The sequence below is a fragment of the Pimephales promelas genome, chromosome 18 (assembly GCF_988280905.1).
Source record: "Pimephales promelas chromosome 18, fPimPro1.hap1.1, whole genome shotgun sequence".
Classification (NCBI taxonomy): Eukaryota; Metazoa; Chordata; class Actinopteri; order Cypriniformes; family Leuciscidae; genus Pimephales; species Pimephales promelas.
Window position 1 is genome coordinate 1,001,467 of NC_142786.1, and position 288,358 is coordinate 1,289,824.

The 288,358-nt window shown below is 37.5% G+C and overlaps 11 protein-coding genes and 1 pseudogene across 15 annotated transcripts in view; 5 read left to right on the forward strand and 7 right to left on the reverse strand.

Moving 5' to 3' along the window:
- tgfbr2a (transforming growth factor beta receptor 2a) overlaps positions 1-15,274 on the forward strand; it is a 21,511-nt gene extending 6,237 nt beyond the window's left edge. Inside the window, exons 6-13 of the mRNA XM_089122941.1 lie at positions 2,007-2,157; positions 3,398-3,606; positions 3,880-4,033; positions 5,213-5,400; positions 9,384-10,138; positions 12,760-12,901; positions 13,151-13,275; positions 14,071-15,274. Coding sequence (XP_088979067.1) covers positions 2,007-2,157; positions 3,398-3,606; positions 3,880-4,033; positions 5,213-5,400; positions 9,384-10,138; positions 12,760-12,901; positions 13,151-13,275; positions 14,071-14,223 — 1,877 coding nt within the window. The 3' untranslated portion in view covers positions 14,224-15,274. The remainder of the gene's footprint in view (positions 1-2,006; positions 2,158-3,397; positions 3,607-3,879; positions 4,034-5,212; positions 5,401-9,383; positions 10,139-12,759; positions 12,902-13,150; positions 13,276-14,070) is intronic.
- Positions 15,275-17,477: 2,203 nt separating this feature from the next.
- On the reverse strand, positions 17,478-20,585 carry tmem42b (transmembrane protein 42b). The gene is made up of 3 exons (XM_039665927.2): positions 20,310-20,585; positions 19,896-20,042; positions 17,478-18,862 (listed from the first exon to the last, which is right to left on the reverse strand). Exons 1-3 carry the CDS (start codon positions 20,514-20,516, stop codon positions 18,728-18,730), a joined length of 489 nt encoding a protein of 162 aa, XP_039521861.1. The 5' UTR covers positions 20,517-20,585; the 3' UTR covers positions 17,478-18,727.
- Positions 20,586-23,371: 2,786 nt separating this feature from the next.
- On the forward strand, positions 23,372-48,994 carry osbpl10a (oxysterol binding protein-like 10a). 2 transcript variants are annotated; one of them, XM_089122990.1, is made up of 13 exons: positions 23,372-23,690; positions 31,206-31,381; positions 34,548-34,627; positions 34,820-34,888; positions 36,076-36,267; positions 36,841-37,033; positions 41,190-41,308; positions 42,120-42,263; positions 44,293-44,743; positions 44,884-45,070; positions 47,091-47,273; positions 47,409-47,556; positions 48,790-48,994. In XM_089122990.1, exons 1-13 carry the CDS (start codon positions 23,578-23,580, stop codon positions 48,832-48,834), a joined length of 2,100 nt encoding a protein of 699 aa, XP_088979116.1. In that variant the 5' UTR covers positions 23,372-23,577; the 3' UTR covers positions 48,835-48,994. The 2 variants fall into 2 exon arrangements, with proteins under 2 accessions (XP_088979116.1, XP_088979115.1); XM_089122989.1 differs by having other exon boundaries at positions 23,373-23,690; positions 42,117-42,263.
- Positions 48,995-50,834: 1,840 nt separating this feature from the next.
- Positions 50,835-60,863, reverse strand: LOC120475085 (zinc-alpha-2-glycoprotein). The gene is made up of 8 exons (XM_089123013.1): positions 60,048-60,863; positions 59,590-59,829; positions 59,251-59,514; positions 58,380-58,664; positions 57,888-57,994; positions 55,998-56,121; positions 54,074-54,186; positions 50,835-51,760 (listed from the first exon to the last, which is right to left on the reverse strand). The coding sequence occupies exons 1-8, from the start codon at positions 60,100-60,102 to the stop codon at positions 51,653-51,655; spliced, it is 1,296 nt and encodes a 431-aa protein (XP_088979139.1). The 5' UTR covers positions 60,103-60,863; the 3' UTR covers positions 50,835-51,652.
- A 5,810-nt stretch (positions 60,864-66,673) lies between these two features.
- On the reverse strand, positions 66,674-71,453 carry zdhhc3b (zDHHC palmitoyltransferase 3b). The gene is made up of 7 exons (XM_039665816.2): positions 71,219-71,453; positions 70,371-70,708; positions 69,470-69,594; positions 69,274-69,370; positions 68,775-68,856; positions 68,555-68,685; positions 66,674-67,801 (listed from the first exon to the last, which is right to left on the reverse strand). Exons 2-7 carry the CDS (start codon positions 70,677-70,679, stop codon positions 67,643-67,645), a joined length of 903 nt encoding a protein of 300 aa, XP_039521750.2. The 5' UTR covers positions 70,680-70,708; positions 71,219-71,453; the 3' UTR covers positions 66,674-67,642.
- A 792-nt stretch (positions 71,454-72,245) lies between these two features.
- ehmt2 (euchromatic histone lysine methyltransferase 2) lies at positions 72,246-94,266 on the forward strand. 2 transcript variants are annotated; one of them, XM_039665809.2, is made up of 28 exons: positions 72,246-72,344; positions 72,788-72,827; positions 73,388-73,483; positions 74,656-74,825; positions 74,907-74,982; positions 75,068-75,141; positions 75,759-75,929; positions 76,001-76,054; positions 77,473-77,596; positions 77,671-77,766; positions 78,208-78,341; positions 78,873-79,016; positions 79,992-80,281; positions 80,420-80,659; positions 81,606-81,688; positions 81,809-81,915; positions 83,364-83,486; positions 83,568-83,669; positions 83,738-83,842; positions 84,212-84,366; positions 87,328-87,495; positions 88,194-88,356; positions 89,203-89,280; positions 89,367-89,482; positions 89,953-90,039; positions 90,149-90,227; positions 92,034-92,209; positions 93,729-94,266. In XM_039665809.2, the coding sequence occupies exons 1-28, from the start codon at positions 72,318-72,320 to the stop codon at positions 93,907-93,909; spliced, it is 3,459 nt and encodes a 1,152-aa protein (XP_039521743.2). In that variant the 5' UTR covers positions 72,246-72,317; the 3' UTR covers positions 93,910-94,266. The 2 variants fall into 2 exon arrangements, with proteins under 2 accessions (XP_039521743.2, XP_039521745.2); XM_039665811.2 differs by having other exon boundaries at positions 72,247-72,344; positions 88,194-88,338.
- A 2,471-nt stretch (positions 94,267-96,737) lies between these two features.
- Positions 96,738-179,944, forward strand: slc44a4 (solute carrier family 44 member 4). The gene is made up of 22 exons (XM_089122988.1): positions 96,738-97,011; positions 100,346-100,394; positions 101,137-101,210; positions 102,338-102,416; positions 102,498-102,597; positions 102,797-102,928; positions 104,910-104,970; positions 105,074-105,197; positions 106,087-106,170; positions 107,013-107,125; positions 107,433-107,555; positions 109,171-109,270; positions 109,524-109,616; positions 109,740-109,842; positions 109,978-110,237; positions 110,327-110,421; positions 111,185-111,288; positions 111,383-111,456; positions 112,441-112,511; positions 112,589-112,683; positions 179,090-179,174; positions 179,258-179,944. Exons 1-22 carry the CDS (start codon positions 96,963-96,965, stop codon positions 179,359-179,361), a joined length of 2,172 nt encoding a protein of 723 aa, XP_088979114.1. The 5' UTR covers positions 96,738-96,962; the 3' UTR covers positions 179,362-179,944.
- Positions 179,945-180,962: 1,018 nt separating this feature from the next.
- rnf5 (ring finger protein 5) lies at positions 180,963-188,736 on the reverse strand. The gene is made up of 6 exons (XM_039678484.2): positions 188,454-188,736; positions 185,626-185,644; positions 184,459-184,571; positions 183,616-183,670; positions 183,423-183,531; positions 180,963-183,026 (listed from the first exon to the last, which is right to left on the reverse strand). Exons 1-6 carry the CDS (start codon positions 188,651-188,653, stop codon positions 182,914-182,916), a joined length of 609 nt encoding a protein of 202 aa, XP_039534418.1. The 5' UTR covers positions 188,654-188,736; the 3' UTR covers positions 180,963-182,913.
- A 1,229-nt stretch (positions 188,737-189,965) lies between these two features.
- On the reverse strand, positions 189,966-192,065 carry LOC120483415 (uncharacterized). Of its 2 annotated transcripts, XM_089122993.1 has the most exons (9): positions 191,851-192,065; positions 191,720-191,764; positions 191,525-191,587; positions 191,332-191,412; positions 191,201-191,260; positions 191,035-191,073; positions 190,895-190,960; positions 190,710-190,748; positions 189,966-190,551 (listed from the first exon to the last, which is right to left on the reverse strand). In XM_089122993.1, the coding sequence occupies exons 3-9, from the start codon at positions 191,568-191,570 to the stop codon at positions 190,517-190,519; spliced, it is 366 nt and encodes a 121-aa protein (XP_088979119.1). In that variant the 5' UTR covers positions 191,571-191,587; positions 191,720-191,764; positions 191,851-192,065; the 3' UTR covers positions 189,966-190,516. The 2 variants fall into 2 exon arrangements, with proteins under 2 accessions (XP_088979119.1, XP_088979118.1); XM_089122992.1 differs by having other exon boundaries at positions 191,720-191,852.
- A 1,536-nt stretch (positions 192,066-193,601) lies between these two features.
- LOC148970852 (uncharacterized) lies at positions 193,602-194,921 on the reverse strand. Its single transcript, XM_089122991.1, has 3 exons — positions 194,650-194,921; positions 194,195-194,395; positions 193,602-193,956 (listed from the first exon to the last, which is right to left on the reverse strand). The coding sequence occupies exons 1-3, from the start codon at positions 194,702-194,704 to the stop codon at positions 193,667-193,669; spliced, it is 546 nt and encodes a 181-aa protein (XP_088979117.1). The 5' UTR covers positions 194,705-194,921; the 3' UTR covers positions 193,602-193,666.
- A 2,393-nt stretch (positions 194,922-197,314) lies between these two features.
- LOC148970853 (uncharacterized) lies at positions 197,315-198,082 on the forward strand (annotated as a pseudogene).
- A 1,395-nt stretch (positions 198,083-199,477) lies between these two features.
- On the reverse strand, positions 199,478-220,324 carry slc39a4 (solute carrier family 39 member 4). 2 transcript variants are annotated; one of them, XM_039678395.2, is made up of 13 exons: positions 219,864-220,324; positions 218,144-218,177; positions 213,667-213,963; positions 212,733-212,937; positions 211,238-211,365; positions 209,046-209,217; positions 207,632-207,804; positions 204,639-204,809; positions 204,457-204,552; positions 202,956-203,010; positions 202,641-202,793; positions 200,168-200,355; positions 199,480-200,043 (listed from the first exon to the last, which is right to left on the reverse strand). In XM_039678395.2, the coding sequence occupies exons 3-13, from the start codon at positions 213,898-213,900 to the stop codon at positions 199,915-199,917; spliced, it is 1,704 nt and encodes a 567-aa protein (XP_039534329.2). In that variant the 5' UTR covers positions 213,901-213,963; positions 218,144-218,177; positions 219,864-220,324; the 3' UTR covers positions 199,480-199,914. The 2 variants fall into 2 exon arrangements, with proteins under 2 accessions (XP_039534328.2, XP_039534329.2); XM_039678394.2 differs by lacking the exons at positions 218,144-218,177; positions 219,864-220,324 and adding an exon at positions 216,356-216,667 and having other exon boundaries at positions 199,478-200,043.
- Between the last annotated feature and the right edge of the window lie 68,034 nt (positions 220,325-288,358).

Here is a 288,358-nt window from a genome sequence, read left to right on the forward strand (position 1 = left end):
ATATAGCGGCTCTGGAGATATCCGTGATGTCATCGTCCAGCTCAGCTCAGGTCTCATATAATGGTGTCAATGCAGCAGATCAGTAATATTGTTGAATATTACTACTAATAATAATTCATTATATTTATATAGCGCTTTTCTTGGCACTCAAAGCACTTTTTCTTTCTGTTTTTCTTTATACTTTGACATTTATAATTATTCTAAATTCAAATGTAAATTATTTAATATTTTGTGAGTGAGTTGTTTCTACAGTAAAACTACTTTGAGTTTAAAAACTGCACACTTAAACTAGTACATGGAAGGACCATGGTAGCCTACTGTAAGGGTGTCTGATTTTATAGGTTATTAGTATAATTAACTAAAACCATTTACGTTTCATAACTTGAAATAATATTTTAATATAATAAATGTTAACTAAAAATTAAATATATTTTATTTCAGGTAGTTGCCAGAGACATCTTTTCTCACTTTTACATTAAGTTGAACTTCATATACTAATATAACTAAAACTGAAATAATAATTAATATAAACTATGTAGTCATAAAATGACAAAAACATATAACAATATTACTAAAACTTTAAGATTTACATTTTTTTTTTTAAATATAGGCTACAAATGAAAACTAATTCAAAATCTGAATTGTTATTATATCAATTACTGATATATTACTGGTATGCAACATACTACTGAACGTTTATCATATTTGATAACCATGATGTTACATTAGAGAATTGTATTAATAATATTAGACTATAGTACATGGATATTAACATGTATTGACCTTTATGAAAGGAGCAGTTGCCACAACAGCAACGACTATAATATAGTGTATTATAAAATGTAAATATAAGGAACAAAATATAAGTCCTTATCCATTTAATGCACCTTGAGCTTGTTTGTTTATATTTACATTAAGTGTTTCATACTGTTCCTGAGCTTTGCTGTGTGTGTGTGTGTGTGTGTGTGTGTGTGTGTGTGTGTGTGTGTGACAGCATAAACCTGCTGTTGTGTTTGAGAGATCCTGACGACACAAACATCGCTTCCTAAAGCTCAGTGTGTGTTTCTTGTGTGTTTGTGTTCTGGCAGACAGTCGCTGAATGTGGAGACGGTTGCATCACAAACTCGAGATGATCAAACTCAAACTATAAATTAAAGCATGTGTTTGGAGTCAAACTAACGTCACTCTTCTTCATGTTGCCCCTCAATCAACTGGTGTGTGTGTGTGTGTGTGTGTGTTTGGGTGACCTCTAGATCTTTAGAGACATTAACTCTTAACATCATCAACAAACGCAGCATCGCTGACATGCATGTGCTTTCTATGTTAATATGTGTGTGTTTGTGAGAGAGAGAGAGTGTGTGTGTGTGTGTGTGTGTGTTTACATTAGTGGTGGGTTGCATAAACTGCTTAGATGACTCTTTCAAGTGACTCATTTAGTTTTTGTTCTGGACTGCTCTTAACAGTTTTTAGTCGGTTACATAAAAATTAGGGCTGTGCAAAAGTTAATTGCGATTAATCGCATCCAAAATAAAAGTCTGTGTTTACATAATATATTTGTGTGTGCTGTATATAATTATTTTGTATATATAAAATACACACACAAGCATGTATATATTTAAGAAAATGTGTTATTCATATATAAAATATTTATATTTATATAATATAGATTATGTATTTATATATATATATACAGAATTTAAGCGCAAATAATTCTTAAATATATACATGCATGCATAGGTATTTATATATACAAAATAATTATATACAGCACACACAAATATATTATGTAAAACAGACTTTTATTTTGGATGCGATTAATCGCAATTAATTTTTGCACAGCCCTAATAAAAATATTATGTATTATTTGTATTATTATTATTATTATTATTTGTCTGAATCAATCAATTAGTTTTAATCTGAAGAGAGCCGTAACTAATTGCTAGTTGGTCAGACACAGTCTTATCTGACCCCTGATATGTGTGTGTGTGTGTGTGTGTGTTTTACAGGTACATCCGCCATGCTCCCTTCAACCAATCAGCACAGTCGGTGTAAGTCATGTGACCCTCAGCCGGCCGCCTGCAGGGCCAATGAGTGCATCTCAAACTGTAGCGTATCGAGAGTCTGCCCGAATCCACAGGACGTCTGCGCCGCCGTCTGGTATGACACACACACACACATGTGAATCACCGACGTGTTCGAACACGACCTCATCTCATCACACCACAGAGCAAAGCTTAGAGAAATAAACACGTCCCACGTCAAACCCTTTTCAATCTTTCTTAAAGGGCCAGTGTGTCATATTTAGGAGGATCTGTTGACAGAAATGCAACTCTAATTACCTTAGAATGAGCATTTCTGTCTACACACACACCGCGGGTCCGCTTACATCCACATGTTTCTACGGTGGCCCTGAATGGACAATAACATAATTTTACTGAATAATTAGGTAAACATAATTTCTTCATTAATCTTTGTAAAGAAAGCTCTTAACTGGCTACTCTCTACGACATCACTTCCCGTCGGCCACTGTTGGGTGCAATTCGCATCCTCACCACTAGATGCCGCTAAAAATTACACACTGCACCTTTAAAGGGATTAAGCATTGAAAAATTACGTTTTTTGCAGATTCGTAAAGTTCTCTAGGATTCTTCAGATCTTTAAAGATACATTTTTATTTATTTTTGATCATGTATGCCTGTGCACTGCTGCATTATGGGAGTTGTAGTTTGGTTTGTAGTGATTACAGGAAGAGATCGCGACTGGTTTAGCTGTCCAGCGACCCGACACACAGGTGTAAATCAGCAGGCCTACTGACACACACACACACACACACACACATTACTGTAGTAAATACTGTGCATTACTGTGAGGTGACTTCTAAAGAATGACACACATCAGTGTTGTTTAAGGATTGACATATTATTATAGATTTCATTATTTTATATTAATATTTACATTTTTTATTTAATTATTATGTATTTTGAGTTTAAAATTGTTATATTTTCTATTTAAATTGCATTTTGTTTGATATATTTTGTGTTTATATTGTTTTGTTTTTTGTTGTGTGGAGTTTTTGTAAATGCGTCTATATAGATTTTTCCTTTTTATTTTATTTTAGAACATCAAGTTAAAACTTAGAAATGTTTTAAATTGAAAGCTTTATATATTTTATTTTAATTCTGTTCATGTTTATTTCAAGTAAAGAAAATTAAAATAATTCTTATGGATTTAGTTAATAAAATTATATATATATAATTTAATGAGATTTTTACAGTTAAAATATTTTATTTGTAACGCTATATACGAAGGGTGGAGCACTTTGCATTCTGGGATGCTGTATCACACAGCGTGAGTGTGAGTGTGGTAAAGATGCGTTATCCTGACCTCTGTCGTGCAGGTGGAGGAAAGCTGGGATGGTTACCGTGGAGACGATGTGTCACGACCCCACGCGAGCGCTGCGCGGTGTGATGTTGCAGGATTACAACGGATCTGTGTGTGTGTTGAGCATCAGACAATCCCTGCGTGTGTGTGCCTGTACGGGACACGAGTGTAACGAGCGCCTGCTGCTGAACACACACACTGAGGGGGAGGACAAGATAGAGACATGTGAGTGTGTGTGTGTGTGTGTGTGTGTGTGAGAGAGAGAGAGATGGGTAGGTTTAGGGGTCGGGTTAGTGTGTGTGTGTGTGTGTGTCAGAGATGGTTAGGTTTAGGGGTCAGGTTAGTGTTTGTGTGTGTGTGTGTGTGTGTGTGGTCTCTTATGCAAAAATATGCTATATCATCAGCACTGAATAGATATGTATTTTTGTGCCTGTAGGCATTTCATCTCTCTCTCTCTCTCTCTCTCTCTCTCTCTCTGTGTGTGTGTGTGTTTTGCAGCGAGTGCATCAGTAATTAAAGAGTTCAAGGTCCCTCAGCTCTGTAAGTTCTGCGACATCGAATTCACGACGTGTAACGCCACCGGCGTCTGCGAATCCTTCTGCAAAGTCACATCGATCTGCGAGAATCCCGAGGAAGTGTGTGTCAGTTCCTGGTAGGTCAGCGCTACTCTAGTGTACACACACTTCGAGATCCATCCGCTTCAGATCTCTAGCGGAGACACACGCGAGATCACTGTGAGCAAATCAAAGCCATAAATCTGAACAAATCTGAGCTTGATATCTAAAAATAGATTAGGTATTTATATTAGATAATACCAACATATATATTAGTAGGGCTGGGTAATAAATATCGATTACTCGATAATAATCGATTCTCATTTTTACGAACCGATATCGATTCTTAAATCTCAAGAATCGATTAGTCATCCTGTGGGACGTTGTATCGCGGCTGCGCGCATCCAAAAAATGGCAATAATCTTTGTCCTTTGTTACTATTGATATGAAACAAAGTCTCAATTTTCAAATTACGTCCATTTTCTTTAGAAATTCAAAAACATAAATAGCGTTTTGTCGCTGTGGCGTGAGATCGCTCTGGAGAAGCAGCAGCGCTGATCTCTCTTCCGGCTTAATAATACCAGTTACAGCGCCAAATAAACTTGAATGAGCATCTGAAAGTGTGTTAAAGATCGAGTACAACTTATCGAAATCCGGATCATGTCACATTGATTCGCTCAATCAGCGTTTCAACCGTGGAAAGACGTCAGTTAAACAGCTTGTAATCAATGTATCGTCATATTTACCTCAGAAAACCCACATCAACTCGTTAGTCAGCTAGAAAAAATAACTCTAAATATATACACCATATTACATATGCATTATAATCTTAATGTTCTTCAATATTTAATGCATATTTGAATAAATCTGGCAAGTTTTTATGACAGCCACCATTTAAATGTTTATATTTCATATAATCTTCTTATTATAAAATAAATAAAAGTGTAATTTAAGTGTTTGTAGCTACAAAACAGTTCATTATTACCTTCATATTAGGCTAATGAAGTCTATAGGCTACAACTAGACTCCCATAGTTTACAGCATTAGTTAAGAGTTTTGATTCCCTTGAGAAAAATGGCCATTTATTGTAACTGATATCCAAAATAATCGATATTGAATCGAATCGTAATCGAATCGAATTGCAAGCTTGTGAATCGAAATCGAATCGAATTGTGAAATTTGTCTCAATACCCAGCCCTATATATTAAGTATTTTTATGCTTTAGTAGAGTGAAACGTTACATACAGCAGCTTTACTGTAATGTCGTGATGTTTCAGGAGGAGAGAGGAAGGGAACGCGACCATCGAGACGGTGTGTCACCACCCAGCGCTGAGGTTTCGTGGCCAGTTCCTGAAGGACTTCAACAGCAAAACCTGCAAGATGAAGCGAGTGAAGGGGGCGGAGGACGAGTTCATCTGCTCCTGTAACGAGGAAGAGTGTAACGGCCGCCTCATCTTTCCTGACGGTCAGTTTCACACACTCTCACACACTCTTGAGTCCAGTCAGCTTTATTTATACAGCGCTTTTCACAAAAATCTACTCTGTTTTTCTGAATTAACGAGTTAATTTTTCATGAGAAAAAAAAAATTGCTATGTTTTTCTGAATTAACGAGTTAATTTTTCATGAAAAAAAAAAATTTTCCTCTGTTTTTCTGAATTAACGAGTTAATTTTTCATGAGAAATTTTTTTTTTGCTCTGTTTTTCTGAATTAACGAATTAATTTTTTTATGAGAATTTTTTTTTTGCTCTGTTTTTCTGAATTAATGAGTTAATTCAGAAAAACAGAGCAAAAAAAAAAATTCCATTAAAAATTAACTCATTAATTCAGAAAAAAAAGAGAAAAAAATTTTTTCTCATGAAAAATTAACTCGTTAATTCAGAAAAACAGAGCAAAAAAAAATTCTCATAAAAAAATTAACTCGTTAATTCAGAAAAACAGAGCAAAAAAAAAATTTCTCATGAAAAATTAACTCGTTAATTCAGAAAAACAGAGCAAATTTTTTTTTCTCATGAAAAATTAACTCATTAATTCAGAAAAACAGAGTAGATTTTTTTTCTTCAAGTGAATGCAATACGCCTCCGTATGTTTCAGAGCAGCTTACAGAGAAAACAGGAAAATAATGCAACAAAGTTTGTTTCTAAAAGAAAATGGCGTCACAGTGCAGCTTAAGTACGTTCAGTGATGATTAATTTTTGTTGTAAAAGTTATATTACTTTAGTTCATTTATATATAGCGGCTCTGGAGATATCCGTGATGTCATCGTCCAGCTCAGCTCAGGTCTCATATAATGGTGTCAATGCAGCAGATCAGTAATATTGTTGAATATTACTACTAATAATAATTCATTATATTTATATAGCGCTTTTCTTGGCACTCAAAGCACTTTTACATAGAGAGGGGGAATTTAAATTTGAAGCATTTAAAAGATAAAAATAAATAAAAGTCACTTTTTTTTCCTCTCGCAGTAATTTTTATTATCGGATACAAATTGTTGCATTTTTGTATTGCGATATATTGTGACACGGACGGTATATTGTTGCACTCTGTCAGGTAATTTATTTTATTTATTTTTTTTTTTAATTATAGTTTATTTAGATAGGGACAGATACAGATAACATAGATACACTTTGACAGTGATCTGATGTATGTATCGTCCAGCTCAGTTTAGTTCTCATTTAATGGTGTCAATCAGTAATATTGTTGAATATTAATAATAATAATAATAATTCATTATATTTATATAGCGCTTTTCTTGGCACTCAAAGCACTTTTACATAGAGATGGGAATCTCCTCAACCAACATTAAATTCATTTTAAGCATTTAAAAGATAAAAAAGGAAGTGATCCTTTAAGTCACTTAAACTCTGAGTCTGAAAACTTGATTTTTATTTTGGCTGATCTATCCACGATACAAATTGTCTCGACACGGTATATTGTTACACTCCTAACACAGATACAATCTGTCCGATAATAATGTTCAGACACTTTCTTGATAATCTGAAGACTCGCGCAGTTCATGTGGCGTGTGTGTGTGTGTGTGTGTGGATCCGCTGCTGCTCCAGACGTGTGGTTTCCTCCTGTCTGTGTGTAAAGATCATCTCGTTGTTTTTATAGCCGCGTGTTGTTTGTGTGTGTGTGTGTCGACGCACGTGCGGTTGTGTTGTGCTGCACTGTGTTTACTGTAACAAGGGGCTTTTTCTGAAGGAAAAGCATCACTCAAGATTTTTTCTTTCTGCAGAAATGTCTAGATCTAGATTTAGATTGGTTAAACAGGAAGCCGCATCATGTGACTCTGAGAGGAAACTTTTGGTGCAGAAAATATCTGTGATTAAAACGCCTGTCCATCCAAAATGTGTTTTCCAGTACAGATACGTTTATAAACACTTAAAGAGCCCCTATCATGGATTTTTGAAAATGACTGTTCATGTAGTGTGGACTATAGCTTTAAGGGAATGAAAACATCCTGCAAAGATTTATATCTGAAAGTGCACCGTATATAAAGTTATTGTCTTTCAAAAGTGAGAGTAACATTTCAACATTAACAAAAATAGGAACATTTCAAATGCTATGATAGGGGCTGTTTAAATTAAGATACATTTGAGATGCAAAATGACATTAATATTGAGTTTGTTTTCTGACAAACTGATCAAATTGAAGTGAGTTTGTGCTTAAAACGAGAACGAATATCTGTCAATGGAGTCAGAAAAATAATTTTTTTTTTCCCTTTCAATTTGTTTATTTTTATCACCTGTTTCGTTTTTACTCTTTAACTTTTTTTTTGCTGTTTGTTTCTAATTTTGAAGAATTAAAATAGCCTATTAGCTGAGACGTGTGTGTACAGATGTGAAGTATTGACGTAAAGACATGCTCAGATTTCCTGCTGAAATCCACTGGAATTAAAAACATTATTACAAGCTTACAGTTTTGAATGAGCTAATCAATATTTTAATGGATAAATTAAAAAAAAAATATATATATATATATATATATAGCAATGGTAAAAAATGTGTAACGGTCTAACTCCACAATTCAGCACACAGTTCACAGTCTTTGTAATACAGTATGTTTTAGCAATAGATTTCTAACATTTATAATGTTTTTAGAATAGAGCCCGACCGATAGAGGATTTTGAAGGCCGATACCGATACAAATATTTTTGGGTTTTATAATCCGATATATCGGCCGATATTTTTTAAAATTAAATATTGTTGGATTTCACACACGTGTAAAAGAAAAGCTAACTTTTCTGCACAAGATACGTTTGATACTTTTTCTCTATGTCTAAATGTTCACTCCTCGCGAGTATAACTTACATTTTACAATGCAGGGACTGTAACTAGAGATATGCGAGTTATAAATACAGTAGGGCTGTGCAAAAATTAATTGCGATTAATCGCATCCAAAATAAAAGTCTGTGTTAACATTATATATTTGTGTGTGCTGTATATAATTATTTTGTATATATAAATACACACACATGCATGTATATATTTAAGAAAATGTGTTATTCATATATAAAATATTTAAATTTATATAATATAGATTATGTATTTATATATATAAACAGAGTTTAAGCGCAAATAATTCTTAAATATATACATGCATGCATAGGTATTTATATATACAAAATAATTATATACAGTACACACAAATATATTATGTAAACACAGACTTTTATTTTGGATGCGATTAATCGCAATTAACTTTTGCACAGCCCTAAAATACAGTAATCATTACTTTATTTAGGCAGAAAAAGTTCATTGTGGTTTCCAAGCTCATTAATGTTAACGTTAGCGGTCTTCCACTGATGATAGTGGCGTTAGCTAGCTTTGTGGTTAGCTAGTCTATTTAGCAATAGATAACATCATACTGCAAATTGTAAAACATACATTTTCAATATAACAGGCCGAGGAGAGATGATTAAAGCGTGTTTCGTCCGTTTTTATTTTGTTTTTTAAATATTCATTTAACGGCCATTATAACTGCCGATACTGATATTATGGAAAATGCCTAATATCGGTCTGGCTCTAGTTTAGAATTTTTTTTTAGAATTGCCTTTACAGGGACTTTAATGAATGAATAAAAGCAACCAAAAAAATCAGTAAATCTGCTTCAATAAAATTATGATTAGTAATTGCAATGGTAAAAAATGTGTAACGGTCTAACTCCACAATTCAGCACACATTTGCAACCACTAATGACTGAACTGTACTTTTATTTGTTTTATATTTTGGTTTTAAATGTTATATTCTACATATGTATGTACTGTGATGCTTTATGTGGTGTATATGTAATGTATGTTATTTTATTTGTCTTCCTGCCCAGGGACAGCAGATGTAAACTAGCTATTAGCTAATTCTGGTGCAATTACTTTTAATTGTGCATTGTCCCTGTAAAAATAAACAATAAAATGAAAAAAATGAAATAATTGTCGTGTTGTGTTCAGGTGCGGATCCGGTTTCTCCCAGATCGGAGGAGCCGAAGCTCCCGTTTCTGATGCTGGTCGGTCTGGTTTCCTCTGCGGTCGTGCTGGTCCTGCTGGTCTCGCTGCTCTTCGTCTACTGGGTGTATCGCCAGCACAAAGCGCCCGCGACCAAAGGCAAAAGCGAAAGCGAAACCTGCGCCATCATCATGAACGAAGACCGGTCCGACAACAGCCTGAACCACAACCTGGAGCTTCTTCCCATCCAACTGGACTCATCCGTCGGGAAAGGCCGGTTCGCCGAGGTCTTCAGAGCCGGACTCAAGCAAGCCAGCCAATCCTTCCAAACGGTGGCCGTGAAAATATTCCCGTATGAAGAATACGCCTCGTGGAAAACCGAGTGGGAGATTTACTCCGACGCCGAGCTCCGGCACGAGAGCGTCCTGCACTTTCTGACCGCCGAGGACCGGAAAGCGTCGCGACAGTATTGGCTGATAACGGCCTATCAGGAGCGAGGAAACCTGCAGGACTTCCTGTCGCAGCACGTGATTAGCTGGGACGAGCTGTGCCGATTGGCCGGTTCGCTGGCGAGGGGCGTGGCTCATCTTCACGCCGATCGGACGCCGTGCGGACGAGCTAAAGTGGCCATCGTCCACCGAGACCTGAAGAGCGCTAACGTGCTGGTGAAGTCAGACCTCACGTGCTGTCTGTGTGACTTCGGCCTCAGTCTGAGACTCGACACCTACACGTCTCCGGAGGAACTGGCCAACAGCGGACAGGTGAGGGCCGTCACATGCGGTCAGGGGAGTTAGATGCGTCAAAATCAGTCAAAACTAATAGCCAATCAGAACAGTGAGTGGGCGGAGTCTCACGTCAGTAATCCTGACGGCACCCTGACGGCTACATAATCAAATTATTACACCAATTAAACATGATTAAAACACAGTGTAAGGCTCTTTACTTCAGAGGGGAAACATCATAAGCAACGGTCTTAGGCGGTACTTTAGGGATATAACACAAAAACAACAGTCCTTAGGCAACACAAGCTGAAGAGCTCGGCTTAAAGGAGGAGTTCACTTTTGATAAATCTTTTGCTGATAATTTACTCACCCCCGTGTCATCCAAGATGTCCATGTCTATGAAAAGAAATGAAGGTTTTTGATGAAAACATTCCAGGATTTTTCTCCATATAATGGACTTCAATGGGGACCAAACGGTTTAAGGTGCAAAAGACAGTTTCAGTGCAAACTGTTCAAAGGGCTTTAAATGATTTTAGACGATGAATAAGGGTCTTATCAAGCGAAACGATCGCTCATTTAATAAATAAATTACAAAGTTTAAGTTTTATAAGCTCAAATGCTCGCCTTGCTCTGTTCTGTGACGCGCGTTCGTGACTCTCCTGTTCGAACTCGTTCATTTTTCGAGTCATGACTCGATGTGTCCTTGATAAGACCCTTATTCATCGTCTGGAATCGTTTAAAGCCCTTTGAACAGTTTGTAGTTTGCACTGAAACCGTCTTTTGGACCTTGAACCGTTTGGTCCCCATTGAAGTCCATTATATGGAGAAAATCCTGGAATGTTTTCATCAAAAACCTTAATTTCTTTTCGACTGAAGAAAGAAAGACATGGACATCTTGGATGACATGGGGGTGAGTAAATTATCAGCAAACGTTTTTTAAAAGTGAACTACTCCTTTAAATATCAGATCAGAGCGAAACATCCAGGAGACTTCAGTCCACAAAACATGGAACAACAGGACTGAACCAAAGCTAGAATGAAGCCTTAAATATGTCTGATATTGAGAGTAATTCACACAAGTACAGCCGTTTCACAAACGACGAGTAATCATGGGCAGAAATGACGCCATCTAGTGGTCAAATCAAGGAGCTTCAGGCAAAACATACTGTATAGGAATGTATATATATATATATATAAACACACTACCGTTCAAAAATTTTAGATCAGTAAGATTTTTTATGATTTTAAATGAAGTCTCTTCTGCTCACCAAGGCTGTTTTATTTGATGAAAAAAATGACAAACAGTAATATTGTGAAATATTATGACAATTTAAAATGACTGTTTTCTATTTTAATATATGTTAAAATGTAATTTGAAAGCTGACTTTTCAACATCATTACTGTTGCTGGATACACATCAGTTTTCAGTCTCACATGATCCTTCAGAAATCATTCTAATATGCTGATTTTATGCTCAAAAAACGTCAATTATTATTTTCAATGTTGAAAACAGTCGTGTACCATTTCCCCCCGAAAATTCTATGATGAATATAAACTTCAAAAGAACAGCATTTATTTAAAATATAATCTTTTTCTAACATTATAAATGTCTTTACTGTAACTTTTGATCAATTTAACTCATCCTTGATGAATAAAAGTATTTTCTAATTTCTTTCTCCCAAAAATAAAAAATAAATTCTTACTGACCCCAAACTTTTGAATGGTAGTGATTAATGTTACAAAAGCTTAATTTCCATTTCAATCAATTCTGTTCTTTTGAACTTTCTATTCATCAAAGAATCCTGAAATAAAAATAAATGTAAAAAACTGTTTTCAACATGGATAATAATCATAAATGTGTCTCGATCATCAGATCCTCATATTAGAGTGATTTCTGGAGGGTCATGTGACACTGAAGACTGGAGTAATGATGCTTTGATCACAGGAATAAATTACACTTCACTATATATTCACATAGAAAACCATTGTTTTAAATTGTAATAATATTTCACAATATTACTGGTTTTTTTGTAATTTTTATCAAAATAATTGCAGCCTTGGTGAGCAGAAGAGACTTCTTTTAAAAAAAGAAAATCTTAAAAAGAAAATCTTAGAAAATCTTACCGATCTAAAACTATTGACCGGCAGTTTATATATATATATATATATATATATATATTAGTCAAATTTAATATATGAAGAGTTCAGATGCAAAAGCCTCTAAGTGCCATTTGAAATTTTCTTCTTTAATGATGATTTTTATCAAACTTGTATATTTAAGTTCAGTACTTTCACTTAAATGGCAATGATAATTACCTATTAATTGTTATTTAAGTGAAATCACTGAACTTAAATATACAAGCTTGATAAAAATCATCATTAAAGAAGAAAATTTCAAATGGCATTTAGAGGCTTTTGCATCTGAACTCTTCATATATATATATATATATATATATATATATATATATATATATATATATATATATATATAAATATATAGTTTACAATTCATTAATCATAAAATATTAATTAATAGGTAATTGATCAAATAATTTAAATTACACATACTCATATATAGCAATAATTTTACAATTTTATTTGCTTTAAATACAATGTGTGTTTGGTGTGTTCCTCAAGCTGGTGTGTGTGTGTGTTCCTCAGGTGGGCACGGCGAGGTACATGGCTCCAGAAGTGCTGGAGTCCCGGATGGACCTGGAGAACATCGAGTCCTTCAAACAGGCGGATGTTTACTCCATGGCTCTGGTTCTGTGGGAGATCGTGTCCAGATGCAGCGCCACCGGAGGTAACAACACCCCTCAATGCTACACACACACACTGAATCTCCATAGATTCATTGTCATTCTTTAAATATAACATTCCTTTCCAATATGGTTTTGTTTTTGTTGTTTGTCAGATTTGAGTGTTTGTAAAAACTTCCCATAATGCCTTTCTTCAGTGATTTCCCCGCCCACTCTGTGCAGAGAGCTGTCAATCAAACTCGTCACATGCTGTCAGACTTTGACATGTTTCTTGTGTGTGTGTGTGTGTGCAGATGTGCGGGAATACGAGCCTCCGTTCGGGAAGCTGAAGGAGCATCCGTGTGTGGAGAGCATGAAGGATGATGTCATCAGAGATCGACTGAGACCCGAGATACCGGTCAGCTGGAGCAACCACACGGTAAAGCCGGAGTTTACTCCTGTCGCACACGCGCACTGAACTGGGTTTGCAGTAATCAGTGGTTCCACAAGGTGGCAGCACTGGCCCGACTGACGTTTCACAGCAGAAAACACAACTAAAGACACTGAAACAATTGATAATATACGTCTAATACAGCTTATAAACACCATATAAAGTAAACATGATCATAATTTATCAACAGTATATTTTATTTAATTCAATAACAGCCTTTTGAAGCTTAATAATCACATTAGACCATATTGTAATTCCCATGTTATGCCATGTAAAAATATTTTCAAGATTTGTTATCACAACATATTTTCTTTTGTCAAATCAACTTAATAATAATTTATTTAGTTGAGATAACTTATTATTTTGAGTTTCTGATGGTTAAATTAATCTCCTTCATTGTATTAACTCACTTTTTCCAGTTCAATCAACTTAAAATTTTAAGGCAACCAGGTTACTTACTTTTTTAAGTTAAACCATCAATATTTTTTTTACAGTGTAGTAACCACAACATTTTTTTCTTTTGTCAAATCAACTTAAATAATTTATTTAGTTCAAATAACATATTATTTTGAGTTTCTGATGGTTAAATGAATCTCCTTCATTGTATTAACTCACTTTTTCCAGTTCAATCAACTTAAAATTTTAAGGCAACCAAGTTACTTACTTTTTTAAGTTAAACCATCAATATTTTTTACAGCGAATGTATAATAATGTGATGAAACGGAACGAAAGTGTGTGTGAGGCTCTCACTAAGGTTCTGATTGTGTGTGTGTGTGTGTTCAGGGCGTTCATCTCCTGAGCTCCACCATCGAGGAGTGCTGGGATCACGACCCCGAGGCCCGGCTGACGGCGCAGTGTGTCGTGGAGCGCCTCAGTGACATCATCAGCTCTGACATCATCAAGAGCACAGGGGATTCTGGGAGCGACGACAAGTAGAGCAAGCGCCGGATCACGGACGTCCAGACACACACTGCACTTTACAGGAGCAGGAACATTTACACGCGTCAGGTGATTTTATTCAGCCAAACTGCAGAAACACACACTCTTCCTCTGTGTTTCGGTCTCGTTTCCCAGCGTAAACATCTAAACACTCTTAAATCTACATCTGTTTACTGGAGATTCACAATGACTGAAGATATTAAGTCTTCTTTTATGAAAAATGCATCAAAATTAATCCAGAAAATCTGCTAATGGAGTCAGAAAAATAAACTTAAGACAAAGGAAAACAACAATCTGTGGCAAATAATTCTTGTTGTTTTAAGCACAAACTTGCTAAATTTTGTTTTATAGCAATTTAATATCTTTGTCTTTTTGTTTCTCTTGTAAATGCATCTTGAATTAAGAGTTTTCAGATATTTGTGCTGGAAAACTAGAGTTTTTTTAACTATTATTCAGTATCAGGAGCACGTGTATGACGTCAGTTGCTCGTTACGTATTATCATTAAGCTTCAGGGAAAATCTGCTCCGCTGACGTGAAACAGTCAAACATTGAGGAACAGGAAGTGAGGTCATAGCCGGATGTGAACAATATTCACACGCAAAGGATTCTGGGACATGTGAACTCTGCAAGAGCATCCATAAGGCTCTCTGTGAACTTACAGTATTATAAAGCCTCAAAAACCTTCATGTTCGGGATTATAAATCAGATCAAATCCAGCTGATTTAAGTGTTAATAATCCATGACACAACCAAAGAGATGAAATATGAATGTTGAGACTCTCAGGTCAAGCTGTTTATTAATGTGAAAATACAGTCTATGGACTTATACACACGTGCCTTACAGAGCAAACGCTGATGCACATCTCATTTACGTCAATGTAGATGATCAGTTAATATCTGTATATGAGTATATGAAACATCAACAACATCCAGTTTATAAAAGCAACATTTATAAAAGAAAAAGCACTTTTTTTGTAATACATATATCATTGTGTAAATGTATCTAATTGTGTAAACTCATAAAATCATTGATTGTTTGTGAATGTTATTGTGTGTTATATTGTGTTGAATCTGATTCTTTAAATCAACATAAAGTCCAATTTACTCAATTTACTTTCTGGTAATCATTCCAAATTAGTAATCCGAAAAAACACAAACCTCTTACTTTTAGTTTTTACTCAAACCTTGTTTTACTCTTTCAGCATCATGACCTGATCAGGTCTGACAACAAACTTTTCAATACCTACTTTCTAAGATGATCACACGCTCTCGTTGAGAAACATTGACTGTATTTGCGTAGTATTGTCTGGGCTTATTTTTCACCCTTGTGATGCTCATTATACTTACACTCACCTAAAGGATTATTAGGAGCACCATACGAATACTGTGTTTGACCTCCTTTCCCCTTCAGAACTGCCTTAATTCTACGTGGCATTGATTCAACAAGGTGCTGAAAGCATTCTTTATATGAAGAAACAGAAAAAACAGAGACTAAGACCAGAAGAACTGTGGCAATGTTTCCAAAGACACTTGAAAAAACCTGCAAAACTAAAAACTATGTGCAATACCTGGACAAAAGCTGTTTTAAACGTAAAGGGTACTAAAGACCTATTGATTTGATTTAGTTAACGGTTAAAGGGGTGATGAACTGAGAAATCAAATTTTCCTTGAGCTTTTGACAGAGGTCATCATATTATAAGAATATCCTGTAAGTTTCAGAACTGAAAACGTCCTTGTTAGTCCAATAAAAGCTTTTATTGACACCAGGCGTTTTTAAAAGTGGGGAACTTTGAAGACAAAGAGGATAAAACCCCACCCCCACAGAAGAAGATCAACGCCTACTTCAACACGGCCGGTTTAGCCCCGCCCACCGATTCGCGCATAGCTAAATGACATAGCATAGCCTACCTCGTGATGACAAACCGGATCAAGCTACCGAGCGATACAGAATATTGTGCAGTGCCTGGTTGTGGAAGAAGACAGTCGCTGCATAAGCTGGAGGACTGCATGGATAAACTTTATTTATAATGACGTTCTAGCTGATGAGGTAAAACATTGTCGTCTGTTCGCTTTATTTCACTGAGGATTGTTTTGTAAGCAAGACTGGATTTGCAGAACGGTGCTGTGCCGTCTATATTGGATCTGACAGGAATTGTGCAACACACGGACTCTGGGTCGAACATGTAGGCCTATGGGCGAATCCGGTTGCCATTTTACAACATTGGACGTTTGTTTTCCCCCACGAGCACCGACGGGTGAGTTAAACTCATTATAATATGCAAAACTGTTATCCACTCACAGCAGAGGGTGTTTACTTCCAAGTCTTCAGTGCGACACGCCCATAAAAACCGACAGTTTTTCAGGTAGGCTCACAACTTGGGTACAAAATAGCCTATTACTTATTCATTTTAATGTTTTCGAATGCAAAAACCAAGCGAACGTCATAAGTTCACCTCAGAAAACAATATAATAACATTTAAAAAGCCAGTTCATGACCCCTTTAAAAGTTAATAACAGTTAATAATATTTAACTAATAAAATGAATTGATAAATAAAATGTATTTATGATTATGACATTATTTTTTGAAAACATTATCATTTACAGCATTTTTACACAAGTGCTTTTTCACAGTACTGTAGCTTTGCAGGCAGGCAGGCACTACCTTCGAGACGTTGCCGCAGTTCAGTCTGTTTTTTCACGGTAAAAAAAAGAAAACACGGAAAACACGGAAACGACATCACATTGCCAGGGACTTTATCGCGTCACATTATGTTTGGTGTTTTTGCGCAACGAATAGACGTGTGTGACATGTTTATTTTACTAATATCTATATTTAGCTGCTCTAGTGTCCGGGTTCATGCGGCCAACCGAGACCACAGGAAGAACTGGAGTTATTCACAGTCTGAAGTACAAGACCTGGTCCTTCAGTCTCCTAATAATCACACACACACACACACACACACACAAACATCTGCTCAAACCGCTGGAAGACCCGTAAACCAGATCACATGATTCTAGGCGGTTTGGGGAAAACAAACTAAACAAAACCCCCATTTGCTTTCTTAAAGGAGTAGTTTACTTTAAAAAAATTACTCACCCCATGTCATTCTTTCTTCAGTCGAAAAGAAATTAAATAAAAAATAATAAAGTTTAAGTTTTATAAGCACAAATGCTCGCCTTGCTCTGTTCTGTGACGCGCGTTCGTGACTCTCCTGTTCGAACTCGTTCATCAAAATGAACAAATCTTTTTTCGAGTCGGAATAAAGATTCGGAAAAAGATTCGTTCATTTTGATGAACGAGTTCGAACAGGAGAGTCACGAACAGAGCAAGGCGACCATTTGAGCTTATAAAACTTAAACTTTGTTATTTTATTTTTGAAAAGAGCGTTCGTTTCGCTTGATAAGACCCTTATTCATCATCTGGAGTCGTTTAAAGCCCTTTGAATAGTTTGCAGTTTGCACTGAAACTGTCTTTTGGACTTTGAACTGTTTGGTTCCCATTGAAGTCCATTATATGGAGAAAATCCTGGAATGTTTATCAAAAACCTTAATTTCTTTTCGACTGAAGAACGAAACACATGAACATCTTGGATGACATGGGGGTGAGTAAATTATCAGCAAAAGTTTTTTTTTAAAGTGAACTATTCCTTTAAATACACACTGCCGATCTCATCGTGCACATTATTCTGAGAGAAGTCTTCACTTGGAAATGTAATATGTGATTACTATGGGTGTAACAATATATCATGTCACAATTTTTCGCAATACAAAAATACAGCAATGTGTATTGTGGGTAGTTTGTGTGTGTGTGAAGAAGGGGCTGAAGAACAGGTTTGGGTGTGTGTTCATCATTCACACCGCTACAGGAAGTGTCTTTGCTCTCACATCACTGGATGTTTGCATGCATAAGATATGTGGCATATATTTCGGAGAATCCTCATCCGGTGAAGGATGTACAATGCCGAGGTTTGCTGTTATTATCGCCACACGCGGCGCTCACAGTGCTGGAGGATGATGATGGCGGGAATCAAAGCTGAAGGAAGTGATGTCACTGAGGGCAGGACTTGCAGGAATTTGAAACTAAGAATAATATTAAATTGAATTACAGTTATGTTGTCAAATTTTCCTGTAGAATTTTCAGTTTTTTAGCTATTATTATTATTTAATGGTCCTAAAATCAGCATCCATCTTGTTTATCCAAAATATGTATTATAGGTGAAATATGATCCAGACGTGTTACACATCTGAGATTCATCATCACATTAACAGTGATATAGGCTCATGCACCAGTGTTTTTAATACTTTCTTATGGACTTTTAATACTAAATGATGATGCATATAAAGATATTTAAACAGATCTTTGGCATGACTGTAGATCTTCCATGTGAGATATAGAAGAAGCAAAAGAAAATCAGCCTGTTTGTGCGTGTTGGAGCGTTTGGACCCATAGCGAGTGCTGATGATGATGATGATGATGATGATCCGCCATTGGTCAGCGGGTCATTCTCTCTTGCCGGCGTGCGTGAGGTTGGGCGACGTGTGGTGAAGCACCAGAAGACCAGAGAGAGTGAGAGAGATGCCCGTCCACCACAGAGCCACGTGTGTCTCGCCGAATATCAGCTGCCCCAGAAAGGCCTGTGAGCAAACGCAACATCAGCACACACACACACACACACACACACCTCCAGCAGACTCATATTCTAATTCATATTAGGCTATTGTTTTCTATGCTACAATGGACTCTTATTTTAGTTTTATTATTTGATCTAGAGTAGTCGACTTTTGAAGTGGATCATCAGTCGTCCAAACTGGCAACTTCAAATGTTGACTACTCTATTTTATCTAAAGCAAAAACAAAAAAAATTATTTTAATTTACATTTATATTTAATAAAACTTTTTTTATTACAAATAAATTCATTTGCAACCCAAATCCAAACTAAATTTTTACCACAATTTGTAATTTAAAACACTACTATTTTTTGATCTATGTCTTGACCTTTCTATGATTTTTAAACATATTACACGCGACATACTGGAGCGTTTTACAAGCTGAGGAATTATTTCATTTAAATTTGTTATTAATATTTGATTTTATAATTACGATTAACCTGAGCATATCTACAGTTTAAAGTTAAGATTTATGCATTTAAATTGCATATAAAATTTCCATCCATTTGAATGCAATAGTTTTAACATAAGTGTGTATCTATATGTGTGTGTGTCATATATATAATAAACACACACATTATATATTGACAAACTTTAATGTTAGATGCGATTGATCATGTTTAATCAATTGACAGCATTAAAACAAACTAAAAAACTGATGCATATTTCTTAGTCACACATTAAAGAAAAAGTAAGATTTCTGCACAAAAATAAATAAAGGCATATTCATTAATTCTATTTAATTTGATTTTTTAAAAAAACGATTTTTTTTAAATGCATAATCATTTGGCTTAGAATCAGCATAAATCTGTTTATTCTGAAAACAATGACATCATCTCAGTTAAAATGTACCTGTTTCTTGTATGACTGACAAATATGCAAAAGTCAAAGTTTTGTGTGGCCTAATCCGAATGCATGGAAATTTCGTATTCAATCCCATACATAAATGCATCCCTCACTCCTGAGATGAGAAGGTGTTTATCTGAAGCTGATGCTCACAGAAGAGATGAAGTTGGAGGCGGTGGTGGTCACAGTGGTGCGCGCGGACGAGCACGAGCTCCTCAGGGCTTTGGCCAGGAAGGTCCACATCACAGCATTACAGGTGAACAGCAGACCTCCACACAGCAGTCGGAGAGGAATGTGCAGCTGTCACGGGGAAAGTGGAAAACACTTGTTACTACTGCAATATTCAGCAGCCATAAATATCTAATGGGATTCACTAATGCATCAGGAAGAGCGATGGCACGTGAGCGCGCGCGGCGTTGAAGGTCATGCTTGCCTGTCACGTAACAGCATCAGCATCATCATTATGCATTAACTGCGCAATATGAGTGTGTGAAACGTGATGATGATGAGAAAGTGCGGGTGTTTTCCAGCAGTGACTCTCTCTCTTTCAAACACACACACACTCACCCAGTCGCACGCGCTCGTGTCGTTGTGCTGCGTGAATTTCCTCTGCTCGCCCCAGGTTCGCAGGCCCGTCTCACACACACCCTTCAGATAGTCGGTTCCGAGAGACAGTTTGGCGGACGAGGACGCGACGGCGCCGAGAAAGCCCGCGAGCAACGCGTACAGGACACCGGGAAACATGACTTCAGCAGCAGACCCATCACACCTCATCCTCCAGCACTGCGAAACACTCACGCAGCAGCAGCATCACGGGGAGCAGGTGCATTCTGGGAACTGGAGTCCATGCTGCGCCTGCGTTTTAGTTACTGTGAAGGGATAGTTCACCTGAAAATGAAAATTAGCCCATGATTTACTCACCCTTAAGTCATCCTCGGTGTATATGACATTCTTCTTTTTACATGAATACAATCGGAGTTATACATGTCCTGGCTCTTCCCAGCTTTATAATGCCAGTGAATATTAGAGGTGAATAGTAATATTATAGGAAATACTAATATTAGAGAAAGTATATTAGAGGTGTAATGAAGCTGTGAGGCCAGTAGAGGACGCTCTAGGAAGTGCAAAGCGTCTCGCTCCTCTTTCCTTTCACTTCAGTTCTGTGATCTGATAATTAAGTCTCGGTTCAGAAAACCAGATTGAAAAAGTCTGCAAAACTCCTTTAACATGCTCACTCACTCCTATTATATATATATATATATATATATATATATATATATATATATATATATATAGATAGATAGATAGATAGATAGATAGATAGATAGATAGATAGATCTTAGATTTGAAGGCAACCCAGGTTACTTACTTTCTTAAGTTAAACCATCAATATTTTTTTACAGTGTACACAACTGGGTTCTCACGTGTAAAACTTTCCATAGATTTCATCCTAAAAGTGTGTGTACTTGTGGTCTAGTGTTTGTGCACAAAGTTAATTCTTTTTATAAATGTGTGTAAAATTGCCATGTGTCTACATCAGGCTGATCCTGTGTGTGTGTGTGAGGACACATGCAGCGCTTCACTCTGAAACACGCAGCGCATTGATGTATCTGATGACCGCACTGATCCATGTTGTGATTTGGTCTTGTTTCGCAGTAATGCGGCTGACCTGAGCTTGACTTCAGTCTCACACACACACACTCTTTCTGCTCGTATCGATCTGGAGTGTGTGTGCTGGCCGAAGGAATGCATCTCTGGTCTCTTGTAGTGAAACCTGACGCGAGAGCCCTGGTAAATACGCAGATCCTCTCTCTCCATTTCTCACAGTGATCAGTGTCTCTTTATCATCCTAATGGACAGAGAGGAGTGTGTGAGAGTCAACAGGCCTTTTGAAGCCATTAGTCATGTTCTGAGAAAATTTTTTAAAAATGTAAAATAACCAGATATTTATTAGTAAAAGACAAGTCACTTTTTGAAGCATTTACAGTACCTGCATGCAAACAGTTTCACATGCTATTCATGAATACAGTAGGCCTGCTATTCCAAAAGATGCGAAAATACGGCTACCTAAAAAAATAAAGGTTCATTAAAGCTTCTTTAATGATATCATTAGTTCAATTGAAGGATACCTTAACCCTTTATCTATGTTCTTAAACTTCCTGCACTATAAAGAAAAACGGGTTTGAAGGGTTCTTTAAATAGCAGCAAAACCACAAATGGATTGTTCTGATGGGTTTAGACAGCAGTGGCACAAACAATCAATGCTAAATGCAACTAAAAATATTCAACAAACCATTTACAGTAATAGTGAAGTAAATTAAAGGCCGTACCACCACCACCACCACCACCCAAAAAAAAAAAGAAAATACACATTAAAATATATACAGTAGCTATATTAAATGCACAACAAGGATAAGCACAGTTTTGTGCCATTAAATATTGTCTGTCAAAAGCATGAAAAACCTTCAGTAAAAAGCAAACTTATCCAGTTAACAAAAATATGTTATTTTACTAACATACATACACTCTCAGAAAAAAAGGTACAAAAGCTGTCACTGCATGGGGCTGTACCTTCTCAAAAGGTAAACTTTTGTACCCAAAGGCTGCATATTGGTACCTTAGTGGTACATATTAGCACCTAAAATGTACATGTTGGCACCTAAAATGTACATTAGCTCCTGAAATGAACATATTATCACCTAAAATATAGTACTTAGCACCTAAAATGTAATATTAGGACCTAAAATTGACATATTAGCTCCTGAAATGGACATATTAGCACCTAAAATGTACATATCACTCCAGCACCTAAAATGTACATATTAGCACTTAAAATGTACATATTAGCACTTAAAATGAACAAAAGTTTACCTTTTGAAAAGGTACAGCCCAGTGACAGCTTTTTTACCTTTTTTTCTGAGAGTGTAGGTATGAAAACGTTATTTCTGAAAGTTCTCTGAATGTTCAAAAAATATTTTTTATATAAAAAGTTTTTTTTTTCTTGATTATGAGAACGTTAAGGGAACATTCCTATGTTATCATTTGGCAAACAATGGAACGTTTTTTCTCAAATATTTTAGTTGCGCATTCTTCTAACGTTTTTAAACGTTGTTTCAGAATGTTCAGGGAAAATTCAAAAGTAACGTTCCATTGTTTTAGATTGCCAATGTTGAACGATGGGAACATGTTACAGACCAGATGAACGAACGTTACTGAAAGAACATTATTTGCCAGAACGTTAGGGTACCGTTCTAAAGACGTTCATGTTAACTGGCAAGTAAATCACCTCTGCCAATTTTTAAGCGTTTAGACATATTTTATTATGCAGTTCATGGTAATATTGAATATAATTAAAATATGATTCTAAGGACATGTTTATTTTGAGACACATCATGATAGCGGGTCCTAAAAAACAATATATTTCTCATTTACATAGCTAATCGTTTTTGTAATGGGTTCTAATATTGTTCTTCGTGCAAAATAAAAAGGCGTTCGGCTGTTCATACAATCAAAAGAACACAAATAGTTGTAGCGTTTGAAAAATCCATCTTCACAAGAGTGTTAGAGTCAATGCAGATGATGCACGTGCTCACGAGAGAGAGAGAGAGAGACTGAAGACGCACGCGTCGCGTTCACGGAGACAGAAGCGTTGAGATGTGTTTGTAATATCCGGGGTTGGACTGGAGAGAGAGAGAGAGGGAGTGTGTCTCAGATTCCCACAGAAACACGCTGGAGAGAGACGAGCTCCTCGGGAACATGGCACTGGGACGATGGGAACGGGTTCCAGCTCCTCCGTCATGATCTAACGTTAGATCGGGATCGTTCCCGCAGCGCGATGGAAAAGACGCCGGCGGCTCGGACGGGCTCGGGCTCGGCCTCGCTCGGGTTCGGCAGGACAGAGGGAGTGCTGAGCAAATACACCAACCTCATCCAGGGCTGGCAGAACAGGTACCGAACACTAGCCGAACCCGAACACATGCTCGTGCATGCTGAACTTTACACTGACACTGTGTCATATCGTATTACCAAAACACACAGCCGACGTGGCACTGACTGTTCTTTAGGTCTAAATAGGATTTTTATTATTTTTGTTTATTATTATGTTTTTTTTTTTAAAGTTCTTTTTTTTTTTAGTTCAGATCATTAATAGTTCACAGTTTTCAATAGTTCAGTGATCCAATAAGCAATTCTACTCACTTACTTTATTAACAAACACACATTTGCTTAGGTTTATGGGGACTTCCATAGACATAATGGTTTTTACTCTGTACAAACTGTATATTCTCTCCCCTAAACCTACACACACACACACACACACACTAACCCGCCCGCTACTAAACCTACACACACACACACACACACTAGCCCTACCCCTAAACCTACACACATGCTAACCCGCCCGCTAAACCTACACACACACTAACCCAACCGCTAAACCTACACACAAACACACACACACACAGATATAACATTTTTTAAAATAGTGATAGGTCACTTTTACTATAACATTATCTTTACTTGAGTATCACTTTAATCTGGCGTTTGACCTCATATATATGCTCATTTTCTGTGGTTATGATTCTCGAAATCATATTTTGTGTATTCTGGTGTGTGTTTTCCTAAAGTCCATCATTACTGAAGTATTGCATCAGAAGGAAAAGTTGAAACTTCCTGATCCTGACGTGTTTCTGCATTGAGTTGAAGCTGAATTCATCATGATGTCACTGAACACACACTCCGTGTCAGCTCACACTCGCTGAGATTCTCAGATCAACTGATATTCAGGAATAATTGCACAAGAGATCGGGGGCCCGTTTCAATAAGGAGGTTCAACCAACTCTGAGTTAAAGCTTGAACTCTGAGTTGACTTACCCTGAGATGGGAAACTCTGAGTTTTCCGTTTCAGAACAGCTGAAATGAGTTAGTTCAATCAACTCTGAGTTGACTGACTCTGAGTTAAGCGCGTGCACCACAACTATAAAAAGCCATTATCAATGGAGCGCAGATATTATGAGTCACCATGGCAACAGCGCCAGACAAAAAGAGGTGTTGGGTGTAATTAATTAACAAGTGATCTAAATATTGTAATTTAATTAAGGGGGTTACTCTTAATTCTTCTGTAATTTAAAATAAAGTATGATGCAATTACATTAAAAAAGCTACTGCATAAACTATAGAACAATTCAGTATAAAACAATAGTGCATTTAACATACATTTTTAAAAGTTATATGTTTTATGTAACCTTCTCCCTCTACACACTTTGATCAATTCAAGAATAATTCATGCAATTGTATATTGTTAATTTGAAAGAATTAAAAGTGCTGTTTCTTGTCTCTTCTCTTTGTGTTAATCAAGTAGTTGAGGTTGATATAGGATTTAGTAATATGTAGACCAATACTTTCTAGAGATAGTAAGTATTACATTAATCTAACTACACCGTTTAAGATGTCATTTGTAGTTAATAATTCATAACTATTTTACAGTAACTTACTGTTATAATATCAGAGGTGAAACTGGAAGAATGGTATTCAACCTAAAGTAGGCTACTATTACTTTGATACATTTTTACTTAAGTAAAAATACCAGTCTAAAAATCTAAAAAGTAAAAAGTAGTTTTTACTTAATTTAAAACAGTAAAAGTTGCTGAGTAACTTGTTTAACAGTGGGGGTGGGGTGCGGGACTCCCCCATGTGGGGTATGAGAGTTTCACAGTATAAGATCCGTTTCAGAAAATATCACGGTTTATGGTATTAAACAATTATAAAATATATAAACTGCATTATTAAATTACGGTTATTATTATTATCATCAGTTAAAATGAAAATGAGTTAAATAAATTAAACATTTGTTCAATAAAACATATGTAATCAACTAACTTCAATAATTGATTATGAATAAGATTAACGTCTTATTTTTATCATTAATAACTTATTAAATTATGTTTGAAAAACAATTGAGTTCTATTAAATGTTTTTTATTCCAATTTTTTTCATGATTTAATAGAAATATATTATAAAAAATGGTGGTAATCAAATAAAAGTTTAGCAAACGTTTTAATCCTTTTACTTTTTGGCAACAGCACTAACAGCACTTCCTTTTTAAAAAAGGGGAGGAGACCGCAAGAAACTCTGAGTTTACTGAAGAAAACCTGCTCCCGACCAGGTTAGGTTCACAGAGTAAGTTACCATGGTAACTGACTCTGAGTATAATTTACCTCTCTTTCAGAAACGGGCTTGACTTACTCTGCTTTCTCGGGTTTGATATACCCCCCTTTCTGAAACGGAAAACCCAGAGTTTCCCTCATTTCAGGGTTAACATACTCAGAGTTTTCACTTAACCTCCTTTCTGAAATGGGCCCCAGGATACACACACACACACACACATGAATGTTATCTGGATGTGAATTCGATCTTTGTACTTTGTACAAACAGTCTGTCTGTACACAAGCGGAAATAAGTACACACACACACACACACACACACACACAGGCTATTTCAGGCTCAATAGAAGTCTGTTATGATTACGAACTTACATTTTCTTCAGTTTTTTTGTCATTAAACAGAAAGTCTAATCAATTGGATTCATGAAACTCAATTTAATCGATGTCTGAAAATGTAAACAAATGAAAATATGACAATAATTCACCATAAACAGAAGGAGCCAATCACACGTTTCCACAGCCGTGGGTTTGAGTGTAATGAGACCGATGCTGGTTCATGGCTCGATTTGAATTTGATTAATTTTACAATCCTCCTTTTGATTTGTTTTTCCAAAATTTGCCAAATTCTGTGTCATTCCTAGGGATGGGCAACGATTAATCGCGATTAATCGCATCCAAAATAAAAGTTTGTGTTTACATAACATATGTGTGTGTAGTGTGTATAATTAATTTGTATATATAAATACCCACACGCTTGTATATATTTAAGAAATATGTGCATGTATATATTTTATATATATTTATTCACAATTAATATATATAAATATAAATATTTGATATATTAATAACACATTTTCTTAAATATAAACATACATGTGTGGGTATATATATATATACAAATTAATTATACACACTACACACACATATATTATGTAAACACAAACTTTTATTTTGGATGCGATTAATCGCGATTAATCGTTGCCCATCCCTAATTCTAACTAATAGAGATATTAAAATCATCTCGTTTGGGATTTTTCTGTCCTATATGGAGATATTTAGAGCAAAGTGCGCACACACACACACACACACACACACACACCTCAAAACTACAAAAAGATGAGCAATTACTGTTTTCTTGCTCTTTTTATAGGGCCTTAGTATACATACAATGTGTAATCATATATAATTTTTTAAATTATTAATTACAGCAATTTTTTTCTTTTTCAAATTTTAAATTTTGGGACCAATTTGTCTGTGTGTTACGTGTGTGTATGTATTGCTGCTGCTAATGCAATTACATTTCCCACATGGGATCAATAAAGTACCCCCCCCCCCCCCCACACACACACACACACACTGTTTCTGTGTGTTCAGCAGTCAGAGCTGGATGAGACTCGAGCAGATTTTCTCCTCATTGTCAGGAGAGTCAAACATGTAAATATAGTGTAAATGTCTGTTATTCGTGTGTGTGTGTGTTTTATCCTTGATCTCAGTGACGGTTTAAAACATTTAATTCTGTGTGTGTTTCCGATTTACACACTTCTTACAGGCAGTGCTGCGTTGGAATAATTGAGTTTTTGTGGTTTTCTTTTAACTAGCTAAAGTTGAAGTCATTTTGTTGTGTGTTTTACTCAGGCTGTAGAATAGAAATGTCAAATCATCTCATTTCTATAGTAGATTGTCTCAAAGCAGCTTTAACATTGGTTTGGTTTTCTAGCGGTTCTTGAATAATGTTGTTTTCCAGCTAAAGTTAGTTTTGATGGATTCACATCCGTGATTAAAATGCAACTTTCTCACAGCTCAGATCTCAGATGTTTTTATGCGTGGTGATGATGAATATGTAAAGCTCGCGGTGCCCGAGTGTGTTGTGAGAAGAGGAACATGCGTCTGTAGTTTGATTTGTAGACTCTCAGTGGGCGTGTGTTTGTGTCACAACAGAAGATGAGCTCAGTGTTTTGTGTGGAATGCTTCTCAATTCTATTCTTAACTCTAAACGAGCTGAGCTCTTCAGTCTTTAGCTGATCTACGTGCAGGCGGTGAACGAGTCCGTGAGTGATAATTCGGTTCTGATGGACTCACCGGTTCATTACACCAGTGTGTGTGTGTGTTTCGGTGCATTATTTCACCAGCTCTGAATAGAGTTCAAAAGTTAGTGTCGAGGTTTATTTATTTTATTTATAGGAATTAATGCTTTTATTCAGCAAGGATGCGTGACAGTAAAGCTATTTATAATGTTACAAAAGATTCTATTTTAAATAAAATTTCTCTTCATCAAAGAATCCTGAAAAATAAAATGTATCATAGTTTCTACAAAAATATGAATCTGTTGTCAAAACTGATAATAATCATCATCATATTGTAGTGATTTCTGAAGGATCATGTGACACTGAAGACTGGAGTAATGATGCTGAAAATCACAGGAATAAAATACACATTACTGTATAGTCACATAAAACACAATTACTTTAATTTGTAATATTATTTCAAATTTTTACAGTATTTTTTTTAAATGTTTTTTATTGATTTTATACAAACAATAAACAAACAAGCCCAGCTGTTACCAACATACAAAACAGAGGTAAAATTATTCACACATATAAATTGCACATCAAGTTCCATGACATAATGTACATTATTGTTTACAACAAAACACATACATATAAAATAAAAAAAATATATATATATATATATAAAAATTTTTTTAAAAAATATTCAAAAGAATTTATAACTTATTGGTAAAGACAAAATGTGGTCTCTCGTCCTGCAGCAAATTAGCAAGATCACTAGGAAGGTGATTTAAATTTAAATTTTTACAGTATTTTTGATTAAATAAATTCACCCTTGGTGAGCAGGAGAGAACAATTTTTTTGAATGTTAGTGTATAGCAGGTTTTTTTTTTTAATACATTCACCTCTGCTGTTTCTAACGCTCCTGGTTTCCACGGTGACGGTTTCAGATGTTAAATAGAACATTCCATTTTTCACTCGTTCAAGAATGTTCCATTGAATGTTCTCGGAATGTTGCAGTAACATTTAAATAAAGTTTAACATATTAAACATTTGAGCAAAAAAATTCCATTTAGGATATATAAATAATGACGCATCATGTCTGCGGTTCATATTCATAAACTTGGTATGTGTTGTCATCATGCTGGACTCTCTTGCAGAGTAACATCCATAAAAGTGAATTATTCCCAGATATGATTCCAGTGCTGCGTGTCAAGCTGGAACGGTGAACGAAGCTCATCATCGAGTTTGTGTTTGTGAAGATGATTTGATGCTCTTGAAAGGGTCTGATTTGAGGTCATTTTAAGGTCGTAAACCTCCAACAGAATGGACTCAGAATCCGATATTATCATGTAGATTGTGAACGCTAACTCTTTCCTTTGCCTTTATGAGACTCTTAAAAAGAGGATTATACGGCCACATGAACAAATGTAATTTATACTTTAAAACTGAAGAATTTCCTCGGTAAAAAGTGTTTAACCATGAATCAAACTGAACAGCGTTAGCAGCTCTTGAATGGGTGACATTATTCATCCCGGAAGCATTTCAAATGACATCATCCAGTAAAAAAACAATGGTACGAAACGAAATGATTGGTTTTATTTTTAATCTTTTGTATTTAAACAAGTTTATTGCGAAATATTCTGTAGTTTCAGAAAGTAGGGAGAGAGCATAGGATTATGGGTAATTTGGTTCTTGATGGAGAATGTAATTTAGCAGTTAAACACTTAAAAACAGTGTAAATCACACGCTTGTAGAGCAGATCATGTCACTGAACAGTCGTGGTGTGTATCGAAACTGCCTCCGTTCACTCGCGCCGAAAGAAGGAAGTGTGGCTCAGACTAACATCTTGAAACGTCTACATTTGAAACTAAATGAGTGTATTTCTGCACTACATACACAGATGATGCGTGTTGTTGAGCTGTGATTTATTGCGTATGTGGAAAAGTGCGGTTTACCGTGTTTTATCATTATTTCTGAATCTTTATGATTGACCTTTATGAAAAAAAAATGAGCCTGTCACAAGCAAAACAAAGATCTATGTTTTTACTGTGTGTGTGTGTGTGTGTGTGTGTGTGTGGTTTAGTGAGTGAAGTCGGTCTCTGGTCAGAGAGTCATTGATCTGGTTTAGCAGAAAACACACACACAGCCGCAGACGACAATAACACACACACACACACACCAACATCCTCACTGCAGACAGTCTTTCTTTCTTTAGATTTGTGCTAATTTTGCATGCATTCTATATTAAAAATAATATTTTTTGTAATCTAATATTGCACTTTCATTTTATTAATATGGTATATAATTGTTTATTGAATTTATTTAATATGCCAAGTTCAATTCAAAGTACATTCGTGACCAATGTTTTTTTTTTTATTGGTTTTGTTCAACTGGTGATAAAATCAGCAGAAATGGCTAAAGCAAATGAAAATAAAAAGCTTTGTGTTTCTGAGATGAGAAGTGTATTGGTGAATGAGAGCTCTTGTCCAGTGTGTGTGTGTGTGTGTGTGTGTGTGAGGTTTTAATCACACAGAGAGCTGAGCTCTGACTTTCAGTCTCGTTTACACTCTAATTGTCTGGGCGAGTGATTGGGTGATTGGCCAGAGGGATTGTGGGATTGAGTGACGGTCAATCATCTGAGCTCAGCAGTCACATGCAGATCTTCAAGCCAAAACATGGATTTGATAACTTATTATTATTATTATTATTATTATTCAAGAAATTATATAATATGTTGCATATCACCAAACCATATCAGCTAACTGGACTCTTCTGAATGTTCATTGATGAAAAACTAGTAAATTTTAAATTAAATTTTGCTGCTTCTACTAATTATTAAATGCAGCATGTCACGACAACTTTCAGTGTTCTGTATTTATGTCCAAATTCCATATGTTTTTTTTTTCATAAATAAAATCACACACACACATGCACAGAATGTGTACTAAAAATGACATGGAGATTAAAAAAATTTTTTTCATGTCATGTTTTCTCAAACGATTCTGCACTGGAATTCAGAATGTTATTAAATAATTATGATTATTGAAGCTTCACAGAAACCATGATGAGCTAAACTGGCCAAACTAGAAATATCTCAGACACGAGATAAAAATGAAATGAAACGTATAATATGAAAGTAAATCATAAATTATCGTAATAATTAATTACGAATAATTAAAGTCAGCACAAATAGAGAATTAATTCCAGCTCTATATTGTCTCAAAGCTCCAAGTTTTGGAAAAGTGGTGATCCAGTTATATTGTGATGTGATGTGTGTGTGTGTGTGTGTGCAGGTATTTCGTGTTGGACCCTGATGTGGGTCAGCTGCAGTACTTCGTGCACGAGCAGGGGCGGAGCCTGAAGCCCCGTGGTTCCCTGCCTCTGATTGGTGCTTCCGTGACGACGAGCGACGAGGCGCCTCACATGTTCGTCGTCAGCTCGGCCAATGGGGAGCTCTTCAAACTCAGAGGTATTCTAACACTCGTACGGCCGGATCTCCTGCTGGGGTTCAGGCCGATTGATGCTTATACCAGCGGCGGGAATAAGCTTAACATGTGGAGAGCGTTGCTATGGAGAGGGACTGTATTGTAGGCTAATGGAATATGTAGCAGTTCAAAGTCAATACCAAATCAAAACTAATTAGCACTTTATTTGTAATTGAAAAGTGGTTAAAAGTCAAATATGGTTATGGTTACACTTAAAGTAGTTACAAAATAGATGTATGAAATGATAATAACTTGTATCATTAATTGTACACAGCATATACTGTATGTGATGTTCTGAGAGAGAGAGAGAGGGGGGGGGGGGCTTTGGGAAAAGACGAGAGAGAGCAACATTTACAATCTTCTTTCATCCTTTCCCTGACCATGTGACTAAAGCCCAAATGTGAGACACTCAAACTGACCAATCAGATAATTACAACGGATAATCCCCACGGTACTAAAGGTGTGACAACTCCTAGACCCCAGGGCCCGGTCTCACAAAGATAGACTTTGACTACGGCTGAGAGATATAGTAGATAGACGTCTAAATCAGACCGTTGCACAAAGCACTGAAGACTCTGACTATCTTAAGTAGGACTACAATGCAATGCATTCTGGGTAAAATAAGAACCTTTCCAAAACAAAAAACATGGCGGATGGAGTAAGTGCATTCACTCGCTCGGTGCAGTTTACCCCAGTGGAAGATATGTGTGTCTATGTACCAGTTACAAGGACATTTGCCTGGGGATATTTAGTGCAGAATGCAGAAAGGGCCATTTTCCCTTTTCTTTTGGCTTTTTGTAATGTAACTGATTGTTACTGCTGGTTGCCATGGTAACATATACAGTATGCTGCTTTCTCAGTGTTTGTAATGTAACAGATTGTTACTGCTGGTTGCCAAGGTAACAGATATGCTGTGTTCACAGTGTTTGTAATGTAACTGATTGTTACTGCTGGTTGCCACGGTAACATGCTTCTTTCTCAATGTTTGCAATGTAACTGGTTGTTACTGCTGGTTGCTATGGTAACATATATGCTGCTTTCTCAGTGTTTGTAATGTAACTGATTGTTACTGTTGGTTGCCATGGTAACAGATATGCTGCGTTGGTGCGTTCACAATGTTTGTAACGAAACTGATTGTTACTGCTGGTTGCCAAGGTAACATATGCTGCGTTCACAATGTTTGTAATGTAACTGATTGTTACTGCTGGTTGCCACGATAACATGCTTCTTTCTCAATGTTTGCAATGTAACTGGTTGTTACTGCTGGTTGCCATGGTAACATATATGCTGCTTTCTCAGTGTTTGTAATGTAACTGATTGTTACTGCTGGTTGCCACGGTAACATATGCTGCGTTCACAATGTTTGTAATGTAACTGATTGTTACTGCTGGTTGCCACGGTAACAGAGTCTTAGCCCTAAATCAGCCTGGGGGAAATTGTCTAATTGTTTTGGTCTAAATTATGTCAGTCTTTATTTTTGTGAAACAGGTTAACTCGCATTAGACTAGTCTATGAGCAAATTGTAGACTTGTCTAACACTATAGACCGGTCTAAAACAGCTCTGTGTAACCGGCCCCAGAAGTACACACATCTCAACCCACAGGCCTTAGTCTCCATCAGCCCCTCAACTCCACATGGTCATGGTCTTTGTTCATTTCTAATATCTTGGATAAATCAGCGGTTCCTCAATATATATTAGTGGTGTAACGATCCCCTTATTTCACAATTCGATACATATTACAATACTGAATTCATGATACAATATTATTGCAATACTTATTGTAAGACAAACTAGTATACCGTATATATATATAGATTTAATATTCAGTCCACAGTAGCGTTGAGTCTTAATGACTCGTTCGACTCGTATATCAGTCATTTCATCTCCTGCTCGTTACAGAACGCATCATAATTATACCAAGAGCTTGTTTAAATCGCTAATGCTGAGCTGCAGTGAAGGTTATTCGTGATGATGCGTTCTCCACAATTCATAAGATTGAGTATTAATCTGATTCTGATGAAGGTGATCCTGCATGAGAGAAAATTAATAACTAAGAAACAGGAACATATTGACTTTCAGCGAATCTGCTCACTGCTGCCACCGCAAGGGGTTCTGGGTAATTACTGAAAAAAAAAAAATATATATATATATATATAATCTAACATCTAACTGATCAGTATGGATGGAACACTTTAGGTGTCCATAAGTAATGATTTGTTTTGATTTCTGTTCAGTTACAAAATGTTGCAATATGAAATTAATGAATGCAATATTACAGTCCGTCCTGTAATGTTCCCGTTCATTTTTATCTGGTGTCTGAGATATTTCTAGTTTGGCCAGTTTAGCTCATCATGGTTTCTGTGAAGCTTCAATAATCATAATTATTTAATAACATTCTGTATTCCAGAGACGGATTTCAGTGCAGAATCGTTTGAGAAAACATGATGACACATCTGAGAATTTATTTTTTAATATCTATGTAATTGTTAGTACACACTCTCTCTCTCTGTTTCTCTCTCTCTGTGTGTGTGTGTGTGTGTGTGTGTTTATGAGTTCGTGTGCGTGCTTGTGTGTGTGTGGGTGTGCATTTTAGTGTGTTAGTGTGTTTTAGAGTGTGTATGTGTGTTAGATTGTGTTAGATTGTGTGTGTTTTAGAGAGTTTGTGTCCCATGTATGTGTATGTGTGTGCGTGCGTGTTTGCGTGTGTGTTAGAGTGTGTTTTAGAGAGAGAGTGTGTGTGTTTGAGAGAGAGTGTGACAGTGTTTGCATGTGTGTTAGAGTGTGTGTGTGTGTGTGTGTGTGTGTGTGTGTGTGTTTTAGAGTGTTTTAGAGAGTGTGTGTGTGTGTGTGTGTGTGTCGGGGCGTCTGGTGATCAGATATACTCCAGCTATCGCTGCTGCTCTGTTTCTCATTAGTGTGTGTGTGGTCACATGACCATGACAACATGGCGGATGAAGTCAAATGTACTCAGACACACGAGATTTCAGGTTTCAGTTATTTCAGTTCATGTTTATTTTGTTTCAAATAACAAATGTTATTAGTGAGTGTCAAACTAGTAATAAACACATCTAGCCATGTTTGAGATGGTTGCCATGGTAACTGTATGTTTACTCTCTCTCTCGTTTCTTCCCATGATTCCTCTGTGCCAGCGGTGGACGCCTCAGAACAGCAGATGTGGATGAAGCAGATACTGGCCTGCACCCGACGCCACTCCGACAGCAGCGCCAAGGTGTGTGAACACACTCACACACTCACACACTCATTCACCTACTCACTCACTCACTCACTCACACACACACTCACTCACACACTCACACACTCATTCACTCACACACACACACTGCCCAGTTGAGGGCCTCTGGTCTGCAGTGTGTGTGTGTGTGTGTGTGTGTGCTGTAATCTGATCTGCTGTCCTTCACAGACGAGGAAACTGAAAGACTGTGACGAGAATCTTTGTGTCGACAGAACGCAGAACACACTTGACTCACAGGTACGACACACACACACACACACACACACACATTCAGTGTGTAAGGATGACACTCAAACACACAGATACTGCATCAAAACACATTAATACACGTTTATTACTATAATTCAATACTGAAAACAGCTTTCGTCACATTATGGATTTACTCTTACTGTAAAGACGCACTCTGAGTGACTCGTGTGTGTGTGTGTTCACTCATTGATCATTAATCTTCATCGCACAAACACTCAGAATGACTTCTGTTAATCATCACGTCGAGGTTTGATTTATACGTCACTAATAAACACAATCCTGAGAGTCGATCCGCTGTAACTGTTCAGTCTTGAGAGAGTTATGATGATGTTCACCTGAACACACACATTAACATTCATTTCACCCCGTGTTATTTTATCATAGTCTTTATTCATTTGTTTTTATTTTGATATAATTAACGTTTTAATTTTAGTAATTTTGCTTGTTTGTTTTCGTCACTTTTATTCAATTTAGCTTTTTAGTTGTTAATCAAGAAATGTTTCCTTGACAAAATGACAAAAAAGTGTAATATTAAAGTGAAAACTGAAAATATATATAATATATTAATTAAAACCAATAGTATATCTCAGCGATAGTAAAGTGTGTTTGTGATTCTGCTGTTGTGAGTCTCTCTCTCTCTCTCTCTCTCTCAGTTTTTCATTTGTTTTTAGAATATGATAGGCTTCAAGTACTTTTTAATATTTTGGACAAATGGTGTAATACTCTAAAAAAGTATTCTTTTTTTTCATTTATGGACCAAAATATAGAAATAATAGATAGGAAGTTCATGTTTTGATAAATTTTTTATTTGGGCAAGCAAAAATGGCTATATGTTTGTCACGGAAAAAGCTGTTGAGTGGCGATGCATCAACGGCTGTGGTGTCCATTTTTAAGGGTTTATTAAAATCTCGCATTCAAATTGAATTTACTTTCTATAAATTGCTCAGAGACATGCAAATGTTTCGGTATAAATGGGGAATAAATCAATGCATTTGTGATGTTGATGAAGATGGCCGTTTGAGTGTATCTGTGTTTGAAAAAGTTTTTAAAGTAAAAATTTAAATCCTACCCTCAGATTATTCAGATCTAACTCTGGAAAATTTTGTTGATATGTTTTTTTTTAAATTCTTTTGTAAATAAATAGACCTTTAAAAGTCTCTCTCTCTCTCTGTCAGGGTTCGTCGGGTTCCTCGAGTCGCACGCGCAGCTTCTCTCTTCTTCCTCCCTCTTCCTCTCCTGCGTCTCAGAGGAGTCTTCCTCATCTCGGGCCGCAGAGCAACATCGTCACCGTCACACACCACAAGTCCCCAGCGGCCGCACGCCGAGCCAAACACCAGTATCCAGAGCGCCTGCTGGAGGTCAAAGAGGTCAGACACTCACTCACACACACACACATTTTAACACACATCTTCTTCGTTTAATAGAAGCTCATGGCAGAGACGTTCCTCCTCAGTTTCGAGCCGTCGTCGGGTTTCGTTTCTGTGCCAGAACATCGTTCAGTGAATTAAAGTCGTGCGTCAGCTGAAATATTATTACCTCGTGTGTCAGATCACACACACACTCACTTCAGCTTCACACTCATGCCCTCCATTTCATCAGCAGGAAAGGAACGTCATTCAGAGGCGGGGGAAGTTTGAGGAGAGATTATGAAGATAAACACTTTTATTCTTTATAATTACATGCCAAGAACGCAGAAAGAAAGTCACCATTTTCATCTACTGTACATAAACTAGCTCTCAGTAAGAAGCCTGTTCTGCTCAGCAAGGCTCCATTTATATGATCTTTGATGTTTCATGTCTTTATTCATTGTTGGTGATTGTAGTAACAGTGAGCACAGTTTGCTGTGATGTTTTTAACAGTGTAACATCTAGTTAGTCAGTGCTGAACGGCGCCACCCGCTGGTCAACCGCAGCAATGACAGTGTTTCCCCATTCCCTCAGGTCATGTCGCAGGCCGAGGGTCAGCAGAAGAGTCTGGTCGAGTCCATCGAGGCTCTTCCGGCGGGAGGATCCCTGTCCTGTCTGGATCAGGACCTGCTGCTTCTGAAGGCCACGTCTGCCGCCACACTGAGCTGTCTGGGAGAATGCCTGACTATATTACACTCGCGCAGCGCTCAGCCGGGTCACAAACGTGGTGAGTCCGACACGGACGCCCGACAGACTGAACCGGCCAAAGACCCGGCCGAGGTCCTCTGCGACCCCTGTCCGTATGTAACGGGGCCCTTGCAGATTAACGCGTGCAATACGTGCTGCTGAAGGGCTGTTTGCATGTTCGGTGTCTGTGTGATTCATCTGTATTTTGGTTCATCATTTGTTTGTTCAGTTCTGTGCCTGATTGTGTCATTTGGATTTGTGCTGATCACAGATCAAACCGTTCTTTAAGGGATAGTTCAGCCAAAAATTAAAATTAGCCCATGATTTATTTATCCGAGAGTCATCCTATATGACACTCTTCTTTCAGACGAATACAGTTGGAGTTAAAAATCCATCATAAAAGTGCATCTATCATCATAAAATTGCATCTGTCCATCATAAAAGTGCATTTGTCCATCATAAAAGTGCAGTTATGTATGATAAAAGTGCATCTATCCATCATAAAAGTGCATCTGTCCATCATAAAAGTGCATCTATCCATGATAAAAGTGCATCTATCCATCATAAAATTGCATATGTCCATCATAAAAGTGCATTTGTCCATCATAAAAGTGCAGTTATGTATGATAAAAGTGCATCTATCCATCATAAAAGTGCATCTGTCCATCATAAAAGTGCATCTATCCATGATAAAAGTGCATCTATCATCATAAAATTGTAGTTATACATGATAAAAGTGCTTCTATCATTATAAAAGTGCATCTGTCCATCATAAAAGTGCATCTATACATCATAAAAGTGCATCTATACATCATAAAAGTGCATCTGTCCATCATAAAAGTGCATCTATCATCATAAAAGTGCATCTATCCATCATAAAAGTGCATCTATCCATCATAAAAGTGCATCTGTCCATCATAAAAGTGAATCTATCCATTATAAAAGTGCATCTGTCCATCATAAAAGTGCATCTGTCCATCATAAAAGTGCATCTATCATCATAAAAGTGCATCTATCCATCATAAAAGTGCATCTATCCATCATAAAAGTGCATCTATCCATCATAAAAGTGCATCTGTCCATCATAAAAGTGAATCTATCATCATAAAAGTGCATCTGTCCATCATAAAAGTGCATCTGTCCATCATAAAAGTGCATCTGTCCATCATAAAAGTGCATCTATCATCATAAAAGTGCATCTATCCATCATAAAAGTGCATCTATCCATCATAAAAGTGCATCTGTCCATCATAAAAGTGCATCTATCCATCATAAAAGTGCATCTGTCCATCATAAAAGTGCATCTATCATCATAAAAGTGCATCTGTCCATCATAAAAGTGCATCTATCATCATAAAAGTGCATCTGTCCATCATAAAAGTGAATCTATCCATTATAAAAGTGCATCTGTCCATCATAAAAGTGAATCTATCCATTATAAAAGTGCATCTGTCCATCATAAAAGTGCATCTATCCATCATAAAAGTGAATCTATCCATTATAAAAGTGCATCTGTCCATCATAAAAGTGAATCTATCCATCATAAAAGTGAATCTATCCATCATAAAAGTGCAGTTACACATGATAAAAGTGCATTAGTGGCAGGACATTTTTAATATAACTCTGATTGTGTTGGTCTGAAAGAAGAATATCGTGTACACGTCGGATGTCTTGAGTGAGAGTAAATCATGGGCTAATCTTCATTTTTGGGTGAACTTTCCCTTTAATGCATGATTCAGTATGAGTGTGTGTGTGTTTCCTGTTGTTTTCAATGCTGGATGATGAACCACATGCCAAAGACACACACACAGGTGCCTAAAACACAACCGACAGTGGATCCAGTAAAGCCTGACACGGCCGTCGAGATCAGTCGCCGTGACTTTATATTTGATTTGATTTTATGTTTGATCTTTTTGTTTCCTAATGTTGATTCACTCGGCCAAACGAGAACTCCTTGATGTGAATGGACACGTTTGAGGAGAAACACTGAATGACTCTGTGTATTGTATGTGTATTATTTCTGATCTTCAGATCTCAGGTTTCTTGTGTTTGGTGGTATATACTGGATGGACTGAATCCTAAACTGATCGCTCTGAATGTTTCTGATGAATTAAATTAATTAAAATCCTTCAGATGACACCTTTGATCTCTGACTGAGGTCTATTAGGGGCTAGTTATATGTAATGAGGGGGTGGGGCTCTGGCAGGGGCGTGTCTTGGAAAGGGGCGGGGCCTGCAGATCCAAACGAGGGAAACGCCAATCAGGTAAATACATATTTTGTGTTTTGTTTGCATGATCTGTTTGCTTTTCATCTCTTTAATCAGTCAGAACATTGCACATATTCTCTTCTCAGTTGTGCATGGATGTTTCTCTGCATGTTTTCCCCAAGCAGTTTGAGAAATTAAAGAATTAATATGAAGTGATGCTCGATGCTTTCAGATATAGTGTTGATGTGGGTCATTATTTTCTGCTTTTATATATATATATTAAGATTTATGTTAGCTTGAGATTATCACATTGATGTAACACACCGATCAGTCTGCACAGTGCCGTTTCGAGCCGAACACGCCTAATATCCATTTTGTTTATCTTTATTATCTTTACTGAAGTCTTAATTTATTTATAGTATTTGTTTATGAACTATTTATTTAAAAAAAACTGACCAAATGTGTGCCTTGAATGGAATGAAAGTTGCTTTGGATAAAATGTTTCAATGTAACATTAATTTAATTTAACATTTATTCACAGAGACCAGCTAAATGTATTCTCAGTTACAGTTAGTTCTCATATATCTGTACATGGCTGAATCTGTCTGAATGTAAGGAAAACTTGACATCTGTTCTCAGAAATATTAGGAGAGCAGATGCCAAGAGCTTAACACATCTTTCACAACACACTGAACGGCTGCCGGACCCTCCGAAGTTTTGAATAAACATAAAATTAGTTATATTTCTAAAAAAAAAAAAAACATGTTGGTATTGATAATACATGCGTTTCATGTGGAGGTTAAAGCAGCAAATGTTTGTATTGAAAGTGATGTGATTCCTTCCTATAAGGTGTTTGCTGGTTTCGGCTGGTCTTTAATCACTAGAGCCCGACTGATAAAGGATTTTGAAGGCCGATACCGATACAAATATTTTTGGGTTTTAAAATCCGATATTTTTTTTTTTATTAAATATTGTTGGATTTCACACACGTGTAAAAGAAAAGCTAACTTTTCTGCACAAGATACGTTTGATACTTTTTCTCTATGTCTAAATGTTCACTCCTCGCAAGTAGGGTTGGGTATCGAGAATCGAGTATCGATTGGAGCCGAGACTAACTTTTCGTTTTTCCCGGAATCGTTCAAAAGTTAAAATTTCGATTCCTAGTTTCGATATTCACAGTCCGCCGAGCGGAAGAAGAAACCGCTGAACAACACCAACGAAGAAGCGTCTACCGGAAGTGTTGGCATAACCACGCGAGTCGAACATGAGTACCTTACATCGGCGATCCAAAGTGTGGCTTAACTTTTCTAAAAATAACGAAATCTCGGCAAAATGCAAAATTTGTGACAAAAGGAGTATTTTTACAGAAGGAGTATTTCCTTCAGAAAGGCCGTTGGTTAGCAAGGTTAGCTAAACTTTTTTGACCCTGCCTCTTAAAAGAATCGGAATCGAGAATCGTTAGGAACCGGAATCGAAACAAGGAATCGCAATCGGAATCAGAATCGTTCAAATTCAAACGATACCCAACCCTACTCGCAAGTATAACTTACATTTTACAATGCAGGGACTGTAACTAGAGATATGCTAGTTATAAATACAGTAATCATTACTTCATTTAGGCAGAAAAAGTTCATTGTGGTTTCCAAGCTCATCAATGTTAACGTTAGCGGTCTTCCACTGATGATAGTGGCGTTAGCTAGCTTTGTGGTTAGCTAGTCTATGATTAGCAATAGATAACATCATACTGCAAATTGTAAAACATACATTTTCAATATAACAGGCCAAGGAGAGATGATTGAAGCGTGTTTTGTCCGTTTTTATTTTATTTTTTAAATATTCATTTATCGGCCATTATAACTGCCGATATTTTGGAAAATGCCTAATATCGGCCGATAATATCAGCTGGCCGATATATCGGTCTGGCTCTATCAGAGCGTGTGTGTGTGGTGTAACTACTGACCGCTGGTCATGTGCTCTTCATTCCTGCAGATAATGCTCCTGTATGGTCCGTCCCGAAGTCTCCCTCAGAGGAAGGTGGAGCTGCGACCCTGAGCTCCACAGAGCCCTCGCCCTCCCTCAGGAAGAAGAACCTGCTCCACAACACTGAGGTAAGACCGAATCAGCTCATTTATTCCTGGGATTTTCAGCGTCATTACTCCAGTCTTCAGTGTCACATGACCCTTCAGAAATCACTCTTAATATGAGGATCTGATGCTCAAGAAGCATTTCTCATTATTATCAATTATTTACATTTTTATTTCAGGATTATTTGATGAATAGAAAGTTCAAAATAACAGCGTTTATCTGAAATGGAAAGTGTTTGTAGTAGAGCCCGACCGATGAAGTATTTTGAAGGCCGATACCGATACAAATATTTTTGGGTTTTATAATCCGATATATCGCCCGATATATTTTTTTTAATTAAATATTGTTGGATTTCACACACGTGTAAAAGAAAAGCTAACTTTTCTGCACAAGATACGTTTGATACTTTTTCTCTCTGTCTAAATGTTCACTCCTCGCAAGTTTTACAATGCAGGGACTGTAACTAGAGATATGCGAGTTATAAATACGGTAATCATTACTTTATTTAGGCAGAAAAAGTTCATTGTGGTTTCCAAGCTCATTAATGTTAACGTTAGCGGTCTTCCACTGATGATAGTGGCATTAGCTAGCTTTGTGGTTAGCTAGTCTATGATTAGCAATAGATGACATCATACTGCAAATCAAATGTATGTAAAACATACATTTTCAATATAACAGGCCGAGGAGAGATGATTGAAGCGTGTTTCATCCGTTTTTATTTTATTTTTTAAATATTCATTTATCGGCCATTATAACTGCCGATACCGATATTATGGAAAATGCCTAATATCGGCCTGGCTCTAGTTTGTAGCTTTGTGACTGTGTTTGCAGCAGGAGGGGGTGAAGCTGGTTCCTCCTGATGAAGAGGTGATGGATTCAGACAGTAACTCTGAGGAAGATCTGGGTGTGCTGGAGGACCAGAGGAGTGTTATTCTGCATCTACTGTCTCAGCTCAAACTCGGCATGGACCTCACACGGGTGCGCATGACGTACGCAACACACGAGATTCAGATAACATTCTTCACTCTGTGTGATTTGTGCAGGTTGTAATGATATCTACTCTTAACTTTTTGGACCATTCATTTGACTCATATTTCTAACATGCAGTTAAACGTGACTCATCAAACCTAGCCAGTTGGGATATTTCATGTGTTCTAGCTCAAGCACACCTGTTGCAGCTAATGAAGCCCTTGATTAGTGAGATAACACATGTTTTGCAGATATGTGCTGTTGTGAGGGATTCTCTACAGGGGGTTGGCTAATTTTGAGACTGCAGAAGTTACGACGTCACTCTGTAGGCCAAAACGCGGAAGTGAGTTAGCATTTTAGCACTACGGTTCCGTCGCTCTAAAGTCTTTGGGATTTTTGAATGGGTTTTTGCTAAATCGCCTGAAATAAGGTCTGTGGTGAGCAGAGCCTCTAAATATTTTCACGTTTTGATTTGTGACATAAAACACACAGTTATAACCTGCTTATGGTTTTTTAAACTTTATTGTGTCTGATTGTGTTTTTTAAAATCTTTATATAGGCTTCAAAATGTATAAATTTTGGATTAACTTGTAAAGGTTATCTTGCTAGACAAAACGTGTAAGGGTTAAACACAGATCTTATTTTTTGCGATTTTCCAAAAGTCTATGGGGAAAATGCATTGCTTTTCGACCGAGGGAACCCATGCGCCGCTAGCTTCCGAGTTGTCCTACAAAGTGACGTCATCACTTCGGCACTCTATTACAAGTTGAATTTGGGGAAACCACTTGAAACATTTCAATGACTTTTGTTTGATTTGTTCACTGCAAACAGCCGAAAGTCATCAAATTTTGCCAATAAACCTGATTTGCTATGGGGGTTGAATAATTTTGACTACAACTTGTGCAGGTTTTACTGATATCTTTCAACTTTTTGGACCATTCTTTTGACTTGAATATTTATTATAAATTTGACTTGTCATATTTCTAACATGCAGTCAAACGTGACCCTCATCAAACCTAGCCAGTTCGGATATTTCATGTGTTCGATCTCAAGCACACCTGTTGCAGCTAATGAAGCCCTTGATTAGGGAGATAACACATGTTTTGCTGATGTCTAATTTTGAGACTGCACAAGTCATTAAAAGTCACTTGAAAGATTTCAATTACCTTTGTTTGATTTGTTTGCAATTAACAATGATTACAACATATAACATTAGAGTTTCATTTAAAGGGTTAGTTCACCCAAAAATGAAAATTCTGTCAGTATTTACTCACCCTCATGTTGTTCCAACCCCGTAAGACCTTCGTTCATCTTCGGGACACAAATTAAGATATTTAAGATATTAAGATCACTCCTGCATACTATAGTCCATAGGCTTCTCGAGGGAATGACTCTTGCTGTCCTCGAAAAGTCATTAAAGACATCGTTAAAATAGTCCAAGTGACTACAGCGGCTCAATCTTAAGTTTATCAAACAACGAGAACACTTTTGTGCGCAAAAAACAACAAAAATAACGACTTTATTTCAACTATTCGTTTATTTCTCCCTCTGCGCGAGTCAGGTTACTAGTTTAATAGCGTAAGCTTCTGTTATTGTACGTCACACGCATCACACACATGACCAGCGTCGGCCAATAGTGAGCCTACGTGTGACGTAGCTTTACGCAATCACACTACGTTAACTGATGGATAAGGAAGTGAATAGTTGAAATAAAGTCGTTATTTTTGTTGTTTTTGCGCACAAAAAGTGTTCTCGTCGTTTGATAAAGTTAAGATTGAGCAACTGTAGTCACTTGGACTATTTTAACGATGTCTTTAATGACTTTTCGATGCCAGTAAGAGTCATTCCCTCAAGAAGCCTATTGACTGTATGCAGGAGCGATCTTAATATCTTAAATATCTTAATTTGTGTTGCGAAGATGAACGAAGGTCTTACGGGGTTGGAACAACATGAGGGTGAGTAAATACTGACAGAATTTTCATTTTTGGGTGAACTAACCCTTTAACATTTGACTGGTCTCTTTGTGTGGTTTGTGCAGGTTGTTCTTCCCACATTCATCCTGGAGAAGCGTTCATTGCTGGAGATGTACGCTAACTTCATGGCGCACCCGGACCTGTTCCTGTCCATCTCCGCGGGAAACACGGCGGAGGAGCGTATGGTGCGTTTCGTCGAGTACTACATGACCGCCTTCCACGAAGGACGCAAGGGAGCCGTCGCCAAGAAGCCCTACAACCCTGTGCGGGGCGAGACCTTCTGCTGCTCGTGGGCGGTTCCTCGGGAAGGCGTGGCTCGTGCGACCAATCAGGAGGCGGCGGGGGCGGGGTCAGAATATTTCAGGGTGCGTTTTGTGGCGGAGCAGGTTTCCCATCATCCTCCGGTGTCTGGGTTTTACTGTGAGTGCGAGGAGAGAGGCATGTGTGTCAACGCACACATCTGGACCAAGAGCAAGTTCATGGGGATGTCAGTCGGGGTCTCCATGGTGGGAGAAGGTGGGTGACGCTCTCTTCTTCTAGTCAGTAAAATAATCTGGTAACACTTTTAGTTTTTATGTGTTAACTAACATGAGCTAACCTTGAGCAATACAAAACGTTCAGTCTTTGTTGACGCAGTTTGTACCTTTGCTCATCAGGTGTGTTGCACCTGCGGGATCACGGGGAGGAGTACGTGTTCACATTCCCGAGTGCGTTCGCTCGGTCCATCATCACTGTGCCGTGGCTGGAGTTGGGGGGGAAGGTCTCCATCAGCTGCGCACAGACGGGATACTCGGCCAGCGTCACCTTTCACACCAAACCCTTCTACGGCGGAAAGGTTCACAGGTCGGTGCTGCACTCACGTCATGTCGTATCGTCTGTGAGAAACTTTCTTAAAGGTGCAATGTGTCATATTTAAGAGGATCTGTTGACAGAAATGCAATATCGTATACATAACTATGTTTTCAGTGGTGTATTAAGACCTTACATAATGAACCGTCATGTTTTTATTACCTTAGAATGAGTCATTTCTCTCTACACACACCTTGACGTGTTTCTACGGTGGCCCTGAACGGACAAATGATGTTCGTCGATTTGTTGAAGAAGCGAGCATCACTTCCTGTCGGCCACCGTAACTTCTTCTGGTTTCAATTCGTAACCTCACCAATAGATGACGCTAAAAACTACACACTGCACCTTTAAAGTCCCCATGAAATCAAAATGGACAATTCTTATTATTTTCTTATAGAATAGAATAGAATATACTTTATTGTCCCCTAGGGGAAATTTGTCATGGACTCAAAGTGCGTGGTGCAAAGTAGTAGCTGCCATTACAAACAATAATACACATAGTAAAACAAATACCAGCTAAAGACATACATGTAAACTACACACACACTCATGACACATCTAATAAAAAACTTTAAAAAATAAAATAAAAAAAAATAAAATAAAAAAATAAAAATTTAAAAAAACACACAATACTAAAACAACAAGCAGAACACCAAGTTATTGCACACTTCTCATTCCTCCTCGTACAAATCTAAAAATTTTGATTTAAAATTTTGACGGAGTTGGGTATAAAAGAGTATTTGTGGAATGTTGCAGTGTTTTATCGGTTCACGTCATTATTGTTTTAAATCAGAATTACTTCCTCTTGCAGCATCTCTTCTCTGATGATGTGGGCGGGGCAACCTGTCACTCACATGAGATCCACCATTTGCAAACCACAACCATCTAATCAATTCCTCACATACACAATCAAGCCCCGCCCACATTTGTACTTGTCCCAGAAGTGTCTCACTCGGAAATATGGCACAGTAGGGAAGAAAAGACCATTACAACTTGCGTTTCATGCCGACTTTAATATTGTGTGTTCACCAAAGTATTTTTTAAATTTGTTTTTAAAGGGAACGCCACATATTTAAAGACACCAGCAGATGTGAGCGTTTTTTCATGCTGAGCGATGAAAGTTGAAAAAAATGGGTAAAACACAGCACTCATCACTGTCACTTTTTACCTAGCCATCCAATCACAGTTGAGGAGGGGCGGGACTGATACCACACCGACAATTATTTTCCCATCTTGCTTGTACAACAACAACTGAAATCTTGTTGAATTTTATTTAGAAAAGGTACATTGCCTTCTAGCTTTTTTAACACGCCTGACATCTTAATTATGACTTCCCAACTCATTAATACGAATTTCCTGGGAGGATTTTGTCACGTCATCCATTGTCCAACTTTAACCCGTGTAAAAAAAATTTCTATTGCAATTACTGTATTTTGCCCATAAACTTTTTTTATTATTTTGAATTTGGACTGCAGTACCTATTCCGACCACTAGTCATTCTTACATACTGCACCTTTAAAGGAGACGTAATTGAGAAGTCTTAGAGTGATAATGATGATGTGTGTGTGTTAGAGCCAGACCGATATATCGGCGGAACGATATTAGGCATTTTCCAAACTATCGGTATCGGCAGTTATAATGACCAATAAATTAATATTTAAAAAATAAAATAAAAATGGACGAAACACGCTTGAACCATGTCATGAGTGTTGAAGTTGTATAGTTTGTCCACCAGAGGGCACTCTACACCGTTCCTGTTGGCAACACTCGTTGAGTTGGTCATTGCTTGAATAACAATTAAAAGATCATCCCCATCAGTTCTCTAAACTCAAATAAGCATGACAAAATTTGTGACTAACCATCTCCAGTTTAAATAAATAAATAAATAAAATAAATAAAATATCGGCCGATATATCGGATTTTAAAACCCCAAAATATTTGTATCGGTATCGGCCTTCAAAATCCTTTATCGGTCGCGCTCTAGTGTGTGTGTGTGTGTGTGTGTGTGTTTTAGGGTAAGTGCCGAGGTGAAGCAGAACTCCAGCGGGACGGTTGTTTGTAAAGCTCAGGGCGAGTGGAACGGGACGCTCGAGTTCACATACAGCAGCGGAGAGACCAAAGTCATCGACACCAACAAACTGCCCGTCATCAGGAAGATGATCCGCCCGGTGGAGAAACAGGGCCGGCGCGAGTCCAGGTGGTTCCTCACGATATTACTGTTTATACTCAGAAAAGTAGAAAAATAAACAACATTTTTGCGTTTCCCAAAATTTTATGAATATATATGGTTTTCTTAAATTTAGTAAATTGTCTGTGATATTCTTGGGCTCAGGCGTCTCTGGTCTCACGTGACCGCAGCTCTGAAGGAGGGAAACCTTGATCTGGCCACCGAACACAAGCATCGGCTGGAGGAATCCCAGCGGTCCGACGAGAGAAACACCAACAACATGCCCTGGAAACCCAAATACTTCATAAAAGAGGTGCGTTCATGACACACTACTACAGCAACATGTGTGTGTGTGTGTGTGTGTGTGACAGACTCAACTGGGTTTGATATGGAAGTTTGTTTACTCCACAGAATAAACCGTTTGAGTTCATAGCTCACAATTCGGACTTTATAACATGCAATTTTAAGTTCATAATTCGCAAATCTGACTTTTTATCAGAAGTGTTAGGTGCACGACAATACTTTTTATAGTTTTTTTATAGTGGTCATTCATTTACAAGACAACAGCGTTTTGGGGGCCTGAAAATTAAAAGTTTTGAAAACGGTTGCAAAAAACGCTACCACTATTGTCTGTGTGTAAACTACAAAAACGGCAATTTGTGAAAACAGTGAAGTGACATCGCCATCTACTGGCCTGGCAGCAGAATACAGCGTGAACGGATCATTTTGACGATATTGTCGTCTGAATGCAAAACTCATCAAAAATGCACAAATAAAATGCTTTTCGTTTTTTTGACACTTTGTCATGTAAAAATACCCTTATAATAAAAGTTGCAATTACCTTTTCTTAATTCTTAGCGTGTTTCTAGGGATGCATGATATATTCGCCACCATATTGGTATTCGCTGATTTTTTTTTTTATTGTTAGGCCGAAACGGGTCTGGATAATAAATATATATGAGATGCAACTATAGAGAGTGCGGTTTTTCATCTTTAATTTGATTGGCCTGATAAGAACATTTGGCCAATATATTCAAGCCAATAAATAATGCATTATTTCCTTCAGCTGAGATGCACACTGATCATCATTATGGTGTTTAATTGTTTGAAATATGATTGAAATCACTTAAAAAGGACAATACAGGTAAGTGCATTATGTGCAAGTCTTTCATATCGGCTAAATCAAATTATTGTGAGAACATTATAATTGTGTACTGGGACATGGATTTTAATGATGAGCCAATATATCGGTTTTCAAATGTAAAGAATTATCGGTATTATCGGGTTCGGCCAAAATTGACATATCAGTGCATCCCTATTTATATATCAAGAAAAAAACAAGTCAGAATTGTGAGATATAAACATGCAATTGTGAGAAATAAAGTCAGATTTGCGAGTTATGAACTCACAAACCTTTTTTGTTTAACACAACATATTAAAAAGCTACCTAGAAAAAAGAGGGGATCATTTAGATTGTGATGTTTATCACTTCATATATGAACAGTTTTTCCTGCGTGTGTGAATCTGTGTGTTTGTCCGTGTGCAGGGGGACGGATGGGTCTACAGAAACCCACTGTGGAAATCAGACTGAGATAAACTACGATCCGCAGGAGAGAGACGCTGCTGATCACAACACAGCAACATCATGCTTTATAATGTATAAACTGTAAACCAATCTGTATATATGAAAACCTGGATCATAGAATAGACTTTTATACACTATATAAATGATATATTATTTTTCTTAATTATCTAACCGAGTTTTTGTGGATTTAACATGACAGTATTAATGTGATCTGCCATTTGATGATCTGAACGCATTGAACAACATGGACGAGATGTTCATATTCAAGCTTTAGATCTTAAACAGTCGTCATGAAAACACAATCAGCTCATATTTCACCCCAATATCAAGAAAAAAAAATTAAATAATAAAGTATAATTATATAGTACTTATGTAATAAATATATAAGGTTTTTTACATTGTGAATTAAATTTTCATTACTGCAATTTAGTATTTTTTTTTTACTCATCTACAGAAATATTGTAATGTGTATTTATTTAAATCAGCATAAACTAATACAACTAACACTATCACGATGAATGTTTATTTTTAAATAGAAAATAAGCTTCAGTTTCTTATATTATATTTTTAGTTAAGAAGATCTAAACGAAACAGTATTTTGGGGTGAAATATGCGCATGATTTTGACACATTTGATATTTGACATGAAACTGACCAGGTCAGTCAGCTGATAAAATGAATGACCAATCAAAATCCTCTCCACGAGTCACTGCTAACTCAGAGCACTATTGTTAGAACTTAACTGGCCATTAGATTAGATTTTACCCGAGAGGTTTTACACAGATGCACTTTTTAATCGAGGCCTTCATTCAATCCTGTGACTTTATATGAACAGCATCACTGATGGGATTCAAGTCCACTGATTTGATTTGCAAGTTCCCAGCTGTGATTGCTGTATGATAAACGATTTCAAGTTTTTAAAGAGACAGTACTGTATTATACTCTGGATGTAGAAGTGTTAAAGACTTTTCTGACGAGTCTATGGGTTAGTTCATCCAAAAATAATCATTGCGTCATCAATTAATCACCCTAATGTCGTTCTAAAACCATCGATTTTTGTTCATCTTCAGAACATAAAGAAACTTAATGAAATCACAAGCTCAATGAATGGAAGCTCAAATAAATATCTCTTTTTGAACGTTTTGAAGCGTCATAATTTGGGTTGGATAGACTTTAAATGGAGGGACAAAGCTCTTAAAAATGTTTATTTGATTAAAAGAGGTCTTATGGGTTGCAACGACGTGAGGGTGTAATTGATGAGAGAATGGTCATTTTTTGGTGCACTGTCCCTTTAAGGCCCGGTCACATTTTACCGGTTCTCTCGCATTTCGCGAAGTATTGCCCAGATTGTGCAAGTTTTACAGCTGGTGACTTGAATTCACCACCTAGACCAACATAAACGTATTTGGTAAGAAAGTGACTTCTGTTTGAGCTGTGCTTTACACACAGTGGACCTATATATATTTTTATTTTTTTATTTTTGCCCGCGATATTTCACTATATATATGGCTCTGCTTCATAGGCTTTATGCCGAGCGTCACGTGACCAAACCGGAAAACGGGTCTCATCGCATCCGCTTGTCAGAGAAAGTGTTAACGTCCGTGAGAACTGACTACGATATCTGTGGATTTTTAAGGTAATCAGCTAACCTACCTAGTTCACTTTGTTATTGGGGTTTTATTCCATTTAAATATCTAAACGTCTCTGTGAAGAAGAAAAAATACAAAACGTTTAAATATCAATCTGCACGTGTGTGAGGGACATTGGTTATGCTAATCTTTGCTCGCTCCTTTTTAAGTTATTTTGAGTAAAACCGCAAAAAAATTCACGAAGCACATACAAAAGACCTGGACCGGAAGCGATGCGACCTGTTTTTACAGAATGCGGAAGTAATTGTGCATAGAGACTAAATTATCATCAGATCTCCAGCGGTTTGTCTTTGAGGATCTCTCAAGCAGACACATAGGAATCATCATTCTGTCAATTCTATGCACAGATTAAGTGTTAGATAATAAAATACACAAACTCTCTCTCTCTAAAGGGATCCAAAAACAACGGACACTTTAGTCAAGCATTAATTTATTATAGTTCATGGAAACAGATGTTGTACAAAAAGGTAGGCTACAGTAATGCATTTATTAGACGTCTGTATCTAGAGACTTACATTTTTTTTTTTTTTTTTTTGTAAATGTGTCCTGTAAACATGTTTTCTCTCAGCGAAAGATCAGTCCAATATCGCTCTATCCTCCACACATCCTAGACTAGGCCTATATGTCATGTTGTGCTTCAGTCATGAGTGTGACTCACACACGTGATCGACAGATGAACCTCGTACTCACTTCATTGTTGTTAAGATTGTGCAGACATTCAGCTTAGTAGCAATCAAAACTCAAAGAGGACAAGCTTTTAAGCTAACTTTGCATTTTAAACATTTGCTCTGTCCATGCAATAAATGCACAAATCATAAATAAATAAAAAATTCTCATGCCATTTTTAAAAAGATAAGCCCAGTTCACAAAAGCCTAAGGGTCAATTATTTGACTATTTTAACTATAAAAACGTGTGTGTGTGTGTGTGTGTGTGTGTGTGAAGATGTGTGTGTGTGTATATATATATATATATATATATATATATATACACACACACGTTTTTATAATATATATATATATAAACGGACCTTGAACCGTTTGGTTCCCATTGAAGTCCATTATATGGGGAAAAATGCTGGAATGTTTTCATCAAAAACCTTAATTTTTTTTTCAACTGAGGAAAGAAAGACATGGACATCTTGGATGACACGGGGGTGAGTAAATTATCAGCAAAAGTTAAAGGAGTGCGACTCCAATCTCGTATTTGACCAGAGTAACGTTGGCTTGCTCCGTGTCCGGAGTCGGGACTGAAGTCAGTGATTCTACAGCATTTTGACTATGAACCTGAAACAGAAGATAAAGCAGACGTTTATACACACTTCAGCATATTATATACGCTTTAACCTCTTAACTGCCACCCCCCTTGTCCATTGAAAATGCACATTTCGGACTTAAATGGTTGTAATTCAAGAATGCTTTGCAATATAGACGTAAGACTGGTCTCATTTTACAGAAGACATTTGGCAGATTTTTGTAGAAGTGAAATAAATTAAGAAAGTGAAACAGAAAAAAAAAACATTTTAGTAAGAAGTTTGATGTAAAAAAATGAATTATTCATATTTTATATAAAATATATATTTTCAAAACCTGGGCTACTCTAAAACTGCGAAAAAATCAAAGCCAAAAATCTGAACAAGTTGTGTTTAAAATTTTAGGTTGATATCTCAGTTTTAGTGAGATGTTGTTTGGGCGCAGTACCACTCTTTTTCACTAGGGCACAACCAGACTCCATTACTGCCCATATAAGGGCGCCTCCATTTCCATATGTGTTTTGAGTGATATGAACCATTATTTTCACAATTTTCATACAATTTATGAAGTAGAAATCCTATTCAGAAGTAGTATGGGAAGTTTGGCAGATTTTGATATGAATTCAACCTCTAAGAAACAAAAAGAACACACATGCGCGTGAGTTATAGCTTATGCCACATCACAAATGGTGATTTTTTTTTTTTCGTAATATTTAAAACATTTTCAGACCTTCTTTTTTTTCTAAAATAATTTAAAGGTGCCATCTGTAAAAATTGAGGTTAAAATATCCCAAAAATGAGCAACACGCATCAAAAGATTGAGAAGAAATAAGGTTGATGATGTCATTAAAAAACTGACAAGTAATAGTGCTGCCGAGATATTAACCAGAATTAGCATGCTAAATTACTAGCCCCGGCCCGGCAGGTGTCGTAATACCAGTTTCGACCATGGGAGGCGGTATGCGGGCGGGCAACGTTACCACCAGCCAAACTGCAGTACACGAGTAAGTCGCGCTCGCGCCAGCTTGTGTGTACTTGAACCTGACGTCAGTCGTGTGGAAAATACAGCCCACTACTACATTTCAGTTCAGGGAAGAGTTAAAAAAAAATGATTGGTCGATATTATGCATGAGGAATACATTTTGGTAAGTTGTAGCATACTGTATCTTTCAACAGTGTTCGTGTTCTTTTACCATTAGCTAGTAGAGATGATCGGTTCACGTGCGCTAGGGATCTGTCGTGTAAAGCGCCAATACTGCATTTATTGTTTGAATTGCGTAATAAAATGAACAGAATCTGAGAGCTGACATCGGTCTCCGTGTCCTTTTCTGTGCATGACAAAAATGTGTGGCGTGAAAGTGTGTGAAAAGTGTTGTGAGAGTTGGCAGCTCTGAAAGACGCTAGCTTGGTCCACATCAGGGAATTGCTGTCTGTCAAATTAATTCAAACTAATGATAAAAATGTAATATGAACAAATCGAATATCATAAAACTAGAAATAATAGCCTGGGCTTTAATTTTCCCATATCGTCGAAATGCACCGACTTGTCTATGAGACGGCCCTTATAATTTAGTATTGAGATGTTGTTCATTAAGTCTCTAATCTCTGAAAATCTCCAAATGCTCCACGTGAAACTGCGGTCTTCCAACCTTTTACTATCGCGTCAATTGATTTGATTAATATGCACGAGGGAGACAGAGCAACACAGCACTCGCCCATATTGTTTGAAGACATGAGAGAGCGCGTGGCCGTGGAGGTATTTCTGGAGGTATACTGCCCCCATCTGGTATGGAACATGTTGTATGATTTGATTTTAAATCCCATTTGGCACCTTTAATGGATGCAATCTTTTGAACTCTTGGCATGAAAACACACAAATTTTTCAAGATTTTTCATGTTCATTGCTATTTCAAAATAAAGGTCTGAACACGCTTCATGAGTATGAAAATATTCTTGTTGCAAATTGATAAATTACGGCTCCTGTGTAATTTATTTTGAAAATCATTCACCAAATATGGAAACTAGAGATTGTAAGCTTTCAAATGATATATAATTTTGTCAATATTACTTAAGGTCTTTTCTAAGATATTATTGTTTTAAAAATATAATGGCAAGCGTCCCCCCCCCTGTGGGACGTGACAGTTATGCAGGATTCAAGACGTTAATGCATTAATCTTACCATAGAGTCATTTTAAACAAATAATGAAAATCATCATCAAATTACAAAATCAAAATTTCTATTCGTTCAGATGTTTCTGCTATCAATCTGTCCATCCCTGATTCGTGCATTTTAAGATGTATTTTAAACTGTTTCAAAACAAGATAATGATCATGTTGGACATCTCACCTTTTGCACTTTAAAACAAACCCAACCCAATATCCCTAGAGCTGCGAGCAGAGCTAATACTCCTGCTATAAAACACCATCGAGACTCTGTTTCTCCGCCAACACTGCTTCTGTCTGCAGAATAAACACATCATATGCATTCCACATGGTGGAGTGAATTAAAGCACTTTAATTGTTTGTGGAAAGCAATATTAATAGCACTGACTTGCATATAGTTTCATATGTAATGCAGAAGCAGTGTTACTGTATAAAGGCCATTCTGCACTTCACTCAAAAATGAAAGCAGTTTACTGTAATCATCAGGAGATTTACTAGCAAACATCTGGAGAACCTGGCACACAGAAACAAAATCATAAGGAAATTAACAAATAAATAAATAAATGTTCTTCATATTCTTAAAAATAAAATAAATACATCAATAGCTATTGAAATAAATAAATAAATTTAAAAAAAGCCCTGTAAACACTTTTTTTTTTTTTTTTTTTTTTTTTGCAAGACTAAGTGTGTCCAATCGAGTAATCAAAAGTTCTACACACACTTGCGGTCTTTACGCCTACTATGGGCCAAACTGAGGAAATACGTCATGCAAGTGGTATTTCATCAAACCAAATCATTTTTTTTTTTAATAATGAAAAATGCCTTTTTTTTTTTAATGAAAAAGTTAATAATTGTATTTTATCGAAATATATTTTAGTTTGTCTTGTATTTTGATTAGATCAGATAGCATTTTAATCTATGGTGATGTTACAATGAACAACTCGCATGCAGTGAACCGCCATTAGTTATGGGGCATGTTGTCACATTTCACTTCCATTCTCTCGTCTCGGGGTATATCAAGAAAAAAAGTACAGCAAAACCACATTGTATTAGACATGTGGGACATTAATGTTGGAAAAAATAAATACTATGAACCCTAAGTAGATTTACACAAACTGGGTAGGCAAAGTCAAAAAGCATTATAACTAATATAAGTATACACTTTTCCCTACTATCCCTACAAGTGTGGGATCGATACAGTTCTGTCTAATATCATTAAACCAATTAGCCAATGAGAACACAACTTGTTGTGTCATGTGTAGCCTAGTCAACAGATTCACATATTGATCTATAATATAAGTTATTCAAGTATGTGATCATAATGTAAATGTACTACTTGAAATTGAAATATATTTAGGGTGTTCTGTTTAGAAAATATAAATTATGTTATAGGGATAATGCGTCCTCCATAATCATTTCGCTTTTTATGGACCGTTTTTATTATTATTATAATGATAATGAAAACAAAATCAGTCCGGAGGCTTCAAACGTCATCGATCAGGTGGTATTGTGATTTCGATCAGCATTGGCTACAGTGTGTGACACATTGAGTATCAACAGTCCCATCACTGCAAGGCACTTACACAACCCACACATCCCAAGAGAAGCTGTTTACGTTTGCATTAAGATGCTTTTCGGTGATCCGAGCAGCACAAAAGTGGTCAGCTAATGCAGTTAACAGGTAGCAACTTAATGCGTATCAAATGAAGTGCGCCTCCTGTGCCCATGATGCACTGCGGAGTGGTTGTCGACAGATAAGATTCCCCGTCATCAGTCATAGCCATCATCACTTTCAGCGCACTAATGGACTACCACTGTTGGCTACTGAACGAACCCGTGTTGATATCCGGCTTACGCGAATAAATAATAATAATAGTAGCCTAACGTAATATAGCCTAATTAATTCACAGATTTAGTCCTATACTCAGCTAACAATTTAATTTTACGTTCAGGAATGTTATAGTTTTTGGTTCCCAAGAACGTCTCGCTGATCCAGTAAAGTTTTCTAAATGTATAGCTATAGAAAATATGTATAGGCTATATGTAGCTAAATATAACGTTCCGTGTGTTTGCTGGGGCTATAGCAGAAGTAAAACTACTGTTCTTACCTTTGTGCTCCTCTTGATCCCCATCGCATAGAAAAGGGTGAAATATAAGCCAAACCATAAAAAAAACTATAAAGAAACTGTTTTTAAACGTGCGAACCATTTTACTACTGTTTATATGTGTCATTTAAAGGCCAGCGTCTCTAGTGCTGCTGAGTCACTGTGCCGAAGGACAAGCTTTTAAACACTTTCGTTTTCTCATTTAAACAACATCATCATCATCATCCTCATCTGATGAAGATTCTTGTACTTTTGCAGCTGTTTAGTGAACTCACACACTTTAAGATCATGTTAGGCTACATTCGGTTTTTTTTTAAGTATGTTGTTTTCGCTGCTTTTATGGGATAGTTCAAGACATGTATTTCTTTTATTGCACACTGAACACAACACATAGCTAGTCCACAGAGGCAAATTTATACATTTGTCAGACACTTTTATCAAAGATACTTGAAGCTGCATACATTTGATCATGTATTCTCTGGGAATCATGGCATTGCCACTGTTATCACCATATATATATGTCGTCTGCACCTGGCGGCCATCTTGTCACAGGCAGCTCGCTCACTCGTAACATTGTGTTAATGGTACATGTACTATTTAAATGACCATAACTTGCTCAATTTTCTACCGATTTTCAAACGGTTTGTAGCCTAAACGTCAGAGATGTAGTTATGACAAATAAATAATAAATAAATAAATAATATAGCCACGACACGTTAATAACGTTTATAAGAAACCAAACCGTTTGTAAATCCGTCAAGATTTCAACGAGATAAGAGTATTTGTGTTCGTGTTGACCACTCATCTTACATCAGCTTGTCTGTGACAAGATGGCCGCCGGTGATGACGATGGAAACTCCGCCGTAACACATCTAGCCTTTATATACATAAAGCTTTATATACATATTGGTAATTTAGTAACATATGTTTTTGTAAATGATTTAGACTGTCCATCTTTGCCCCAATATCAAATATCTCTTCTTATGATCTTACATGGATTTTCTTTATTACATTTATTGTAATTGATTATTGAAACAGGCGCATTTCATGGCCATTAATCACATTTTAGTTTAGAATATTTTATCTAATAGGACTGCAATACATTATATTATATTGCACATTTAACAAGCTATTGTGCACATTTATGCATACACTCATATCTCTATAGGCTACATTTGATCATGGGAATCAAATCCATGACGTTGGGATTTTTACACCATGATCATGATTATCCGGGTTACAGGATACCTCTGTAAGTCGTAAATGTTACGAATATACTAAAAATCACCCCAAAAAATAAAAACACACAGACAGCAAGCTTCCCAAACCTGATTCAACATGTTTTACAGAGAAGAAAAAAGTCTCCAGACCGGATTTTAAAAAAGCCATTTGAAAGGAAGGACTTTAACTTCTGAAAGTGGATCACAATCACAATAATAACACTTACAGTAGATATGTATTGGACTATAACCAGCAAACAGAAGCTCTATACAGTGAGGAATGCACAGCAAAGGCCTATCTTAGTATGATAGAGATACAACGGCAATGACTCGGACAAAACACGGTTTGAATTCTACAATGTGTGGCATACAGTAAATGTCTCTCTTTTTAGAAAGCATTGAGTTCCTGAAGAGTGTAAGACTGTCACGTTGATCTTTTAGACGCTATTTGCCGCTTAACATTTCAAATGCATCTCTTACGAACACTTTTAGGACAACTGATGTGATCCTGAGGCTTTCGCATGTGTAAAACACTCTCACTCGCTGTTTATCCGACTTAAAGATGCAGAAGATTATACACAATAAAAACAGTGAATTCATTTTTTTTTAAATATCTTTTTGAAAGAATATTTTTTTAAAAACAAGAGATTTAAAGCAAAGATCATGTTGAATAACTCGCCATCTTTTTTTGGATGCAGCAACCAATCACAATGACAGCTAGAGCCGCTCCAACTCCTAGAAGACACTGACATCCGGTTTCACTGCCAATATATCTTCTATCTGCAGAAGGAAGAAAAGAAATAATTACAGAATTTTAATTGCACTAAATTATTATAGATATTTAAACACAGAAGACATTATAATGCACGTTTTAGATCTCAAAGCTCATTGCCCAGTTTTCTATCAGGATATCCTTCCAAAAGATCCCACTAAATGCAAGTTTATTTTTCTTAATTGCTCTAAACATGCTGGTGCTTCCAAATCTCGTGTCAAAGTGTTTGTGACGGTGAAATTGAAGATAAAAAAAAATAAAAACATTTCATGGCCCATTTGATTATTAAAAACATCAACACTTCTCTTCTTTCCACAGATACTGATTAGTATTCAATCTTCATATATATACAATTTAAATCATAATCACAACAAAATGCATGTTGATATTTACTCCACACTGTTACAACCGGTCGTGATTGAGTCAGACCGCTGTGAGTGACCAGACAGTCGTAATATCCTTCATGGTTTTTGTCGATCTTCACGCTGATTCTCTTCTGAAAGGTTTCATCATGATTTGGTCTGATTCCAGAAGATGTTTGATCCTCAAGATTAATTCTGTTCAATCTAATGTTCATCTCAACATCTCTGGGGTAGAAACCAGTGGCTAGACAGGTCAGAAGCAGCTCACCGCCATCATCAGAAAGTTTCGGCACAAAAGCGTGAACATGTGGAGGAACTGGAGAAGGAAATCATAATGCAATTAGCGAACAAACATTTACAAAGAATTGAGTTTTCTCATGTTGCTGTGCTGTTAAAAATCTAGGGTTTTGTTCCAAAGAAATCGGCAAGTAATGAAAATTAGTCTTTTAAATTTATTCTTTAATAACATCTGCTAACTAGTTGGTGGATCTAATACTTCAGTAAGCTGAGAGGAATCCAATGTGAAAATCATCCAGATGAACCATTGATTTGCCTAACTCGTTTACACGCCACACTGGTTCTGCACTAATAAACACAAAGACACGATTACATCTAAAAGTGTTGAGAAAACCCAACCCGATCTCACAGGAATTCGTACGAATTTTACGAGGTGGCTAATTTGTAACAATTCGTACGACCTCACTCGTACATATTTTACGAATTAGCCAATTCGGATTAATTCGTACGAATGACCTACCCCTGACCCCGCCCCTAAACATAACCGTCACGTGGGTTTAGACAAATCGTACAAATTCATACGAGTGAGGTCGAATGAATTAGCCACTTTTGAATCACTCGTACGAATTGGTCGTGAGTTATGTGGCAAAACTGGTAGATCTTACTCTGTTTTGTGTTGTGAAGCGTTGAGATCCAGTCAGTGCAGGTCTTCAGATAATTTTTGATAAACTGGTTTCGTTCTGTTTGAAAATCCCATTTCATTTTAGTTTCTTTGGCTTTGGGGCTTTTATCAATCCACTGCGCGGTGTCATAATCAAAGGACATAAAATCTTCTCCATCAAATCCATAATCATCAAAGACAGTCAGATTCACTGATCCGTCAGGAAGTTTCTCCAGTTCACAGCCAATTATTCTCTGAAGAACATGACCTACAATCACAGATCATGAGAAACTCGCAGTAAATAATATAATGTCTGATAATAAGAGTAAAGCATGAATCTCACCAGGACACAGCGAGTGTGTGCAGTCTGACAGAGTCCTGATCTGACGTATGATAAAGTCTCTTGAGTCAGCCGGTTCCTCAAGTGTATTTGTCCAGTCGTGTGCACTCTCTTTTATCCAAACTCGTTCTTCATTACTGAAGTGTTTGATGCGTCTGTCGTCATAAACACACACACCACTGAACTCGGGGAATGTGTGTGTTCTGGTCAGGACTGTAAACTTGTAATGGAGGAAGTGTTTCTCTGAGGAACGAAGCAATGGAAACACGTGAACAACTAAAATGTATTTATAAAGAACAAATTAGAATCAGAACGCAATTTGTAAAATGATATATAGGTGAAGTGTGCTAAAAAACAACAACATGTACAATATAACCTGAAAACAAACTCCAATTGTTTACGTATCTGTCGATCAGAAGGAAGTGCTGCATATGGAAATTAAAAAAGCTTTTTTTTCTTACCTTGCTGTGCATCGCTTAGAAAAGAGCAAAAACATAAAAAACTAAATAAAATCATTCTTGTGTGTGTGTGTGTGAGTTCACTATTCTGCTCCTAGTGGACGAGGTTAAATGTAAAAGACAACCTCCAAGTATGGGTCACAACAGTTACACAATCATGTCATGTCTCTTATGTCTGAAATGTTTTGCATCCTGCATGATTAGGTAATGAGAAACATGAACTCTCGCTTGACAATTCCTAAATGTCTTCCTCTTGAGCAGCTTCTGTTTAAAAGCAGCTTCCTGTTATTGAGCAAAATAATTACAGCTCTAAGACAATAGTGTCATTATACAACACAATTCAGTTCTGCTGGAGTTTATATAAACAGTGCAGTGCAAATATATTGCAGTTTATCTAAACATAACAAAACATAAAATAAAAGCATGACGTGGCCCCAGACTAACCCATGGTGAAAAAGACGTACAATTAGGCTAAGTGTGTTAAAAATGTACTTAAATATGTTTTTAATACAATACAAATATAATGTAATGCATTTTTAATACACTTAATTGTACATCTTTTTCACCTGGGAAGGCTTAGCAGACATGACGTGAAGAGACTCAGGCTTGGCAGATATGACGTGACCTGGTTCTGGGTGCAGGATACGGCTCCTCATCCGCTATTTATTCTAACTACAGTTTTTGCTGTTGTTGTTGAAAGAATATTTAATCTCCTTTGACTATCGGACACATGCTGTATTCAAATGAGCTGAGGGAAATGACTGATATCAATCAAACCTAAACTGCACCAGGTTCAACACATGAACACACAAGTTACTTAAAACTCATTTATTTCTCAGTATTTAACACATTGTCCAAAGAAGCACATTTGCATAGGTAATCCTTGCGGATTTTGTTGCGTTCAATTTCTCGATCCCGTTTCATTTTCGTTTCTTTGGGCTGTTATCAATCCACTGCATAGTGTCATGATTAAAGGACATAAAATCTGCTCCATCTAATCCAAAATAATTAAAGACAGTCGGAATCACTGATCCATCATCCAGTTTACAGCCAGATATTCTCTGAAGAACATGATCTACAATCACAGAACAACACACACAAACGTATATTTATTGACAAATGATAAATGACACCTCTGTAATTGCATAAGGTAATATGTTGATTAATGCTTCTCTCTTAACATCTAAACTCACAAGAACAATATGCAGATGGTGTGCACTTTGTCAGTGTGTGCATCTAGGTACCAGTCTCTGGTTTCAGGAGGTTCTGCAGGAGCGTTGGTCCAGTCAGTCAGATTCTCTCTTATCTACTGTAGTGAGCGATCAGTTTGTCGTCGGACTCGCAGGAAACGAGTCTGTTTTGGTCAGCACTGTAAACTCGTATTGGATGTAATGTCTCTCTGAGGAACACATAAAACACAAACAACTTGTGTTTGCTTTCGAAACACGTTTGACAAAACTTCAAAACATCTGAGAATCATTTGTGTCGAACCAGTGATTTAGATAAAACTATCAAAGTGAGGAGGAGGAGGTGAGTTAAAGGTGTGGTATAATGCCCTTTTCACAAGATGTCCCCAGAGTGTATGTGAAGATTTAGCGTCAAATACCCTACAGATATTTTTTATATTTTCCCTTTTTGCGTGTCAGTAAAAACGCACAGTTTTGTGTGCCCCTTTAAATGCAAATGAGCTGCTGTTACCGTCGCAGGGGGCGGAGCTTCCAGAGCTCGTGTGTTAGTAGTTCCAATTAACTCACTCAGACAACAACATTTCTGAAAATGTTAAGCCTTTTATGTTCCAACCAGATGTCCGCACTGGAGGAATGGAAGTGGAGGACCATGCTAAAGAAAAGTGAAAGCATGAGGATATATTCATTCATACACCTCACACCGAACGCTGAAGGGAAAATCACTCGTGGTCTGGCACCTGCCTGTCAACCCGATCTCTACGAGGTGGCTGATTCCTAACAATTCATACGACCTCACTCGTACAAATTAGTACGATTTTGCTAAATCGTACATTTACGAATTGGCCAATTCGTATGAATTCGTACGAATGACCTACCCCTGACCCCGCCCCTAAACCTAACCATCACGTGGGTTTAGACACGAGTGAGGTCGTACGAATTAGCCATTTTTTAATCACTCGTACGAATTGGTCGTGCCTGTTCACACCGCGGAGGTCGACAAGTGCTTCTGCTCAGTTGTTGTTTATTCAGAGCTACTTTTTTACATCATGGGTAAGTAAATAACCTCATAATATAAATACACCATGTTTCTGTAACCAAGAAGCTTGTACACTTCTTTTATTAATCAGTTGTCGAGACACACACTTATCATCAACACCTGCCTGCCTCTCTCTCTCTCGTTGTTTGCCTGTTTGTTTTGTGTTTGCATTTGTCACTCGCGGTATTTTAATTTGAAAATGACTTATATTTTGACAATTGAACGGATGGTCGAGTGTTTCTTGTAACTTCCTGGCGGAATTGACGCGGATCATTCGCGGCTCGCGGAAAAAATAGACCAGACGCCGAAACTGTCGCTCCGCGTCGGGTGTGAACGACGCCATAGGTTTAGAGTTTGATAAAAACTCCAAAGTGTGAAGCTATTTAACCCAAATGTGAATAGAGGATGGTTTATGCAAATGTTCTATTTAGTTTTGCAAGAAGATTGTTGCCTATAGAAAACGCTAAAGTTAAACTAAAGTTTAGCTAGTAATTTGTTTTTTGTTTTTTCTTATTTGATGTCTCTTTATGTTTGTTCTGTCAATGCCGGAGGTTTAAGAGATTTACTTAGAAGGAAGTTTTTTTTGTAGGCTACTGCAGAGCTAAACATGCAGACTTTTATTTTATTCAAGAAACTCAAGACGATTAATCTTTTTGGAAGAGCCAATGTGGGAGTGAAATGTGGTTTTCGAATGGTATTAATCGATCAGCAGGCGTGGTTATAAGGGTCAAATTCTACATGGTGAAAAAGATGTTTCAGGAAGATTAATTATTTCACTATGTGAGTTAGAGCAGAAACAATTCATAATGGCACCAATGACACAATTAGAAATCGGACTTCCTTTAAAAATGTGGAGGATGGAATAATCTGTCGACTTTTCAGAAGTTTTCAGAAGCTAAGGTTTAATGGGGAGGTGATTTTAATACAGTATTTGATGATAACTTGGATAGATGGCCTCCAGAACCTGCAAACATAAATTGTGAACTTAAAAATACATGTTTGCGTCTATGGGTATTTGGCGTGAAAGGAACAAATCCTAGCGAATGTATGTATACTTGGAGCAATAGAAGTCTGTCTTTGCTGTCACTCATAGATTTTTTGGCTCATTTGTTTCTATTGACCTTGAAGATAAGATCTGTGTTTACTGATCATAAACGTATACTTATCAAAATTTACGCAGCAATTGTTTTTTCTGAGAATAATACTTCCAGTTACTGGAACAATTCATTACTTAACATTTTAAATTAGAAATGAGTAGGATCATTGAAGACATTACAAAGAAAAAATGCAATAAATATATTAAATGAAATAAATATATTAGAAATCAAATTTCGTGCTCAGTTCCACCTGCTGCAAAAAATTTTTTGGTGTTCAACCATGGTTGATTTAAATTGGAAAAAGGTCAACACTATTCATAAATACTGTATTAATAATAAAGTAAAAGAAGTTTCATTTAAAATTTGGCATCAAATTTATCCTGTTAAAGATAGCCTACGTTAAGAAGATTTAAAACAAACTAGAAGAGTCTTGTGTTTTTTGCCAATCTAATAAGGAGACTATTTTTCATTTTTCACTACACAAAAAAAGGTCTGATTTGGAAGAATCACAAAATTGAATGTAAACATCAGAATCAATATTTTTGATCTCTGTACCTATAGTCCTGTGTATTGTTCATAATAAAGTCCCGATAATGGCATGGAAAGAGGAAGCATCAAAAACACAAGCATTTACGATTTTGTTCCTCTTTATTTTTTCATAAAACTAGAATCTGCCAAGTGGGTCAAAAAAAAAAATACTTATTTTCCCTTTGAATTAAAATGTAGTATTCTGAACCCAGAAATTTGTTCTTTTTTAAACTTTTCATTTTTTTTTTCTTATGTCACTTTGCTTGTATCTTGATTTAAGAAAAAAATGTTCTTAAAAAGAAAGGCAAAAATGCTAAGCTCAGTTCAAACTACTCTGAAGGAAACTAAGTTTATTGCACAGTTTTGAAAAATTAGTCTCTGGATCATCAATAATCTTTGCTCAGATGACATCTAACAGATCTTTTTGCACTCACAGAACGAGCAGATTGAACCAGTGCAAAGAAAACACTAGTCTACTTGACTTTTCATGAAAGCCGAACGTCCTGAAAAAACTTTGGAACGCGTCTCTTTACAAATCTGCTGGATCATCTGTGGACTTTTTATTATTATTTTTTTAAATTATGCGGATGTGAAAATGCGTAACTGGTGCCCGTTCCCAAACCCAAAGCCAGGCAAAGCTGAAAGCACATGATGATGCAGAGATTGAGTGTTACTGAGTCGCTCAGAGACGCGGGAAACTCCTGATCATGATCTGATCGCCTGAGCAAAGTGCGCGCAACAGATATCCTCATTAAAACACAAAAAGCCGTGCTTTTGACTTTAGTTCGTTTGACATGCTTTACTAAAGAAATGGCATAGCCTAATATTAGAGAGACATATTATGTTGGTGTGAGAAGTCTAATTTTTCGGCTTAATAATGAATGAGATTTAAGCAACTCGAAAGGTTTAAAGATAACCGCGTCTGTGCTGGGAATCAGAAGTAAAATGAACTGTTCTTACCTCGAAGCGCACTTAGACTCGAGTGAGAAATAAGCCAGACTATTGCGACCTCTATAAAGAAAATGCATGTTTATAGGCTAAATGCACGTCGAAAAACAAAAAAACCCTGTGCATTTAGCTCTTGTACAAAAAAAGACAAAACCGAAATCTTGTGCATTTACATGTAGCACTTATAAAACCAAACCGAAATCTTATGCGTTTGCCACTTGTGTACAGTAAGCCCATGTAAAAATAAATTACAAAAATATACAAATAAGTGCATTACTCAGCCACAGCATCATGTCTCCACAGCACTTCATCCACACCACAGGACACAGGTCAGGCAACGGGGGAAAACCCTGGCTGGCACACCTAAGTATCCACACTTAAGTTACCACAGGCACGTCCCATGGCATGCAGATTTACCCTGGTGTAAGGTTGGCGTATTCCTTCCACCGCCAGTAGGAGGAGGAGAATTCCTCAATGGGGTTTAGGAAAGGGGAGTACGGTGGAAGGCAAAGATTACTGTAATACGCACAACCGGCGCTGCGTCATAGAATGACTTAAGAAATCACTTATATAAAACTTGTCGAGTAATTATATGTCCACCCTGCCAGCCATAGAGCGTGAAAGATACATACACAAACTTAATTTGGCCAATTTAAAAACATGTCCCTTTATTCCCCCAGCGTCAAATTGGTGTAACAACCCCACCCAGTGGCCAGAGGTGTCTCACCCGGATATTTAATTGTACCTCATCGAGTCACCAGGTAAGCCCCTGAATGATTTTATTTCGTTTTTTAAAGTAAAAAACCTTTATGTATATATTTTGAATTTATGATGATGATGTCAGGTAGCCTGGGCTAGTTGATTACGGGCATAAAAAAATTATCTTTCATAGCATGCTCTATGGCAGGCAGGGTGGACATATAATTACTTGACATATTTTAAGTGATTTCTTAAGTTATTTATGCCTGTCTGCTGTGTACGGACGTTGGTTTTTGCCGTTATTTTGTATTGAAGTCTATGGGGAGTCTAGTTTGTTTCCCCCAAAAGGGGGCGGGGACAAAATTGACAGTTAAGTTCCCGGATGTGCCGGTTGTACGTATTCTGGCGTTCTATTGCGCACGCGCGACAAACTGCTACTCCGCAACCGTCTACTAACGTTACGGGAGAACAGCTGATTTGCCGTAGTCGTTACTACGTGACAGATTGCATTTTGAGAAGCAGGGTGTCAACATAGATACGTTTTAGGCTATATTTTTGGAGGAAAAAGCCTGTGTTCATGTTCGCATCGGTAGTAGCACTGGTTTTAGCGGCTCTAACTTAACTTTTCCGTGTCATTCATCTGATGATGGACGTCTCATGATGTTTATAGCACAACTGGGCTGTATTAGGTTATTGATTCCCGTGATATTGCGATTCAGGCATTAGCCTACCGTGATCACGCGATGTCTACCGTGGTGGCCCGTTCAGGAACCATGACAACCAACATAAAATATAAATAATTACGCTGTGCATGTAAATGAATGATTTAGGAGGGAAATAGACTGCTCACATAACGTAGCAATGACCATATTTACAGCAAATGTTCCGTAAATGTTAACTTCATAAAATGAAACCGGAGATATAGTTATTTTCCTTATTATAGAGATGTAATTTTGAATGTGTAGTCATTTTTTTTTTCTTCTATTTTGAATGTACTTTATTTTGTATAGTGCTATGGACCATTTTATATGTACAGTATATATTTAAAATACATGCACAACATAAAGCACAGATTTAAGACAGGCAAAAGATTGTGCAAAGAAAATTTAAAAAAATAGAATCGTTGAACAGCAGTGATTATGAAGAACTTTAATGAATACTGATCAACACCTCAGTCGTAAACTTTCCTGACCGTAGTTGTGCTCGAGACAGAGAGAAAGCCCTGTCTACAGCTGTCAGTCTCTGGAGACGAGATGAATATGTGATGGTCTAAGCTGGATTTGGAGGAGAAACAGGATTGATTTCATCATGTGAACCTGAGGGACGAAGACAGCAGCCGTCTGGATTCAGGAAGATCAAGCTCACATCCAACACTGAACCCATGAGCACCAGCGCCCATAGAAGTGTTGCAGACGGCGTGTTATCTCTACGCCGGCAAAGAGCGACTGTGTTCATGAGGACGTTCCATTAACCGTCATATTTCACCCCAAAATCAACAGAATCAGGCAAGATGAATTGACATCATTTTTAAGATTACTAAAAAACTAAAATGCAAAGAATTGTATATAAATGTATATTGTGTATATATATATTTTGAGCTTTTATTGCATGTATGTTTTTTTAAAATGTAATTCAGTAAAAATGAGGAGAATCACCAAAATTAAAAATGTAAATCTAAGGCTTAAACGTATTTAATTATCATGAAAATAGTCACAAAGCAAAGAAAATAAGAGGATTTTGCGGACATGCACTAGTGATTAGTGTTATGCAAATGATGAAAGGAAAAACCGTCAGAAGATTCCTCGTAATGAAATCCAATTTGGCAACGACAGATTCCTCGAGCGAGCGTTCTCTTAAAGAACAGGCATTTCTGTTTATAATAACGGCACCTGTCAATCAAATCCGGAGATCCATGAGAAACTCTTCAGCTGTCATGGTGAAGGCCTCGAACATCTTCTCATGATGTGGGTCACAGTGTCATGACCGAGAGTCTCTGAGCGTGAAGAAGCCACTAAACACTGAGATCCTTCAGGACAGACCGAGTTAAAGAGCAGAGAGATGTGTGTGTGTGTGTTTGGAGGTTGTGCTCGACGGGTCGGCGTCTCACACCACGTACTGGTAGAGATTGGCTTTCCCGTGATCCGGCCGAGCGAACGGACTGAGCCAGAAGAGAGAGAGCGGGTGACCGAACACCACCTTCATGTTCATCCACTTGGACCTTTTGGCCCATCTTCGCTCTTCTTTCTTCAGCTGCTCGATTCCCTGCGAAACACAGTTATTTCAGTCTTCTAGTCTGATAACACGGCTGACAACCCCTTCTTCTCATATCATAGACTGATATCTGTGTCATATTCACAAATTAATACGAGATTCGTGGATCTCATTGGAAGATGACGTCATGATTCAATGGTCACATGATCAATGGGTTAAAAAAATCAGGGTGATTTTTGTTACTTTAAATAAAATAAAACCTAAACATTTATCATTTTTATTTAGTTTAACTTGACGTACTTAAGTGAGTAAAATAACGAATAAAAAAACAAACCTCTTAAAAAAAAACACTAAAAATTACAAATGTGACTTAAATTTTATTCAAATGAAAACAGAAACATATCTTTTAACACACTTTCAGATGCTCATTCATGTTTATTTGGCGCTGTGACTGGTATTATTAACCCGGAAGAGAGATCAGCGCTGCTGCTTCTCCAGAGCGATCTCACGCCACAGCGACAAAACGCTATTTATGATTTTGAATTTCTAAAGAGAATGGACGAAATTTGAAAATTGAGACTTTGTTTCATATCAATAGTAACAAAGGACAAAGATTATTGCGATTTTTTTTGGATGCGCGCAGCCGCAAAACAATGTCCCATTCATTCAAATGAAACAGGATGACTAATCGATTCTTGAGATTTAAGAATCGATATCGGTTCGTAAAAATGAGAATCGATTAATATCGAGAAATCGATATTTATTACCCAGCCCTACTATATACCCAAGTTAAGTGTCACTTACGGTCTCGTCGTTGCAGATGGAGTGCACCTGCGTCCCGAACATCACAGAGGTGAAGATGAGGAAGAGCAGACCCTCGAAACTCAAGAGGATGAGGAGGATGACGGTCGCCGGAGGAGAGAAGGAACTGCACTCTGCGGACAGGAAACAGGAACGATCAATTCGTGGACGAATCAGAGCGCTCCGTTACAACGCAAACAGCCAATCATTGAGCAGCACTCACTTGCCCAGTCTTCTTCGAAACAGAAGACAAAATGTAAAGCAACCATCATCAGAGCATGAAGGGAAATCAAAGCAATGTACATCTGGAGACGAGAGAGGAAACAGTACAGATTATTTATATGCTATTAATATTTTGAATTTTATTTTTATACGAAGAGTTCAGATGCAAAAGCCTCTAAATGCCATTTGAAATTTTCTTCTTTAATGATGATTTTTTATCAAACTTGTATATTTAAGTTCAGTAATTTCACTTAAATAACAATTAATAGGTAATTATCATTGCCATTTAAGTGAAATCACTGAACTGAAATATACAAGCTTGATAAAAATCATCATTAAAGAAGAAAATTTCAAATGGCATTTAGAGGCTTTTGCATCTGAACTCTTCATACGTTCTTCTTTTATACGACTTCTGACTTTTTAGTACCGTGACGACCATGGCCCAAAACTCATAATGATTTAAACTGGTGTGTTTTGTGAGTAGTTGTGATGAAACTCACAGTGAAAAGCACAAAGTATTTTTGGTTGTTCTCTCCCACACAGTTGTTGACCCAGGGGCAGTGATGGTCCATCTTCTTGATGCAGCGCTTACACACACTAGACGGAGAAAACACGGGAAACTCTCACTGAGCTTAAGGTCACAGATGTGAATAGTACGTAGTTATTGATGCTGTGTGTGTGTGTGTGTGTTGTCACCTGCAGTGATGTGCTCTATCAGGCTTGATGCTGCAGCATTTGGGACACTTGTACACCACCTGACCCGGCTTGAGCTGCAGACTCTCGATGAACTCTTTCGTGGCGTTTCCCTTCGGAACGGCTCCCTAAACCACAGGAAGAGGAACGGGTCAAACCCACACACTCCAAACAAACCATCACACATCAGTTTACAAACATTAGTGTTGTCATTTTATACATTTTAATTATTATAATCCTTACTGAAATACTTTTTTATTTTACAATAAATACTGCAATTTTTATTTAGTAATTAATATTATTGTTATTATTATTATTATTAAAGTCATATTGATGTATTTTGGGCCAAATTGTGCAGCCCTACAATCATTTTTAATTTAATAATTGATTTATTCATTATTAAACTGATACACGCACGGTCTCTCGCTCGCTCACCTCTCCGTAGCGCACGTGCACGGTTCAGAACACAATATCTGTCTTGCATGCACACTCGCTCTAGATTACGGGATAATTTGCGGTAAAACTAGTCGATCACGAGTGGCACAACAGGTAGATCTATAGATAAACTCATCGTTCAGGCAATTGACCTTATGCACAGATGCACTACTTCCTGAACTTAAGCCAGCTCCTTGTTTCCTGTCTGTCATTATTGGCCAAATTGATTAATCCAGGTGTGCCTGACCTCAGTAGTCATGGCAACAAAAATCAGACACACCTGAATTAATCAAGTTCGGCCAATAATGACAGACAGGAAACAAGGAGCTGGCTTAAGTTCAGGAAGTAGTGCATCTGTGCATTGGTTGACACTTCAGCGTGAGAAATCAGGGGTGTGGTGTGAGAGCGTGAGGATTGGCTCAATTGAGTGCGATTTGGCAACCCTGGTGAACGGGCCTGGGCAACTCACCGGGTCGGTGCACATGGCCCTGAAGTGTGACGCCAGCGCGAGGAAAGCGAGCCCGTTAAACACAACACCGTTAAAGATGCTGTACGCCAGGTTCTTCGCCGGCAGCAGCATCACGAAGACGACCACGAACTCGGCGTAGAAGACCAGCATCCACGTGATCACGCCGCACACGATGCCGCAGCCGTCCCGGATGAACCACATGTCGTGGGGGGAGTGTGAGCGCGGAGGCGGGGGGGTGCAGTGCTCCGGGCGCAGGTATCCGGCCTGGCGCTCGATGTCCCGACTGCGGTTAGCTGGGGAACTCTTCATCCTTCCCGACGGGAAGCTCCCACATCATCCTCCAGAGACAGAAACACAAACGTGAACACATGTAGGCTCATACACATTTTGAAGATGGGTTTCCTCCCATTTAAAGGGAGAATTCATATAAAAATTTTAATTATCCCATGTTTTACTCACCCTGAAGCCATCTTAGTATATGACATACTTCTTTGCAGTTTTATGATGGATAGATGCACTTTTATCATGGACAAATATGGCCACATATATATATATATATATACACACACACACCCTGAATAAATAAAATTAAATATAAAATATCCAGAAAGTCTTAAAAGAATAAATAATAACATAAAAAAAACAACCATGTATACATGATTGATTATAATATTATAATATATTTATAACCGAAATTCAACAAAATTTTAATTATTAATATTTGACAGGGCTGTTAGATATCGTACCAACTTATTCTTGAAACTACACACTGAGGGGAGACCTGAAGATCTACATTTGTGGATAAAATGCAAAGCCAGTTTAAAGAAAATTATAATACAAAACCTCACCGTGTTGTGTGGCTCCTCCAGCAGCGCGTGACTGAGCTTTAAATGATGAGTTCTGTATCTGCTTACACACAGATGAGTTGATATAGTGATGTAAGGTTTATGTGTTGTACAAATGAGCGGAACAATTTAGTTTTAGTGTAAATTATTGCTCCAGTTTCGTCAGGTGAGGCGCGACAATCAGGAAGTTTCGGTTACTGGCATCACACACACACCCAACAACATAGTCCGACTCGGCACTTCCGCTCCACAATATTATAAAATAAAAGTCGTTGAAAAATAAATAAATAGTCCTCAATCGTGCCATGGGGTCTATATCCGACCCCAATCGACTTTTACTTAATAAAAAAGGTTCCCTTCATCTCAGTGGAATAAGATTTTGTGACTTTTCATACATTATCTAACTATACACACAAATAAAACTGGGCTTGATTCGGTTGTTCTGAAGGTATGTAAAAAATGTTTACACTTCTGGTCTTTGGGGTCATGAATGGGTAATTTGAAAAAACTCAATAATATATTTTATTCATGTGTCAAAAAAAAAAAAAAACCCAGCATAAATCTGAAAATGTTTATACAGAAATGAACGCCTAGTACTAGAGCATGAATGCAACGTATCATAAAAAATATATATTTTATATGCCAGCTAATTGTGTAGTTGAGGAATTGTGTGGTATATGGATACAAAAGTACTTTATATCTCCTAAAACACAGCATTAATGAATAGATGAGAAGTAAACAAAAAATGATATATTATTTGTATGATAAAAAATGTATAGACCGAAGCCCAGAAGTGTAAACAGGAAACGAAGACCATTTAGATTAATTTTTAATTTTTTGTGCGTTTTGGAAACGCGCGTTTGTGTGTAAAAGTGTCACACGAATAAATTGATTTTATTGAAACGTGTTCGTTGTTTAATAAACTTCTGACGTGAGGAAACATTCCGTGATAACACTTTATAGAAACGAGAAACAAATCGCAAAGTCTTACATAAATTATTGTGTAAATAAAAAGTAGTATTTGAATGAATGAACCAGACTTTTATGTTAGCAAAAGTGGCGGGTGCGCGCGCTCCGGTTCCCCTCAAGCGCATCCGGCAACATGTCGGCAGCTGAGCGCGCGCTCGAGGTGAGAAACACAACACACAATAAAACACACATTTACATGTGCATGCGTAATTACAGTCGTGCATCTGCACAATTAAGGTTGTGTTATGAATGTGTATTCCCTAATGGAGGATATAACTACGCTTTCATTCAATGGTTTCCACATGCTGCGTCTGTTGCAGCATCTAACGTTAGTGTTTGTGTTTAGTCCATCACTGTAACGTGCACACATTCTGTGATTAATTGCACATCTGCATTGATCCTGTCAGCTGTTGTTTACATAAACGGTGTTATATTTTTAGTGCTGCTAAAATATGCATGTGAAGTTTATGACCTCTGATTATCAGTTAATTTGCAATCAAAACACAATCACAACAGAAGGGTTTTGTAAGCTAGAACCCGTCTGTGTGGATATTGATGAGTATAAGTCATGTTTAACAGTGTGATTTGTTGGTTTTCCTCCAGACCCCATCAGATGAGAGCTCTCCTCAATCCAAGCATGAAGGTGAGGCTGTCACTCCTTTAAATCAGTGTTTCATTAGTAGAGATGCGCAGTATATATCTGTGATTGGACACTATTTTCTGTATTAGCATTAGTTTGATTAGGCAGCAGATTATACCAGGCCTTCAAACAGGTTTCACAGTTCACACAGCACACATTTAGATCTGTCCAAATGGCTGATTTTACCATTTTATTGTACAATTGTACAGGTGTATATCATCGGACATTAAAGGGATTTTTCAAAAATGAAAATTTTCTCATCATTTACTCACTATGAAGTTGTTTCTTCTGCTGGACACACACTCACTCGCACACACTCAAAAACATACTCACATCCTCAATTACTCTCATTCACACTCACTCACACACACATTTTTATATGAGAAATAAAAAAGGCTTCAGGATTTCTATAATTTATGCTGCACATTATCACATCTTTATGGGAAATTCAAGATTAAAGCATTTGAAGTAAAAATTATTCTAAAAAGAGTCTAAATTGTTTAAATAATAATAGCTAATATTCCTGGATCTGCTCTGTTGTAATGGTGTTTGTGTCCTGTTAGCAGATCCGGCTCCTCCTGTAAAGGGAAAACCCATGGATGATCTGACGGGACGTCCGGATGAAGCGCGACCTGTCGCGTCCACTAAAACACACACAGGTGAGTCGTGCACGGGTGCTGATCACACACACACTGGGCTGCTTTACGCGACAGTCTTCGGATACATCCAAAATCACATATTTCCCTACTATATAGTAAACCGTATTTGACTGCCATTCAGTAATGAATGAATTGTGTTGAAACTAGTTCGCACAACTCAATTTTTATGAGTAACTAACTTAAAAACATGTATCACTTTTGATGTTCTTACTTTGTAATTTACTTTCTTCCATATATTAGGGGGTCAGTTAGTGCACCTGCTGCCATCTACAGGTTATAATGGTAATTGCATCTTATTTTTTTTAAGGAAGGAATCATTTTATTCCATAACTCATATTTGATCATCAAAATGACATATTTAAAGTTTTTTCTTGAAAAAAAATATGTTCTTCAGGTTTAAAATAGCTTGAGTGTAACTCGACACCCTCGCCTCATTTAGTATGCACGGTTCTATGAATATGCAAATGAGCCCCGCCTCCACTCAGAGATCCACTGGTTGACGAACACGCGTTGATCTGATTGGTTACAAGGTGGTTTGTGACGTCAGAAACACCAAAGCGTGTGTTTGAGACTGTCTTTGGTTCACTGCAGTTTTAAGGAGGAAATACTCAGCAATGCTGTCCACTTATCAACGCACACATGGAAAAAAGCGTATTAAACACACCACATACACACATAAACAACATTAAAGAGATACTCCACTTTTTTTGGACAACTCCCCCAGAGTTTTACCGTTTTCGAATCCATACAGCCGATTTTCTGATATTAGACATATTTATTATATTATATTTATTATAATAAAATCAGTAACCAGACCGTTTCTGGTCCCATTGACTTCTATAGTAGGAAAAAAATCCGTTTTGGGCGCCTGAAAAATTGTGAAAACCGGTTTCAAAGTGCAAGTTTTTGAAAACGATCCCAAACGAACCTCTGAAGACGATGGAGTCATGCTAATGCGTATTACGTGTTCAGTCTACAGTGTTTCGTCGCCATCTAGTGGCCCGACAGCAGAATACAGCCGTTTTGGTGAACGAGGATGGCGTCGTCCTACAGTACGTGGAAATCTCAAAGGAAAAACGTCTCAGTTTTTAGCTAACGTTGTTGTGTAGACGAAGCGTAACGAGCCGTGAAACCCCAGACAGATAATGAGTGAGTTGTGTGTCTCTCCACAGGCAGTAAAAGCTCGTCTCCCTCCACCTCGTCGCCAGCGTCTGGCCGAGCGAAGATGAGCGTCTGTGGCCCTGGCAGTAAGACGGCTCCTTCATCCTCTCTGTCTTCAGCCAGTCCTCCACCTAAAGTCCACCGCGCGCGCAAGACCATGAACAGACCTCCCTTCCCGCAGGTTCTTGCTATGAACACACATTCACGGAGAAATCACGTAGATTTATTAATAAAATGATAATCCTCTTGTGTTTCTGAGCAGATTAAGTCTATAGAGTCGCTGGCACACGCTACGCCTGAGAACAGCACGAGCGGCGGGAAGGCAGACGCGGACGCAGGTCATAAATCTGGCATGATCATATTCATGTGTCGTTGATTCGGACGTGTGAATAGTTGCAGGAGTGTTTCTCTCTGTGTGTGTAGTTGTGAAGAAGCGTAAAGTGTGTGTGGAGTCGGATGCAGGAACTCCTGAGAAAGTGGCGCGGCCGCAGACGGAGGTGAGAGTGTGTGTGTGTGACTTTCTGACATGGTTGGTTAATTTGTGCTCTAAAACACAACGTGAGGCAGATATAATGTTTAATGTATATAATGTTTCCACGTAACGGCTGGAATGGATCGTTGATTTTATAAAATGATAATAGCAATATGAATAATAAAAAAATCTATTTTATTCTATTGTGCTCAGATTTTATGGTATTTAGTGTAATATTAGCATATAAATATATACTAGGGCTCTGCAAAAATTAATTGCGATTAATCGCATCCAAAATAAAAGTCTGTGTTTTCATAATATATTTGTGTGTGCTGTATATAATTATTTTGTATATATAAATACACACACATGCAGGTATATATTTAAGAAAAGGTGTTGTATATAAATAAATAATCTATTTATATAAATATAAATATTTTATATGTGAATATATACAGAATTTAAGCGCAAATAATTCTTAAATATATTCATGCATGCATAGGTATTTATATATACAAAATAATTATATACAGCACACACAAATGTATTATGTAAACACAGACTTTTATTTTGGATGCGATTAATCGCAATTAATTTTTGCACAGCCCTGTGTATGGATACCTGAGTGTTTGTTTTCCCCAGCCTCCTCTGACGGCGTCTCCAGGGATGGGGAAGGTGGAGCCGGTCGCCACGGCAACTAAAGAGCATCCCAGTGGTTGGCTGGAGGATCTGGACGAAGAGGCGGATGAGGAAGATTTCCACCTGCTCTACAACAGTTACTCTGGAGACGATCTGATTTACTCGGACAGCAAGGTGAGTCACATGATCACAGGGACCCATCCATCGCTGCTGAGATCTGACACTCTCGTGCTCTTATTTTGTAGTCAGATGATGGGATGGCAGAAGAGGCGCTGGAGGCGGGGCATCTGTCGGATCATGTGAGTGACCCTTACTTTCACACAGTTTCTGGATGTTTGAAACAGATGCAAGAGCAGGATTATGGAAACCTCGAAATATAAGGGAATAAAATGTGAATTCCAGGCCTGAGAAAGTCATGGAAATGTAACCAAAAAATAAAAAAATAATAAACGTAAAAAAAATAAATAAAAAGTATTTTTTATTATAATTTTTTTTTAATTCAAACCTAAACAAGTCATGGGAATTAAAAAAGAAAACATCTAATAAATTAGGTTTTAAATATATCATTTTTAAAAGTAAAATAATAAAACTTCTTAAATAAAAAAAGGAAGTGAAAACATATTTTATTGAAATTTAAAAAGTCATGGAAATTAAAAAAAAGAAAAATACTAATAAATTAGGCCTTAAATTTCATTTAAAAAATGAAATATTAAAACATTTATATATATATATATATATATATATATATATATATATATATATATGGTATAAATTAAGCCTAAAAATATAATAAAAACTGCTAATAAATGAGGCATTAACTGTAATAAACAAATATATAAAATGTCTAGAAAATTTCAAATAAAAAATTAATTATTACAATATATATATATATATATATATATATATATATATATATATATATATATATATATATTTGTATAGAATGTATTTATATTTGTATTTATATATTTGTCAGGTGAATAATAAGGCCTTATTGTCTGGAGTTAAATGTGTAATTGTTGTAAAATATATACAATCATTTTCCAATAATCTTGAATGCCTGGAAAAATTTGATGGTTTTTTTTTGTATGTGTGGAAAACTCATTACAATTAATTTGTCAAAATATGTGAACTCTAAATAAAAAAAGAAATTGTACACAATATTGACAGAATATTTTTATGCATGTAATTATAAAAGCTTCTTGCAAGTGAAGATATTAAGACACAAGTATTGTAATTTTACTAATGCGACATATAACAATTAATATACTTATGAAATATTTATTTTATTTTACAGTGCAGTTGTAAAACATTAACAAATATAGAAAAAATATGCATACACACATATATACATATGAAGAGTTCAGATGCAAAAGCCTCTAAGTGCCATTTGAAATTTTCTTCTAAAATGGTCATTTTTATCAAGCTTGTATATTTAAGTTCAGTGATTTCACTTAAGTGGCAATGATAATTACCTATTAATTGTTATTCAAGTGAAATTACTGAACTTAAATATACAAGTTTGATAAAAATCATCATTAAAGAAGAAAATTTCAAATGGCATTTAGAGGCTTTTGCATCTGAACTCTTCATATATTCCATTGTTTACTTATAAACGGACATAAGAAGCAACAGTATCAACTGATGCTGATAAGATCAGTTGTTTGCTGGTTAATGAAGTGTGAAGGTAATGTGTGTGTGTGTGTGTGTGTGTCAGAGCTCGGGATCCGATCAGCCCCTCGCTTATAAGAAACCAGATAGAGACGAGACGCCCTGGAAGCGTCAGGGGAAGGGGAAAGGGCGAGAGAGACCCCCCGCTGCAGAGCCCGAGGCAGAGAAAGGTGAGACACACACACACTTGAGGATGATGACGAGTGTGTGTGTGTGGATGTGAGCAGCTGTGTGTGTTCGACAGGTGAATCTGCGTCTGCAGCGGCCGAATACACTGAGGTTCCTCTGGACTCGCTGGACATCTCGGCCGCCCACAGCCTCTCTCTCTCTCCAGACGCAGGTGTGTGTCCTCACACACTCCCATCAATCACTGCTTCTAGTAAAGCAGTCTCTTCTGCTCACCAGGGCTGCGTTTATTTGATCAAGCATGCAGTAAAAATTCGGATGAAATTTCGGTGAATATACGTTAAAATGTAATTTATTCATGCCAACAAAAATCAATTTTCAGCATCAGTAAATTTTCTCACAATATTACAGTTTTGTACAATATTACAATGTTAAATTGTAAAATTTCACTGTTTTTTCTGTATTTTTGAGCCGTTGAGTAAATCAATTAAAAAAAAAAATCACTTTTTATTTTTTTTATAAATCTTTTATTGTTTTTAAATCATTTGAATTGGTATTGTGCATAACTCAGATGTGCTGTAATATAGCTCGCCTCGCATTGTGCTGCATTTATGGGCAAATCATTGAAAAATAAAGCCTGTGTGTGTGTGTGCAGACGGGAGTGACGCAGAAACGGAGCGTCTGGAGGAGCTTCCTCTGTGCAGCTGTCGGATGGAGGCGCCGCGGGTCGACGGGTTCAGCTCTCGCTCCGGCCGGACCTGCATGGCCATCGAGAGCATCAACGGAGAGGTGAGCCGGGGTTAAAGGTCGCACGTATTATCCAGGAGCCTTTGACAGGGCACACAACAATACACATTTCAATCTGAAGCAAAAAATAGCAGACAAAAACACTGTGTGTGAAAGTTAACATTGTAATGAGGAAAAGAACTACAATCCCACAATGCATTGCAATGATTTTTATCAAATATTTAAAAATATTATTTATCTATCAATTTGTAATATCTTAACTAGTGCTTTCTCACATCTAACATAACAGTTTGTAAATAAAAGCTGCTTTGAAATGCGTATTGTGAAAACTAAAGCGCTATAAAAATAAATGTGAATTGAATATATATTAGTAAATAAAAAGTAATGCAGACTGGTGGCTTCAACAAAAGCACACGCCATCATTTTAAAACCTCACATTTCTTTAAGCGCTTGTAAGTTATCAGTAAAATGGCTAAATAAGCAGGTTTGTGTGTAAATGCTGCTTGTATAGATAGACAGATTTGTGTAGGGTGAGTGTGTGCAGCGTAACTAAAGCCGCTCTGTGTGTTTCAGCTGGTGGGCTGCACCAATGTGATCGTGAAGGGGGAGACGATGCGGCCGTCCAGCCGCGTGTCTCTGGTGGTGTTGTGCGAGACGCACCGCTCACACATGGTCAAACACCACTGCTGTCCCGGCTGCGGATACTTCTGCCTCTCCGTGAGTGTCCCGCACCGCACACATCTTCTTCTAGCTATCAAGGAGTAGTTCACTTTTAAAAACAACTTTTGCTGATAATTTACTCACCCCCATGTCATCCAAGATGTCCATGTCTTTCTTTCTTCAGTCGAAAAGAAATGAAGGTTTTTGATGAAAACATTCCAGGATTTTTCTCCATATAATGGACTTCAATGGGGACCAAACGGTTCAAGGTCCAAAAGACAGTTTCAGTGCAAACTACAAACTGTTCAAAGGGCTTTAAACGATTCCAGACGATGAATAAGGGTCTTATCAAGCGAAACGATCGCTCATTTAATAAATAAATAACAAAGTTTAAGTTTTATAAGCTCAAATGCTCGCCTTGCTCTGTTCTGTGGTGCGTGTTCGTGACTCTCCTGTTCGAACTCGTTCATTTTTTCAAGTCATTTGATTAATTCAACGAACGAAATGACTCGAAAAAAATTCATAAAAAATATCTATTCTAATTTTCCGTTTTATGATTTTAGTAATTATTAGCTTTTTATGGGGGAAAAGTCTAACCTAAAGCTCAAATGAAAAAAGAAATACATTTATACATTTTTATTTATTTCTAGATACAACTATTTATTTATTTGTTTTTATATATTTGTTTGATTAGTATTATTTATTTTATATATTTTATTTGTATTGGTAGTTTCTGTATGTATTTATTACTTTTTTTAATGATTTAAAAAAAATAATTCAATAATGAATTATTTTTTAGTAATGATTTTATCTTGTAATTATGTATTTATTTACATTTGAAGTATTTTGTGTGTGTGTGTGTGTGTGTGTGTGTGTGTATAAATATATATACACACACATATATATATATATATATATATATGTGTATATGTATGTATAAATATATTAAATTTAATATATAAAATTTTCATCACCTTACTTACATAAAATACAAAAGCTCTTCGTCCTCCTCACACTCTTCTCCCGGCGCAGGGAACGTTTCTGGAGTGCTGTCCCGACGTCCGCATCGCTCACCGGTTCCACCGAGGCTGTGTGTCGGTGCTGGGCAGTGGGCGGAGCCGTGGAGGAGTGGGCGTCGGCCTGTTGTTCTGTCCTCACTGTGGGGAAGATGCTTCAGAGGCGCGTGAGGTCATCATTCCCCCCACAGCGCCCTCTACAGGCTCCAGTGTGTCGTCCACCACCGCCACCCCCTCCCTGCTCCCGGCGGCACTCGAGGCCACGGCGCGCGCGCTCAACGACAAGAGGAGCGGAGAGCCCGTCAAGTGAGTGCTCTCTTTATTTTCCTCTGTTCTCACACTTTTTTCTGTTCTTTGATTGTAAAAATGGAGTTTTTCAAATAAAATAATTTCACATGAACAAATATTGGATTGAAAACTGTCTTTGCTGTCTGGTTTACACAGTGCGAGGATGCGCTGTCGTGGAGATGTAAGAAATGGGGTGGAGCTTCAACCTCAGCCAGCCAATGAGACTCCAGGAGGGGGCGGGGTGGAGGATGTGGTTGCCCTCGGCGACGGTGGTGTTGACAGTGTGGGACCGTCGCTCGTCTTACCCAATGGGAAGCCAGTCTCTCCCAGCGCACTTCCGCCTGGAGACAAGAGGGCGGCGCTACAGAGAGCCATTCTCACACAGGACACCGAGAGGTGACCACATTCATACATTAAATATATATTATATTTAAAATAGTTATTAAATAAATATATATATATATATATATATATATATATGTATCCAATATTAACCAATATATAAATATATATATTTCATATTATTTATATTTGATTTTATTTATTTACATTTAATTATAATGTTTATATAATTATATCAGTCTAAACAAATTAAGAAATTCAAATACATAATTTTACATATTTTTTTAAAATAAATACAGTCCAATTAAAATGCTTAGTAATAATTAATTAAATAACAAAAAGTCTAAATTAAAATGTATCATTTTGAAATAATGAAATAATTCAATTATAAAAATGCTAAATTAAAATACGTTATTAAAAAAAACAATTGAAACAAAATACTTAATCATAACGAATTAAATCATAAAAATGCTAAATCTGCTTTGTAATGAAAAAAATATTGAAATAAAATACTAAATGAAATATATAATAATTCATTAAATTATGAACATGCAAAATGAAAACATAATTTTAATATAAAAAAAATAAAAAGACACTTGGCAATAATGAATTAAATCATAAAATGCACACAATTAAAATGTATCATTTTAAAATAAAACAAAATGAAAACATAAATGAAAATGTATAATTTTAATATAAAAACATTCAAAATAAAATACTTTGTAACCAATTATTTATATCCTAAAAATGCAAAATTACAATACATAATTTTGAAATAAAACCAATCAAAATAAAATACTTATAATTAATTAAATCATAAAAATGCACAATTAAAATACATAATTTTAGAATAAAATAAATAAAAAATAAAACATTTTGTAATAATTAAATAATAAATATGCAAAATTTAAATATACTGTGCAGAATGGATGCCACTCTTAACACAGTGGGGCTGAATGTCATCGTCATGTGATCTGTTTGGCTCTTTCTGGTTGGTCAGGAGGAAGAAGCTGCGGTTTCATCCACGTCAGCTCTATCCCGCAGCCAAACAGGGTGAAGCTCAGCGAGTTCTGCTCATGCTCAGTACGTACCTGTGAACCCTGTGTCCATGTCTTACACACACCTGTGAACCCGTGTCCATGTCTCACACACACCTGTTCAGCTGCATCATCAGCGCTGATGTTGTCTCTGTGTGTCCGTCAGTGGAGGGCATCGACCCGTCGTATCAGTCGGACTCTCAGAACCGACGCTGTGCTCTTCATGCTGCGGCTCAGAGAGGATTTCTGGAGGTGTGTTACCTGCTCGTACAGGTGAGATCTGCTGCACGTCAGCGACTCCTGAACATCCACTGCACGCTAACATTCACATTCATCAGATGGGGATGATTCTGGAAATCAGGGTATAACACTCTGGGCTCGGCGGTATGGCTGGTGATACCAGCTCACTTTTTGACTATATACTTTATAAAGACAATTATGGAAAAATCTATGGACAACAGCCATTTGTCAAAAGTCTTGTGGACACATATTTAGTATGTTTTTTGTGGCCTTATTGCAGAAACTTTCATTTTTAGTTTTTTCAATAACCACGCATAAACAATATTCTCTCAAAAATACAAACATGTACATACATGTTGCTCACATATTATGGTAGCCCTGTTTGTGCTAAATAGTGTAATTTCACCTGTGCCATTAATATGTTTATAAGCAACTAAAAAAAAAAAATTACAAATGTCAGGGCATGTCAAAACACCTTGGTCCCCAGAGGGTTTATAAAAAGCTAATCATTACTTAAAGGTGCATTTAGAAGGATCTGTTCACAGAAATGCAATATACATAACTATGTTTTCAGTGATGTGTAAAAACCTTACATAATGAACCGTTATGTTTTTATTACCTTAGAATGATTGTTTTTATTTAAAATGACGTATTTTAATTTAGCATTTTTTTCTAAGCATTGCTTTTATTTTAAAATGATGGATTTTAATTTAGCAATTTTATTCTCTTATTTTTGGTTTGGGTTTTATTTTGATTGCTCTTATTTAAATAGAAAATTGAATATTTTTTAAATAACAACAATTAAAATACAAGCCTTTCTAAACATTAAACCATAAAATGTAAACTTAAAATACTTAACTTAAAAAACAAAGTAATAATTAATTAAATCGTAAAAATGGAAAAATGAATTATTTTAAAAAAGAGCAATCAAAATAAAACCCTTACTAAAAATAATAAAATACAATATTTTATAATCAAAACAATACTTATAAAAACAATAAAACAATGCTAAATTAAAATATAACTTTAAAATAATTTCAAAATATGTAATTTAATTAATTTTTAAAATTTAATTTGTAAGGGTCTTATTTTTTCATACCTCTTATTTAAAACTTTTCTCCATTTTTATGATTTACTTGTTTTAAATAAGGAGTATGAATAGAATTACTAAAAATGAAATCATAAAAATGAAAAAATACATCAATTTAAAATGGAAACAATCAAATTAAATCTCTTACTAAAATAAAACAATGTCAAATATAAATAAAATAAAACAATCAAAATAAAACCCTAGAAATATATGAAATCTTTACTTGCTTACCTGCACGTGACCATTAAACGACACAAGAGAAGCATGAACATGTAAATACAATAATGTTGTTAAATTATTGAAATATTAACTTGCTGTGTTGTTGGACTTGTCTCGGTTTGTATCTGAGGGAATTTTTCATTGAAACTCCTCCTTTTGTGATGTGTTTTAGGCAGGCGCTAAGGTGGACGCCCAAGATAAGACCCTGCGGACCCCTCTGTTAGAGGCCATAGTGAACAATCATGTGGAGGTGGTGAAATACCTGATCCAGAGCGGAGCCTGCGTCTATCATGCAGTGAGACACACACACACACACACACACACACACACACACACACTGGTGAATGAGAGTTGTTGATGTGTGTTTGGTGTCCAGGAAGAGGACGGCTCCACAGGCCTCCATCACGCTGCTAAACTGGGGAACCTGGAGGTGGTGCTGCTGTTGCTGAGCACTGGACAGGTGGATCTGAACGCACAGGTGTGTATCTGAGCGCTTTAGCCCGTCTCGTGCTGCAGTGTGTGTGACATCAGCTGTGTGTGTTTCAGGACAGCGGCGGCTGGACGCCAGTCATCTGGGCCGCAGAACATCGACACATAGACGTGATCCGAGCTCTGCTCAACAGAGGAGCTGACGTCACACTCCGGGACAAGGCCAGTCTCTTACACACACACACACACACACACACACACACACACACACACGGGGTATATTTAAATATACATTGATGTATATTTAGAACATGTTTTCCAAGCGCTGATCATTGTAGCCAATCACAGACAACATATCAGATGAGCGTGTGAGCACAACAGCCAATCAGGTGTTTACAATCCCGCTCATCAGCGCCCAAAGCGTCACTCTTTAATTTCAGGACCGACTTGGTGCCGAAGTCGGTTCTTTTAAATTGTTTTTCACCACTGGGGGACTTTAAGACTTCATCTAACTCATTTAATAGGATAAAACAGGGTTTTTGTCATGATTGAGTGTGTGTGTGTGTGTGTGTGTCCTCCCTCCGTCTGCAGGAGATGAATGTGTGTCTGCACTGGGCCTCGTTCGCGGGCAGCGCTGAGATCGCAGAGCTGGTTCTGAACGCCGGCTGTCCGCTGTCGTGTGTTAACCTTCACGGAGACACGCCGCTACACATCGCCGCGCGCGAGAGCTTTACCGACTGTGTCACGTACGTCTCACACACGCACACACACACACACACATGATGAGTCCAGGCTTAGGAGCCCAGTATTATGCCTGATCTAAAGCTGCTCTCGCGATTCTTAATGTAATCAATCAAACTTTAAATATTGTTATAATAATACATTTTCATCCTGATTATTTATATAGTTAAAGTGCGTGTTTGGTATGTTGTGCGACATTGTTAATTGTTAAGCAATAAGGCAAAATATATATTTTTGTAATTACTAGCATGTCATGTTTCTTAAACAGAAGTATGCTTGTATCATATTTTTATGATAATGATGAGTGAACTGCTTGTGATTTAAATCTCAGTCTAAAAATATTAAATCACCCGGACGCTGTGGAAATCGGCCTTTCGATTGACAAAACATCAATAGCAAAAATATCGTAGATGCTGAAAAAAATGTTAGCGTTAATCATTTCGTATAGATGTATGCTACACTAATATCTAATCTAACGAGATGTTTAATTTCACAATCTATAGCTTCAGTTATATACTATTATTTTCTAAAAAAAACAAGTAAATACACATTAACGATCGTTATAACGTAGTTCACGATAATATAGTGATTTCGTCTGATAAAATCAGGCACTAAAGCGATTACCCATAAAACGAGCTTTGAACCAATCGGATTGCTTGGGTCCTTCTAATCTTAGGACCCAACCAATCCATTATTATATAAGTCGGGGTTTTTTTAGTTAGATTAGATTTTAGCGTAGCATACAGCTATCTGAAATGATTAGCGATAATGTTTTTTCAGCATCTACGATATTTTTGCTATTGATATTTTGTCTATTGAAAGGCCAAATTTCACAGCTAAGGATGATTTAATATTTTTAGAGTGAGATTTAAATTACAAGTTCACAAGCAGTACTTTTAGCAATTTCGTTCTCCAATCATGATCATAAAAAATATGATGCATACAGAAGCCCTGAACCACAACGTAAAAAAAAAACCCTGTAAAAAAATCGAGCATTTCGAGATGAAAGTCGAAATGTTTCGACTTTAATCTCGTAATTTTTCGACTTTAATCTCGTAATGTTTCGACTTTAATCTCGAAATGTTTCGACTTAAATCTCGAAATGTTTCGACTTTAATCTCGAAATGTTTCGACTTTAATCTCGTAATGTTTCGACTTTAATCTCGTAATGTTTCGACTAGGGGTGCAACGGTACAGATAGCCCACGGTACGGTCCGTACCTCGGTTTTTGGGCCACGGTCTCGGTTCGGTTTCGGTACATGTTTTGTGCAGAAAGAGACTGCTATTTCATCCCAAAAATATGTTTTATTTTTCTTATATGCATTAACATAATGTCACAGTAGGAAGAACATCAATGTGTATGGAATAAATTAACACTCTATAGTCTGTACTGAACAGAACTAAGTAATACAACCTCTTCAACTACCACTTATAAAATACAAAATGTAAACAAACACACTTTAGAATATTCAAGTGGATCCCAATTCCAAACCTTGATAACTGGTATATAAAGTGATCAATGTGAAAGAAAAAGTTCACTTAACAAACATAAATTAGCTTGTGGTTTGAATAAAAAGAGCCGAGCAAAATAATATAATAAAAAAAACTTTCAGGATACAAAGTGCAATGTTATTTACTCATCCACTATTGAGAGATTCTTGTGCAAAAAGATACTGCAGTCAAACGTTTGACTGGGTTTGCGTTATGCATCCACTAGATGTGCTGGGAATGTAGCGAGTGCGCGGAGCCGGAGGTGAGGCGTTTATTTAGTAAGCGTGAGCGCGCTGGGGCGGGCACAACGTACATTCGCAGCCTGACTCATATATTCAATGTGCGGCGGCTCGCTGCAGCAACGGCTCGCTGTTTTGAATGAGACGACCCGGTACTGTGAACGGGGAGCGGTTTTTTGAACATCTGTGACGCGCGAGCAGCGCCGTGTGACAAAGCGGGCATATGCTGGACACGAGCGCGAGTTCGCGGGCGAATTTAATAACGCGGAGCGTTGTTAACTAATTCCATATATAAGGCGATCCGGATTATAAGGCACACTGTCGTTTTTTGAGAAGATTAAAGGCTTTTAAGTGCACCTTATAGTGCGGAAAATACGGGAAAAGGATCAGCACGAACTCTATGGCAAAACCGAAGTCCCGCGGGACACGAGGGTAGATTGTCCCGTGCAAGGCTGACCGAACGGTCCGGGATTTTACCGTGTACCGTTGCATCCCTAGTTTCGACTTTAATCTCGTAATGTTTCGACTTTAATCTCGAAATGTTTCGACTTCTCGTAATGTTTCGACTTTAATCTCGTAATGTTTCGACTTTAATCTCGTAATGTTTCGACTTTAATCTCGTAATGTTTCGACTTTAATCTCGTAATGTTTCGACTTTAATCTCGTAATGTTTCGACTTTAATCTCGAAATGTTTCGACTTTAATCTCAAAATGTTTCGACTTTAATCTCGAAATGTTTCGACTTTAATCTCGAAATGTTTCGACTTTAATCTCGAAATGTTTCGACTTTAATCTCGTAATGTTTCGACTTTAATCTCGTAATGTTTCGACTTTAATCTCGAAATGTTTCGACTTTAATCTCGAAATGTTTCGACTTTAATCTCGAAATGTTTCGACTTTAATCTCGAAATGTTTCGACTTTAATCTCGTAATGTTTCGACTTTAATCTCGTAATGTTTCGACTTTAATCTCGTAATGTTTCGACTTTAATCTCGTAATGTTTCGACTTTAATCTCGAAATGCTAGATTTTTTTTTTTAACAATCTCACAAAATATGCCTAAAAATGCACTTTAAAACTATATAAATTATCAGGATAAAACTAAAAGATTATTACATGAATTAAAGGGGTTTGATTACATTAAGAATCTCGAGAACAGCTTTCAATCAGGCATAATACTGGGCTCCTAAACTGGCACTTGTGTTTCTGTGCCACACACTCCGTGTCTGTGCTTCAGGCTGTTTCTCTCTCGCGGCGCCGACATCGACGTCGTGAACAAGGAGGGCGACACACCGCTCTCGCTGGCGCGCAGTGACACGGCCGTCTGGGTGGCGCTGCAGATCAACCGCAAGCTGCGGCGCGGAGTGGCCAATCGCGTCGTCCGCACCGAGAGGATCATATGCAGGTCAGTGTGTGTGTGTGTGTCTCCAGCATGAGTCACAAAAACAATACATTGTATGGGTCAAAATGATCGATTTTTCTTTTATTCCAAAAATCCAAGTAAAGATCATGTTCCATATATCGTAAATATGTGCTTTTGTCATTTTTATTATAAAATAGTTAAAGTTAATTATATAATTAATCCAGTTGTTTAAATATTTCTATTGAATTTATCCATGTTTTAGTTTCTCTTAGTACTTCAAATTATTTATTTCAGTTAGTTGCCATGGAAACATTTCTAATTTTGTTATAATTTATATACCATTTAACGCTTTGAATGAGCTATTTATTTATTTGTATTCATTTTGTTTTTTGTTTTTATTATTAGTTTATAAATGGTTTTAAAATTACATAATAATAAAAAATTACATAATAAACACAATAAAAAAAATTACATAATAAGTATACATTTTTAATTAAAAAATGTATGTATATACAGTATCTTTAAGTTGTTTTTTATTTAAATTTTTAGTAATTGTAAAACTTTTAAAATAAAATTATTTTAGTTGCCAAGGCAACATTCCAAATTTCCATTTGTTTCGACATCTAATGTTTTTATATTTCATTAGTGATATTTAGTTTTAATTATTAAAAGCTATTTTCTATAGTTTTAGTGCACACTAACGTCATGTTTTTGTGCGTGTCTGGTGTGTGTGTGTGTAGTGATGTGGCTCAGGGTTATGAGAACGTCCCTATCCCGTGTGTTAACGGTGTGGACGACGAAGGCTGTCCGTCAGACTACAAATACATCGCAGAGAACTGTGAAACGTCCACCATGAACATCGACCGCAACATCACACACCTGCAGGTGCCACTCAACACTACAGTAAATACACAACACACACACACAGACACAGCTTTGATCACAGGAATACTTTACTATATATTCACACACAACACAAATGATTTAGATTGTAATAATATTTCACATTTTGTTGTATTTTTGATCAAATAAATGCAGCTTTGGTGAGGACTCTTTCAGAAACATTATTCTTCCTGACCCCAAACAACAATAATGAACATTTGAAATCATGTAATATCCCCACACATTTTGTTTTGATTGATGATGCAAATGAATCATTGAATCACCTATATGAACTGATTCAGTGGAATAGTCTGTTCAAAGAATTCGCTCAAATGTAATTATAATCCGGACTGTTTCTCGACTCTTTTAACGACTGAACCAACCAAAAAATAATAATTTGTTCTCATAAATTTACAGACATATTACTCAACTCAACTCAACTCAACTTTTATTTATAAAAGCACTTTCAAAACCATTAAAATGGACCAAAGTGCTGTCCACAGGCAGTAAATAATACACAGAGAAATAAAATTAAATCAAGACATGACACCCAGATAATCAACCCACAAATCGCTCACAGTTCTCGGACCTACTCAAATGCCAAAAGCTTGATGAAATAAATAAGTCTTCAAATCCTTTCAAAAATGTCCGAATAAAATATTATTTAATAATATTATTAAATAAATGAATGTGAAAACCTTTAGTGATCAAATAAAAAGCTTTATAATTTAAGTGTTATGTCACCAGCAAAGGCTTTGACAATATTGTGTATCACTCAGCTCTCATATTTGTCTTGTGTGTTGACAGCTGGTTTTCTCGATGTTTGATGTGTGTGTGTGTGTGTGTGTGTGTGTGTGTGTGTTCCAGCACTGCAGCTGCACGGACGATTGCTCCTCCAGTAACTGTCTCTGTGGGCAGCTCAGCATCCGCTGCTGGTACGACAAGGTAAGACATCGCCCCATCTCCACGAGAAGCTCTGAAACTCTGATCTGAGGCCTGTGTAACGCCACGTGTGTGTGTGTGTCCTGCAGGATCAGCGTCTTCTCCAGGAGTTTAATAAAATCGAGCCGCCCCTGATCTTCGAGTGTAACATGGCCTGTTCCTGCCACAAAACCTGCAAGAACCGAGTGGTTCAAGCCGGCATCAAGTGAGTTGTGTTCACAATAAATGTGCTGTATTGAAATGTTTTGCATGTCAAATGAACCTCAGAGAGGCGCTTTTGCATAAGCTGGTCGTTAGAAACACCTGTGGGTCAAGTTTGATCAAGTTTAAGGCCATTAAAAGTGTTAAACGCTGTGGTCTACATTTTAAAAAACGGATCGAGATATGACTCATATGAGATTAAACCCTAATCAATGTTGTGTTTGTGTCAAACATGCAAACCCGTGGCGTTTCTAGTGCGCAGTTGCGTTGTTTACAGGTGTTGAGCACTATATTTCTGCTCTTCTATAAGCACCACCTACTGGCGGAAATTAGAATTGCATTTTCATTCAGGTGCTTTTTCCAGGAAGGCTCATATTGCCGAACTGTTTCAAACTCCCAAACGAACCGCTTTGGCCTGATTTTGTTGTAAACTGTACGTTCTCCCCTTTAAGAGCCGTGGTCTGTGTGTTTCAGGGTGCGTCTGCAGCTCTACCGCACGGAGAAGATGGGATGGGGCGTCCGAGCGCTTCAAGATATTCCTCAAGGCAGTTTCATCTGCGAGTGAGTGGATGCGTGCAACGCCTCAAGTGTCTTTAAGAGCGTAAAGCAAACCTGGGTTATTCTCCTCCTCGTCTGGAGTTAATTCTGCTGTAATGTTGTGTTTCTGCAGGTATGTCGGCGAGCTGATCTCGGACGCTGAAGCAGACGTGAGGGAGGATGATTCGTACCTGTTTGACCTGGATAACAAGGTTTCCTGACACTGATTTCAGTTCATTCTGAAGGCCTGTTTACTAGAGGAGTGTCACTGACACAAATTTGCATTGACACTCCCGAGCTCACTCAAATCTCAGCCTCTCGCTTGTTTATAGTCTTGCAAAACTATAATCACACCGCTCTATATAAAATTGAATGTGTCCAACTTTATCTGCACAACTTTTTATCTCACAATTGTGAGATATGGAGTCAGAATTGTGAGAAATAGTCGCAATTGTGAGATATAAAGTAAATTCTGAGAAATAAAGTCGCAAATGGGAGATATAAAATCTCAATTCTGAGAAATAAAGTCGCAACTGCGAGATATAAAATCTCAATTCTGAGAAATAAAGTTGCAATTGCGAGATATAGTCTCAATTCTGAGAAATAAAGTCGCAATTGCGAGATATAAATTCGCAATTCTGAGAAATGAAGTCGCAATTCTGAGAAATAAAGTTGCAATTGCGAGATATAAAGTCTCAATTCTGAGAAATAAAGTTGCAATTGCGAGATATAAATTCGCAATTCTGAGAAATAAAAGTCGCAATTGCGAGATATAAAATCGTAATTCTGTGAAATAAGGTTGCAATTGCGAGATATAAAATCGCAATTCTGAGAAATAAAGTTGCAATTGCGAGATATAAAATCGTAATTCTGTGAAATAAAGTTGCAATTTTGAGATATAAAGTCGCAATTCTGAGAAATAAAAGTCGCAATTGCGAGATATAAATTCGCAGTTCTGAGAAATAAAGTCTCTATTCTGAGAAATAAAGTTGCAATTGCGAAATATAAATTCGCAATTCTGAGAAATAAAGTCACAATTGCGAGATATAAAATCGTAATTCTGTGAAATAAAGTTGCAATTGCGAGAAATAAATTCGCAATTCTGAGAAATAAAAGTCGCAATTGCGAGATATAAAATCGTAATTCTGTGAAATAAAGTTGCAATTGCGAGATATAAATTCGCAGTTCTGAGAAATAAAGTCTCAATTCTGAGAAATAAAGTTGCAATTGCGAAATATAAATTCGCAATTCTGAGAAATAAAGTCACAATTGCGAGATATAAAATCGTAATTCTGTGAAATAAAGTTGCAATTGCGAGATATAAAATCGCAATTCTGTAAAATAAAGTTGCAATTGCGAGATATAAAGTCGCAATTATGAGAAATAAAAGTCGCAATTGCGAGATATAAATTCGCAATTCTGAGAAATAAAGTCGCAATTCTGAGAAATAAAAGTCGCAATTGTGAGAAATAAAAGTCGCAATTGTGAGAAATAAAGTCGCAATTGTGAGAAATAAAGTCGCAATTGTGAGAAATAAAGTCGCAGTTGTGAGGTGTGCATGATATATCAGCAACCATATCGGTATCATATTTAATTTTTAATAATATCATTATCGGCCCGATAAGAAAATTTGGCTGATATAGTAAAGCCGATACAATGGTTTATTTCCTTCAGCTGACACACCCCAGATGCGCACTGTTCAACATGATGCTTGAAATATGTTTTATTTTTTTAGTATGGAAAGTTGTCCATGGGAGTGTAAAATTAATTTGAGTTATGTTGAAGTGTTTGGGACATGTCTTTTAATAATGAGACTTTTGTTTGTGTAATGAGCCTCTCAAAAATTATATAAAAATGTGGATTTAGATCTATCGGCCTATATATCGGTTATCGGCTTTCAAATATTATCGGTTATCAATAATGGCCGAATTTTTCACATCGATGCACCGCTATTTATTTGAGCTTCACTTCCGAGATGTTTTATTAGCGTGGTTAACCGACACCCCTGTGTTTCGCAGGACGGGGAAGTGTACTGTATCGATGCCCGATACTATGGGAACATCAGCCGCTTTATAAACCACCTGTGCGACCCCAACATCATCCCTGTGCGCGTGTTCATGCTTCACCAAGACCTGCGCTTCCCTCGCATCGCCTTCTTCAGCTCCAGGGACATCTTCACGGGACAGGAACTGGGGTGAGAGTGTGTGTGGGATCTTGTTTACACTGCAGGTCTTTGCTCAATTCAGATTTTTTTTTGCCTATATCCAAGTTATAAGTATATAAGTTTAGCGGTGTAATGATACCCTCATGTCACGATACGATATTATTGCGAATCGATACTCCAAGACATATAGTAAAGGGTTAACAGAAAGTGTACTGTTGACTAAAGTGCTAAATTTGATATTACATTGTGTGTAAACTAATCATCTTTGACTTATGAATAACAATATTCATGATTCTGAAGCTGAAAATAATGAGTTAGTGTAGATGAATGTTCTTGAACTCTTTCACTGACTAGATATATTTAAAATATCTGAAGTGTCATCAGACCATTGGCAATAAGGTTCATTAGTTAACGTATTATCAACTAACATGACCTAAACATGAGCAATACATTTGTTACGTTATTTATTAATCTTTGTTAACGTTAGTTAATAAAAATCCAGATTTGTTCAAGATAGTTCACAGTGCATTACAGGATTTTAATAAAGTATTAGTAAATGTTGAAATTAATATAAACTAAAATTAATAAATGCTGAAGAAGTGCAGTTCATGTTAACTAAAGTGTTAGCGGTATGTTTGCTAGGGCTGGGTATTGAGACAAATTTCACAGTTCGATTCGATTTCGATTCAATATCGATTATTTTGGATATCAGTTACAATAAATGGCAAATTTTCTGAAGGGAATCAAATCTCTTAACTAATGCTGTAAACTAGTTGTAGCCTATAGACTTCATTAGCCTAATATGAAGGTAATAATTAACTGTTTTGTAGCTATACAAACACTTAAATTACACTTTTATTTATTTTTATAATAAGAAGATTATATGAAATTTAAATGGTGGCTGTCATAAGAACTTGCCAGATTTATTCAAATATGCATTAAATATTGAAGAACATTAAGATTATAATGCATATGTAATATGGTGTATATATTTAGAGTTATTTTTTCTAGCTGACTAACGAGTTGATGTGGGTTTTCTGAGGTAAATATGATGATGACATTGATTACAAGCTGTTTAACTGACGTCTTTCCACGGTTGAAACGCTGATTGAGCGAATCAATGTGACATGATCCAGATTTGGATAAGTTGTACTCTATCTTTAACACACTTTCAGATGCTCATTCATGTTTATTTGGCGCTGTGACTGGTATTATTAAGCCGGAAGAGAGATCAGCGCTGCTGCTTCTCCAGAGCGATCTCACGCCACAGCGACAAAACGCTATTTATGTTTTCGAATTTCTAAAGAAAATGGACGTAATTAGAAAATTGAGACTTTGTTTCATATCAATAGTAACAAAGGACAAAGATTATTGCGATTTTTTTTTTGATGCGCGCAGCCGCGATACAACGTCCCATTCATTCAAATGAAACAGGATGACTAATCGATTCTTGAGATTTAAGAATCGATATCGGTTCGTAAAAATGAGAATCGATTAATATCGAGAAATCGATATTTATTACCCAGCCCTAATGTTTGCTGTCTAACAGGTTTGATTACGGCGATCGTTTCTGGGACATCAAGAGCAAGTACTTCACCTGTCAGTGCGGCTCGGAGAAATGCAAACACTCAGCGGAGGCCATCGCGCTGGAGCAGAACCGGCTGTCCCGGCTGGAGATGTGTGCAGACTCGGGCACTGACGCCGGTCTCTCGGTGTTAGCACACTCGTAAAGACACCGCGTGTGTGTGACACATGGACGGCTCTCAAACGTCTGCATCTGCAAACGATTCATTTAATGAATTGTTAGGACACTCGTGACGACAGATGGACAGTTCTCAGACAGAGACGTGTGCTTGTGTGTTTGCATCTACACTTGATTCATTTCTTGCATCGGACACAGTTCAGCATCAGCCAATGACTTTCCACGACTCCACCAGGAAGACGCGCTCAACACACGGCTCGCATCGGGAGGGGGAAAGTCACAAAAAAAACATGATTTTATCACAGTCATCTGATCACTAATACTCCGTTTTTCATTAAATACCACAAGCTTTTTTTGTATGTGTAGTTGTTTTAATAAATACTGTTTTGATACAGAAATGTCTTATACTTTTTGTTGCTCTCGTCATAAAAGATTCCTCCAGCGATGTGAAATCGCTTTCAACAATTTACCATCGTAGTCAAATGCAGTAGTTCGGTCTTTATTGCTGGACTTTTACTACTGTAAAATCATCAATTATCATGTGAAGTGGGACCATCCCGGCTAACAAACGCATGTCCTGAGAACTGTTTTTGTGTTTTTTTCAGTAGCACCTCATTGCAGTACACGAGATCCAGGGGGCGGAGTTGGATCCACATCTAAGGGGTGGAGATGGGTGGGATTTGGGGTGGGGTTAGGGATCAGGGGGCGGAGATGGATAGGATTAGGGGTGGAGTTAGGGATCGGGGGTGGAGATGGGAAGGATTAGGGGTGGGGTTATGGATCAGGGGGCGGAGATGGATAGGATTAGGGGTGGAGTTAGGGATCGGGGGTGGAGATGGGAAGGATTAGGGGTGGGGTTATGGATCAGGGGCGGATATGGGTAGGTTTAGGGGTGGGGTTAGGGATCAGAGGCGGAGATTTGTAGGATTAGGGGGGGGGTTAGGGAACAGGGGCGGATATGGGTAGGATTAGGGGTGGGGTTATGGATCAGGGGCGGAGATGGGTAAGGTTAGGGATCAGGGGGCGGAGATGGGTAGGATTAGGGGTGGGGTTAGGGAACAGGGGCGGAGATGGGTAGGATTAGGGGTGGGGTTATGGATCAGGGGCGGAGATGGGTAAGGTTAGGGATCAGGGGGCGGAGATGGGTAGGATTAGGGGTGGGGTTAGGGAACAGGGGCGGAGATGGGTAGGATTAGGGGTGGGGTTATGGATCAGGGGCGGAGATGGGTAAGGTTGGGGATCAGGGGGCGGAGGTGGGTAGGATTAGGGGTGGGGTTATGGATCAGGGGCGGAGATGGGTAGGGTTAGGGATCAGGGGGCGGAGATGGGTAGGAATAGGGGTGGGGTTAGGGATCAGGGGGCGGAGATGGATAGGATTAGGGGTGGGGTTAGGGATCAGGGGGCGGAGATGGGTAGGATTAGGGGTGGGGTTAGGGATCAGGGGGCAGAGATGGGAAAGAAAAAGAAACCTGTCCCAGAATCAACAACACAACCACGGTTTCAATGAAAATCACTTTTCTGTTGAAGTTAGAATGGCATCAATTCGAAAAGTAACAAAGTATAACCGAACTAATAATAGAAATAGGGGGGAATAGCTTAAGGAGAGGGCATGGCCAACACAAATAACTAACCGAGAAACCTCTTTATATTACCTAAAAAAGATTAATAAATAAACTCTCCGCTCTCTCCCTGTCTAACAGTTAACAGGACAAAATCAGGGTTACAAACATAAACAGCATCCTCACCCTACATTTCTCAAACCATAGAGAAATAAAGATACTGAGCAGACAAACTACATACAGGAGAAATGGAGCACATAAGGAACGCAAATCAAGACGAACACGTTTAGTTCTCTTTCTGTTACGAAACACAAACACCTGAGGGGCCTTTACTATTCACAGGCCCGGTTCAACGAAGAGAAAGTTGGAAAAATGAAGACTAAATGCTTTTTAGTTTTTGTTGTGATTGTAACAGTTGCAGATAGAAACGGTTTATAAAAAGACTTTATTAAGAGGCAAATATTTAATAACGTAAATATGTGTAAATAGCATCACTATAAAAGGAAGCTATTGCTATGGAATTCATGTAAATATAAGGAATCTATTTTTAAATGCACATAATAGCCGCTGCCTAAAAAAATCCCTGGAATTGTAGATGGTGTTTTATGGAAAGTGTGTTCAGATATTTTATATTCTTCCTCCATGCGCTGACCTAAATTTTCAGCCTTTAAGTGTGTCAGTACAGATACATGAGTCATGACTGATAAGAGTCAGTATAGCCTATAGAGGAATCAACAACTCAAGGTTACCAGTCTTTAATTATGCTGAAATGAGGCTAATGATAAAATAATATTGCAAACAGAAACTGTGCCAGTTGTACTTTATAATTCTTTTGTTTAACGAGTTAGGCTATCTATAATATTGGTAATAATATAGATTACACATGGTTAAATGTGAATAATGTACAGCGTTTTCATAGTGTGTTACATTAAGCAAAATTTCGAAACTTTCAAACCAAGCAGCTTTACTTGTTCAGGAGAACCACTGAACAAGATGCGAAATCGTTCGTGTTCATGCGAGATTACCGATCGAATATTCGCCGAGCGAACAACAGTAAACGTGACCGCTCCTTTATACAGGGAGGGACACTTTATTATTTATTTATTTTATTACGTAGGCTATGTTCTATTATTATTTGAATTTGATTATGTATGCGTCACTATACTAAAGATCTATCAAAAATATACGAGTGTTTTATTTAAAACGTCGTTAATAGTTGACAAAAATATAGTTTAACAGAAAAACCTGAACTCTCGCTTTTCTCCACAAGTTTCTGAATACCACCGGTAGAGGACGCGTGCGCGTGCGCGCATGCAGGTGAGCCAGAGGTGCGCGCAGCGGCAGGTGTCGTGTGTCGTCATCAAACACAGTGCTTAGTTACTCTCTAAAGATTTACAGACAAACATCAGCTCTGAAACTAAACCCGCGCGCCGAGACTGGCTGTATCGCGTCAGATGCAGTGAAACGGCTCGACTTCATTCACACGGTTGCTACTTTAAACAAATGAACGCAAAGTGAAAAGATGGGCGGAAAAAAACGAGAGGAAGAAGAGCAAAACAACTCGGAGTATGGTAAGACAGTTTCTGAATGCGACAATTGTCACTATGGGTGTATTTCTGTGGACAGTTCGAGCATTTCTCTGGAGAATAATGCTATGATACAACAGACTGATCATTTCATGCGTGTTTGAGAGTTTCGATATTTGTCCTATAATCAAATATGATAGACAGTGCACGTGATGTGTTATATTTCATTTGTTCACTCGATCTGGCGTCTTCCTCATGTTGAAAAATGATAGTAAATCATATCAGGGAATTCAACAGTTGTGTGTTAAAGCCTGGAAATTAAGCAAATGAAAATATTAAGTTAATCACCAACAATAATAATAAACTAAAATCTTTAAAAGTCGTGTAAATTTCTATTGTGAATCCATAATATTTGTTTCTACTTTTCCTGAGCTCTAAAATATTCCTGAATATATAGCTATAGGCCTATATAAACAACTAAAAATAGAATTTTGCCGAGACTTTTAAAGATTTTTATTTAATGTATTTATTTCTAGACTTAAAAATAACAGTTGTTGAATATGTCGTGTTTTTGTGGAATATATGAAGAGTTCAGATGCAAAAGCTTCTAAATGCCATTTGAAATTTTATACTTTAATGATGATTTTTTTTATCAAACTTGTATATTTAAGTTCAGTAATTTCACTTAAATAACAATTAATAGGTAATTATCATTGCCATTTAAGTGAAATTACTGAACTTAAATATACAAGCTTGATAAAAATGATCATTCTAGAAGAAAATTTCAAATGGCACTTAGAGGCTTTTGCATCTGAACTCTTCATATATATATATATATATATATATATATATATATATATATATATATATATAACTGTAATAGAGACGTCCTCATTTAGTTAAGTAAAGTAAACGTGTGTATTCACAGGGACTCTTGCCAATTTGTTTTTTAAAAGTGGAGCTTGTGCAAAAGATGGTCCAGCCCTTCTGTTAAACACACTTCTGACGCCACAATATGCTTTTACTGTGATGTGAGCTGATTTGTGCTTCTTTATGATGCCATGGGAAAGAGCTCATATACATGCTTTATGATGCTATGAGAGATAAGGACGTCTTCTTCATCATTCTTGAGTTCACATGCCTCTGTTTCAACACACAAATGACACAATGATCTTCTTCCTGTAAACATTTTAGCAACAGGAAAGATGTGAAGCATGTGTGTGTGTGTTATAGTGCACAACTCAGCATAGAAAGACCTGTTTGTGATCATGGGTATCGTTTGGTAATGCTTCAGTCGGAGAACGCTGGAGATAAGGCATTTCTCTGGAGCTTCAGTTACTGGGTAACAAGCCTGTTGGTCAACATTTAAACCAGGAAGAATCACATAATCATAAACACACACTCACATTGGCCTTGTGTTTCAGGAAAGAAAGGCGCTGACCTCATTTTAGCACTTAATTAGCCAGTTTTGGTGGATTGTGCACATAATTTGAAATAGTTTCCTGACAGATAAGCTGACTCACACACAGTTCAACACACACCTGAGGAGGACACACCAACACTTTTATTGTTTATAAAGCTATAATTTCTGTACACTCCCCCACACATTAACCCTTAACCTGTTCTGCGTGTTAAAATAAAATAATACCTCGACTTTCAAATGTCCACAAAGGGAAGTTTTGTGAGATTTAATTAAACTTCGATAGAGTGGCGTCATATTTTCTAAATGGACATCATTGATCTAACTGTGAACGATTCTTCCATGAATACGTCCATTTTTGATCAAAATATTATTACGATTTTCCTGTGAAACGACATACTTCACATTGCCAATCATTTAGTTCATTTAAGCCCCGCCCCTTTCTTAAAACCACTGCACTTACATTCAGACCCGCCTCCGCCCACATCTCACGATCCAATCAACAACCTCCGTATAGAACCAAGTCTCCGCCCCACATTCTATTCTTTCCTTTCCAATGATCAGATGTGTGTTGATCTCTGTCAAGTTAATTATATTATGTTAACGACTAACAGAACAGAACATTATTAATGAATCATTTTTGACGTTGATGTTTGTCAGGTTTCGTACACACATCCCAGGGAAATCATAGTTCACAGTTGTTTGCTATTTAAGTTCAGGTTTGTTGTTGTGCTCCACTCTGTATATGTGTGTGTGTGTGTGTTTTACTGTAAACCTCTGTAATGGTTCACACAATGAACACCACATTATAAAATCTACAGCACACCCTTTCTTTTACGCAATGCTATAAAAGTCTTTTACAGGGATACTGTTCTGCGTCCTGAAGGCAAATAACCGAGTGTGTGTGTGTGTTTAGTGTAACATGATCCTGGATTGTACATAAAGATGTTGAGAAACTGGTTGGTCTGACATGATGTGTGTTGTCATCAGATATCAGTGTGTGTGTCTTATGAGAGTTTGAGTTGAATAATACTTTTATTCATCAAGGACGCATTAAATTTATCAAAAGTGACATTTATAATGACTTTCACATAAATGCGGTTCTTTTGAACTTTCTATTCATCAAAGAATACAGAAAAATTAAATATCAGTTTCCACACAAATATGAAGCTGTTTTTGACACTGATAATAATCATAAATGTGTCTTGATCATCAGATCATCATATTAGAGTGATTTCTAAATGGTCATGTGACACTGAAGACTGGAGTAATGATGATAAATCCAGCTTTGATCACAGGAATAAATTACACTTAACTGTATATTCACATAGAAAACAGCTATTTCACATTGCAATAATATTTCAGATTTTTACTGTATTTGTGATTACGTAAACACAGATTTGGTGAGCAGAAGAGACTGTATTGGTGTTTCTCTGTTGTGGGTGAATGTGTGGTTCATGAATCATGGGGTCAGGAGCTTTGAGGAAATCTTTCTATATTGTTGTGGCTTCCTTCACTCATTTACAGCATCGCTTGTACTTTAAGTTTATGAAGAAAGTTAATTTTTTACACTGTACAGTGTTCTGGAGGAAATTACAAGAAACATTTAAGATCAAAGAGTAATGGCAATGGCAATTTATTTATATAGCACAATTAAATACGACCCACATCTTTACAATAACTAAACACACAAAAACTACCCATAATACAACACAGTACAGATAAAAATGTAAGTCAAATTCAGCGGAGGACGAGCAGCACAGAAATGCCGACTGGAGTTCGACTCCATCTTTGAATTGAAATGATATTGAAAATGAAGCAACACTGAGAGGAAGCCGGACACTTCTCTTTCATTACTGCTCTTCTTTTCATCTGTAGTTCCTGCTGTATGAAAACTAAATTAAGCATGTAAATATGACGGATCCATCGTGAGTCTAACACACTCGATCTGTCTTTCAGGAGCCCCGGTCCAGTACGACGCCACGTTCAGCGGCCCCATCCACAACAGGTCTCCGCTCATCTACAACACACACACACACACACACACTCTTGAAGAGCCTGTTTCTGAAGGCATAATCAGTTTTTACCTTGTGGCGTTTGTTTTCATGACGATGGAATTTCAATTCTGAATGGAATTATTCTGGAATGATTCTATATTTATTACAAGTTTAGGTTTTTTTACTTCTAGATTTTCTTGTAACAAATTAGCAAGTGGATAAATGCAGAAACATTTTGTTATTATTTACTTTTAATAATCATTTTTTTTTTAAATAAACTAGGCTACAAACAAATAGATTAATTACATTTGTATTTATTTTATATTTATTATACTTCATATTTATTATACTATATTTTACTTGTCTGTGTGTGTGTGTATATATTTATTAGAATAAATTGAGCAACAAACAAAATAGTTTAATTATTCTATATTACATTTTTATTTAATTTTTAAAAACTTTTAATAATTACTTTTTGTATAAATAGAATAACTACATTTTGTAGTCTATATTTATATATTTTATATAATTGCATTTTGTATTTATTATATATTTTCCATTTATATTTTTCATCATAAAATAAGGCAGCAATGAAATTATGTAAAACACTTTTTAATTTAACTAATTTGCGTACATTAATGATCATTTAATGTGTTATTGTCATGAAAATCACGCCAAACAATGCAATAAATAAATAAATAAATAAATACACATGATAATGTTCAGTCCGTCATGTGTTGTGTGTGTGTGCAGGAGCTGTACTGACATCATATGCTGTGTTCTGTTCATGCTGGTCGTCGTCGGGTACATGGTGGTGGGCATTCTGGGTAAGTTTCTGTGTCTGTGAGCGCTGATGTCATTTTTACCTTGACATGAAAGCAATATGGAAATCGTTGTCTGTATGTAAATGCTGGAGAGTGCAGGGGGTTATGGGTAACACACGAGATCATGTCTGCAGACTGAGAGCAGATATGAGCCACACGTTTGTTTAGCTCTCTATATAATGATTAGAATTGGTGGGGAACACAAACAAAAAAATTTTAAAAGCAAATGTAAAACATATTTTTTACTATCATTTTAAATTCAAATAAAATTCCAGATTTAGAATGTTTTAAATAGAATGCAGAATTGCGGTTTGAATTTGAATGTTTGGAAGTGACCTTTAGTTGACCTGTGTGTGTGGAAGAACACTTCTTTCCCAGAATGCACTCCTCCTGTTGATGTGGCCGCTTCAATTCAAATTCAGACTCATGAAAGGGAACAAGTTCTGCAGTTTTGAATTTTGCGCTAGATACAAATAAACATATTTTATTTATTTATTTATTTATTTTAAGTTTAAGTTTATTTTTAAAGATTTTATTTTATTTTTTATTTTATTTTCTATTTTCTGTTTTATTCTATTTTCAGTTTTGTTTTGTATTTTTTATTTTATTTTATTTATTTAAAAAACACATTAAAAGACAAATAAAGAAAAATAAACTAAATATGAAGACGAAAGATCCCACTTTTTAGATTAAATTGTGATTTAATGCTTTGATATTCTGATAATCTAGACGTTCGTAATGTGTGTGTTTGTTTTGGTGTGTGTGTGTTTGATCTCAGACATTTCTAATGTAAATCTTCATTGTTTACTCTTGACATCTGTGTATTAGTGTGTGAGAGCTCGTTAAATCTCTCTCTGTGATGAGCTGAGATGAAACTACAGCTAATGAAGTCCAAAGCAAACACTAATTAGAGTCTAAGGACTTTTCCATCGAGCTAATTAAAGTTACGGTTGTTTTACCACGGCTCAGGGCTGTGTGACGGAGTTCAGTGCTGATAGATCAGATCATATTTCTGGATATTAATTATAATCTAATGAATCAAAGTGAGTGAACGAACACACACACATGTATTGGCTCTTCTGGTGTTAATGTGTGTGTGTGTGTGCTGTGAAATGGTCTGATTCCTGTAGCCTGGCTGTACGGAGACCCTCGTCACGTGCTTTATCCCAGAAACTCCACGGGAATGTTCTGCGGGATCGGACAGAACAAGTGAGTTTTGCCGCTGCTCGCTCTCGGATCTTCTGGGCTCGGTGTGTGTGTTTCTGTGACTCACGTCTGTCTGTCTCTCAGGGATAAACCCAGCGTCTTGTATTTCGACATCCTCAAGTGCGCCACCGCGACCAACATCATGGCGGCGGCTCTGCAGGGTCTCCAGTGTCCCACCACACAGGTACCACACACACCACCAGCGCCTCTTACTGGTTTATACTGGTTATCTGATGTCCAGACTTTTGCATCTCAGACACTCATAATTTGAGGAGTAATGTGTGTCTGTTGTACAAGACATTGACACTGTTTTGTTCAACATGTGAATAATAAGCGAATGTTGATACCTGTGTGTGACAGTGGTTGTGTGTTTTCTGCTGTAGGTGTGTGTGAAGTCGTGTCCGTCAGAGTTCTGGGCTCTGTCTCCTCTCGCCTACCTTCCGAACGCAAAACCAGCCGATTACTTCAGACAGGAGTTCTGCGTCCCTTCCTTCCAGCTGAAAAACACTAATTTAGTGAGTGTGTGTGTGTGTGTGTGTGTGTGAAAGAGAGAGTGAGTGTGTGTGTGAGTGAGTGAGTGAGTGCGTGTGATTATTTGAGTGAGTGAATGTGTGTGTGAGTGAGTGTTTGAATGAGTGTTTGAGTGTGTGAGTGAGTATTTGACTGAGTGTGTGAGTGAGTGTTTGAGTGAGTATTTGAGTGAGTGTTTGAGTGAGTGAGTGAGTATTTGAGTGAGTGTTTGATTGAGTATTTGAGTGTTTGAGTGAGTGAGTGAGTGAGTGCGTGTGATTATTTGAGTGAGTGAATGTGTGTGTGAGTGAGTGTTTGAATGAGTGTTTGAGTGAGTGTTTGAGTGAGTGAGTGAGTATTTGACTGAGTGTGTGAGTGAGTATTTGAGTGAGTGTTTGAGTGAGTATTTGAGTGAGTGAGTGAGTATTTGAGTGAGTGAGTGAGTATTTGAGTGAGTGTTTGATTGAGTATTTGAGTGTTTGAGTGAGTATTTGAGTGAGTGTTTGATTGAGTATTTGAGTGAGTGTTTGAGTGAGTATTTGAGTGAGTATTTGAGTGAGTGAGTGAGTGTTTGAGTGAGTATTTGAGTGAGTGTTTGAGTGAGTATTTGAGTGAGTGAGTGAGTGAGTGTTTGAGTGAGTATTTGAGTGAGTATTTGAGTGAGTGTTTGATTGAGTATTTGAGTGTTTGAGTGAGTATTTGAGTGAGTGTTTGAGTGAGTATTTGAGTGAGTATTTGAGTGAGTGAGTGAGTGAGTGTTTGAGTGAGTGTTTGAGTGAGTGTTTGAGTGAGTGTTTGAGTGAGTGTTTGAGTGAGTGTTTGAGTGAGTATTTGAGTGAGTGTTTGAGTGAGTATTTGAGTGAGTGTTTGAGTGAGTGTTTGAGTGAGTATTTGAGTGAGTGTTTGAGTGAGTATTTGAGTGTGTGAGTGAGTGAGTATTTGAGTGAGTGTTTGAGTGAGTATTTGAGTGAGTGTTTGAGTGAGTATTTGAGTGAGTGTTTGAGTGAGTGTTTGAGTGAGTATTTGAGTGAGTGTTTGAGTGAGTATTTGAGTGAGTGTTTGAGTGAGTGTTTGAGTGAGTATTTGAGTGAGTGAGTGAGTATTTGAGTGAGTGTTTGAGTGAGTATTTGAGTGTGTGTGTGAGTGAGTGAGTGTTTGAGTGAGTATTTGAGTGAGTGAGTGAGTATTTGAGTGAGTGAGTGAGTGTTTGAGTGAGTATTTGAGTGAGTGAGTGAGTGTTTGAGTGAGTATTTGAGTGAGTGTTTGAGTGAGTATTTGAGTGAGTGTTTGAGTGAGTATTTGAGTGAGTGTTTGAGTGAGTATTTGAGTGAGTGTTTGAGTGAGTATTTGAGTGAGTGAGTGAGTGTTTGAGTGAGTATTTGAGTGAGTGTTTGAGTGAGTATTTGAGTGAGTGTTTGAGTGAGTATTTGAGTGAGTGAGTGAGTGTTTGATTGAGTATTTGAGTGAGTGAGTGAGTGTTTGATTGAGTATTTGAGTGAGTGTTTGAGTGAGTATTTGAGTGAGTGTTTGAGTGAGTATTTGAGTGAGTGAGTGTGTGTTTGAGTGAGTGTTTGTGTGATTGTATGAGTGTGTGTGAGTTCAATTCATGTATTTGTAATGCACTTTTCACCACACGCATCATCTCAAAGCAGCTTCACAGAAGTGCTCGAGTCCACATTATAATTTAGAGTGATCTCTTATTAACAGAGGAAACTGAGTTATGTATTTCAGAAATGTCCATGTACAATCACAGTTAGCTAAAAATGCATTATTTAAAACAATGCAATAATTGAATGGAGATATAATAAGATCAATTAAATAATGCATGCTTGTTCGTTAACAAATGAGTATGACATTTAGAAAATATAGCAAATATGGTGAGGGTGTGTTTTGATGATCTATATCTTTAATAAAGACAAATCTGAACAATGTGGTTGTTTTCTTACAATTTCGATCTCTCTCTCTCTCTCTCTGTCTCTCTCTCAGTCAGCTATGGAGATCATAAATAAAGAGTTGTGTCCCTATTTCTTCACACCGACGTCCTCTGGTGAGTGACAGAAGATGAAGACCCTGAAAACCACATTATTTCTTCCTCTTGTTAATATCCTCACCATCTCTCTCTCTCTCTCTCTCTCTCTCTCTCTCTCTAGTGTTGGGACGGTGTTTGCCCAGTTTAGGAGGAGATGCGTTTAATCCCAGTAACATTCCTACAAACTTCAGTCTGAATGGAATGGATAAAAACCAGTCTGTGGCAGCACTCGTCAATGCGACCGGGTAAACACACACACACACACACACACACACACACACACATCCTCAATTATACCAATACTAATACAAATATCATTAAATATTAGAATATATAAATGATACTAAAATTACACAATTTTTTAATCAAGAGTTTCCACACATTATTCGTGATGAATTTTCTGTGCGTCTCATTAAAAGTCTGCATGTGTGCAATGATCTCCGTGTGTGTGAAACTCTGAAAACTGCGTCAATCTGTCCAATATATGAAAGATGAATTACTATAGACTGGATCAGTTTATTTACAGTGAACTATATAAACTACAGACTCACACACTAATCCTGCTATAAAACCTGTTTCACTATCAAAGTGGAGGATTCGCTTCATTTACATGTTGTTTTTAAGTCAGGATGGATGTTTAGGTCAAATTAAGCTAGTTTCTGTGGAGTTTAGATGAATATGTGTGTGTGTGTGTGTGTTTACTGACGCGTGTCTCTCTTGTCCAGTGCTGGAGGAGCATCAAAGTGAGTCACTGACAGATAGTGTCCGTGTGTAGTAGTAGACGCGTGTGTGTGTGTGTGTGTGTGTGTGTCGGACCAATCATATGTCTGTCTCTGTGTCGAATCAGTGTCTCTCTCTCTCTGCAGGGTGAAGGACGAGTAGCTGTAGTCGTTTAGAGCTTCTAATCTGTGTGTATAGAAGTAGATGTTTGTCTCTGTCTGTGTGTGTGTGTGTGTGTGTGTGTGTGTGTGTGTGTGTGTGTGTGTGCTTCTCAGAGGTTCATTTGTGAGCTTCCACAAATGCTTTGTAAAGTCTTCTGAGCTTTACAAAGGTGAGAGCAACACTCACGCGGGATGTGTGTGTGTGTGTGTGACTCTGCTCAGCGCTTGTTCTGACATGATTCTGTGTTCACAGTGACATCACCAACGGCTTCAACATCAAAGACGTCGGGTTGCGGATCTTCGAGGACTTCGCCAAGTCGTGGCAGTGGATCGTAGCGTGAGTCCGATGTGTAGCGTCACACACTCCAAACACTCGCGACGTTCAGAGTCAGACAAAACAATGAGCTCGAACAAATGCAGCGCTTTCATATTTTGTTATTTATGCACTGAAATGTGTACTTTTATATGTATTTGAATCATATTCAAAATATGACGTTTGAGTTATAACTCCTAGATGCATACTTTTATTTTTAATTTAATTATTATTATTATTATTAATAATGTGATTAATTTTAATAATAGTAATTATAATATTATTAAATAATATTAATATTGTATATATATATATATAAATAATTGTATTTCAATTTTATCTTTTCATTTTAAATTTTTACGTTTTGTTGTGTATTTTTGTTATTTTTAAAACAAAAATTAAAGTGTCAAATTATTTTATTTTTAGTTATTTTAGTACATTTAAACAACATATTTTATTATTTATTTTATTTCAGTTCAAATTTTTTTTATATTTTAAAAAAAAGTGTTTATATTTTTTAGACTTTAACCCTTATACTGTGTGTATATAATATATATACACACACACACACACACACACACAAATGCTGTGTACAATAATATTATTATTAATTTATTTTTACAGTTTATATTGTGCAAGTGTCATTTATGTAATTCATGTATAAATTGTTATAGTTTTATAGAATTATATATTTTCATGCTTGTAATCACACGCAGAATTAATTCAGAACAAAACACTTTATTCATTCACTTGTCAACAAGAGTCACACTCTCATTCTTGTTGCAGTTTAAAGTATTTTGAGTGGCAGTGTTTGGTGTGTGTGTAGGCTTGAGTGTGATGTAAGTCTCTGTGTGTGTGTGTGTCAGTGGTCTGGTGATTGCGATGGTGGTCAGTGTCCTGTTCCTCCTGCTGTTGCGCTTCACCGCACCCATCCTGATCTGGATCCTCATCGTCGGCGTTCTGGCGGTCGGAGCCTTCGGTAAATTATAATGATGAACTTGTTACATTTAAACTACTATGACATCATCAAGTGATAAATCTCATATCTGACATGTTCATCTGAGCCTTTGTCCAGATTTGCAGATATGAGAAATGCATATTTTCTGTCATGAAATCTCGCAATGCTGCTTCATCCACTGTGATGTTGAATCATGTCAAGGTTGCACATGATTTAATTGAAGATTAACGAAGGGTTAATGAATAATGTCAGTCAGGGACGACGGATGATATTGTTGATGTCTAATATTAATAACGCATGCGCTAACGATCGTGTGATCCTCCGTCAGGCATCTGGTACTGTTATAATGAGTACATGTCTCTGGCCGGCTCCAGCACCACCTTCAGTAACGTGGGCTTCACCACCAATGTGCAGGTGTATCTGCAGGTGCGGGACACCTGGCTGGCCTTCTGTGAGTCTTTACACACTTCTACACACTTCTACACAAACAAGAGAAATCAAAGCAATGATGGTTTCAAAAATGTTAGTCAAATACTGAAACTTCATCTCTTTTCATTTTAATGTGCTTCTTTCACATGACAGCCGTTTAAATTTAATTTATACTACATTAAATTGAAATGAAATAGAATTTAGCCTAAATATATTTTAAATGCTGTAACTTCATCTCCCAGCTCAATTTTTCTTTTGATTTTAATGTGCTTCTTTCACAAGTTAACTTTTTTTTAATTTAATTTACACTACATAAAATTTAAATGAAATTAGAATTTCATTGAAATAGAATTTAAATACTGGAAATTCATCTCTCAGCTCATTTTCTATTTTCATTTTAATGTGGTTCTTTCACATGACGGCCTTTTAAATTTAATTTCCACTATATAAAATTTAAATGAAATTAGAATTGAAATAGAATTTAAATACTAGAAATTCATCTGTCAGCTCAATTTCTCTTTTCATTTTAATGTGGTTCCTTTACATGACAGCTTTTTAAATTTAATTTATACTACATTAAATTGAAATGAAATAGAATTTAGCCTAAATATAAATTCTATTTAGCCTAAATATAATATAAATACTGTAACTTCATCTCTCAGCTCAATTTCTCTTTTGATTTTAATGTGCTTCTTTCACACGATAACTTTAAAATTTCATTTATACTACAGCTTATAAGTTAATGTTAAATAGAATTTAGTCTAAATATATCAATTTCTCTTTTAATTTTAATGTGGTTCTTTTGCACGATATTTCATTTTTTGTTTATATATACTACATTAAATTCAAATTAAATTGAATTCATTCTATATATAATTTAAACTATGGAATGCCAATTTCTTAGGTCAATTTCTTTTTAATTTTAATGTGCTTTATTCGAATGACAAACTTAAAACATTCTATTAAATTAAAAATGAATTGAAATTGAATTGAAATACTTGAGCTATACCTCTTCAGTTTCTGTTCAAATTCCGATTTGTGCTTCATTTGCATGACAACTTTATTTAATTTATAATATCGTAAATTCAAATTGAATTAAATTATATTTGAAATATATACTGGAACTACACCTCAGGTCAGTTTCTCTTTTAATTTTGAATTTCTTAATGACAAACATTGCCATTTAAATTATTTAGAAATTAATTTAAATTTAAATGGAATTGAAATACTAGAGCTATCGCTATTCAATTTCTTTTTTATTTTTAATGTGCTTTATTCACATGACAAACTTTTCTATTTGAATTATATAAATTTAGATTCAATTCAATTTAATACAGTTATTTCAGTGTCTTTAAATAATATATATTAATATAAATAATTCTGATGGATAAATATGAACAAATATTTTAAGACACTGAATTAATTGTATTGAATTTAATTCATTTGACTTTATTATAAATTAATATAAATAATTCTGATGGATAAATATGAACAAATAAAGTCAAATGGATTAAATTCAATACAGTGATGTTTTATTCATTTATCCATCAGAATTCATCAGTAGGTAATAATAATAATACCTTTCCCTGTATCTGTGTTAACTGACGAGTGTGTGTGTGTGTGTGTGTGTGTTGCAGTGATTATTCTGTGTATCGTGGAGGCGGTTCTCCTGCTGGCGCTGATCTTCCTCAGGACTCGTATCCTCATCGCCATCGCTCTGATCCAGGAGACCAGCAAGTAAACCAACACCTTATTATTAGAGACCATGCGCTGAATCCTGCCCGCATACACACATGATCGTGTGTGTGTGTGTGTTCACAAGCTTCCTGCCACATGTGTGTAAAGTCCCGAGCTGAAGCTGAAGCTGATCCCAGGACACACGGATATTAATATTATGATCATGTTTGAATTGTTTGAATTACAGTTTTCTGTGTGTTTATGAGTTAAAGTTGAGTAGTGAGTAAACATGTGTGTGTGTGTGTATTTTCAGGGCGTTGGGTCACATGATGTCTACACTTTTCTATCCCATCGTCACGTTTGTGCTGCTGTTGGTGTGTGTGTCGTACTGGGGAATCACAGCGCTGTATCCTTTAAGTGTGTGAGTGAGAGTGTGTGTGTTGTGTGTGTGTTTCTCATCTGTATATGAATGTTATAAGCTGTGTATTCAGTGTGTAGTGTTGTGAATCTTTGACGAGTGTGTGTTCAGATATCTGGCCACGTCAGGCGGTCCGGTGTACAAAGTTGTGGCGCTGAACTCCTCGCTGGAAAACTGCAACGACATACGGGCCAACGAGACCTGCGACCCGGAGGTCAGACACACACACACATTATATATATGTATATATACAATATATATATATGTCCATCAGTCGGTATCCGGGCTACACACACACACACAGGTATGAGGAGTCAGTGACGTGTGCTGATGCTGTGTTCCTCCTCAGACGTTCAACATCAGCCGGTATCCGGGCTGCGCGTCGGCTCGCTGTGTGTTCATCAACTACAACACCGAGGGCTTGTTCCAGAAGAACCTGTTCAACCTGCAGATCTACAACGTGGTGGCGTTCCTGTGGTGTGTGAACTTCGTGATCGCTCTGGGTCACTGCACGCTGGCCGGGGCCTTCGCCTCCTACTACTGGGCCTTCAGGAAGCCGGCGGATATCCCAACATTCCCCCTGAGCCAGTCCTTCATCCGGGCCCTGCGGTGAGCGCCACATACACACACACACACACACACACACACACACACACACCGTGTGAATCTGTTGTCTTATTAGTTATGATTTTGCTCAGGTATCATGTGGGCTCTCTGGCGTTCGGCGCACTGATCCTCACGCTGGTTCAGCTCGTCCGCATCATCCTGGAGTATCTGGACCACAAGTTCAAAGGTCAGACACTGCAAACCGTTGCATTCATGCAGGTTCTGTCTTCGGTCTAAAGAAATGATTGGTATTATATAGAGAGTTTTGTTCTATATAGAGAGTTTTTTTTTTTTTTATTTAATCTATAGTGATTTTGTAATATGCTTTTATTATTTTTATCTTTTAAAAAATATTATTATTCGGATTAATTTTTTTATTGAATTTTAGTTTTCGTATTATTATTTATATATAATACTTTTTGTTAATCTTTATTATTATATATTTTTTATTTCATAATTTACTCTAGTAATTGTGTTATGCGTTTATTATTTGTATAATTATTAGTATTTAATTTATTTATTTTAACTTTTATATTTGATTTATATATTATTATAGTTTTTATAAATATTTGAATAAATATTTTTTTTATAATTTCAGTTTTATTTTTAATTTAATTTATAGTAATTTTGTTATATGCTTTTATTATTATTTTAAATAGTTTTAATATTAATTTTTTTATTGGATTTAATTGGATTTAAAGTTTAGTTTAGTTTGATTTAAAGTTTTAATTTATTTCCAGAATGGTATTTCAGTGCTTTATTTCAGTTAACAAAAATGTCGTCAATAGTTTTAGTTAAAAGTAATAACCCTCCTCTAGACTTGACAAAAATGGCTTCTCAAACACTGTAAGATGTAAAAATGTGTTTGTCTAGAATAGATTGACTTGTTGTTTATTGCTGTTGTAAATGTTAATATTTGTGTGTGTGTGTGTGTGTGTGTGTGTGTTCAGCGGCTCAGAACCCGTGCGCGCGGTTCCTCATGTGTTGTCTCAAATGCTGCTTCTGGTGTCTGGAGAAATTTATCAAGTTCATCAACAGGAACGCTTACATCATGGTACGTGAACTCTCTCTCACACACACACACACACGCAGACATACACCATCAGCTGGATGAAGACACGAGTAACTGTCGGTGTGTGTGATTACAGATCGCTGTGTACGGGAAGAACTTCTGTGTGTCGGCCAAGAACGCCTTCTCTCTGCTCATGAGGAACATCATACGGTGAGCGCGTGACAATCAATCATCACAAATCACATTCATATAGCAAAATATATCAATCAATTTCATTGAAATATAAATTCATTAAAAAGACGGATGATTTTTTACTGAATAAATAAATAATAAATGAATACAATCAATCAATACAGTTTGATTCTTCTGATTGGCAGTGATTTTCTGACTGATTCTGTGTGTGTGGTGTGAACAGGCTGAGTGTGTGTGTGTCTGGAATTCATATTGCAACTTATGAAAGTACATTTCACATAGGAAAAAAAATCATGCTTTTACTATAAAATACCATAAAAAGACATAATTGGCAGACAAAAATAAGACATAAAATGTCATAATTATGAATAGATAAAGAAATAATAATTATGACAAATCAAATTGACTCAAGTTGAAATTATAACATATTTCAAGTACGACTCAAGTTGTGAATAAGTCATATTTACGTGATGAAAAATCTAAATAATGACTTATTATTGATAAAAAGATAATTATGATGTTAAAATTGACAAAAAGTAAAAAATGTAGGCTACAGTTGAAAATGACTTGGTTATAAGTATGATAAAAATGTGGAAAAAATTGACAGTCAAAATGATGACATACTAAATAAAAACTGACAAAAAGTCTTTTTATGTCTTAATTATAGTTGACCTATGTCATAATTTCAACTGCCGATTTAAAAAAAAAAAGTCAATTGACAATTTAGACTTTTTATATAAATGTCAACATTTTATGACACCATGAAAAAAAATTATCAAAATTATGACAGTCATAAAAAGTTGAAACTGACATAAAAAGCAGAAATTGACAGACCAAGTTAAAACGATGAGTGTTTATTGCCGTATATGACATAATTATGAGATAAGTCAAAATTATTGCATGAAAAAACTAAATTGACAAGTTAAAATTACGACAAAAAGTATGAGTGAATTTCTGGATTTGATGTAATTTCTGTCTGAGTGTAACGACGATGCTCCTCAGGGTCGTGGTGCTGGATAAGGTCACGGATCTGCTGCTGTTCTTCGGGAAGCTGCTGGTGGTCGGTGGAGTGGGTGAGTGTGTGAGATGCACACACACACAGACACACGCACATACAAACGAGTGTCAGCTGACCTCTGTTTCTTCTCAGGTGTGCTGGCCTTCTTCTTCTTCGCCGGCAGGATTCCCAATACAGGAACCACGTTTCAGACAGCAGCTCTCAACTACTACTGGATGCCCATCATGGTAACACACACACACACACACACAACTCAGTCCCGCTCACATCGCTTTATACACCCAAACCTGGTCTATTTGCTTACACTGTAAAAAGATTTAAGTTAGAAAATAAACCACTGATTTACTTTTTAATCAAATGTTGAGCATTCAATTTCTAAGTGACATTATGATGTCATCAAATTTGCATACTGAATTCTGATTGGTCTTGCATGTACTTAATATGGAATGAATATCTCACTAAACCTGACAACTATTTCAGCCAAAAGAAATAAGAAATATTATTTTGCTTATTTGGTCTTACGACATTGTGTGATGATTCGTCCTGTTCTCACTCTCTAGGAAATCAACAGTGAAGTTTATTTGATGTTGTGCATAATGTTGTTGATTTAAGTGAAATCTTTGCATTACAGTATTTTTTTACTTTATAAATAGTAAAACCTTTGCATGTAAAATAGCCTTACAAAATGTGTTTTTGCTAAAAATCTAAAAACATTTTCTGCATTTTTTTTTCCCATTTTTTCATAAAAATAGTGGGTTATTGGACAAATAGTGGATTTGTGGTTTTTAAGCTTAGCTTTCCAAATTTTGGGATGAAAACTATTTTACTGCACTCAGGGAGGCCCCCTGAGTCTGTGGCACCAAGGGCCGTCCCGAAATTCCACCCTCCGCGAACCCATTATTTTTATAATGGGATAAATGCTACGTGAGATCTCAATATCTCAGCTCAGGAAGGGTCTAGAGACTCCATTTTTAGTCTCACAGCCCTCTATCAGAATCAAGAGTTTTGAGAAGATTGGAGAAACTAAATTTTTCGCCCGAAAAAAAACCCGAAAGGGGTACTGTCGTTTTTTTTTTCGGGTCGAAATTTTGAGTTTCGATATCTCAGCTCTGGAAGGGTCTAGAGCCTCCATTTTTGCACTCCCATCTAAGTCTCATGGCCCTCTATCAGAATCCAGAGTTTTGAGAAGATCGGAGAAACTTAAAGGGCATATTGCAGGTTAGAGGACCCAACGAGTCAATGCATAGAAAAACAATGTAGGAACTAGATTTTCTTTAAAATATACGTATAAACACGCTACAGAAGCTTCTGAAGTCGTTTTTGTGAGAAAATTTTACTTCCACGTCTGAAAATGGGCGTGGCGGGCGTGACGCAATGAGCGGGAGAGCCGTCGATTCACACAACAGGAAAACAATGGATCGCATGACATTTCGGACGCTGAGGAAATACTCGTATGACGGATCAAGCCATAAAGTTATGAGCCTGCTATGCTAAAGAGATCAGGGACAGGCCAGGATAATGTCAGACAGAACGGTCAGAGAAAAATTGAGCTGTGATGTGAGGAGAACCAGTGGAGAACAGGACAGGTGCCTTTTAGGTGAGAGACGTGCTTATAGTATACACGTTCGCTAACGATATACACTGTGCTCACAATATTGTACAGATTATTATGATCATATAACAGGCCAGCAGACATTAGTATGTTTAGGGTAGATTTATATACTATTAAATGTATAAAAACTTTACTTGAGTACATTTCTATACTAAAAGTATACTCAGGTAAATTTTTAATACATATTTTTCACCTGGGTTATAACATAAACAGAACATTAAAGATTTGAGTATTTAAACAACCAATTTTGTTTTTCAATTACAAGTTCCATTTAGGGCATTACATGACTTAAGTTACCTATATAACTCTATTTGATGCCATTGCTAGTATACGACGATCAATATTCTTGCTTCGGCTTACCATGTTGAACTCCATCATATCGCCGGGATGCTAATCATTTGATCTGAAGTGAACGCTACACACGGCCACGTTTTCCGAGCCGATGCAGAAGAGAAATCCCGTCTCTTCACCTGCTCAAACCGCACCAGGAACGAAAGATAGGCTATAGCACCGTCACTTTTATTGTAATGGAAACTTGTGGACTCGATCTTGAAGTCCTGCAGGCTGGAGTTTTTGCAATCTCCACAAACACAATAATTTACCATGACGATGATAAATTAAAATGCAAAAACTAACGAAAGCACACACTGACTGACGAGCGCTCTCACTGAACACCAGCCTGCTCTCCACTGAGCCGAGGCTGCGGCTCCCTGATATGACGTCAAATGACGCGATGTTGAAAAAAAAGCCGTTTTTACTAGCAATCCAAGAAACGCTCACTTTATCTTCTAAATTAGTGCCCTTATGTTGTTTTAAAACATTTGAAATCCTGCATTAACTTTTCATATGGTATTTTCATACAAGGTTATCTATAAATTTCGATATTTTTTTTTACCTGCAATATGCTCTTTAATTTTTCGCCCGAAAAAAACAACAACGAAAGGGGTACCACTGTCGTTTTTTTTTTCGGGCGAAAAATTAAGTTTCTCCGATCTTCTCAAAACTCTGGATTCTGATAGAGGGCCACGAGACTTTGACCTGAGTGCAAAAATGGAGGCTCTAGACCCTTCCAGAGCTGAGATATCAAAATTTCGCCCCGTCAAAAAAACCGACAGTGTTACCCCTTACGTTTTTTTTTCATTTTCGGGCCAAAAATTAAGTTTCTCCAATCTTCTCAAAACTCTGGATTATGATAGAGGGCTGTGAGACTTTGACCTGAGTGCAAAAATGGAGGCTATAGACCCTTCCAGAGCTGAGATATCGAAATTCAAAATTTCGACCCGAAAAAAAAAAAACGACAGTGTTACCCCTTTCGTTTTTTTTTCATTTTCGGGCGAAAAATTAAGTTTCTCCAATCTTCTCAAAACTCTGGATTATGATAGAGGGCTGTGAGACTTTGACCTGAGTGCAAAAATGGAGGCTCTAGACCCTTCCAGAGCTGAGATATCGAAATTCAAAATTTCGACCCGAAAAAAAAAACGACAGTGTTACCCCTTACGTTTTTTTTCATTTTCGGGCCAAAAATTAAGTTTCTCCAATCTTCTCAAAACTCTGGATTATGATAGAGGGCTGTGAGACTTTGACCTGAGTGCAAAAATGGAGGCTCTAGACCCTTCCAGAGCTGAGATATCGAAATTCAAAATTTCGACCCAAAAAAAAAACGACAGTGTTACCCCTTACGTTTTTTTTCATTTTTGGGCCAAAAATTAAGTTTCTCCAATCTTCTCAAAACTCTGGATTATGATAGAGGGCTGTGAGACTTTGACCTGAGTGCAAAAATGGAGGCTCTAGACCCTTCCAGAGCTGAGATATCGAAATTCAAAATTTCGACCCGAAAAAAAAAACGACAGTGTTACCCCTTACGTTTTTTTTCATTTTCGGGCCAAAAATTTCGTTTCTCCAATCTTCTCAAAACTCTGGATTATGATAGAGGGCTGTGAGACTTTGACCTCAGTGCAAAAATGGAGGCTCTAGACCCTTCCAGAGCTGAGATATCGAAATTCAAAATTTCGACCCGAAAAAAAAACGACAGTGTTACCCCTTACGTTTTTTTTCATTTTTGGGCCAAAAATTAAGTTTCTCCAATCTTCTCAAAACTCTGGATTATGATAGAGGGCTGTGAGACTTTTACCTGAGTGCAAAAATGGAGGCTCTAGACCCTTCCAGAGCTGAGATATCAAAATTCAAAATTTCGACCCGAAAAAAAAAACGACAGTGTTACCCCTTACGTTTTTTTTCATTTTCGGGCCAAAAATTAAGTTTCTCCAATCTTCTCAAAACTCTGGATTATGATAGAGGGCTGTGAGACTTTGACCTGAGTGCAAAAATGGAGGCTCTAGACCCTTCCAGAGCTGAGATATCAAAATTCAAAATTTCGACCCGAAAAAAAAAACGACAGTGTTACCCCTTACATTTTTTTTCATTTTCGGGCGAAAAATTAAGTTTCTCCAATCTTCTCAAAACTCTGGATTATGATAGAGGGCTGTGAGACTTTGACCTGAGTGCAAAAATGGAGGCTCTAGACCCTTCCAGAGCTGAGATATCGAAATTCAAAATTTCGACCCGAAAACAAAACGACAGTGTTACCCCTTACGTTTTTTTTCATTTTCGGGCGAAAAATTAAGTTTCTCCAATCTTCTCAAAACTCTGGATTATGATAGAGGGCTGTGAGACTTTGACCTGAGTGCAAAAATGGAGGCTCTAGACCCTTCCAGAGCTGAGATATCAAAATTCAAAATTTCGACCCGAAAAAAAAAACGACAGTGTTACCCCTTACATTTTTTTTCATTTTCGGGCGAAAAATTAAGTTTCTCCAATCTTCTCAAAACTCTGGATTATGATAGAGGGCTGTGAGACTTTGACCTGAGTGCAAAAATGGAGGCTCTAGACCCTTCCAGAGCTGAGATATCAAAATTCAAAATTTCGACCCGAAAAAAAAACCGACAGTGTTACCCCTTACGTTTTTTTTCATTTTCGGGCGAAAAATTAAGTTTCTCCAATCTTCTCAAAACTCTGGATTATGAGAGAGGGCTGTGAGACTTTGACCTGAGTGCAAAAATGGAGGCTCTAGACCCTTCCAGAGCTGAGATATCGAAATTCAAAATTTCGACCCGAAAAAAAAAACGACAGTGTTACCCCTTACGTTTTTTTTCATTTTCGGGCCAAAAATTAAGTTTCTCAAATCTTCTCAAAACTCTGGATTATGATAGAGGGCTGTGAGACTTTGACCTGAGTGCAAAAATGGAGGCTCTAGACCCTTCCAGAGCTGAGATATCAAAATTCAAAATTTCGACCCGAAAAAAAAAACGACAGTGTTACCCCTTACGTTTTTTTTCATTTTCGGGCGAAAAATTAAGTTTCTCCAATCTTCTCAAAACTCTGGATTATGATAGAGGGCTGTGAGACTTTGACCTGAGTGCAAAAATGGAGGCTCTAGACCCTTCCAGAGCTGAGATATCGAAATTCAAAATTTCGACCCGAAAAAAAAAACGACAGTGTTACCCCTTACGTTTTTTTCATTTTTGGGCCAAAAATTAAGTTTCTCCAATCTTCTCAAAGCTCTGGATTATGATAGAGGGCTGTGAGACTTTGACCTGAGTGCAAAAATGGAGGCTCTAGACCCTTCCAGAGCTGAGATATCGAAATTCTAAATTTCGACCCGAAAAAAAAACGAAAGTGTTACCCCTTACGTTTTTTTTTCATTTTCGGGCGAAAAATTAAGTTTCTCCAATCTTCTCAAAACTCTGGATTATGATAGAGGGCTGTGAGACTTTGACCTGAGTGCAAAAATGGAGGCTCTAGACCCTTCCAGAGCTGAGATATCGAAATTCAAAATTTCGACCCGAAAAAAAAAACGACAGTGTTACCCCTTACGTTTTTTTCATTTTTGGGCCAAAAATTAAGTTTCTCCAATCTTCTCAAAGCTCTGGATTATGATAGAGGGCTGTGAGACTTTGACCTGAGTGCAAAAATGGAGGCTCTAGACCCTTCCAGAGCTGAGATATCGAAATTCTAAATTTCGACCCGAAAAAAAAACGACAGTGTTACCCCTTACGTTTTTTTTTCATTTTCGGGCCAAAAATTAAGTTTCTCCAATCTTCTCAAAACTCTGGATTATGATAGAGGGCCACGAGACTTTGACCTGAGTGCAAAAATGGAGGCTCTAGACCCTTCCAGAGCTGAGATATCGAAACTCAAAATTTCGACCCGAAAAAAAAAACGACAGTGTTACCCCTTACGTTTTTTTTCATTTTCGGGCAAAAAATTAAGTTTCTCCAATCTTCTCAAAACACTAGATTATGATAGAGGGCTGTGAGACTTTGACCTGAGTGCAAAAATGGAGGCTCTAGACCCTTCCAGAGCTGAGATATCGAAATTCAAAATTTCGACCCGAAAAAAAAAACGACAGTGTTACCCCTTACGTTTTTTTTCATTTTCGGGTGAAAAATTAAGTTTCTCCAATCTTCTCAAAACTCTGGATTATGATAGAGGGCTGTGAGACTTTGACCTGAGTGCAAAAATGGAGGCTCTAGACCCTTCGAGAGCTGAGATATCAAAATTCAAAATTTCGACCCGAAAAAAAAAACGACAGTGTTACCCCTTACGTTTTTTTTCATTTTCGGGCCAAAAATTTAGTTTCTCCAATCTTCTCAAAACTCTGGATTATGATAGAGGGCTGTGAGACTTTGACCTGAGTGCAAAAATGGAGGCTCTAAACCCTTCCAGAGCTGAGATATCAAAATTCAAAATTTCGACCCGAAAAAAAAAACGACAGTGTTACCCCTTACGTTTTTTTTCATTTTCGGGCCAAAAATTAAATTTCTCCAATCTTCTCAAAACTCTGGATTATGATAGAGGACCACGAGACTTTGACCTGAGTGCAAAAATGGAGGCTCTAGACCCTTCCAGAGCTGAGATATCGAAATTCAAAATTTCGACCCGAAAAAAAAACGACAGTGTTACCCCTTACGTTTTTTTTCATTTTCGGGCCAAAAATTAAGTTTCTCCAATCTTCTCAAAACTCTGGATTATGATAGAGGGCTGTGAGACTTTGACCTGAGTGCAAAAATGGAGGCTCTAGACCCTTCCAGAGCTGAGATATCGAAACTCAAAATTTCGACCCGAAAAAAAAACGACAGTGTTACCCCTTACGTTTTTTTTCATTTTCGGGCCAAAAATTAAGTTTCTCCAATCTTCTCAAAACTCTGGATTATGATAGAGGGCTGTGAGACTTTGACCTGAGTGCAAAAATGGAGGCTCTAGACCCTTCCAGAGCTGAGATATCGAAATTCAAAATTTCGACCCGAAAAAAAAACGACAGTGTTACCCCTTACGTTTTTTTTCATTTTTGGGCCAAAAATTAAGTTTCTCCAATCTTCTCAAAACTCTGGATTATGATAGAGGGCTGTGAGACTTTGACCTGAGTGCAAAAATGGAGGCTCTAGACCCTTCCAGAGCTGAGATATCGAAACTTAAAAATTCGACCCGAAAAAAAAAACGACAGTGTTACCCCTTACGTTTTTTTTCATTTTTGGGCCAAAAATTAAGTTTCTCCAATCTTCTCAAAGCTCTGGATTATGATAGAGGGCTGTGAGACTTTGACCTGAGTGCAAAAATGGAGGCTCTAGACCCTTCCAGAGCTGAGATATCGAAACTCAAAATTTCGACCCGAAAAAAAAACGACAGTGTTACCCCTTACGTTTTTTTTCATTTTCGGGCCAAAAATTAAGTTTCTCCAATCTTCTCAAAACTCTGGATTATGATAGAGGGCTGTGAGACTTTGACCTGAGTGCAAAAATGGAGGCTCTAGACCCTTCCAGAGCTGAGATATCGAAACTCAAAATTTCGACCCGAAAAAAAAAAACGACAGTGTTACCCCTTACGTTTTTTTTCATTTTCGGGCCAAAAATTAAGTTTCTCCAATCTTCTCAAAACTCTGGATTATGATAGAGGGCTGTGAGACTTTGACCTGAGTGCAAAAATGGAGGCTCTAGACCCTTCCAGAGCTGAGATATCGAAACTCAAAATTTCGACCCGAAAAAAAAAACGACAGTGTTACCCCTTACGTTTTTTTTCATTTTCGGGCCAAAAATTAAGTTTCTCCAATCTTCTCAAAACTCTGGATTATGATAGAGGGCTGTGAGACTTTGACCTGAGTGCAAAAATGGAGGCTCTAGACCCTTCCAGAGCTGAGATATCGAAACTCAAAATTTCGACCCGAAAAAAAAAACGACAGTGTTACCCCTTACGTTTTTTTTCATTTTCGGGCAAAAAATTAAGTTTCTCCAATCTTCTCAAAACTCTGGATTATGATAGAGGGCTGTGAGACTTTGACCTGAGTGCAAAAATGGAGGCTCTAGACCCTTCCAGAGCTGAGATATCGAAACTTAAAATTTCGACCCGAAAAAAAAACGACAGTGTTACCCCTTACGTTTTTTTTCATTTTCGGGCCAAAAATTAAGTTTCTCCAATCTTCTCAAAACTCTAGATTATGATAGAGGGCTGTGAGACTTTGACCTGAGTGCAAAAATGGAGGCTCTAGACCCTTCCAGAGCTGAGATATCGAAACTTAAAAATTCGACCCGAAAAAAAAACGACAGTGTTACCCCTTACGTTTTTTTTCATTTTCGGGCAAAAAATTAAGTTTCTCCAATCTTCTCAAAACTCTAGATTATGATAGAGGGCTGTGAGACTTTGACCTGAGTGCAAAAATGGAGGCTCTAGACCCTTCCAGAGCTGAGATATCGAAATTCAAAATTTCGACCCGAAAAAAAAACGACAGTGTTACCCCTTACGTTTTTTTTCATTTTCGGGTGAAAAATTAAGTTTCTCCAATCTTCTCAAAACTCTGGATTATGATAGAGGGCTGTGAGACTTTGACCTGAGTGCAAAAATGGAGGCTCTAGACCCTTCCAGAGCTGAGATATCGAAATTCAAAATTTCGACCCGAAAAAAAAAAACGACAGTGTTACCCCTTACGTTTTTTTTCATTTTCGGGCGAAAAATTAAGTTTCTCCAATCTTCTCAAAACTCTGGATTATGATAGAGGGCTGTGAGACTTTGACCTGAGTGCAAAAATGGAGGCTCTAGACCCTTCCAGAGCTGAGATATCAAAATTCAAAATTTCGACCCGAAAAAAAAAACGACAGTGTTACCCCTTACGTTTTTTTTTCATTTTCGGGCGAAAAATTAAGTTTCTCCAATCTTCTCAAAACTCTGGATTATGATAGAGGGCTGTGAGACTTTGACCTGAGTGCAAAAATGGAGGCTCTAGACCCTTCCAGAGCTGAGATATCGAAACTTAAAAATTCGACCCGAAAAAAAAACGACAGTGTTACCCCTTACGTTTTTTTTCATTTTCGGGCAAAAAATTAAGTTTCTCCAATCTTCTCAAAACTCTGGATTATGATAGAGGGCCACGAGACTTTGACCTGAGTGCAAAAATGGAGGCTCTAGACCCTTCCAGAGCTGAGATATCGAAATTCAAAATTTCGACCCGAAAAAAAAACGACAGTGTTACCCCTTACGTTTTTTTTCATTTTCGGGCCAAAAATTAAGTTTCTCCAATCTTCTCAAAACTCTGGATTATGATAGAGGGCCACGAGACTTTGACCTGAGTGCAAAAATGGAGGCTCTAGACCCTTCCAGAGCTGAGATATCGAAACTTAAAAATTCGACCCGAAAAAAAAACGACAGTGTTACCCCTTACGTTTTTTTTCATTTTCGGGCCAAAAATTAAGTTTCTCCAATCTTCTCAAAACTCTGGATTATGATAGAGGGCCACGAGACTTTTACCTGAGTGCAAAAATGGAGGCTCTAGACCCTTCCAGAGCTGAGATATCGAAACTTAAAAATTCGACCCGAAAAAAAAACGACAGTGTTACCCCTTACGTTTTTTTTCATTTTCAGGCCAAAAATTAAGTTTCTCCAATCTTCTCAAAACTCTGGATTATGATAGAGGGCCACGAGACTTTGACCTGAGTGCAAAAATGGAGGCTCTAGACCCTTCCAGAGCTGAGATATCGAAATTCAAAATTTCGACCCGAAAAAAAAACGACAGTGTTACCCCTTACGTTTTTTTTCATTTTTGGGCCAAAAATTAAGTTTCTCCAATCTTCTCAAAGCTCTGGATTATGATAGAGGGCTGTGAGACTTTGACCTAAAAGCAAAAATGGAGGCTCTAGACCCTTCCAGAGCTGAGATATCGAAATTCAAAATTTCGACCCGAAAAAAAACCGACAGTGTTACCCCTTACGTTTTTTTGTCATTTTCGGGCCAAAAATTAAGTTTCTCCAATCTTCTCAAAACTCTGGATTATGATATATGGCCACGAGACTTTGACCTGAGTGCAAAAATGGAGGCTCTAGACCCTTCCAGAGCTGAGATATCGAAACTTAAAAATTCGACCCGAAAAAAAAACGACAGTGTTACCCCTTACGTTTTTTTTCATTTTCGGGCAAAAAATTAAGTTTCTCCAATCTTCTCAAAACTCTGGATTATGATAGAGGGCCACGAGACTTTGACCTGAGTGCAAAAATAGAGGCTCTAGACCCTTCCAGAGCTGAGATATCGAAACTTAAAAATTCGACCCGAAAAAAAAACGACAGTGTTACCCCTTACGTTTTTTTTCATTTTCGGGCAAAAAATTAAGTTTCTCCAATCTTCTCAAAACTCTGGATTATGATAGAGGGCTGTGAGACTTTGACCTGAGTGCAAAAATGGAGGCTCTAGACCCTTCCAGAGCTGAGATATCGAAACTTAAAAATTCGACCCGAAAAAAAAACGACAGTGTTACCCCTTACGTTTTTTTTCATTTTCGGGCAAAAAATTAAGTTTCTCCAATCTTCTCAAAACACTAGATTATGATAGAGGGCCACGAGACTTTGACCTGAGTGCAAAAATGGAGGCTCTAGACCCTTCCAGAGCTGAGATATCGAAATTCAAAATTTCGACCCGAAAAAAAAAACGACAGTGTTACCCCTTACGTTTTTTTTCATTTTCGGGTGAAAAATTAAGTTTCTCCAATCTTCTCAAAACTCTGGATTATGATAGAGGGCTGTGAGACTTTGACCTGAGTGCAAAAATGGAGGCTCTAGACCCTTCCAGAGCTGAGATATCAAAATTCAAAATTTCGACCCGAAAAAAAAAACGACAGTGTTACCCCTTACGTTTTTTTTCATTTTCGGGCCAAAAATTAAGTTTCTCCAATCTTCTCAAAACTCTGGATTATGATAGAGGGCCACGAGACTTTGACCTGAGTGCAAAAATGGAGGCTCTAGACCCTTCCAGAGCTGAGATATCGAAACTCAAAATTTCGACCCGAAAAAAAAACGACAGTGTTACCCCTTACGTTTTTTTTCATTTTCGGGCCAAAAATTAAGTTTCTCCAATCTTCTCAAAACTCTGGATTATGATAGAGGGCTGTGAGACTTTGACCTGAGTGCAAAAATGGAGGCTCTAGACCCTTCCAGAGCTGAGATATCAAAATTCAAAATTTCGACCCGAAAAAAAAAACGACAGTGTTACCCCTTACGTTTTTTTTCATTTTCGGGCGAAAAATTAAGTTTCTCCAATCTTCTCAAAACTGTGGATTATGATAGAGGGCTGTGAGACTTTGACCTGAGTGCAAAAATGGAGGCTCTAGACCCTTCCAGAGCTGAGATATCGAAATTCAAAATTTCGACTCGAAAAAAAAAACGACAGTGTTACCCCTTACGTTTTTTTTCATTTTCGGGCCAAAAATTTAGTTTCTCCAATCTTCTCAAAACTCTGGATTATGATAGAGGGCTGTGAGACTTTGACCTGAGTGCAAAAATGGAGGCTCTAGACCCTTCCAGAGCTGAGATATCGAAATTCAAAATTTCGACCCGAAAAAAAAAACGACAGTGTTACCCCTTACGTTTTTTTTCATTTTTGGGCCAAAAATTAAGTTTCTCCAATCTTCTCAAAACTCTGGATTATGATAGAGGGCTGTGAGACTTTGACCTAAATGCAAAAATGGAGGCTCTAGACCCTTCCTGAGCTGAGATATCAAAATTCAAAATTTCGACCCGAAAAAAAAAACGACAGTGTTACCCCTTACGTTTTTTTTCATTTTCGGGCCAAAAATTAAGTTTCTCCAATCTTCTCAAAACTCTGGATTATGATAGAGGGCCAAGAGACTTTGACCTGAGTGCAAAAATGGAGGCTCTAGACCCTTCCAGAGCTGAGATATCGAAACTTAAAAATTCGACCCGAAAAAAAAACGACAGTGTTACCCCTTACGTTTTTTTTCATTTTCGGGCCAAAAATTAAGTTTCTCCAATCTTCTCAAAACTCTGGATTATGATAGAGGGCCACGAGACTTTGACCTGAGTGCAAAAATGGAGGCTCTAGACCCTTCCAGAGCTGAGATATCGAAACTTAAAAATTCGACCCGAAAAAAAAACGACAGTGTTACCCCTTACGTTTTTTTTCATTTTCAGGCCAAAAATTAAGTTTCTCCAATCTTCTCAAAACTCTGGATTATGATAGAGGGCCACGAGACTTTGACCTGAGTGCAAAAATGGAGGCTCTAGACCCTTCCAGAGCTGAGATATCGAAATTCAAAATTTCGACCCGAAAAAAAAACGACAGTGTTACCCCTTACGTTTTTTTTCATTTTTGGGCCAAAAATTAAGTTTCTCCAATCTTCTCAAAGCTCTGGATTATGATAGAGGGCTGTGAGACTTTGACCTAAAAGCAAAAATGGAGGCTCTAGACCCTTCCAGAGCTGAGATATCGAAATTCAAAATTTCGACCCGAAAAAAAAACGACAGTGTTACCCCTTACGTTTTTTTTCATTTTCGGGCCAAAAATTAAGTTTCTCCAATCTTCTCAAAACTCTGGATTATGATAGAGGGCCACGAGACTTTGACCTGAGTGCAAAAATGGAGGCTCTAGACCCTTCCAGAGCTGAGATATCGAAACTTAAAAATTCGACCCGAAAAAAAAACGACAGTGTTACCCCTTACGTTTTTTTTCATTTTCGGGCAAAAAATTAAGTTTCTCCAATCTTCTCAAAACTCTGGATTATGATAGAGGGCCACGAGACTTTGACCTGAGTGCAAAAATAGAGGCTCTAGACCCTTCCAGAGCTGAGATATCGAAACTTAAAAATTCGACCCGAAAAAAAAACGACAGTGTTACCCCTTACGTTTTTTTTCATTTTCGGGCAAAAAATTAAGTTTCTCCAATCTTCTCAAAACTCTGGATTATGATAGAGGGCTGTGAGACTTTGACCTGAGTGCAAAAATGGAGGCTCTAGACCCTTCCAGAGCTGAGATATCGAAACTTAAAAATTCGACCCGAAAAAAAAACGACAGTGTTACCCCTTACGTTTTTTTTCATTTTCGGGCAAAAAATTAAGTTTCTCCAATCTTCTCAAAACACTAGATTATGATAGAGGGCTGTGAGACTTTGACCTGAGTGCAAAAATGGAGGCTCTAGACCCTTCCAGAGCTGAGATATCGAAATTCAAAATTTCGACCCGAAAAAAAAAACGACAGTGTTACCCCTTACGTTTTTTTTCATTTTCGGGTGAAAAATTAAGTTTCTCCAATCTTCTCAAAACTCTGGATTATGATAGAGGGCTGTGAGACTTTGACCTGAGTGCAAAAATGGAGGCTCTAGACCCTTCCAGAGCTGAGATATCAAAATTCAAAATTTCGACCCGAAAAAAAAAACGACAGTGTTACCCCTTACGTTTTTTTTCATTTTCGGGCCAAAAATTTAGTTTCTCCAATCTTCTCAAAACTCTGGATTATGATAGAGGGCTGTGAGACTTTGACCTGAGTGCAAAAATGGAGGCTCTAGACCCTTCCAGAGCTGAGATATCGAAACTTAAAAATTCGACCCGAAAAAAAAACGACAGTGTTACCCCTTACGTTTTTTTTCATTTTCAGGCCAAAAATTAAGTTTCTCCAATCTTCTCAAAACTCTGGATTATGATAGAGGGCCAGGAGACTTTGACCTGAGTGCAAAAATGGAGGCTCTAGACCCTTCCAGAGCTGAGATATCGAAATTCAAAATTTCGACCCGAAAAAAAAACGACAGTGTTACCCCTTACGTTTTTTTTTCATTTTTGGGCCAAAAATTAAGTTTCTCCAATCTTCTCAAAGCTCTGGATTATGATAGAGGGCTGTGAGACTTTGACCTAAAAGCAAAAATGGAGGCTCTAGACCCTTCCAGAGCTGAGATATCGAAATTCAAAATTTCGACCCGAAAAAAAAAACGACAGTGTTACCCCTTACGTTTTTTTTCATTTTCGGGCCAAAAATTTAGTTTCTCCAATCTTCTCAAAACTCTGGATTATGATAGAGGGCTGTGAGACTTTGACCTGAGTGCAAAAATGGAGGCTCTAGACCCTTCCAGAGCTGAGATATCGAAATTCAAAATTTCGACCCGAAAAAAAAACGACAGTGTTACCCCTTACGTTTTTTTTCATTTTCGGGCAAAAAATTAAGTTTCTCCAATCTTCTCAAAACACTAGATTATGATAGAGGGCTGTGAGACTTTGACCTGAGTGCAAAAAGGGAGGCTCTAGACCCTTCCAGAGCTGAGATATCGAAATTCAAAATTTCGACCCGAAAAAAAAAACGACAGTGTTACCCCTTACGTTTTTTTTCATTTTCGGGTGAAAAATTAAGTTTCTCCAATCTTCTCAAAACTCTGGATTATGATAGAGGGCTGTGAGACTTTGACCTGAGTGCAAAAATGGAGGCTCTAGACCCTTCCAGAGCTGAGATATCAAAATTTCGACCCGAAAAAAAAAACGACAGTGTTACCCCTTACGTTTTTTTTCATTTTCGGGCGAAAAATTAAGTTTCTCCAATCTTCTCAAAACTCTGGATTATGATAGAGGGCCACGAGACTTTGACCTGAGTGCAAAAATGGAGGCTCTAGACCCTTCCATAGCTGAGATATCGAAATTCAAAATTTCGACCCGAAAAAAAAACCGACAGTGTTACCCCTTACGTTTTTTTTCATTTTCGGGCCAAAAATTAAGTTTCTCCAATCTTCTCAAAACTCTGGATTATGATAGAGGGCCACGAGACTTTGACCTGAGTGCAAAAATGGAGGCTCTAGACCCTTCCATAGCTGAGATATCGAAATTCAAAATTTCGACCCGAAAAAAAAACGACAGTGTTACCCCTTACGTTTTTTTTCATTTTCGGGCCAAAAATTAAGTTTCTCCAATCTTCTCAAAACTCTGGATTATGATAGAGGGCTGTGAGACTTTGACCTGAGTGCAAAAATGGAGGCTCTAGACCCTTCCAGAGCTGAGATATCGAAACTCAAAATTTCGACCCGAAAAAAAAAACGACAGTGTTACCCCTTACGTTTTTTTTCATTTTCGGGCCAAAAATTAAGTTTCTCCAATCTTCTCAAAACTCTGGATTATGATAGAGGGCTGTGAGACTTTGACCTGAGTGCAAAAATGGAGGCTCTAGACCCTTCCAGAGCTGAGATATCGAAATTCAAAATTTCGACCCGAAAAAAAAACGACAGTGTTACCCCTTACGTTTTTTTTCATTTTCGGGCCAAAAATTAAGTTTCTCCAATCTTCTCAAAACTCTGGATTATGATAGAGGGCCACGAGACTTTGACCTGAGTGCAAAAATGGAGGCTCTAGACCCTTCCAGAGCTGAGATATCGAAACTCAAAATTTCGACCCGAAAAAAAAAACGACAGTGTTACCCCTTACGTTTTTTTTTTTCATTTTCGGGCCAAAAATTAAGTTTCTCCAATCTTCTCAAAACTCTGGATTATGATAGAGGGCTGTGAGACTTTGACCTGAGTGCAAAAATGGAGGCTCTAGACCCTTCCAGAGCTGAGATATCAAAATTCAAAATTTCGACCCGAAAAAAAAAACGACAGTGTTACCCCTTACGTTTTTTTTCATTTTCGGGCCAAAAATTAAGTTTCTCCAATCTTCTCAAAACTCTGGATTATGATAGAGGGCCAAGAGACTTTGACCTGAGTGCAAAAATGGAGGCTCTAGACCCCTCCAGAGCTGAGATATCGAAACTTAAAAATTCGACCCGAAAAAAAAACGACAGTGTTACCCCTTACGTTTTTTTTCATTTTCGGGCCAAAAATTAAGTTTCTCCAATCTTCTCAAAACTCTGGATTATGATAGAGGGCCACGAGACTTTTACCTGAGTGCAAAAATGGAGGCTCTAGACCCTTCCAGAGCTGAGATATCGAAACTTAAAAATTCGACCCGAAAAAAAAACGACAGTGTTACCCCTTACGTTTTTTTTCATTTTCAGGCCAAAAATTAAGTTTCTCCAATCTTCTCAAAACTCTGGATTATGATAGAGGGCCACGAGACTTTGACCTGAGTGCAAAAATGGAGGCTCTAGACCCTTCCAGAGCTGAGATATCGAAATTCAAAATTTCGACCCGAAAAAAAAACGACAGTGTTACCCCTTACGTTTTTTTTCATTTTTGGGCCAAAAATTAAGTTTCTCCAATCTTCTCAAAGCTCTGGATTATGATAGAGGGCTGTGAGACTTTGACCTAAAAGCAAAAATGGAGGCTCTAGACCCTTCCAGAGCTGAGATATCGAAATTCAAAATTTCGACCCGAAAAAAAAACGACAGTGTTACCCCTTACGTTTTTTTGTCATTTTCGGGCCAAAAATTAAGTTTCTCCAATCTTCTCAAAACTCTGGATTATGATATATGGCCACGAGACTTTGACCTGAGTGCAAAAATGGAGGCTCTAGACCCTTCCAGAGCTGAGATATCGAAACTTAAAAATTCGACCCGAAAAAAAAACGACAGTGTTACCCCTTACGTTTTTTTTCATTTTCGTGCAAAAAATTAAGTTTCTCCAATCTTCTCAAAACTCTGGATTATGATAGAGGGCCACGAGACTTTGACCTGAGTGCAAAAATAGAGGCTCTAGACCCTTCCAGAGCTGAGATATCGAAACTTAAAAATTCGACCCGAAAAAAAAACGACAGTGTTACCCCTTACGTTTTTTTTCATTTTCGGGCAAAAAATTAAGTTTCTCCAATCTTCTCAAAACTCTGGATTATGATAGAGGGCTGTGAGACTTTGACCTGAGTGCAAAAATGGAGGCTCTAGACCCTTCCAGAGCTGAGATATCGAAACTTAAAAATTCGACCCGAAAAAAAAACGACAGTGTTACCCCTTACGTTTTTTTTCATTTTCGGGCAAAAAATTAAGTTTCTCCAATCTTCTCAAAACACTAGATTATGGTAGAGGGCCACGAGACTTTGACCTGAGTGCAAAAATGGAGGCTCTAGACCCTTCCAGAGCTGAGATATCGAAATTCAAAATTTCGACCCGAAAAAAAAAACGACAGTGTTACCCCTTACGTTTTTTTTCATTTTCGGGCCAAAAATTAAGTTTCTCCAATCTTCTCAAAACTCTGGATTATGATAGAGGGCCACGAGACTTTGACCTGAGTGCAAAAATGGAGGCTCTAGACCCTTCCAGAGCTGAGATATCGAAACTCAAAATTTCGACCCGAAAAAAAACCGACAGTGTTACCCCTTACGTTTTTTTTCATTTTCGGGCCAAAAATTAAGTTTCTCCAATCTTCTCAAAACTGTGGATTATGATAGAGGGCTGTGAGACTTTGACCTGAGTGCAAAAATGGAGGCTCTAGACCCTTCCAGAGCTGAGATATCGAAATTCAAAATTTCGACTCGAAAAAAAAACGACAGTGTTACCCCTTACGTTTTTTTTCATTTTCGGGCCAAAAATTTAGTTTCTCCAATCTTCTCAAAACTCTGGATTATGATAGAGGGCTGTGAAACTTTGACCTGAGTGCAAAAATGGAGGCTCTAGACCCTTCCAGAGCTGAGATATCGAAATTCAAAATTTCGACCCGAAAAAAAAAACGACAGTGTTACCCCTTACGTTTTTTTTCATTTTTGGGCCAAAAATTAAGTTTCTCCAATCTTCTCAAAACTCTGGATTATGATAGAGGGCTGTGAGACTTTGACCTAAATGCAAAAATGGAGGCTCTAGACCCTTCCAGAGCTGAGATATCAAAATTCAAAATTTCGACCCGAAAAAAAAAACGACAGTGTTACCCCTTACGTTTTTTTTCATTTTCGGGCCAAAAATTAAGTTTCTCCAATCTTCTCAAAACTCTGGATTATGATAGAGGGCCAAGAGACTTTGACCTGAGTGCAAAAATGGAGGCTCTAGACCCTTCCAGAGCTGAGATATCGAAATTCAAAATTTCGACTCGAAAAAAAAAACGACAGTGTTACCCCTTACGTTTTTTTTCATTTTCGGGCCAAAAATTTAGTTTCTCCAATCTTCTCAAAACTCTGGATTATGATAGAGGGCTGTGAGACTTTGACCTGAGTGCAAAAATGGAGGCTCTAGACCCTTCCAGAGCTGAGATATCGAAATTCAAAATTTCGACCCGAAAAAAAAAACGACAGTGTTACCCCTTACGTTTTTTTTCATTTTTGGGCCAAAAATTAAGTTTCTCCAATCTTCTCAAAACTCTGGATTATGATAGAGGGCTTTGAGACTTTGACCTAAATGCAAAAATGGAGGCTCTAGACCCTTCCAGAGCTGAGATATCAAAATTCAAAATTTCGACCCGAAAAAAAAAACGACAGTGTTACCCCTTACGTTTTTTTTCATTTTCGGGCCAAAAATTAAGTTTCTCCAATCTTCTCAAAACTCTGGATTATGATAGAGGGCCAAGAGACTTTGACCTGAGTGCAAAAATGGAGGCTCTAGACCCTTCCAGAGCTGAGATATCGAAACTTAAAAATTCGACCCGAAAAAAAAACGACAGTGTTACCCCTTACGTTTTTTTTCATTTTCGGGCCAAAAATTAAGTTTCTCCAATCTTCTCAAAACTCTGGATTATGATAGAGGGCCACGAGACTTTGACCTGAGTGCAAAAATGGAGGCTCTAGACCCTTCCAGAGCTGAGATATCGAAACTTAAAAATTCGACCCGAAAAAAAAACGACAGTGTTACCCCTTACGTTTTTTTTCATTTTCAGGCCAAAAATTAAGTTTCTCCAATCTTCTCAAAACTCTGGATTATGATAGAGGGCCAAGAGACTTTGACCTGAGTGCAAAAATGGAGGCTCTAGACCCTTCCAGAGCTGAGATATCGAAACTTAAAAATTCGACCCGAAAAAAAAACGACAGTGTTACCCCTTACGTTTTTTTTCATTTTCGGGCCAAAAATTAAGTTTCTCCAATCTTCTCAAAACTCTGGATTATGATAGAGGGCCACGAGACTTTGACCTGAGTGCAAAAATGGAGGCTCTAGACCCTTCCAGAGCTGAGATATCGAAACTTAAAAATTCGACCCGAAAAAAAAACGACAGTGTTACCCCTTACGTTTTTTTTCATTTTCAGGCCAAAAATTAAGTTTCTCCAATCTTCTCAAAACTCTGGATTATGATAGAGGGCCACGAGACTTTGACCTGAGTGCAAAAATGGAGGCTCTAGACCCTTCCAGAGCTGAGATATCGAAATTCAAAATTTCGACCCGAAAAAAAAACGACAGTGTTACCCCTTACGTTTTTTTTTCATTTTTGGGCCAAAAATTAAGTTTCTCCAATCTTCTCAAAGCTCTGGATTATGATAGAGGGCTGTGAGACTTTGACCTAAAAGCAAAAATGGAGGCTCTAGACCCTTCCAGAGCTGAGATATCGAAATTCAAAATTTCGACCCGAAAAAAAAACGACAGTGTTACCCCTTACGTTTTTTTTCATTTTCGGGCCAAAAATTAAGTTTCTCCAATCTTCTCAAAACTCTGGATTATGATAGAGGGCCACGAGACTTTGACCTGAGTGCAAAAATGGAGGCTCTAGACCCTTCCAGAGCTGAGATATCGAAACTTAAAAATTCGACCCGAAAAAAAAACGACAGTGTTACCCCTTACGTTTTTTTTCATTTTCGGGCAAAAAATTAAGTTTCTCCAATCTTCTCAAAACTCTGGATTATGATAGAGGGCCACGAGACTTTGACCTGAGTGCAAAAATAGAGGCTCTAGACCCTTCCAGAGCTGAGATATCGAAACTTAAAAATTCGACCCGAAAAAAAAACGACAGTGTTACCCCTTACGTTTTTTTTCATTTTCGGGCAAAAAATTAAGTTTCTCCAATCTTCTCAAAACTCTGGATTATGATAGAGGGCTGTGAGACTTTGACCTGAGTGCAAAAATGGAGGCTCTAGACCCTTCCAGAGCTGAGATATCGAAACTTAAAAATTCGACCCGAAAAAAAAAACGACAGTGTTACCCCTTACGTTTTTTTTCATTTTCGGGCAAAAAATTAAGTTTCTCCAATCTTCTCAAAACACTAGATTATGATAGAGGGCTGTGAGACTTTGACCTGAGTGCAAAAATGGAGGCTCTAGACCCTTCCAGAGCTGAGATATCGAAATTCAAAATTTCGACCCGAAAAAAAAAACGACAGTGTTACCCCTTACGTTTTTTTTCATTTTCGGGTGAAAAATTAAGTTTCTCCAATCTTCTCAAAACTCTGGATTATGATAGAGGGCTGTGAGACTTTGACCTGAGTGCAAAAATGGAGGCTCTAGACCCTTCCAGAGCTGAGATATCAAAATTCAAAATTTCGACCCGAAAAAAAAAACGACAGTGTTACCCCTTACGTTTTTTTTCATTTTCGGGCCAAAAATTTAGTTTCTCCAATCTTCTCAAAACTCTGGATTATGATAGAGGGCTGTGAGACTTTGACCTGAGTGCAAAAATGGAGGCTCTAGACCCTTCCAGAGCTGAGATATCGAAACTTAAAAATTCGACCCGAAAAAAAAACGACAGTGTTACCCCTTACGTTTTTTTTCATTTTCAGGCCAAAAATTAAGTTTCTCCAATCTTCTCAAAACTCTGGATTATGATAGAGGGCCACGAGACTTTGACCTGAGTGCAAAAATGGAGGCTCTAGACCCTTCCAGAGCTGAGATATCGAAATTCAAAATTTCGACCCGAAAAAAAAACGACAGTGTTACCCCTTACGTTTTTTTTTCATTTTTGGGCCAAAAATTAAGTTTCTCCAATCTTCTCAAAGCTCTGGATTATGATAGAGGGCTGTGAGACTTTGACCTAAAAGCAAAAATGGAGGCTCTAGACCCTTCCAGAGCTGAGATATCGAAATTCAAAATTTCGACCCGAAAAAAAAAACGACAGTGTTACCCCTTACGTTTTTTTTCATTTTCGGGCCAAAAATTTAGTTTCTCCAATCTTCTCAAAACTCTGGATTATGATAGAGGGCTGTGAGACTTTGACCTGAGTGCAAAAATGGAGGCTCTAGACCCTTCCAGAGCTGAGATATCGAAATTCAAAATTTCGACCCGAAAAAAAAACGACAGTGTTACCCCTTACGTTTTTTTTCATTTTTGGGCCAAAAATTAAGTTTCTCCAATCTTCTCAAAACTCTGGATTATGATAGAGGGCTGTGAGACTTTGACCTGAGTGCAAAAATGGAGGCTCTAGACCCTTCCAGAGCCGAGATATCAAAATTCAAAATTTCGACCCGAAAAAAAAAAACGACAGTGTTACCCCTTACGTTTTTTTTCATTTTCGGGCCAAAAATTAAGTTTCTCCAATCTTCTCAAAACTCTGGATTATGATAGAGGGCCACGAGACTTTGACCTGAGTGCAAAAATGGAGGCTCTAGACCCTTCCAGAGCTGAGATATCGAAACTTAAAAATTCGACCCGAAAAAAAAACGACAGTGTTACCCCTTACGTTTTTTTTCATTTTCAGGCCAAAAATTAAGTTTCTCCAATCTTCTCAAAACTCTGGATTATGATAGAGGGCCACGAGACTTTGACCTGAGTGCAAAAATGGAGGCTCTAGACCCTTCCAGAGCTGAGATATCGAAATTCAAAATTTCGACCCGAAAAAAAAACGACAGTGTTACCCCTTACGTTTTTTTTTCATTTTTGGGCCAAAAATTAAGTTTCTCCAATCTTCTCAAAGCTCTGGATTATGATAGAGGGCTGTGAGACTTTGACCTAAAAGCAAAAATGGAGGCTCTAGACCCTTCCCCGTGCTGAGATATCGAAATTCAAAATTTCGACCCGAAAAAAAAACGACAGTGTTACCCCTTACGTTTTTTTTCATTTTCGGGCCAAAAATTAAGTTTCTCCAATCTTCTCAAAGCTCTGGATTATGATAGAGGGCTGTGAGACTTTGACCTAAAAGCAAAAATGGAGGCTCTAGACCCTTCCCCGTGCTGAGATATCGAAATTCAAAATTTCGACCCGAAAAAAAAACGACAGTGTTACCCCTTACGTTTTTTTTCATTTTCGGGCCAAAAATTAAGTTTCTCCAATCTTCTCAAAACTCTGGATTATGATAGAGGGCTGTGAGACTTTGACCTGAGTGCAAAAATGGAGGCTCTAGACCCTTCCAGAGCTGAGATATCGAAACTTAAAAATTCGACCCGAAAAAAAAACGACAGTGTTACCCCTTACGTTTTTTTCATTTTCGGGCAAAAAATTAAGTTTCTCCAATCTTCTCAAAACTCTGGATTATGATAGAGGGCTGTGAGACTTTGACCTGAGTGCAAAAATGGAGGCTCTAGACCCTTCCAGAGCTGAGATATCGAAACTTAAAAATTCGACCCGAAAAAAAAAACGACAGTGTTACCCCTTACGTTTTTTTTCATTTTCGGGCAAAAAATTAAGTTTCTCCAATCTTCTCAAAACACTAGATTATGATAGAGGGCTGTGAGACTTTGACCTGAGTGCAAAAATGGAGGCTCTAGACCCTTCCAGAGCTGAGATATCGAAATTCAAAATTTCGACCCGAAAAAAAAAACGACAGTGTTACCCCTTACGTTTTTTTTCATTTTCGGGTGAAAAATTAAGTTTCTCCAATCTTCTCAAAACTCTGGATTATGATAGAGGGCTGTGAGACTTTGACCTGAGTGCAAAAATGGAGGCTCTAGACCCTTCGAGAGCTGAGATATCAAAATTCAAAATTTCGACCCGAAAAAAAAAACGACAGTGTTACCCCTTACGTTTTTTTTCATTTTCGGGCCAAAAATTTAGTTTCTCCAATCTTCTCAAAACTCTGGATTATGATAGAGGGCTGTGAGATTTTGACCTGAGTGCAAAAATGGAGGCTCTAAACCCTTCCAGAGCTGAGATATCAAAATTCAAAATTTCGACCCGAAAAAAAAAACGACAGTGTTACCCCTTACGTTTTTTTTCATTTTCGGGCCAAAAATTAAATTTCTCCAATCTTCTCAAAACTCTGGATTATGATAGAGGACCACGAGACTTTGACCTGAGTGCAAAAATGGAGGCTCTAGACCCTTCCAGAGCTGAGATATCGAAATTCAAAATTTCGACCCGAAAAAAAAACGACAGTGTTACCCCTTACGTTTTTTTTCATTTTCGGGCCAAAAATTAAGTTTCTCCAATCTTCTCAAAACTCTGGATTATGATAGAGGGCTGTGAGACTTTGACCTGAGTGCAAAAATGGAGGCTCTAGACCCTTCCAGAGCTGAGATATCGAAACTCAAAATTTCGACCCGAAAAAAAAACGACAGTGTTACCCCTTACGTTTTTTTTCATTTTCGGGCCAAAAATTAAGTTTCTCCAATCTTCTCAAAACTCTGGATTATGATAGAGGGCTGTGAGACTTTGACCTGAGTGCAAAAATGGAGGCTCTAGACCCTTCCAGAGCTGAGATATCGAAATTCAAAATTTCGACCCGAAAAAAAAACGACAGTGTTACCCCTTACGTTTTTTTTCATTTTTGGGCCAAAAATTAAGTTTCTCCAATCTTCTCAAAACTCTGGATTATGATAGAGGGCTGTGAGACTTTGACCTGAGTGCAAAAATGGAGGCTCTAGACCCTTCCAGAGCTGAGATATCGAAACTTAAAAATTCGACCCGAAAAAAAAAACGACAGTGTTACCCCTTACGTTTTTTTTCATTTTTGGGCCAAAAATTAAGTTTCTCCAATCTTCTCAAAGCTCTGGATTATGATAGAGGGCTGTGAGACTTTGACCTGAGTGCAAAAATGGAGGCTCTAGACCCTTCCAGAGCTGAGATATCGAAACTCAAAATTTCGACCCGAAAAAAAAACGACAGTGTTACCCCTTACGTTTTTTTTCATTTTCGGGCCAAAAATTAAGTTTCTCCAATCTTCTCAAAACTCTGGATTATGATAGAGGGCTGTGAGACTTTGACCTGAGTGCAAAAATGGAGGCTCTAGACCCTTCCAGAGCTGAGATATCGAAACTCAAAATTTCGACCCGAAAAAAAAAACGACAGTGTTACCCCTTACGTTTTTTTTCATTTTCGGGCCAAAAATTAAGTTTCTCCAATCTTCTCAAAACTCTGGATTATGATAGAGGGCTGTGAGACTTTGACCTGAGTGCAAAAATGGAGGCTCTAGACCCTTCCAGAGCTGAGATATCGAAACTCAAAATTTCGACCCGAAAAAAAAAACGACAGTGTTACCCCTTACGTTTTTTTTCATTTTCGGGCCAAAAATTAAGTTTCTCCAATCTTCTCAAAACTCTGGATTATGATAGAGGGCTGTGAGACTTTGACCTGAGTGCAAAAATGGAGGCTCTAGACCCTTCCAGAGCTGAGATATCGAAACTCAAAATTTCGACCCGAAAAAAAAAACGACAGTGTTACCCCTTACGTTTTTTTTCATTTTCGGGCAAAAAATTAAGTTTCTCCAATCTTCTCAAAACTCTGGATTATGATAGAGGGCTGTGAGACTTTGACCTGAGTGCAAAAATGGAGGCTCTAGACCCTTCCAGAGCTGAGATATCGAAACTTAAAATTTCGACCCGAAAAAAAAACGACAGTGTTACCCCTTACGTTTTTTTTCATTTTCGGGCCAAAAATTAAGTTTCTCCAATCTTCTCAAAACTCTAGATTATGATAGAGGGCTGTGAGACTTTGACCTGAGTGCAAAAATGGAGGCTCTAGACCCTTCCAGAGCTGAGATATCGAAACTTAAAAATTCGACCCGAAAAAAAAACGACAGTGTTACCCCTTACGTTTTTTTTCATTTTCGGGCAAAAAATTAAGTTTCTCCAATCTTCTCAAAACTCTAGATTATGATAGAGGGCTGTGAGACTTTGACCTGAGTGCAAAAATGGAGGCTCTAGACCCTTCCAGAGCTGAGATATCGAAATTCAAAATTTCGACCCGAAAAAAAAACGACAGTGTTACCCCTTACGTTTTTTTTCATTTTCGGGTGAAAAATTAAGTTTCTCCAATCTTCTCAAAACTCTGGATTATGATAGAGGGCTGTGAGACTTTGACCTGAGTGCAAAAATGGAGGCTCTAGACCCTTCCAGAGCTGAGATATCGAAATTCAAAATTTCGACCCGAAAAAAAAAAACGACAGTGTTACCCCTTACGTTTTTTTTCATTTTCGGGCGAAAAATTAAGTTTCTCCAATCTTCTCAAAACTCTGGATTATGATAGAGGGCTGTGAGACTTTGACCTGAGTGCAAAAATGGAGGCTCTAGACCCTTCCAGAGCTGAGATATCAAAATTCAAAATTTCGACCCGAAAAAAAAAACGACAGTGTTACCCCTTACGTTTTTTTTTCATTTTCGGGCGAAAAATTAAGTTTCTCCAATCTTCTCAAAACTCTGGATTATGATAGAGGGCTGTGAGACTTTGACCTGAGTGCAAAAATGGAGGCTCTAGACCCTTCCAGAGCTGAGATATCGAAACTTAAAAATTCGACCCGAAAAAAAAACGACAGTGTTACCCCTTACGTTTTTTTTCATTTTCGGGCAAAAAATTAAGTTTCTCCAATCTTCTCAAAACTCTGGATTATGATAGAGGGCCACGAGACTTTGACCTGAGTGCAAAAATGGAGGCTCTAGACCCTTCCAGAGCTGAGATATCGAAATTCAAAATTTCGACCCGAAAAAAAAACGACAGTGTTACCCCTTACGTTTTTTTTCATTTTCGGGCCAAAAATTAAGTTTCTCCAATCTTCTCAAAACTCTGGATTATGATAGAGGGCCACGAGACTTTGACCTGAGTGCAAAAATGGAGGCTCTAGACCCTTCCAGAGCTGAGATATCGAAACTTAAAAATTCGACCCGAAAAAAAAACGACAGTGTTACCCCTTACGTTTTTTTTCATTTTCGGGCCAAAAATTAAGTTTCTCCAATCTTCTCAAAACTCTGGATTATGATAGAGGGCCACGAGACTTTGACCTGAGTGCAAAAATGGAGGCTCTAGACCCTTCCAGAGCTGAGATATCGAAACTTAAAAATTCGACTCGAAAAAAAAACGACAGTGTTACCCCTTACGTTTTTTTTCATTTTCGGGCAAAAAATTAAGTTTCTCCAATCTTCTCAAAACACTAGATTATGATAGAGGGCTGTGAGACTTTGACCTGAGTGCAAAAATGGAGGCTCTAGACCCTTCCAGAGCTGAGATATCGAAATTCAAAATTTCGACCCGAAAAAAAAACGACAGTGTTACCCCTTACGTTTTTTTTCATTTTCGGGTGAAAAATTAAGTTTCTCCAATCTTCTCAAAACTCTGGATTATGATAGAGGGCTGTGAGACTTTGACCTGAGTGCAAAAATGGAGGCTCTAGACCCTTCCAGAGCTGAGATATCGAAACTCAAAATTTCGACCCGAAAAAAAAAACGACAGTGTTACCCCTTACGTTTTTTTTCATTTTCGGGCCAAAAATTAAGTTTCTCCAATCTTCTCAAAACTCTGGATTATGATAGAGGGCTGTGAGACTTTGACCTGAGTGCAAAAATGGAGGCTCTAGACCCTTCCAGAGCTGAGATATCGAAATTCAAAATTTCGACCCGAAAAAAAAACGACAGTGTTACCCCTTACGTTTTTTTTCATTTTCGGGCCAAAAATTAAGTTTCTCCAATCTTCTCAAAACTCTGGATTATGATAGAGGGCCACGAGACTTTGACCTGAGTGCAAAAATGGAGGCTCTAGACCCTTCCAGAGCTGAGATATCGAAATTCAAAATTTCGACCCGAAAAAAAAACGACAGTGTTACCCCTTACGTTTTTTTTCATTTTTGGGCCAAAAATTAAGTTTCTCCAATCTTCTCAAAACTCTGGATTATGATAGAGGGCTGTGAGACTTTGACCTGAGTGCAAAAATGGAGGCTCTAGACCCTTCCAGAGCTGAGATATCAAAATTCAAAATTTCGACCCGAAAAAAAAAACGACAGTGTTACCCCTTACGTTTTTTTTCATTTTCGGGCCAAAAATTAAGTTTCTCCAATCTTCTCAAAACTCTGGATTATGATAGAGGGCCACGAGACTTTGACCTGAGTGCAAAAATGGAGGCTCTAGACCCTTCCAGAGCTGAGATATCGAAACTTAAAAATTCGACCCGAAAAAAAAACGACAGTGTTACCCCTTACGTTTTTTTTCATTTTCAGGCCAAAAATTAAGTTTCTCCAATCTTCTCAAAACTCTGGATTATGATAGAGGGCCACGAGACTTTGACCTGAGTGCAAAAATGGAGGCTCTAGACCCTTCCAGAGCTGAGATATCGAAATTCAAAATTTCGACCCGAAAAAAAAACGACAGTGTTACCCCTTACGTTTTTTTTTCATTTTTGGGCCAAAAATTAAGTTTCTCCAATCTTCTCAAAGCTCTGGATTATGATAGAGGGCTGTGAGACTTTGACCTAAAAGCAAAAATGGAGGCTCTAGACCCTTCCCCGTGCTGAGATATCGAAATTCAAAATTTCGACCCGAAAAAAAAACGACAGTGTTACCCCTTACGTTTTTTTTCATTTTCGGGCCAAAAATTAAGTTTCTCCAATCTTCTCAAAACTCTGGATTATGATAGAGGGCTGTGAGACTTTGACCTGAGTGCAAAAATGGAGGCTCTAGACCCTTCCAGAGCTGAGATATCGAAACTTAAAAATTCGACCCGAAAAAAAAACGACAGTGTTACCCCTTACGTTTTTTTCATTTTCGGGCAAAAAATTAAGTTTCTCCAATCTTCTCAAAACTCTGGATTATGATAGAGGGCTGTGAGACTTTGACCTGAGTGCAAAAATGGAGGCTCTAGACCCTTCCAGAGCTGAGATATCGAAACTTAAAAATTCGACCCGAAAAAAAAAACGACAGTGTTACCCCTTACGTTTTTTTTCATTTTCGGGCAAAAAATTAAGTTTCTCCAATCTTCTCAAAACACTAGATTATGATAGAGGGCTGTGAGACTTTGACCTGAGTGCAAAAATGGAGGCTCTAGACCCTTCCAGAGCTGAGATATCGAAATTCAAAATTTCGACCCGAAAAAAAAAACGACAGTGTTACCCCTTACGTTTTTTTTCATTTTCGGGTGAAAAATTAAGTTTCTCCAATCTTCTCAAAACTCTGGATTATGATAGAGGGCTGTGAGACTTTGACCTGAGTGCAAAAATGGAGGCTCTAGACCCTTCGAGAGCTGAGATATCAAAATTCAAAATTTCGACCCGAAAAAAAAAACGACAGTGTTACCCCTTACGTTTTTTTTCATTTTCGGGCCAAAAATTTAGTTTCTCCAATCTTCTCAAAACTCTGGATTATGATAGAGGGCTGTGAGACTTTGACCTGAGTGCAAAAATGGAGGCTCTAAACCCTTCCAGAGCTGAGATATCAAAATTCAAAATTTCGACCCGAAAAAAAAAACGACAGTGTTACCCCTTACGTTTTTTTTCATTTTCGGGCCAAAAATTAAATTTCTCCAATCTTCTCAAAACTCTGGATTATGATAGAGGACCACGAGACTTTGACCTGAGTGCAAAAATGGAGGCTCTAGACCCTTCCAGAGCTGAGATATCGAAATTCAAAATTTCGACCCGAAAAAAAAACGACAGTGTTACCCCTTACGTTTTTTTTCATTTTCGGGCCAAAAATTAAGTTTCTCCAATCTTCTCAAAACTCTGGATTATGATAGAGGGCTGTGAGACTTTGACCTGAGTGCAAAAATGGAGGCTCTAGACCCTTCCAGAGCTGAGATATCGAAACTCAAAATTTCGACCCGAAAAAAAAACGACAGTGTTACCCCTTACGTTTTTTTTCATTTTCGGGCCAAAAATTAAGTTTCTCCAATCTTCTCAAAACTCTGGATTATGATAGAGGGCTGTGAGACTTTGACCTGAGTGCAAAAATGGAGGCTCTAGACCCTTCCAGAGCTGAGATATCGAAATTCAAAATTTCGACCCGAAAAAAAAACGACAGTGTTACCCCTTACGTTTTTTTTCATTTTTGGGCCAAAAATTAAGTTTCTCCAATCTTCTCAAAACTCTGGATTATGATAGAGGGCTGTGAGACTTTGACCTGAGTGCAAAAATGGAGGCTCTAGACCCTTCCAGAGCTGAGATATCGAAACTTAAAAATTTGACCCGAAAAAAAAAACGACAGTGTTACCCCTTACGTTTTTTTTCATTTTTGGGCCAAAAATTAAGTTTCTCCAATCTTCTCAAAGCTCTGGATTATGATAGAGGGCTGTGAGACTTTGACCTGAGTGCAAAAATGGAGGCTCTAGACCCTTCCAGAGCTGAGATATCGAAACTCAAAATTTCGACCCGAAAAAAAAACGACAGTGTTACCCCTTACGTTTTTTTTCATTTTCGGGCCAAAAATTAAGTTTCTCCAATCTTCTCAAAACTCTGGATTATGATAGAGGGCTGTGAGACTTTGACCTGAGTGCAAAAATGGAGGCTCTAGACCCTTCCAGAGCTGAGATATCGAAACTCAAAATTTCGACCCGAAAAAAAAAACGACAGTGTTACCCCTTACGTTTTTTTTCATTTTCGGGCCAAAAATTAAGTTTCTCCAATCTTCTCAAAACTCTGGATTATGATAGAGGGCTGTGAGACTTTGACCTGAGTGCAAAAATGGAGGCTCTAGACCCTTCCAGAGCTGAGATATCGAAACTCAAAATTTCGACCCGAAAAAAAAAACGACAGTGTTACCCCTTACGTTTTTTTTCATTTTCGGGCCAAAAATTAAGTTTCTCCAATCTTCTCAAAACTCTGGATTATGATAGAGGGCTGTGAGACTTTGACCTGAGTGCAAAAATGGAGGCTCTAGACCCTTCCAGAGCTGAGATATCGAAACTCAAAATTTCGACCCGAAAAAAAAAACGACAGTGTTACCCCTTACGTTTTTTTTCATTTTCGGGCAAAAAATTAAGTTTCTCCAATCTTCTCAAAACTCTGGATTATGATAGAGGGCTGTGAGACTTTGACCTGAGTGCAAAAATGGAGGCTCTAGACCCTTCCAGAGCTGAGATATCGAAACTTAAAATTTCGACCCGAAAAAAAAACGACAGTGTTACCCCTTACGTTTTTTTTCATTTTCGGGCCAAAAATTAAGTTTCTCCAATCTTCTCAAAACTCTAGATTATGATAGAGGGCTGTGAGACTTTGACCTGAGTGCAAAAATGGAGGCTCTAGACCCTTCCAGAGCTGAGATATCGAAACTTAAAAATTCGACCCGAAAAAAAAACGACAGTGTTACCCCTTACGTTTTTTTTCATTTTCGGGCAAAAAATTAAGTTTCTCCAATCTTCTCAAAACTCTAGATTATGATAGAGGGCTGTGAGACTTTGACCTGAGTGCAAAAATGGAGGCTCTAGACCCTTCCAGAGCTGAGATATCGAAATTCAAAATTTCGACCCGAAAAAAAAACGACAGTGTTACCCCTTACGTTTTTTTTCATTTTCGGGTGAAAAATTAAGTTTCTCCAATCTTCTCAAAACTCTGGATTATGATAGAGGGCTGTGAGACTTTGACCTGAGTGCAAAAATGGAGGCTCTAGACCCTTCCAGAGCTGAGATATCGAAATTCAAAATTTCGACCCGAAAAAAAAAAACGACAGTGTTACCCCTTACGTTTTTTTTCATTTTCGGGCGAAAAATTAAGTTTCTCCAATCTTCTCAAAACTCTGGATTATGATAGAGGGCTGTGAGACTTTGACCTGAGTGCAAAAATGGAGGCTCTAGACCCTTCCAGAGCTGAGATATCAAAATTCAAAATTTCGACCCGAAAAAAAAAACGACAGTGTTACCCCTTACGTTTTTTTTTCATTTTCGGGCGAAAAATTAAGTTTCTCCAATCTTCTCAAAACTCTGGATTATGATAGAGGGCTGTGAGACTTTGACCTGAGTGCAAAAATGGAGGCTCTAGACCCTTCCAGAGCTGAGATATCGAAACTTAAAAATTCGACCCGAAAAAAAAACGACAGTGTTACCCCTTACGTTTTTTTTCATTTTCGGGCAAAAAATTAAGTTTCTCCAATCTTCTCAAAACTCTGGATTATGATAGAGGGCCACGAGACTTTGACCTGAGTGCAAAAATGGAGGCTCTAGACCCTTCCAGAGCTGAGATATCGAAATTCAAAATTTCGACCCGAAAAAAAAACGACAGTGTTACCCCTTACGTTTTTTTTCATTTTCGGGCCAAAAATTAAGTTTCTCCAATCTTCTCAAAACTCTGGATTATGATAGAGGGCCACGAGACTTTGACCTGAGTGCAAAAATGGAGGCTCTAGACCCTTCCAGAGCTGAGATATCGAAACTTAAAAATTCGACCCGAAAAAAAAACGACAGTGTTACCCCTTACGTTTTTTTTCATTTTCGGGCCAAAAATTAAGTTTCTCCAATCTTCTCAAAACTCTGGATTATGATAGAGGGCCACGAGACTTTGACCTGAGTGCAAAAATGGAGGCTCTAGACCCTTCCAGAGCTGAGATATCGAAACTTAAAAATTCGACTCGAAAAAAAAACGACAGTGTTACCCCTTACGTTTTTTTTCATTTTCGGGCAAAAAATTAAGTTTCTCCAATCTTCTCAAAACACTAGATTATGATAGAGGGCTGTGAGACTTTGACCTGAGTGCAAAAATGGAGGCTCTAGACCCTTCCAGAGCTGAGATATCGAAATTCAAAATTTCGACCCGAAAAAAAAACGACAGTGTTACCCCTTACGTTTTTTTTCATTTTCGGGTGAAAAATTAAGTTTCTCCAATCTTCTCAAAACTCTGGATTATGATAGAGGGCTGTGAGACTTTGACCTGAGTGCAAAAATGGAGGCTCTAGACCCTTCCAGAGCTGAGATATCGAAACTCAAAATTTCGACCCGAAAAAAAAAACGACAGTGTTACCCCTTACGTTTTTTTTCATTTTCGGGCCAAAAATTAAGTTTCTCCAATCTTCTCAAAACTCTGGATTATGATAGAGGGCTGTGAGACTTTGACCTGAGTGCAAAAATGGAGGCTCTAGACCCTTCCAGAGCTGAGATATCGAAATTCAAAATTTCGACCCGAAAAAAAAACGACAGTGTTACCCCTTACGTTTTTTTTCATTTTCGGGCCAAAAATTAAGTTTCTCCAATCTTCTCAAAACTCTGGATTATGATAGAGGGCCACGAGACTTTGACCTGAGTGCAAAAATGGAGGCTCTAGACCCTTCCAGAGCTGAGATATCGAAATTCAAAATTTCGACCCGAAAAAAAAACGACAGTGTTACCCCTTACGTTTTTTTTCATTTTCGGGCCAAAAATTAAGTTTCTCCAATCTTCTCAAAACTCTGGATTATGATAGAGGGCCACGAGACTTTGACCTGAGTGCAAAAATGGAGGCTCTAGACCCTTCCAGAGCTGAGATATCGAAACTCAAAATTTTGACCCGAAAAAAACCCGACAGTGTTACCCCTTACGTTTTTTTTCATTTTCGGGCCAAAAATTAAGTTTCTCCAATCTTCTCAAAACTCTGGATTATGATAGAGGGCTGTGAGACTTTGACCTGAGTGCAAAAATGGAGGCTCTAGACCCTTCCAGAGCTGAGATATCGAAATTCAAAATTTCGACTCGAAAAAAAAAACGACAGTGTTACCCCTTACGTTTTTTTTCATTTTCGGGCCAAAAATTTAGTTTCTCCAATCTTCTCAAAACTCTGGATTATGATAGAGGGCTGTGAGACTTTGACCTGAGTGCAAAAATGGAGGCTCTAGACCCTTCCAGAGCTGAGATATCGAAATTCAAAATTTCGACCCGAAAAAAAAAACGACAGTGTTACCCCTTACGTTTTTTTTCATTTTTGGGCCAAAAATTAAGTTTCTCCAATCTTCTCAAAACTCTGGATTATGATAGAGGGCTGTGAGACTTTGACCTAAATGCAAAAATGGAGGCTCTAGACCCTTCCAGAGCTGAGATATCAAAATTCAAAATTTCGACCCGAAAAAAAAAACGACAGTGTTACCCCTTACGTTTTTTTTCATTTTCGGGCCAAAAATTAAGTTTCTCCAATCTTCTCAAAACTCTGGATTATGATAGAGGGCCAAGAGACTTTGACCTGAGTGCAAAAATGGAGGCTCTAGACCCTTCCAGAGCTGAGATATCGAAATTCAAAATTTCGACTCGAAAAAAAAAACGACAGTGTTACCCCTTACGTTTTTTTTCATTTTCGGGCCAAAAATTTAGTTTCTCCAATCTTCTCAAAACTCTGGATTATGATAGAGGGCTGTGAGACTTTGACCTGAGTGCAAAAATGGAGGCTCTAGACCCTTCCAGAGCTGAGATATCGAAATTCAAAATTTCGACCCGAAAAAAAAAACGACAGTGTTACCCCTTACGTTTTTTTTCATTTTTGGGCCAAAAATTAAGTTTCTCCAATCTTCTCAAAACTCTGGATTATGATAGAGGGCTGTGAGACTTTGACCTAAATGCAAAAATGGAGGCTCTAGACCCTTCCAGAGCTGAGATATCAAAATTCAAAATTTCGACCCGAAAAAAAAAACGACAGTGTTACCCCTTACGTTTTTTTTCATTTTCGGGCCAAAAATTAAGTTTCTCCAATCTTCTCAAAACTCTGGATTATGATAGAGGGCCAAGAGACTTTGACCTGAGTGCAAAAATGGAGGCTCTAGACCCTTCCAGAGCTGAGATATCGAAACTTAAAAATTCGACCCGAAAAAAAAACGACAGTGTTACCCCTTACGTTTTTTTTCATTTTCGGGCCAAAAATTAAGTTTCTCCAATCTTCTCAAAACTCTGGATTATGATAGAGGGCTGTGAGACTTTGACCTGAGTGCAAAAATGGAGGCTCTAGACCCTTCCAGAGCTGAGATATCGAAACTTAAAAATTCGACCCGAAAAAAAAACGACAGTGTTACCCCTTACGTTTTTTTTCATTTTCAGGCCAAAAATTAAGTTTCTCCAATCTTCTCAAAACTCTGGATTATGATAGAGGGCCACGAGACTTTGACCTGAGTGCAAAAATGGAGGCTCTAGACCCTTCCAGAGCTGAGATATCGAAATTCAAAATTTCGACCCGAAAAAAAAACGACAGTGTTACCCCTTACGTTTTTTTTCATTTTTGGGCCAAAAATTAAGTTTCTCCAATCTTCTCAAAGCTCTGGATTATGATAGAGGGCTGTGAGACTTTGACCTAAAAGCAAAAATGGAGGCTCTAGACCCTTCCAGAGCTGAGATATCGAAATTCAAAATTTCGACCCGAAAAAAAACCGACAGTGTTACCCCTTACGTTTTTTTTCATTTTCGGGCCAAAAATTAAGTTTCTCCAATCTTCTCAAAACTCTGGATTATGATAGAGGGCCACGAGACTTTGACCTGAGTGCAAAAATGGAGGCTCTAGACCCTTCCAGAGCTGAGATATCGAAACTTAAAAATTCGACCCGAAAAAAAAACGACAGTGTTACCCCTTACGTTTTTTTTCATTTTCGGGCAAAAAATTAAGTTTCTCCAATCTTCTCAAAACTCTGGATTATGATAGAGGGCCACGAGACTTTGACCTGAGTGCAAAAATAGAGGCTCTAGACCCTTCCAGAGCTGAGATATCGAAACTTAAAAATCCGACCCGAAAAAAAAACGACAGTGTTACCCCTTACGTTTTTTTTCATTTTCGGGCAAAAAATTAAGTTTCTCCAATCTTCTCAAAACTCTGGATTATGATAGAGGGCTGTGAGACTTTGACCTGAGTGCAAAAATGGAGGCTCTAGACCCTTCCAGAGCTGAGATATCGAAACTTAAAAATTCGACCCGAAAAAAAAAACGACAGTGTTACCCCTTACGTTTTTTTTCATTTTCGGGCAAAAAATTAAGTTTCTCCAATCTTCTCAAAACACTAGATTATGATAGAGGGCTGTGAGACTTTGACCTGAGTGCAAAAATGGAGGCTCTAGACCCTTCCAGAGCTGAGATATCGAAATTCAAAATTTCGACCCGAAAAAAAAAACGACAGTGTTACCCCTTACGTTTTTTTTCATTTTCGGGTGAAAAATTAAGTTTCTCCAATCTTCTCAAAACTCTGGATTATGATAGAGGGCTGTGAGACTTTGACCTGAGTGCAAAAATGGAGGCTCTAGACCCTTCCAGAGCTGAGATATCAAAATTCAAAATTTCGACCCGAAAAAAAAAACGACAGTGTTACCCCTTACGTTTTTTTTCATTTTCGGGCCAAAAATTTAGTTTCTCCAATCTTCTCAAAACTCTGGATTATGATAGAGGGCTGTGAGACTTTGACCTGAGTGCAAAAATGGAGGCTCTAGACCCTTCCAGAGCTGAGATATCGAAACTTAAAAATTCGACCCGAAAAAAAAACGACAGTGTTACCCCTTACGTTTTTTTTCATTTTCAGGCCAAAAATTAAGTTTCTCCAATCTTCTCAAAACTCTGGATTATGATAGAGGGCCACGAGACTTTGACCTGAGTGCAAAAATGGAGGCTCTAGACCCTTCCAGAGCTGAGATATCGAAATTCAAAATTTCGACCCGAAAAAAAAACGACAGTGTTACCCCTTACGTTTTTTTTTCATTTTTGGGCCAAAAATTAAGTTTCTCCAATCTTCTCAAAGCTCTGGATTATGATAGAGGGCTGTGAGACTTTGACCTAAAAGCAAAAATGGAGGCTCTAGACCCTTCCAGAGCTGAGATATCGAAATTCAAAATTTCGACCCGAAAAAAAAAACGACAGTGTTACCCCTTACGTTTTTTTTCATTTTCGGGCCAAAAATTTAGTTTCTCCAATCTTCTCAAAACTCTGGATTATGATAGAGGGCTGTGAGACTTTGACCTGAGTGCAAAAATGGAGGCTCTAGACCCTTCCAGAGCTGAGATATCGAAATTCAAAATTTCGACCCGAAAAAAAAACGACAGTGTTACCCCTTACGTTTTTTTTCATTTTTGGGCCAAAAATTAAGTTTCTCCAATCTTCTCAAAACTCTGGATTATGATAGAGGGCTGTGAGACTTTGACCTGAGTGCAAAAATGGAGGCTCTAGACCCTTCCAGAGCTGAGATATCAAAATTCAAAATTTCGACCCGAAAAAAAAAACGACAGTGTTACCCCTTACGTTTTTTTTCATTTTCGGGCCAAAAATTAAGTTTCTCCAATCTTCTCAAAACTCTGGATTATGATAGAGGGCCACGAGACTTTGACCTGAGTGCAAAAATGGAGGCTCTAGACCCTTCCAGAGCTGAGATATCGAAACTTAAAAATTCGACCCGAAAAAAAAACGACAGTGTTACCCCTTACGTTTTTTTTCATTTTCAGGCCAAAAATTAAGTTTCTCCAATCTTCTCAAAACTCTGGATTATGATAGAGGGCCACGAGACTTTGACCTGAGTGCAAAAATGGAGGCTCTAGACCCTTCCAGAGTTGAGATATCGAAATTCAAAATTTCGACCCGAAAAAAAAACGACAGTGTTACCCCTTACGTTTTTTTTTCATTTTTGGGCCAAAAATTAAGTTTCTCCAATCTTCTCAAAGCTCTGGATTATGATAGAGGGCTGTGAGACTTTGACCTAAAAGCAAAAATGGAGGCTCTAGACCCTTCCCCGTGCTGAGATATCGAAATTCAAAATTTCGACCCGAAAAAAAAACGACAGTGTTACCCCTTACGTTTTTTTTCATTTTCGGGCCAAAAATTAAGTTTCTCCAATCTTCTCAAAACTCTGGATTATGATAGAGGGCTGTGAGACTTTGACCTGAGTGCAAAAATGGAGGCTCTAGACCCTTCCAGAGCTGAGATATCGAAACTTAAAAATTCGACCCGAAAAAAAAACGACAGTGTTACCCCTTACGTTTTTTTTCATTTTCGGGCAAAAAATTAAGTTTCTCCAATCTTCTCAAAACTCTGGATTATGATAGAGGGCTGTGAGACTTTGACCTGAGTGCAAAAATGGAGGCTCTAGACCCTTCCAGAGCTGAGATATCGAAACTTAAAAATTCGACCCGAAAAAAAAAACGACAGTGTTACCCCTTACGTTTTTTTTCATTTTCGGGCAAAAAATTAAGTTTCTCCAATCTTCTCAAAACACTAGATTATGATAGAGGGCTGTGAGACTTTGACCTGAGTGCAAAAATGGAGGCTCTAGACCCTTCCAGAGCTGAGATATCGAAATTCAAAATTTCGACCCGAAAAAAAAAACGACAGTGTTACCCCTTACGTTTTTTTTCATTTTCGGGTGAAAAATTAAGTTTCTCCAATCTTCTCAAAACTCTGGATTATGATAGAGGGCTGTGAGACTTTGACCTGAGTGCAAAAATGGAGGCTCTAGACCCTTCGAGAGCTGAGATATCAAAATTCAAAATTTCGACCCGAAAAAAAAAACGACAGTGTTACCCCTTACGTTTTTTTTCATTTTCGGGCCAAAAATTTAGTTTCTCCAATCTTCTCAAAACTCTGGATTATGATAGAGGGCTGTGAGACTTTGACCTGAGTGCAAAAATGGAGGCTCTAGACCCTTCCAGAGCTGAGATATCAAAATTCAAAATTTCGACCCGAAAAAAAAAACGACAGTGTTACCCCTTACGTTTTTTTTCATTTTCGGGCCAAAAATTAAGTTTCTCCAATCTTCTCAAAACTCTGGATTATGATAGAGGACCACGAGACTTTGACCTGAGTGCAAAAATGGAGGCTCTAGACCCTTCCAGAGCTGAGATATCGAAATTCAAAATTTCGACCCAAAAAAAAAACGACAGTGTTACCCCTTACGTTTTTTTTCATTTTCGGGCCAAAAATTAAGTTTCTCCAATCTTCTCAAAACTCTGGATTATGATAGAGGGCTGTGAGACTTTGACCTGAGTGCAAAAATGGAGGCTCTAGACCCTTCCAGAGCTGAGATATCGAAACTCAAAATTTCGACCCGAAAAAAAAACGACAGTGTTACCCCTTACGTTTTTTTTCATTTTCGGGCCAAAAATTAAGTTTCTCCAATCTTCTCAAAACTCTGGATTATGATAGAGGGCTGTGAGACTTTGACCTGAGTGCAAAAATGGAGGCTCTAGACCCTTCCAGAGCTGAGATATCGAAATTCAAAATTTCGACCCGAAAAAAAAACGACAGTGTTACCCCTTACGTTTTTTTTCATTTTTGGGCCAAAAATTAAGTTTCTCCAATCTTCTCAAAACTCTGGATTATGATAGAGGGCTGTGAGACTTTGACCTGAGTGCAAAAATGGAGGCTCTAGACCCTTCCAGAGCTGAGATATCGAAACTTAAAAATTCGACCCGAAAAAAAAAACGACAGTGTTACCCCTTACGTTTTTTTTCATTTTTGGGCCAAAAATTAAGTTTCTCCAATCTTCTCAAAGCTCTGGATTATGATAGAGGGCTGTGAGACTTTGACCTGAGTGCAAAAATGGAGGCTCTAGACCCTTCCAGAGCTGAGATATCGAAACTCAAAATTTCGACCCGAAAAAAAAACGACAGTGTTACCCCTTACGTTTTTTTTCATTTTCGGGCCAAAAATTAAGTTTCTCCAATCTTCTCAAAACTCTGGATTATGATAGAGGGCTGTGAGACTTTGACCTGAGTGCAAAAATGGAGGCTCTAGACCCTTCCAGAGCTGAGATATCGAAACTCAAAATTTCGACCCGAAAAAAAAAACGACAGTGTTACCCCTTACGTTTTTTTTCATTTTCGGGCCAAAAATTAAGTTTCTCCAATCTTCTCAAAACTCTGGATTATGATAGAGGGCTGTGAGACTTTGACCTGAGTGCAAAAATGGAGGCTCTAGACCCTTCCAGAGCTGAGATATCGAAACTCAAAATTTCGACCCGAAAAAAAAAACGACAGTGTTACCCCTTACGTTTTTTTTCATTTTCGGGCAAAAAATTAAGTTTCTCCAATCTTCTCAAAACTCTGGATTATGATAGAGGGCTGTGAGACTTTGACCTGAGTGCAAAAATGGAGGCTCTAGACCCTTCCAGAGCTGAGATATCGAAACTTAAAATTTCGACCCGAAAAAAAAACGACAGTGTTACCCCTTACGTTTTTTTTCATTTTCGGGCCAAAAATTAAGTTTCTCCAATCTTCTCAAAACTCTAGATTATGATAGAGGGCTGTGAGACTTTGACCTGAGTGCAAAAATGGAGGCTCTAGACCCTTCCAGAGCTGAGATATCGAAACTTAAAAATTCGACCCGAAAAAAAAACGACAGTGTTACCCCTTACGTTTTTTTTCATTTTCGGGCAAAAAATTAAGTTTCTCCAATCTTCTCAAAACTCTAGATTATGATAGAGGGCTGTGAGACTTTGACCTGAGTGCAAAAATGGAGGCTCTAGACCCTTCCAGAGCTGAGATATCGAAATTCAAAATTTCGACCCGAAAAAAAAACGACAGTGTTACCCCTTACGTTTTTTTTCATTTTCGGGCCAAAAATTAAGTTTCTCCAATCTTCTCAAAACTCTGGATTATGATAGAGGGCTGTGAGACTTTGACCTGAGTGCAAAAATGGAGGCTCTAGACCCTTCCAGAGCTGAGATATCGAAACTTAAAAATTCGACCCGAAAAAAAAACGACAGTGTTACCCCTTACGTTTTTTTTCATTTTCGGGCCAAAAATTAAGTTTCTCCAATCTTCTCAAAACTCTGGATTATGATAGAGGGCTGTGAGACTTTGACCTGAGTGCAAAAATGGAGGCTCTAGACCCTTCCAGAGCTGAGATATCGAAACTCAAAATTTCGACCCGAAAAAAAAACGACAGTGTTACCCCTTACGTTTTTTTTCATTTTCGGGCCAAAAATTAAGTTTCTCCAATCTTCTCAAAACTCTGGATTATGATAGAGGGCTGTGAGACTTTGACCTGAGTGCAAAAATGGAGGCTCTAGACCCTTCCAGAGCTGAGATATCGAAATTCAAAATTTCGACCCGAAAAAAAAACGACAGTGTTACCCCTTACGTTTTTTTTCATTTTTGGGCCAAAAATTAAGTTTCTCCAATCTTCTCAAAACTCTGGATTATGATAGAGGGCTGTGAGACTTTGACCTGAGTGCAAAAATGGAGGCTCTAGACCCTTCCAGAGCTGAGATATCGAAACTTAAAAATTCGACCCGAAAAAAAAAACGACAGTGTTACCCCTTACGTTTTTTTTCATTTTCGGGCCAAAAATTAAGTTTCTCCAATCTTCTCAAAACTCTGGATTATGATAGAGGGCCACGAGACTTTGACCTGAGTGCAAAAATGGAGGCTCTAGACCCTTCCAGAGCTGAGATATCGAAATTCAAAATTTCGACCCGAAAAAAAAACGACAGTGTTACCCCTTACGTTTTTTTTCATTTTCGGGCCAAAAATTAAGTTTCTCCAATCTTCTCAAAACTCTGGATTATGATAGAGGGCCACGAGACTTTGACCTGAGTGCAAAAATGGAGGCTCTAGACCCTTCCAGAGCTGAGATATCGAAACTCAAAATTTCGACCCGAAAAAAAAAACGACAGTGTTACCCCTTACGTTTTTTTTCATTTTCGGGCCAAAAATTAAGTTTCTCCAATCTTCTCAAAACTCTGGATTATGATAGAGGGCTGTGAGACTTTGACCTGAGTGCAAAAATGGAGGCTCTAGACCCTTCCAGAGCTGAGATATCGAAATTCAAAATTTCGACCCGAAAAAAAAACGACAGTGTTACCCCTTACGTTTTTTTTCATTTTCGGGCCAAAAATTAAGTTTCTCCAATCTTCTCAAAACTCTGGATTATGATAGAGGGCCACGAGACTTTGACCTGAGTGCAAAAATGGAGGCTCTAGACCCTTCCAGAGCTGAGATATCGAAACTCAAAATTTTGACCCGAAAAAAACCCGACAGTGTTACCCCTTACGTTTTTTTTCATTTTCGGGCCAAAAATTAAGTTTCTCCAATCTTCTCAAAACTCTGGATTATGATAGAGGGCTGTGAGACTTTGACCTGAGTGCAAAAATGGAGGCTCTAGACCCTTCCAGAGCTGAGATATCGAAATTCAAAATTTCGACTCGAAAAAAAAAACGACAGTGTTACCCCTTACGTTTTTTTTCATTTTCGGGCCAAAAATTTAGTTTCTCCAATCTTCTCAAAACTCTGGATTATGATAGAGGGCTGTGAGACTTTGACCTGAGTGCAAAAATGGAGGCTCTAGACCCTTCCAGAGCTGAGATATCGAAATTCAAAATTTCGACCCGAAAAAAAAAACGACAGTGTTACCCCTTACGTTTTTTTTCATTTTTGGGCCAAAAATTAAGTTTCTCCAATCTTCTCAAAACTCTGGATTATGATAGAGGGCTGTGAGACTTTGACCTAAATGCAAAAATGGAGGCTCTAGACCCTTCCAGAGCTGAGATATCAAAATTCAAAATTTCGACCCGAAAAAAAAAACGACAGTGTTACCCCTTACGTTTTTTTTCATTTTCGGGCCAAAAATTAAGTTTCTCCAATCTTCTCAAAACTCTGGATTATGATAGAGGGCCAAGAGACTTTGACCTGAGTGCAAAAATGGAGGCTCTAGACCCTTCCAGAGCTGAGATATCGAAATTCAAAATTTCGACTCGAAAAAAAAAACGACAGTGTTACCCCTTACGTTTTTTTTCATTTTCGGGCCAAAAATTTAGTTTCTCCAATCTTCTCAAAACTCTGGATTATGATAGAGGGCTGTGAGACTTTGACCTGAGTGCAAAAATGGAGGCTCTAGACCCTTCCAGAGCTGAGATATCGAAATTCAAAATTTCGACCCGAAAAAAAAAACGACAGTGTTACCCCTTACGTTTTTTTTCATTTTTGGGCCAAAAATTAAGTTTCTCCAATCTTCTCAAAACTCTGGATTATGATAGAGGGCTGTGAGACTTTGACCTAAATGCAAAAATGGAGGCTCTAGACCCTTCCAGAGCTGAGATATCAAAATTCAAAATTTCGACCCGAAAAAAAAAACGACAGTGTTACCCCTTACGTTTTTTTTCATTTTCGGGCCAAAAATTAAGTTTCTCCAATCTTCTCAAAACTCTGGATTATGATAGAGGGCCAAGAGACTTTGACCTGAGTGCAAAAATGGAGGCTCTAGACCCTTCCAGAGCTGAGATATCGAAACTTAAAAATTCGACCCGAAAAAAAAACGACAGTGTTACCCCTTACGTTTTTTTTCATTTTCGGGCCAAAAATTAAGTTTCTCCAATCTTCTCAAAACTCTGGATTATGATAGAGGGCTGTGAGACTTTGACCTGAGTGCAAAAATGGAGGCTCTAGACCCTTCCAGAGCTGAGATATCGAAACTTAAAAATTCGACCCGAAAAAAAAACGACAGTGTTACCCCTTACGTTTTTTTTCATTTTCAGGCCAAAAATTAAGTTTCTCCAATCTTCTCAAAACTCTGGATTATGATAGAGGGCCACGAGACTTTGACCTGAGTGCAAAAATGGAGGCTCTAGACCCTTCCAGAGCTGAGATATCGAAATTCAAAATTTCGACCCGAAAAAAAAACGACAGTGTTACCCCTTACGTTTTTTTTCATTTTTGGGCCAAAAATTAAGTTTCTCCAATCTTCTCAAAGCTCTGGATTATGATAGAGGGCTGTGAGACTTTGACCTAAAAGCAAAAATGGAGGCTCTAGACCCTTCCAGAGCTGAGATATCGAAATTCAAAATTTCGACCCGAAAAAAAACCGACAGTGTTACCCCTTACGTTTTTTTTCATTTTCGGGCCAAAAATTAAGTTTCTCCAATCTTCTCAAAACTCTGGATTATGATAGAGGGCCACGAGACTTTGACCTGAGTGCAAAAATGGAGGCTCTAGACCCTTCCAGAGCTGAGATATCGAAACTTAAAAATTCGACCCGAAAAAAAAACGACAGTGTTACCCCTTACGTTTTTTTTCATTTTCGGGCAAAAAATTAAGTTTCTCCAATCTTCTCAAAACTCTGGATTATGATAGAGGGCCACGAGACTTTGACCTGAGTGCAAAAATAGAGGCTCTAGACCCTTCCAGAGCTGAGATATCGAAACTTAAAAATCCGACCCGAAAAAAAAACGACAGTGTTACCCCTTACGTTTTTTTTCATTTTCGGGCAAAAAATTAAGTTTCTCCAATCTTCTCAAAACTCTGGATTATGATAGAGGGCTGTGAGACTTTGACCTGAGTGCAAAAATGGAGGCTCTAGACCCTTCCAGAGCTGAGATATCGAAACTTAAAAATTCGACCCGAAAAAAAAAACGACAGTGTTACCCCTTACGTTTTTTTTCATTTTCGGGCAAAAAATTAAGTTTCTCCAATCTTCTCAAAACACTAGATTATGATAGAGGGCTGTGAGACTTTGACCTGAGTGCAAAAATGGAGGCTCTAGACCCTTCCAGAGCTGAGATATCGAAATTCAAAATTTCGACCCGAAAAAAAAAACGACAGTGTTACCCCTTACGTTTTTTTTCATTTTTGGGCCAAAAATTAAGTTTCTCCAATCTTCTCAAAACTCTGGATTATGATAGAGGGCTGTGAGACTTTGACCTGAGTGCAAAAATGGAGGCTCTAGACCCTTCCAGAGCTGAGATATCGAAACTTAAAAATTTGACCCGAAAAAAAAAACGACAGTGTTACCCCTTACGTTTTTTTTCATTTTTGGGCCAAAAATTAAGTTTCTCCAATCTTCTCAAAACACTAGATTATGATAGAGGGCTGTGAGACTTTGACCTGAGTGCAAAAATGGAGGCTCTAGACCCTTCCAGAGCTGAGATATCGAAATTCAAAATTTCGACCCGAAAAAAAAAACGACAGTGTTACCCCTTACGTTTTTTTTCATTTTTGGGCCAAAAATTAAGTTTCTCCAATCTTCTCAAAACTCTGGATTATGATAGAGGGCTGTGAGACTTTGACCTGAGTGCAAAAATGGAGGCTCTAGACCCTTCCAGAGCTGAGATATCGAAACTTAAAAATTTGACCCGAAAAAAAAAACGACAGTGTTACCCCTTACGTTTTTTTTCATTTTTGGGCCAAAAATTAAGTTTCTCCAATCTTCTCAAAGCTCTGGATTATGATAGAGGGCTGTGAGACTTTGACCTGAGTGCAAAAATGGAGGCTCTAGACCCTTCCAGAGCTGAGATATCGAAACTCAAAATTTCGACCCGAAAAAAAAACGACAGTGTTACCCCTTACGTTTTTTTTCATTTTCGGGCCAAAAATTAAGTTTCTCCAATCTTCTCAAAACTCTGGATTATGATAGAGGGCTGTGAGACTTTGACCTGAGTGCAAAAATGGAGGCTCTAGACCCTTCCAGAGCTGAGATATCGAAACTCAAAATTTCGACCCGAAAAAAAAAACGACAGTGTTACCCCTTACGTTTTTTTTCATTTTCGGGCCAAAAATTAAGTTTCTCCAATCTTCTCAAAACTCTGGATTATGATAGAGGGCTGTGAGACTTTGACCTGAGTGCAAAAATGGAGGCTCTAGACCCTTCCAGAGCTGAGATATCGAAACTCAAAATTTCGACCCGAAAAAAAAAACGACAGTGTTACCCCTTACGTTTTTTTTCATTTTCGGGCCAAAAATTAAGTTTCTCCAATCTTCTCAAAACTCTGGATTATGATAGAGGGCTGTGAGACTTTGACCTGAGTGCAAAAATGGAGGCTCTAGACCCTTCCAGAGCTGAGATATCGAAACTCAAAATTTCGACCCGAAAAAAAAAACGACAGTGTTACCCCTTACGTTTTTTTTCATTTTCGGGCAAAAAATTAAGTTTCTCCAATCTTCTCAAAACTCTGGATTATGATAGAGGGCTGTGAGACTTTGACCTGAGTGCAAAAATGGAGGCTCTAGACCCTTCCAGAGCTGAGATATCGAAACTTAAAATTTCGACCCGAAAAAAAAACGACAGTGTTACCCCTTACGTTTTTTTTCATTTTCGGGCCAAAAATTAAGTTTCTCCAATCTTCTCAAAACTCTAGATTATGATAGAGGGCTGTGAGACTTTGACCTGAGTGCAAAAATGGAGGCTCTAGACCCTTCCAGAGCTGAGATATCGAAACTTAAAAATTCGACCCGAAAAAAAAACGACAGTGTTACCCCTTACGTTTTTTTTCATTTTCGGGCAAAAAATTAAGTTTCTCCAATCTTCTCAAAACTCTAGATTATGATAGAGGGCTGTGAGACTTTGACCTGAGTGCAAAAATGGAGGCTCTAGACCCTTCCAGAGCTGAGATATCGAAATTCAAAATTTCGACCCGAAAAAAAAACGACAGTGTTACCCCTTACGTTTTTTTTCATTTTCGGGTGAAAAATTAAGTTTCTCCAATCTTCTCAAAACTCTGGATTATGATAGAGGGCTGTGAGACTTTGACCTGAGTGCAAAAATGGAGGCTCTAGACCCTTCCAGAGCTGAGATATCGAAATTCAAAATTTCGACCCGAAAAAAAAAAACGACAGTGTTACCCCTTACGTTTTTTTTCATTTTCGGGCGAAAAATTAAGTTTCTCCAATCTTCTCAAAACTCTGGATTATGATAGAGGGCTGTGAGACTTTGACCTGAGTGCAAAAATGGAGGCTCTAGACCCTTCCAGAGCTGAGATATCAAAATTCAAAATTTCGACCCGAAAAAAAAAACGACAGTGTTACCCCTTACGTTTTTTTTTCATTTTCGGGCGAAAAATTAAGTTTCTCCAATCTTCTCAAAACTCTGGATTATGATAGAGGGCTGTGAGACTTTGACCTGAGTGCAAAAATGGAGGCTCTAGACCCTTCCAGAGCTGAGATATCGAAACTTAAAAATTCGACCCGAAAAAAAAACGACAGTGTTACCCCTTACGTTTTTTTTCATTTTCGGGCAAAAAATTAAGTTTCTCCAATCTTCTCAAAACTCTGGATTATGATAGAGGGCCACGAGACTTTGACCTGAGTGCAAAAATGGAGGCTCTAGACCCTTCCAGAGCTGAGATATCGAAATTCAAAATTTCGACCCGAAAAAAAAACGACAGTGTTACCCCTTACGTTTTTTTTCATTTTCGGGCCAAAAATTAAGTTTCTCCAATCTTCTCAAAACTCTGGATTATGATAGAGGGCCACGAGACTTTGACCTGAGTGCAAAAATGGAGGCTCTAGACCCTTCCAGAGCTGAGATATCGAAACTTAAAAATTCGACCCGAAAAAAAAACGACAGTGTTACCCCTTACGTTTTTTTTCATTTTCGGGCCAAAAATTAAGTTTCTCCAATCTTCTCAAAACTCTGGATTATGATAGAGGGCCACGAGACTTTGACCTGAGTGCAAAAATGGAGGCTCTAGACCCTTCCAGAGCTGAGATATCGAAACTTAAAAATTCGACTCGAAAAAAAAACGACAGTGTTACCCCTTACGTTTTTTTTCATTTTCGGGCAAAAAATTAAGTTTCTCCAATCTTCTCAAAACACTAGATTATGATAGAGGGCTGTGAGACTTTGACCTGAGTGCAAAAATGGAGGCTCTAGACCCTTCCAGAGCTGAGATATCGAAATTCAAAATTTCGACCCGAAAAAAAAACGACAGTGTTACCCCTTACGTTTTTTTTCATTTTCGGGTGAAAAATTAAGTTTCTCCAATCTTCTCAAAACTCTGGATTATGATAGAGGGCTGTGAGACTTTGACCTGAGTGCAAAAATGGAGGCTCTAGACCCTTCCAGAGCTGAGATATCGAAACTCAAAATTTCGACCCGAAAAAAAAAACGACAGTGTTACCCCTTACGTTTTTTTTCATTTTCGGGCCAAAAATTAAGTTTCTCCAATCTTCTCAAAACTCTGGATTATGATAGAGGGCTGTGAGACTTTGACCTGAGTGCAAAAATGGAGGCTCTAGACCCTTCCAGAGCTGAGATATCGAAATTCAAAATTTCGACCCGAAAAAAAAACGACAGTGTTACCCCTTACGTTTTTTTTCATTTTCGGGCCAAAAATTAAGTTTCTCCAATCTTCTCAAAACTCTGGATTATGATAGAGGGCCACGAGACTTTGACCTGAGTGCAAAAATGGAGGCTCTAGACCCTTCCAGAGCTGAGATATCGAAATTCAAAATTTCGACCCGAAAAAAAAACGACAGTGTTACCCCTTACGTTTTTTTTCATTTTCGGGCCAAAAATTAAGTTTCTCCAATCTTCTCAAAACTCTGGATTATGATAGAGGGCCACGAGACTTTGACCTGAGTGCAAAAATGGAGGCTCTAGACCCTTCCAGAGCTGAGATATCGAAACTCAAAATTTTGACCCGAAAAAAACCCGACAGTGTTACCCCTTACGTTTTTTTTCATTTTCGGGCCAAAAATTAAGTTTCTCCAATCTTCTCAAAACTCTGGATTATGATAGAGGGCTGTGAGACTTTGACCTGAGTGCAAAAATGGAGGCTCTAGACCCTTCCAGAGCTGAGATATCGAAATTCAAAATTTCGACTCGAAAAAAAAAACGACAGTGTTACCCCTTACGTTTTTTTTCATTTTCGGGCCAAAAATTTAGTTTCTCCAATCTTCTCAAAACTCTGGATTATGATAGAGGGCTGTGAGACTTTGACCTGAGTGCAAAAATGGAGGCTCTAGACCCTTCCAGAGCTGAGATATCGAAATTCAAAATTTCGACCCGAAAAAAAAAACGACAGTGTTACCCCTTACGTTTTTTTTCATTTTTGGGCCAAAAATTAAGTTTCTCCAATCTTCTCAAAACTCTGGATTATGATAGAGGGCTGTGAGACTTTGACCTAAATGCAAAAATGGAGGCTCTAGACCCTTCCAGAGCTGAGATATCAAAATTCAAAATTTCGACCCGAAAAAAAAAACGACAGTGTTACCCCTTACGTTTTTTTTCATTTTCGGGCCAAAAATTAAGTTTCTCCAATCTTCTCAAAACTCTGGATTATGATAGAGGGCCAAGAGACTTTGACCTGAGTGCAAAAATGGAGGCTCTAGACCCTTCCAGAGCTGAGATATCGAAATTCAAAATTTCGACTCGAAAAAAAAAACGACAGTGTTACCCCTTACGTTTTTTTTCATTTTCGGGCCAAAAATTTAGTTTCTCCAATCTTCTCAAAACTCTGGATTATGATAGAGGGCTGTGAGACTTTGACCTGAGTGCAAAAATGGAGGCTCTAGACCCTTCCAGAGCTGAGATATCGAAATTCAAAATTTCGACCCGAAAAAAAAAACGACAGTGTTACCCCTTACGTTTTTTTTCATTTTTGGGCCAAAAATTAAGTTTCTCCAATCTTCTCAAAACTCTGGATTATGATAGAGGGCTGTGAGACTTTGACCTAAATGCAAAAATGGAGGCTCTAGACCCTTCCAGAGCTGAGATATCAAAATTCAAAATTTCGACCCGAAAAAAAAAACGACAGTGTTACCCCTTACGTTTTTTTTCATTTTCGGGCCAAAAATTAAGTTTCTCCAATCTTCTCAAAACTCTGGATTATGATAGAGGGCCAAGAGACTTTGACCTGAGTGCAAAAATGGAGGCTCTAGACCCTTCCAGAGCTGAGATATCGAAACTTAAAAATTCGACCCGAAAAAAAAACGACAGTGTTACCCCTTACGTTTTTTTTCATTTTCGGGCCAAAAATTAAGTTTCTCCAATCTTCTCAAAACTCTGGATTATGATAGAGGGCTGTGAGACTTTGACCTGAGTGCAAAAATGGAGGCTCTAGACCCTTCCAGAGCTGAGATATCGAAACTTAAAAATTCGACCCGAAAAAAAAACGACAGTGTTACCCCTTACGTTTTTTTTCATTTTCAGGCCAAAAATTAAGTTTCTCCAATCTTCTCAAAACTCTGGATTATGATAGAGGGCCACGAGACTTTGACCTGAGTGCAAAAATGGAGGCTCTAGACCCTTCCAGAGCTGAGATATCGAAATTCAAAATTTCGACCCGAAAAAAAAACGACAGTGTTACCCCTTACGTTTTTTTTCATTTTTGGGCCAAAAATTAAGTTTCTCCAATCTTCTCAAAGCTCTGGATTATGATAGAGGGCTGTGAGACTTTGACCTAAAAGCAAAAATGGAGGCTCTAGACCCTTCCAGAGCTGAGATATCGAAATTCAAAATTTCGACCCGAAAAAAAACCGACAGTGTTACCCCTTACGTTTTTTTTCATTTTCGGGCCAAAAATTAAGTTTCTCCAATCTTCTCAAAACTCTGGATTATGATAGAGGGCCACGAGACTTTGACCTGAGTGCAAAAATGGAGGCTCTAGACCCTTCCAGAGCTGAGATATCGAAACTTAAAAATTCGACCCGAAAAAAAAACGACAGTGTTACCCCTTACGTTTTTTTTCATTTTCGGGCAAAAAATTAAGTTTCTCCAATCTTCTCAAAACTCTGGATTATGATAGAGGGCCACGAGACTTTGACCTGAGTGCAAAAATAGAGGCTCTAGACCCTTCCAGAGCTGAGATATCGAAACTTAAAAATCCGACCCGAAAAAAAAACGACAGTGTTACCCCTTACGTTTTTTTTCATTTTCGGGCAAAAAATTAAGTTTCTCCAATCTTCTCAAAACTCTGGATTATGATAGAGGGCTGTGAGACTTTGACCTGAGTGCAAAAATGGAGGCTCTAGACCCTTCCAGAGCTGAGATATCGAAACTTAAAAATTCGACCCGAAAAAAAAAACGACAGTGTTACCCCTTACGTTTTTTTTCATTTTCGGGCAAAAAATTAAGTTTCTCCAATCTTCTCAAAACACTAGATTATGATAGAGGGCTGTGAGACTTTGACCTGAGTGCAAAAATGGAGGCTCTAGACCCTTCCAGAGCTGAGATATCGAAATTCAAAATTTCGACCCGAAAAAAAAAACGACAGTGTTACCCCTTACGTTTTTTTTCATTTTCGGGTGAAAAATTAAGTTTCTCCAATCTTCTCAAAACTCTGGATTATGATAGAGGGCTGTGAGACTTTGACCTGAGTGCAAAAATGGAGGCTCTAGACCCTTCCAGAGCTGAGATATCAAAATTCAAAATTTCGACCCGAAAAAAAAAACGACAGTGTTACCCCTTACGTTTTTTTTCATTTTCGGGCCAAAAATTTAGTTTCTCCAATCTTCTCAAAACTCTGGATTATGATAGAGGGCTGTGAGACTTTGACCTGAGTGCAAAAATGGAGGCTCTAGACCCTTCCAGAGCTGAGATATCGAAACTTAAAAATTCGACCCGAAAAAAAAACGACAGTGTTACCCCTTACGTTTTTTTTCATTTTCAGGCCAAAAATTAAGTTTCTCCAATCTTCTCAAAACTCTGGATTATGATAGAGGGCCACGAGACTTTGACCTGAGTGCAAAAATGGAGGCTCTAGACCCTTCCAGAGCTGAGATATCGAAATTCAAAATTTCGACCCGAAAAAAAAACGACAGTGTTACCCCTTACGTTTTTTTTTCATTTTTGGGCCAAAAATTAAGTTTCTCCAATCTTCTCAAAGCTCTGGATTATGATAGAGGGCTGTGAGACTTTGACCTAAAAGCAAAAATGGAGGCTCTAGACCCTTCCAGAGCTGAGATATCGAAATTCAAAATTTCGACCCGAAAAAAAAAACGACAGTGTTACCCCTTACGTTTTTTTTCATTTTCGGGCCAAAAATTTAGTTTCTCCAATCTTCTCAAAACTCTGGATTATGATAGAGGGCTGTGAGACTTTGACCTGAGTGCAAAAATGGAGGCTCTAGACCCTTCCAGAGCTGAGATATCGAAATTCAAAATTTCGACCCGAAAAAAAAACGACAGTGTTACCCCTTACGTTTTTTTTCATTTTTGGGCCAAAAATTAAGTTTCTCCAATCTTCTCAAAACTCTGGATTATGATAGAGGGCTGTGAGACTTTGACCTGAGTGCAAAAATGGAGGCTCTAGACCCTTCCAGAGCTGAGATATCAAAATTCAAAATTTCGACCCGAAAAAAAAAACGACAGTGTTACCCCTTACGTTTTTTTTCATTTTCGGGCCAAAAATTAAGTTTCTCCAATCTTCTCAAAACTCTGGATTATGATAGAGGGCCACGAGACTTTGACCTGAGTGCAAAAATGGAGGCTCTAGACCCTTCCAGAGCTGAGATATCGAAACTTAAAAATTCGACCCGAAAAAAAAACGACAGTGTTACCCCTTACGTTTTTTTTCATTTTCAGGCCAAAAATTAAGTTTCTCCAATCTTCTCAAAACTCTGGATTATGATAGAGGGCCACGAGACTTTGACCTGAGTGCAAAAATGGAGGCTCTAGACCCTTCCAGAGTTGAGATATCGAAATTCAAAATTTCGACCCGAAAAAAAAACGACAGTGTTACCCCTTACGTTTTTTTTTCATTTTTGGGCCAAAAATTAAGTTTCTCCAATCTTCTCAAAGCTCTGGATTATGATAGAGGGCTGTGAGACTTTGACCTAAAAGCAAAAATGGAGGCTCTAGACCCTTCCCCGTGCTGAGATATCGAAATTCAAAATTTCGACCCGAAAAAAAAACGACAGTGTTACCCCTTACGTTTTTTTTCATTTTCGGGCCAAAAATTAAGTTTCTCCAATCTTCTCAAAACTCTGGATTATGATAGAGGGCTGTGAGACTTTGACCTGAGTGCAAAAATGGAGGCTCTAGACCCTTCCAGAGCTGAGATATCGAAACTTAAAAATTCGACCCGAAAAAAAAACGACAGTGTTACCCCTTACGTTTTTTTTCATTTTCGGGCAAAAAATTAAGTTTCTCCAATCTTCTCAAAACTCTGGATTATGATAGAGGGCTGTGAGACTTTGACCTGAGTGCAAAAATGGAGGCTCTAGACCCTTCCAGAGCTGAGATATCGAAACTTAAAAATTCGACCCGAAAAAAAAAACGACAGTGTTACCCCTTACGTTTTTTTTCATTTTCGGGCAAAAAATTAAGTTTCTCCAATCTTCTCAAAACACTAGATTATGATAGAGGGCTGTGAGACTTTGACCTGAGTGCAAAAATGGAGGCTCTAGACCCTTCCAGAGCTGAGATATCGAAATTCAAAATTTCGACCCGAAAAAAAAAACGACAGTGTTACCCCTTACGTTTTTTTTCATTTTCGGGTGAAAAATTAAGTTTCTCCAATCTTCTCAAAACTCTGGATTATGATAGAGGGCTGTGAGACTTTGACCTGAGTGCAAAAATGGAGGCTCTAGACCCTTCGAGAGCTGAGATATCAAAATTCAAAATTTCGACCCGAAAAAAAAAACGACAGTGTTACCCCTTACGTTTTTTTTCATTTTCGGGCCAAAAATTTAGTTTCTCCAATCTTCTCAAAACTCTGGATTATGATAGAGGGCTGTGAGACTTTGACCTGAGTGCAAAAATGGAGGCTCTAGACCCTTCCAGAGCTGAGATATCAAAATTCAAAATTTCGACCCGAAAAAAAAAACGACAGTGTTACCCCTTACGTTTTTTTTCATTTTCGGGCCAAAAATTAAGTTTCTCCAATCTTCTCAAAACTCTGGATTATGATAGAGGACCACGAGACTTTGACCTGAGTGCAAAAATGGAGGCTCTAGACCCTTCCAGAGCTGAGATATCGAAATTCAAAATTTCGACCCAAAAAAAAAACGACAGTGTTACCCCTTACGTTTTTTTTCATTTTCGGGCCAAAAATTAAGTTTCTCCAATCTTCTCAAAACTCTGGATTATGATAGAGGGCTGTGAGACTTTGACCTGAGTGCAAAAATGGAGGCTCTAGACCCTTCCAGAGCTGAGATATCGAAACTCAAAATTTCGACCCGAAAAAAAAACGACAGTGTTACCCCTTACGTTTTTTTTCATTTTCGGGCCAAAAATTAAGTTTCTCCAATCTTCTCAAAACTCTGGATTATGATAGAGGGCTGTGAGACTTTGACCTGAGTGCAAAAATGGAGGCTCTAGACCCTTCCAGAGCTGAGATATCGAAATTCAAAATTTCGACCCGAAAAAAAAACGACAGTGTTACCCCTTACGTTTTTTTTCATTTTTGGGCCAAAAATTAAGTTTCTCCAATCTTCTCAAAACTCTGGATTATGATAGAGGGCTGTGAGACTTTGACCTGAGTGCAAAAATGGAGGCTCTAGACCCTTCCAGAGCTGAGATATCGAAACTTAAAAATTCGACCCGAAAAAAAAAACGACAGTGTTACCCCTTACGTTTTTTTTCATTTTTGGGCCAAAAATTAAGTTTCTCCAATCTTCTCAAAGCTCTGGATTATGATAGAGGGCTGTGAGACTTTGACCTGAGTGCAAAAATGGAGGCTCTAGACCCTTCCAGAGCTGAGATATCGAAACTCAAAATTTCGACCCGAAAAAAAAACGACAGTGTTACCCCTTACGTTTTTTTTCATTTTCGGGCCAAAAATTAAGTTTCTCCAATCTTCTCAAAACTCTGGATTATGATAGAGGGCTGTGAGACTTTGACCTGAGTGCAAAAATGGAGGCTCTAGACCCTTCCAGAGCTGAGATATCGAAACTCAAAATTTCGACCCGAAAAAAAAAACGACAGTGTTACCCCTTACGTTTTTTTTCATTTTCGGGCCAAAAATTAAGTTTCTCCAATCTTCTCAAAACTCTGGATTATGATAGAGGGCTGTGAGACTTTGACCTGAGTGCAAAAATGGAGGCTCTAGACCCTTCCAGAGCTGAGATATCGAAACTCAAAATTTCGACCCGAAAAAAAAAACGACAGTGTTACCCCTTACGTTTTTTTTCATTTTCGGGCAAAAAATTAAGTTTCTCCAATCTTCTCAAAACTCTGGATTATGATAGAGGGCTGTGAGACTTTGACCTGAGTGCAAAAATGGAGGCTCTAGACCCTTCCAGAGCTGAGATATCGAAACTTAAAATTTCGACCCGAAAAAAAAACGACAGTGTTACCCCTTACGTTTTTTTTCATTTTCGGGCCAAAAATTAAGTTTCTCCAATCTTCTCAAAACTCTAGATTATGATAGAGGGCTGTGAGACTTTGACCTGAGTGCAAAAATGGAGGCTCTAGACCCTTCCAGAGCTGAGATATCGAAACTTAAAAATTCGACCCGAAAAAAAAACGACAGTGTTACCCCTTACGTTTTTTTTCATTTTCGGGCAAAAAATTAAGTTTCTCCAATCTTCTCAAAACTCTAGATTATGATAGAGGGCTGTGAGACTTTGACCTGAGTGCAAAAATGGAGGCTCTAGACCCTTCCAGAGCTGAGATATCGAAATTCAAAATTTCGACCCGAAAAAAAAACGACAGTGTTACCCCTTACGTTTTTTTTCATTTTCGGGCCAAAAATTAAGTTTCTCCAATCTTCTCAAAACTCTGGATTATGATAGAGGGCTGTGAGACTTTGACCTGAGTGCAAAAATGGAGGCTCTAGACCCTTCCAGAGCTGAGATATCGAAACTTAAAAATTCGACCCGAAAAAAAAACGACAGTGTTACCCCTTACGTTTTTTTTCATTTTCGGGCCAAAAATTAAGTTTCTCCAATCTTCTCAAAACTCTGGATTATGATAGAGGGCTGTGAGACTTTGACCTGAGTGCAAAAATGGAGGCTCTAGACCCTTCCAGAGCTGAGATATCGAAACTCAAAATTTCGACCCGAAAAAAAAACGACAGTGTTACCCCTTACGTTTTTTTTCATTTTCGGGCCAAAAATTAAGTTTCTCCAATCTTCTCAAAACTCTGGATTATGATAGAGGGCTGTGAGACTTTGACCTGAGTGCAAAAATGGAGGCTCTAGACCCTTCCAGAGCTGAGATATCGAAATTCAAAATTTCGACCCGAAAAAAAAACGACAGTGTTACCCCTTACGTTTTTTTTCATTTTTGGGCCAAAAATTAAGTTTCTCCAATCTTCTCAAAACTCTGGATTATGATAGAGGGCTGTGAGACTTTGACCTGAGTGCAAAAATGGAGGCTCTAGACCCTTCCAGAGCTGAGATATCGAAACTTAAAAATTCGACCCGAAAAAAAAAACGACAGTGTTACCCCTTACGTTTTTTTTCATTTTCGGGCCAAAAATTAAGTTTCTCCAATCTTCTCAAAACTCTGGATTATGATAGAGGGCCACGAGACTTTGACCTGAGTGCAAAAATGGAGGCTCTAGACCCTTCCAGAGCTGAGATATCGAAATTCAAAATTTCGACCCGAAAAAAAAACGACAGTGTTACCCCTTACGTTTTTTTTCATTTTCGGGCCAAAAATTAAGTTTCTCCAATCTTCTCAAAACTCTGGATTATGATAGAGGGCCACGAGACTTTGACCTGAGTGCAAAAATGGAGGCTCTAGACCCTTCCAGAGCTGAGATATCGAAACTCAAAATTTCGACCCGAAAAAAAAAACGACAGTGTTACCCCTTACGTTTTTTTTCATTTTCGGGCCAAAAATTAAGTTTCTCCAATCTTCTCAAAACTCTGGATTATGATAGAGGGCTGTGAGACTTTGACCTGAGTGCAAAAATGGAGGCTCTAGACCCTTCCAGAGCTGAGATATCGAAATTCAAAATTTCGACCCGAAAAAAAAACGACAGTGTTACCCCTTACGTTTTTTTTCATTTTCGGGCCAAAAATTAAGTTTCTCCAATCTTCTCAAAACTCTGGATTATGATAGAGGGCCACGAGACTTTGACCTGAGTGCAAAAATGGAGGCTCTAGACCCTTCCAGAGCTGAGATATCGAAACTCAAAATTTTGACCCGAAAAAAACCCGACAGTGTTACCCCTTACGTTTTTTTTCATTTTCGGGCCAAAAATTAAGTTTCTCCAATCTTCTCAAAACTCTGGATTATGATAGAGGGCTGTGAGACTTTGACCTGAGTGCAAAAATGGAGGCTCTAGACCCTTCCAGAGCTGAGATATCGAAATTCAAAATTTCGACTCGAAAAAAAAAACGACAGTGTTACCCCTTACGTTTTTTTTCATTTTCGGGCCAAAAATTTAGTTTCTCCAATCTTCTCAAAACTCTGGATTATGATAGAGGGCTGTGAGACTTTGACCTGAGTGCAAAAATGGAGGCTCTAGACCCTTCCAGAGCTGAGATATCGAAATTCAAAATTTCGACCCGAAAAAAAAAACGACAGTGTTACCCCTTACGTTTTTTTTCATTTTTGGGCCAAAAATTAAGTTTCTCCAATCTTCTCAAAACTCTGGATTATGATAGAGGGCTGTGAGACTTTGACCTAAATGCAAAAATGGAGGCTCTAGACCCTTCCAGAGCTGAGATATCAAAATTCAAAATTTCGACCCGAAAAAAAAAACGACAGTGTTACCCCTTACGTTTTTTTTCATTTTCGGGCCAAAAATTAAGTTTCTCCAATCTTCTCAAAACTCTGGATTATGATAGAGGGCCAAGAGACTTTGACCTGAGTGCAAAAATGGAGGCTCTAGACCCTTCCAGAGCTGAGATATCGAAATTCAAAATTTCGACTCGAAAAAAAAAACGACAGTGTTACCCCTTACGTTTTTTTTCATTTTCGGGCCAAAAATTTAGTTTCTCCAATCTTCTCAAAACTCTGGATTATGATAGAGGGCTGTGAGACTTTGACCTGAGTGCAAAAATGGAGGCTCTAGACCCTTCCAGAGCTGAGATATCGAAATTCAAAATTTCGACCCGAAAAAAAAAACGACAGTGTTACCCCTTACGTTTTTTTTCATTTTTGGGCCAAAAATTAAGTTTCTCCAATCTTCTCAAAACTCTGGATTATGATAGAGGGCTGTGAGACTTTGACCTAAATGCAAAAATGGAGGCTCTAGACCCTTCCAGAGCTGAGATATCAAAATTCAAAATTTCGACCCGAAAAAAAAAACGACAGTGTTACCCCTTACGTTTTTTTTCATTTTCGGGCCAAAAATTAAGTTTCTCCAATCTTCTCAAAACTCTGGATTATGATAGAGGGCCAAGAGACTTTGACCTGAGTGCAAAAATGGAGGCTCTAGACCCTTCCAGAGCTGAGATATCGAAACTTAAAAATTCGACCCGAAAAAAAAACGACAGTGTTACCCCTTACGTTTTTTTTCATTTTCGGGCCAAAAATTAAGTTTCTCCAATCTTCTCAAAACTCTGGATTATGATAGAGGGCTGTGAGACTTTGACCTGAGTGCAAAAATGGAGGCTCTAGACCCTTCCAGAGCTGAGATATCGAAACTTAAAAATTCGACCCGAAAAAAAAACGACAGTGTTACCCCTTACGTTTTTTTTCATTTTCAGGCCAAAAATTAAGTTTCTCCAATCTTCTCAAAACTCTGGATTATGATAGAGGGCCACGAGACTTTGACCTGAGTGCAAAAATGGAGGCTCTAGACCCTTCCAGAGCTGAGATATCGAAATTCAAAATTTCGACCCGAAAAAAAAACGACAGTGTTACCCCTTACGTTTTTTTTCATTTTTGGGCCAAAAATTAAGTTTCTCCAATCTTCTCAAAGCTCTGGATTATGATAGAGGGCTGTGAGACTTTGACCTAAAAGCAAAAATGGAGGCTCTAGACCCTTCCAGAGCTGAGATATCGAAATTCAAAATTTCGACCCGAAAAAAAACCGACAGTGTTACCCCTTACGTTTTTTTTCATTTTCGGGCCAAAAATTAAGTTTCTCCAATCTTCTCAAAACTCTGGATTATGATAGAGGGCCACGAGACTTTGACCTGAGTGCAAAAATGGAGGCTCTAGACCCTTCCAGAGCTGAGATATCGAAACTTAAAAATTCGACCCGAAAAAAAAACGACAGTGTTACCCCTTACGTTTTTTTTCATTTTCGGGCAAAAAATTAAGTTTCTCCAATCTTCTCAAAACTCTGGATTATGATAGAGGGCCACGAGACTTTGACCTGAGTGCAAAAATAGAGGCTCTAGACCCTTCCAGAGCTGAGATATCGAAACTTAAAAATCCGACCCGAAAAAAAAACGACAGTGTTACCCCTTACGTTTTTTTTCATTTTCGGGCAAAAAATTAAGTTTCTCCAATCTTCTCAAAACTCTGGATTATGATAGAGGGCTGTGAGACTTTGACCTGAGTGCAAAAATGGAGGCTCTAGACCCTTCCAGAGCTGAGATATCGAAACTTAAAAATTCGACCCGAAAAAAAAAACGACAGTGTTACCCCTTACGTTTTTTTTCATTTTCGGGCAAAAAATTAAGTTTCTCCAATCTTCTCAAAACACTAGATTATGATAGAGGGCTGTGAGACTTTGACCTGAGTGCAAAAATGGAGGCTCTAGACCCTTCCAGAGCTGAGATATCGAAATTCAAAATTTCGACCCGAAAAAAAAAACGACAGTGTTACCCCTTACGTTTTTTTTCATTTTCGGGTGAAAAATTAAGTTTCTCCAATCTTCTCAAAACTCTGGATTATGATAGAGGGCTGTGAGACTTTGACCTGAGTGCAAAAATGGAGGCTCTAGACCCTTCCAGAGCTGAGATATCAAAATTCAAAATTTCGACCCGAAAAAAAAAACGACAGTGTTACCCCTTACGTTTTTTTTCATTTTCGGGCCAAAAATTTAGTTTCTCCAATCTTCTCAAAACTCTGGATTATGATAGAGGGCTGTGAGACTTTGACCTGAGTGCAAAAATGGAGGCTCTAGACCCTTCCAGAGCTGAGATATCGAAACTTAAAAATTCGACCCGAAAAAAAAACGACAGTGTTACCCCTTACGTTTTTTTTCATTTTCAGGCCAAAAATTAAGTTTCTCCAATCTTCTCAAAACTCTGGATTATGATAGAGGGCCACGAGACTTTGACCTGAGTGCAAAAATGGAGGCTCTAGACCCTTCCAGAGCTGAGATATCGAAATTCAAAATTTCGACCCGAAAAAAAAACGACAGTGTTACCCCTTACGTTTTTTTTTCATTTTTGGGCCAAAAATTAAGTTTCTCCAATCTTCTCAAAGCTCTGGATTATGATAGAGGGCTGTGAGACTTTGACCTAAAAGCAAAAATGGAGGCTCTAGACCCTTCCAGAGCTGAGATATCGAAATTCAAAATTTCGACCCGAAAAAAAAAACGACAGTGTTACCCCTTACGTTTTTTTTCATTTTCGGGCCAAAAATTTAGTTTCTCCAATCTTCTCAAAACTCTGGATTATGATAGAGGGCTGTGAGACTTTGACCTGAGTGCAAAAATGGAGGCTCTAGACCCTTCCAGAGCTGAGATATCGAAATTCAAAATTTCGACCCGAAAAAAAAACGACAGTGTTACCCCTTACGTTTTTTTTCATTTTTGGGCCAAAAATTAAGTTTCTCCAATCTTCTCAAAACTCTGGATTATGATAGAGGGCTGTGAGACTTTGACCTGAGTGCAAAAATGGAGGCTCTAGACCCTTCCAGAGCTGAGATATCAAAATTCAAAATTTCGACCCGAAAAAAAAAACGACAGTGTTACCCCTTACGTTTTTTTTCATTTTCGGGCCAAAAATTAAGTTTCTCCAATCTTCTCAAAACTCTGGATTATGATAGAGGGCCACGAGACTTTGACCTGAGTGCAAAAATGGAGGCTCTAGACCCTTCCAGAGCTGAGATATCGAAACTTAAAAATTCGACCCGAAAAAAAAACGACAGTGTTACCCCTTACGTTTTTTTTCATTTTCAGGCCAAAAATTAAGTTTCTCCAATCTTCTCAAAACTCTGGATTATGATAGAGGGCCACGAGACTTTGACCTGAGTGCAAAAATGGAGGCTCTAGACCCTTCCAGAGTTGAGATATCGAAATTCAAAATTTCGACCCGAAAAAAAAACGACAGTGTTACCCCTTACGTTTTTTTTTCATTTTTGGGCCAAAAATTAAGTTTCTCCAATCTTCTCAAAGCTCTGGATTATGATAGAGGGCTGTGAGACTTTGACCTAAAAGCAAAAATGGAGGCTCTAGACCCTTCCCCGTGCTGAGATATCGAAATTCAAAATTTCGACCCGAAAAAAAAACGACAGTGTTACCCCTTACGTTTTTTTTCATTTTCGGGCCAAAAATTAAGTTTCTCCAATCTTCTCAAAACTCTGGATTATGATAGAGGGCTGTGAGACTTTGACCTGAGTGCAAAAATGGAGGCTCTAGACCCTTCCAGAGCTGAGATATCGAAACTTAAAAATTCGACCCGAAAAAAAAACGACAGTGTTACCCCTTACGTTTTTTTTCATTTTCGGGCAAAAAATTAAGTTTCTCCAATCTTCTCAAAACTCTGGATTATGATAGAGGGCTGTGAGACTTTGACCTGAGTGCAAAAATGGAGGCTCTAGACCCTTCCAGAGCTGAGATATCGAAACTTAAAAATTCGACCCGAAAAAAAAAACGACAGTGTTACCCCTTACGTTTTTTTTCATTTTCGGGCAAAAAATTAAGTTTCTCCAATCTTCTCAAAACACTAGATTATGATAGAGGGCTGTGAGACTTTGACCTGAGTGCAAAAATGGAGGCTCTAGACCCTTCCAGAGCTGAGATATCGAAATTCAAAATTTCGACCCGAAAAAAAAAACGACAGTGTTACCCCTTACGTTTTTTTTCATTTTCGGGTGAAAAATTAAGTTTCTCCAATCTTCTCAAAACTCTGGATTATGATAGAGGGCTGTGAGACTTTGACCTGAGTGCAAAAATGGAGGCTCTAGACCCTTCGAGAGCTGAGATATCAAAATTCAAAATTTCGACCCGAAAAAAAAAACGACAGTGTTACCCCTTACGTTTTTTTTCATTTTCGGGCCAAAAATTTAGTTTCTCCAATCTTCTCAAAACTCTGGATTATGATAGAGGGCTGTGAGACTTTGACCTGAGTGCAAAAATGGAGGCTCTAGACCCTTCCAGAGCTGAGATATCAAAATTCAAAATTTCGACCCGAAAAAAAAAACGACAGTGTTACCCCTTACGTTTTTTTTCATTTTCGGGCCAAAAATTAAGTTTCTCCAATCTTCTCAAAACTCTGGATTATGATAGAGGACCACGAGACTTTGACCTGAGTGCAAAAATGGAGGCTCTAGACCCTTCCAGAGCTGAGATATCGAAATTCAAAATTTCGACCCAAAAAAAAAACGACAGTGTTACCCCTTACGTTTTTTTTCATTTTCGGGCCAAAAATTAAGTTTCTCCAATCTTCTCAAAACTCTGGATTATGATAGAGGGCTGTGAGACTTTGACCTGAGTGCAAAAATGGAGGCTCTAGACCCTTCCAGAGCTGAGATATCGAAACTCAAAATTTCGACCCGAAAAAAAAACGACAGTGTTACCCCTTACGTTTTTTTTCATTTTCGGGCCAAAAATTAAGTTTCTCCAATCTTCTCAAAACTCTGGATTATGATAGAGGGCTGTGAGACTTTGACCTGAGTGCAAAAATGGAGGCTCTAGACCCTTCCAGAGCTGAGATATCGAAATTCAAAATTTCGACCCGAAAAAAAAACGACAGTGTTACCCCTTACGTTTTTTTTCATTTTTGGGCCAAAAATTAAGTTTCTCCAATCTTCTCAAAACTCTGGATTATGATAGAGGGCTGTGAGACTTTGACCTGAGTGCAAAAATGGAGGCTCTAGACCCTTCCAGAGCTGAGATATCGAAACTTAAAAATTCGACCCGAAAAAAAAAACGACAGTGTTACCCCTTACGTTTTTTTTCATTTTTGGGCCAAAAATTAAGTTTCTCCAATCTTCTCAAAGCTCTGGATTATGATAGAGGGCTGTGAGACTTTGACCTGAGTGCAAAAATGGAGGCTCTAGACCCTTCCAGAGCTGAGATATCGAAACTCAAAATTTCGACCCGAAAAAAAAACGACAGTGTTACCCCTTACGTTTTTTTTCATTTTCGGGCCAAAAATTAAGTTTCTCCAATCTTCTCAAAACTCTGGATTATGATAGAGGGCTGTGAGACTTTGACCTGAGTGCAAAAATGGAGGCTCTAGACCCTTCCAGAGCTGAGATATCGAAACTCAAAATTTCGACCCGAAAAAAAAAACGACAGTGTTACCCCTTACGTTTTTTTTCATTTTCGGGCCAAAAATTAAGTTTCTCCAATCTTCTCAAAACTCTGGATTATGATAGCGGGCTGTGAGACTTTGACCTGAGTGCAAAAATGGAGGCTCTAGACCCTTCCAGAGCTGAGATATCGAAACTCAAAATTTCGACCCGAAAAAAAAAACGACAGTGTTACCCCTTACGTTTTTTTTCATTTTCGGGCAAAAAATTAAGTTTCTCCAATCTTCTCAAAACTCTGGATTATGATAGAGGGCTGTGAGACTTTGACCTGAGTGCAAAAATGGAGGCTCTAGACCCTTCCAGAGCTGAGATATCGAAACTTAAAATTTCGACCCGAAAAAAAAACGACAGTGTTACCCCTTACGTTTTTTTTCATTTTCGGGCCAAAAATTAAGTTTCTCCAATCTTCTCAAAACTCTAGATTATGATAGAGGGCTGTGAGACTTTGACCTGAGTGCAAAAATGGAGGCTCTAGACCCTTCCAGAGCTGAGATATCGAAACTTAAAAATTCGACCCGAAAAAAAAACGACAGTGTTACCCCTTACGTTTTTTTTCATTTTCGGGCAAAAAATTAAGTTTCTCCAATCTTCTCAAAACTCTAGATTATGATAGAGGGCTGTGAGACTTTGACCTGAGTGCAAAAATGGAGGCTCTAGACCCTTCCAGAGCTGAGATATCGAAATTCAAAATTTCGACCCGAAAAAAAAACGACAGTGTTACCCCTTACGTTTTTTTTCATTTTCGGGCCAAAAATTAAGTTTCTCCAATCTTCTCAAAACTCTGGATTATGATAGAGGGCTGTGAGACTTTGACCTGAGTGCAAAAATGGAGGCTCTAGACCCTTCCAGAGCTGAGATATCGAAACTTAAAAATTCGACCCGAAAAAAAAACGACAGTGTTACCCCTTACGTTTTTTTTCATTTTCGGGCCAAAAATTAAGTTTCTCCAATCTTCTCAAAACTCTGGATTATGATAGAGGGCTGTGAGACTTTGACCTGAGTGCAAAAATGGAGGCTCTAGACCCTTCCAGAGCTGAGATATCGAAACTCAAAATTTCGACCCGAAAAAAAAACGACAGTGTTACCCCTTACGTTTTTTTTCATTTTCGGGCCAAAAATTAAGTTTCTCCAATCTTCTCAAAACTCTGGATTATGATAGAGGGCTGTGAGACTTTGACCTGAGTGCAAAAATGGAGGCTCTAGACCCTTCCAGAGCTGAGATATCGAAATTCAAAATTTCGACCCGAAAAAAAAACGACAGTGTTACCCCTTACGTTTTTTTTCATTTTTGGGCCAAAAATTAAGTTTCTCCAATCTTCTCAAAACTCTGGATTATGATAGAGGGCTGTGAGACTTTGACCTGAGTGCAAAAATGGAGGCTCTAGACCCTTCCAGAGCTGAGATATCGAAACTTAAAAATTCGACCCGAAAAAAAAAACGACAGTGTTACCCCTTACGTTTTTTTTCATTTTTGGGCCAAAAATTAAGTTTCTCCAATCTTCTCAAAGCTCTGGATTATGATAGAGGGCTGTGAGACTTTGACCTGAGTGCAAAAATGGAGGCTCTAGACCCTTCCAGAGCTGAGATATCGAAACTCAAAATTTCGACCCGAAAAAAAAACGACAGTGTTACCCCTTACGTTTTTTTTCATTTTCGGGCCAAAAATTAAGTTTCTCCAATCTTCTCAAAACTCTGGATTATGATAGAGGGCTGTGAGACTTTGACCTGAGTGCAAAAATGGAGGCTCTAGACCCTTCCAGAGCTGAGATATCGAAACTCAAAATTTCGACCCGAAAAAAAAAACGACAGTGTTACCCCTTACGTTTTTTTTCATTTTCGGGCCAAAAATTAAGTTTCTCCAATCTTCTCAAAACTCTGGATTATGATAGAGGGCTGTGAGACTTTGACCTGAGTGCAAAAATGGAGGCTCTAGACCCTTCCAGAGCTGAGATATCGAAACTCAAAATTTCGACCCGAAAAAAAAAACGACAGTGTTACCCCTTACGTTTTTTTTCATTTTCGGGCAAAAAATTAAGTTTCTCCAATCTTCTCAAAACTCTGGATTATGATAGAGGGCTGTGAGACTTTGACCTGAGTGCAAAAATGGAGGCTCTAGACCCTTCCAGAGCTGAGATATCGAAACTTAAAATTTCGACCCGAAAAAAAAACGACAGTGTTACCCCTTACGTTTTTTTTCATTTTCGGGCCAAAAATTAAGTTTCTCCAATCTTCTCAAAACTCTAGATTATGATAGAGGGCTGTGAGACTTTGACCTGAGTGCAAAAATGGAGGCTCTAGACCCTTCCAGAGCTGAGATATCGAAACTTAAAAATTCGACCCGAAAAAAAAACGACAGTGTTACCCCTTACGTTTTTTTTCATTTTCGGGCAAAAAATTAAGTTTCTCCAATCTTCTCAAAACTCTAGATTATGATAGAGGGCTGTGAGACTTTGACCTGAGTGCAAAAATGGAGGCTCTAGACCCTTCCAGAGCTGAGATATCGAAATTCAAAATTTCGACCCGAAAAAAAAACGACAGTGTTACCCCTTACGTTTTTTTTCATTTTCGGGTGAAAAATTAAGTTTCTCCAATCTTCTCAAAACTCTGGATTATGATAGAGGGCTGTGAGACTTTGACCTGAGTGCAAAAATGGAGGCTCTAGACCCTTCCAGAGCTGAGATATCGAAATTCAAAATTTCGACCCGAAAAAAAAAACGACAGTGTTACCCCTTACGTTTTTTTTCATTTTCGGGCGAAAAATTAAGTTTCTCCAATCTTCTCAAAACTCTGGATTATGATAGAGGGCTGTGAGACTTTGACCTGAGTGCAAAAATGGAGGCTCTAGACCCTTCCAGAGCTGAGATATCAAAATTCAAAATTTCGACCCGAAAAAAAAAACGACAGTGTTACCCCTTACGTTTTTTTTTCATTTTCGGGCGAAAAATTAAGTTTCTCCAATCTTCTCAAAACTCTGGATTATGATAGAGGGCTGTGAGACTTTGACCTGAGTGCAAAAATGGAGGCTCTAGACCCTTCCAGAGCTGAGATATCGAAACTTAAAAATTCGACCCGAAAAAAAAACGACAGTGTTACCCCTTACGTTTTTTTTCATTTTCGGGCAAAAAATTAAGTTTCTCCAATCTTCTCAAAACTCTGGATTATGATAGAGGGCCACGAGACTTTGACCTGAGTGCAAAAATGGAGGCTCTAGACCCTTCCAGAGCTGAGATATCGAAATTCAAAATTTCGACCCGAAAAAAAAACGACAGTGTTACCCCTTACGTTTTTTTTCATTTTCGGGCCAAAAATTAAGTTTCTCCAATCTTCTCAAAACTCTGGATTATGATAGAGGGCCACGAGACTTTAACCTGAGTGCAAAAATGGAGGCTCTAGACCCTTCCAGAGCTGAGATATCGAAACTTAAAAATTCGACCCGAAAAAAAAACGACAGTGTTACCCCTTACGTTTTTTTTCATTTTCGGGCCAAAAATTAAGTTTCTCCAATCTTCTCAAAACTCTGGATTATGATAGAGGGCCACGAGACTTTGACCTAAGTGCAAAAATGGAGGCTCTAGACCCTTCCAGAGCTGAGATATCGAAACTTAAAAATTCGACTCGAAAAAAAAACGACAGTGTTACCCCTTACGTTTTTTTTCATTTTCGGGCAAAAAATTAAGTTTCTCCAATCTTCTCAAAACACTAGATTATGATAGAGGGCTGTGAGACTTTGACCTGAGTGCAAAAATGGAGGCTCTAGACCCTTCCAGAGCTGAGATATCGAAATTCAAAATTTCGACCCGAAAAAAAAAACGACAGTGTTACCCCTTACGTTTTTTTTCATTTTCGGGTGAAAAATTAAGTTTCTCCAATCTTCTCAAAACTCTGGATTATGATAGAGGGCTGTGAGACTTTGACCTGAGTGCAAAAATGGAGGCTCTAGACCCTTCCAGAGCTGAGATATCGAAACTCAAAATTTCGACCCGAAAAAAAAAACGACAGTGTTACCCCTTACGTTTTTTTTATTTTCGGGCCAAAGATTAAGTTTCTCCAATCTTCTCAATACTCTGGATTATGATAGAGGGCTGTGAGACTTTGACCTGAGTGCAAAAATGGAGGCTCTAGACCCTTCCAGAGCTGAGATATCGAAACTCAAAATTTCGACCCGAAAAAAAAAACGACAGTGTTACCCCTTACGTTTTTTTTTTCATTTTCGGGCCAAAAATTAAGTTTCTCCAATCTTCTCAAAACTCTGGATTATGATAGAGGGCTGTGAGACTTTGACCTGAGTGCAAAAATGGAGGCTCTAGACCCTTCCAGAGCTGAGATATCGAAACTTAAAATTTCGACCCGAAAAAAAAACGACAGTGTTACCCCTTACGTTTTTTTTCATTTTCGGGCCAAAAATTAAGTTTCTCAAATCTTCTCAAAACTCTGGATTCTGATAGAGGGCTGTGAGACTTTGACCTGAGTGCAAAAATGGAGGCTCTAGACCCTTCCAGAGCTTAGATATTGAGATCGCACGTAGCATTTATGCCATTATAAAAATAGTGGGTTCGCGGACGGTGAAATTTTGGAAAGGCGCTTGGTGCTACGGACCCCGGGAGGCCTGCTGAGTGCAGTAAAATAGTTTTTATCACTACAGGAACTTTAGTTAAAATGTCTATCAAATATACTACCTGAAACCCCATGCAATAGATTGCAGGCGGGATGGTGTCCAACATAAAAATGGTATAAAACTCATACAGGTTTGGAACAACATGAGGGTGAGCAAGTTATGAGAAATATAATTTGTGGCTGATCTACACCTTTAAACGCATAGTTCCCCCCAAAATTTAAAGTAGCCCATGATTTAATCACCCTGGCCTCAAGCCATCCTTGGTGTATATGACATTCTTCTCTTGTCTTGAGAAGTGACGTGTGTGTGTGTTCTGACAGACGGTGGTGTTCGGGGCGTATCTGATCGCTCACGGCTTCTTCAGTGTGTATAACATGGGTGTGGACACACTCTTCCTGTGTTTCTGTGAGTCCCTCCTCTACAAGACAATTGCTCATTTCACAGCTCATGTGACCATGATTGATAACAGTGTGTGTGTGTGTGTTCAGTGGAGGATCTGGAGCGCAACGACGGCAGTGCAGAGAAACCCTACTTCATGTCCAAGAACCTGATGAAGATCCTCAATAAGAAGAACAAACAGCCCAAGACATGATGATGATGATGAAGGTCTTCCTCCTCTCATGCACCGTCACTTTCAAGATCCCAAGACACTTTTAAACATCATTATTCCCCATTTACACTTTATTTTTAGAGATGTTATCGAGCCTCGACGTCTCATGAGTTCATTTAACTGATTTTACTGAAGAAGTGCCTGTGAATTTGTGTGATTTTATTTTGTGCTTGACACACTTTGTTCAAGAAACCAAACTGAGGATGTTTGCATGTGAATGATGTCAGTGAGCCAAAGGCTTTTATTGGGTTTAGTTATTTTTAGTACGATATGCACAGTGAAACTATATTGCGTGTATAATTGCCTGTTTATATGCAGATTAATAACTAACAAAAAGTTCTTCCAAAATTAAATTACTGTATGGTTTTTAAAGCCACGTTTATTTTTATTTTGTAAAAGAAAATAGTCTAATATAAGAAACTCCATAAGCATGAAGGAAAGAAAGCCTTAGTTTTGAATGTTTTATAGTTACAGTAGTTCATGCTCGTTTCACACTGTTTTTATATGGTTTTTATTTTGGTTGTGTTTGATTTAGTGTAAACTGGAAATAAACAGTTTATTTAAACTCTCGTAAGTATTTATTTAAACACATAGATTAATCTAATAAAAATGTTGCACATTATCAGGTGTTTATTTTCTTTTATATATTTGCAATTGGTTTCATGTATTATACGGAAGCCCTGAACCGCAACGTAAAAAAAAAATTTGTTAAGAAAAATAAAATAAAATAAATCTAGCGTTTCGAAATTAAAGTCGAAGTGTTTCGAGATTTAAGTCGGAACGCTTTGAGATTTAAGTCGGAACGCTTCGAGATTTAAGTTGGAACGCTTCGAGATAAATCTCGAAAAAATAAATCTAGCGTTTTGCGATTTTAAAGTCAAAGCATTTCGCGATTAAAGTCGGAGCGTTTCGAGATTAAAGTCGAAGCGTTTCGAGATTAAAGTCGAAGCGTTTCATGATTAAAGTCGGAGCGTTTCGAGATTAAAGTCGAAGCGTTTCAAGATTAAAGTCGAAGCGCTTCAAGATTAAAGTCGGAGCGTTTCAAGATTAAATTCGAAGCGTTTCAAGATTAAAGTCGGAGCGTTTCAAGATTAAAGTCGAAGCGTTTCAAGATTAAAGTCGAAGCGTTTCAAGATTAAAGTCGGAGCGTTTCGAGATTAAAGTCGAAGCGTTTCAAGATTAAAGTCGAAGCGTTTCAAGATTAAAGTCGGAGCGTTTCAAGATTAAAGTCGAAGCGTTTCAAGATTAAAGTCGAAATGCTTCGAGATTAAAGTCGAAACGCTTTGAGATTAACGTCGGAACGCTTTGAGATTAACGTTGAAATGTTTCGAGATTAAAGTGTGCGGATGTATGTTATATGTATTTAATTGCTTTATATAATATACATGTACGGAAGCCCTGAACCGCAATTTAATCTCGAACTGTTTCGACTATTTATTTTACAGATTTTTTTTTTTACTTTGCGGTTCAGGGCTTCCGTACATATATATTATATAAAGCACTTAAATTTATATAACACACATCCATATATACAGACACTTATAATATGTAAACTACTATACTATAAAAAATTACGACAACACTTTGTATTAAATGTTTATTTATCAAGTGCCCACACCCACTTTAGTTTCTGGCCCATATGCACAATAATTATATGCAATTTAGCTACCAAAAGACTTTTATGGCGAAAAAGGCTTGTTACAAATATAATTAACCAGTGATATGCAAAAAGGAAAGACAAACAAGAGCAATTTTAACTAAAGTCACCCAAAATCATCAACGGATTCTGACCGTAAACCCCACCCACTTTTACTGCCGAGCAGCCAATCAACACGACCTGCATTGTGACATCATAAAAGTGGGCGTGGCCAGTCTTTAGACAAGAAGTTTAAACCGGCCAATCACTGCAGCGAGAGGAAATAAACACATTCTTTTTCACAGGATGTTTGTTACACTGACAAAACAGTTAAAACCAACAGGATTACAAACCATCACCTCTCAGCTGTCAATCAACGTCACAGCCAATGACAGAGAGACGTTTAAAAACATCATGTACAATATCCATATACACACACACACACACACTCGCATATCACATTAGCAGGATGAAAATTAAATTCACTTTCATAAGTTTCTTATCTGTGACAAAAGCATAAATCACTCATTCACCCTGTCAATCATAACTGAATGCGTGTGAACTCATAATAAGGTGATTAATAACAGTTATGACGTACACTGTGTGTTAGCGGTCATGTCTGCTTTACACAACAAACACACGGCAGGTAAAACTGTTGTGGAAACACTTCCTGAACCCCATCTCAACCGGAAAATGCATCAGAGTCGGATTTGATTAGCTTATGACTAGTGTTAGCCTGTGAGGCTAAAGCTAAACCTTGAACACAATGGGCGAATCTCACAAAAACATGTTCAGGTCATATTTCACTCCTAAATAAAACGTTTCAGAACCTGCTTTTACGATTTTAAGGATAATAATAACAAAAAATTAAATCCTAAATTGTGCAATTGCGATTCCTATAATACATGCGGTCCAGACGCACAGTGTAACCCGTACACCACACGTCCGCCTTCGTGTTCTCTCCTTTAGAAACTTCTTTGGCATGAAATTGAAAAGCTACAAAGAGTGCTGAATGAGTCTGGGTAATATTTCACCCCAAACATCACAAGAAAGAAAATACATTGTTAGAACAAACGTGTGCATTTTCATGACAATTAATCACTCCACAATAAATTAAGACTATTCTTAGTACCATGATGGAGTTTCTTTATATATTACATTATTACGGTAAAGACGACACTTTAATGAACGTATGGAAGCTTGTTTCCGCCACTGAATAAAAACAAAATAATAATAGCAATTGTGACTTTTTATCTTACAATTGCAAGATATGAAGACGAAAGACTTTTTTCCTTAAAATTCTGACTTTATAACACAAAATTGCGAGATTCTGACATTTTTTCTCAGAATTGTGAGATATAAAGTCACAATTGTGAGTTATCAGGCCAATTCTAAGGAAAAAGACTAACATTTCTCCCCTCAGAATACTTTATATCTCGCAATTGTGTGTTATAAAGACAGAATTGTGAGATAAAGTCGCAATTACCTTATTTATTTTCCTTCTGTGTTGGAAACAAGCTTCCACATGAGTGTGTTTCTGTTAAATCGCCATGAAAATAATGTCAGATTGCAGGTTTACTGAAATAAGTTTCTTTACGCTCGATGTATTTCGTGAGATGTTCTGGTGAGATTCATCAACGGCTGTAGTGTTTCATCTACGTTAATACTGTCTCTCAACACTGATGTGTGTGTGTGTGCGAGTGAGATTGTATGTGTGTATGCGAGAGTGAGTAAGTGAGAGAGAGAGTGAGTGTGTGTATATGGATATGAGACACAGACAAACAGGAATTCATTTTCTGAAAGCACACACACACACACACACACACACAAGACAGTGTCCTTGTCCATCATCTGAAGCACACACACACTCACTCACACACACACACACACACACACACTCACACACTCAGCATCCAGAAGAAGAAGAAGATGGCCAGGAAGAGGAAGAGCGAGTCCTGCCAGTTGTTGCCGTTGTTGGGATTGCCATTGCCTTGATGATCATAATGAGGATCTGAACACACACACACACACACACACACACACACACACACAAAGGCAAAAGGCTTTAGAAACCAACCAAACACCTTTGACTGAGAGCATACATGAATCCTGACATCAAATTAAAGGTACACATATTTTAATGTTCCTCGAGGTTCACTTCTGATGCTAATAAAGTTTTTTGCACAAAAAACAAAACAAAACAAACGAGATCCAGTGGGCGGGGCCTATGATGTATTTGGAGGCTCATATGCAAATATATTTCCCTCACAGATCCCGCAATATCCAAACCAGCAGTGTCGGGAGATTGATGAAATGATTGCTCTATTATAACGAGGAGGATGTCTGAACGCTCTGAAACTCGCAGGACGTTTTAATCAAGTGTGTGTGCTAAAGCAGACGCACTGACCTGGCCTGTGGAAGGGGTCGTTGGCGTTAAAGACTGTGGTGAAGAAACCGAAGGGGAAAGCACCGATCCCAAACGACATGTGAAACCCTGTGTCGCCAAAACCCTGAAACTGTCGAGCGAGAGAGAGAGAGAGAGGATCACATTAATAATACATTCATAACCACACCATAATGATGTCAGGACAGACGCTCACCCCTCTGCTCTCAGGCTCTGTCCTTTGACCCTGAGGTCGTGGTGGTGTTTTCAATCTGAAACACACGCACACACACATTTCATGATATTCAAAACCATCAGCCTGCAGATACAATCACAACACACACACACACTCACCTTCTCTCTCTCTCTAAATCAATAAATTGCTTTTTCTAATCATAAACGCATGCAATCAAATCAAATACACAATAGAATTAAAGTAGAAAATAGAAATAAAAAGCATAACAAATCCATTTATAGCAGAAACAGGGTGTTAAACAAACATATTATTAATATTACCGACAGTCTCATCTGACTCTGCTTCTGTTTCATTTCAGATTTAATAAAATTATCAAACAAATGTTTTTAATAGTTGCAGTTAACGATAATAATATAACTACAAACTAACCTGGACTGTTCAAATCCCCACTGGTTTTGATGGTTATTTATTAACATGACTTATTCATTAATGTCTCAATCCTTCATGACACGCACACACACACACACACACATCAGTTTATGTTCTGAATGTCATGCTATTTCTGAAGTCTGCATTCATGAAATAACTGGATGACATTTGCCAGAATAACACGCTGTTAGAGACCCACAATGCAATGCACTTGACTTGCCCTTCAATATCCAGTGGCAAGTTCTTAAACATCTCCTCTGTGACTCATTATTCGTTACACAAAACTGGATTATATATTTCTGAGATGACAACTACTGCACTCACTGATTAAACACGCAACTTAATAAAGTCATGTGACATTGTAGCAAACTGACAACACCTCCAGCAGTCAGTAAGGCAGTGTGTGTGTGCACTAGTTAGGGCTCTAGTGAGTACCTGGGATCCTCCTGACTGGTGCTGCCACGGCCGTACAGAGGAATGACTTTATCTCGACTGATTCCTGCTTTACACACGGGACACTGCTGCCTGCTGGGACGCGTCTCCAGCCACTGAAACACACGCGACACTGATCCTGAAACAGGCTCTTATGCTCAGCAAGGCTGCGTTCATTTCATCAAATACAGTAAAAATCTGAAATATTATTGCAATGTAAATCTGCTGTTTTCTGTGCGAATATACAGTAAAGTGTCATTTATTCCTTCAGTGTCACATGATCCTTCAGGAATCACTCTAATATGAGGATCTGATGATCAAGACACAAAAGGCGAAATTGGAAAAAAATGATAATATGGTGCAAAAGTTCATTTATTTCAGTAATTCAACTTAAAAGGTGAAACTAATATATTATATAGACTCATTACATGCAAAGTGAGATATTTCAAGCCTTTATTTGTTATAATTGTGATGATTATGGCTTACAGATATGAAAACCTTTTCACAATATTCTAATTTTGAATTTGGGGTTTTCATATCTGTAAGTCATAATCATCAACATTATAACAAATAAAGGCTTGAAATATCTCACTTTGCATGTAATGAGTCTATATAATATATTAGTTTCACCTTTTAAGTTGAATTACTGGAATAAATGAACTTTTGCACCATATTATCATTTTTCCAGTTTCACCTGTAAAGCATTTGTTTGAAATATAACCTTTTGTAACATTATAAATATATTTTCCGTAACTTTTGATCAATTTAATGCGGCCTTCATGAATAAAAGTATTACTCAAGTAAAAATATAGATATATAAAATAAGATGACTGACTGTACATTATTCATTAATTATTAACCAGTTTCTACTGTACATTATAAACTTTTATTATCTAATTATGTGTAAGCATGTAATCCCACTGAGTATGAACAGATATAATACATAATACATATATATAGTCTATCGTTATATTACTATTAACGTCTATAGTCTATCGTCACATCGTTATATTATATTATCATTATATTGTATTATATATGATAGTTATCTGCAATACTGTAACAAGTGTTTGTTAGCTTTCTGTGAAGCTACTCATGCTTTCAACCTCTGTGTCATTTTACTCATCGAACAACATCAAAGTGTGCACTACAAATGACACACACACTCACCTGATGAAGACAAGGCCAACTGCACAAGACGACAAACCAGGAGAGACAGAGAGAGAGAAGTCAAAGATTAGTAATTATTTTAATAGCCAATAGTGTTCCTGTAGCTCATTGGCGCTAGCAACACAAGGTCATGGGTTCGATTCCCAGAATGCATTAACCAATAGCTTCAGATAAAAGGCATTCATGTCAAATCTTATAGTTGTAATGTAATGTCTGCATATTTTCATATTTCTCAAAATGTATTTGGCATGAAAATTAAAAGCTACAATAAGTTGTGTGGATATAAAATATTGTGAATCTCATGAAACCTGTTGATAACATGTCTGGGTAATATTTCATCCTTAAAAATCATGAGAAACAAAAGGTTCAAAATAATAGGATTGATTAGAACTATTAATATTCACCGTGATATGCTTCTGAAATCAAGATTTTCTATTATTATTACAGTAATGTAAAAAATATTGACATATCACAGTAAAAAAAGAAAGAAAAATATAGTCATGAGATTGTAGGGAATAAATGTTTTAAATTGTCATGAAAACAATTTCAAAGTGCACATTCATTGAAATAATTTTACAAATATTTAATGTATTCCTCATTGAGGTAAAATATGCCATGACACTAGAGCATATACTGTATTAAAAACTCCGTTCATTTTCTCCATAGAGAAATATATTATACGATAACTTATAGTCAAACCTACTGTGAGCTACGAGGTTGTTAATCGATGCTATTTGCTTCTGCAAAGCTTTATTTAAAATAATTGTGTTTAACAGAGGAGTTCCTAGTGAAAAACTACATTACCCATGAATCTCTTTAGCTCCTCCCACTCCCATGAAGCACTGTGAACATTCATCTCCACACTCTCAAAATACTTGGATATGAATATTTTGCAATAAACTTGAAATATCTTATTTTTATACATATATAATCAACATTTGTAAATGTGTAGTTTCGCAGTGCCTCATAGGATTGTAGTTCTCTCCCTCAGTAAAGCCATTAAGTCAAAATCTTTGTATTTTTGTCAGATTTTCAAATATTTGTTGCTTCAAATCAGTTTGTAGTGTTATGTTTCTCCTCGTATCTGCTTATAATGCTTTAACAAAGGCTATTTTAAAATCCCTATGGGAGAAATGAATGGAAAAAACACTTCTGATGGGTTTGTTGCCTAAATATTGAATAACTCCGAGATGTTTGTCATGCACACAATCACAAACACAATCCACAACATGCTGAATGAAGCGTCGTAATGGCACAAACGGGTCAGTGTTACGTGTGCATCTATTCTTACTCCTCCTCAATCCTCCTGTGGAGTCTAATCTCTCATTAACCTGATAATCTCACGCCAACGGCACTAAACACACATGAAGATCTCGTCCGAGCGAAGCTACGGCCACAAATGAACACAAGTCCAGCACAAAACAACATGCTTTAATCACATTAACTCATCAAGCCCTTGCATAAGCGAGTGAGGAACAGAGACATATTTGTTTGTTCGGATTTCTAGCTGTCGTTTATTTCTGAAAGAGAGAGAAACTTCCCTGGCTGAAACACACTAAAAGATCACATAAACACACCTATTGTTTCATATCTAATACAATATCTAAGGCCTGTAGCCTAAATGATCAAATATTTGCTCAGACTCTTACTAGTCTTGTAATATAAGTTAGTGTACAAACGTCCTTCAGCTTGAGAATCTGCCCGTATTTTATCAAGGAAACGCAGGAATAACTTTGATATTGTTGTTAGTAATATTTCAGCTGGACTGAAGGAGGTTTACTTGTTTATCCATCATCATTTATTATCAAAATCATGAGTATCAAATATGATCAACAGGTTTATGAGTTCATCTGTCAATCATCATTGTATTGCATTTGGTTTGAAACCTACAGAGCATTTACCATAAAAATAAGCGTTTAATCTTGAGACATTATTGGCAGATATTGATATTAATCTGCATTTTATGTTGTGTTTTTTCCATTTAAACATCTGCAACATCTGCAAAAACATCTCCATATTCCCACTATATCAGACTAAAAGCCTGATAAACACATACGCAAACTTTCTTTAGGTGTCACCAAAAGGTTCAATAAACCTAGAAAGGTTCCATTAAAAAAAAAAAAAAAATCAATCAATTGATTCACTAATTCATTTGTCTGACTATTTTGTCATATGTAAAGCATTACAATGTTTTAAACTCTCAGATGAATGTGTCATGATGAGGAGCTTCACACACTTAAACACACTTAAAGTGACCAGCAATTGCAGCAAAACACCACAGAAGAACAAAAAATAATGTTTACTGCAAAATCATAGCATAATAATGCAGGTGCTCATTCTGAATATTTCAATCATACTGACTTCATGTTTACCACAATTTTACTATAATAACAACAACTGCAGTAACGTTACATATGTCTTTACCGTGGTGTTACCATGGTTCAGTAATACTGTACTCGTATACCATGGTATTTAAATGATAAAGATGTAATAATGTACTTCAGTGAGTCTGAAGTATAAATCTATGTCAGTGAAGGAAGATAACCCGTTCCTACATGACAACACTAAGGGAAGTGATTGACAATAACCATGGTGAATTCATGAGAACAGATTCTTCCCTGTCAACATGTCAGACTGTCAATCAGTCACTGTTGTTCTCTGACATGTTGTGAGTAAATAACAATAACAGCAGGTATTCTCAGTAAATGTAGGTTTGGTTGCTATGGTAAAGGGTCTCGCTGTCAATCATTTCCTCACTGTGTGTGTTGCTAAGGCTCCTACTGTTATGATATTGATGGTGATCGATTATCGATCAGCTGTAACATTACCAGAACAGGTGTCCGCAAAGGCTGATGACCGCGTCTCGGGCGGTGTCCAAGCAGATGTTACACTCGAAAGTGGCTCGATCTCTGTCCCGCTCGCCTTCCGCGCTTCCTCCGGGCCCTGCTCCGCCTCCGCTGCCCGGGACACCCGCTCCTCTGGCGGTCGCGCCGTCACTCGAGCTCCGCTGCTGCTCTGCGGCCTCCATCCTCTCGCGCTCTCACTCAATGCGCGTACACTCCTGTTTCGCGCTCTCGCGCGGACGTGACGTACTGCCAGTCACAAGCCCCTCCCACTCCGCTACAGCACTTCCGCTTACGCGACGTAACTTATTCTTTCTTTATAAAAATAATATTTCAAGTAAAATTGCTGTGGTGCAGCAAACACACATCTTGTAGAAATCTAGAACATTTCAATCAAAATGACATAATATTAAACAAGTTCAATCATTACTGCACAGTGTGACATTCCCATGACAAAAGTTGGAAAGAACGAAACAAGAAAATAAAATAAAAAGACAATAAAATAAAATAAAATTAGTGTGTGTTCAAAGTTACTATAGTATTTTTTGTGAGTAAACACACGTCATCATTATAATAGTTTTTTTTAAATGATTTGTAGCCTAGCATAACCTCAAAACTACAGACGGTCTAAAAGCCACTAAATAATGTCAAATGGGTTCTGTAGTCTCAGTTTGCAGGAAATATTCTCGCAAAGTTACGAACAAACCTTCTGTCAGTAATGTTAACATTGTTTCAAAAGAATCTAATAATGTTCTTAAAACATTAGCACAAATATCCTATCGTTAATGGAACTTTTTCCCTGAAATGTCAACGGTTTAGTTGGATGTTTGTCTAACATTTATAAAAGCCTACTTGTTTCAGGGAACATTTAAAACAACATTCCCATCATGTTTGCGAAATGTAATGTTCATTTATTACACTACTTTAATTACGAAAAACATTTTATTAAACTGAACGTTTAGATAGCATTCGGAAATAACATTTTTACTTCGTGGGAAAGTTATCAGAAGGATATTGAAAGATAGTTTTGTTATTTTATGTTAGTTCAGATCTATAACTTAATATGCTGCCCTCTCCTGTTTACAATTCAGAATCAATACTTGCCTTCTTCACTTTTACAATATGAGTTTTCTTCACTTTTATCATTCTCATTTTCCTCAACATATCAAGAGTTTGCCATTTTCACCATGAAGGATGGACATTAAAGGTCAGCTTGAATATAATGTTTTAATCTCAATTTTAATATATATAATTCAATATATAATATTGTATAATATTGTAATATATACAATATTTAATAAATATAATTAAATATATATATATATATTCTAATCTAAAATTTAGATTAAAACATTATATTCAAGTTATATACTATATATATATATATATATATATATATATATATATATATCGAGTCTAACCCTGTGAATGCGGATAAACATGAAAGCTGTCATTGACCGGACACAGATCACATGAGCACAGATGTTTAAGGAGGACAGATGAGTATTTGCTGATTATTAGGGTCAGGAATGTCTGTTTTTTCAGAAAACATAACTTGATTTTAGAGATATTTAGAGGCTTCAGAAAATGAGAAAGGAACTGAATAGCAGGACTCAGTTTTGGTGGGTAATATCATTTATAAACTTTGTAATGCATCTAATATTTAGAAAATAAACCAACACATTCATGTTACAAATTACCTTTTAAAATCAATGATTTTATGCACCAGTTCATTTGATTTCAAAAGGTTAATTTACACATGTCCAGTAGACAGGGACTGTCATGAGTTTATAAAAGTCCTCCAGATGAAGTTCACCGGGATTTTCGTGCAAGTAAAATAATACAAATGAATCGTGTAAATAAATGTAACGTCATTTTGCTGGTTGATCTGATTTTACGGTTGATCTGATGCTCTCGTAAACGCTGTGATGAACCTCATATTAATGGCCACTGGTTCATGAATGTTCAGATTTCCATGTTCTTTTGGTTTAGATGAGGATAAAGCTCTAGATCTGATTCTTCAAAACGACCTGATCATCCTGGATCTTCTAACTGGAGTCATCGCTGTCCTTTCTGTCTTGAGCTGAAGAAAACAACAGAAGATTTCACTTGAACTGACAGCCATTTAAACCGGACAACTCGTGTTTCTGGTTCTAAACACCAAAATTAAATAGCAAACATTTCATGTTCAAATGGATGAATATGTTGTTTATCTTTAGTTGAAATGAACTGAAACATTACTGAGGTTTGGCAGAGAAATGTCCTTGGATCTGCAGCGTCCTGAAACACAGAATAACAGCATTAGAATCTTTGTATTATGTATAATAATAATAAAATAAAATAAAATATAATAAAAAATATAGATATTTTGACTAAGCAATAGCATGTAATTTAAAAGAGAATGAACAAGAGACTATTAAGATTACTTGGCAGTGGTAACAGCAGTGCATTCTGGGTAACGGTGTTCTGATCTGCGTCTTCTCTCTCCATGGCTGAAAAAAAAAAAAATCACATCCAGTGTCTGTCCGACTAACAATCGAATTAACATAAATCCATCTCAACTCACCAACATTAGGCAGAGAGATGTTTTTGGGGCCCATCGCACCTGTAAAAGTGATGAAGAAGACGATGAGTGAGAGAGATGAAGAAGACGATGAGTGAGGGAGATGAGGAAGACGATGAGTGAGAGATGAAGAAGAGCGTCAGATAAGAGATGGTTCAGATGTTCTGACCTCGAGCTGCTGCAGTCGCTTCAGTTTCACAGAGACTCTGAGTGTCATGAAGATCCTCAGCTGAAAGAGAACGAGACGAACCATTACTGTGTGTGTGTGTGTGTGTGTGTGTGTGTATGTGTGTGACCTACTGTGTCCCTCCTCCACACTGGGATCTGCAGGGTCTTCTTCTTCTGAATCAGTGTGTAAAGCAGCTTCACATGTTTCTGGTCCTGATGGAGTTCAGAACGGATTAAATGATGTTATTAAACATGTTCATGCATTACTCAGCAGATGGACAGAGACAGTAAACCAAACGTTTTTAATGTAGTTTAATTTACGAGCCTTTTAGCGATTCTGACTCTCTTATTTCCTCCAGTTCTGGTTTCATCTGTGTTTTATGAAGATCTGCAGAATCACATAAAATAAGAAATAACACAGTTGCTCAGTCTCCTCATCTGATTTACATTTATGCATGAAAAAAGCATGAAACCATTTAAGAGACGTACGGACGAGTTTTAATAACTTCTAGAGTCTCACCCGATAGTTGCACTAGTGATGGTGTCTTCTGTGTGTCCTGCTTTGCTGAAATGTTAAACATTAGAACAGTCATTCTCTTCTTCTATCCGCACTTATGACTTTAATGGATTTAAAAGGTATTGGATACTTACCATACTTTATAAGTTGAAAAAATGTGAGGATTAAAAAAACAAAAAGAAAACATAAAAATCCAATGCATGGCTTAGACAGCCACTGAGATGAACTGAGTAAATTATCTGTCACAGAACAAAAATAGATTATTTGACAAATTTTGGCCCAATATCACACATACAGTAACTGATAATGGTCATTAGGATGGACTCTTCAGTACTTTTACCATTTGAGAAATCTATATTGTCAATCGAGCCACAGCATGTACATCTGATATGTTTAACTGTTGCACGAAATAGACACTGAAATGCTCAAAATACAGCATCGAAGAAGAGCTTTAAAAATCACTGTTTTAGTCAATGATTTTGACCGAACAAAACCATTTTCACAACTAAAAATTGCTCATGATTCATCAAGTATTAGTTTAGTTTATGGATGCACCGATACCACTTTTTACAGATACCGAGTACTTTTACTGCGTGTCATTTTTAACCATATTGGGTAGAGAACCCAAAATAATATAAATCATTACTGTATGAATTAAATATAGATGCATCTTTATAAAGTTACCAAAGTTATTTAGTCAAGAGCAGTGAGATTTGTTTCTTTGTTTTTTTTGTCCTTTGTTTAATTACAGTTTTTCTGAACTGCTTAAACACTAGGCTAAACCCCATCCATCCTCTGAACCAAATTCTCATTAGTCAAATACCAATTTGTCGAATAAATCACTCTTTGTGTACAACATTAAATTAAAACACTGTTTGCAAATCTCATGCGCTCTTTTTTCAAAACTCTACACATATTCTCACTCACTAAACACATTTCGCGCTGTGATGCACTTGTTTCAAAATGCTAAACACAGGTAGGCGAAAGTTAAACACAACTGCAACACAGTTGTCACTGTTTACACACAACGACTCAAAATTGTTCATACTTATTTCTAATGATGTGACCAAACCAACTGTACATAATACAAGTCAGTTCAGAGTCCCATAAATGTACTCAAAATGTTGCACTGAATGTTGATACTAACAATGGATGGAAACAATATAAGAGGGAGAGAAGGAAGAGTATGTGTGTAAGAGGTGGTGAACGAGGAGGACGAGCAAGGTGTGGAGAATGTTGTCAATGCTGACTCTGCTTTAGGGTTTCTTCCTTTCCCTCAGAGATGACAGTGTGTGTAATGTGGACAAACTCCTCTGGCCGAACCAACATGAACACATGATGCTGAAGCAGTCTCTCTCACTGAGCGTGAATCTGCAGTCGCACAACTCTTCTGAGTCTGACTGTACTTTACTGTAACATGAACAACATTTGTTTACATAGGCTAGTTACAATATACTTTTTTTTGTCTGTGTTCTCCATTTTTTGATGTTGTGTAATGAATGATCTGAGAGCATTGTGTGATTTAGAGCACAGGTAAAATGGTTTGCCAGAAGTCAGAGGTTCTGTGAATGTGGTGTGAAAGTGTGGTTTTGTGTTTAAGGTTTTGAGAAAGTGAGTGATGGTTTCAAGAAATGTGTTTTAGCAATTCAGAAAAACTGTAACATTACAACACACCGAGTTAATTAGACTGCTGGCCCTTTAAGAACGAATGCACGGATCCCAGATTTCAATATACCGTCTACGCTCACTTGAGACCGCCTATACCGACTTTAAACTTAGATACTCGCCAAGACGGACGTTTTTACATAATTTTGTGTGAATTTCGTCCGTACAAGCCCGGTTGATCCAAAATGAACGGTTACCCGCAGTTACGAGTCATCCAAAAATATGTTTAATGATATTCGGGTCGCGGTCGGTCGGGTCGTTTGAAATAAATATGCCAATTAAACCCTATTTACCTGTAGAGTCTCGCCCAAATACAACGTCTTCTTCACCTGGGATTCTCGCCTGTTCAGTGAATCTGGTTAATGTTTTCACACATCTCCTCTTCAGGCTGGACACTGATTCTCTGTCCCAGATGATGACATGGTCGAGGACTAAAGGCCTCCAGTGCACTGAGGGGTTAAAGGTCAAGGTCTCGCCATCATAGGTGTATTCATCAGTGCCTTGAAGTAACATTACTGAACCATTAGAGTGACGTTCAACCTCACAGCCGTGCCTCCACTGAAGAACATGAAGATCTGCAGAATAAAACAGAAGATTAAGACCAGAAGATAAAATACACTATTTGATGATGATATTATTCTAGAATAATCGTCTCTTTGTAATTTTCCCTGTAGGTTACTGCTAGTCTAGATCTAGTCTATGGTAAAAATGGTAAAAAATGTGGAAAAAGTAAATATATTAAAGGATGCCATATTGTGCTTCCTTATAGGCTACAATAACAAATATTATAGCAAAATGTTAATGGATAATTACCCGTGTCCCGTGTGCCGTTCTCTCTCCTCTTGTGTTCCATCAGTGTTTTAATGTTGATCCGAAGCCACTGTTGTTTATAATGCAGATCTTTACTTTCATCAAAGTGTTCCTCAGATGGACAGGAATCAACTGAGTTGTAGAATTCATAAATGTCTCCAGGTTTCGATATTACACCGTATATGTAGTACAGATAACACCTTTCTGAAATGAGGAAAAAAGAAGAAACTGGTTTGAACAAAAAAGAAACAAAGTTTCAACTAAACCTGCCTCAAAAATCAATAAATCTTAAGTTAAATAAACGGATTAAACATGGTCACATCATTCTGTACGGAACTTTACAGCATTCACTCAGCACAGATCTATTTGGCCAAAAACACACGATCTGAATGCGTATTTAATCCACAACAGTTGAATGCAACATTTCACAGAATACGGAGGCATTTGTGTTTTCTTACCACTCTGAGAAGGCAAAATAGCAGAAAGCAGGAGGAGAGCTTTGACAGAGTTCATGTTGTAGACTTTGGGCTTTCGTATGCTATTTCCGCACAAGCACAGCGCAGTCCCAGACTGCAGTCAAGCGAGCCGCCAAAAAAAAGAGTGTGTGTGCCAATAACTAGGCTAGCTACGGTAATTTTAGGAGCAGCTGCGAGAGCTGCTTTGTTTTTTATTTTCTTCTACCACTCTTTCATATTCTCGCTTTATTTCTCAATCTTTCTTTCTTTCTTTCTTTCTTTCTTTCTTTCTTTCTTTCTTTCTTTCTTTCTTTCTTTCTTTCTTTCTTTCTTTCTTTCTTTCTTTCTTTCTTTCTTTCTTTCTTTCTTTCTTTCTTTCTTTCTTTCTTTCTTTCTTTCTTTCTTTCTTTCTTTCTTTCTTTCTTTCTTTCTTTCTTTCTTTCTTTCTTTCTTTCTTTCTTTCTTTCTTTCTTTCTTTCTTTCTTTCTTTCTTTCTTTCTTTCTTTCTTTCTTTCTTTCTTTCTTTCTTTCTTTCTTTCTTTCTTTCTTTCTTTCTTTCTTTCTTTCTTTCTTTCTTTCTTTCTTTCTTTCTTTCTTTCTTTCTTTCTTTCTTTCTTTCTTTCTTTCTTTCTTTCTTTCTTTCTTTCTTTCTTTCTTTCTTTCTTTCTTTCTTTCTTTCTTTCTTTCTTTCTTTCTTTCTTTCTTTCTTTCTTTCTTTCTTTCTTTCTTTCTTTCTTTCTTTCTTTCTTTCTTTCTTAGGGGCCGTACGGTATTTATCTAAAGGTGCATATTTTGTCCATGTAACTCTTTTGGTCTTCTTGGCTCCCCTTCGCTGTCAGATGGGTCTGACCCAACAGTGCATGCGCACTTCAGTCCGCGCTCAGAAAAAGTGCATTAGAACAGAATGCAAAGTTTTAAAACACGAGCAAATAATGAACTTTTGTGATTGTGAATAAGTGCAGTGTCCCATGACTGTAACTCTGCCTCAACATGTGTGAATGTACATCGAGCTTTACAGTATTGGGACTGAGGCGCCAGAACTGCAGCTGACTTAAGATGCACTGCAGCACAATACTACCTATGATTAGTTTCCATCTATTCTTATTGTGTTTCCACAACAAAGATACTGACATTTCCACCATAACAGTGGAGAGTGATCTGTGATGTGTTAGCAGTGCTTCTCCTCCAGTAGCACCTCAATGCAGAACATGAGATCCACGGGGAGGAGTCGGATCACGATCCAAGGGGTGGAGATGGGTAGGATTAGGGTTGGGTTTAGGGATCAGGGGGCGGAGTTGGTTAGTTTTAGGTGTATGTAAGGTGGGAGGAGTTGGATCTGGATCGAAGGGGGTCTCGCCCTGGGTGTAATTCAGAGTAGAACCGCCACTGAACAGAACAATACTATAGTGAATAGAAACAAAATTGACATGTGAATGTTTACCAAGTAATATTTTACACATTAATACAAATATTTATTTTTTTTATTTACAGTGTGAATCGAACGTTCATGGTTCACACACACATGCACTGACGTGTGTGTACAGCAGTGGGCAGCATTGTGTTATTTACCATCGCATCCATGAGGATTCAGGGATCAGAGTGTCAAACATTCCCAAACACTTCAATCCAAAGATCACTTTTATAATCCAGATTATAGTTGGTCACGTTACACACACTGGCGCGTGTGTGAGGAGATTAGAGTAATCATGTGACTGTAGTTCAGTTCAGGCCTCTCCTTTAATTACTAATACACAGATCCACAAGCATCAGCTAATCACTTTAACTGGATATCAATGTCTATTCTACTTCCTTATATTTCATTTTCCCCCCTTCATTTGATTGACATGTTAATTATGCTTGCTATTAAAAAAGTCACTTCTGAAAGACATGAGTGGGTGGAAATTAAATTGATTATTACCGTCAACAAATCAGAAATAGTCAGGAATTAATTCCCCTCTTTATTTCCTCTTGACATGCAGTGGCAAAAGATTCAAAATGTAATAAAACACGTTCAGTGCTGCAATGGAATGAAGGAAACATCATTGTTTGCTCTCATTATCATCTTAATCTAATATTTACAGTCACTGTTTGTCCAGGATTTGTTGAGGTCATTCATTATTGAATTGTTAATATGGATGATAATATATTAACCCTTAAGTAAAGAAATGATAACATCCAAAAAACAGATTTATTCAGATGTTGGTGCTAAAAATAATTATTTCTTAATGTTTCATTTGTATTTCAGAGGTGTTATTGGAAATAATGTTTAGGAATTTGATAAGATAGTTGGAGAGATTGCTGAGATTTCTTCTGAAAGTGTTTTCCATCCGAGATTCGGGTGATTTCTGCTTGTTCTCCGTCTAATATAATCTATGAATATAATCGCTGTCCGAGAGAAATAAACGACGATACGAGTGTCAGCTGATGCTGGTGAGATGTCAGACGAGCTTTATGAGGACGATAAGATTTACAAGCTTTGGATGACGGTGAACTTTGTTCATTTTTACACAACAGGACAAAAGAATGCCAGTCATCATCAGTGCCATGCAAATGTAGCAGATATAATACAGTATTATTATTATTATTATTATTATTATTATCATTTCATCCGTCTGTCTCTATCCATCCATCATCCATCCATCCATCTGTTCACCTGTCTCTATCCATCATATCCACCCACCCATCCATCCCTCCCGGTCTCTATCGATCCATCCATCTGTCTCTATCGATTCATCCATCCATCCATTCACCCACCACCAACCCTGTCTCTATCCATCCATCCATCCATCCATCCATTCACCCACCACCCATCCCTGTCTCTATCCATCCATCCATCCATCCATCCATCCATCCATCCATCCATCCATCCATCCATCCATCCATCCATCCATCCATCGCTTTGTCTCTATTCATCCATCCATCCATCCCTGACTCTATCCATCATTTCATCCATCTGTCTCCATCCATCCATCCACCCCTGTCTCTATCCATCCATCCATCCATTCCTCAGTTTCTATCATCCATCTCTGTCTCCATCCATCCATCCATCCATCCATCCCTCTGTCTCAATCATCCATCTGTCTCCATCTATCCATCGCTCTGTCTAAATCATCTATCCATCCACCCATCCATCCATCTGTCTCCATCTATCCATCCGTCTGTCTCCATCTATCCATCCCTCTGTCTCTATCCATCCATCCATCCATTCCTCAGTTTCTATCATCCATCTCTGTCTCCATCCATCCATCCATCCATCCATCCCTCTGTCTCAATCATCCATCTGTCTCCATCTATCCATCCCTCTGTCTCTATTCATCCATACATACATCTGTCTCCATCCATCCATCAGACTGTCTCTATTCATCATCCATCCATCCATCCATCTTTCTCCATTTCTCCATCCCTCTGTCTCTATCCATCCATCCTCTATATTTGACCAGCAGTGTGCTGAGTTTTGCAGATGATTCACAGTATTAAGGAAACCCCAGGTGAGTAAAGGTTATATAACCTGTAATAGTCCAGTGGTTCTGCTGAGCTTGTCTTGAGGCGTGGTTCTGGTCGATGATGTCAGATAAACCCTGTGAACCAGCGATTTAGAGTTTGACCTGAGGACAACACCACCAGTGACATGTCACGACACACACACACACACACACCACGGCTTGCATAAGGTATATATTATATCTGAGATCATGTCTGCATGCTCGATGAACGCTGCGAGTGAGATTGTGATATATTATACTGTAGCAGTGAGTGACCTCTGGGAGACAAATATGACTTTTAGCATTTGGATTTATTTACAGCTATTATTACTGTATACATAAATCATTAAAGGCAGATCAAAAGGAAAAGTGGATGTTCATGCTGATTTTTTTTTCTTTCAATGAAAATGAAAGGGAATGAACACTAGAAACTGATGTACAAAAACAGCAATAAAAGTATTGTAAACCAAGTGCATAATCATTTACCAGTCTTTAAATACATATGATGAGTTGACGAGATGATTTAAATCAAATCTGTTGTATTTATAGCAGTGAATAATGACAATTTTAATTCATAAACTTCATTCGAAAAACACTTTAGTTTAGGGTCCAATAAGAAGTTTATCAGCATGCATATTACTAGACTTGTTTAATTTAATACTTAATGTTTACATATTAATGGCTTATTCTGCAATAAGCTGAAGAACTACCCTTACTTACTATTAATAAGCAGTAATTAGGAGTATATTGAATCAAAATTCATAGTTAATAGAGAGAAATTGACTCTAATCTGAAGTATGATAATCAGAATTTAAACATAAGAGTATAGTAAGTGTAACATACTATTATGCTTCAAAAATATTTTTGGCTGATATTTTACTCTAAAAATACTACAGTGTAAAAATAATTTGCAGAAATACCTTAAGTATTTACTAATAAAAATACAGCATTTAAATTCAAAGACAGTAGCTACATTAAAGGCTGAATATCGCATCCATTAATTTATGATTCATATTTATGAAAAAAAGAAGAATCTGAAAATATGCAAAAGTTTCTTTGCTTTTCCATCCAAATGTAATCTAAAAATTAGGGCCGTCAAACGATTAATCGCGATTCTTCCAAAATAAAAGTTTGTGTTTACATTATATATGTGGGTGCACTGTGTATAATTATTTTACATATATATATATATATATATATATATATAAAAATAAACACAGATGCTTGTATATATTTTCATGTATATAGAAATATTTTCATGTATATACTGTATTTATATATAATTTATATTATATATCAATATTTTTTTCTTAAATATGCATGCATGTGTGTGTGTATATATATACAAAATAATTATACACAGTGCACGCACATATACCTGTATAATATATAATAACAACACAAACTTTTATTTTGGATGCGATTAATCGCTTGACAGCCCTACTAAAAATACTAAACATATTTAGGTGACACTTTACAATAAAGGTCATAATATTAGTTAACATGAACTAACAATGAAAAAATACTTATATAAAAATTTAAATATTGTACTAATACATTATTAAAATCAAAAAGTTGAATGAACAATTGTATTTCTATAACTATTTCTCTTTTTAGTGAATCTTATTGAATGCATTAATTCATGTTACTAATGAAACCTTATTGTAAATTATTACGATACTCCATATATGAAGACACATCCGGCACACATTGCACATGTTTAATATGTCGTTTCTGCGGACAGATATATAGGAATAAGGCACAAATAAAACCTGATGTATCATATTCAGAACCCTATTTGATCTTCATAAAAGGACAAAAGCAATAAAATGCCCCAGCCGCTTAAAAGTCCCAGATTCTGCAGGAGAAAAACCAGCCACGGTCTTTTACTGTCCACATGGACCAGCGAGGGAAGCTACACGAGACAAACGAGAGAAGAAGGCTTTCGTGAGTCTCTGTTAACACTGAAATAATGCTAATGATCAGCTAATGCTGCATGTAAAGAGGAGACCCTGAGACTGTAGTAGACGGTGACGTACCATGTCTGCCAGACCGACGTACAGAAAGAGTCCAGCGGTGACCGCCGAGATCCACTCGATAGCCACGGTATCTGTGGAGACGGACAGCGCGATGTACAGGCCGATGAAGGAGGTGAGCGAGCTGCCGACGTTCAGCAGAAGAGCTCGCTTCACGGACACGCCACAGTGCAACAGGATCGCGAAATCACCTGAGACCAGAGCAGACACGTCACACACTCACCAAACATCTGCCAAACTCACGACAGCAGTGTGTGTTACTGCACTCTAAAAAATGCTGGGTTGTTTTAACCCAACTTTGGGTCAAATATGGACTAACCCAGCCGTTGGGTTAAATTTTTACATTACATTTTTAACCCAACATTTCGGGTTTGTCCATATTTGACCCAAAATTGGGTTAAAACAACCCAGCATTTTTTAGAGTGTGGGGCAGAAACACTCAAAGGAAAGTGTGTTACTACCGTAAGGTCTAAAAACCAATCAAAACAACAACAACAAAAAATACTTTGTATATGAGACTCATTTAATAAATGATTTGGATTACATTGTAAAAATAAAAAATATTATGCTGTACAAGGACAGTGCGGCTATAATTAATAAAGTAAAACTAACTCAAATAATGTGTGAAACTGTGAAATAATTATTACTGTATGTTAAAACATAACGAACACCATCAGATCAACTTTTCTATTTGTTCATCTGGCTGTTATAACTCATGTACAGCAGACAAACAAAATTTAAAGTCAATGATTTAAGGGTCAAGAGCCCAAATAAAAGCAAACACTGATCAGCATAATGGTGACTTAAATTACGGTTTCCTCCTTCAGCGATTCTGCTTGTTATCATCTGGTGTCTTTAATGTTGGCAATTTAAAAAAAAGAGTTCTTCATTCATCTTTGATGTCTGTCTGTTATTCAGATGTTATTGTTTAAATTTATTTTTGTAAATTTTACTCATAAAGGAACTAATTTAATTAATTAATACTCAATTCTAATTTTTAAAATTAAATTAATAATATTGCTTTTAACCTGTTGCCACAATTTTATTGATTATATAATGCATATTCATTTTTACAGTGTAAAATGCACCTTTAAGTGATCTTTTCTGACAGTGTAGGAAAGAAAAAATACATCTGAGATCTCTAATGCACTAAAAAAAAACAGTAAATTTGACAAATAATTACAAAGAAATGCCAAGTAATACGTTGAATAAATCTGAAAATCTGAATTAGAAAGATCGAAATGGAATTTTCCTGTAAAACGTACTCTGATAATATTTGTTTAAACTTTTTTAAAACTTGTTTTCTGCTTCTCGGATAATCCACAAAAAAACTGTCAGGAAATTTCACGCCAAAACAAAGAAATAATAAATAATATTTTGAAGACAAAACTTAAATCTATTTTAGGATCTTATTTGAAATTTGCATTGATGTCACAATACAAATATAGTTTTTTAAAATATAATTTCTTATTTCTTTCTTTTGATTTGGGGGTTAAATGTTTGGAAGCTTGTTTTCGCGAGGGAAAAAAAAAAAAGAAAGAAAGATAATTGCGCCTTTTTATCGCACAATTCTGAAGAGATATACAGTGAACATGCAAGTTATAAAGTCATGCAAGATACAAATTTAACTCAAGTCTCCTGAGCAATAAAAAAGCGATTGTCGATCTATAAAATCCTCCTCTGGTTAGAATAAAAGAGTAAAACAAAGCATAAAATCCAAAGTAAGACAACCAACAACACAATAAAGGCATTTTAATCTAAATAAAAGATTAAATCGAGAGATTAAATATGCATAAATCAAATATCAAAGCGTAAAAAATGTCTGAAAATTAATATTCCACTAGCCTAGAGAGGCTTGTAAGTTTATTTCTCAGTCAGACAGGAGGTTTTTCAGCCGCTTCACTCTCATGTGTGTGCAGAAAGGAGGACGTTATAAGGAGGGTGTGCTCATGAACTCAGGTGTGAATGCTATCTAATCAGTGTTTATCTGGGACGCTCCATGACTCACAGCAGGAACTGTGAAGTGTGTGTTTAGAGAGAGTGCTGCTCACTTATTATCTCGGTCATTCAGCAGTTTCACAAAACCTAAGTTTATCTCAGAACAAAAACTCAAAGCAGTCAACAGGCATTCGTCCGTGTCATACGCTGACCACACTTACTCATAGCTGACGTCATGGCCTGTGGTTCTCGACCATGGGACCCACATTCCCATCGCCACTAAGCCGAGACCCAATTCTTTTTAGGAATGTAACCTAATTGTGTGTGTGTGTGTGTGTGTGTATAGCCTGGCCAAATGAAGTGCTGTTTGGTTTTAAAAAGAAGCAGAAACAGTTGTTTTAGAAAACATATAACATGCTGGAAACAATAATGGTCCAATCTTAGACTTGCCCATTTAAATCCAAACAGCACTTTCGTTTGGTCGGGTGTGTGTGCACATAATACAGTTTCAAAACCGCTGGTGTAACGCAGCGCTCACCGAGCTCGTGTGGCAGCTCGTGGCACAGCACCGCCAGAGCCGTGGCCAGGCCGGATCGCCACGAGATGGAGAACGCCGCGCCGAGAGCCAGACCGTCGGCAAAGTTATGGATGGCGTCTCCGATGGTGATCATGTAGGGAAGCAGACGCTGCTCTGAAGGGGAAGACAAGACCACTGTAAACACGACATCTTTCAGTGTGGCCTGATCAGCTCATTTTACTCCATTCCATGTGCAGAACATGAATATGTCATGAACACAAAGTATTAATTGATATGCAGAACATGAATTTTGTCATTAAAACAAAGTATTATCACCTCTTTTAGAGGCTCCGGGCTCCAGGAATGACTTCTCTTGTTTTGCAGCATCCACCTATAATAATAATAATAATAAAATATTCATTGATAGCACATCTCTTACATACGGAAGAGGATTAGGGCCAAGCAATAATAAAACATGAAAACCATCTAGAGATTAAAGTCATTATAATGCGAAATTAAACTCATTAAATTCCGAGAATAAAGTTGTTTAAAAAAATTTTGAGAAAAAAAAACTTGAAATACAATCTTGAGAATAAATAAACTCATTAAATTTTGAGAATAAAGTTGTTTAAAAAAATCGTTAAATTAAAAAAAAAAACTTGAAATACAATCTTGAAAAAATAAACTCATTAAATTTTGAGAATAGTCGTTTAAAAAAAACTCGTTAAATTTTGAGAAAAAAAAACTTGAAATACAATCTTGAGAATAAATAAACTCATTAAATTTAGAGAATAGTCGTTTAAAAAAAACTTGTTAAATTTTGTGAAAAAAAACTTGAAATACAATTTTGAGAATAAACTCATTAAATTTTAAGAATAAAGTCGTTGTTTAAAAAAACTCGTAAAATTTTGAGAAAAAAAACTTGAAATTCAATCTTGACACTAAACTCATTAAATTTCGAGAATAGTCGTTTAAAAAAAACTCGTAAAATTTTGAGAAAAAAAACTTGAAATATAATCTCAAGATTGTATTTCAAGTTTTTTAAAGATGTCAAGTTTGTTTAAAAAAATTGAAATACAATCTTGAGAATAAACTCATAAAATTTTGAGAATAAAGTCGTTAAAAAAAACTCTTTAATTTTGAGAAAAAAACTTGAAATACAATCTTGAGAAAAAACTTTCGAGAATAAAGTCGTGTTTCGAGAAAAAAACTCTTTAAATTACAAGAATAAAGTATAGTATATTCTCAAGATTGTATTGCAACTTTTTTTTCTCTCTCGAAATTTAACAAGTTTAATTTCGCATTATAATGACTTTAATCTCTAGAATAGAGACTACATTCAATTAAATTAGAATAATTAATAAAATACAAATACACTACAGGTCAAAAGTTTTGAAAACAAAGTAAATTTTTTTAATGATTTTAAAATAAGTGTCTCTTGCTCACCAAGACTGCATTTGTTTGATAAAAAATACAGTAAAAATTGTGAAAAAAACAATTTTACTGTAAAAAAAACAAGTTTACAGTAAAACAATTAAAAATAGATTTTTCTATGTCCATATATTGTAAAATGTAATTTATTCCTGTGATCAATGCTGAATTTTCAGCAGACAGACTTATATATATTTTTTAAAGTAAATAAAAATCTTAATTATTCAAACTTTTGAAAGGTAGTGTTGACATGAATAAATAAATCAAATAAACAAATAAACAAACAAACAAAAATAAATTAATTAAATAAAGACAAAAACAAAAATATGAACTATTGTTCTTCAGAATGTATAGTGTATTAGTGACAGAGCCTGTGTTAGTGTTTAGGAGTGTGTTCTCTCCTCACCAGATCGGCCTGAGAGCTGGAGCTGCGGCTCTGCTTCTCCCGCTGGAACATCTGCAGGACTCGGCCGTGATCGCAGTGATGGGGCTCGGACTCCTCCTGGGAACACACACACACACACACACGTGTGGGAATCAGCTCACGATGGGGTCATGTGGGACGGGAGCGCTCGGATGAACACTCACCTCGTGGTGGTGCTGGTGGTGATGATGTGGTGAGCGAGTGATGATGGAGAAGATGCTCTCCATCAGGTAGAAGAAATACACACCGGCGAGAAGCACCAGGAGCTTGTACACATAGTCCAGGTTTTCCTCCGAGTGATCGTGTCCGTCCTCGTGAACGTGAAGGCCTAAGAACTGCACAGAGACACACGGCCATGAAAACACACATTAACACCAATCAGAAGCTTTGATTTCCCAGCAGGGCCGTGCAGTGACTCAATAAGGCGGCGCAGCAATCCGGTTATTTCCCACTCAGGCCGATGACACGGCGTGACAGGACTGTAGTTATGTTGACACGGATCTAAACGGATGAGGGGATGTGGGCGATGTCAGCGCTCGGGGGAAATAACGGGTTCTGCCCCGTTAAACCGGGAAACGGGCCGTCTCTATGAGTGATCGCAGAACGGCATGACGGTGAACACTACTGTACATTTACACTCGGAGAATCAAGACATTATATATATTTAAATTATGACATTTACACACACTAAATTATGACATTGTCCATTACAATCAGGCACATTTTCTCCTAATTATCCTAAAACAATTACTAACATGAAGCATAATACTCTTATTATAGTTTACTAAAACTAACAAACACTTTCATTGCTTTAAGTAAACATTAACAGAAGACATTTATTTTATCTCATAATTTCCCATTTTTGTTCAGTTTAACTTGATGTTCTAAAATAACTCAATATAATAATAATAAAAACTATATAGAAAAACTAAACTAAAAAAAACAACAAAATTAATATTATTAAAATTTTAAATGAATAAAAATATAGAAAAACAACAAAATTACTATAATTAAAATTTTAAATGAAAAAAAAAAAACTATATAGAAAAACAACAAAATTACTATAATTACAATTTTAAATGAATAAAAACTATATAGAAAAACTAAACTAAAAAACAACAAAATTACAATAATTACAATTTTAAATGAATAAAAGCTATAATATCTCGATGTATACCAGCAAACCTTAAATATTTAAAAAATGATTTTTTATTATAATATTATTTCTAGTATTATTAATAATATCCAGTATATTATTATTTTTATGTTTTTGTTACTGCCTTAAATTAAGTTCAATCAACTTGGATGTTTAAGTAATTTCAACTTTAATGACATTAAATCTTTTATACATAACATTTTTTGAAAATTGATTGACTTATTTTGATGAGTTAAAGCAACGTAAAAACACATGTTATTGATCATATCATATCATAGTTTAATTTAACTTGATGTTCTAAAATTAATAAAACTTTTTTAAATTAATAAACACTGTATAGAAAATTTTAAAAATAACAATAAAATTACTATAACAAACAGAAAAGATAAAAATAAGAAATTATAAAAGTATAATCTCGATGCATATACAAACTTACTTTACCGTAAATATAATTATTTTAGTTAGAATATTATTAATATTATTAATAATATACAGTATATTATTATTTTTAATGTGCTTAAGACATTCAAATAAAACAGCACTGTAAAAAAGGCTTCTGTCTTAAACATCTAAGTTGACTGAACTTAAAAATTTAAGCAATTTCAACTTAAATCAAATCATCAAATCAAATTATCGTGTATGCATAACATTTTTTGAAAATTACTTGACTTATTTTGATGAGTTAAAACAATGTGAAAACACATATTGTCATAAGTTATTGATCATATCATATTTTATAGGGAATGTCACATTGCAAGTCTTTCAAACATGTCATTCTTTGAGCAGAAATGACTTGTTTTCTTTTGATTTTTGTGATATAATTGTTTATTAGCCATGCATATTTCATTATGCGTGCTTTGATTTTTATCATGTTGGTATATTATGTGTAATAACGAGCGCCGCCGAGACCCTTTCAGCCCCGTTAAACTGGAAAACAACGTTTCTATGAGCTTCACAGAACTAGAAAGTACGATTTTTTGGTATGATCTTTATTTTATTTACAACATTTTCACAGCGTATTTCGTTGCATGAAGAGTTTGAAGTGATATGATATAAAGCGATATGAAATATGCCCTTTCAGGTGTGTTCAGAGATTAGACAGGTTAACCTGCGTTTGGCAGCGCGCCTCGTGATTTGGGAAGGACTGCAATAATAATAAGATTCAATCATGATAGTGTGTCATTATGACCTGATATTGTAATTTAGGTCAGAACAATAAACAATCCTAGACTTGCAGCACGGGTTAAAGCAGGGTTGTTCTCGTTAACTAAAACTACTCTTTTTTTTTTAAATTAATTTAAATACAGCTGAAAAGAATTAAATTAAAACATGTTGAATTGGCAATAAACTGAAAAAAGGTTCTAAAACTACTTAAAATAAATGAAATCAGATAATGCAAATACAAGATTTCCGTAACGTACAGAACACAATTGTTTTTAACGTTTTTTTAAGAAGTGGTCTCCAAAGCTGCATTTATTTGATCAAAAATACAGTAAAAACAGTGAAATAATATTACAACGTAAATCAGATGTTTTGTAAGTGAATATAGTGTAAAATGTAATTTATTCCTGTAATTTTCAACATCATTACTCCTGTCTTCAGTGTCACATGATCCTTCAGAAATCACTCAACAAACATTTAATATTATTATCAGTGTTGACAACAGTTTCAGATTTTTGTGGAAACTGATACATTTTATTTCTCAAGATTCTTTGATGAACAGAAAGTTCCGTTTATTTGAAACGGAATCTTTTGTTACATTGTAACTGCTTCACTGTCATTTTTGATCAATTTAATGGATCCTTGATAAAATAAAAGTAATAAAATATGACGATGTCATCATAAAAGCGTGATGAGAATAAAACACAAAGGTTGAGCTTCATGATTTCCCATTTCTGTACTGCGTTCACACTTTTAACTACATTTTTAGACATGTTTTGTAGCATAAACTCCTCATATTTTGCCTATGAGATGCAGAAACAGGTGTGTGTGTGTGGTCACCGCGGGCAGCAGATGGAGCAGAGCGTCCCCCGTCAGAGATCCCACCGCGAGACTGATGCAGAACTGGATGCAGAACTCAAACACTTGCGTGCAGGCCGAGAACAGCAGCACCACGATCCCAAACATGGCCATCAGGCAGATGATGAGGTTCGCCAGCGTGGCGTATCCGTATCCTGCGCACAGACAACACCTTCACTGAGTGTGTGTGTGTGTGTGTGTGCTCCGGCACAGCGTTCAAACTGCGCTCTGCAGAATCTGGTTTGATACGAGGAAACGCTTTGCTCCATTGCAGAATTTGATGTCACTTTAAATCAATTCGGTTATTAAACACAATCATACTTCCAAATAAACTTGAAGTCTTTCACAACACAAATAGCAGTATGTTTCACTAATTGAGATTAAATGATACTGTGTTAGATCTTTAGTTCTTTAACAATTTTAGACTTTTTTTTTTCAAATATTAACTATTTTTAGGAGATTTTCAGTTTTTTTTTTTTTTTGCAACATTGCCCATTACAATTAGGCACAAGTTAAATTCAGTAATTAAATTAAAACCATAAAAAATGCTTTCGCTGTTTTAAATTAAATAAACGTTAACAGAAATAAAGTATAAAAACCTTTTTTTTTATTTAATTTGGTTTCATAATTTCCCATTTTTGTTTAGTTTAACTTATGTTCTAAAATAACTAAAACTCAATTCCAAATTAATAAAAACTATATTATTATATAATAAAAAGTCTAAAATTCAAATGAAAACCGAAAATATAAAAATATTATAAAAAACTATAAAATTATTTCAATGATGCATACTTACAAACCTACTTTACCTTAAATATTATTAACGATTATTTACTTTTATTAGAATATTATATTATTATTTTTAATAATAGTTTACACCATTAAAAATAAAACACTGCTCTAAATTTTTTTTAAGTACAATCAACTTGGATGTTTAGGTCATTTCAACTTTAATTACATTCAAATATTTTTTATTAAATTAATTATAAATAAATGTATATTATTATTATTATTTTATATTATTACAATTTCAAATATTTTTAAAAAATTAGTTGAATCTTGTTCAACATAAAAAAAGTTTAAAAATGTTTTTTTTGATGAGTTAAAGCAAAGTCAAAACACATGTCATAACTTAAACACACACACACACACATATATATATTACAGTGAATTTCAGATTGCAAAAATGGGCCTGATGTTCTTTAAGCAGTTTTCTTTATATTTTTTTGGTGAAATCTGATTGTTAATTAGCCATGTACACTTCATTATATGAGCTTTGATTTTTCCATTACATATTAATATGGTGGTGTATTATGAGCATATTTTATTTAACATATATATAAATTCAACATATAATAAATCATAATAATGTAAATAATTTGCTTAGGTCACTCACTCTCTGTGGTGCTGAGAGAATCAGGGCTCGTCGGTGTGGGACTGATCTCAGAACAGCTTCCGCTGAGGATCTGCTGGATCAGGGCCGGACTGAGCTGTGTGAACTGATCCCGGGTCAGTGAGGAAGAGTTCAGGCCGTATATCCTCATCAGCTCTTCCGCGCTGAAACAGGCCTGCGTTCACAACATAATCCACACGGACACATTCAAATCCACAAATGCATAAAACATTTGCTGGCATTAATATTTCATTTCACACCGCAGCGCTGCCGATGCTCTGATAATCACGCGCGAAACACTCGTATTTACGGTTTGCTGAAATATTAATTCCACGGATGTCAGATGACAGGTCTTATTTAGACAGCGCGTGAGCTTAAAGAAATGGGAAATATTAATCATGATTAAAAACAAGCTGAGATCACATGTAGTGCTTATTTCCCTCTGATTATGACTGTGGACAGATGAAATGTGCAGCATGTCACAACATCCATCAGGAGGAATGAACATTAATGGCAGACACTGACACTTCACGTCTCACGATCGCTCTCTCCGTCGAGTGATTCGATTTCGAAGATTTCCCATGATGCCCCACAACGCTCTACATCAGAGAAAAGCTTTTCTGTGTCGCTGTAAGTTTTTGCAAACCACAGAATTTGGAATTTGAATGATGAAAGTGGAATTGCCATTGAAAAGTTTAAACACAGGTAATGCATTCTGGGAAATAACATATTCATGCATAAAATCAAAATTAATGAAAATGATTGATTGATGACCACAGGGTTTCCTGAACTGGGTTTGGGAGTTAATTAAATGTTAGTAATTATGTTAATTGCCAAAAAAAGTAAGTAACATTTAGAAAACAATTTATATGAGAAAAAAAATTAAATTTATACTGTATATATGTTTTTTTTTTTTGTTTCTCTGCATTTAATTTTAACCGACATCAAAGAATTTGGAACATGCATAATTCTTGTTAAGTTATGAATTATTATTATTATTTAAATTATTAAATATGTATTAACTTAAAATTTCACAGAGACTTCAAGAAAATGTTTTTGGGTTAGTAAGTCAATTTTAATGTGAAAAAAGTAAAATTTTAAAATTACAATAATAATTTTGAAAACAAATATATAAATTTATTTATTTATTTTATCTGTGATTATTCATTACATGTGATCATTAACCGACACCAGAGGACCGTGAATAATTAAAAGTGTTGTTAAATTAGTAATTATTAGATATTACATTTTTGGTAAAAAATTTTCAAAAAGGTTTCAGTTGAGTTAACATGAACTAACTATGGAAGTTTGTTTCCGCCACAGAATGAAAAATAAAAAAGGTAATTGCGACTTTTTATCTCACAATTCTTACTTTTTTTCTCCGACTTGCGAGATATAAAGTCAGAATTGAGAGATATAAAGATGAAATTGCGTGTTATAATGTCAGAATTGCGACATAAAGTCAGAATTGATTGATATAAAGTTGAAATTGTGAGATATAAAGTCAGAATTGTGAGATATAAACTATTCATGAGGGGAAAAAGTTAGTCATTTTTTTCTTAGAATTGGCCTGATAACTCACAATTGCAACATTATATCTCACAATTTTATGAAAAGATGTAAGAATTTTGAGTTATAAACGTCAGAAATAAAAGTCAGAATTGCGAGATGTAAAAAAAAGGTATTTTTTTCTGGCAATTGCTACTTTATTTCTCACAACTGCGACTTTATATCTCGCAATTGTGACTTTATTTTTCAGAATTGCGACTTTATATATCTCGCAATTGCAACTATTTCTCAGAATTGGGACTTTACATCTCTCAATTACGACTTAAGTTCTCAAAATTGCGACTATATTTCGCAATTGTGACTTTATTTCTCAGAATTGCGACTTTATATCTCGCAATTGCGACTTTAATTCTGAGAATTGCGACTTTATACCTGGTAATTGCGACTATTTCTTAGTATTGTGACTTTATATCTCGGATTTCTGACTTCATAACTCGCAATTGTGAGATAAAAAGTAGCAATTATTATTATTATTTTTTATTTAGTGGTGGAAACAAGCTTCCATAACTAACAATGAAAAATTCTTCTAAAACATTTATTAATCTTAGTTAATGTTTATCTCAAGTTAATGCATTAACTAATGCTAACACATTACAGTGTTTACAGTGAAATGTTCTGCAGATTACCGTGTCCCAGCTGCTGTTGGCCCGACTCTCCGCTAGACCTCTCCGCTGACGGGGATCTTCATCATGGTGATGGTCATGGTCATGTTCCTCTCCGCCCAGGTTTAAGGTTGTCAGAAGCTCCTCAAAATCTGAGAAGAGTAACATTATTTAACAAAATCACGATCAGAGGTGCAAATATGTGCCATTAAATAACACAGTATCCGGTATAAACAGCCAATAACTCCTGGGTTACATCATAACTCAGTAAAAACACGTGACAAAAACTAGACAAAATACTTTATTATAGGGTAGTATAAAGTAGGAATGTTACTGTTAGCACAATTCTGACTTTATAACACGCAATTGTGAGTTTATTTCATGCAATTCTGACTTGATAACACGCAATTGTGAGTTTATTTCATGCAATTCTGACTTGATAACACGCAATTGAGAGTTAATATCACAATTGTAAGATAGAAGACAGAATTGTGAGATAAATAGTCACAATTACCTTTTGTATTTTTTATTCTGTGGCAGAAACAAGCTTAGTTATACAAGAAGTTTTGATATATTACTGAATTTATTAATATTTTAATTAATTTTATTTAAATATCTCTATTTTTTATTTCAGTTTAAGATTGAGTAATTTTACTACTTCAGCTTATACTTATTTTATTTCAGTTAGTTGCAGGGTTATTATCGTTAACAAAAACATTTCTGTGAATTTATTTTTCTTTCAAATGAAATAAAATAAATGCTAACTACAATAATATTTTATAAAATTTTACTAATCACAATTAATCGCATCCAAAACAGATGTTTGTTTTTACATAATATGTGTGTATAATTACATTGTATATATAAATACAAACATATGCATGTATAATTTAAGATATATTTGCATGTATAAACTGAATATATATATATTTATACATTATTGACATTAAATATAAATATTTTGTAAATAAAAAAACACATTTTTCTTAAATCTATACATGAATGTGTGTGTATTTATGTATGCTAAATTATCAGTACACACACAAATATATTGTGTAAACACAATCTTTTGTTTTGGATGAGATTAATATTAATTAATGGTTTGCCAGCACTAATACATTTAAATATCAGTTAGTTTCCAATCATGGTTAACTAAAACTAAAATAAAAATGTATACAAACTATATATATATATATATATATATATATATATATATAACAAAAACTAATAATAATGACAAACTTTAACTAAAACGAAAATTGTAAATATAAAAATACAATTTAAAATATATTAGTTTCCAAAGTTTAAGTTTTATTTCAGTTTTATTTTAATAGAGTCTGAGCCTATACAGGTGAAACTCGAAAAATCTGAATATGGTGCAAAAGTTCATTTATTTCAGTAATTCAACTTAAAAGGTTAAACTAATATTAAATATGAAATAAATGAACTTTTGCACCATATTAAGATTTTTCGAGTTTCACCTGTTGAATGAAACGGAGATGCTTGAGCCGGGTCGTACCGTGAAGCGTGAGGTTCTCCGAGCCGAAGCGGCTGAAGATGTAGTCCAGGAAGAAGTCGGGCTCGGGGAACTCGTGTGCTGTAAAGCAGTCTCCTCTCAGAGCGTGATAGAGGACGTTCCCCAGCACCACGTCCAGCTCCACGCGCACATCATCTCCGTGAGCAGAACGGCTGTCCTCCACGATGTCCCTCAGAGACACACAGGCCTAGCGGGGGAACAACACACACACCTATCCGTCAGCATGAACGTGTCAGCTTGAACCCAGGCACGAGTCACACGTTAGCCTTCACAGTCATTTTACACTATAACCGTGGGCAGCGTCGGGGGAACTCATTACAAGTAACTTGAGTTATGTAATCAGATTACTTTTAAAAGTAACTAGTAACGCATAACTTTTTCAATTTACAAAAAATATACAAGTCCCTTTTTCATATAAGTAATGCTATATGTCCTTTTCACATGGATTGACTGACAGCTCTCCTGTCCTGATGCTGAGAGAAATAAACAATAAAATGCAATCTCAGAATTTTACACAAAACTTTAGAATTTTTAGAATAACTCTATTAAATTATACTTAATCTCACTTTATTAACTAGTGTCTTTGCTACTGTTCTCCAATGATCTAATTCAACCATATTAATAAGCAAAATTGACTTTAGACAGAGAATGTCTAATTGAAGAGAATTGGCACTGGCTGGTTACTTCCGGGTTCTGGACCGGCTGCAGTAACAGTCTCTGTCCATGCGGGGGCGCTCGCGGTCGAGTGCAGAATGAATGGGAGTCAATGGGGTTTCACCCCCAGAAATCCACTTTTCTCAAGATGTAATTTTTTGTGAAGTAATTTGAAAGTTGAAAGATTAACGCAATATTGTAAGGCATTACTTTTAAAAGTAACTTGCATGCACTAAACAACATGACAATGAAATATACACACCTCGTGCGTGTCGGGCTGGTAGGAGGACTCCATGTCGTGAAACAGCTTCTCCAAGCCCCCATAGTGACGGATGTGTCCGCGAGGAGCGCTGGCGGAGGGGTCGTGGCCGAGGACGGTGCGGATGAAGCGGTCGGTCTCTGCGCCCCATCGGCCCTCGCGCACGGCCCCACAGGTCTCAGCCGGAGCGCTCAGGAACAGACACCATCCGGGGGCCGCGGCGAAGAAGTCCTCCATCAGGAGCCCCTGCGAGCGGCTGTAGCTCCTCAGCAGCTGATGGAGAGCCTCCACTGAAACACACTGAGAGAGAGAGAGAGAGAGAGAGTTAGCTATTCACAACGCCAGAGACAGCTAAACATCGGTCCATTGACTCATTGATTATAGATTCTGTTTATCTATTTATTCCTATCCCATTTACGGCCTGATCTATACATATATGTTTTGTTTTTGTTGTATTATTTATATATAATATGTGTGTTATTGCACTTTATGTATTTGCATCTGTAGATTTCAATTTCTATGCATTTCTTTAAAGGCCGTTCGTTTCTTTTCTCAATCAGAAATCTCCACACCGGCAGCTTTACACACACCAAACTTTACAGATTTATGCATATTAATATTCTGAAGCGTTTCAGAGGGGTTTGTTCATACAGTATTTTATTTATTTAACATTTTCTTCCAAAAAACAGGCTTTTCAGAGTTATAAAAAGATACAACTCTAATATGTTGAGAATTTTGTCCCTGGCTTCATCAATGTTTATATTTCTGTTCTGGAAATATGTGCAAATAAGTGCATATTTAATTAGACAATGACTCATTTGCATATGTAAACATAACAATTCAGAAATCTTGTAAAACAATTAAATGGACGGTGAACAATCAATTTTTTTTTTGCCTTTAACAGATTTATATGAGAATTCGAGATTAAGTCAGAATTTAATTTGAAAATAATATTCAATTTAGCCTTTTTGTGGAAACCAGCTGCTGCTCATAAACCTAAAGCTCTATACTTGAAAAGTTATATTAGAAAAAAATTACATTTAACCCACTGAAAAATGTTTCAAAACACTTTTTGTTGGGCAAACACTAATCTCCAATTACATAAAAATAATCAATATTCAAAGTAATAAAGTTCAATGTACAAAACATCACAGCTAATGCAGTAAAACTGGGACAGGTTACACCACGGTCATCAAAACAGAAAGATTTAAGCATCTAATAATGAGCAGACCCACAATAATTTTCTAAGGCGTTACAATGGTAATAATTATTATATTAGTCTGACTCTGTATTGATACACAAGTGCTGTTTTAAGCGTTTCACCATTACAGGCCTATATGATAATATATATATATATGGTAATATATAATGATAATTGATTAGATAATAAATTAAACATATCTGATCTCAGTGATGATTTTAGCAAGTTTTCAATCAGAATATCTTATAAAACCATGGGTTCGCTGTTCGCAATTTGCACTGACGGTAATATATTTCGTAACGCAGGTCTGCAGACAAATCTATATCTCAGTAATTTATAGATTAAAAAGTCAAAAGTCCAGTTCCACAAACGCCTTTTACAGTAATGCATATGGTGATTGGATTCAAACACATTATAGTGAACACAATAAATCCAAAATGGGAAAAATGACAAGGGGAGTGAAACCTTTTTTCTCCATAGCTGACAATATAATGTAGACTATATTTGTTTTGCATATGTTTTACATTTTTAATTTTACACTTTAAAAAATTCTGGGTTGTTTTAACCCAACTTTGGGTCAAATATGGACAAACCCAGCCATTGGGTCACATTTTTGAATGACATTTTTAACCCAATGTTTCGGTTTGTCCATATTTGACCCAAAGTTGGGTTAAAACAACCCAGCATTTTTAAGAGTGAACAAAGACATTAAATTAACTCCCTAAGTTATATAAGTTTTCATATATATGTATATATATATATATAATTTTTTTTACACATGTTATAGTTGTTTAGATTTTTAATTTTACAGGAAAGACATTAAATTAACTCCCTAATTTATATAAGTTGTATAGGTTATCACAATATATATATATTTTTTTGTTTTTACGCATTTTTTAATTTTACAGTAAAGACATTAAATTAACTCCCTCCGCTATATAAGTTGTCACAAATGATTATATATATTTATTCATTTCTTTACGCATGTCATAGTTGTTTACATTTTTAATTTTACAGTAAAGACATTAAATTAACTCCCTAATCCGATTTAAATAATACAGATGCGTCACATGTCCGCGTTGTGACAACATGCCCCAATAGCGGCCAACAGGTGCTTCGTGAACGGTATCTTTTATACACTCGAAAAGTATTTTTTTATCACAACACAGAACTACATAAAAGAAGATTAAATTGGTGTAAAGCTTAAAAAAACCTCATGACCAGTAACAACACACGTTCCCTTTAAACATTTAACATGTTCGACTTCGACACCGTCAACGTTTTCTGTCAACTGCACTGATTACCCTACACATGATTCATTCTCACCAAACTTTTAATTTTGAGCTTATATTATTCTGTGAGAGTGTATTTTAGCCCTTATAACAACAGTGATTTCCGCGCTTCTTCCGTCAGGTGTAGCGCACGAGCCTTCAGCCGCCGCGGGCGCGCGCTGGACCTCGACCTCTCCAAAAGTGCACAAATATAACCTACCTTTCCACACGACACACCGAAACACTGCACACGGTTCTCCAACCGCTGAAACACCGAGACAAGAGCATCTTCTGTGAGGAACTCTTCACCTGGAGCCACCAAATCCACAACTTTCGCGTAAATGTCCTTTTTATCGCCTCGCGCGCCCGAAAACACGCCGAGGGTGACGAAGCAAAGCACCACAACAACTCTAGTCTCCATAATCTGTGTGTTTTATCCTGTGTTAAGAGGGTTTTTCGGGTGAGGTATAGGTCCGAGAGACTGCACACTAAACACACTCACACACTCAGAGCAGCTTTAGAGATCCTCACACCTGCTCAGGTACAGGCTCTTCTAGCCCTCTGATTGGTCATTTCTCCTCCTGCTCTCAAACACGTCTCATAAAGGAGGGAAGCTCTCGCTCACCTGAGCTGAGGGCTTCGGACAGGGGCTTCCCTGTGTACAGATCGCATTTCAGGATTTGCAGCACTTGCCCTCAAGGAATAATGCCAAATATGTGATATATTTAATACCCAGAATGAGTTAGAAGAGCTGCGGATGTTGAGATGATGCACACGAGGACATCTCCTCTGAGAACAGGCCTAATTACATGCACACAATGTATTCAGAAAAGGTTTGCATTTAAGACTGGATGTTTAGAGCAGTTTGGATGAACACTTTAGGTTCATTAGTTAACATGAAATGAGCAATACATATGTTACAGTATTTATTAATAAAAATCCAGCTGTTTATGTTAGTTCACAGTGCATTAACTGTGTTTTAACAAATGCAGTTTTAATTACATAAGTAAATGTGGAAATTAATATTAACTAAGATGAATAGCCTACATGGTGAAGAAGTATTGTTCATTTTAACTAAGGCATTTAACCTTATTGTAAAATGTTACCCAAGAGTGAACTGTAGCGAGTCAGATTTTGACCAATAAAAAAATAAGGCTAAAATCAGGTCGCCATTTGTTTCGTGGTCATTAAAACCATTTCATATTGTGAAAACAATATATGTCCCATCAGCATGTGTCGCATCATGTACTTTCTGGGCGACAACGCTGCTAATATCTGAGGAAAAAAACGATATGTTTGCATTTTCTTTGCTATATTGATGGAGCAACGAGCTGTTGTTAACCCTTATGAATGTATGTACATGTATGACCTTGTATATACACGTGTTGTTCATTCGGACACTCACTTATTCAGTGATGTAAAACTGTTTGCCACCACATATCCAAAACAGTTTTTAAAGTATTTAAGGTTTACATCTCCATAGAAATGAAAACTCTGACAGAATAAGCAGCGAGTCGTAAAATGCTGATAAACACACACCTGTGACCTCACATTGTATGTTAATGCAACTGTTGTTGCTTAGCAATAGCAAACAAACAACTTTATTACTAAGCAAAATGAGTATTTTTATTTAGCTATTTGGTGTTATTTGTCATTTAGCTTTTGCATCATTAGCAAGCTTTTAACATCCCTCAAAAGAGAAAAAAATGCACAGACTCTCATGCTTTTAATGCATTAAAACAATTCCCTGGATGCAAACAATTCATTAAATGAACTGCATGGTTTTGTTCAAGTCAAACAAAACTCCTTTTCATGGGTTTAAAAGATCACTTTCTCTGATATTGTTCAAAGCTCTTGTGAAACTCCAGAAGAGATTAACGGGAGAAAAAAAGATTGCATTTGCTCACTACTTCTCACTGTTGTAGCGATGAAAGAGATCTGAGTTGTGAAAGTCCCACGTGTGTGTGACGCACCTGTGCGTGTTCAGGTGAAGCTGTGTGTGACGTACCTGTGCATGTTCATACGCTCAGGTGTTATTTACCCTGAAAAGAGAGAACAAACACACTGTTATTGCATCTTACAGGCTTAACCATAATATGAATATAACCATAATATGAGGAGTGTCTTCAAAATTATATTTTTGTCTGGGTTTCAGTGCAAATTTATATATATAAAAAAAGTAAATTAAGATGCATTTAGATGAGTAAAATGCCATTAGATGTTATATCTTGTTTTCTGGGGATATTAATCAAAATTAAGAGATTTGTTTCTTAAAAAAGGTAAATTATCTAAATTATATTATTTTTTTTACCCTATCGGTAGAAAATTTTGCTTTTTTAAGCAAAAACGTAATAATTTTGATTTTTTATTCAACAAGACTTAATACATTATGGCATTTTACTACTTTAGCAAAGACATCTTTATTTAAGAATTTTTAGATTTTTGGACTGAAAATCTTGTGCGTCTTTGTAGATTTGACCAGATGAGGGCGTCCTCCTCCCTATAACTAAACCAGCTGGAGATGATCTGAGGGATCTGCTGCACAAATAACATTTTTGGAAAAAGAATTTAGCACGAGTTGCGTTTTTGCTTACGGGTGTTTTAGCCTTTATGAACAGCAGGGGTCGTCCACATCATCACATTATGCTTCATTAGTTTCCTTGTCTCTCAATTAGCAAGCGTAACTTTACAACAACATCCTGGATTCACTGCAGAACTTTATTGTGCAACAAAGAGATTTTCATTTCTTAATGATGGTTTTCTGCATCAATCAAAAATGAAACATACATGATTCAGTCATGCATTTTAAAGGTGAATTGTGTAGTTTCTGCACTATTAGAATCAACAAATGTTTTTAAACAGGTTTCCTGAACACTCGCCCCATTGGCCAATAAACACAAAGTCAAAGTCACACTGAGGCGCATTGGTGAGGTTTGATATCACCAGAGAAAACAGGTTACAAATTACCCTCCACATTAAACTTGTAAACTATAATAGCTTATATATTAGTAAAAGGTAAAGGGCACATTTTTTTGCTTTAGTTAAAGAATAAGTGCACTTTCTTTAATGCATGCATGTGTAAAGACATTGTTTTTAGTTTTGCATGTAAAAAAAGACTCTCCTACAAATGCATATCAATATTAGCCAAAACAAAACTAGCATAAACCACACATTTATATACATAATGTATGCACTGTAAAAAATGCTGGGTTGTTTCAACCCAACTTTGGGTCAAATATGGACAAACCTAGCCACTGGGTTAATTTTTTTAATGACATTTTTAACCCAACGTTTGGGTTTGTCCATATTTGACCCAAAGTTGGGTTAAAACAACCCAGCATTTTTAGAGTGTGCAAGGATGCATGAATTTTTAAAGACATTTTTTTTAGTTTTGCATGTAAAAAAAGACTATTTAATGAGTAATTCACCTTTAAACAACGTTCTAAAACAATTAAACTTTAGTAAACCAATACATGCATATAAACTATAGCCAAAAATAATCAAGCATAAACCACTCGATTTTACTCATGAATGCATGCATGAATTTGTAAAGAAACATTTTTTGCATGCAATTGACGATGCATATAAACAACAGCCTAAAATAAACATTAATGCATGCATGCTTTTATACAGGAAAAAAATTCTATTTGCATGCAGAGTCAAAAAGAACAAACAAACCATACTTAGAAGTATACTTTTTTTTAAAAGGCATTTTAAACATGCAGTACCTTCCTGAATCTCCAGGGGTCCACAGATAGAGTGAAAGTGATTGTGATGCCCCAGGTCCGACCTGAACCCGTGCCGCGCGTGTCGCATCATGCACACGTCACCTACTGCGCCACGTGTTATTTCACACTAACCAGCGCTTAAGAACAGGGACTGTGACAAAGACTGGCCAAGTTCAAAAGTCACCGTTCCCAGATCTTCTCCACAGAGACCTGCAAACGTCAATTTAATAAAACCCTCCAATATAGCATTCTGCTTACTGTTGCAACCTGCTGAGATCGGACAGAAGCCTGCAGGTAACAGCTTAATAAGAGCTCACCAGCACACACTACTGCTGTTTTTACACGGCTAATAATATAAGCGCCGCAGCCCCTGAGAGCAGAGAAAGCCGACGAGCTGATATTAACCACCTTGCTTTATTACAAACAGCCTCCATTACTGCTAAAGATAGGCGATCCCTCGCTCCTGCAGGTCTGGAGAGGAGAAGAGGACGGTAATTTAGGATGAGAGGGAGCGCTCACGATATTGATCTCGGCTCGGCTTTTGCTGAGCAGAGAGTCGGAGAAGGTACGAGGCATCCGATTGGCTCCTGGATCTATTATCTTACACTCAGGCTGACTCGGCCATCCTGTGACAGAGGCCTGGCTTCTATTGTTATGTTAAGTGGACTTTATTAGCAGCTCGCAGTCTATTTAGGAACAATTCCTCGAGCGACTCTAGTGCAGATGGGGACTTGTGCATGCAAACGGAGCGATTTCGTCATTGAATACGCTCAACAAAGACGTAGAAAGATCGTTAAGCCTCATTGCACATATATTCAGGGAAACACTGATTAAAAATGGTGCATATGGTAGAAGAAAAAAATTATAATTTCATGCATGCAAGCAAATATTGCATTGGAGAAATGCTGGTGCAAATATTAAAAATGAAAACACTTGCAGAATTTGAAACAATTTTAATGCATAATCGACAACAATCTCTTTAATTATTAAAAATGTGAGGCTATTATCAATGCAGAATCATTTAAAAGCAAAAAAATAAATGCAACCATATAAATGCATTAATATATGTATGCATGTATTTGTAAGAAAAAATAAAGACTCTTTAATGAGTTTCTGAAGGTCTATTTATGTTCAGAGACTCTCTCGCTTGTCTACGCTAGTTTATTATTTGCCGTCGATGTGATTTTGCATTGTGTAAATGACAAGATTGATGGCGTGGGCTGATCCTGACAGACTCTCGCACATGAGCTCGCCCTCCCTCTCCGTCTCGACTTAATGATCTTCATATTAAGATCACTTTAGGACCCAGGAGTGGAGAGGGGCCCGTCCCACATGGGGGCCGTCTTTGTGTCTGGATAGACTCAAGGGAGACTGGAGACATTAACACCATCTCAAATCATGCAATCAACACACACACACATTGACCAAACACATGTACAAACAGTAGCTTTACTGTAATGTTGTGTATTGACGACTGTTGTGTATGTAAATAAACATGCACGTGTTCTTTCTATTTTGCATGCAAAGTCAGGCGACTTTGCATGCAAAATAGAAAGAACACGTGAATGTTTATTTATGTATGTACACAAGTCACACACACACACACACACACACAAAGAGATCTGGCCAATCATAAATGAAGCGTTAAATTAAGAAACATATAGTACGGCTCTCTGGGGAGAGAAGGTCTCTTACACAAAGGAGCGTCCCGGCTGAGACGGCGTGTCATTAGCTTCTGTCCCGCCTCAGCACTTCAGCAGCCAATTAAACGCCCCCGTCGATCTGCTCACTGTCAGATGAGCCACACCCCTTCACCACAGCCCCGCCCCCTCACACAGCAACAATGCTGATATTCAACAACGTCTCCTCCTTCATTTGAGGAAAAGTGCCATTGTGGATCATGTAGTGGACAGGTACTCTGTTGAAGGATGAACCCGAGAGACCAGATCACAGAGACGCTAAAACGTTGGCATTCGAGGGGTTAAAGTCACTTATTTGAAGGGGTTTTACTAGTCATTGCAGGATGAAAAACACTGCCATAGCAAAGACTTGAGATTCAACATAATAACTGAAGCCTTTGTATATAATGCATTATAAGAATTTTTTTTTTATGTATTAATTATGCCTTGCATCTTATATTGCATTGTTGCATCAGAAATAAATGCAACCAAAGTTATGATACTTTCATTATTACACATTTAGAAAGTAAAATGCATTACATGAGAGACAACCAATTTCATTGGATGAATCTGCAAATATTATAATGCACTTTTTGTGGCATTAAGCTCATCATATAAATGCACATATTTACAGCTCAAGTGTGATTTTATGCTAGGGCTGTCAAACGATTAATCGCATCCAAAATAAAAGTTTGTGTTTACATAATATATGTGGGTGCACTGTGTATAATTATTTTATTTATATAAATACACACACATGCATGTATATTTAAGAAAAAACTATTATTTATATATAAAATATTTATATTTATATATAATATAAATTATATATAAATCTATATATAGTATATACATGAAAATATATACAAGCATGTATGTGTATTTATATATATATATAAAATAATTATACACAGTGCACTTGCATATATTATGTAAACACAAACTTTTATTTTGCATCCGATTAATCGTTTGACAGCCCTATTTTATGCATTAAAACAATGCACTGTCGGCACAAAACGGCTCTATGGCAGACATCTTCTGCGGTCAGTTTCCTTGGATTAGTTAAAGTTGTTTATAGCTGATAAATAAAGTTTAACTATGATCTTAGTGAGGATATACCTATACTTTTTCACTGTAAAAAAATCACAACATATTTTCTTTTGTCAAATCAACTTTATAATAATTTATTTAGTTGAGATAACTTATTATTTTGAGTTTCTGATGATTAAATTAATCTCCTTCATTGTATTAACTCACTTTTTCCAGTTCAATCAACTTTAAATTTTAAGGCAACCCAGGTTACTCACTTTTTTTTAAGTTAAACCAACAACATTTTTTTACAGTGTAGTAATCACAACATTTTTTTCTTTTGTCAAATCAACTTAAATAATTTATTTAGTTCAGATAACATATAATTTTGAGTTTCTGATGATTAAATCATTCTCCTTCATTGTATTAACTCACTTTTTCCAGTTCAATGAACTTAAAATTTTAAGGCAACCAAGTTACTTACTTTTTTAAGTTAAACCATCAATATTTTTTTACAGTGTACTGGTGGATTTGCATGGTCATTTTAAAGGTAAAAGCAAAAGCTTGGCTAGTGCATTGAAGGTGTGTGTTCCTTCCTTGTGTACATATTTAAACACATTGGCTGCTCCTGTAAAAACGCAAACACATCGGACACAGATGACAGCAAGCATGCAAAACGAAAATAAAAATAATCTGTGTGTCCACTTAGTGTTTCACTGCCGCAAATACTCTGAACTCGAGATGCCAACAACTGAACTCATCTGCCGTTTTCTTACATCACTTGCATACATTATTCCCAGTTTCACCATATGAAATAAAGCAACAGCATATAAAGCCAGAAGCTACATTTACTGTGAAGATTGATACTTAATTGTCCTGAATTTGGATTGCGATATGTCATAAGCTCCCCAAAAAAAAGCACCCTATTTCACTTAGAAATTAGACAACTTCCACACACTCTTTTTTACTGTTAAGTTGCCATCAATCTGTGAGGAGAATCGTGTTGTCTGTGTTTCCATGGGACTCGTTGTCTGTTTAAGGGAAGATTTATGGCGTCTAACTTCACGATGATAGGTTTTATAGCATAACAAGTACTGTTGTCCCAATCAGCCGAACGGATGATGGATCTGTTGTTGGAGTGACTGAACGAGGAACTCTGCAACCGGAATGATGAACCTCACAAAGCAAGATTGATGCTCTGCCCTGGACAGCGTATGAATTAACATCTCCTGCTCACTTGTTTACACGCTCTTCCCCTTTCCTTCCTGCTAACATTGGCTTTCTAATCAAATCAGATCAAATCAACAGTGCTTCACCACCGCTGTGATTGTCAAACTAGCGCCGGAGCAATCGCATGAATTAATTAGCATTAATATAATCGGCGGTAACAGTGATAACTGCATAAACATGAGACATGCTCATTATTTATACTGTATATGAATAAAGGGATGCTTGTAATATCCGAAATGTGATCGTCATCAAGCTTTACTGCTCTAATGTGAGCTGATTTAGATGACTTTTTGAAATGACAGTCACGTACAGGTACATACAGGTTCTGTTACCTGTTGATTTCAGGGCTGTGATATCCGGAGGTGAGCTTTTATTATGTGGTTAATACCCAGAAGACTGTAGGTTTGATACTCTGTGCTGCTCCTATTCTCTGTGCCAGATCTGCAGATATTTCATTTGGGAATATGGCACATGTATTATTGGTGCTTGCAAAGGCAAATATCATTGTAACTACACATACTGGTTAAAGATTAAAAAATAAACCACCTAGCAACCCCAAAGACAACCATAGCAACCACAGATATACCATACAAACCACCCAGAAAACCCAAGCATCACATCACATAGCAACACCTTAGAAACCAGCATCCACATAGCAACGCCCTACAAACCACCCAGAAAGCTACAAAAACACCCTAACAACTCATAACACATCAGAAACCACATAGCAGCAGAAACATCACCATAGAAACCACATATCAATGCCCACCACCCCAAAAACTCTTGCAACACCCTACAAACTACCCAGAACACCTTGTCAACCCTATAGCAACGCCTTAGAAACCACTCACAACACCCTAGCAACCACATATCAACGCCTTAGAAACCACCAAAACACCATAGCAACTACATAACATGCCCTACAAACAACCCAGATAACCCCAACAATCACATAGCAACGCCCCAGGAACCACAAAGAAAATCCAAGCAACCACATATAAATGCCCAACACAGCACCCCAAAAAAAGTTGCAACACCCTACAAACTACCCAGAACACCTCATCAACCACATAGCAACACATTAGAAACCACCCATAACAGCCCAGCAACAATATAGGAATGCCTTACAAACCACCAGAACACCATAGCAACCACATAACAGGTCTACAAACCACCCAGAAAACCCCAGAAAACACATAGCAACACCCTACAAACCAGTCAGAATACTCCAGCAACAACATAGCAACGCCTTAGAAACCACCAGAACACCTTAGCAACTTCATAAAATGCCCTACACACCACCCAGATAACCCCAACAATCACAATACAACGCCCCAGGAACCACACAGAAAAACCCAGCAACCACATATCAATGCCCTACACAGCACCCCAAAAAAACTTTCAACACCCTACAAACTACCCAGAACACCTCGTCAACCCTATAACAACGCCTTAGAAACCAATCAGAACACCCCAGCAACAATAGCAACGCCTTACAACCCACCCATTACCACCCTAGCAACCACATATCAACGCCTTAGAAACCACCAGAACACCATAGCAACTACATAACATGCCCTACAAACAACCCAGATAACCCGAACAATCACATAGCAACGCCCCAGGAACCACACAGAAAATCCAAGCAACCACATATCAATGCCCTACACAGCACCCCCAAAAAACTTTCAACACACTACAAACTACCCAGAACACCTCGTCAACCCCATTAACGCATTAGAAACAGCCCTTAACAGCCCAGCAACAGCATAGAAATGCCTTACAAACCACCAGAACACCATAGCAACCACATAACAGGCCCTATAAACCACCCAGAAAACCCCAGCAAACACATACTGTAGCAACACCCTACAAACCAGTCAGAATACCCCAGCAACAACATAGCAACGCCTTAGAAACCACAAGAACACCATAGCAATCACACAAAATGCCCTACAAAGAACCAAGAACACCTCGTCAACCACATAGCAACGCATTAGAAACCACCCATAACAGCCCAGCAACAACTTAGCAATGCCTTACAAATCACCAGAACACCATAGCAACCACATAACAGGCCCTACAAACCACCCAGAAAACCCCAGCAAACACATAGCAACACCCTACAAACCAGTCAGAATACCCCAGCAACAACATAGCAATGCCTTAGAAACCACAAGAACACCCTAGCAACCACATAAAATGGCCTACAAACCACCCATAACACCCCAGCAACCACATAGCAACGCATTAGAATCCACCCAGACAATCTCAGCAACCACATAGCAACACCCCCAACACCCTGGAAACCACATCTGCTAAATAAGTACAGTAATTACAAACATTCCCCCAGAGGAATTTTCTATTGCTCAAAGTTTTCTCTTCAATCACAACTTAAGAGACACAATGGAGTTATAACTTTGCCTCAGACTAAAATTCTTAAGGAAACATTAGAAGCAAATAAGACATTTCTGACGGTTTACATTCAGTAACAGTAAAAAGTGAAGCTGTTCTCAGGAGAAGGATGTGAAAAGCAAAAGTCTTCATTTAATCTCATCGCTGTCTAGTAGCAACAACTGAGGAATGAAAGAGATCTCGTCTGTGGTTCCTCCTTCGCTCGGGGGACAGGAGATGCCACAGAGAAAGAAAGAGAAACAGAGTAAAAGCTACAGGCAGATGTTATCTGGGAAAACGTCCTGCTCCGTACACACTTCAGGGAAGCACACTCGGAAGGACCTAGCGAGATTACCAGAGTTTATTTGATTTATTTCCAGAGGTTAAAACTTCATGTGAAAGCTCCGGCTTCAATAAACTCAACTGTGCGTTTCTGCTCTCGGAAAAAACAGAAAGAGGGAAAAACACTTTGCAAAAAGACTAACCGGATTAACCGTCATGCTTTATTTTTGCTACAAATATATGGTCTTCGCAAAAGAGCCTAGCGGACGGCGCAGATGAAGATGTAAAAATACAGGCATCAGGAGAATATTGTCATAAAGACGCCACATGTGACTGGTTTTCCCGAGCACTTCAAAAGCTCCTGCCGTGGAATCAGCACAGCTTTGATCTGGGAGACTGTGGCTGCGTCCGATTGGCTTTGCTGGAAGACAGAGAGAGAGAGAGAGAGAGAGAAGGAGAGATATAAACCGGCAGAGGGAAAGCAGGTCAGTGGACAGACGCCTCCAGGGAGAAGTGCAAGGGGTGCGAAGATTAGGAATGCCAGACTGACCACAGCAAGTGGAAGAGAACAGATGTCCAGGGTCCCACGACTCCCAGGGGACCGAGACGGACACTGCACAGGAATCCCCCAAAAACACACACACACACACACACACACACACATACAGTCTCTAGTGGTGCCATTTCACCTTAAGAAATACTGCATCTTTCGTTATTGCACCACACAAACTAAACAGACTCTTACAAATCTACTGAAAGCAGTAAATAATGGCCCCCAGCACCCTACAAACCACCCAAAACACCCTAGCAATGCCCTACAAACTACACAGAACATCATAGCAACACCCTAGAAACCACCCAGAACACCATAGCAATGCCCTACAAACTACACAGAACATCATAGCAACACCCTAGAAACCACCGAGAACACCATAGCAATGCCCTACAAACGACTCAGATCACCATAGCAACATAAACTACCCAGAACACCCTATAAATGCCCCACACACCATCCAGAACACCATGGAAACGCCCTATAAATCCAGATCACCATAGCAACCAAACTACCCAGAACACCCTACAAACCACCCAAAACAACCTAGCAATGCCCAATTAACCACACAGAACACCCTGTAAACCACCCAGATCACCATAACAAACTACCCAGAACACCCTACAAATGCCCTACAAACCACCCAGAACACCCTAGCAACGCCCGATAAACAACCCAGATCACCATAGCAGCCAAACTACCCAGAAGACCCTACAAATGCCCTACAAACCACCCAAAACAACATAGCAATGATCTATAAACAACCCAGATCACCATAGCAACCAAACTACTCAGAATACCCGACAAATGCCCTACAAACCACCCAGAACACCATAGCAACGCCCAATAAACCACACAGAACACCTTAGCAATGCCCTATAAACTACCCAGATCACCATAACAAACTACCAAGAACACCCTACAAATGCACTACAAACCACCCAGTACACCATAGCAACACCCAATAAACCACACAGAACACCTTAGCAATGCCCTACAAACCACCCAGATCACCATAGAAACACCCAACAAACCCCCCAGAACACTATAGCAACAGAAACCCCACAGAACACCTTAGCAATGCCCAACAAACCACCCAGATCACCATAACAAACTACCCAGAACACCCTACAAAAGCTCTACAAACCACCCAGATCACCATAGAAACACCCAACAAACCCCCAGATCACTATAGCAACATAAACCACACAGAACACCTTAGCAATGCCAAACAAACCACCCAGATCACCATAACAAACTACCCAGAACACCCTACAAATGGCCTACAAACCACCAAGAACACCCTAGCAACACCAATAAACCAAAAAGAACACCTTAGCAATGCCCTACAAACCACCCAGATCACCATAGCAATGCCCTATAAACCACCTAGATCACCATAACAAACTACCCAGAACCAGAACCACCATATCAACACCCATTAAACCATACAGAAGCAACATAAACCACCTAGATAAGATCACCATAGCAATGCCCAACAAACCACCCAGGTCACCATAGCAACGCCCTATAAACCACCTAGATCACCATAACAAACTACCCAGAACCAGAACCACCATATCAACACCCATTAAACCATACAGAAGCAACATAAACCACCCAGATCACCATAGCAATGCCCAACAAACCACCCAGATCACCATAGCAACGCCCTATAAAACACCTAGATCACCATAGCAACACAAACTACCCAGAACACCCTACAAACCAACCAAAACAGAAGTAAATATCAAAAACAGCACGATTAGCAACCTCGTAGCTCACAGTTGGTCTGTCTTAAAAGTTATCGTTCAAAATCAGTTTCCTTACGGAGAAAATGAAGTTTTGACTCCTGGAACGACTGTTGAGCTCTATTGTCTTCTGTAGGGCTGCTTTACAGCTGAAATTGAATAAGTTTCATAATTGATGAACTCAGAAATGTTGTTTATCACAATCTGCACAACCCTAGTTTTTCTCCTGAGGAATTTCAGGAGAACATCTGAGACGAAGTTGCTACTTGAAACCTGACTGCTGTCGCTGTGTCCCACTTCCGTGAGCTGTTAGTGTGAGAGCTCAGCTGTTGGCTGCGAGGCTGTGGTGCGTGAGAATCGAGGGAGTTTGGAGAGCGTGATTAACTCAATCAACGGCTGTACTGTCTAACGTGTCACAGAAGAAGAGGAGAAAGATGGTCATACAGTACGAGGACGGACGAACGGATGGATGGATGAAGTGGGAGAGGCTGGAAAACACAATTTTCCACCAGCTGTGAACAACAACTTCCTCTGATCGCCAAATACTGCAATTTACTCCCCACAAAACTGCCTTCACACACTTATCTTCATCAATCATAAAGTATATATTAGCTTTCTTGAATATGTGTATTTTTCAATTTTATATATACACACACTCTAAACAATGTTGGGTTGTTTTAACCCAAATCTGGGCAAAATGTGGACAAACCCAAATGTTGGGTTAAAATGTAATTTAAAATTTTAACCCAACTTCAACTTTTACTTTGAAATGTATATTTTTTCATTGCATTTTTAACCCAACGTTTGGGTTTGTCCATATTTGACCCAAATTTGGGTTGAAACAACCTAGCATTTTTTAGAGTGTATATATACAATATAAATACATATACAAATACATAATAAATCCAATATATATATACACAGTGTATATATATATATATATATACTGTAAAAATTGATATGATCAATAAGTTATGTTTTTACATTGGTTTAATTCATCGAAATAAGTTAAACAATTTTCAAGTTTAACTTATTATTATAAAATTAAATTATACAAAATGTAAGTTTTTTTCAGTTTACTGTGATTTAAGTTGATTGTACTTAAAAATTTGAGGCAGCAACTTTTTTCACAGTATATATGCACATTAAGTTGTAGCAATAACTACTGTATTCCTTTATTTACTCAACATACTTGATTAATTTAGTGTTTATACCTGTGCTGATCTAAAACCGAACGGATTAACTGTAGTTCTGATCATTTCTTGTGCAGGCAGAAAAGTTCTTGTTTTTCTGTCCTACATGCATCATTAGTCCAGCTGAACTAATAAAACCGGTTATAGTCTCCAGCACGCAAAATTACACCCAAAAACCAGATGAAGAATAACGTGAGTGGGTGATTTGGATCTGCTGAATATGAAGATTCCCCTTAAAGCTTTAATTAACTAGGAATCGCCCCCTTTCACAGATGTAATTAAACGCTGTTTGAACCTCTTAATTGCCAGTGGCCTTAAATTGTTTCTGTTGGTCGGTCAAACCTGAAGTCAGAGCCGCTGGGGCAGGACGGCCCTCGTCGTGAAGGTGACTGTGTTTCGGGCTCGTCCTGATAATTACCAACCACTTCATCCACAAACCACCATTTACAGTGTGTTTTACGGCTCAGAAGAAAGCCAGCACAATTCTCCCCATACAACAAGACAAACGCTGTGGGAAGAGGAGTTTTATGATAATGTATGATTTATACAGCTTGAGCAATAACAATAGCGATGCTTAATCTAATTAGCAGCACGACATACTAGAATGCAAACACACTAAGAAATATTGGGTTCTTTTTTTCTACCCAAATCTGGGTTGAGTCTTGGATCATTTTTTTGGGTTACATTTTCAGTGTTTGGGTAGTTTTTGTGTAACATAGATCCTCAGACGTAATAACCCATTATTTGGGTAGTTTTTGTGTAACATAGACCCTGGGTCAGAGGTAACAACCCAGTGATTGGGTAGTTTTTGTATTACCCAGAACCTGGGTCAGTCGTAACAACCAAGTGTTTGGGTAGTTTTTGTGTTCTCCAGATCCTGGGTCAGAGATAACAACCCAGTGTTTGGGTAGTTTTTGTGTTACCCAGATCCTGCGTCAGAGATAACAACCCAGTGTTTGGGTAGTTTTTGTGTTCTTCAGATCCTGGGTCAGATGTAACAACCCAGTGTTTGGGTAGTTTTTGTTACCCAGATCCTGGGTCAGATGTAACAACCCAGTGTTTGGGTAGTTTTTGTGTTCTCCAGATCCTGGGTCAGATGTAACAACCCAGTGTTTGGGTAGTTTTTATGTTACCCAGATCCTGGGTCAGATGTAACAACCCAGTGTTTGGGTAGTTTTTGTGTTCTCCAGATCCTGGGTCAGATGTAACAACCCAGTGTTTGGGTAGTTTTTATGTTACCCAGATCCTGGGTCAGATGTAACAACCCAGTGTTTGGGTAGTTTTTGTGTTCTCCAGATCCTGAGTTAGATGTAACAACCCAGTGTTTGGGTAGTTTTTATGTTACCCAGATCCTGGGTCAGATGTAACAACCCAATGTTTGGGTAGTTTTTGAGTTACCCAGATCCTGGGTCAGATGTAACAACCCAGTGTTTAGGTAGTTTTTATGTTACCCAGATCCTGGGTCAGATGTAACAACCCAGTGTTTGGGTAGTTTTTGTGTAACCCAGATCCTGGGTCAGATGTAACAACCCAGTGTTGGGTAGTTTTTGTGTAACCCAGATCCTGGATCAGATGTAACAACCCAGTATTGGGTAGTTTTTGTGTTCTCCAGATCCTGGGTCAGATGTAACAACCCAGTGTTTGGGTAGTTTTTGTGTAACCCAGATCCTAGGTCAGATGTAACAACCCAGTGTTTGGGTAGTTTTTGTGTAACCCAGATACTGGGTCAGATGTAACAACCCAGTGTTTGGGCAGTTTTTGTGTAACCCAGATCCTGGATCAGATGTAACAACCCAGTGTTTGGGTAGTTTTTGTGTTCTCCAGATCATGGGTCAGATGTAACAACCCAGTGTTTGGGCAGTTTTTGTGTAACCCAGATCCTGGGTCAGATGTAACAACCCAGTGTTTGGGCAGTTTTTGTGTAACCCAGATCCTGGGTCAGATGTAACAACCCAGTGTTGGGTAGTTTTTGTGTTCTCCAGATCATGGGTCAGATGTAACAACCCAGTGTTTGGGCAGTTTTTGTGTTACCCAGATCCTGGGTCAGATGTAACAACCCAGTGTTTGGGCAGCTTTTGTGTTACCCAGATCCTGGGTCAAATGTATATAAATATGCTATATAAATGAATTATCAAGCAAACCAGTGGCTGTGTGGAGTATTTTGAAAAATATTTAGAGGATTTAAGTTAATCCGTAAACATTAATTCATGCATGAAGTAAAAAAAAGCTAGTACTATAGTAAAAACTAATCAACCCAGTATGCTGGGTTAAATAAACAACCCAATTTGCTGAGAAAAATTAACCCAACATGTTTTCTGTCCTTTATTTACCCAGCCTTTGGGTTAAAAACAATCCTAATTGGGTTGTTTTTAACCCAGTGTTTGTAAACCAAGCTTGCCTTGATAGAAATGCACAAATGTTGAGCAAAAAAAGTTGAGCCGAATCGTTACTAGAAGATTTCCTCAACATTTTCAAAGCACAACAGCTTTGACCTTTGAATCGTTGATATTTATATCAGCACTGGTTATTAACTAATTACATATGCCATATCTGCCAAATTAGAAGCCCCGACAGACACAGGAAGGAGGTTAATTGGTTACTGAAATATTTTTGCATGAGACACACAAACACGGTTATATAGCGAACGCGGAACGTAAAGAAGCATAGCGGCGGCGTGACAAGCGAAGCAGAATGGATGAAACACTCCACATGTTGCAAGCCCAGATGAGACGGTACAGCTACCGTATATAATTAAAGCAATTGCATAAGCTGTTCAATTACACTCCGCCTGATAGGCATGCCACCCTCACGCACTCCTCGGCGAGAAGAACCGGGAGAAAAGCAGGAAAAGAGGCCTTATAATTACAGACGTGCCATATGGTCAGCACAGGGATCGTGCGGAAATATTTCCTTTCCTGCTGTATCCGAGATTGTGTCTTTGTTAGTGTATGCCAGCGTGCGCTGTCAGAGTTTGTCAGTGCTTGGCCACGCTGTAGACCACCATCAAACACGCGGCTTTAATTAGCGTCTGTGCGGCAGTCATTACTGCAATTAGCGCGTCTGTGCGCGTATGCCTGGGGAACCTGAGCAGAACCTGCTTCTCCCTATCAGCTCCTCCCTGGGCCCAGCAGCTGCTTTAACTCACTTCTGTCTGTGTGTGTGTGTGTGTGTCTTTACTTAATTATCTGCTTCTTATTTATTTATTTACTTATATCTGTTCTCTGGGCCCTCGTTTGATTATCATTAGGGCTCCGCGAGCCGAGGCATACCAAAAGTTAACTTGTTTTCATCTCTTGGTTTTTCTTTGAAAAAACATTTTAGCTGTTGATGTCTTGAGATGCTTGTTTGCTGCAAAAAATTATTTTCCTAATCAGCATTTATGTCTTGTCTTTCAAGAAAAACATCCTAGAACAAGACACATTTACTTGAGAAACATAATTATGTCACATTTGAATAAACTAATTTATCTGAGAAATAAAATTGCACAAGAAAATAAGATTTTATTCCACCAGTTTATTTTAGAGTTTATTTTATTTATTATTACTCTTGTCTAAACATAAACCTCACAAGATTTTGACAAAGCTTTGCTTTATCTATTTTTAGCAATTAGCAGAACACCCAAGAAACCATTCAGAATACCTTAGCAACACCCTAGCAACAACCAGGAATAGACTAGCAAACATCAAAAACACCCTGGTAACTTCCTAGCAACCATCCAAAACACCTGGGAAACTGCACAGAAAGCACCCATAACACCTTAGCAACAACCAGGAATACACTAGCAACCATCCAATACACCCTGAAAACTACCTAGTAACCCAAACAACTACTTGTTGGAAACATCCTAGCAAAATGCTAGCAACTTCCTAGAAACCTTTGAAAACATCTGGGTAACTAACCTAGCAACAACTGCATAGCAACACCCCAGCAACCACCAGAATAGTCTAGCAACTGCCTAACATCACCCTAGTGACCACCAGGAATACATCAACCATGCAAAACACTGTCAACTACATAGCCAACCAACTTCCAAGCAACACCCTAGCAACCACCAAAAAACCTATTGACTGCCTAGTAACAGACCAGAAAACCTTATTAACTGCATAGCAACATCCATGCAACCATCCATAATACCATAGAAACAGCCTAGCAACACCCTAGTGACCACCAGGAATTTCCTAGCAACTATCCAAAACACTGTCAACTACCCAGTAACCAACCAGAAACCTTAGCAACTACATACCAAAATCCAAAATACGCAATAAACTGCCTGACAACACCCTAGCAACCACCCGGAATAACATACAGTAGTAACCACCTAAGACACTGAAGCAACTACTCAGAAGACCCAAGCAACTTCCTAGCAACATCTTTAGCAAATTTCTAGCAACACTAGCAACCACCAGGATAGCAAAAAAAAACCTGCCTAGTAACAGACCAGAAAACCTGCAATCACTCAAAATACCCTTGTATCCACCTATAACACTTTAACAACTGCACGGAATACCTTAGCAACTGCCAAGCAACACCCTAGCAACCCCTCAGCTGTACTACACCTTCAAACTAGCCAGAAAACCTTCAAGTTTAATACACTTTTTAAACTACTTCAAAATTTACAAAACGTTTCATCTAGTTAACCTATTCAACTTCTCTTCGCAGGGAAATAAAACTTATTGGGATGCTTTAACTTGAAAAACAAGACGAACTGTTATTGTGAAACGGGGAGCGTGAAAACAGCCTGACAGAACGGCAGTCGGTCGATTCACTGGAGAGAGAAGGAAGTTTCTCTTCTGAGACTCTTCTCTTGACCTTTGACTTCATTATCTTCCTAATTATGCTCATAACTATAGTCTGACGGCACAAACCCGGGAAAACACTGTCGGCTTATTGCTGTCCGGAATATTAAAACAAAGAACAAACTGTCAGCAGCACACTCTCCAAAACAGCTCTTTAGCTCCGCCCACTCACATAAATCACTGCGTATTACGTAATATATACGCATATGACAGAGAAGTCTATTTGATGTGCGTGTTTACATCTTTAAGACGTATTTGCTCATCTGCAATAGGATGTTAGACGTTTAGAAGATGTCTGTAATGATTTCGAGTGTGTGTTAAACTGACATCTTAAAGATGTCTATCAGACGTTAGTAAACAGCAGATGCTTTCCAGATGAAGTGATCTTTAGAAGACATCTTGCAGACGTACGTGTTTTTATACATACAAACAACATTAGTAAATTAGTAGTGTCTCTGTTTTTAATTCGATTATGCTATTCGCAAAGCTTCATGGGATTGTAGTTCTTTCCCTCTTGTACCTTTGACTTTTTGTCCAAATTTTCAAAAACGTTTTTGCTTCAAATCAGAAGTTTGTAGTGTTGTGATTCTCCTCGTACAGTGTCTGATGTGTTTGGTTCATGGCTTATAACATTTTAAACAAAGACTATTTTAAAATCTCTATGGGAGAAAAACAAAACGCCTGGAACCAATGCCGCTGAAAAAGGGGCAGGAACTAGTACACTATATGGCTCTATTCGAAATCCCATACACTCTTAGAAGAAATGGTTCTATTTAGAAGCAGAAATGGTTCCATCCCCCGCTTCATATATGGAACTCCAAAATGGTTCTATATGGAATCATTTTTTTGGGTAAAAGGTTCTATTGGCCAAATATGGAACCCCAGGGTTCTACACTCTAAAAAATGCTGGGTTGTTTTAACCCACATTTGGGTAAAATATGGACAAACCCAGCCATTGGGTAAAAAATGTAATTTAAAAATGTAACCCAATGGCTGGGTTTGTCCATATTTTACCCAGAATTGGGTTAAAACAACCCAGCATTTTTTAGATTGTATATAGAACCCAGAGGAACCCTTTTTTAAGAGTGTATAGAACCTTTTAGGGGTTCCAAATATGTAGCGCTGATAGAACCTTTTAAGGTTCTATATAGAACCTTCTCTTCTAAGAGTGTACAATGGGAAGTCTAGAATTTATTTATAAGTTTTGAATTTATTTATTTATTACACTCTAAACAATGTTGGGTTGTTTTAACCAAAATTGGGTAAAATATGGAAAAACCCAAATGTTGGATTAAAACTGTGATTTAAAATTTTAACCCAACTTCAACTTTTACTTTGAACTGTACATTTTTTATTACATTTTTAACCCAACATTTGGGTTTGTCCATATTTGACCCAAATTGAAATAACCCATTAATAAATACACTTTGTTTCAATACAGATTATTTATGTGTATTAAAACAATACATATCACAATCATGTATTTAAATTACAAATTAAATATCGGGGAGTCTAGAATTGAATGTAAATATACATAATTGTGTACATAAATACAAAATACAATTTTGAATTTAACCCAAATTTGGGTCAATTATGGATGAACCCAACCATTGGGTTACCCATTTTAATCCAATGGTTGGGTTTGTCCATATTTGACCCCAATTTGGGCTGAAACAACCCAGCATTTTTTTGAGAGTAGAGCATACGTATTTAACCCAACAGTTGGGTTATTACTAGAAATGACCCAACGATTTTAAAAATGACCCATTTGTTTTGAAAATAACCCAACGGTTGGGTTAAAAACAACTGTGTAACGACACCTTCAACACATCATTTGCACAAGAAAACAACACCCAGCTCTCTCGATTATGCCGTTTTTTTGTTTCGGGAAGGAAAACGTATGAATTATTATCGCCCATCGCTTTAATGCTATAGAAGCGTGGATTTGTGTTAGAGCTGAATTATCTCGCTTGTGTTTTGCCTTCTTGTTGATTCTTTCTGCCTGCAGCTTGTGTGCAACAATCCCTGTAGTATCTTTAGTGGGAGAAGTTTTTATTCCTCCTCCTTGCACTCGCTGAGTGTGTTTCGGAAGATTATTGAGTTTGCTATTTGGGTCACAGCATGCTGTGCCTCCGTACATTAGCTGTGGAGAAGATACATATCTCCGGAAACATTCGGCACATCATTCGTTCGCCCCGTGAACCGCTTCTCCGTGTATCTGACATGTTCTCTGGGCCTATCAGACCCGTCGCCTGACACGGGAAGATAATTAGCCGAGCGATTAGGTAAACAATGGGCTTAATTGAGTAATCAGAGAGAAGGAGAAACTGCAGAGGCTACGATTAGAAATCTTCAGCAGCGGCGCTGGGTTTGTTTGGGGAGCGAGAGGCGGATTTAATCCGCGCAATTCCTGGGAGAGACGCGAGATCTTCCCCGCGGAACGCCGAGACACCGGAAACTTTCCCACTTTCCTCTCTCTCTCTCCCTCAATACTCCACGGCAGATAAAATGATTTCATGATTTAAGGCGCCGATTCTGCCTCGGGCGTGAAATCTAAGTTCATGTTACGGTTGGTGGTGATAGATTTTTCTTTATTGCTTCCTTGCTTTTCATGCATTTTGCTCTTTCAGCATTCAGACGAAACTTGTGGATGCCGAAGAGCTTTTGTGTCACTACAAGTCCCCCTTCAACGCACCAAATCCAGGCCTCTAAGTGAACTGAAGAGTGAATAACAGCTCTCTTTGCATTCACAGAATGGGTTTCCATCCACACATTTTTGGTTATTGCATAAAAAATGCTGCATGGAAACACAAATAAATCATATGCACATTGAAAATGGATGCATATTTAATTAGATAAAGCATTAGCTATGATTAAAAAAAAATGAACATACAGTATATGTCGTATTTCAATGTTTTCCAACATTGTCACTTGACCTCATCAAGTCGCACACTCAAACTCATGGACAAACCCAGCCATTGGGTTACATTTTTTACCCAATGTTTGAGTTTCTCCATATTTGACCCAAAATTGGGTTACAACAACCCAGCATTTTTATGAGTGCATGTTTAGTTCAGTAGATTGCATCCAGTTATCAGTTGAATTTGCATTATTACCACATAGTACACTATATATATTGTATAGTGCACAAATGCATACTGCACACTAAAAATGCTGGGTTGTTTTAACCCATTTTTGGGTCAAATAAGGACAAACTCAAACATTGGGGTAAAAAATGTTATTTAAAAATGTACCCCTACCCAATGGCTGGGTTTGTCCATATTTGACCCAAAATTGGGCTACAACAACCCAGCATTTTTATGAGTGCATGTTTAATTCAGTAGATTGCATCCAGTTATCAGTTGAATTTGCATTATTACCACATAGTACACTATATATATTGTATAGTGCACAAATACATACTACACACTAAAAAATGCCGGGTTGTTTTAACCCATTTTTGGGTCAAATAAGGACAAACTCAAACATTGGGGTAAAAAATGTTATTTAAAAATGTACCCCTACCCAATGGCTGGGTTTGTCCATATTTGACCCAAAATTGGGTTAAAACAACCCAGCATTTTTTAGAGTGCATGTTTAATTCAGTAGATTGCATCCAGTTATCAGTTGAATTTGCATTATTACCACATAGTACACTATATATATATTGTATAGTGCACGAATGCATACTGCACACTAATTAATGCTGGGTTGTTTTAACCCAATTTTGGGTCAAATATGGACAAACTCAAACATTGGGTTAAAAAAATGTCATTTAAAAATGTACCCCTACCCAATGGCTGGGTTTGTCCATATTTGACCCAAAATTGGGTTTTAAAACAACCCAGCATTAGAGTGCATGTTTAATTCAGTAGATTGCATCCAGTTATCAGTTGAATTTGCATTATTACCCCAACCTAGTACACTATATATATTGTATAGAGCATGAATGCATACTGTACACTAATTAATGCTGGGTTCTTTTAACCCAATTTTGGGTCAAATATGGACAAACTCAAACATTGGGTTAAAAAATGTCATTTAAAAAATAAATGAGTATTTATTTTTAATAAAAATGTAACCCAATGGCTGGGTTTGTCCATATTTGACCCAAAATTGGGTTAAAACAACCCAAATGAGCGAATGAACCAGATGAATCAGATTTAAAATAGGAACAAAAATGCAAAATATACATATTTGCTTTATTCACTAATTTGTAATATTCCAATATTTCAATGCAAAACTTGCATTTGCCCCTGGGCTACAGTCCCTGACCTTAATGGAGTGGTAAATTCTGATATTATGAGCATGTTGTTCAAGCGTTCACGCTGATCTTTCCCATGGAACGACAGCCTTAAAAGAACAACAAAGCAACATAAACACCATAGACTTAGACTTCTGAAGTCATACGATATTCGTTCTGGTATATATGTTGAAAAGAGCCAAACACTGATGCCGCCGCAAACACACAAACACTTGAACAGTCCGGCACGCAGCTGTTAAGCGGGGACTCTCCTGTCCAATATCCCAGCAGCCCTGAACACGAGACCCCAGAGACAAACACTCATTCATCACGAGCTGTCAGGGGCCCGGGGCACCATGTCACGCTGCTGTTGATTTAACAGGAGACTGTCCGACATGCTTAGACCTTCCAGAACAACTACACAGATTTACAACACACCAACCTGCCTCTAGATTACCCATTATCTCACATTATTAGTCACTTTCACTTTCGCCCAGGACTGAGTTGGACACATCTGCAATCTAACCTTTAGGGCTTTTAAGTGATAATATAAAGCAAATCGTCAAATGTTTGATATTTTTATTTCGTCGCAAAAGGTTAATATGCTATCAACCTACTTTGTTTTTTTTTACCAAAGTAACCTACTAACCTACTTTTTTTTTTTTACAAAGTAAACCTACTTTGAAACTATTCGTTCATTTTGATTCACTGCAAACTGTTCAAAGGGCTTTAAACGATTCCAGATGATGAATAAGGGTCTTATCAAGCGAAACGATCGCTCATTTAATAAATAAATAACAAAGTTTAAGTTTTATAAGCTCAAATGCTCGCCTTGCTCTGTTTTGTGATGCGCGTTCGTGACTCTCCTGTTCGAACTCGTTCATCAAAATGAACAAATCTTTTTTCATCTCATTTGGTTCATTCAACGAACGAAATGAATTGACTCGAGAAAAGATTTGTTCATTTTGATGAACGAGTTCGAACAGGAGAGTCACGAACGCGCATCACAGAACAGAGCAAGGCGAGCATTTGAGCTTATAAAACTTAAACTTTGTTATTTATTTATTAAATGAGCGATCGTTTCGCTTGATAAGACCCTTATTCATCATCTGGAATCGTTTAAAGCCCTTTGAACAGTTTGTAGTTTGCACTGAAACTGCCTTTTGGACCTTGAACCGTTTGGTTCCCATTGAAGTCCATTATATGGAGAAAATCCTGGAATGTTTTCATCAAAAACCTTCATTTCTTTTCGACTGAAGAAAGAAAGACATGGACATCTTGGATGACATGGGGGTGAGTAAATTATCAGCAAAAGTTGTTTTTAAAAGTGAACTACTCCTTTAAGGTGGTTTGTTACGCCGGTCTAACGGGTCTCCCTGTCCAAAACCATCCAAATATTTAACTGGTTTCTTTCAGGCCGACCTCCTCAGTTTGCTGTGCTCACTGATGTACAGTAAACTCCAGTGTGAAAGTGCCCTAAAAAGGATGTTGTGGATCGGGTCGGGATACGTGACCCTCGAACACACGAGGAGGCGCGTCCGTGCATCTTGACCTCGGACAGCCCAGCACACTCATGGATTAGCAGCCCGACTCATTATCAGCGGTGAGCAGTCGAGAAACACACTTGAACAGTTTCTTTCCAATTTCTCACTTGGTTGATCTAATATGTGAAAAGAAAACGAATCGACCCATGTCATTGGGTTATTATTTTGCTAATGTGAAATAGTTTTTTTTTTTTTCATGAGTGTGCGCGTTCCAAAAAATCCAATCAACATTCCTGACCACAGAAAAGGGCCCTTTTCCACGCGCTGAGATTAAAACCCCTCCAAATTAATAATCGTTAGCATTCGACTCGGGAACTAACCACTGTGCAAGCTCTTAAGAGCCTTTATTTGCATATTTTAGCATGCTTTGTGAACACCGTTCCTGCAGTTGGGAAGGATGATGATCGTGATATTATGGCCGAGGCGCATATGGCGTCTGTCTCGTGAGTCTCTGATAGGTCAGTGATAGCAAAGAGGACGACTTCAGGACTGAAATGCTGTGGATTACAGTGTTGAAGAGGACCGGATTGAAAAACGAACTTGTGCACCGTCCGAACCCCCCCACACGACTCAAGGAGAGGCGAAGGTCAGGCGTTTACCTGTCGGTGAAGAGCCAAAGCAAATCTTTCAGTATTCAGCACAGGATCCAGCTTTTCCCATACAAAAAAGCATATATTTCCCAGAAACCCCCTCTCTGACTGGAAACACTTAAAGGAGTAGTTCACTTTAAAAAAAACTTTTGCTGATAATTTACTCACCCCCATGTCATCCAAGATGTCCATGTCTTTCTTTCTTTAGTCAAAATGAAATTAAGGTTTTTGATGAAAACATTCCAGGATTTTCTCCATATAATGGACTTCAATGGGGACCAAATGGTTCAAGGTCCAAATGAGAGTTTCAGTGCAAACTACAAACTGTTCAAAGGGCTTTAAACGATTCCAGACGATGAATAAGGGTCTTATCAAGCGAAACGATCGCTCATTTAAAAAATAAATAACAAAGTTTTATAAACTTTATAAACTAAAGTTTGCTCGCCTTGCTCTGTTCTGTGACGCGCGTTCGTGACTCTCCTGTTCGAACTCGTTTATCAAAATGAACGAATCTTTTTCAGAGTCATTTGGTTCATTCAATGATCGAAACAAACAAATTGACTCGGGAAAAGATTCGATCATTTTGATAAACGAGTTTGAACAGGAGAGTCACGAACGCGCATTACAGAACAGAGCAAGGCGAGCATTTGAGCTTATAAAACTTAAACTTTGTTTTTTTTGTTTTTTTAAATGAGCGATCGTTTCGCTTGATAAGACCCTTATTCATCGTCTGGAATCGTTTAAAGCCCTTTGAACAGTTTGCAGTTTGCACTGAAACTCTCATTTGGACCTTGAACCGTTTGGTTCCCATTGAAGTCCATTATATGGAGAAAATCAAAAACCTTAATTTCTTTTCGACTGAAGAAAGAAAGACATGGACATCTCGGATGACATGGGGGTGAGTAAATTATCAACAATTTAAAAACAATTTTGCGGTATATATTGCACAATGCATACAATTCTTTTAAATAGTATGTGAAATTTTGTATTTTAAATCCGATTGTATGGTATTCAACATGCATGCTATATAGTGCATACTGTGTGCATTTTCTGTACGCATGCAACCGCAACTACATTTGGCAAAATATGCAGCATACAAGCAAAGCACACTGCGTACTGTATCCCACAATGCAATGCATTCAACTTGACCTTGCATTATCAGTGTGGCGAATGAACCGGAAGTAAAACCATTACTTAAGTACTGTTACATAACATTAGTGTGCACTTTGTAGTATACTAGCATTCCATTCGGGACACATTAAACGAACAGCATTCATTAAATAAGGGTTTTCCAGGTAAGTTAGTGCCCTTAACAGGCTTCTCAAAACGGAAAGGTCTTATTATGATTAATCTGACCCGAGCTAATCGCTTCTGTTGGCTAAGATTTCTAATATCAGACGCACAACATGTTTGTTATTTTATACTCACCAGGCAGATCTTTACCCCATATGGGAAATTAGTATTTACGCTGGTTTTCTAGTTCTCATTAAGAGTCAATTATCAACGTCTCGTGCTTTAGGAGAATGACAAATTAACTGTTTACAAACTTGAGACGACAACATCTCGAAACACCTTGATACAGTGCAGGGAATATTCTTTTTAATTTGTCAAATGGAAATCAAACTTAATTAAGGAGAATGGCTACATCTGTTCCACGTAAAGCTTGCAGGGTCCATCAACCCCCAGGTGGTCTGATAATTAAAAACATATTTCTTCCTACTTAAATGAAGTTAGACCCTCCACCAACATCTGTTTGGAGAGATCTGCCGTGCCGACACAATATGACACATCGTAGCCATCAACGTTTATTAACTATGTTTTCCAGATATGGAAGAAATCACTGTAGTGTTTAAACTGGATCTGTGTCTTGATTAATTTCCGAGGGTCAGCCTGTAGCGCTGCGCTCATGTTGGCCGACGCACACTTGACTGATCGCTTATTAGTGCTATAATTAGCAAAATAGAGCTGTGATGCCACTGAAAGAGGGAAAGAAGGCTGCATTTACTTGATCAAAAAACAGGAAAAACTGGGAAATATTATTGAAATTTAACGTTTACAAACAAATCTGCAACATCTCCTTCCTCGCCTATCAAAAAAATGGAGTAAAAAGGCAAAAAAAAAAATTCAGTCAGACAAAAAAACTGTAAAATACTACAGTAAAAACCTGGAAGTTATATTTTTTAGCAAAATATTTAGACTTACAGGAATAAAAACTTAGTGTAAAATACTGCAAAAACTTTTCGGAAGTAAATAATATTTATTAACTTCATAGTTTACAAATTACAAAGAATATACTATATTTTGAAAAAAGAATGCATGTTTTTTATAGTGAAAACAGGGGAAAAGCATTACCAGAAGTCCCGGTTGGCCCATATGGAGATTTTACTTAATTTGTTGTTACCTTTTTATTTCAAACTGTAAATATATATTTATAAAAATGCATCAAAAAGCCGTCCTATAATGCCTGACATTTTGAGTAAATCAAAGTGTAACTTTGCTGATTCTCAAATCCCTTAAATGTGTGTAGTATATGTGAATAAACCATGTTTACGCGGCCGAGAAATGCACATTTATTTTGACATTTTTGCATCCCCACCCACCACGACAGTCCGATCGACGGAGGGTTATTAACCAGACAGGATTAGGGTGATCACTGAAAAGTGTATTGTTCTCTACTCTATAAGCGTTATGGTAAAAATACAACAAATACAACGATTTTTATTTTTTGCTTTGCAATCCGCTGTAAAAGTATGTAAAACGACAACATATACGGCACATTTGTGATCTGTTCTCATTATTTTAATTTACGATATTCCATTAAAAATTCACTGGAAGAATCTCTCGTTATTCTCCTCAAATCCTCACGTCTCTTTCCAGGTTTGTTTTCACAGGTAAATGCAATTTATAATCTGTCAAAATGACGGGAATCACTTTGATATAGTGGCACGTAATGCTGAATGCTAAAGGAGTAGTTCACTTTTAAAACAACTTTTGCTGATAATTTACTCACCCCCATGTCATCCAAGATGTCCATGTCTTTCTTTCTTCAGTCAAAAAGAAATTAAGGTTTTTGATGAAAACATTCCAGGATTTTTCTCCATATAATGGGCTTCAATGGGGACCAAACGGTTCAAGGTCCAAAAGACAGTTTCAGTGCAAACTACAAACTGTTCAAAGGGCTTTAAACGATTCCAGACGATGAATAAGGGTCTTATCAAGCGAAACGATCGCTCATTTAATAAATAAATAACAAAGTTTAAGTTTTATAAGCACAAATGCTCGCCTTGCTCTGTTCTGTGATGCGCGTTCGTGACTCTCCTGTTCAAACTCGTTCATCAAAATGCACAAATCTTTTTTCAAGTCATGACCTGAAGGGTCCTAGATAAGACCCTTATTCATCGTCTGGTGTCGTTTAAAGCCCTTTGAAGCTGCACTGAAAGTGTCTTTTGGACCTTGAACCGTTTGGACCCCATTGAAGTCCATTATATGGAGAAAATCCTGGAATGTTTTCATCAAAAACCTTAATTTCTTTTCAACTGAAATATAATGACATGGACATCTCGGATGACATGGGGTGAGTAAATTATCTGCAAAAGTTTTTTTTTTAAAAAAATGTGAACTAATCCTTTAACACGACTGAAGTGAACACGAATCTGTGTAGATACACAACTGCCACTTATTATTATTTTTCACTACCCCCCAAACCATTATTTTCATCCCTTTTGGGAGGGTCCAAGTCTAATCTAGGGGGATCGGCCCCCCCCAAGACCCCCGTAATTCAAATCATAGTGTTAGCGGTACCTAAGTTAATAACTAATGATACTTGCGACAAAAGTGAATCAATTAAAACTAGCTTTAGCTGGAAAATAACTTTAATCTAGAGCGGTCATAAAGTCACTTTAATTTCCTATTATCACTGTAAAGCTTCTTTGAAACAATAATATGGTTAAAAGCGCTGTATAAACGAACTTGACTAACACCATTATGACTAAAAGATTGCTTAGAGGTTAAATATTTGTATTTGACTCTGGTAAGCGTATCCAGAGTACAATAGTAGGAGTGACCTTGGAGGGCAACATGCCCAGTGCATTATGGGTGATGAAGTTTTCTACCTATTTGGCCAAACAACAGCCTTTTTCTAGTCAGGTTGCAGTGACATATTTTCCCCCTTTCTACTGTATCAGCAGCCATGCTTTCTTGAAAGTCCATTTAGTGAAGTTAAGTAACAGGAGAAGAGTGTTTCTATATACAGCATATGCCTGAATTAGCAGGTTACGTTCGTGCCATTGGCCGTGAGAGATTACCAATCAGACAGATTACAAATGTATGAAAACTTCGCAAATGAATTGAAGGAGCTCGCTGGGGCTGGTTAGGTCCAAATTGGGCACCCGATGCGTTCTGGGCCCTTAGCTGGTCATTGATACACAGAAAGAAAAGCGGAGAGCTCGGGGTCGCCCAGTTTCTTCAATGCTAATCCTGCGCCAATTAGTTTCTGCCCAGGAGGGCCGGGCATAATGGCTCATTACGGGACGAGCGCGCTCATCTTTAGACGACCCCCCCTCTGCCATCAAATTAAATATGATGGGACCCGTGAACAATGTCTTATTAAAATCAACAATTGATCTACTCTTTGTTCTTTTGGCTCGTTCAATTAAACAAACGTGTAGATCAGGCCGGCGCGTCGCGGGGTTCAAGGCGAGTTCTTCTCATCCTCGCTGCGTCTGTGAGACTTTGAAGATTTCTCAAGCGCTGGAAGTCTTTGTGCGGGACGCGACGGAAACCGGTAATGACCCCCTCGGTTTCAGTGAGTGTTTTCATAGGGATTATAACAGTGTGTGTGTGTGTGTGTTGCAGGCGATAATGCCAAGATGCAGGGACGTGCACAGGAATTTTGAGGGGCAGTTGCTCTGACCTGAAAAAAGGGCACCCCCCCCCCCCTCCTCCCCACTCACGGGCTATATGAAGGAATATATTCAGTTGAATTTGTCCCCTTCCAAATTGCCTTATCTGGCCGTGTTTATGTCCAAACTCAATGCCTCATCTTATGGTCTTATAATTATTTATAAAGATTGCAAAATGTCAGAGATGAGACAAATGAGCAAAAGAGTTCTTCATATTGTTGTTTATTGTTTTTTTTAAATTATTATTTATTTATCTATTTATTTATTTGAAAAGAAATAATCTGGATTGAGTGGAAAAAACTCGAAAAAATAAAAAACGCTTAGATTTCGGGAAAAAATACAATTCTTTTTTTTTGCCAATCCTGACCTCCCCCTGGAGCCCTAAGCAAAATTCTGCTAAGGGGACCTCTACCTGATCTGTGATGCCGTGAGCCATGTAAACCATTTGCCATTGCCACTCAATACCGCCCAATACAATCCTCCCTCCTTTAAACAAAACAGTCAAAGAATAAGTACAACAATATAGAACAGAATGAGGTTCAAACAAACAATATTTACTGAATAAAGCATTTTTATAGAATGTTAAGATAACAAGTGAATATTAACGTAAACATAAACAAGAAGAAAATAATAAAGTACAACCCTGAACTTTGGCTTTTGGGATTAACTTTGGTTCTCTCTACAGCCAGGGTATTTTCGGAATCAGTAGCCTATGATTTTTATTTATTTATTTTTTTATGCATGTTAAAGCAAATCTTGATTTATGGTTATTTACTGAGGGATTTGCATTCATATTGACCAGAATGTCCATCTAATCATCATTTTAAATTCAATATAGCCTATAAATCAATAGTCAATCAATGTCAAATTGCCAATACATTGGTTTCTATCTTGCATAATTAGTGCAGTTGTTTAGAGTTTTTAACTACACTGAGACTAGATAATCAGTGTCTTTATAATGTGTACTTTGATTGGGAGTGCCATCATTCAAATTGTACAGTATTTCTCTGGTCTCCACATTTCTGCTTGAAAAATGCGAGTTTCATTTCGTGCACGCGCATATGAACGCAACACACGCGACGCGGTTATGTTTTTCGAGCTGCAGTAAACAAGCACTGTTGTTGCACTTTGTCGTTCATCAAAAACAAAACGTAATAAATAATGGTATTTTACTCTCACTTTTGTCAGGCAAAAAGTGATGCAAGAGATGCATTGCCTGCCCAGACAAACCATCAAACTTTGCTGACACTAGAGAGGAGAGAACACAAGTTTACCTGACTGCTGTTCCCGCAATTCACTCTCATGTTTTTCTTCTTCCTCTTTTCGTGACGAGAAGGATAGTTTCGCTTCATTTTGTCATGGACTTCGTACACATTAATTGGCTTTATGCCCAGGTGCACTACTTCCTGAACTTCAGCCAGCTCCTTGTTTCCTGTCTGCCATTTTTGGCCAAATTGATTAATTCAGGTGTACCTGACCTCAGTAGTCATGGCAACAATAATCAGACACACCTGAATTAATCAATTTGGCCAATAATGGCAGACAGGAAACAAGGAGCTGGCTGAAGTTCAGGAAGTAGTGCACCTGGGCATAAAGCCAATTAGCGCGCGACACGAGATGGAGGCGCAGCCTGAGTAATTTGCGGTGCTTTACCATACGGTCGCGTGCAGTCTATGGTCTCGTGGAAACAGTTTGACTTTCAATTTTTTTTTTTTGGAAGTGAATGAGGCTTTGCGATTTTTATATTACTTTTTGTCTAGGCCTACGTGAAATTCTACATCCATTGTACGATTTTTTTTTTCCTCAGAAGGGCAACCTGAGTCGAGAAGGGCATATGGGCAGTTGCCCGGGCAACCTGAGCAACCCCCCTGTGCACGTCCCTGCCAAGATGGATGATGGCAAACTGAAGTTGAGTTTGCAGGGTTTCTGACAGGTCAGGGTTTCTTTAAAACTCTAGTTTTTTAGGATCAATGCAATACTCTCAATATTGCAACATACATACATATATACATTTTAAATTAAATATGTATGAAAGCTTGTTTCCACAGAACGAAAAATAAAAACGGTAGTTGAGACTTTTTATCTCACAATTCAGACTATTTTTCTCACAATTGCAAGATAAAGTCAGAATTGCGAGATATAAAGTTACAATTGCGAGATATAAAGTCAGAATTGTGAGATATAAATTCAGAATTACGTGATATAAAGTCAGAGTTGCGAGATAAAAAAGTCAGAATTACGTGATATAAAGTCAGAATTGCGTGAAATAAAGTCAGAATTGCGAGATATAAAGTCAGAATTACGTGATATAAAGTCAGAATTGCGAGATAAAAAAGTCAGAATTACGTGATATAAAGTCAGAATTGCGTGAAATAAAGTCAGAATTGCGAGATATAAAGTCAGAATTACGTGATATAAAGTCGCAATTGCGAGATATAAAGTCAGAATTGCGAGATATAAAGTCAGAATTGCGAGATATAAAGTCAGAATTGCGAGATATAAAGTCAGAATTACGTGATATAAAGTTAGAATTGCAAGATAAAGTCAGAATTGTGAGAAATAAAAGTTACAATCACAAGATATAAAGTCAGAATTAATTGATATAAAGTCAGAATTGCGAGATATAAAGTCACAATTGCGAGATATAAAGTCAGAATTACGTGATAAATTTGCAATTGCGTGATATAAAGTCACAATTGCGAGATATAAAGTCAGAATTGCGAGATATAAAGTCAGAATTGCGAGATATAAAGTCAGAATTACGTGATATAAAGTCAGAATTGCGAGATATAAAGTCACAATTGCGAGATATAAAGTCAGAATTACGTGATATAAAGTCACAATTGCGAGATATGAAGTCAGAATTGCGAGATATAAAGTCAGAATTGCGAGATATGAAGTCAGAATTGCGAGATATGAAGTCAGAATTGCGAGATATGAAGTCAGAATTGCGAGATATGAAGTCAGAATTGCGAGATATGAAGTCAGAATTGTGAGATATAAAGTAAGAATTGCGAGATATAAAGTAAGAATTGTGAGATATAAAGTCAGAATTGCGAGATATGAAGTCAGAATTGCGAGATATGAAGTCAGAATTGTGAGATATAAAGTAAGAATTGCGAGATATAAAGTAAGAATTGCGAGATATAAAGTCAGAATTGTGAGATATAAAGTCAGAAATGCGAGATATAAAGTCAGAATTGCGAGATATAAAGTCAGAATTGCGAGATATAAAGTCAGAATTGCGAGATATAAAGTCAGAATTGCGAGATATAAAGTCAGAATTGCGAGATATAAAGTCAGAATTGCGAGATATAAAGTCAGAATTACGTGATATAAAGTCAGAATTGCGAGATATAAAGTCAGAAATGCGAGATATAAAGTCAGAATTGCGAGATATAAAGTCAGAATTGCGAGATATAAAGTCAGAATTGCGAGATATAAAGTCAGAATTACGTGATAAATTTGCAATTGCGTGATATAAAGTCACAATTGCGAGATATAAAGTCAGAATTACGTGATATAAAGTCAGAGTTGCGAGATAAAAAAGTCAGAATTACGTGATATAAATTCAGAATTGCGTGAAATAAAGTCAGAATTGCGAGATATAAAGTCAGAATTACGTGATATAAAGTCGCAGTTGCGAGATATAAAGTCGCAATTGTGAGAAATAAAGTTGCAATTGCGAGATAAAGTTGAAATTGCTTGTTGTAAAGTCAGAATTGTGAGATATAAACTATTCATGAGGGGAAAAACGTTAAGTCTTTTTTTCACTTAGAATTGGCCTGATAACTCGCAATTGCCTTGTCTTGTTAAATACGAAATTGATTTTCCATATATTATAAAATAAAATAAATTATAAAATAATGTAAAAAAGCAGCAGTTGCTCATGACGCCTCAAACTTCCAATTGTCGTTGAAAATGAGTGTTTCCGGCCACTGTCAGTGTGAAAGCCGTTCTGGATCAGGATTAGAGATCAAGTTCTCTTTTATAAATCTAAACTACTGTAAGCTCCTGTTTTCAGACCAGAAACAAGAGAGAGAGAAGAGAGAGAGAGAGAGAGAGAGAGACACCCAATCATCATTACGACCTGTTGGTTCCCTCTAGAACATTCTCACACCTCTCGCGGTCGTCATGGAGATCTGGCATTAACACACCTGAGAAACCATGAAAATCTCCCAAAAACGATCACCTGTTTGAACTAGCTCAATGTTTAAAGATGCTGCACACATTTATTAAAGATGTATTCTGTGTTATGATCAACTGAAAGTGTTTGGAAGGCACCTGTGGTGTCTCGTTGATTAATCAGAGATCATTTAGACCCACACTTCACGTGCGTTAACACTGACTAACATTATAAAAACGGCGGTCTCGTATCTGATATGCACATTTGCGACAGATGGAATCAACATTAAAAATAGATAAAAATGAAAAGACTATTTTAAAAATAAAAACAAACCCACAAACAACAAATAATTACCTGATTTTATTTAATTATTAATAAACTATGCACCATAAACTAAAACTGTCACTAAAAACTATACACATACAAAAAAAAGCATACATTTTCAAAACTGAAATAATTCTGGAGTTTTAAAGGGATAGTTCACTTTGAAATTAATGTTTGGTATGTTTTATCTTACCTCAAGGGCATCCAAGATGTAGGTGTCTTTGTTTCCACAGTATTTTCAATTTTGATATTTTTAGGTCAAACCGTTCGTGTCTGTCAGTCATATAATGGAGGTCTATGGTCACCACCTCAAAGAGCATGCACAGAGAAGTCTGTAAATCAATAAGAGGTAAAAACCTCTTAGTTTTCTCACACAAACCGCTCGTTTCGTGTCTTAGGCCATCAATGTGTACTTACATTTACGAGTCATTAAATCATGTTTAACTTGGACTTCTCTGTGCATGCTCTTTGAGGTGGTGACCATAGACCTCCATTATATGACTGATATACAAGAACGGTTTGACCTAAAAATATCAAAACTGAAAGTACTGTGGAAACAAAGACACCTACATCTTGGATGCCCTTGAGGTAAGATAAAACATACCAAATATTAATTTCAAAGTGAACTATCCCTTTAATACCGTTTCAGAAAGCATAATAATAATCTTGTGTTGTTCAAACGTGAAGTAAAACAAGCCACTGCAAGTGTTCGCATCTACAAACGGAGAGAAAGCACATCCAGTGGACCGTGATCTAGCACATCCACTCTGACCCATAATGCCTCACGATGCTCTTACGTTCCCCAGTGTGTGTGTTTGTGTGTGTGTGTGTGTTATGGCTGGATAGTGCACTGCTGTGAGCCTTACTTGGGAATAAACCACTGCCGGCATCTGTGCTTGCGTCCCACGGGGAGCCTGGATCCCAAGGCCCCTGCGGAGGTCTGGGTTTGGGGTAGACGTGCTCGAGGGGGGCAGATCCTCACCTGGGAATTAATGCATGTCAGAAGCAGACTGTGAACACACTGGAGACTGGCAAAAAGTGTGACACTTCAGCACTGAGACTCTTACCTAATTGGCCCCTGGTCCTTGAAAGTCTGCATTGCTGTCAAGACCTGTGAGCCAATCAGATCAAGCGGAGGAGTGCATGCAACACGTGCTTCTCCAGCTCGACCTGTAGAGTATCCCGCTAGCAAACACACGACTCTGTTCCCCACAGGATGCATGGCCTTAGCACTGAATGCAATTAAAACATGCTTTCAAATGCAATGAATCCAGTGTTATTTTAGTATTATATACTTAGTATTTATCAATATTGTGAATTTGCATTTTTTTTTCTGTTTTAATTTTAGTTTAATTTTTTTTTTATGCGTTTTTGTCAGTTTTATTAGTTTAGACTAGGGCTGTCAAACGATTCATCGCATCCAAAATAAAAGTTTGTGTTTACATAATATATGTGGGTGCACTCTATAATTATTATTGTATATATATATATATATATATATATATATATAAATACACACTCATGCATGTATATTTAAGAAAAAAAATATTATTTATATATAAAATATTCTATTTATATCTAATATAAATTATAAATAAATCTATTTTCAGTATATACATGAAAATATTACTTAAATATATACACGCATGTGTGTGTTTTCATATATATATAAAATAATTAGACACAGTGCACCTACATATATTATGTAAACACAAACTTTTATTTTGGATGTGATTAATCATGATTAATCGCTTGACAGCCCTAGTTTAGATAGATTTCAATTTTAGAAATTTCAGTATTTTAATTGATAAAAAAAGTATGTTGCAACAAACAATACTAGTTTTTGTTCTGTTTTAGTTTAGAGATTTTCATATAAAGAAGGATAAAAATAAACAAAATAACTGTTGCTATTTCTAAGATACTAGATAACTGGATTTTTGTTTTTTTTAAAGAAGAAGTAGTAATAATTTCATTTTAGTTTAAGTTAATTTTTTTATGTGTTTTTGCCAGTTTTATTAGTTTAGACAGATTTCAATTTTAGAAATTACAGTGTTTTAATTGATTAAAATGAATATGTTGCAACAAACAATACTAGTTTTAGTTTAGAGATTTTTATATAAAAAAGGATAAAAATAAACAAAATAACTGGACATCAATTACTGTATTAAACGTGCAACATAATGAGGTCACCTGACAACAATGTAAAAACATGAATAATCAATGCATAAGCTTCACTTAAAAAAAAAAGAAGCAGTAAGAAGAATATGCCATTACAAAAAAGGGAAAAAGAGTAAAAAGACAGAAAACATGTTAGACTTTGATGGTTTGTGTCGCTATTTTTCCCCTTAAATACCTCAAAAAACACAAACAGAGAGAAAGATAGTCAGACAGCAACAGGAACACACAATATGCACATGATTCCCAATTAAAATAACTATTTCTATCACAATGAATCTGTCAACTTCAGTTTATGGCGCTGCCAATGTAATGCACTTATGATGGAAGTCTATGTGGTGATGCATGAGCATACGTGTCACGATACACATACACTTACTATTTAATATTAATATATGTGATTTAGACACTTTGTAGCTCAAACACTACATTTTGTTTGGTAAAATCCATATAAGCCCTTGCCTCCCATTGTAAGTACACAATCTATGAGGCCAGTGTAAATAAACAGGCCTGTGTTTATTCTGAAATATTCCTTAGAGGGAAGAAAATAATTCCAAATCCTGAAAAAAAAAAAAAAAAAAAAAAAAAAACACAGTCCAGGCTGATAAAACATCATCAAGACGTGAATCCAAAAATGCATTGCCCATTTTTCTATAACTAAAGTTTTCAGGCTTAACTTTTGCATTCATATTTGTTTATGCAGATTCAATAATACATATTTCCCTGTAAAACCTCATGGCCTTATTAAATTTAAAATATTCCAGCCGGCTCATTTCCCCTTTGTGAGCAGAATATCCAGAATAACTTTTTCACCTCTCTCTCTCTCTCTCAGAAAAAAAATCATTCACAACTTCTTTCACTCCGTCTTTGTTATACTTTCATTAATATTTTCTTTATTTAAGGTCATCAATATGCGCATTTAAATACGCAGCACCGTGGTAATGGCTCACATAATGGAGGGAAGTGAACAAAGGCGTCCCCGAGTTCGGGAGGGGTGTGTGTGTGAGGGTCCCGGAGAGGAGGGGGATTCATCTCTGTCTGCGGGAACAAAGAAAACCTGTAGAGTGTGTAAAGAGGGTCTCAGGAATACATTACAGCCCGCAGTCATCTGCACACACGCTTGCTTTTATTTCACACTTTACAAGCGGCCGATGGACGGTTTGCTGTTGGACTGGAAGGTGTTGTTTGTTTTGTTCATTTTGCGTTGTGTTTTTTAGCGACTGCATTTTTAAATGCCTAATAAATCAATGCACTGGATGCTTTTCTCATGCATATCAAACAGTGGCTCTTAACTCGTGGGTTCGAGACGCTAAACGCAAAAAACAGCATGCAACTAAAGATATAATCATGCATAGTTGGGATAGGAAAATGAATACAACGTTTTTTTAATGGAATATTTGGGTTATAATAAACATTTTAGTTTAGATAAATACTGTCTTGGGCTTCAAATTGATGTCCAATTCAAAAAGTCCTGAAGCCAAACCAGTCGAGATCCCCTGATGTAAAGTAGAAGACTAAAATCTTCTGTAAGAATATTATGGAAGAAAGTAAAAAACTATGTTTTGGTGCAAGCTCACCTTCTATAGCAACATGCACAGGCTGCAAGCCTTGTTCTCAAAAACTATGAACAAAGTACTTATTATTGTCTTGCAATGAGTATAAAACATGGTCAAGAACATTGTTAACAATAAACCAATGCATTTTATTTTGCTCATTAGAAAACAAAAATGTTTTTTAACCTTTTAATAGATAAAACTCTAAATTTTGATACACCTACATTGCAAGCAAACCTCCTGCTTAACTACAAAAAAATAAATAAATAAAAAATTCTGGACGATGAGTGATTTTGATACTCTCTTGCGCCGCCACTTGATGTCTATTATATATATATATATATATAAGACAAACTAGATGAGTGTCTCTGATATAGAAGACAAAATTCACCCTGTTTCTGGTGCACGCTCACCTTTAATGCCACCATGCACAGGTTGCATGCAAGCCTCTGTCTCCTCATTCTCCAAAAATAATAAATAATTAATATTTGTATTAGTGCTGGGCAACGATTAATCGTGATTAATTGCATCCAAAATAAAAGTTTGTGTTTACATAATAGATGCGTGTGTGTATATATATATAAATATATATACACACTTATGCATGTATATATTTAAGAAATATATAATGTATAATATATAAAATGTATACATAATTTATATTAAATATAAATATTTTATATATTAATAACACATTTTTCTTAAATATATACATGCATGTGTGTGAATTTTGATACACAGTGCACACACATATATTATGTAAACAAAAACTTTTATTTTGGATGCAATTAATCGTCTAATTTTAAAAACATTTTAGTTTGCTGAACGATGCACAATTTTGATACTCTCTTTGGCCGCCACTCGATGTCCACTTATATATATAAGACAAAGTAGTTGAGTGTCTCTGATATAGAAGACAAAAGTCTTACATAATCTTCTTATAGAAAAAAATCTGTTTTTGGTGCACGTTCTCTTTCAATGCCAAAATGCACAGGTTGCATGCAAAAATGTTGTTCGTTTTGATGTCTAATTTTGAAGACATTGAACGAATGCAATTTTGATACAGTCTTGGGCCACCATTTGATGTCTACTTGTATATAAATATATATATATACAGATATATAAGTCAATCTAGTTGAGCATCCCTGATATAGGAGAAAAAAAGTCACCCTGTATCTGGTGCACATTCGCCTTTAATGCCAACATGCACAGGTTGCATGCAAAAAAAAAAAAAAACATAAACTGCTAAAATACATGATGGATCTTTGTTTTGATGTCTAATTTTAAAGACATTTTAGTTTGCTGAACGATGCAATTTTGATACTGTCTTGGGCCACCACTTGATGTCTACTTATATATATATGAAGAGTTCAGATGCAAAAGCCTCTAAATGCCATTTGAAATTTTCTTCTTTAATGATGATTTTTATCAAACTTGTATATTTAAGTTCAGTAATTTCATTTAAATAACAATTAATAGGTAATTATCATTGCCATTTAAGTGAAAAACTGAACTTAAATATACAAGTTTGATCAAAATTATCATTCTAGAAGAAAATTTCAAATGGCATTTAGAGGCTTTTGCATCTGAACTCTTCATATATATATAGTATGTACTAATATATAAGTCAATCTAGTTGAGTGTCCCTGATATAGGAGACAAAAGTCACCCTGTTTTTGTTGCACATTCGCCTTTAATGCCAACATGCACAGGTTGCATGCAAAAAAACCCCATAAACACTGCTAAAATGATGGATCTTTGTTTTGATGTCTAATTTTAAAGCCATTTTAGTTTGCTGAACGATGCAATTTTGATAGTGTCTCGGGCCACCACTTGATGTCCAACACATAATCCGAGTCCTGAAGCCAAACCAGTCGAGAGCCTCTGATATAGAAGACAAAAATCTCTCGCGTCTCGCGCGCACAGATGGTGTTCCTCAGACTAGTGCTCTGGAAAGCCAGCGGGGTGGGGGTTAGGGTTCGCTCTGTGATTGTTGATATCAGTGAGGTCCCAGGCTGCTCTTCCACAGTCTATTTGCCTCTCATAACAAAGCCTTTTAGGGGCCAACACTAATCAGGCTTAGCTGGGAGCACTGGGCTTATCAGGGGCCGTCAGACCGCTGGCGCTGCCAGCTTGTTCGCCACTGATAGCGACATCGGCAACTAAATTAAATCTAGATTCCCCCCCCCCCCCCAAAAAAAAATGAGACAGAGAGAAACCCTTTCTCCGAATGATGAGAATAGCTTCTGCCTGAAGCTTTTTTGGGGGGAATAATAAACCCTTCCCTGTTACCAAGACTCAGGCTTTTACTTCACATTTGGCCTTTTCCTCGTGCCAGGGAAGTCCGCATCCCGAGCCGCCGTGATTAATTGCCCAATTGTTGATGGAAGATAGCGCTCTCTTCCCTTTCAAGGGCGAAAAGCAACGAGAGTTTCTTGAGGTGCCGCGGCCAGGCCATTGAGACGATGAATGACTACTTCAGGGTCATTTACGCTGGAGAGCTCTTGAGTAGAGCTGAAACAGCAGGGAAATGAACTCCACACACACTTGTGCTGCTGAATAGGGCCTGAATGAAGCAGGAAATCGTTAAAAGGGCATTCATGTTTCGGAGACGCTTCCCCTCGGCTGTGAAAAGGACTTAAAGGTGCCACAATCAGGATTTTTTCACAGGGATCGTTTGTTAAGCGGTTAATTGTCACGCAGGTGAGCGCTGTCGAGATCTCGAGGAGGCGAATTGTCTGGGTTAATGCGTGACATTGTTCTCCGCTATTGATTGCGTCGGACATTTCAGCACAACACGACACAAAGCCGTGTTCCCCGAGCTGGGAATGCCTTTGTTCGGCCGGAGCGCAGGGCACCTGCGATGGATCTGGCATCGCCATCTGTGTCACAGAGGGGTTTTTTTTATTATTGCGTAAGCACACTGGGGAAAATGTGCATGTGACCTTTTGTCTTCTCGGGGAACGAGGCGTCTTCATGGTCCAGCCTACATTCATACATTCACAGTATGGCGGAAAGAAACAAACACACCTTGCGAAGCTATTCGGACCGATGTGAAGAATTTACCTGTGAAATTACCAGTAAAACCAGTACCAGTAAATGGTTACCAATTCCATTTACCAGTAAAAGCCGTGTCATCCATGTCTTTCTTTCTTCAGTCGAAAAGAAATGAAGGTTTTTGATGAAAACGTTCCAAACGACTTTCTCCATATAATGGACTTCAATGGGGTCCAAACGAGAGTTTCAGTGCAAACTACAAACTGTTCAAAGGGCTTTAAACGATTCCAGATGATGAATAAGGGTCTTATCAAGCGGAACGAGTGGTCATTTAATGAATAAATAACAAAGTTTAAGTTTTATAAGCTCAAATGCTCGCCTTGCTCTGTTTTGTGAGGACTCTCCTGTTCGAACTCGTTCATCAAAATGAATGAATCTTTTTCCGGGTCAATTCATTCGCTGAATGAACCAAATGACGCAAAAAAAAGATTTGTTAATTTTGATGAACGAGTTCGAAAAGGAGAGACACGAGCATTTGAGCTTATAAAACTTAAACTTTGTTATTTATTTTTTTAAATGAGCGATCGTTTCGCTTGATAAGACCGTAAGATCGTTTAAAGCCCTTTGAATAGTTTGTAGTTTGCACTGAAACTGTCTTTTGGACCTTGAACCGTTTGGACCCCATTGAAGTCCATTATATGGAGAAAAATCCTGGAATGTTTTCATCAAAAACCTTCATTTCTTTTCGACTGAAGAAAGAAAGACATGGACATCTTGGTGAGTAAATTATCAGCAGAAGTTTTGACTTTTTAACTTTTGACTTTTTAATTTTGAGAAATTAAAAGTGAACTACTCCTTTAACTGCATGCAGATTATTTCACTACAAAACAAGTACAAATGAATACTTGTTGAACTTTGCCACATACAGTTCAGTTACTAGGCGTTCACCTGATCCAGAAACATAGATAGATAACAAGCCAAGTCTGAATATTAGAATATTAGAGACTTGAGGAGCTCAACAACTCAACAGTGGCATCAATTATTTATGCACGCTAAAAAATGCTGGGTTGTTTCAACCCAAATTTGGGTCAAATATGGACAAACCCAAATGTTGGGTTAAAAATGCAATAAAAATTGAAATTACATTTTTAACCTAACTTTTGGGTTTGTCCATATTTTTCCCAAATTTGGGTTCAAACAACCCAGCATTATTTAGAGTGCATAACTTATTTTTTAAGGTAGTTTTTAGCTGATAACTTGTTGAACTTGATATTATGCTTTTACTTTGTCTGTACCTTTCATTATGCACTGTTTTTTTTTTTTTTTTTTTTTGGATATCATTCATATGAAGCGCTTTGAGATGCAACTTTTAAAGGCGCTATAGACAATAAAGTTTATTATAAACAGCAGGTAGATGTCTTAAAGGGACAGTTCACCCCAAAATGAATTGTTCCAACCCTGTATGAGTTTCTTTCTTCTGAACACAAAGAAGATATTTTAGAGAATGTCAGTAACCAGACAGTTGACAGTAGCCGTTGACTTCCATATATTTTATTTCCTATGGAAGTCAATGGGGACCAACAACGGCTTGATTCCCATCATTCTTTAAAACATCTTATTTTGTGTTCAACAGAAGAAAGAAACTCATACAGGTTTGGAACAACACGAGTAAATGATGACAGAGCACTCATTTTTGTGTGAACTGTCCCTTTAAGTAAAAAACAAGGGAGGCAATTGCTTGTTTTCCTTTGAAAGTGACCATTATTTTTAGCTGGCCTGTTCTCTGATCTGCAGCCTTTTAAGAGTCGATGTCTGTGTAGCCAAGCGGAGATGTCCTCTTAAGCCGGCCGTTGAGCTGCAGTCGACTGATGTGTGAAGCTGAGATTGTTGGCTGGTGAATCGCTCAGCCTCGCAGTCTATCCTCAAAATATTTCGGCCTCCTCTAATCCTGCTTTCACCTCCACCTTCTTCTCGTACATTTGGGCACATACAAACGCTGCAAGCACACACGCGCCAACGCAAACACAAACAAATGGACACACACACATTCACAGGATATTCACACTCATATACAGAAAAAAATTGTTGTGAAATTACTTGTAGGAAAACAAAAAAATATGACAATGCTCAAAACACAGGTTTGAAAGGCTGTCAGGATATAATGCAACCACCTTCCAATGCTCTGGAAACCACATAGCAACCACTCAAAACTCCATAGCAACCACCTAACAACCACCCAAAACTAGGAACCACCTAGCAATCACACTTTAGCAACACGTTGCAATGCCCCACAAACCAACCGGTACACCATCACAAATAGCAACTCCCTAGCAACCACCCAAAGCTCCTCTAGCAACCACCCAAAACTACATAACAATCGCACAGAACACTTTAGCAACACCTTGCAATGCCCTACAAACCACCAAGGGCACCATTGCAAACCCCTAGTAGCAACTCCCTAGCAACCACCCAAATCTCCCTAACAACCACCTAGCAATCACACAGAACACTTTAGCAACACCTTGCAATGCCATACAAACCACCTGGTACACCATCACAAATACCTAGTAGCAACTCCCTAGCAACCACCTAAAGCTCCCCTAGCAACCACCTAGCAACAACCCAAAACAACCTAGCAATCACACAGAACACTTTAGCAACACCTTGCAATGCACTACAAACCACCTGGTACACCATCACAAACTCTTAGTAGCAACTCCCTAGCAACCACCCAAAACTACATAGCAATCACACAGAACCCTGTAGCAACACCTTGCAATGCCATACAAACCACCAAGGGCACCATTGCAAACACCTAGTAGCAACTCCCTAGCAGCCACCCAAATCTCCCTAACAACCACCTAGCAATCACACAGAACACTTTAGCAACACCTTGAAATGCCCTACAAACAACCTGGTACACCATCACAAATACATAGTAGCAACTCCCTAGCAACCACCCAAAACAACCTAGCAATCACACAGAACCCTTTAGCAACACATTGCAATGCCCTATAAACCACCTGGTACAACATCACAAACACCTAGAAGCAACTCCCTAGCAACCACCCAAAACTCCATAGCAACTCCCTAGCAACCACCCAAAACAACCACCTATATAATGTACATACACAGACAAACAAATTCACAGAATATTCATGGACTCAAGAGAAAAAGAACGATATACTTGTATTGTATAGTTATTTGTAAGAAAATGCCAATGCTGAAAGCACAGGTTTGTTTAGGACAAAGCCTAGGATATAATGAGCCGAACAGGGAGTTTATCTGTAGACCATCACAGTTTTCCGTCTGTTCACACGTCGATTGCAATTGGCTGAGACCTCTGACTTGGAGAGGTCAGGGGTCTGGCCTTGACCTCAGAGGTCACTGCTGCTCTCGGTGAAGGTGTTGCCTAAGGAAAATCTCATTAACTGTGGAAAGCAATGGATCAAATATTGACCACTGAAAGATCATGAACCGGCAACATCTTAGCTAGAGTTTGACAATAACAATGGCTCTACCGAATGCATTTTGTCCTGTTTTTGCATGCTATTTTAGTATTTCTAGGGCACAATTGTGCAGAAAACAAAATATAGATAAATACTCTAATCAGTTTTGTGTGTAATAGTGATCTGGTCGAGGGTGATCAAGGTTCCTGTAGTTTAATGGCTAATGTTTGATTCCTGGGAAACACACATATCTTTTTTATTAGTGGTTTTTTTTTCTCGTTTTCCAATTAAAATATCAAAACAGCCTTAAACTGCACAACATATTAAAACCCGTTGTCAGAGAATATAATTATGTTGAATTAGGTTTAATTTGTCCCTGCTACATATTAAAATAATTTTTATATGCTTTAAAGTCCACATGAAATCAAAACTGAAGTTTTTTGGCTTTTAGTAGCTATGAATATATTAGCCATACTATGCCAAAATGTGCTTTTAGAAGATATAAGCATTCAGTCTCTCACTTCCGCCAATATCAATCAATGGTTGATGACATCATTCTGATTAAAAATTTAATCTATTGATTAAAAAATGGATTTAGATTAAAAAAATATATATTTATTTAACTCTATATTGGCAGCAGAGGCTATTTTCATGGAGAACTAGTAGTAGAAGGACCATAATAATAAAAAAAAAACTTCTATACAATAATTTATAAAAATGTATCTTACAACTATATTAAAGTATATATGCTCTTTCAGTCTGATATTTGACAGAAAATCAAACATTTTCCCAGGAGACGACTTTTATGAATAAAACCATGAGCCTGATATCTTTTAAAGAAGGACACTCCAATAAAATATGCTTTATAGTATGGAATCTGACAGAAATCTTTCAACAAATACAGATGAGTAAGTCTTGAGTGACCAATACAACATTTGTCTATATTCTAAACTGAAAACAATGGGTAGATGTAAAATATACAATGAAATTATAATAGCGTGCAAAAGTTCATTTATTTCAGTAATTCAACTTAAAAGGTGAAACTAATATATTATATAAACTCATTACATGCCAAGTGAGATATTTCAAGCCTTTATTTGTTATAATTTTGATGATTATGGCTTATAGATATGAAAACCCCAATTTCAAAATTAGAATATTGTGAAAAGGTTTATATCTATAAGCCATAATCATTAAAATTATAACACATAAAGGCTTGAAATATCTCACTTTGCATGTAACGAGTCTATATAATATATTAGTTTCACCTTTTAAGTTGAATTACAGAAATAAATGAACTTTTTCGAGTTTCACTTGTGAATATTAATGCAGTCGATGACATCATAGGTCAGGTGAAAAACAGCACTCTAAAAATTGCTGGGTTGTTTTAACCCAACTTTGGGTAAAATATGGACAAACCCAGCCATTGGGTTAATTAGGGCCCAAGCCCTGAAGGGGCGAAGGCCCTATTGTTTTCCTTGGGATTATTAGGGCCCAAGCCCTGAAAGGGCGAAGGCCCTATTGTTTTCCTTAGGATTATTAGGGCCCAAGCCCTGAAAGGGCGAAGGCCCTATTGTTTTCCTTAGGATTATTATTATTATTAGGGCCCAAGCCCTGAAAGGGCGAAGGCCCTATTGTTTTCCTTAGGATTATTATTATTAGGGCCCAAGCCCTGAAAGGGCGAAGGCCCTATTGTTTTCCTAAGGATTATTAGGGCCCAAGCCCTGAAAGGGCGAAGGCCCTATTGTTTTCCTTGGGATTATTATTCTTCTTTAGTATTATTATTATTTTGCTACCTTTTGGGCACTTTTGGGGCCCTTAACGTGCTCGAAAACTCTTGAAACTTTGCACACGGGTCAGAACCCGCGGCCATCAGAGCCGGGCTGAAGATGGTACCCGGGCGTGGCAGGGCAGCTCGTCAGCGCCCCCTGGAACGGGGTCCGAACACTTGGTCCATAACTCAAACACGCTTGTATGTAATAATATGAAACTCGGTACACACGTTGATCTCATCGTTTCATCTATACCTCGCGCTCTTACTTTTTACCCCAGCCCAACAGGAATTTGGCTATTGAGGTTTGTTTGTAAAACGCTCGCAATGGAATGTCAAATACTCCTCCTAGAGCTTTGATCCACATTCGACGAAACTCGGTCAGCGTGAAGTCAAGACATTGAGGATGAAAGTTTGCGAGGGGATTTTTTATATCTCGAACGGTTTGTCCGTGGCGAGGAAACGAAATCATGGCGAGAAACGTGAAACAGGAAGTGTGTTATAACTTCAGCATACATTAACTGATCTTGATGAAACTTCAGCAGTGTGTTCGCTGTAAGAGGACGATCACATGGATGTGACTATTGTGAGTCAAAGTTATAGCGCCACCAACTGGCAGCAGGAAGTGTGTCACTTTCAAAATGCTTAGATATCACCCTTTTATTTTTACCCGATTTGCTTCAAACTTCATATGTATAATGTAAACATACGGCAGATGTAGACCTGTGAATGGATTCTTGATATCTTTGAAACTGTTGCCGTGGCGACGCATCAAACTTTACCCTTCTTTTAGGATGCTTTTAGGATGCTTTTGAGACCCTTAGCATGCTTCAAATTGCATGAAACTCGACAGACACATCACATTTATTAGCCAGTAGACATGTGCAAAGTTGCAGAAACGGGCGTGGTAAGGGCTCAGTAGCGCCACCTTTTGACAAAAGTGGGGTGGTTAGTTTTAACTAGAGTTACAAAAATTGGTATGTATATTGTACTCCTCGAGCCGGACAACTTTCTAATTGACACTTATTAGCTAGGACCCACAGAAAGTCAGATATTTTTGTTTGAATATGGCCACTCTGAGCCTACATGTCTCTGTGTCTTTGGCTGGCTGGCTGGCTGGCTGGCTGTCTGTGTGTGTGTGTGTGTGTGTGTGCAGGGGGAGGGGGCTTAACCATTTCACTGCTGTGTGTATGACCTGCATAAAGAAAATACATTTCTCAAGCCTGGTATTTTTTAAATAAGTTTTTATTTTTATTTTTTATAAGTAAAGGCATATAACTAGTTTAATTGTAGTGAATTGACAATAGTTTTATATAATTAGTTTATTAATCAGATTAACTTGGTCAATAAACTTGGTCTGAAAATTTGGTCCATAAATCAAACACACTTGCATGTAATAATATGAAACTTGGTACACATATAGATCTCATCGTTTCATATATACTTCACACTCTTACTTTTTACCCCAGCCCAACAGGAAGTCGGCTATTTAGGGTTGTGTTTAAAACACATGCAATGGAATTTAAATTATTGCTCCTAGAGCACTGAACCAAATTCGACGAAACTCGATCAGCGTGAAGTCAAGACATTAAGGATGAAAAAGTGCCACGGGATTTTTTATATCTCGAACGTTTTGGCCGTGGCGAGGAAACGAAATTATGGCGAGAATCATGGAACAGGATGTGTGTTATAACTTCAGCATACATTAACTGATCTTGATGAAACTTCAGCAGTGTTTTCGCTGTAAGAGACCGATCACATGGATGTGACTATTGTGAGTCAAAGTTATAGCGCCACCAACTGGCAGCAGGAAGTGTGTCACTTTCAAAATGCTTTGAAATCACTCTCTTATTTTTAACCGATTTGCTTTAAACTTCATCTGTATAATGTAAATACACGGCAGATGTAGACCTGTGAATGAATTTTTGATATCTTTGATACTTGCCGTGGCAACGAAACAAACTTTAACATTATTTTTTTATGCTTTTGGGACTCTTAGCATGCTTGAAATTGCTTGAAACTCAACAGATACATCACATTTATTAGCCAATAGACATGTGCAACTATGGCAAACGATTAAAGTAATGTCAAAAAAGTAAACACTAAAAGCCTCATATCTTCTAAAAATGTAATTATACATCATTTGTTTCTAAATTAAATTATACAAATATTATAACTTCCCCAATTTTTCCTTTTTTTCATTTAAGAATTGTGTTTACGTTCAAAAACAGCCAGAATTGTTGTAAAATTCATAAAAAAATAATAATCTGAGTCATACGTAGTGCTATACTGCCCTCTTGTGTTCAATATCAGGTAGACCTATTGTGTATATTCCCACCGGTTAATCAACGTGTGACTCCGCTGGGACTTGGGAGCTTTTAAATCGCTTACTTAAAACCGAAAGTCGAGATACGGATGTCCGCACAAGACATTAATGGTGTGGAGTAGAGCGAGCATTTTAAATAAATTCCTATTAAGTAGGATTGAACTAAACAGAAAGAATGTTCACTCTGTTCTGCTGGTTCCTCGCTGGTGGATCATATGATTACTTTGTCATAATCTATGACAAAAATGCTATTATAAACCATATTAATAATAGATAATACACATTGCTCTTATTTTTGAAAAATACATTCATGAAAAACAAGATAACAAAAATCATTAAAAAAAAATATAGCCATGGCTGCTATAAAGCAACATATAATTGAAAGGCAATTAATAATCTGTCATTACGTCACTGCATTATGATATTACGGCTCCAATACGGTGCAGCACAAAGCACTTATGTGCATCCCGAGCGGAGAATGATGTGCTTGAAGCCACATGAAGTTACAGCGCATTGAGTCCGTATTGAAAAGTTCAAAGCACAAAGGAAATACATATTTATGAACAGTGTATTATACATTATCTATCTATGCAATAGTTTATTGAGCCTTTTCTTTTAAAGGTTTTAAATTTCAGTTACTGTGTGCGTGAAGAACAATTATAGTGCTCTGACTCTAGTGTTGTGATCTAACCGACAGCGTCCGACACCCGGTAGAAAGTAACACGATTAAGTTACAGCAATAAAGTCCAGCAAGAAAAAGTTTCTTCATTCGAAAATATAGACCTTTAGACCTTTATCTTAAAGATCCAGTATAATAGGATTAACATTGAATCATTGAAGATCGTTTCATCATTGACTGTAACCGAATGTGACGTGCTGTTTGAATGCTGAATGGAGAATGACTGACAGGCGCAGAGAGGGAAAAGTTTGTGTTCTTGAATTTAATGACTTAAATATTAATTTCTATATCACATAATAGCTTCAGAACACTAATAATACAGTACAAAAAAACTTTATGGTACTTTAGAAAGTTTTTGTGCCTTTGTGCCTAACAGAATAGTATATATGCACAATATAGAATTTGAATCAGCCTCGTCAAAGATGGCAGTGTCAGAGCCGATACCGATCCTGAGTATCTAATCGGCGCACTTCTTTTCAACAGTCAAATTGAAATTGAAATTGCTTGAAACTCAACAGATACATCACATTTATTAGCCAGTAGACATGTGCAAAGTTTCAGAAACGGGCAATGTGCAAGGACTAAATAGCGCCACCTTTTGACAAAAGTGGGGTTGTTAGTTTTATCTACAGTTACAAAAATCGGTATATACATTGTACTCCTCAAGCCGGACAACTTTCTAATACATAGTCATTAGCTCGGACCAAGAGGAAGTCAGATATTTTGGTTTGAATATGGTGAGCCTCTCTCTGAGCCTACGTCCCTGTATGGCAAGCCCTTTTAACATTTAAAAGCTAAGTTTGCCTGTCCGGAATTAACATTGTAGATATCAACAACGTCTTTCTGTCTATTCGTAATTACATTTTGGATAGTTTGTATTATCATTTAAGACATCTGTAACATAATTGTGACTAGTCGAAATGACAGAGTATGGCAAGCCGTTTTAACATTTAATCATAAAAGGGCCAAAGCCTTCGGCACCGCTACCCGGATGCCTTTAGGTAACTAAAGGAACCGGGGTTGCGGTGCCACCGGCTTGGGCCCGCCATCGCTGCTCGCAGCTATATTTATTATTATTATTATTATTTATACGACTATTTGGGCACTTTTGGGGCCCTTAACATGCTCAAAAACTCTTGAAACTTTGCACACGGGTCAGAATCCGCGGCCATCAGGGCCGGGCTGAAGATGGTACCCGGGCGTGGCAGGGGGGCTAGACAGCGCCCCCTGGAACGGGGTCCGAAAACTTGGTCCATAAATCAAACACGCTTGCATGTAATAATATGAAACTCGGTGCACATATAGATCTCATCGTTCATATATACCTCAAACTATTACTTTTTACCCCAGCCCAACAGGAAGTCGGTTATTTAGGGTTGTTCATAAAACACTCGCAATGGAATTTGAAGTACTCCTCCTAGAGAATTCAAACACACGGCACGAAACTCGGTCAGCATGAAGTCAAGGCATTGAGGATGAAAGTTTGCGAGGGGATTTTTGATATCTCGAACGGTTTGGCCGTGGCGAGGAAACGAAATTATGGCGAGAATCGTGAAACAGGAAGTGTGTCAGAACTTCAGCATACATTAACTGATCTTGATGAAACTTCAGCAGTTTGTTTGCTGTAAGAGGACGATCACATGGATGTGAATATTGTGAGTCAAAGTTATAGCGCCACCAACTGGCAGCAGGAAGTGTGTCACTTTCAAAATGCTTTGAAATCACCCTCTTATTTTTACCCGATTTGCTTCAAACTTCATCTGTATAATGTAAATACATAGCAGATGAAGACCTGTGAATGGATTCTTGATATCTTTGATACTGTTGCCGTGGCAACGCATCAAACTTTAAAATTCTTTTTTTTGATGATTTTGAGACTCTTAGCGGCTTTTGGGGCCCCTAACGGGTTTGAAAACTCTTGAAACTTTGCACACAGGTCAGATCCAACAGCCATCAGAGCCGGGCTGAAGATGGTACCTGGGTGTGGCAGGGGGGCTAGACAGCGCCCCCTGGAACGGGGTCCGAACACTTGGTCCATAAATCAAACACGCTTGAATGTAATAATATGAAACTCGGTACACATGTTGATCTCATCGTTTCATCTATACCTCACACTCTTACTTTTTACCCCAGCCCAACAGGAAGTCGGCTATTGAGGTTTGTTTGTAAAACGCTCGCAATGGAATGTGCAATACTCCTCCTAGAGAATTCAAACACACGGCACGAAACTCGGTCAGCATGAAGTCAAGGCATTGAGGATGAAAGTTTGCGAGGGGATTTTTGATATCTCGAACGGTTTGGCCGTGGCGAGGAAACGAAATCATGGCGAGAAACGTGAAACAGGAAGTGTGTTATAACTTCAGCATACATTAACTGATCTTGATGAAACTTCAGCAGTTTGTTCGCTGTAAGAGGACGATCACATGGATGTGACTATTGTGAGTCAAAGTTATAGCGCCACCAACTGGCAGCAGGAAGTGTGTCACTTTCAAAATGCTTTGAAATCACCCTTTTATTTTTACCCGATTTGCTTCAAACTTAATCTGTATAATGTAAATATACGGCAGATGTAGACCTGTGAATGGATTCTTGATATCTTTTAAACTGTTGCCGTGGCAACGCATCAAACTTTACCATTCTTTAGGATGCTTTTGAGACCCTTAGCATGCTTCAAATCGCATGAAACTCGACAGACACATCACATTTATTAGCCAGTAGACATGTGCAAAGTTTCAGAAACGGGCGTGGTGAGGGCTCAGTAGCACCACCTTTTGACAAAAGTGGGGTTGTTAGTTTTAACTAGAGTTACAAAAATCGGTATGTATATTGTACTCCTCGAGCCGGACAACTTTCTAATTGACACTCATTAGCTAGGACCCACAGAAAGTCAGATATCTTTGTTTGAATGTAGAGAAAATCTTAGAATTTTGCCAGTCTCTCAGTGTCTCTCTGTGTGAGTGAGAGGAGGGGCGCCTGTCAGGTTAATTTTAACCCTTTATTTGCTGTGTGCGACTTCTCTGGCATTTTCGGGGGCCTTAACATCCTCTAAAACTCGTGAAACTTTGCACACGTGTCAGAACCCATGGCCATCAGGGCCGGGCTGAAGCTGGTCATCGGGCGTGGCAGGGCGGCTCGACAGCGCCCCCTGGACTGGGATTCGAACATTTGTCCATAAATCAAACACACTTGCGTGAATTAATATGAAACTCGGTACAATTATAGATCACATCAGGCCAAACAACTTTCGTGCTCTAAGTTTTACGACAATTAAAATGGAAGTTGAGAATTATGGGTTGTTTGAATAGTTGTCCTAGGAGAAATACATCAAATTACAACGCATGTGTTTACCAATCACAACCAAACTCGGTGTGCAAGAAGTCAAGACATTGAGGATGAAAGTTTGTGAGGGGATTTTGGATATCTCAAACGGTTTGGCCGTGGCGCGAAACGTGAAACAGGAAGTGTGTTATAACTTCAGCATACATTAACATATCTTGATGAAACTTGATCAGTGTGTTCGCTGTAAGAGGACGATCACATGGATGTGACTATTTCGAGTCAAAGTTATAGCGCCACTAACTGGCAGCAGGAAGTGTGTCACTTTCAAAATGCTTTGAAATCAACCTCTTATTTTTACCCGATTTGCTTCAAACTTCATCTGTATAATGTAAATACATGGCAGATGAAGACCTGTGAATGGATTCTTGATATCTTTGATACTGTTGCCGTGGCAACGCATCAAACTTTAAAATTCTTTTTTTTTGATGATTTTGAGACTCTTAATGGCTTTTGAGGCCCTTAACGGGTTTGAAAACTCTTGAAACTTTGCACACAGGTCATATCCCACAGCCATCAGGCCCGGGCTGAAGATGGTACCTAGGCGTGGCAGGGGGGCTAGACAGCGCCCCCTGGAACGGGGTCCGAAAACTTGGTCCATAAATCAAACACGCTTGCATGTAATAATATGAATGAAAAACTTCATGTGTATAATGTAAAAAGATGAAAAACTTCATCTGTATAATGATGAAAAACAGATGAAAAACTTCATCTGTATAATGTAAACATACGGTAGATGTAGACCTGTGAATGGATTCTTGATATCTTTTAAACTGTTGCCGTGGCAAAGCTTCAAACTTTGAAATTATTTTAGGATGCTTTTGAGACTCTTAGCATGCTTGAAATTGCATGAAACTCAACAGACACATCACATTTATTAGCCAGTAGACATGTGCAAAGTTTCAGAAACGGGCATGGTGCAGGGACTAAATAGCGCCACCTTTTGACAAAAGTGGGGTTGTTATTTTTATCTACAGTTACAAAAATCGTTATATACATTGTACTCCTCAAGCCAGACAACTTTCTAATTCATAGTCATTAGCTCAGACCAAGAGGAAGTCAGATATTTTGGTTTGAATATGGTGAGACTCTCTCTGAGCCTACGTCCGTGTATGGCAAGCCCTTTTAACATTTAAAAGCTAAGTTTGCCTATCCGGAAATTAACATTGTAGATATTAACAATGTCTTTCTGTCTAGTCGTAATTACATTTTGGATAGTTTGTATTATCATTTAAGATATCTGTAACATAATTGTGACTAGTCAAAATGACAGAGTATGGCAAGCCGTTTTAACATTTAATCATGAAAGGGCCAAAGCCTTCGGCACCGCCACCCCGGTGCCTTTAGGTAACTAAAGGAGCCGGGGTTGCGGTGCCACCGGCTTGGGCCCGCCATCGCTGCTCGCAGCTATATTTATTATTATTATTATTATTTATACGACTATTCGGGCACTTTTGGGGCCCTTAACATGCTCAAAAACTCTTGAAACTTAGCACACGGGTCAGAACCCGCGGCCATCAGGGCCTGGCTGAAGATGGTACCCGGGCGTGGCAGGGGGGCTAGACAGCGCCCCCTGGAACGGGGTCCGAAAACTTGGTCCATAACTCAAACACGCTTGCATGTAATAATATGAAACTCGGTGCACATATAGATCTCATCGTTCATATATACCTCAAACTATTACTTTTTACCCCAGCCCAACAGGAAGTCGGTTACTTAGGGTTGTTCATAAAACACTCGCAATGGAATTTGAAGTACTACTCCTAGAGAATTCAAACACACGGCACGAAACTCGGTCAGCATGAAGTCAAGGCATTGACGATGAAAGTTTGCGAGGGGATTTTTGATATCTCGAACGGTTTGGCCATGGCGAGGAAACGAAATTATGGCGAGAAACGTGAAACAGGAAGTGTGTTATAACTTCAGCATACATTAACTGATCTTGATGAAACTTCAGCAGTATGTTCGCTGTAAGAGGACGATCACATGGATGTGACTATTGTGAGTCAGAGTTATAGCGCCACCAACTGGTAGCAGGAAGTGTGTCACTTTCAAAATGCTTTGAACTCACCCTTTTATTTTTACCCGATGTGCTTCAAACTTAATCTGTATAATGTAAATACATAGCAGAAGAAGACCTGTGAATGGATTCTTGATATCTTTGATACTGTTGCCGTGGCAACGCATCAAACTTTAAAATTCTTTTTTTTTATGATTTTGAGACTCTTAGCGGCTTTTGGGGCCCTTAACGGGTTTGAAAACTCTTGAAACTTTGCACACAGGTCAGATCCCACAGCCATCAGAGCCGGGCTGAAGATGGTACCTGGGTGTGGCAGGGGGGCTAGACAGCGCCCCCTGGAACGGGGTCCGAACACTTGGTCCATAAATCAAACACGCTTGCATGTAATAATATGAAACTCGGTACACATGTTGATCTCATCGTTTCATCTATACCTCACGCTCTTACTTTTTACCCCAGCCAAACAGGAAGTCGGCTATTGAGGTTTGTTTGTAAAACGCTCGCAATGGAATGTGCAATACTCCTCCTAGAGAATTCAAACACACGGCACGAAACTCGGTCAGCATGAAGTCAAGGCATTGAGGATGAAAGTTTGCGAGGGGATTTTTTATATCTCGAACGGTTTGGCCGTGGCGAGGAAACAAAATTATGGCGAGAAACGTGAAACAGGAAGTGTGTTATAACTTCAGCATAGATTAACTGATCTTGATGAAACTTCAGCAGTGTGTTCGCTGTAAGAGGACGATCACGTGGATGTGACTATTGTGAGTCAGAGTTATAGCGCCACCAACTGGCAGCAGGAAGTGTGTCACTTTCAAACTGCTTTGATATCACCCTCTTATTTTTAACCGATTTGCTTCAAACTTCATCTGTATAATGTAAAAATACAGCAGATGTAGACCTGTGAATGGATTCTTGATATCTTTGATACTGTTGCTGTGGCAACAAATCAAACTTTAACATTCTTTTTTGATACTTTTGGGACTCTTAGCATGCTTGAAATTGCTTGAAACAGATAGATACAGATAGCTCGACAGATACATCACATTTATTAGCCAGTAGGCATGTGCAACTTTGGCAAAAGATTAAAGTAATGTCAAAAAAGTAAACAGTAAACACTAAAAACCTCATATCTTCTAAAAATGTAATTATACATCATTTGTTTCTAAATTAAATTATACAAATATTATAATTAAACCAGTTTTTCCCTTTTTTCATTTAAGAATTATGTTTACGTTCAAAAACAGCCAGAAAGGTTTTAAAATTCAGAAGAAGAAAAAATAATCTGAGTCATACGTAGTGCTATACTGCCCTCTTGTGTTCAATATCAGGTAGGCCTATTGTGTATATTCCCACCGGTTAATCAACGTGTGACTCCGCTGGGACTCGGGAACTTTTAAATCGCTTACTTAAAACCGAAAGTCAAAATACAGATATCCGCACAAGACATTAATGTTGTGGAGTAGAGCAAGCATTTTAAATAAATTCCTATTAAGTAGGATTGAACTAAACAGAATGAACGTTCACTCTGTTCTGCTGGTTCCTCGCTGTTGGCGCACACAGTTATGAATGCTTGTGCAGCCATGAGTTTTAGTTTAATTTTAAAATTAGCGCAATTTCGGGATTTTTATTATTTGAATTTATTTTTAAAAAACACAATGTTGAGTTTTATTGTAACACTGTTTAATCGCGCCCACGGTTATATTTTGTATATTATATATAATTATAATGTATTTCTGTATAAAATAATACTACAATAAAAAACACATTTGTGACCGAACTGATCCAGCAAAATTAGTCACAGTGACCCAAATTTAAAAATTGAGATTTTGATATTAATGGAAAGAGGACACTGTAAGCTTTCAAATGATACCTTGGTCATACCTTGAATGGTTGTAACGATATACAGATTTGAATTCTGGTCGTCTGCCCTTTTTTTCCAATTGAAAACCTAAGAAAATCGCTTTTAAAGTTTTTTTGCCCGTTTTTTTTTTTTTTTTGATATCTTTCAAAATCCATAGCATTTTAAGGGATAAACTATTTATTTTATATAGCTTAATTTGACCAAATAGATTAACATATAAATGCAATTTAACGAGGCTGAAACTCAACTTATTTTTAATTTTTTTGAAATAAATAATTAAAAAGTCACTTTTACAAAAATGTTCAAAATCAGAAAGATTAAAGAGGAGTCAGAGAGAAATTCAGTTTTCATACGGATTAGCCCACATAAGCAGAGAGCAGTCTGTTTTCTTTCATTTTGAATGGTTGTGTTTAAAAGTAGACATTTCAATATATATGTCTGTGAGGATACCTTATACGCTGACTTTCGGTTCATGAGACAAGCTTCAGTTCACGTGCCGCGCGTAGCCGCGTCGTGATTAGGCCTAGCCTATTGTCTGCAATTTATTTCTTATTATTAAATCCTAGTAATTGGTTGATGAAACATTGATTTAAATTAAGATAATTATTTTAAAACGAAATTTACTTTAAAGAAAGGCTTTGTGCTTGCATGTTTAAGCTATGTGAAAGTTTTAGTGCTGCTTCCAGAGAACGGTCACGTTCGGATTGTTTTTCCTCATAAATGCGAACACGGAAAATAAAATAAAGATTTTATGTTCTGGAGAGAGTCAACCCTTCTTCATCCGGTGAGTATTACTTTTGGTTTGTGCAGTGTGGTTCACATAGGCCAATTTATTAAAATATTTAATTATCTGGGAATTGGATGCTGAAATTGCCCAATTTAAAAAAAAATAGTAATAATTTAAGTTTTGTGGTGTAAGTCTACGTATTTTATAGGCTAATGTTAACTTCAAATAATACTAATAGTAATTTAAAGATGTTGTAGCTAGCATTGGGTCTGGACGTGAAGGATAACTTCGGGAGTTGAAGGGAGTGTCGGTGTTGTGATTCTGTCTTCTCACACCGCGACACAGGTTCGTGGATCTGAGTGTCGCGATCGTTACAGCCTTACATAGGCTATATTCTTCTTGCAGATAAATATACTCACGCAGTTTAGGTTAGAAGCCTCCAGTGAGTTCAACGTTTCAGGGGATACCCGGGAAATGCTCAGAGGTGACGAGGGGAGTTGAGAAGAGCAATGTTTATTTCAGCGAATTTAAAGCTTTGACAACTTTAATCGTTATTTAAATACCTTTACTCAATTATCTCGACTACGAAACCCTGTGAGATTATTTTTGAATGTCTGTTCTTTGAAATTAGCAAAAAAAAATTTTTTTTTTTTTTTTTTTTGTTATTTCATGGTTTTTCCACATAATCGGCCCATATCTTAAAATGGAAGGTTGCAACTTCCGACTCATTTCGCCAGAGCGGGTCACATTTGATTTTTATTTTTTAAACAATGTAATGTGTAACCTAAAAATAAACAGATTATTTGATAAATGATATATTTAAATCTCCATATTGTAGCCTAATATCTGCAGGGCAGCCTAGTCTTAATAAATGTATGCTTCATTTTTCATTAGTAAATTTGATCAATAAATTCAATAATTTAGAATAATAAGACACTATAGGGCTGTTACCCTAGGTAAGGCTGATCAAATTAAATCGGTTACACAATAATGTTACGAGATTGGTTTAACAGGAGTCAATTAAAAATCGCTGTAAAGAACGATACTTTTAAACATAACCCTAAATCACCATAAGGTGTCGCCAGATGACCGTCTTAATGAACGAGTCATGGATTCAAAATGCTGAATCATTCAGTAATGAGAAAACACATTGCTTTGAGATGCGCGATGGGTCGCTGTGATCTTTGTTTAACTATTTTCTCTGCTGAAACAGAAAAAAAGTCAATATTGCATCTAAAAAGTCAATATTGCATCTAAAATGTAAGTGACTTGACTTGTGTGTGTGACTATGTTTGTTGTAGTGATAAGAGTTGCATCCTTGTTAAAGTTTAAGGCCTTGTGTTTTTATGAAGAGTTCAGATGCAAAAGCCTCTAAATGCCATTTGAAATGTTCTTCTTTAATGATGATTTTTTATCAAACTTGTATATTTAAGTTCAGTAATTTCACTTAAATAACAATTAATAGGTAATCATCATTGCCATTTAAGTGAAATCACTGAACTTAAATATACAAGCTTGATAAAAATGATCATTCTAGAAGAAAATTTCAAATGGCACTTAGAGGCTTTTGCATCTGAACTCTTCATATCTTTCTTTCTTTTTTTTTTCTTTTTTTACAAAATATGCATATAACCCATATATTTTAGATTTATTATTTGTTTTAAATTAAATTAAGATTGTATTTTTGGTAATTGAACCTGAATGATTTTAAAAATGAATGTGCTATATTTCAGATCATATATTTGTTTTTCTTAAAATTTGAACTAACTTTATTCTCAGCTGAATTATAAATATTTTATTTCTGTATGAATTAAAAACACATTTGATTTTTTCTTTTTTAATCAATGTAGAATGTGTAACTGAAATATAAACAGATTAGGGCTCTGTTCGAGGACAAGTAACTAAAACCAATGCGACATGATGAATGTTTGTTTCCCAAACCATCTGAGTAACAGCTTACTTTTCTTTCTTACTATATTCTTTCTTACTATAAACTGTGCTGTAGAGCTTGCATCAGTCAAAGCAGGGTTACATTTTGCATGTCGTGCACAATAAACCTAAAGGCACCAGGGTGGCGGTGCCACCGGCTTCATATATATATGTATATATACAGTATATATATATATATATATATATATATATACAGTATATATATATATATACAGTATATATATATATATATATATATATATATATATATAGCTGTGATCCGCGATGAAGGGCCAAAGCCAGTGGCATGGCCACCCTGGTGCTTTTAGGTAACTAAGGAACCGGGGTTGCGGTGCCACCGGCTTGGGCCCTTCATCGCTGCTCGCAGCTATATTTATTATTATTATTATTATTTATACGACTATTCGGGCACTTTTGGGGCCCTTAACATGCTCAAAAACTCTTGAAACTTTGCACACGGGTCAGAACCCGCGGCCATCAGGGCCGGGCTGAAGATGGTACCCGGGCGTGGCAGGGGGGCTAGACAGCGCCCCCTGGAACGGGGTCCGAACACTTGGTCCATAAATCAAACACGCTTGCATGTAATAATATGAAACTCGGTACACATGTTGATCTCATCGTTTCATCTATACCTCGTGCTTTTACTTTTTACCCCAGCCCAACAGGAAGTCGGCTATTTAGGGTTGTTCGTAAAACACTCGCAATGGAATTTTTAATACTCCTCCTAGAGCTTTGATCCAAATTCGACGAAACTCGGTCAGCGTGAAGTCAAGACATTGAGAATGAAAGTTTGCGAGGGGATTTTTGATATCTCGAACGGTTTGGCCGTGGCGAGGAAACAAAATTATGGCGAGAAACGTGAAACAGGAAGTGTATCATAACTTCAGCACACATCAACCGATCTTGATGAAACTTCAGCAGTGTGTTCGCTGTAAGAGGACGATCACATGGATGTGACTATTGTGAGTCAAAGTTATAGCGCCACCAACTGGCAGCAGGAAGTGTGTCATTTTCAAAATGCTTTGAAATCACCCTCTAATTTTAACTCGATTTGCTTCAAACTTCATCTGTATAATGCAAATACATAGCAGATGAAGACCTGTGAATGGATTCTTGATATCTTTGATACTGTTGCCGTGGCAACGCATCAAACTTTAAAATTCTTTTTTTTGATGATTTTGAGACTCTTAGCGGCTTTTGGGGCCCTTAACGGGTTTGAAAACTCTTGAAACTTTGCACACAGGTCAGATCCCACAGCCATCAGAGCCGGACTGAAGATGGTACCTGGGTGTGGCAGGGGGGCTAGACAGCGCCCCCTGGAACGGGGTCCAAACACTTGGTCCATAAATCAAACACGCTTGAATGTAATAATATGAAACTCGGTACACATGTTGATCTCATCGTTTCATCTATACCTCACACTCTGACTTTTTAGCCCAGCCGAACAGGAAGTCGGCTATTGAGGTTTGTTTGTAAAACGCTCGCAATGGAATGTGCAATACTCCTCCTAGAGAATTCAAACACACGGCACGAAACTCGGTCAGCATGAAGTCAAGGCATTGAGGATGAAAGTTTGCGAGGGGATTTTTGATATCTCGAACGGTTTGGCCGTGGCGAGGAAATGAAATTATGGCGAGAAACGTGAAACAGGAAGTGTGTTATAACTTCAGCATACATTAACTGATCTTGATGAAACTTCAGCAGTGTGTTCGCTGTAAGAGGACGATCACATGGATGTGACTATTGTGAGTCAAAGTTATAGCGCCACCAACTGGCAGCAGGAAGTGTGTCACTTTCAAAATGCTTTGAAATCACCCTTTAATTTTTACCCGATTTGCTTTAAACTTAATCTGTATAATGTAAATATACGGCAGATGTAGACCTGTGAATGGATTCTTGATATCTTTTAAACTGTTGCCGTGGCAACGCATCAAACTTTACCATTCTTTTAGGATGCTTTTGAGACCCTTAGCATGCTTCAAATCGCATGAAACTCGACAGACACATCACATTTATTAGCCAGTAGACATGTGCAAAGTTTCAGAAACGGGCGTGGTGAGGGCTCAGTAGCGCCACCTTTTGACAAAAGTGGGGTTGTTGGTTTTAACTAGAGTTACAAAAATCTGTATGTATATTGTACTCCTCGAGCCGGACAACTTTCTAATTGACACTCATTAGCTAGGACCCACAGAAAGTCAGATATCTTTGTTTGAATGTAGAGAAAATCTTAGAATTTTGCCAGTCTCTCAGTGTCTCTCTGTGTGAGTGAGAGGAGGGGCGCCTGTCAGGTTTATTTTAACCCTTTATTTGCTGTGTGCGACTTCTCTGGCATTTTCGGGGACCTTAACATCCTCTAAAACTCTTGAAACTTTGCACACGGGTCAGAACCCATGGCCATCAGGGCCGGGCTGAAGCTGGTCATCGGGCGTGGCAGGGCGGCTCGACAGCGCCCCCTGGACTGGGATTCGAACATTTGTCCATAAATCAAACACACTTGCGTGAATTAATATGAAACTCGGTACAATTATAGATCACATCAGGCCAAACAACTTTCGTGCTCTAAGTTTTACGACAATTAAAATGGAAGTTGAGAATTATGGGTTGTTTGAATAGTTGTCCTAGGAGAAATACATCAAATTACAACGCATGTGTTTACCAATCACAACCAAACTCGGTGTGCAAGAAGTCAAGACATTGAGGATGAAAGTTTGCGAGGGGATTTTTGATATCTCGAACGGTTTGGCCGTGGCGAGGAAACGAAATTATGGCGAGAATCGTGAAACAGGAAGTGTGTCAGAACTTCAGCATACATTAACTGATCTTGATGAAACTTCAGCAGTTTGTTTGCTGTAAGAGGACGATCACATGGATGTGAATATTGTGAGTCAAAGTTATAGCGCCACCAACTGGCAGCAGGAAGTGTGTCACTTTCAAAATGCTTTGAAATCACCCTCTTATTTTTACCCGATTTGCTTCAAACTTAATCTGTATAATGTAAATACATAGCAGATGAAGACCTGTGAATGGATTCTTGATATCTTTGATACTGTTGCCGTGGCAACGCATCAAACTTTAAAATTCTTTTTTTTTTATGATTTTGAGACTCTTAGCGGCTTTTGGGGCCCTTAACGGGTTTGAAAACTCTTGAAACTTTGCACACAGGTCAGATCCCACAGCCATCAGAGCCGGGCTGAAGATGGTACCTGGGTGTGGCAGGGGGGCTAGACAGCGCCCCCTGGAACGGGGTCCGAACACTTGGTCCATAAATCAAACACGCTTGAATGTAATAATATGAATGAAAAACTTCATCTGTATAATGTAAACAGATGAAAAACTTCATCTGTATAATGATGAAAAACTTCATCTCTATAATGTAAACATACGGTAGATGTAGACCTGTGAATGGATTCTTGATATCTTTTAAACTGTTGCCGTGGCAAAGCTTCAAACTTTGAAATTATTTTAGGATGCTTTTGAGACTCTTAGCATGCTTGAAATTGCATGAAACTCAACAGACACATCACATTTATTAGCCAGTAGACATGTGCAAAGTTTCAGAAACGGGCATGGTGCAGGGACTAAATAGCGCCACCTTTTGACAAAAGTGGGGTTGTTATTTTTATCTACAGTTACAAAAATCGTTATATACATTGTACTCCTCAAGCCAGACAACTTTCTAATTCATAGTCATTAGCTCAGACCAAGAGGAAGTCAGATATTTTGGTTTGAATATGGTGAGACTCTCTCTGAGCCTACGTCTGTGTATGGCAAGCCCTTTTAACATTTAAAAGCTAAGTTTGCCTATCCGGAAATTAACATTGTAGATATCAACAATGTCTTTCTGTCTAGTCGTAATTACATTTTGGATAGTTTGTATTATCATTTAAGATATCTGTAACATAATTGTGACTAGTCAAAATGACAGACTATGGCAAGCCGTTTTAACATTTAATCATGAAAGGGCCAAAGCCTTTGGCACCGCCACCCTTTGGCACCGCCAATGCCTTTAGGTAACTAAAGGAGCCGGGATTGCGGGATTGCGGTGCCACCGGCTTGGGCCCGCCATCGCTGCTCGCAGCTATATTTATTATTATTATTATTATTTATACGACTATTCGGGAACTTTTGGGGCCCTTAACATGCTCAAAAACTCTTGAAACTTTGCACACGGGTCAGAACCCGCGGCCATCAGGGCCAGGCTGAAGATGGTACCCGGGCGTGGCAGGGGGGCTGGACAGCGCCCCCTGGAACGGGGTCCGAACACTTGGTCCATAAATCAAACACGCTTGCATGTAATAATATGAAACTTGGTACACATTTTGATCTCATCGTTTCATCTATACCTCGTGCTTTTACTTTTTACCCCAGCCCAACAGGAAGTCGGCTATTTAGGGTTGTTCGTAAAACACTCGCAATGGAATTTTTAATACTCCTCCTAGAGCTTTGATCCAAATTCGACGAAACTCGGTCAGCGTGAAGTCAAGACATTGAGGATGAAAGTTTGCGAGGGGATTTTTGATATCTCGAATGGTTTGGCCGTGGCGAGGAAACAAAATTATGGCGAGAAACGTGAAACAGGAAGTGTATCATAACTTCAGCATACATCAACCGATCTTGATGAAACTTCAGCAGTGTGTTCCCTGTAAGAGGACGATCACATGGATGTGACTATTGTGAGTCAAAGTTATAGCGCCACCAACTGGCAGCAGGAAGTGTGTCATTTTCAAAATGCTTTGAAATCACCCTCTAATTTTAACTCGATTTGCTTCAAACTTCATCTGTATAATGCAAATACATGGCAGATGAAGACCTGTAAATGGATTCTTGATATCTTTGAAACTGTTGCCGTGGCAACGCATCAAACTTTACCATTCTTTTAGGATGCTTTTGAGACTCTTAGCATGCTTCAAATTGCATGAAACTCGACAGACACATCACATTTATTAGCCAGTAGACATGTGCAACGTTTCAGAAACGGGTGTGGTGAGGGCTCAGTAGCGCCACCTTTTGACAAAAGTGGGGTTGTTAGTTTTATCTACAGTTACAAAAATCGGTATGTATATTGTACTCCTCGAGCCGGACAACTTTCTAATTGACACTCATTAGCTAGGACCCACAGAAAGTCAGATATGTTTGTTTGAATGTAGAGAAAATCTCAGAATTTTGCCAGTGTCTCAGTGTCCCTCTGTGTGAGTGAGAGGAGGGGCGCCTGTCAGGTTAATTTTAACCCTTTATTTGCTGTGTGCGACTTCTCTGGCATTTTCGGGGGCCTTAACATCCTCGAAAACTCTTGAAACTTTGCACACGGGTCAGAACCCATGGCCATCAGGGCCGGGCTGAAGCTGGTAACCGGGCGTGGCAGGGCGGCTCGACAGCGCCCCCTGGACTGGGATTCGAACATTTGTCCATAAATCAAACACACTTGCATGAATTAATATGAAACTCGGTACAATTATAGATCACATCAGGCCAAACAACTTTCGTGCTCTAAGTTTTATGACAGTTCAAATGGAAGTTATTTATGAATTATGAATTATGGGTTGTTTGAATAATTGTCCTAGGAGAAATACATCAAATTACAACGCATGTGTTTACCAATCACAACCAAACTCGGTGTGCATGAAGTCAAGACATTGAGGATGCTCAATTCCGGACGGATTTTTGATATCTCGAACGGTCTGGCCGTGGCGAGGAAATGAATTTTATGACTAAAAAAGGACACATAAAGTGTGTTATAACTTTGCTCAATTTACCTACAGTTACAAAACTTACCACGTATATTGTTCTCGTCAAGCCGATCAACTTTCCAATTTAAAGTCATTCGCTCTGAGCAACAGAAAGTCAGATATTGTAGTTTGAATGGATTTATTTCCCCTGCGATTCTCTCTCTCTCTCTCTCTCTCTCTCTCTCTCTCTCTCTCTCTCTCTGTGTGTGTGTGTGTGTGGGTGTGGGTGTGTGTGGGGGGGGGAGGGGAGGGCTGTTGTCTGTGTTTATGTGTGTGTGTGTGGCTGGCTGTGATTTTTCCTTCAAGTCCTTGTCTCTAAGTCCTTGTCTTTTTGCATAACAATTTTGCATAACAATATTTTTAAATGACAAAATAGGCATATAACCCCCATCTTTTAAATGTATAGATTGCTTTAAATAAAAGTAAGATTGTATTTGTAATTGAAGTTGAATGAATTTAAAATTCATGTGCTATATTTCAATATATTTGTTTTCCTTAAGATTTTAAAACACTAACTTCATTCTTATCTGAATTACAAATATTTGTTTCTGTATAAAATAATACTCTGACTAAAAACACATTTGATGTTTTTTTTTTTGGTATTTTTACTTACATGTATGTGTGTGTGTGTGCGTGTGTGTATAAAGTGCAGGGTTTTTTTTTAGATAAAGTAGAATTTCTATAACTATGTGTTGAACTAATAAATCACTCTTGTGTGTGTTAAACACAATCTACTTAATACAGACAACTTCATTATAAAGATAAATAACAAATCCAAAAAATATATGATTATAATCTATGACAAAAAAAGCCATTTCAAACTATATTATTGGAAAATACACATTGCTCTTTGTATTGTTGTAAAATATTCATGAAAAACAAGATAACAAAAATCAAAAAGATAAATTATTTTAGATATAGCCATGTTTTAAATGTATAGCAGAGATGTTAATTGAGGCAGCAACATACAAACTTTCTAGAACAACATGGACCTGGATAGCTGGTTTTTATGGAGGACAGTGAAGAGGAAGAGGGTGCAAATCAAACAGCTCATTCTCAGACTACACAGCAAACAGCTTAAGTTTTTAGTGCTTTGTTTGAGGTTTTTAGTGCTCTGTCCTATCTATTATCAACATATAATAGATGGAACAGAACAAGAAAGGCAATTAATAATCTGTCATTGCGTCACTGCATTATGATATGAAAGGCTCAGTACAGTGTGGCACAAAACGCTTATGCACATCCCGAGTGGAGAATGATGCGCTTAAAGCCACATGGACTTACAGCGCACAGCGCATCGAGTCCGCATTGATGCAAGCTCTACAATACACTTCTTTTTGATAGTCAAAGCGGGGGTTACGTTTTTACACGTCGTACAGAATAACCCTAAAGGCACCAAGGTGGCGGTGCCACCGGCTTTATATTAAATATAAATATAGCTGTGAGCAGCGATAAAGGGCCAAAGCCGGCGGTACCACCATCCCGGTGCCTTTGGGTAACTAAAGGCATCAGGGTTGCGGTGCCACCGGCTTGGGCCCGCAATCGCTGCTCGCAGCTATATTTATTATTATTATTATTATTATTATTTATACGACTATTCGGGCACTTTTGGGGCCCTTAACATGCTCAAAAACTCTTGAAACTTTGCACACGGGTCAGAACCCGCGGCCATCAGGGCCGGGCTGAAGATGGTACCCGGGCGTGGCAGGGGGGCTAGACAGCGCCCCCTGGAACGGGGTCCGAACACTTGGTCCATAAATCAAACACGCTTGCATGTAATAATATGAAACTCGGTACACATGTTGTTCTCATCGTTTCATCTATACCTCGTGCTTTTACTTTTTACCCCAGCCCAACAGGAAGTCGGCTATTTAGGGTTGTTCGTAAAACACTCGCAATGGAATTTTTAATACTCCTCCTAGAGCTTTGATCCAAATTCGACGAAACTCGGTCAGCGTGAAGTCAAGACATTGAGGATGAAAGTTTGCGAGGGGATTTTTGATATCTCGAACGGTTTGGCCGTGGCGAGGAAACAAAATTATGGCGAGAAACGTGAAACAGGAAGTGTATCATAACTTCAGCACACATCAACCGATCTTGATAAAACTTCAGCAGTGTGTTCACTGTAAGAGGACTATCACATGGATGTGACTATTGTGAGTCAAAGTTATAGCGCCACCAACTGGCAGCAGGAAGTGTGTCATTTTCAAAATGCTTTGAAATCACCCTCTAATTTTAACTCGATTTGCTTCAAACTTCATCTGTATAATGCAAATACATGGCAGATGAAGACCTGTAAATGGATTCTTGATATCTTTGAAACTGTTGCCGTGGCAACGCATCAAACTTTACCCTTCTTTTAGGATGCTTTTAGGATGCTTTTGAGACCCTTAGCATGCTTCAAAATGCATGAAACTCGACAGACACATCACATTTATTAGCCAGTAGACATGTGCAAAGTTTCAGAAACGGGCGTGGTGAGGGCTCAGTAGCGCCACCTTTTGACAAAAGTGGGGTTGTTAGTTTTAACTAGAGTTACAAAAATCAGTATGTATATTGTACTCCTCGAGCCGGACAACTTTCTAATTGACACTCATTAGCTAGGACCCACAGAAAGTCAGATATGTTTGTTTGAATGTAGAGAAAATCTCAGAATTTTGCCAGTCTCTCAGTGTCTCTCTGTGTGAGTGAGAGGAGGGGCGCCTGTCAGGTTAATTTTAACCCTTTATTTGCTGTGTGCAACTTCTCTGGCATTTTCGGGGGCCTTAACATCCTCTAAAACTCTTGAAACTTTGCACACGGGTCAGAACCCATGGCCATCAGGGCCGGGCTGAAGCTGGTAACCGGGCGTGGCAGGGCGGCTCGACAGCGCCCCCTGGACTGGGATTCAAAAATTTGTCCATAAATCAAACACACTTGCATGAATTAATATGAAACTCGGTACAATTAAAGATCACATCAGGCCAAACAACTTTCGTGCTCTAAGTTTTATGACAGTTCAAATGGAAGTTATTTATGAATTATGAATTATGGGTTGTTTGAATAATTGTCCTAGGAGAAATACATCAAATCACAAGGCATGTGTTTACCAATCACAACCAAACTCGGTGTGCATGAAGTCAAGAAACTGAGGATGAAATTTTGCGAGGGGATTTTTGATATCTCGAACGGTTTGGCCGTGGCGAGGAAATAAAATTATGGCGAGAAACGTGAAACAGGAAGTGTGTCATAACTTCAGCATACATTAACTGATCTTGATGAAACTTCAGCAGTGTGTTCGCTGTAAGAGGCCGATCACATGGATGTGACTATTGTGAGTCAAAGTTATAGCGCCACCAACTGGCAGCAGGAAGTGTGTCACTTTCCAAATGCTTTAAAATCATCCTTTTATTTTGACCCGATTTGCTTCAAACTTCATCTGTATAATGTAAATACATGGCAGATGAAGACCTGAGAATGAATTCTTGATATATCTGATACTGTTGCCGTGGCAACGCATCAAACTTTGAAATTATTTTAGGATGCTTTTGAGACTCTTAGCATGCTTGAAATTGCATGAAAATCAACAGAAACATCACATTTATTAGCCAGTAGACATGTGCAAAGTTTCAGAAACGGGCATGGTGCAGGGACTAAATAGCGCCACCTTTTGACAAAAGTGGCGTTGTTAGTTTTATCTACAGTTACAAAAATCGGTATATACATTTTACTCCTCAAGCCGGACAACTTTCTAATTCAAAGTCATTAGTTTGGATCAAGAGGAAGTCAGATATTTTGGTTTGAATATGGTGAGCCTCTCTCTGAGCCTACTGTACGTCCCTATATGGCAAGCCCTTTTAACATTTAAAAGCTAAGTTTGCCTATCCGGAATTAACATTGTAGATATCAACACGCCACCTTTTGACAAAAGTGACTAGTCTTAATTACATTTTGAATAGTTTGTATTATCATTTAAGATATCTGTAATGTAATTGTAACTAGTCGAAACGACAGATAGAGTATGGCAAGCTGTTTTAACATTTCATTTAATCATGAAAGGGCTAAAGCCTGCGACACCGCCACCCCGGTGCCTTTAGGTAACTAAAGGAACCGGGGTTGCGGTGCCACCGGCTTGGGCCCGCCATCGCTGCTCGCAGCTATATTTTATTATTCTTCTTCTTCTTTTTATTTTTCTGCTACCTTTTGGGCATTTTTGGGGCCCTTAACATGCTCGAAAACTCTTGAAACTTTGCACACGGGTCAGAACCCGCGGCCATCAGAGCCGGGCTGAAGATGGTACCCGGGCGTGGCAGGGCGGCTCGTCAGCGCCCCCTGGAACGGGGTCCGAACACTTGGTCCATAACTCAAACACGCTTGTATGTAATAATATGAAACTCGGTACACATGTTGATCTCATCGTTTCATCTATACCTCGCGCTCTTACTTTTTACCCCAGCCCAACAGGAAGTCGGCTATTGAGGTTTGTTTGTAAAACGCTCGCAATGGAATGTCAAATACTCCTCCTAGAGCTTTGATCCAAATTCGACTAAAACTCAGTCAGCGTGAAGTCAAGACATTGAGGATGAAAGTTTGCGAGGGGATTTTTGATATCTCGAACGGTTTGTCCGTGGCGAGGAAACGAAATCATGGCGAGAAACGTGAAACAGGAAGTGTGTTATAACTTCAGCATACATTAACTGATCTTGATGAAACTTCAGCAGTGTGTTCGCTGTAAGAGGATGATCACATGGATGTGACTATTGTGAGTCAAAGTTATAGCGCCACCAACTGGCAGCAGGAAGTGTGTCACTTTCAAAATGCTTTGATATCACCCTTTTATTTTTACCCGATTTGCTTCAAACTTCATCTGTATAATGTAAACATATGGCAGATGTAGACCTGTGAATGGATTCTTGATATCTTTGAAACTGTTGCCGTGGCAACGCATCAAACTTTACCCTTCTTTTAGGATGCTTTTAGGATGCTTTTGAGACCCTTAGCATGCTTCAAAATGCATGAAACTCGACAGACACATCACATTTATTAGCCAGTAGACATGTGCAAAGTTTCAGAAACGGGCGTGGTGAGGGCTCAGTAGCGCCACCTTTTGACAAAAGTGGGGTTGTTAGTTTTAACTAGAGTTACAAAAATTGGTATGTATATTGTACTCCTCGAGCCGGACAACTTTCTAATTTACACTTATTAGCTAGGACCCACAGAAAGTCAGATATTTTTGTTTGAATATGGTCACTCTGAGCCTACATGTCTCTGTATCTTTGGCTGGCTGGCTGGCTGTCTGTGTGTGTGTGAGTGTGCAGGGGGAGGGGGCTTAACCATTTCACTGCTGTGTGTATGACCTGCATAAAGAAAATACATTTCTCAAGCCTGGTATTTTTTAAATAAGTTTTTATTTTTATTTTTTATAAGTAAAGACATATAACTAGTTTAATTGTAGTGCATTGACAATAGTTTTATATAATTAGTTTATTAATCAGATTAACTTGGTCAATAAACTTGGTCTGAAAATTTGGTCCATAAATCAAACACACTTGCATGTAATAATATGAAACTTGGTACACATATAGATCTCATCGTTTCATATATAGCCTACTTCACACTCTTACTTTTTACCCCAGCCCAACAGGAAGACGGCTATTTAGGGTTGTGTTTAAAACACATGCAATGGAATTTAAAGTATTGCTCCTAGAGCACTGAACCAAATTCGACAAAACTCGATCAGCGTGAAGTCAAGACATTAAGAATGAAAAGGTGCCAAGGAATTTTTTATATCTCGAACGGTTTGGCCGTGGCGAGGAAACGAAATTATGGCGAGAAACATGAAACAGGATGTGTGTTATAACTTCAGCATACATTAACTGATCTTGATGAAACTTCAGCAGTGTTTTCGCTGTAAGAGACCGATCACATGGATGTGACTATTGTGAGTCAAAATTATAGCGCCACCAACTGGCAGCAGGAAGTGTGTCACTTTCAAAATGCTTTGAAACCAATCTCTTATTTTTAACCGATTTGCTTCAAACTTCATCTGTATAATGTAAATACACGGCAGATGTAGACCTGTGAATGAATTTTTGATATCTTTGATACTGTTGCCGTGGCAACGAATCGAACTTTAACATTCTTTTTTGATGCTTTTGGGACTCTTAGCATGCTTGAAATTGCTTGAAACTCAACAGATACATCACATTTATTAGCCAGTAGACATGTGCAACTATGGCAAAAGATTAAAGTAATGTCAAAAAAGTAAACACTAAAAGCCTCATATCTTCTAAAAATGTAATTATACATCATTTGTTTCTAAATTAAATTATACAAATATTATAACTTCCCCAATTTTTCCTTTTTTTCATTTAAGAATTATGTTTACGTTCAAAAACAGCCATAATTGTTGTAAAATTCATAAAAAAATAATAATCTGAGTCATACGTAGTGCTATACTGCCCTCTTGTGTTCAATATCAGGTAGGCCTATTGTGTATATTCCCACCGGTTAATCAACGTGTGACTCCGCTGGGACTTGGGAGCTTTTAAATCGCTTACTTAAAATCGAAAGTCGAAATACGGATGTCCGCACAAGACATTAATGGTGTGGAGTAGAGCGAGCATTTTAAATAAATTCCTATTAAGTAGGATTGAACTAAACAGAAAGAATGTTCACTCTGTTCTGCTGGTTCCTCGCTGGTGGATCATATGATTACTTTGTCATAATCTATGACAAAAATGCTATTATAAACCATATTAATAATAGATAATACACATTGCTCTTATTTTTGAAAAATACATTCATGAAAAACAAGATAACAAAAATCATAAAAAAAATATAGCCATGGCTGCTATAAATGTTTGAAATGCATAGGACAGATGTTTAATGACGCAGCAACATATAATTGAAAGGCAATTAATAATCTGTCATTACGTCACTGCATTATGATATTACGGCTCCGATACGGTGCAGCACAAAGCACTTATGTGCATCCCGAGCGGAGAATGATGTGCTTGAAGCCACATGAAGTTACAGCGCAGTGAATCCGTATTGAAAAGTTCAAAGCACAAAGGAAATACATATTTATGAACAGTGTATTATACATTATCTATCTATGCAATAGTTTATTGAGCCTTCTCTTTTAAAGGTTTTAAATTTCAGTTACTGTGTGCGTGAAGAACAATTATAGTGCTCTGACTCTAGTGTTGTGATCTAACCGACAGCGTCCGACACCCGGTAGAAAGTAACACGGTTAAGTTACAGCAATAAAGTCCAGCAAGAAAAAGTTTCTTCATTCGAAAATAT

Coding starts and splice junctions, on each gene's coding strand:
- tmem42b (XM_039665927.2), bottom strand. CDS start 20,516: ATGAGGTGTGATGGGTCTGCTGCTGAAGTCATGTTTCCCGGTGTCCTG. Junction 20,043..20,309: donor ACACGAGCGCGTGCGACTGG/GTGAGTGTGTGT, acceptor TCCCCGTGACAG/CTGCACATTCCTCTCCGACT. Junction 18,863..19,895: donor CCTCCAACTTCATCTCTTCT/GTGAGCATCAGC, acceptor GTTTGCTCACAG/GCCTTTCTGGGGCAGCTGAT.
- LOC120483415 (XM_089122992.1), bottom strand. CDS start 191,792: ATGACTGTTCTAATGTTTAACATTTCAGCAAAGCAGGACACACAGAAG. Junction 191,588..191,719: donor ATCACTAGTGCAACTATCGG/GTGAGACTCTAG, acceptor GTGATTCTGCAG/ATCTTCATAAAACACAGATG. Junction 191,261..191,331: donor CAGTGTGGAGGAGGGACACA/GTAGGTCACACA, acceptor GTTCTCTTTCAG/CTGAGGATCTTCATGACACT.
- slc39a4 (XM_039678394.2), bottom strand. CDS start 216,556: ATGGAGACTAGAGTTGTTGTGGTGCTTTGCTTCGTCACCCTCGGCGTG. Junction 202,794..202,955: donor GCCCGGAGCCTCTAAAAGAG/GTGATAATACTT, acceptor CTTCCCCTTCAG/AGCAGCGTCTGCTTCCCTAC. Junction 200,356..202,640: donor CGAGCTGCCACACGAGCTCG/GTGAGCGCTGCG, acceptor CTCTGGTCTCAG/GTGATTTCGCGATCCTGTTG.
- LOC148970852 (XM_089122991.1), bottom strand. CDS start 194,704: ATGAACTCTGTCAAAGCTCTCCTCCTGCTTTCTGCTATTTTGCCTTCT. Junction 194,396..194,649: donor TATTTTGCCTTCTCAGAGTG/GTAAGAAAACAC, acceptor TCCTCATTTCAG/AAAGGTGTTATCTGTACTAC. Junction 193,957..194,194: donor GAACGGCACACGGGACACGG/GTAATTATCCAT, acceptor TTTATTCTGCAG/ATCTTCATGTTCTTCAGTGG.
- ehmt2 (XM_039665809.2), top strand. CDS start 72,318: ATGTCGGCAGCTGAGCGCGCGCTCGAG. Junction 75,142..75,758: donor TGGCGCGGCCGCAGACGGAG/GTGAGAGTGTGT, acceptor TGTTTTCCCCAG/CCTCCTCTGACGGCGTCTCC. Junction 78,342..78,872: donor TCGAGAGCATCAACGGAGAG/GTGAGCCGGGGT, acceptor TGTGTGTTTCAG/CTGGTGGGCTGCACCAATGT.
- osbpl10a (XM_089122989.1), top strand. CDS start 23,578: ATGGAAAAGACGCCGGCGGCTCGGACGGGCTCGGGCTCGGCCTCGCTC. Junction 23,691..31,205: donor ATCCAGGGCTGGCAGAACAG/GTACCGAACACT, acceptor GTGTGTGTGCAG/GTATTTCGTGTTGGACCCTG. Junction 34,628..34,819: donor ACTCCGACAGCAGCGCCAAG/GTGTGTGAACAC, acceptor TGTCCTTCACAG/ACGAGGAAACTGAAAGACTG.
- zdhhc3b (XM_039665816.2), bottom strand. CDS start 70,679: ATGAAGAGTTCCCCAGCTAACCGCAGTCGGGACATCGAGCGCCAGGCC. Junction 69,595..70,370: donor GGGCCATGTGCACCGACCCG/GTGAGTTGCCCA, acceptor CCTGTGGTTTAG/GGAGCCGTTCCGAAGGGAAA. Junction 68,686..68,774: donor TTTCGAAGAAGACTGGGCAA/GTGAGTGCTGCT, acceptor TCCTGTCCGCAG/AGTGCAGTTCCTTCTCTCCT.
- slc44a4 (XM_089122988.1), top strand. CDS start 96,963: ATGGGCGGAAAAAAACGAGAGGAAGAAGAGCAAAACAACTCGGAGTAT. Junction 111,457..112,440: donor CTCATGAGGAACATCATACG/GTGAGCGCGTGA, acceptor GATGCTCCTCAG/GGTCGTGGTGCTGGATAAGG. Junction 112,512..112,588: donor GCTGGTGGTCGGTGGAGTGG/GTGAGTGTGTGA, acceptor GTTTCTTCTCAG/GTGTGCTGGCCTTCTTCTTC.
- rnf5 (XM_039678484.2), bottom strand. CDS start 188,653: ATGGAGGCCGCAGAGCAGCAGCGGAGCTCGAGTGACGGCGCGACCGCC. Junction 183,671..184,458: donor ACCAGTCAGGAGGATCCCAG/GTACTCACTAGA, acceptor CGTGTGTTTCAG/ATTGAAAACACCACCACGAC. Junction 183,532..183,615: donor CAGAGCCTGAGAGCAGAGGG/GTGAGCGTCTGT, acceptor CTCGCTCGACAG/TTTCAGGGTTTTGGCGACAC.
- LOC120475085 (XM_089123013.1), bottom strand. CDS start 60,102: ATGATTTTATTTAGTTTTTTATGTTTTTGCTCTTTTCTAAGCGATGCA. Junction 59,830..60,047: donor TCTAAGCGATGCACAGCAAG/GTAAGAAAAAAA, acceptor TTCGTTCCTCAG/AGAAACACTTCCTCCATTAC. Junction 58,665..59,250: donor GCTTCACAACACAAAACAGA/GTAAGATCTACC, acceptor TTCCTTCTCCAG/TTCCTCCACATGTTCACGCT.